Raw genomic sequence first — 242695 nt, 5'->3', positions numbered from 1 at the left:
CGACGATCAATGACCTGTTCAGTTGATGAGACATGCATTTTCCATTAACGTGTCCATCTTTTCTTACCTTCACATACCTCTATCAATACACCAAGGTGTGTATTTGAAGTTCAATCTTCTTTGTCAGTGTGAAGGAATTATGCCACATGCTTATCTTAATACGAAGGTTGGAAGGGTAATTAATGTAAACCCCACTTTTACTAAAATCTTGCTGTTTTTATAGATTTTGCTGCTGCTTTAAGCGATTCGAATAGATATTGAGCTGTTCCCCCCAAAATTCAGTCTTTAAAGCTTTTACTTGCTTTTTATCAATTCTAATAGTTTTTTAGTATTTGAAGTATTTGAAGCTTCTGATAGGTTTTAAATAGATTCTAGATAGAATTTCGAATCAATATTCAATAAGAAATTAGTGATTTTGAATAAATCGTAGATAAAACGTGACTTTTACAATACTTCCACCACCTGGAGTTCACCATATAAATTTTCAACCAGCGACGTGATTCTATTGGTCCAAGGGCCAAAAGTGGGGACACATTTAGGTGCATTTTACATTACTTACCCATCCAACCTCCGTAAGCTGAATCTTGGGTCTGGGCGGGTACCTGTGTCATTCATATGAGTGATTCCACGAATTGGGGTAGACATACCCCCAGGACCAGGAATAGAAAGTGCAAGGACCTCATGCACGGCAGCTCCGACAATGTTATACAAGTATGTACCCAGTACATCGCCTTATCGGCACACTCTTCGTATTTCACGATGAGGCGGAATTCTGATTTTGGCTGGCAACTTGGAGAAAACCTGAACACCTATACACTTGCAAAGGCTATTGGGACACTAAATTTGAATCAGATTTTCGAGAGGTGTTGTCAAGCTTCGTTTCTCAAAAGTTTGTTGATTTTTTCAATTTAAATTGGAATGCCAAAAGCTTTCAGATATCAAGAATGGGAGTTCGGTTTTATCTCCCGGCTTGGATGACCCACCAGCTCCTTCAGCGTTCAATATATTCCGACAAGGGTAAAGATCAGCTGTATACTCGGTTGTGACGGACAAAAGAGCCATTTTGTCATGTTACATTTGAGCACATAGCCCTGCCAGAATCTTGGTGTTCTACAGCTGCATTAGTAGTCATCTCGACATTTTCTTCCAACACCGTCCGGAAAATGTTCTTAGTTATAACACCTCCACCGCAGCTAAAACGAGATCTTAGTACAGGAGAAGAAACGTCGATACCGCTACGAAAGCGAAGAGGATTGCCGAAAGTTCACTCGGGTTGTACAACATGCAAGTCTGCCTCCCTGACTAGCCTAATTATTTTGTCCCTATGGCTAACAAGCACCAGAACTCGACGGATTAAATGCGATGAAGGAAAGCCAGAGTGTAGTCGCTGTAAAATATTTTATAAAGGCACTTCTCAAGAGTGTGGCTATTTAACACGTGAAATTCCAAAATCTAGAGTCGCAACCAGGAGAACAATCCTACCGAAGGAGGTCGCGAATAATATTGGGCAATCACTCTTCAGTCATGGTCCAATAAAGAGCATTTCCGATATCAAATTCGAAAGTCCAAGACACTTCCAATATTTTCGGTTCTTCTGTAGCGATGTTACGATCCAAGTCTTTGGCGGATTTTATTCTGAACTATGGAGCAGTGTTATCCTTCAAGCATGTCATCAGGAACCATGTATTCTCCAGGCTGTTTGTGCAATTGGGGCTCTCAGTAGGGTCATGAAAGCACGCAAGCAGGGTCAGCTTATGGCGATGAATGATGATTATAGATTTGCCATACAGGAATATGGCAAAGCTCTTGGTGGAATCAAAAAGCTCAAACCTATCCGAATGACTTTACTTGCCACATTACTTATATTCTCCTTTGAGAACTTTCACGGAAATCGAATGGCGGCGATAACTCAGATTCAAAGCGCTGCAAGTTTACTTCAAGCATGGATGAAAGACCGCGAAAAGCGACAGGTAGCGGATCCAACATTATCACCAGCCCCAAATATCATTGAAGACGTCATTTTTGCCACGTTTCATAGCACGCATATTGGATTGGTTTCCGCCATCGATCCCACGATAGCACAAGCACAAGATATCATACATGGAACTCAAATGTATATTCCCAGCCTGATTCCAACGCGGTTTACAAGCATCGATGATGCGGGTGCAAATTTCACGTCAATTTGCAGGCAGGTCATCAGCTTTCTCATGAGCACAGTAACACTTATTCGAGGAGGAGAAGAGCCCACGGAAGAAGAAATATCAGATTCGGCGATATGGAATCATCGAATGCTCGATTGGTCTCCAGCAGCGGTTGAATTCAAGGAGATCTTAGACAAACTCGATCAATGGCAGATTGCTTTTGAGCCATTGGCCATGCGTGCCAGAGAAGAAGATGCCGACATTATGAGTATTCGTATGTTACGAGCGCACTGGTTAACAACACGTAATAGCTTTCATTCGGCTTTCTTTCCACAAACCCCAGCTCATTTCTATCAGTCCAGCTTTGAAGAGGTCGTGGAAATTTGCAAAATAGTCGCTGCCCACCCAAGTTTTGAAAAGGGATTTGTATTTCATGCTGGGATTATACCATCGCTTATGGCAGCGGCGATGTTCGGGGTTATTTCTACCCGGAAAAAGGCCATAAAAGTGCTTCTAGATATTGTACCTAGGAGAGAAGGTAATTGGGATGCTGCAATTTGTGCCAGAAATGCTATTGCTGCTCTGAGGATGGAATTTGAGAAATCGAAGCAGACCACTCAGGAAACGAATAAAGTCTTTGAAGATGTGTAGAATACAATGTCAGGATACCTATGCTAAGACATTAAAATTATTGGGTCCATCCTATCGTATCATACCCCAAAAGAGGATACATCCGGCATCAAGATGATAGGTATGTTGGCAGAATTGATAAGACCGAGGATCCCTCTTCCAGGGGAAGATCGGAAGACATCCCGTTTCTTTGGTTTTTGCACACCTTTGGATCAGCAGCACGTTGGGCCATTTGAAGCCGAGGGAATTTGGGTTTATGCACACATTATCTGCTCGCGCAACGGAAAGGGGCTTTTAGAGACTAATGTCGTGGATTCATTATTGCAGGCAATATGCAGCGAGTGTTTGTTGTTTTTCAAGCAGCGAGTTCGAAGTACATCCACTGAATACTGCTTCAGCATTTTACTTGCAAACAACTGGACACTAGTCATTGTTCAATTGGATCAGCTTGCGAATATTAATTTGTTATTCTTCTTCTTCCTTTTTAATTCTTGAAATTGTTCTATCTATTTCCAATCTTTTCTCGCCATTTTCCCAATTCTGTTATGGTTATTTGAAGTGTAGTAGATATCTAATAGTATTCAAAATGATGTATCAGATCACCTTGGAATATTGAGATCTTTTTCTGGATCATTGATTTAGAATCTTTCCAATATATTACCATAATTGCCTGATAGCTGAATCTATTTCTTTTGTTTGTTTTTTGAAATACAAATGATTAGGCAGGAGACTCCTCATGTACCTAATCAAAAACGAAAAAAAAAGTGTCAAGTCGCACAAGATGATGCTGGTATCCGATAGCAACCAACAAAAAAAGCAAAACCAATATACACCAAGTTTCATGGACAAGTTCTCGCAGGCAGCATACCCACATACCCACATGTCTACATCAAGAATCTATCGGGTTTCAGTCCGTGCGAGTACCCCGCTATTGTTGCGGGAGAAACGTTCAATTGTGAATATCTTGAGAAGAAAATCTGGAGAATTCAATGTATTTGAAGTATCTTTGGGATAGGGAAGAATAGAGAACAATTACAACCATTATCTTCGATTAGTCGAACTGGTTCAGAAATGAAGGGTCTGCTGTATAGAATAGATTGGAACTTGGCTCAATCAAAAATATTTATTCCTCACTGTGTTATGACCGGTATAAGATAAGGGCTTGACATTGAATTAATCGAATCTATTCAGACTTTGAACAATAGACAACATCAGGCTTGCAGGATTTCTAGATTACTGAAACCTGATTTCCCTATTGGCGCTCTTTCCTCCCGCTTCTTTTGGCTGCTCAGAATTCACTTATTTAAAGTCCCAAATCTCGACCCATTTTCGCACATCTTTCTTCTCCCCCACAACCTCAACAACCTTTTACAACCTCCATTAACTTCAACAATACTTTGATCAATCATCTATTTTCATCTATCGCATAGCATTCTTGACTACTGTGAGTACTTTTCCTATTCCCATTATCACTTTCTTGAATAGAAATGATCCTGGTCTATGAGTTATTGATACTGATTTGGATTTCTAGATCGTCGTCGTCGATATCGCACAAGGCGCACTCTACATAGCAACCACACATAACAACAAAACACCCAACCAAGTATGTTATTATTCTCTTCCTACAATAACTTTTTATACTCGACCATTCCCATCCATCAATACTCTGTTCTTGTCAATCTTGACGAATACATTTTCCTTACAATTGTCGCCAAGTGCGCTGTTTGAGTCTCTCGATCTTGTTCACCTTTACTTGAGCATAATGAGAATTCACTGTTGATCACGCACTATCGATAATTCTTATCGTCGTTGCCTTTTCTCTCTCATCTCCTCTCCCACTTCCTCTTTCTTTTCCAATCATACTTTTCCACCTCCTACTCTTGTACCTTGTACGTGCTTTTGTTACCGTGACTTACCAGTCTATTCGACTATTCAAACTCAAATAACCATACTGATACATTTATCTGCAGACCTTCCAATACCGCAATCATGCCAAATTGGAAAAGCTATGAAGCAACCGGTTTGTCCAAACGATCACCTTTCTTACATCTATACTCACACGATGTTAGTTCGCCTCCTCAGCGCCATTGTGGCTGCACACCCAACTCTCAAACTCGATTACGCTGGTTAGTAAACAATTTCATTAAGAATTCTCCCTCTTCAGTTTTGGCCTTCACAAGTTCAATAATTCTCCATCTTCTTTCTTTTGTCTTTGATCCCTGATTTTACCAGCAATATCCAAATACTACGGAGATGAGTCAAATTATCATCAGATTTGGCGTGGTATGAATGGCATAAAGCGTAATGCCGAGAGCCTCCGAAAAGCAGTCGATGCAGGTCTCAATGCCTCTACCGTCAATCTCGAGAACGATTTTAGCGTTAAGAAAGGTATCATTCATCATGGAGCATAAGTTATTGTTCATCACTCTTTTCTTCATGCACAATGAAAATTTTCACGGATAATTCTGCTCGTTCGTGTATTGATTTTCATACAGCAATCAGCATTCGCTTTGGTGGAGATTGCACTGCCTCTGCACTTGACAACAGATTTAGGCGTTTGAAGTCTGATGCTAAACTGATCAACGCTGCCGTTGCCAGAGGAGAAGATCCTATCCTCATGAATGTTGGCGATACAAATGGAGAGGTTGCCTGCAAGGGAAAGGGTGGGAATGAGTTGATGTTTTTTTCGTCTTTCAAGTTCCATATCACAAGAGCACAGATTTGTCCCTTTTTGCCTACACTAATGCTGTATTAGCGATTTCCGTGCTTATGGGATCAGCAACTCCAGCTAGTCACATCCAATCGCAGCTTCGAGAAACCATCAAACCTCTTGGTGAACGCTTGATTGCCATGCGTGATGTCGGCGAGGACTGCAAAGATGTCGATTTGACAGACTTGGGTACTCGCCGATATAAGGCTGGTCAGGAAGTTCTGTCTATGTTTTCGAGACTGCTCTCACATCTTCACACAGCACCCATCACCTTTCCTTGCTTTTGAAATCCACTGATATCCCTTAGAGATTGCTGCAAAGATGGGATCAGATGTTACTCCTATTAGTGTTAAAGCACAGTTCAGTCGAAGCTTCAGAGTTTTGGGTGCTCGTCAAAATGCTTTATTTGCTGTTGGCAAAGACCCCAAGGATGCCAGTTTGGACAAATTGGGTAGTCAACAGAAGTCTGGTGATATTTTCATTCTTAGGAAAAGCTCTGTTCATATTTTGTGGAACATTACCGTATCTTCTCAACACACCAATCACACTTTCTTTATGTTTGCACAGAAGTGATTTTAAGTCCAGAGGTTGCCAAGTACATGGGCTCGGATGTCACTCCCATAGCTATCAAGATCAAGTTTAATGCAACCATCAGAGCTCTTTCCCGTCGTCAAATAGCTTTGTTTGATGCCGGTAAAGATCCTTTGGATGTCTCGTTGAGCAACCCGAAAGGTGGTCAGAAGTTCTGTCAACAATTTGCTCCTGGCTTTTGTGATCATGTTTCGCTGCATTGACTTTTTGATTTTCGTTCTGTTTGAGCACCACTGATATCACGTCATTAGAGACTGCTAGGATTATGGGATCAGACACTACTCCTTCATCTCTCCAGAATCACTTTCGTCGGACTGTCAAAGTTCTTTGCAAACGTCAGATGTCGATGCTAGCAGCAGGTCAAGATTCTATGGAAGTCAGCCTTGATGGTCTAGGAGGTGGTCAGAAACTCTGTGATCTATTCTACAGTTTTTATGAACAATTTTATCACAGCACAGCACAACACAACACATACATCCTTTCAATCGCATTTGGCCAGCACTGATACCTTGAATATTAGAGATCGTTGCAATTATGGGATCAGATGTTACCGTTGATGCTATTAAGCAACAGATTGGCAAGCGTATCAAGGTTCTTGGCAGTCGCCAAACCAAGATGCGAGCAGCTGGTCAAGATCCCAAGAGGGTTGATCTGGAAGGTTTAATGCCTGCCAAGAAGGAACAAGGTGGTCAGGAATTCTGTCTATCTTGATTCTTCGTGTTTTTTCTTCTATTATTATCAAACATCACCTAGCTCTATGCAATAACTATTACATGATGCCCATGGCTGATCAATTGCAGAAATGGACAAATTCATGGGAGATTCCACTATGAACGGTCTTCGATTTCAATTCGATACTCGTTACAAGGTCATCGCCAAACGTCAGAAAGCCATGTTTGCTGCAGGCGAAAATCCTTCAACGGTTGATATTGTCACTGGCGGCAAGACTGGTTAGAAGTTCTACCATGTTTAATTGACAGTTTTCGATCTATTTCATCTTACACCTTTACACACATATTTATTTCAAGCACATATTAACTTTCTCCCAGAAGTTCAAAAGTGTTTTGGTTCAGATGCTACTGCTGGTGGAATCAAATTCCAATTTGCAACCACCATCAAGAAGCATGTCGACCAGATTCGCAGTGCGAGAGCTGCTGGCAAAGACTGCAAAGATATCACATTCAATTCCAATGGTCTCTTGATTTACACATTTCATTGCGGGCATTAAATACATGCACATTTCCCTAGCACTCCACACCCGTTTTGTTCTCAATATTAATGTTGGTTAACAGAAATGGCGAAGCACTTCGGTTCGGACACAGACGTCAGCTCAATTAAATGGCAATTTCGCGGCATCAGAGCTGGTGCTAAGATCCAAAAAGATGCAGTGCTCAACGGAAAAGATCCCAAGGACTTTGACGTAGCTCTGAATCCTGATCCTAGAAAACGCGGCAATAAGGGCGAGTGTTCTTTGAAAGCGATATTGTTTCGTTAATATTTCCTTTAATTTATGTTCCGTTACACAACAACATGAAGAACACATCATTAATCTCTCCAACCATCTAGAAATTAGCAATATGTTCGGCAAGGACTCCACCAAAGGCGGAATTGAATTTCAATTTCGAGCTTTAAAAGCCAATGCACATCGCCAGCGCGAAGCTTTCAAGGCTGGAATTGATCCACAAACCCTCAATATTGGTGCTAACAAATGCGAGAATTTCCCCGTTACCTCATCCTCAATTTCATTTCGTCACTAGCACATACCTTTCTTTAGTTTTGAGAAACTCAGATCAGATATTAATGTACATCATAGCAATGGCAAAGTGGTTGGATGATGGCACCACCGTATCTTCTCTGGAGCATCGATTTCGACCCATCAAAGCTGCTGCTAAGAATGGTTCTTGCTATTCCTAACTCCCTCCATCCTCGTGTTGATTTTACACACCCACGCCTTCATATTTCATTTTGTCATCGACTGTTCATCACTACCACTCATCTATTGGAGGAATATCTCACTAACATCTTTCAGCCACCGCCGAGAAATTTGGTGATGGTGTTACAGGTAAGGCTATATCCACTCGCTTCGAAAGGTATGTATCCGCTCTGTTCCCTTCATTCAAAAATAGAAGAACTAACATAAACAACAGAATGCGCAAAGAACCCGCTTGGGATCTCAACTCTCCACTCGGTACTAATGATTCCCTAGGTACGACCCCCAAGAAGGCTCGTGCTCCTCGCTCAGCCAAGAAATCCACCAAGAAAGCCGCTGCATCCAGCAACGAGGAGGGCGATGATGATAGTGACATGGAGATTGCTACGCCATCCAAGAAGGGCTCTCCAGTCAAGAAGGAAACAATCAACAAAGTCAAGGGCGGCCGCGTCGAAAAGAAGCCGGCAACACCCAGCCGAGCTGCAAAGACTAACATCAAGAGCTATGTTGATTCCGATGACGAGGGCGACGACGATCTGATCATCAAGGATGAGGATATTGGTGCTTATGATTTTGGTCGCGCTGCGGATGGTGATGAGGATATGCTTGGTGGTGGTGGATTTGGGGGTGGAAACGGTCATAGTTATGGTCACGGTCACGGTCTCGATCTTCGTCTTGCTCATGGAAACGGAGGTGATGAAGTTGAGGAGGATGAAGATGTTTTCTACGACGATGAGTCTTAGATTTTCGCAATTGGGGAGCGACCTTCTGCGTGGGATGGAGTATCTAATGCCGCGATGACGACACAGCGATCACAGAGTCAAACTACGATATTCGGGATCCTGGATACTCTACTTTCGTTGCTAAGATATCCACAACAACCCTCTTCATCGTCTCAACTCTACGCCCATTTTCGACATTTTCGTTTCCTCGCTTTTTTTTCACGCAAATACTTTACGATTACATTTCGGAGGACCTCATCTAATTATGCTTTCGACTTGCGACTTTCGACTTTCGATTTACAATTTTTTCTTCCACAGTTCACTTCATGAACTCGATTCCTTCCTCGCCTCCTTCGCTATTCAATCAATTCGCATCGCAGAAATTTCCCTCCTCTTTTTCACCAAGATATCGAAATTTTGCTCTAGTCATCTCATCTCATCCAACTCATCCAATTCATCATCCTCTCCTTCTCCGACACCCACAACAAACAACAAGTCGATGAGCTCTCTCTCAAAAGAGAAAAATCAAATGTTGTTATGATAGCATGCTTGCCAACACTCCCGCAATCCAGCATTCTCAGACTCGGTTTTGATTTCTCGCGTGGGGGGTGTGATATATTGCGATACATTGCGATGGTTACGATAGGATGGGATAGGATGGACACAACTGGTTGCGAGTTCTCTATCTATTTCGATTCGATTCGATCCGATCCGATTCAATTCGATTTTCATTTCATTTCATTTCATTTCCTTGGTTCGCTTCAGATGGTTCATATTTCTTCCTTGCTTCATTCATTCATTCATTCAGTCCGGTCTGGATAGTCGGTTAGTCAGTTATTCAGTTAGTCGTTTCACCAATCATTCGATCACTCATTCATTTACTTCAGAATGATGATGATAATGATAATGATGATAATGATGATGATTATGGTGGTGGTTTATTTCAAATTTCAAATTTCAAATTTTCCAATTTTTCAAGGAAGGATATCATGGTTTCATTCACTTCATTCCATTTATTCATTCCCAATTCTCACAATCTCAGATTCTCAGGAAAGATGATTTTGAGCGGTAGATGGATAATAGCTAGCCAAACACTTGACGGACGAATCATTTCATTTCTTCCGAATCGGGAATTACGAATATTAATTATGGTTACCTAATGACAGTCAGTAATTACAGAATGAATAAAAAGTTTTGCGAGTTTTTGTTACTTTCGAGTTTTAGATCTCGGGGTTTTGGGTGTGAGGTGTGTGTTGAATCGTATATAAATGTGATAAATGTGATTGTGTGACATGAGTGAGAATTCTCTCTTAAAAATATTCGAAAAAATAGAAGAAAATAGTTTTCCAATAAACTCCAAGTCAATAATAATGAAGCAAGAAAAAGACAATTAGAAGTTCTGAGAAAAACCAATAAACTTTCAAATCTTCTAAATTCACATAATCAAGAAATCCAATTAGAGTCAATCAATCCTATAATTCTCCTATACGCCCAACACCTATAACTAATCCCTCCCACCAATCATGCAGCCGACGATTTCATTCAAAACCTCAAGATGCATCCAAATACAAAGCAGCCATCGCATTCAATATCCATCCTGATCCGATTTCCCATCTCAAGCCACCATCCCTTCTAATTCAAAAGGACATCCCACAATCCCTCTCCCTCCACATAAGCATGATGAATAACATTAACCAACCAAACATCCTCCTTGATTCCATCAATAATCTTCCTCGTTTGACTATCCTTCCCATAAACTCTTGCCCACTCTCCCCAAATGCCAAACGCTTCTTCCGCCCATGCCCTAAAACTAACCTCCTCAATAATCGTTGGTGTAATGATTTCTTTGCCAGGGAATGCACCCCATGTTACTGCATTTGTGCTTCCGACTGCTTCATCACTGGATATGAAATCTCCTTTGGCATTTGAGGCGTAGAAAGAGACTGTGTCCCGCAGTTCAGGGGATGTGAGTTTAGCATGTAGGGTTTTCCAATCAGCTGTTGGAAGGAAGAGTTCTACGAATGCCTTTTGGAATACGAATCCATTCTTAGGTCCCCATCCAAAAATTGAGTCTGAGGATTTGAGTCCGTTGACTGCAGGTTGGGAGGCTACCGTCCACCAACCCTTCTTATTGAGACTGAGGAGCTGCTTTTTGATAGAGTTGGTTTCTTCATTGAGACCTTCCTCACTCCAAGGAATGGCGGTGAGTTGACCTTCTAGATGACGAATGAAGATGTCCGTGATATCAGCTCTGGAACTTGGATGGCCCCAAAGTTTGATAGCTTGGTTAATGGACATGTGAAGTGAAACACCGTATCCATCAATCTCTCCATAAGCAGGAGAACGAGCATCACCCCAACGACCGTTAGGAAAGTCATCCCATGTGGCCTCTCGACCAAGACTACCTTCTCCTTCACTAATTGCAAGAGTATTGGCTCGCGAGTTGACAGCTTCAGCTGGAATACCAGCTTCTTGTGCTGTGGCTTCAAAGCTAGGATTGGAGGTTTGAGGTGCAGTAATTATAATGCGATTGTAAGGATCAGATCCAACAGATGATCGACGTCTGGAGCTACGTTTGTGAGAACCACTATGGATAGACATTAAATCTGCAATGTCTGGAATGGTAGGAACAAATTCTGGTTCCAAAGCGGCGACGGTTTCAGCGTCTGGAATAAGTTCTGTTCGTTCCAGAATAAAAGATACCGCCTTCTCCAAATTGAGGGTGTAGAAATGGAAACCTCTGGGACCCGAGTACTGAGATTTTGTGCCCTTCAAATGTTCGACCATTTCGCTCAAAATATCCACTCCGACCTTTTTAACCATCTCATCATCCCCGCGAACCGCATCCAATCTTGTTATAATAGTTGAGGGTAGTTTCGCGTGGCTAAGTTTCGTAGTTCGCTTGATCATTTGATAACTTTGAATTGGCATCATGCCAGGTATAATAGGAATATCCTTAAATGCGCCACTTGGATGATCTCGTAGCTTTTGTTCAAATCCGTCGTATGCGTCGACATCGAAAAATAATTGTGTCATGATAAAATCCGCGCCCGCTTGAACCTTCTCCACCAGGTATGGCAGATCATGTTCAAGGCTTTGACCCTCTGGATGTCCTTCATCCGCATGTCCTTCTGGGTATGCCGCCACTCCAACACAAAAGTAGTCGCCGTATTGTTTTCTAATATATCGTACCAAATCGATTGCCCACTCAAACTCCCAATCCATAGCAGGCGTATCACCATTCTTCTCGTCAATGGCACGGTATTCCTCACTCCTTGGGGGATCGCCCCTCAAAGCCAATATGTTTCTAATTCCCAATGCCTTTGCATCTTCCAATGCTTGATCCACCAATGCTCGGCTCATGTTTGTGCAAGTCAAATGTAGACACGTTGTGAGGCCCAAATCCCTTTGACATAACTCTGCGAGTTCTAAAGACTTGGTCGCCGTAGATCCGCCAGCACCCCATGTAACGGTGACAAACAAAGGCCTCAATGCTCGAGACATTCTGTCAAGACGAGCACGTAGATTCGAAGAACCCATTGAGGTCTTTGGTGGAAAGAATTCGAGGGAGAAGTAATTGGTGTCTGGGGGCAAAGCCGCGATCTTTTCTGTGATTTTCTCCATTTTGTTGTGATTCCTATTACGCAGATGCTCTATCAAATGCGATTATTCGAATTTGTCGTTGAATTGATGAGGTTATCTCTTGTTGTATTGTATATTTGAAATTGTTCGTTGGTTTTATATCAATGTAGGTACGGTAAGGCTGGCTGATTTGATGAATGGCGGGGCTACTATTTTTTCTTTCGGTGGGATGTGATGAGGGCGATCAAATGACACGAAATACGGCACTAAAACCTGATACAATTGGTGATTTCGATGCACTGCAAGCCAACGAATAAGAGTGAACTTAAAACATTCTTGCAGAATTACTTTGAAATATATCTTCATTCTAGATTTAATACCAAATAATCTTCCATGTCAGGTCACAGAAAACGTCATTTGTTTATACAATTGCTTCAATATGTTGTGCCGTCGTAAATATGTACTCTGCAAGACATGCAGCTTACAGGTTACAGATAAGCCGTGATTGTAGTTGATCAAAGGATTCGTCAAAGAATTCTTCAAGGTCACGCTAAGATGGCGGTACCTTTCCTTGTATAATAATATTGAGCGTTGATCGATGTTTTGTTGTCGAGGATTCGATGAATTGTTATAACAGGAAGTGTCGCAAACATTCTGTCAGGCTAGCCAGTATTTAATATTATATAATTTCATACTGCATCAAAGTGCTAGCAACTTGTAACAGCAGACTTGTGGAATTATTCTATCTATCTATAAAAGTCAGACGTATTGTACAATTGTAACCCGGGTACTACCATACTTTACAGCCTTTTGCAGATGGACCTACATCCAGATCCTAACTCTACCCAAGTCCCTTAACAAATCTTATTCTCTTAATCCATTGACACCCAAAGAGATGCCTTTGTGAATCCATTCCCGAATCCTCTTGCCAAGTACTCCTCTTAACCCATATCTTCCTATTACCTACGAGCAGCAACTTGCAAGTCCCCCAAAACTCTCTCTACAATATCCCTCTTCGGAAAATAATCCATGTTGAAATAATCCATCCAAACTTTGCGGCAAGACCATGTTTGGAAAAATGAATTTGTTACCCAAGTTGGATATATAATAGATGGCAGTGGTGGCGGGCGGTTAGGATCAGGAGGTATAATCGCAGTCGAAGTATAACCCCAGTATTCATAAGTGGTATACCTAGTCTTGCGTGGATTGCGGCTGACGGTTTTGATCTTCCCCGACAAGGTGAAATCATCTGGTGGAGGAACGCACTCGGGTCGTGGAACGGTGATGTACGGATCTTCTTTTCTCTTGGCGAGCCAACGACCAGCTGGTAGGTCTTCAGGCTCTGGAAGCTGTTTGGTTGGTGCGTGGATAACTTCGTTTTCGATTGGAGATTTTGGAGATAAATCTTCTAAATTCGAAGCACGCGTAATAGTCATAAGAGTTGTCGATTTTATGACGCTTCCAATTTGTGGTGTAATCTGCGCCTGGAGATGGTCGCTAGTTTGTGATGCAGTCTCAGTCGGTTTTTGGAGACCACTACCACTCTCTTCTGCAGTCGGCTGTCCGAAAATATCGCGAATGGGCGATGCAGTAACTGCGCCTTTTAGAATTGTTGCTGCGGAGGTAGGAGTCGCAAGTGCCAATGGACCTTTTGGACACGAATCTTTGATACATCGGTAGGTACCTTCGCGGGTTGTAGATGCATTCTTAAGGACATGGATTGACACAACAAATTCATGGCCTTCGTCATTGAAGGTGGCCATCAATCGACGAATAGCAACTTCTTCATTGGTGCAGCGTTGCATAAGAGCCCAATCTTCTCCAGTGTTCATAGTATTGACACTTCCACACTGCAAAACGATCTCTTGTTCATTGATTCTTACCCAATCAGCCTCATCATATTCCTCGAGATCATGTACTGGTACGAGTTTGAGGTCCTTAGGGTCGATATAATGTGGCTCTTGTCTACCAAGTTGAAAATTTATTGTGGCGTCATCGTTGATGCCGATTCTTCCATGAAGATTGCTCAAAAGGTGAGTTATGGTTTGATAATGAACAAAAAGCATTTGATTCTCTTCAGAAAATTCGATTGAAGCTTGATTGGAAGGAAATGCATCATGGGAAGCAACTGCATGACTTGGGCCCACGAGGACTGCAAGGCCAGTCGCACAGATGAGGGTTGATAACAACATCTCGGAGTTTGACTGTCTGGTGTGTGCGCGTAAGAGTTTGTGTATGAAAAGAAAGAAGAGTTGAGCATGTACGTAGACAAGACTTTATATATGTATATTTTGCTTTGGGGGGGGGGGGGGGGGGGGGGAAGGATCAAACACTTGTCATAACGTCACCGTCCTTAAATTTTAGCCATACTTCCAGTGAACTATCTACTATTGAAAACTAAGATGGATGTAGCTTCATAATTAGAAGAGTGGTCACGAGATCAATTCTGTTATTCTCCTATCAAAACTCTTATAGTAGGATACTAGCATGGGACGATCTTGCTTAAAATATCGATATCTATCAAACTATGAAGTGAATAACTCTTAAAAGTCTTTGGAAAGCTAAAGAATAGTGAAAAGGGAAAGAAATAGAGAAGTGATGGCCAACTAAGACTTTAGCTCAACGTTTGACGTGACTCCAGAGCTCTCTAGCTCTCTCCTAGCAAATTCTCGGCGCAAAATAGGTAAATTGATCATCACTTGATGATTCTGGTATGTGTTCATTAATGAAACAGCTAAAGGATCTAGAATGTCAGAATAGCAAAGAGATAGGACAGAATCAGAGTATTTTTAGTTTTGGATAATGCTCAATATCGTTTGTACTCATGCAAATGATGAAGATGAAAATACATGAATCAATGAAATCGTAGGTATGTCTAGCTATCTACCTAGTCTCTGAAAGGATTAGCGAAAGCTGTCATATCTGCGATGACTAATACAAATTCCTTATCTTTCTTTATCAGTGAGTAACACACCGAGAGACCTCTCTAATCGTCGGCGCGTAGATATTACCCCTCCATACAAAGAATGATTGCATAAAGTATAACTTCGTTAACATGAGGCAGCTGAGTTAAGTTTTTTCTATAAGTTTGGTAGGATATTGAAAGATTTTTTTGGTTCCTCTTGTCATTCTTTCCATCGTCGCATCTCTGTCACTTATCTTCGTCTTGACATCTCCACATTCACTCTACTGGGAAGTCAGTTGATAGGCAATATCAAGAGGAGGCTTACCATTTCTACATACACAAGTTTGATATCAATGGCAGCAGGAAACACAGATATGACAGAGCCAACCCTCCCCGAAACTTACAATGCATTCTTCTACGGCACTCTCGTGAGTCTCTCCTCTTTCTCTCTCTCTGATTCTTACACTCGCTATTTGGTCTCCGCCTTCAACTCTTCCTCTACCTTTTCCACCCTCTGTTCTTCTACTATCACTAACTCTTTATCTCAATTAGATGGCCCCCGAAGTTCTCTACCGCGTGATCTACGGTGCCTCCAATCATCCTTCTACTTCTCTAACCATCACTCCCGCCCTTCTCCATGACTACTGTCGACACCGTGTTAGATTCGCTGACTATCCGGCCATAATCTCCGAACCAGGTCATACTGTCCGTGGTACCTATGTAACCGGTCTTACGCCCTCCAACATGCGCAATCTGGATTACTTTGAAGGATCTCAATATGAGCGAAAAGTAGTCACTGTAAAGATCCTGACTCCAAAGGATAAAGAACATGTACACGGTGTCAATGCAATCATGGCCGAAGCTGTTGAAACAGGAGAAGAGAAAGAAGCCCAAACATATGTCTTTACAGATTTGGATGCATTGGAGAAAGGAGAATGGGATTTCGAATTCTTCAGGAGAGAGAAATTGAGAAATTGGGCGGATGAAAGTGAGGAGTATGCCGGTTTGTGAACACGCTCTCTTTGTCATGAAGGGGAAGATCTCACTAAATTCAGGAATCTAGAAGTTGATGCGAAGGCTGCGAAAAGTAACGAGAGCGAAATTGGGATTCATGATTTCCTTGATCAACCAGATCCTACTGGCGGGCGGGGCATCAAAACGGATATGGGAAAGGAGTTAAAGGAGTTGGCGGATAAAAAGAGAGAGGAAGAATGGATTTTGGAGGAAAAGAAGAGAATTGCAAGAGAGAGGTCGAAGTGCCAATGTACTATCGGATAAATGAGCATTCTTGGTTGGTTTGGGATTTGGGAAAATGCACAAAATTGAATGTTGGTGCATTGGGTGTCTAGCATTTCGTTGTTGGTAGAAGAATTGTGGTTGTGCATAGAAGGTAGCTGGTCACCTTCCCTTTTTTTCAGCACTGAAAATGGAGCACAGGAAGGATAGATTTAGAATTTGCAGGCAAATGATACACATTCATTGCATAATCAAGCACTGGAAAATACCAATTTCTTAGTTATATCCTCCCTATAAAGTTCTTCACTTGTCAACTTTTCATCGCACCTCAATGTCAATAGGCGTATCTTATGTTTTGACAAGTGTCATAAATTTCTTGAAATAGAAGGCTAATTTACTACATCCAGTAACTCCACCTTATTACATGCACCTTCATCTATAAATGCGCCATCGCAATGCCCGAATAAAATAGAAAAGAAATCTATCCCCCGCTACCTTCCCTAATTTCCAAACTCCCCACCCATGTAAACATCACATCATATCAGTTCAAGCAGCCCACTGTCTCATCCACAGCTCCATCCAGCTTCCATTAACCGGCTCCAATTGTCTCAAAGTCTCACTCTTGGCAACTGTCTTCTCCGTCTCTAAATTCGCAAGCGGAGCTCCCTTGCCCAACCCCTCGTAAAATTCCAAGAGTTTGATACCCCGATTCTGAGCGATTTCTCCGCGCTCGGCGGATTTGCGGAGGAGGGCGACCCATTCTTCCCAAGAGACGATCTTGCAGTCTGCGCCGATTTGGGAGGCGAGAATGGGGGAGATGGTGGACCAGGTTATGGAAGTGGGGTTTACGAGGTGGTAGAAGGCGGTTTGGGTGGAAGGGGAAGAGGAAGAGGGTTTGGAGAGATCGGCTAGGTCGAGGATTATGTTAGAGAGGATGTCAACGGGGACCCAGTCGATACGGTTCATGGCTGCGATGGTTGTGGGAACGGCTTTCATGTATTGGGATGTTGAGACGATCTAGGATGTTTTGTTAGGATTCTGCTTCTTTGTCTCTTCAAAGGGGAGATGAAAACTTACAGTAGGGAACCATTCCTGGATATTCCATCTTCCCTTCTCTTTCCTCACAGGTCCAGAGACCTGTCCAACACGAAGTACTTGCGTGCGTACACCACCAACTTTATTAGCTTCCGCCAAAAGCACCTCAGAGATAAGTTTCGAAGAACCATATCCCATAGCCGCTGCATTCCAATCATCGATGATAAGTTCTGGAACAGGCTTTTCCCAATTCTTTCCTTGTGTAACACCGATCGATGAGATGAAGGATAGAATAGCGTTGTTCTTGCTTTGGGCCGCGAAATCAATCAAGTTTCGTACACCTCGGATGTGAGGTTCGAAAGATGCAAGACTTAAGTTAAAGTCTACTTGCCATTGGTTGTGAATGATATGAGTGGTATTGTTCAACAACTCATCATATGATTCCTGGTCGAGTCCGAAACGTGGTTTCGACATGTCTGTCTTGAAGAATGTAACTTTGCTGAAATCAGTGTTGAGACCATGGCTTGAGCTGGCTCCTCTTTGTCTCTCCTCGCCATTGACGGCTCGGTTAAGTGCATAGACTCTGGAGATGTGAGGTAGGGCGACTAAATCGTCGAGCATGTAACTACCCATAGATCCGGTACTTCCTGTCAAGATGACGGAAATCTTAGCATTTGAATCTTGAGCAGCGGTACCAGAAGTCTTGGTTGGCAAGTCTTTGGCGTATTTCTCAAACATTGCTTGTCTCTCATCGAAGTCGGTTTTGGAAGAATCTTCTTGGTTTTCCAATGGATGAGCGAGTTTGAAGACAACTGATGCGAGAGATTTGACGGTTGGGTTTTTGTAGATGGTGCTAGCTTGCAACTTCTCGGTTTCAACGTTATCCTTCTTTAAAGCTGATCGCAATTGTCTCAAAAGAGTGAAAACGAGTAAAGAATCGAATGATCCGCTTGCAAAGACGTCCTCATCGACACTAAGCTCATTAACGCTAGCTATCTTGGCAACCAAATCCTTCAATGTAGAAGTCAATGATTCTAAAGAACTAGTATCGAGACCGCTATCATCACCACCTTCTGTGTTGGCGAAGAGCTCTTCAATTTCCGGTTCGTAAAGTTTGATAGTTGCTGCACGTTGAACAGTACCCTTTCCAGCGCGCAAGAATGGCTTTTCGGGTTTAGCAAACATCACAAAGCCATCTTTGATTTGACCGTGGCTTGGTGAGCCTTTGTTTGCAGCGTCGATGAAAGGTTGAATACGAGAGATCAAGTCCTTTTCATTGTCTTCGGTTACTTCTACCGGGTTGATCAACTCGATAATGACAGCAGGTTGGAAGCGAGCTTGACCAACAACGATTGCTGAGCGGACTAATTCGTGTTCGTTGATGGTTTGTTCCATTGTGACAGGATTCAGCTTCTCGCCGTTTGAGAAGACAATGATATCATCTGCTCTGCCACGATAGAGCCACATGTCCGGCTTTGTGGGGTGTTTCGAATATAAATCATTTGTAGAAATTTCATTGAGTTCGGGGAAAGTATGAAACATTCCTTGTAACTTTTCCAACTTTGGATCTCGGACAACAAGCATTTCATAGAGACCGTCACCTCTCTCTACAAATTTGAGACCATTATTGGCGTGAAATTTGAAATATCTCCAATCCTCTCTTCCTGGCCAAATGAGTGCGAAAAGGCTAGCTTCTGTGCTTCCAATCAGATTGTGAAGAATTGTGATTTTTGTGAGGATGTCTCCAGCTTTTTGTCCAACTGGTCCACCGCCAAAGCAAATGTACTTGATGTTCTTCTTTTGAATCAACTCTAGACTCGAGGAAGAGAATGCCAATTCTTCGACTGTTGATGGAGCAAGCATCAGAGCATCAACGCCAGCATGCTCAACCATGTCGTCCACCAAACTGGGGGTTACTGGAGCTAATGGTGATGCCGACACAATGTGAATGTCGAGGAACAACGCGCTGAAAAGATTTATATAAACACCAGCAGCATGGAAAGCTGGGAAACTTGAAAAGGCCTTAGATCCTCTCCACCAATCCGATTGAAGGGCTTCTCCATTTTCGCATTTCACCAAGCTTTGGGCGTCAAGAACCGCACCTAAAGCGTGTCGAACAACAATAGGCTTAGGAAGACCTGTTGATCCAGATGTGTGCAAGACAAGAGTAGGCTCCTGAGATGCCTCTGCCCATGTTTTGTTGTAGGCATAATGTGGAACTGGTGTTTCGTCGAGGAAGAAGTCGAGTTCTGGACAGTCGAGAACAGTCATAGGATGGACCTTAAGGACTTCACGGATATTACCAGTGCTGTGGCTAGGTAGTAACCAAATGTTACACTCGGCTTGTTTTATGACATTGAGATGTCCTTCGATACTGTTTCTTGGGGAATTGAGGAGGATCTTGTAGCCAGCCTTGACGAGTGCTATGGCAAGGATTTGATATCTCAGATCCCCTTCGAAATAGTTAGCACATAACCTTGAGGTGATCGGATATATATTCTAGATTTACCTGGACCAACATATCCTACGGATGGGAAGTTCTTGCCCTTTCCAAGTAACTTCTCAATCCACCAAGCAGCTCTGTTCACCGCGTTGGCGAGGCGCTTTTGTGATACTTCGACGAAACCATCTACTGCTTTGGTGGTTTTCGCATAAGAATATATAATACGATTAGGATCGCTTCCAGCCTTTTCGTCAACCAAGGTTGGTAGTAAGCGCTGTCCGTAAGCTGGAGTTTCTCTTTGAACAGAGCCCATGTTTATGTGATAATGTATAATAAGTCAAGTAGTAAATAGGAAGATTTGTTTGGTTTATTATTATTGGAAGCAAGAATTTCAAGTTTATTGTAAAAGCTGTAAGAAGATGATAATAAAATGATAATGATGATGGAGTAAAAGGAAGATTTTGATGCTCAGGATTGAGATGATACTTATATCTCCAAAGCCCCCTATAAATTGGAGACTTTTCACCTATCTCATGAATGAACGACGACATATCTCACACCTCCATTGACACCCACCCACACATGCTCAAAATCGGAGTGTATTCGATAGTTAATTGTGTTCCGATCCGCCTGGCGGGTATGTCGGAACTTACGATATGATCCATACAAAAGTCAACAAAAGCCCTCACTGATGACGGCTGTGGCGTCCATCAAGCTTTTCCTAAGAACCGCGGGAGAAAAGTGCCGCCCATGAAGATGGTTAATTAGCTCATCGTTACGATTGAAGCCAGCATCAGCCTTGAAGTGATGATGCAAAAGATCAGATGTGGAGTTTGTGAATGGAAATTTGCCGATCTACCCTCTCCCAATCCACACAAGCTTCTCGAAGCCTTTACAGACAAGGTCGCCTTGATAATCATGCAAACAGTGCGGAGTGCTCTTGGGTACTAACGCCGGCAATCAGAAAAGGAAATCGGCGTTGTCACACAAAATGGTGGGTCAACCATCGAAGAAAATACCAGAATCCAGATCAAACTGGATCAAGAGTTCGTTACCAAAAAAAGGATTGGTAGGCTTTCACGTGATATTGCCGAAAGAATCCCGTTGATATATTGGAGAGACTGAGAGTAAAACATTTACTAGATATGATGGACTGAACTACCAGACGTAACCCACCTGCCTGCATAAATGCTTGAAATTCTGCTCAGTGCTTCGTTTACCTCGGACGATATGTAATTAACTGACGAATCGTCCTGTCGTTACATCTTGCGCACTGAGTACGAAGCATCGTTTCCTCCATCTATGATCATAAATAAATGCTTATCCACTCACAAAGCATCGTAAGGTAATTTAGTCAACGTCATTCGTATACGAGGTTGGTTCGTCTTAAATGCAATGTGGATGACCCCATATTTGCACTCGAATCTTTTCTGCATCGAAAAGGCAAAACAACGAATAATCAATGTGAGCGGAAGAAGTAATTGACTTTCGGATCCAGAGCGGAAATATCGGCAATATGCATCATCAATACACATCGGATTGCAGTGGTTGCAAAAGAAACTTTGATATTGATTCAAATGTAACCCCTGAAACATGCGCTATATCGATGTAATATGATCATCAAAGCGTAAGACGGATACACGGGAGTAACCCTTAAAGCCGTTGACAATCTGCGTTTAGTTAGTCTAAACACTTTTGACGTTTCCAGTGGCATTTTGAACGAATGATATTTGATTTTACAAACATGATCTTGTGCCAGCATAACGCTTTCCCATATCAATCCCCTCGAATGTTAACAGAACATCGCATTATTTCTATCGTCTGCCGTCACAGCCGAAGTCTTCATTTAAACCAGGGAAGGCTTCTTCTTGATCCCCAATGCAGCAGCATGATCTTTTTTCTTTTTTACAACTCGTTTGAAGCTGGGAGGTGGCATTGCTAATGCCTCTTCTTTAGTAATCTTTGGTGCTGGTCCTGCACCGACATCATCAGCATCATCCTCCATAATCTCTTCCATAGCCTCCTGTCTCCTCATGAACGCCCTTCGAGCAACCTCTTCGTCTTCTCTTTCCTGTCTTTCTCGTTCCGAGTCAACATTTTCTCGCGTTACAGTGACCTCAGTTCCATCCTTTCCGACCCGTTCATTCCTTGCATTTCTTGTGCGGATTTCATCCAATGCATCGGCAACAGCCATTTCTGTTTTTGCTTCTGCTGTTTTATCCTCCAATTCTTGCATGGCATCTCGCTCTTGTTCTTCTCTTTCCAGACGATCCAGTCTCTCCTCATCACTTTCTTGAAGGCCACCTCCATTCACTCGCCACGGTTCGGTGTTTCTTTTCGCACCACGCTCGCACTGATAATCCATGTTTTTGGGATCCGTCTTGAAAGTAATTTCGCCGGAGCATCTTGTACATTTGATGTAAAACCTGTAAATTGAGATAGCCAAGTATTTCTCCTCCGTAGTTTCTTTGCGCGCGTTGAACTTCCGCCCTTTGTAGATATATTCTCCACAAGCCGTACATTTCATGGGAAATGGTGCCATCAAACGGACTGTCTGTACTTTCGGGCCAACTTGTTTGGGAGCGCGCGACTTAACAATCTTCGAAGGATCGAAATCGGGTGGGTAGTATTTGGTGAGAACTTTTCGCTCGGACATCTTGAATTAAGCTGCTGTAAATAATCTGATTGTTATCGTAGTAGGGCAAGTTTTTAGGTGTTCAAAGTGGATGAGGGTGGTTTCGATTCCGAGTTGGCGATGCAATGATGGATGATAGGTGAGAGACGAGACAAGGCGACGAAGTTCTGTATCAAATCGATAGCCCAGTCCAATATATTATGTAAGCCTCTATCGCCTGGCCTCGTGAAAATCATTGATAAAGACCTCAGCCTCGCGTCACCCCACGCGACTGCCTCGCTATGAAAACAAACAATAACCTAATTTTGTACCCCTTCGTAATTGATACCCTTTGACATTGATCATAATAATCTTGGAATTTGATTGTATGGGTACAATTTACGATAAGATATGGAGAAATTCTTGAGAGATTGGCGGCAGGATGCTATGAATAAGCACCAATACGACTCGGCAATATTTATTGGAGATAAATTGCTAGCTATAACAAGTACCACCCCTTCGATACTCCTCTGGTAACTTGTGGGTTCTAACCATCTTATAGAAAGTGATAAAGATGCTTTTTGGCTTGCACAAGTGCATTTCTCCACGGGGAACTATACAAGAGCTCAGAGTTTCCTCACCAAACAAGACTTAATAGCTCGAAATCCATCCTGCCGGTACCTTGCAGGCCATTGTCTGATAAAACAATCGAGATTCGAGGAGGCTTTGAGTATACTCGGCGAGAAGAATCCTACACATTTAATATCAACGGCCGGTCACAACAGAAAAAAGTTACAACATACGAGAGGCCATGCACGAAATGGATCAACGACACAGAGCAGTCGGCATAGACAAGATGAGATGGCAAAAGATGAAGCGGCAAATGTCAAATTCGAAGCTGCAATGTGCTTTCTACGAGGACTTTGCTATGCCAAACAAAATGCTTTCGATAGAGCGAAAGAATGTTACAAAGATGCTGTTCGAATAGATGTACAATGCTTCGAAGCATTCGAGCAGCTTATGAAGAACTGTCTTATGTCACCAGAAGAGGAATGGCAATTTCTAGAATCCCTGGATTTCGATACCATATCCGTTACGGACGATACTTCATCCTCTCAAGAAGCTGCCGAATTTACAAAAATGCTTTATACTACTCGACTTTCGAAATACAAGAACCCAGCGGCGTTTACAACAGCAACAGAAACTCTCTCAACACATTACAACCTTGCTACAAATCCAGATCTTTTATTATCTAAAGCGGACCTGTTTTTTACACAATGCAGGTTTAAGGATGCTCTAGCTATTACAAATTCTATCCTCGAGGAAGACAAATACAATTTTAGTATATACCCTTTGCATTTAGCATGTCTGTACGAATTACAACTGAAGAATGCTCTGTTTCTGGTAAGTCCATGGTCTTCCTTTTTTTAAGAGCATAATTAGATTTCTCGACTTCTTATTCATAACTCCCAATGACGCATCTTTTGGGGATGGACCTAGGATGGCTCAATCTTTTCCGAGGAATTTCTAAGGAAAAGTTATGACACACCATAAATGCTGACATTTTCACTGACAGGTATCACACGATTTGGCGGATAATCATCCAGAAGAGCCCTGTACTTGGCTTGCCGTAGGCATATATTATTTGGCCATAAACAAAGTCGCTGAAGCTCGACGTTATTTCAGTAAAGCCAGTATGATGGATCCTCATTTTGGACCTGCTTGGATTGGATTCGCCCATACTTTCGCAGCAGAAGGAGAACATGATCAAGCAATCTCAGCGTATTCGACAGCGGCAAGACTTTTTATGGGCACTCACTTGCCCCAACTATTTCTAGGCATGCAAAATCACATGCTAAACAACATGACTCTAGCCGATGAGTTCTTGAAAACTGCATATGAACTCTGTAAAACCGATCCATTACTACTGAACGAGATGGGAGTAGTATTCTATCACCAAGAACGACTCGAAGATGCTGTCTTGATATTAAGGAAAGCGCTCGAAATTGCTGAAGAGATTGACAGTGATCCACAAGCTTGGATATCCACTCGCTCAAATCTGGGTCATGCATATCGACGTCTTCATCAATGGGATGCCGCTCTAGCAGAATTTGATGCGGTACTTCGGCAAGGCGGAAAAGATCCAGCTATTTTTTGTGCAAAGGGTTTGGTATTAATGGAGCAGAGGAAACCTTTTGAAGCTGTTTTGATGTTCCACGAAGCACTTGCTATTTCACCTCAAGATGCTATTGCGACCGAATTACTTAATAAGGCCTTGGAGGAAACGGCTATTCATGGTATAAATGGAAGTAGGATTTTTGATGATGAGGAAGATGAAATTGAGAGGGAATTATCGTTGAGGAAAGATGAGGTTTTGGCAGGTTTGAGACCAAGCAGAACGAAAGGGAAGGGGAAGTCGAGGAGCAAAGTGGTGGTGAATGAAGTCAATTCGATGGAGCTTAGTGATGGTGATTAGTATTCTTTCGGTGGATTGGTTAAGGAGCTGGGGTTCTGGGAAAGGTGGAAACGAGGACCGGAGGTCTGAGATGGGAAATTCTCGCTTCTTTACACTGGTTGGAGTTTTGTTTCTCATTTAGGGGCGTATGTTGGTGGGACGGAAGGCAATTGGGACAATAACAGAATAAATGGGTAAAGAGGGGGTAAAAATGCATTCTAAATGGCGTATAGCATTTGAAACTTGATCACCTGTTCGCTGATGAGGGATGGTTGTTGATCAATTTATATATACACTCACATGGGGTATCAGTCAATTCAAGGGTTGTAGTAATATACACGAACCTACAGATAAAAAAGAGTGGGTGATATCCAATTACTTCTCCGCCGAACTCCTAAACCCACGTGCCATGCAACCTGAAGCCCGAATCGCAAATTATAAGTTCGTACTCTCAGTCCTCTGATTTCTTTCATCTTCATCCCATTTTCCCCCCTTGACTCCATATCTCCAACCTAAATACCCCAGGACCCCTATTGCGCTTCCTGCGCTGATACTCCCAACTCTCACCCTCCAATCTACCAGAGACCCAGATTTGAACTTCCAAAGAGCACCAACTATCATACCACCATACATCCAATCGTCAGATTCCATCTGTCCTTTGTTTTCTAAGAGCCGCCAACTGCGATCTTGATATTCAATATCTGTGCGCCCGTACATAAGGACAATTGTTGCGAGGGTGACGAGAGAAGTGACGCCGAGAGTGTTAGTGCCCATGGAGCGGAGATTGAGGAGCTGGGAGGGAAAGGGAGACGGTTGGGAGCGGGGAAGTAGGGAGGCGGGTAAGGGGAGTTTGCGGTAGATAAGAGTGCTGGCGGATATGAAGGGAGTGAGAAAAGCGGCGGTAGGGGGAGCGCGAGTGAGGATGTGGGTCCACAGGATAAGTCCGGAGTGAGGTTGGTCCTCGGCGTAGGGGGGGTGGGGCCAGTAGCGGGACATTTTGAGAGGGGGTTGTGGGGAAACTTGTTGGCGAGAGTGCTGTTTGATAGTAGCTTTTCTCGATGCTTGGGGTCGGAAATCAGAGCTTGGTGAGGTGGTGTTGTATTTGTATTGATTGATTGGTGGGGCGGACTTCAATAACCCTTGCAGTCTTACTTTGTCAGATAGTGGAATTTCGCTAAATGATATGGGAAACGGAGATTTAGAGGAAGGATATCGTCCGGCATGGAGTTTCTTCGGTGCCGATGCTACTTCTGTTATTATTCGCAGAGGTAAATGGAGATTGGAGAGTTGAAGAAATGCGGGTTGGAGATAGTAGATGCGATGAGTTTGTTTTTCCTGGATAGCGAGTATTGTGAATATTGTATACCAAGTATCAAGTAATACCTCTCCTGTTGAATAATGAGGGGTACAGATAAACTTGGTTATACCGGACTAAAATTTTCGATCAATCAAATCCGGTATATCCATGATTCCGGTATAAAAAATGGTGGTTCAAGCTTTCTAACCAAAATTTATATTCGATTTCAACTCCAAACTCTAATATTTTCAAAAAAAATCATGTGATAATAGCCAATAAAGCTTACTCATCCAAAATTTTAGTTTATTCAGTCAAATCTACTACCAAAACTTATACTGGAATTTACTCAATTTAGTTCGGTATATCGGTTTTTATCGAAATTCCGGTATTCCTATATAAATTTAGAAAGAAATGGAAAAAAAGTCCGGTATATCCAAGTTTCCGGTATATCCCAGTCCGGTATAGCCAAGTTTTTCTGTAGATAGTCTGATATCAGCCACGTTATCTTGGTGGTGTGACTTTTTCTTTGTTAGTACCTCTCGGATCTTAGCGACAAGCTTATATAGAAGTCGCTGTGGAAACATATCAGCAGCTTTGAAAGGAACATCTTTATCGTCATGATACAGTAAATCCACTTAAATGACACTTCGTATCTTACTCCAGCCTCATAGAATGAGATCACCCCCTACTCGCTATTCTCGAGTTAATAGATTCATTAAGTGGTAGGTATGAGTTTGATGACGCTATGTTTAGTAGTGAAAATCGAATGTTTATTGCTGGAGCTCTGAGAATCAAACGATGATACGAAAGCGAAATATTTCGTTGGCATATTGTCTGATCTGGGAATGTTGTTGCATATGAGTATAGGTATTAGTGGAGGTAGAGGTAAGATGACAAAAAGAGCCGTGGCTTTGAGAATGTCTCTCCGACCATCCAGCCATCGCTAAATTTTGGATGCGGGAGTAAATCAACCGTCTCGGATTTCAGACTACCGTTGTTAGTTCCAATCCACCGCGTCCATCTTCCCTATACATTGGATGCCATTATGTCAAGAAGAATATGATATATATGTTAAAATTAGAAAGTGTTAGCATCAATCGTCCAGCGGATTGATGCCGCGGTAAATTAACCTTACCCCCGCATCCCGCAATTCGGCACCATCTGGGGAAGATCTTCTCCACATAGATACTTAGTTCCGCGGCTATTAATAGCTAGACAGCAAAGCCTACCTAGCTTTTGAAGACCTCCTCCTTCCTTATCATATCAATTTGCTTCGACATCTAATTGTTCATTTTATCGTTTCGTCAGAGTTTCAGGAGATTGTATACAGACATGAGTACCTTGAGTCTACCCAGAAAGCTCTGGGAGCATCCCAGTCCCAAAAGCACAGCTATGTATAAACTGATGCAGGAAATCAATCAAAAACACAATCTTCAGATCGATGTAATTTAAGCTGCCGGTACCTTTTCCCCGTCTATAACATACTAATTGACAACTCCAGAACTTCTGGGATCTCTGGCGATATTCCACTACCTCCCGAGCTCAGTTCTGGGATCAAGCTTTCCAATACCTCAATCTAATCTATAGCGGCTCTTACACGACCGTTGTTGATGAGAATGCCCCTATAGATTCTATACCGCGTTGGTTCTCGGGTGTATATATGAATTTTGCTGAAAATATCTTGTATTCGCGAGTACCAGGTCATGCATCATCTCAGAGAGGTACAATTGGGAAAGAAGATGATAAGATTGCTCTAACTGAGATTCGAGAGGGAGGAACAGAAATACGTGATATTAGTTGGGGGGAGTTAAGGAAAGGAGTAGCGGAGTTAGCTAGTGCTATGAAGGAGCATGGCGTTGGGATGGGTGATAGAGTGGTAGTGGTGGCTAGCAATTCTTTTGATACCCTGGAGGTTTTTCTGGCTGTAGCATCGCTTGGGGGGTTGTTCAGTAGCAGTTCGACGGATATGGGTGTTCAAGGTGTTTTGCAACGAACTTTACAGGTTGAACCAAAGGTATGTCTGGCATTTTTAACTATAACATGTGACGTGTAAAAAATTAACATTCGTGCAATAGTTTATTTTCATGGATGATTGGGCCGTCTACAATGGCAAGACAGTTGATCTTCGCGAAAAGATGGTCGCAATCGTGCATGGGATGAAAGATGTTAAAGGGTTCAAAGGAATGGTTTCTATGCCTAGATTTCAAACACCCTCGGATATCACCAACATTCCTCGCACCCAAAGTCTATCTACTTACCTCTCGAAATCTACCTCTCACACTCTTACTTTCGCAAAAACAGCTTTCCACGATCCTTTCTTCATTGCGTATTCATCCGGTACCACTGGGACACCAAAATGTATCGTCCATTCCATTGGTGGTGCAGTTCTCAGCGCAGCCAAAGAAGGAATCCTTCATCTAGAAACCGGTCCCCATTGTACCGTCCTTCAATACACAACAACTGGGTGGATCATGTATTTTAGTTCCATCTCCAATCTACTCACCGGATGTCGCCTAGTTCTCTATGATGGAAGTCCCTTTCAACCCGATCTCACTACCTTTGTAAAACTCCTTGGCAAGTTGAAAGTTACGCACTTTGGGACATCTCCCAGGTGGATGGCAGAAATGCAGAAAAATGGGATTGTGCCAAAAGATGTGACGGATCTTTCGAGTTTGCACACGGTGACGAGCACGGGTATGGTGTTGTCGGATCAAATTTTTGAATGGTTCTATGATGTGGGATTTCCAAAAACGGTGCATTTGGCTAATATCTCTGGAGGAACGGATATTGTGAGTTGTCCCGTATTCTTGGTATGTTTATTATGAGTTCGCTGATGATTCAAAAGGCAGGATGTTTTGGTCAAGGGAATCCCCTCACTCCAGTTTATGTTGGAGGCACCCAAGGTCCTAGCTTAGGCACACCCATTGCGGTTTACGATGCTCTCATCGAAAGCGGCCAAGGCGTTCCAGTTGAGCACGGCACGCCCGGTGAACTAGTAGCTCCCCATGCTTTCCCTAACATCCCCGCCTTCTTTTTCCGCGATCCTAGTGGTTCCTTGTACCATTCCTCCTACTTTTCAAAATATACCCACGTCTGGACTCACGGTGATTTCGTGTCTATTCACCCCGTAACTCATAACTTACATTTTCACGGTCGAGCGGATGGTGTCTTGAATCCTAGTGGTGTTCGTTTTGGCAGCGCGGAGATCTATAGTATCATTGAGAAATATTTTGGAAAGGAAGTTCAAGAGAGTTTATGCGTGGGACAGAAAAGAGAAGGGGATGAAGACGAGAGGGTGATGTTATTTTTAGTGATGAGAGAGGGTGAGAAATTTAGCGACAGGTTGAAAGAAAAGGTAAAAGAGGTAATCGGAAGAGAGTTAAGTAAACGACATGTTCCCAAGTGGATTTTCGAAGCCCCAGATATTCCTGTGAGTTCATCTTCTCAAGCCTGGAAAAGATCTCGTACCCTATCTCGTATACTTGAACTAATCTCCGGCTCACCTATCTAGACAACTGTAAATCTGAAGAAAGTCGAACTTCCCGTTAAGCAAATCGTTTCGGGGAAGATCATTAAACCTAGCGGTACGTTGCTGAATCCGGAGAGTTTGAAATTCTTCTATCGGTTTGCGAAGGTGGAAGAGCTTGTTAGAGGAGAGGGAGAGGGGAATAAAGGGGGCGAGGCAAAGAGAGAGAGTAAATTATAGAGAGATAGATTGGAAATTAGAAAGAATGAAGAAAGGACATAGGAGTATAGATTGGAAGATTAGGCAGTTCAAGTAAATTTGATTTCATCCTTTAAGTATTACTTTAACATTTTTACCTTGCGAGTAGTACTTTTAAAGAAGATCGAGCAGTATCTCTTTCAATTGATGGAGGGAAGGCGAGAAACAAAAGTGGATGTGATGTGTTGATGGCTACAAAAAGACATTTTTGTCAGAACAAAACATCAAACTCCCAAACCTTACAGCCCAAGCATCAAAACATAACCCCACGAAAAGAGATACTATTGGATTTAGAACATGGTATTTTCGTACTTAACACCTCTTCTGACCAAATCTACTCATAGGAGTCAAACCCCGGTGGACGTTTATTTCTTTATTAATTTTTTGGAAAGATGAAGAAAACAGGTATTGCCATCTCACCCGCACGCACATCGTCTGAACCTCGAAACCACATCCATGCCCTAAACACACCTACATTTCACGCTGTTACACCATTTTAAAACCCCAACAATTCAAAAAACAAACAAACACACTTTCTACCCCGACCCTGACATCCGGTACCGTCAAAAGTAGAATCAAATAACATTACAACCTCACCCCTGCCCGTCCCGACTATTCCCGCTCCGTAATGGCGCAGAAAATAACATTCGATGATATCAAGCGAGCTCCGAGGTATATCATCAAACTAAGCGATCATTGAGTTCTAGGCGTAGTATCCACGACAATAGTCAGCTCATCCTCCAACTCTTGCGGTTGAGAAGCTTGTTTCTCATCTTGCTGAGCCGGCTTCAGCCGTTTTCTTTCACTCTCACTCGGATTTTCAATATCATGGACTCTTTTAGTCGATGTGACCAATAGCTGATTCAGAAATAAATGCTCAAAGCCCCCCTGAACGTCTTTCAATGGGATACCTTTTCCCCTATTGCAAAACGGTTGGATTTGGGCATACATTTTTAGCAATCCTTCGTAATGTTCTAGATCAAATCCTACGAATTCGAGTACCGTCCAGCTCGTTCGAATAACACCCTTTTTGAATGCTGTGACTATTTTACTCAGTCCAATACTCGTGGTGGCCGCATCAGCACCAGTCTCTTTCTGAAACCATTCTATAAATCTATGTTCGTTAGATTCATCTTTGGACAAGTATTCTCTGAATTCAAGTCCGAAAAGATTTTCGGAACAATGATTCACATGTTGTTTGGTCACCGTGTAGTTTCCAACATACATCGCATGGCCTTGAACCGTATTAAGAAATGTCGGGTATCCCTCTGTTGGTATAGACTCAATACCAAAAGAATTATCGTCGAGACCGTGAATGAGTAAAAGAGCACCATGTTGCCCCATGATTGGACGTTGCCCGAAATACACCCCAGGTTGTGAATCACTGTGTATTTTGAGAATCCGATTTCGATACATGTCGTGTGGTGGCCCAATATCCATTGCGAGTTCCATGTTATTCCAAAAATCGGCACCACCGCCATAGACTTGCTTAAGAAATGTATGATTAAATAAGGACAATTTGGAAGGGAGAATCTTGCAACCGAGAGATTGAGGTAATAGCGCTATCTCGTATTCCACGTTGAAAGACTTGACGACTTTGGGAGCGAGAGTTGCTTGAACAGGAGGATGTTTGGGTCGATCAGGTGCTTTGATCCCAAGCTCTGTAGGCTTTGCTACAATTCTCTCGTGCAACTTCTGTTCTTTATCTTTACTTTGCAAGCTTGGTAACTCCTGCCCAACAATTGCAGTAGCACTCAAGACCTGCGACGTTCCCTTGTTTACCTGAGTGCTCTGGCCATCTTTTAGTCCTCGATTGTACTCAATTTCACGGACTAATAGAATGTGTTGAAGGTGGGCTTGCTTGATACCCGTAAACACATCTGGTTGACTGAATTCGTTGTCCTGGAGAGCCACTTTTTGATAGACAAGTTCTCCTGATGTTTGGGCATTCATCGTTCCGAGTTCTTTCCCCGCGCATAATTGTGAAACATCCTCCTTAAACTCTTTTTTCTCATATTCAAGCTCAAGTCGCTGTGCGGTAATGTCCTTAAGCATTGTGTTCAATATGCCTAAGTTCCAAACCATGGCTTCATGCTTAGCGTCGCATTTCTCTTTCCATCTTTTTGCATTGGCCTCCGCTTCATATTTTTCTTTGGTCGTATTTTCAATGCGCTGACACAAGTCCTGGTTAGCCAAGAACAAATCCCTTTGACTTGAATTGCATTCGTCAAGCTCCCTGCGTAACACTTCTACCCTTGCTTGAAGAGCCGAATGTGCCGTCGCAACTTTTTCTTTCTCATCATTGGCTGTACGAAAGATGGTCCAATTATTTGCGAGTTCATCAGAGACTTTCGACATTTCTAAGTTTAGCGCAGTAATTTGGACAGTATGTTGCTCCTCAAGGAACTTTTTCGTCTCCAATATACGTCGACTGAGTAGTTCTTCATACAATTTTTTGGAAACATCGACAAGTTTCTTGCCAATACCTTGGGTGGTCTGGCTTTCTATTGGCATGGTATTCTCTATTGCGAGTGTTTTCTTGGAGACAGACAAATCCTGACTTGTCCTGCTTATTCCGATATTGTTGTTACCTATCTCGAAATCTATCCTCAGGTTAAAAAAGTCTCTATTCATCCAAAAATTTAAAAATTTCATACCTCTGCAAGTACTATCAATTGGCTCCAATTTCAGCATCCCTTTCTCTATTAAGTTGTCGCATTCGAGCAATCTTTTTTTTGACCAGAATTTTGATCCGATACTTCTGTCCACATCTTGTAAAGCCTTGACAAGGTTCGGGGTGAAAAGACAGCTTTCAAATGCCCATCTCCATCCAGAAAGCTTAGGCCCTCGCAAGAAGAGTTCCTTTACATCATTTATCGATAAGCGCTTTCTGGTGTTCAAATCTTCGTATAGTTAGCAGCAGCAGGATATAGAGGACAATCTATTCGGATATACCTGTCGTGCATGAGAGCTTAGAGAATATGGAACTTCGCAAGCATCGAAGCACCCACTCAGGATCGGGTAACAACTCGACACGCAGTTTGACACCATCCAATGCCATATGGCACTCAGAAATCTCTGAAGGAGTCCATTCCTCGATATTGGAATTCGGAAACTGGTAACAAGAAAACTTCCATTCGAGAAAAGAAGGTGGGTTCCGGGGATCAAACTGGTCCGTTGATCGCAGTAGACGCTTACCACAAGCTCTCTCTATGTAATCGCAATTAGTGACTTTTTAGAAATAGAAAAGAAACAGTATCAACTGAGATAATATATAGTACGATTCTGGGGATAGCAGGCAAGCGTCTTACATAAGGTGTGTAACAATCGATCGTGTATACCACGAAAGTTGTAATCAAATCGAGGGCCACAAAAACCAAAGCCGTTTTCGTAGTCCTGGTATTGAAGAGAATTAAGGCATTTCACTCTGACCGTTCTAGTGTTCTTCAGCCAACTCAAATTAAAATTCTCGTACTTCAACTTCTTTTCTAATCTTTCTAATGCGCTCGTTGGCCATCCATTCAGAGGCGGTAATACCAATGAGTGGTTGATTGGAATCCAGACCAACTCCCTCCCTGGATCAGCTGGATCTGAAAGTTCCCACAAACACCCACTCATATCCTCGCCATATTCATCATAGAATTCCTTGATGGCTTTCACTAAGAGTGTAATCTTTTAGATTGGAGAGTCAACAAAGAGAGGGGTATGATAAACACTTACTTTTTAAAGTATGTAATTGCTCATGAACTTTGATTACCAATCTCCCGATTTGGAGACTCTTCATCTCCTCTTCTGACTGAACGTTTGGATGTAGCTGGGACATCGTGATCGCATCGAATAATGACGATGGTTGGAATAATCATCGCCTTTTGAGCATAATAGACACGTCTAACCACAAGAAAGATTGCAAATCTGGCACAAACGACAGCGTGAGGATGGACTTTTAGGTCACTGTATACACCCTAATGCTGCTTCCCGTGAAACCCTTGGCGAGATACCTGAATGGTTATATCAGATTTTCTTTTTCGACACTCGGTGAGAGTTTGGAAACCACCTCGTAAGCTCCAATGGGCTTTTCAGAGGTAAAGACATTTGATTTGTCACTGAAGATATTCAACAAACAATGCCTCAATCCGCTGAATCAATTTCCTCGGCGACTCCAACAGGTATCTGTGGCAGAAGACTGCGCCTCCCATACCGACAGTAGGTAACCTTGGAAAGCAAACACTCTGTCTTTCAAATTAGGCAAACGAGATTAAATTGCTGTGGCTACCCGAACGAATTGGAAGGAGTCCATGAAAATTTTCAAGAAATTGCAGCAGAATCATATTGGTATTGATTCCAGAACTCGGAAGTCATGATCTGGATTTCACTGGATAGCAATGGCAACTTGCATTATGCATTTTGTGCTGATGCCATATATGCATGATAAATGCATCGTATCAAGAGCCAGGCTTGTGATGAATGCAATTCAATCATCAGATGAAGAAACAACCAACAAACAGATGTGGTTCCCGCTGTGTAAAGCAGCAGTAAGAAATATCACGTGAAAGACTAGTAAGGATAAACGCGGGGGATTTGCCAAGGGCTGACAGTTCGGGGTTCGGCAGAAATCATACCGGATTTCAAGAGTAGATATATCATGAGTGGGAGGCGTGAGAATTGTCAAGTCCAGAGAGTTCAAACCCAATTGACTTCAATACAATCGAGACAAAAATGCCGCAAGAAATCTACAATGTTTCCTCGAGCGATGTTCGAAAGGCCATCGACTCCTTGATTTTTCAAATGGTTCATATCAAGGACGAATCTGGGAAATTTCTATTGAAATTGGAAGATGGCAGAGTCATAGATACCAAAGGATGGCAAGGATGGGAGTGGACACATGGTATTGGACTTTATGGTCTTTGGAAAGATCACTGCCTCACCGGTTCTCAAGACTCCTTGGAGATTATCGAAAAGTGGTTTCAAAATCGTTTCGATGAAGGGGGGACTACCAAGAATATCAACACAGTAGCCGCGATGTTGACGCTAGCATACTTGTATGAAGAGAAGAAGGTCAATAAGTTCTTGCCGTGGTTGGAAAACTGGGCAGAATGGGCAATGTATGAGCTTCCACGAACAAAATATGGTGGAATGTCACACATGACATACAACTCGACCAACGCTCAAGAATTGTGGGACGATACCCTAATGATGACGGTTCTTCCATTAGCGAAGATTGGGAAAGTCTTAAATCGACCTCATTATGTGGAGGAAGCGAAGAGACAGTTTCTCCTCCATATCAAATATCTATTTGACACCAAGACTGGGTTATTCTTTCATGGATGGACCTTTGCAGACGGAGGACATAACTTTGCAAAAGCATTATGGGCGAGAGGTAACTCTTGGTTAACAATTGTCATTCCAGAAATGTTGGAATTGCTCGATTTGCCAACCAATGATTCATTCCGTATTCATCTCATCGATACTCTGGAAGCGCAGTGTCAAGCATTGGTTCAATATCAAGAAGACGATGGTTTATGGCGTACCCTTCTGGATCAATCTGCAGATACAGGATCTTATATTGAAAGTTCTGCAACAGCTGGATTTGCATATGGTATATTGAAAGCATTAAGAATGCGATATATAGAAGGGGAGGAATATCAGAATTGTGCGATTAAAGCCATAAAAGCTGTGTTGGGGAAAGTTAATGATCAAGGAGAATTACTTGATGTCAGTTTTGGGACAGCGATGGGTCATACCTTACAGCATTACATTGATATTGATAGGACAAGTATGCCATACGGTCAGGCTATGGCGATAATAGCATTAGGAGAATTTTCGAGGGTTTTTATTTGATTACCATTAATTTATCTCATTCTCATCCATCGGGTATAAATTCTTGTAGAAATGTAGAAAGTCACAGAGAAAATGGAAATGTGATCCGTGTCACCCTCTAGGTATAGTTTAGCGTGTACGCGTATGAAACCTTAGCATGTGCTTACATTTTTATCCATATATCTATCGTCCATGTGATAAATACAACCACCAAGCCGAAAGATTGAACATTGAACATTGAACATTATACTTCCGAGGCAATTCTCATCCATCAACAGGGAGAGTCTAGCACATAGCAATCTTTGCTTTTACACATGCCTCTTAATGCATGACTGACATCCATCGGCTTCAGTACGCCCTGCAGAAAGCCTTGCAAAGGTTCCATTTGTCGAAAAGGAATACCTAGGTACGACCTTCTTCTGGAGCAATTCTGATTTGATCATGTGTCTTTATCAGATAGACTTGCTCGTCCGTCGTGGCGCGATTCGAGCTTGCGCGTAAGACGGTATCATTGATTCAGAAAAGCTAATATTTTCTGAAACATGCAACGCTGGCTTTTGGCTAAGCTTTTCCGGCAGGTGTCATTGAGACAGATCGAAATTCGGAATTATTAGCCGTGGCATGAAGGAGCAGGAACAGAATGTGCGGTTTGAAAAGGCCCGAGATTTTCAACAAGGCTCTTTTACCCCCCTTTTACCCCGCAAATGAGAATCGTTATTTGAATGTTTCTTGGGTCGGAAAAACTATCATCCCATTTTATCCCATCTCGCCTCATCTTATAATATCCACAATGCAGGTCCCAACATGCCCCCTAAACAAGTATGCCACCTCATATCCGAATAGAGTAGGTCTCTACGATAGGAGTTGTATGGAGGCCTTCTTGATCCAATCATCTTGTTCGATCATGAGCTGACAGGCCTGGGATGGTACATACCTTGTACTACTATCACCAGATGGCGAATGTAACCTTCGAATTTGAGGTCGAGTGCCGTGTTCAGGAAGACCTCAAGATTAGAGTCAGATTGTTATTCCCCGATAGAATCCTTTTCCTGAATTTAACTGCTTGTTCACTGTCGATCTGTTCCTTTCATCTCCTCTGCAAGGCAGGCATCAAACTATCAATGAGTTTTGAAGACAAAAAAGAAATGAATTTTCCAAATAATGAGACTTCACGGACAGAAGTGTTATTTCATGAAGGCATGTGCCTTCTTTCTTCCTCGGTTTCTTCCATCAATCTCTTCTTTAACCCCACGATCTTCCCCACACTCATCTCCGGTATTAGCTGATTTTCCCTTGTCACTATGCTCAGGAGATCGAAAAATCATGTTTGCTACCGCTACATGTGCCATGTATTGAATGGACCTTGTGCTGGTTGTTGCAGCCCTCGAAGTAAATATCCAGGGGCGAACCGAGTATTTTGGCATCAATTTTTGTTCTATGCTTCCAGGCCATCAATCCGATGATGAAACCTACCTGAGTGCTCATAGTACCAATTTTCTCCTATATAAAAGCTTCATTTGCTACTTTGCTACATTCCATTCTTTTGTACAACCAACCATCACTCCTTTTGTATATACCATCTTTTAAATATGATTTCCTTCCCTTCATTTTGGATCATCTTTGGTCTCATTTCTTCATGTCTCGGTCAAGCCTATTGGTATGAGACAATTGCCCATCAGGGAGTCGCTCCTTATAATCCCCAAGGGACTGCATATCAAGTGTTCAGAAATGTGAAGGAATTTGGAGCCACAGGTATATACTCGTAGCATCTTTAGATGTCAAATTACTAACCAATCACCAAGGCAACGGTGTAACCGATGATACAGCTGCGATTAATGCAGCAATTGCGTATGGATCTCGCTGTGTCGAAGGAGTTCCAGGAGTTGGATGTGCATCTGCCACTAACTCCCCAGCCGTGGTGTACTTTCCTGCTGGAACTTACTTGATTTCATCTCCCATTCTTCCCTACTATATGACTCAATTGATTGGAAATCCAAATGCCTTACCAACAATCAAAGCCACTGCTGGTTTTGTAGGTCTAGCACTTATTGATGCCGACCCTTATGGATCATCTGTACCAGATTATGGAACTACGAATGTATTTTATCGTCAAGTACGAAATTTTATTATTGACACTACAAATATGCCCGCTACTTCGTTGGCACGAGGTATTCACTGGCCAACATCTCAAGCTACTAGTCTCCAAAATATGGTTTTTAATCTCAATAAAGCGAGTGGTACTTTGCATCAAGGAGTTTTCATAGAAAATGGCAGGTGCCTATTTTCGTTTCCAAGATACATATCACTAACAGAATACTATAGGTTCTGGTGGTTATTTGGATGATCTCATCTTCAATGGTGGTCAATATGGCATGAGTGTTGGATCGCAGCAATTTACCTCGCGAAATTTAACATTCAATAAGTAAGAATCTCGCTTCCCGAGGTACTACCAAACTAACTACCATAGTTGCGGGACCGCTATATATCAACTTTGGGGTAATTTCCCTTTCATCTTACTCTAATTATAATACTGACAATTTTAGATTGGGGATGGACATATATGGGATTATCAATCAACAACTGTGGTGTAGGTCTCGATATGTCTGATGGAGGCTCTACAGCACAACAAGTTGGATCAGTAACTGTCATCGACAGTACTTTCTCTAATACTCCTATTGGTATCCTTACTGCTCGAAGCAGTACATCACTTCCTCTTACCGCTGGAAGTCTAGCCATCGAAAATGTGGTTTTCACCAATGTTCCAACCGCTGTACAAGGTGCAAATGGTGTATCTTTAGCAGGAAGCACCGGTTCCATGACAGTCGCTGCTTGGGTGCAAGGTAATACCTATAGCCCTACAGGTCCCACTTCAACTCAAGGTGCAACATCTGCTTTCCCTCGTCCAGCATCATTGCTCAGTGGTACAAGATATTATACTCGATCTAAACCTCAATACAACACTCTTGCAGTCACTCAATTTGCTAGTGTTCGTACAGCCGGAGCTAAAGGCGATGGGATAACGGATGATTCAGCTGCTATCCAAGCAATCATCACTTCTGCAACTGCCGCTGGTAAAGTGGTATACTTCGACTCTGGTATTTATAAAGTAACCACCACAATTTCTATTCCAGCAGGTGCTCGAATGGTCGGAGAGACTTATCCCGTAATAATGGGATCTGGATCCTTCTTCGCCAATATGGCTGCTCCTCAACCAGTTATACGAATCGGATCCACAAGTGGCGAAACCGGTATTGTAGAATGGTCAGATATGATTGTATCAACGCAAGGCGCCACAGCAGGAGCAACACTCATCCAATGGAATCTCGCATCTCCATCTACCACACCTTCTGGAATATGGGATGTGCATACCCGAATTGGTGGGTTTGATGGTAGTAATTTACAGGTTGCTCAATGTCCTACGACAGGTACCCAACCGAATACTAATTGCATCGCTGCATTTATGAGTATGCAAATCACTAGTATCGCAAGTGGATTGTATATGGAAAATGTATGGTTGTGGACTGCAGATCATGATATTGATGATGTGATTGATACTCAAATCTCTGTCTATAGTGGCAGAGGATTATCGGTCGAGAGTACTACTGGAAATTTTTGGTTGTATGTATTTCCCCCCTTGTCTTTATTGCAGAATCACTAAGAATCATCTAGGATTGGAACAGCTGTGGAACATCACGCGCTTTATCAATACCAATTCGCCAACACTCAAAATGTATTTATGGGATATATCCAGACGGAAACCCCGTAAGTGTCCTCTCCAATTCCAAGCCATCTTTCAATACCCTTTCCACTTTCCCATTATTCGCCCCTTTTCACTCCTTCTAATCCTCTAATACCCCTTCCCTTTCTACCAACCTCTACTTCACAACCACCCTAACAACCAAAAGTTACTACCAACCCGTCCCCCAAGCAACCTCGCCCTTCCCCCCAGTCACCACCCTCAACGACCCCGATTTCAGCACCTTCTGCGCCGGTAAATCTGCTACATGTTATGACGCATGGGGATTACGCATTTTAGATTCCCAGAAAATTCTCGTCTACGGCGCTGGTTTTTACAGTTTCTTCAACAATTATAGTCTTAGTAAATTTTCCCCCCCTCCACCGATTATCTTCCATCCCCGTTCTATCTCTTCTCTCCATCCCTCAAACTAACAATCCCCACAGCATGCTCCAACCACACCAGCACAACATACAACAGTAACTGCCAGACCCAAGTTTTCGGTATCGATGAAGGCGGGTCCGCGACGGAAGCATATGCAGGTTCGACGGTGTATGTATATGGATTGAATACGTTGGGGGTGGAAAGTATGATTGATATGGATGGGAAGAGTGTAGCGAGTTATACTGCGAATGAGAATGTTTATGGGGCGAATGTGGTGAGGTTTGTTAGTTAGTTGGGGGCGGTGTTGGGGAAAGAGGAAGGGAAAGAGGATGAAGGTATATTTTAGGATGAAGAAACGTACTAGAATATTTTGTATATATAATACATTTCCATTCAATCACTAATTAGGTTCCAAAACAAGATATCATCTCGCTTGTACCCGAATCTTCGGAAACATGAATCTAAAATCATCAAATTATCATTCGCAAATAATAATTCACAATCAAATTAACAGCAAGTAATTGTCATTCAATACAATGAACTTCACTCTAATTCATCATCTCCAAAAACTTTTGATGGTATATTGAGAAATTCGAATGTGGTTGATGAACATTGGTGATAGAAATCGATACGGCCGGAGAAATGATACACAGAGCTCGCTACTTGAGCAGAATTAAGGGAGAGGACTGGTAATGATTTATCTCAAGAGTAATAACCAGAAACAGAAAAGTGAATCAAATGAACGAATACAATCGAGAAGAAGAGTTTTCAAACCCCAAAATCAATTACAATAATCATACTAGCAAAGTTCTGTACATACAATAAGAATACCTAACATCATTTCTCAATACCACAATTTTCCAGAACTACCATACAAACCCCCGTGTAACAAGATTTACCCGCCCACGCACCCTTCTACCCTCCCCACAACCCCCTAGAACCTCTCCCTCCTCCTCCTCCTCTCCCACTCCGTATTCACCCTGGTTATCCTCGCCGCCTCCTCCACCGCCTTCTCATCTCCCCCCTTCATCCTCCTCCCCTCAAGCCACTGTATCCACCCCTGAAAAGTACTCCCCCACAACACCGTACACTTCTCCATCATAATTCTCAACCACAGCAACTTCTCCTCCACCACTCGATTTCTCTCTTCCCAATCCTTCTCCATCCACTCATCACTACACACCACCGCCAGAGTCATGCACACAAAGCGACAATAAAACGATATCGATGACGAACCCTGATGATTCATCATCCTATTTGTTGCCAAAGCACGGCATCCATTCAAGTTGGGCTCCAACGCTGCATTGTAGAGATGATACATGAAATCCAATTCTGCCAGTTCTCCTGCAAAGAAATCCTCGGGCCAGAGTTTCAATTCTGCGATTCCCTCGGGCTTAAATTCATGTCCAATTGTCCAAGTTGGTAATGGGGGGAAGATTTTCAACCGCACATCTTCGAGCTGGGCAAGGAACCCGGCGAGTTGTTCAAGAGTTGCGATTAGATTTTCATCTTTATTTGGTGTTTCGTCCACTCCGGTAATTATATCATTGAGCAATCTACGAGTACCGACATTCCAACGAAAAAGTGTGGCGCGGCGATCTCGAAATTTTCCATGCCTAAATGCTTCCGAGTCTTCTAGGAGAGCGAAAGTTTCCTTGTGGGCTACTACTGCTTGCTCGAGCTTTGGGATAAGCAGTAAAGCTATCTCACCACGTTGTCCTGAATCAGCAGCAATCGATGGTTTTCGCAGCTCGATGCAAGCTTCACGTATCGCGGAGAGCTTTTTTTCTTGCTCCTGAGTGAATTCATAGAACTCTTCTTCTTTTGATGCACATGCCATTATATCATCTAAGACTTCGAATGCTGTCTTTCTTGAAGGTGAAAGTTGTTTTAATTGGTACGCCGCGACCGATTTGGCTAATTCTTGTCTCATAGCTTCTTGTCTCCCTTCATGGATCCTAAATCTAGCTATCTTCATCGTCGAACTTTCAGGAACACCGTATTCATCTTGGTTTTCCCATAGCGACATGGTTAGCGATCCCCACCCATGTTTTATTGACCGAGCATGAATTGCGGAGAAGCCAAACTTCAAGTTGTAGAAGTTAGTAAAGTCTTGAATCTATTCGGTGGTAAGATTAGAGGTGGGTAGTAGAACTTACCCGCCGAATAACAGTATTCCAAAAGCTCAGTTTTCTCAGATCCTCTAAAGTTTGAATCGGGATAAAGTAAAGATATGACACATCATTATAGTCCGCAGCCGCATCTCTAACAATGGTTGTCGGGGTTCGCTGGCTTATGTGACACCAAGAGGGATAACTGGAACACATCCTATATGCAAGTGGAGCTGCAGGTGCCTTGAAGACTGGTTCGATGATACCACCAAAAACCTGATATTGATTAGCCAAGTATTTCAATATTTATCCAAGTTCGCATAAATCACGCTATTTTCCATTTCAAACCCCAATTCGGACTGAGGTGAATCCTCGAAATATGGTTCGTACCCATCGCCGCGCATCCTGATATTCGGGTCGTCGAGAAAGTCAAAACCAATCGCATGTGTTAACTCGTGAATCATTACAATTGCTAAGTAATATTGGGCACCAGCTTTCTCTGCAGAGGTCAAATCGTTCCTCAATAGTATATCACAGAGCTTCATGTCCAAGAATATCCAAATGACTGATCTGTCATCACTATCCCAACCTAAGTGAGTCATACCAAGACAATTACTCTTTTGAGGAGCTTCATCCCATGGCATACGGAGACCCGAGGCAAACCCCCACATCAGTCTTTTTTGTAACGCTTTTAAACATTTAGTAAAAGCTTTTTCACATTCTTCAGAATTATTTGCCGTCCTAGTTTCTTGATCTCTGCGCCAGAATGTATAAACTCCCTCCGGAAACCTAGTTGTTGAAGTACGTTGATCTACCGGTATTCGAGGTCCTAAGAGCATTGCATCCAACTAAGAAATAAGTCAATCAAATATCTTCACAAGATCTACCTAATAAAGTCGTGGGAGAGGGGATATACAAATGGTAAAGTATGCATTTCAGCAAGAAATGCACTTGCTAATGTGAGAACTGGCTTCATTTCCTTCAAAATATAAGGGTTATCCATGATGTAATGACCACCTTCCATCTCTTCGGGCGTTTGTAGAATCCATTCCCGTTCTCTCTGCCCAACTTTCTCCCACATGTTTTGTGCGAATATAGGATTAATTGGAATTGAATCAAGATCTGATTCTTCCAGAACTCTACCACTAACTATATCAAAATCGACAAGCTCCCGTATCGTGAATTCGCGGAGTTTCGTTCTTTGGAATTCCTCGATGCGTTTTTCCTCTTCGATCTTTCTTAAATTGCCACTAGGGTGAAGGTAGCCTGTGGGAGACCACCCGCTGGCTGCAGAAGCATAACCATGTGGATGGACATAAACTCGCTTCTCTCCATATTTGGTCCGACTAACATTGAAGATTGTATTTGTCGCTTGTCCAAATTTTATTGTTGGCATTGTCGGCACATTTGAGAATGTTGAAGTTACTAAGGAGGGGTCAAAAATTCTTGTGAATTGATAATTTTGTTTCCTGGATGTACATTATGAAAAGCCTTTGTCAAATATTATGAAAAGTTAACGCAACAACAAAGAGAAGCAATCCACGATAAAGATGTCCTTTGAAGGACTGGCCGTGAAGGAGTCCCAGGTCAATGATACGAGAATGAGAACGTTTCTTTCAGGTATAGAAAGAAACGGAGGACTTTGATGTAGCTTCACTGGAAGTATAGTGTATTTCATCAAGACCGAGTCATTTACACTTCTCTGGTAAGGAATATCTTACTATATCAATAGCATGAAACTTCATTACTTGGTTTCTGCATAGGCAAGATGTTTTTCTCAAAGAAATTGGTCCGAGATACACAAGAGATTTCAAGTATGAAAAGAATGGCATCTTGCAATAAATTTCGAAGAGCCAACTCGATTTTGATGATTTTTTCTAAGTCTTGATATAAAATCTAAGTGCTAGGATTTGGCATGCTGGTAGGCACTGATAACTCTTAACAAAGATACAAAGATACAGAGAAACAAAGATACAATGTTCAGAGCATTTGAGGGTCTCAACAGAGGAGACACTATATTGAAGTAAGTGATAAGACAACAGTAGTTTTGGTTGTTCTTGTGAGAATCATTGACATGAATGTGTGTTTATGATATGTCAAGGTGTGGTAAGATTTACCTGAGTGATATCGTAGAGGGAGAGGGAAGCTTGGACCATCATAATTCATGACAGGGGTCTCATTAGTGCAGTTTAAAGAGCTTTTTATGGCTGGGATATCCTCGGAAAAACTTTGTTTAGGAACAACAATAATCCGAACTACCCCCATCAATACTGCAACAAGATGGGTTCCAAGCCTACTAAAGAGAGCAGTCAGCCTCCAATTACTGCACCTCTTCCACTTCCACCTCCAACCCCACCACCTGCTCATCCTCAATTCAAATTGATCATCACTCCCCCTCCAATCGAAATCTCACCACGAAGATCTTCTGCATTCTCCTTGAACTCTTTTGAACTATTTAAAGAACAGAAGTTCTTCAGACACACAATCGGTCTTGAAAGATTTAATCAACCTTACACTACCAAATTCCCATATCTGAACATTGGAAACCATTCCTACCAAGAAGATCCTCCCCAGAAGTAATCAAGCTTTACCACCGCAACAATGCTCATCAAGTATGTCTTGTCATATCTCTCTCATATCCTCCTCTCGATATCTGCAAAGCTTCCATACTAATAATTCGCAGAGTCCGAACTCTCACTGGCAAGGAAATCGAGCTCGATGTCGAAGCTGACAACAAGGTATGTTTGTCGCAACAGTTCCATATTCTTCCTTTACAACGCCAACTAACATTCCAATCACAGATCGAGAGAGTTAAGGAAAAGGTCGAGGAGAAGGAAGGCATTCCACCCGTTCAACAGCGTTTAATTTATGGCGGCAAGCAAATGTACGTTCAGTGTCATTTCTTCCCCTCTCCTCCCCCCCATCTCCAACCTCCCAACTAACACCTCCCCCCAGGGCCGACGACAAGCTAGTAAAAGACTACGAACTCGAACCTGGAGCGACACTGCATTTAGTTCTCGCACTCCGCGGCGGCATTTAAAATCCTCTCATGTCATTTTCCTCTCAACTTTCGACCGCGTTGCTGCCTACCGAAATACCCCGTACCTCCTTCTTCATGACTTTTACGCATTCGAGCAAGTTTTCATTGGTTACGTCTCTTTTTCCCCCCTTTTCACGACACGATACATTGCGATGCGATGCGATACGATGAGATTACATTGATGGGCAGATGATTGGGCATTTTATTGATGGATGACGCAGAAATTCCGAATATTATACAATGGGCGGTTTTCTGCGTGCGTGCATGAATTCGATTTTGGCTGTCTGATATGGGATTAGATTTTCAATAGACCGCGCATATCTCAATAATAAACTCTTCATAAAAACGCAATTCAGGGTTTACTTGAAGTTCGTTCATTCATGTGACAATACTCATTTGTGACAAAAAGATTTATGTATGGATAATTATCATTTACAACGCTGCTCATATAATAGCTATCAAACAGCTACAGACTTAACTAGATTCTAATAAACTCCATAATCCGGTCCCTAATATCCCGATATTCTAGAAGCCCTTTTGATACCTATATAACAGAATATGTCGTCACCCATGGCCTATGAAATAATATAGCCCTCCAAAACGCCTCGCTGATAAACCCCCCAGATCCCAAAGTACCACTTCCCAACCAAAACCCGATATATGAGATAATAAAATGTACAAAGAATGTTGGCCGTCTATCTTCTAGGTTTCTTAGGTCCACGATTGAAGATATCGACAGGAGCTGGTCGTCTACGAGCAGGCATCATAGCTCCGGGTGTTGCTGGTCGAGATGATGGTGCCGAGCTCGTGCGAGAAGATGGTGCAGATGGTCTTGATGTTGCCTTGTTTGGTGGGGAGGAAGAACGAATGCGAGTTGATGGTGCAACTGGTTTCATGATCTTGCGAGATGGCGCTGGCCGAGTTGTTGCTTTGTGAGTTGGTTCTGTCTCTTCATCCTCATCAAAAAGGTTATCTACACCATCCGAATCATCACCGAACATGTCGTCATCTAGCATGGTCGGGGTTCCGGCTGAAGCTCCACCCATAGGCTCCTTTGAAGAACTGGAAACTGGCTTTCTACCACTCATTGCATCGCGTAATCGCTTTTCACGATCCTCTAGGGAAGGTCCACTAGATGGTGAACTGAGAGCACCGGGACTTCTGGCACCCGATGGCCTATGTCTTGTTAAAATCTTTAATGCAGGTTGGTTGGCAATTTTGTATTCTTGAGACATTCCAGCAGGGGCCCTTTGTACTTGTCCGTGTCTTAATCCGCTGCTCAACGTATTGAGTTTACTTCTTTGACTCATCTCCTTAGCTTCTCGACGAGCTTTCGTCAGCACGCTTGCACCATCCGTAATTTTTGTTCTGCTACCTCCGCCCCAAGTCAAGGAACTAGGTCCAGCATTTTGAAGAGCCCTTCCCTTGGTCAAAGGAACACCTCCATTGTGTGCGCGCATTCCATAATCCCTTGGAATCTTCGGTAAACGTTTGAGATCAACAAATCTGCTAACATGATCTTGTTTATGTTGCTTCAATGCATTCATTGAATTCATCAGAATGGCTTGAGCGCTAGCAACTTCCTCATCATGCTCGGTTTTGTACTTCTTGTACACTTGAGCCCACTTGGTTGGATCTCTTGGCACATAATTCTTTGTTTGCCATTTAGGAATGTCTCGAACGATGAATGCTTTCCAGAGCTCCGCAGTTTCACCCTTTATATGTGGAGATCTTTGCTCGATTTGATGCAGTTGTTCGGGATTGGTAATATTCTTTAGGATAGGGTAGGCTACATGGTATGATGTATATCCAATATCATGCAAGTCTTGAAGATGTTAGCGATGAACGATCAAAGCATAATAAAGTAATATATAAAGCCTACCTTTGATATTTCTTAAACAGGTTGCTTTACAAAGATTGTACAGGGACTTGACACCGGTATGTTCTTCCATAATGTCGTTTCGTGTTAAAGGTAGGGATGAATGATAATTTCAAGGAGTACTCAAGGATCTCTAGATGTACCTGTGTTGGAGAGGCTGACCGTTCGAGAGGTTGACAGATTAAGCGTTTTGTGATATAAAAGAGGATTTACTCTGATTAAATTGAAGTTTTCGTATGGCAGAAATGAAGATAGATTCGTGAAGGCAGATTTCTTTCCTGAAATTAAAATGAATTAAAATTGTTGTAGAAAATTGAGAATTGGTGAATAGCATGCTTTATTATGAACAAAGAAGAAGTTTGGGGGAATTTATAGATTATGAAGCCCGCACTGAGTGAGGTGGGTCACCAGCATCTGGAACCCCGGACTAGAGGTGCACTAGCGGCCGTGGTAAATTCGTAGAACTATTCTTAGCTTTCAAATGTTCCGCATCAATATCACGACCAACAGACAATAATCGATAAATACATACCTTCAAGATGGCTTCCTATCAACTCTTAGATCAAAGAGAGGAGGACGAACTACACAAATCTCGCCTTCTTAATGTCGAAGAAAAACCTTTCAAGCGTATCACTAAACGTTTACTCACTCCTGGATTCGTCACTACACCTAGCAAACTTCCTACACCACCATTAGATTCCAACGAAGAGATTGGGGAAGCTGATCAACAAAAGATTCTCGATGAGCGTCGTCAATTGCGCGAAGATGTACTTCTCGATTTCGCAGCATTTGACAGCAGTCTCGCGCGCATTCAATTTCTTCGCAACAGTAATGAACGCGAACGCGAGAGGTACAAGGCCGACAAGGAACATATTTTGGAAACAGCACAAGCGGTGAGAGATAGTACCGCTCAGTTGAGAATTCAATTGGAAGAGGCGAAGACTACATTGGAACAGAGAAAGAAGTTTGACGAATTGGCCGAGAAGATCACGAATAATATGTTATTGCGACCACGAAAGGATCAAGAAATTAATTTGAGGAAATTGGAAGATGAGTGCAAGGAGTTAGAAAGAGAAAGTAGAACATATGGTGAGACATGGAAAGAGAGGAGAGAACAATTTGGTAGAATTGTTGAGGAGGGAATGCAATTGAGGAGGTTGATTAGAGATGAGAAAGAAGAGGTAGAAAGACGAGAAGGTATGGACGGAGGGGAGGAAGATGGTGAGGTTGGAGATGGTGATGGTGATGGACCGACTCCCCAAAGGCGAAATAGCACAAGTGACGATGCAACACCAAGACAAGGAAGTCCAGAAAGAGATACACTTAAGCCCAAACCTATGCCTTCTGGATCAATATCAAGATCCGGGTCAAGGCCCGGCTCAAGGTCTGGTTCGAGGTCTGGCTCAAGAGGTAGATCAACGAGTCGAATAGCATCTCCAACGCGATCAGAACGGGCTAGAAGTCGTAAACGTAGAGGGGAAGAGGGAGAAGGGGAAGATTTTGCAATGACAGATGCAAGTACTAGACAAGTGGACATGGATCATTCGGCCGACACACCTATGGCGGATGGGATGAATTCAACGCAAGAAGGAACACCAAGAGTCACAATCAATGAACCAGAAGAAGGATCAATAGATGAGGGAGAAGTTGGTGATAAGATGGATACCACATAGGTGTTTTTAATCAATAATACTTTCAACACTATGTACAACATAATGTACCATACCAAATCAGAATGATACCCCCAATGGCTTTGTATTATCTTGCGGTGTAAATTGTGCATTTCATCAAAACCTCCGTCACACATCATTCATAACGCTTCGCAAAATCGGGTATATTCATCGTGAATCATGATTTCGTCATCCAGAATCCTCAGTTTCCAGCAGCAATAGCCTTCTTTGCTTGATCGATAACATCATTTGCCTTTGCCTCTTCTGCCTCATCACCACCTCTTTGAACTAAGTCCTCCAACTTAAGTATAGCATCTGCGAGTCGTTCACGGAGTGGTGGGAAGACTGCTTTGGTTTCTTCGATTGCGGCGCGCTATTCGATTATTAGTTTTTGATACACAGATTGCTATGGTATAAGAGCGCAAGAACATAAAATACTAACCTCCTGCTTCAAAGAATACTCTCTATTCTCATCCTCCTCAGTAGCTTCCTCTAATTTCTTTAATCGTGCCTGTTGAGAAACCAACTCTTTATGATATGAAGCTTCTTCCTTTACAAGACGAGCAACAGATGATGTAGCTATAGCGAGTTGAGATGGAGGCGCCATTTTGAGTGATTTTCTGGAATTTTTGAAAAAAAGAATCGTGTATGTTTGTTAAAGTTACGAGACTTTGAGGGGCTGAATTTTGAGGATAATGATACTGTCCTGGAGGGGTGCTTGACCGCTTTTCTGGCAGAATAACGTCGCGAGATCAGATGATTTTCTTTGAATTCTTCACTCCAAAAGTAACAACTACTTATCCATGGTAGTGCACAGGATGTGTCTAGAACTGTTGTTGGCAACATTGATTTGGTATTTTTTTAATCTCGTGTCGATAGGTAAGATCTCTGTTCCATACAATTGTCGTTATGAAGAAGATTGGATGAAGAAATGGGTGCCTTCAACCGATCATTATTATATATCTGCTTCTCGCCATTTTGTTCTAGAGTCATGAAGCAAGAAACAAACTTTTTCATTCACGGTAGTTAGTTCTAGCCACCAATTTCTAGCCACCAGTTTCTAGCCACCAAATTCTAGCCACTAAGACTACGATAGGTATCGTTAACTTCAAGGAGCCAGTGCTCACAATTGTTGGTCATGAGAGGTGTCAAGATGATAGGAAATCATCAGCCGAGTCTTTCTATCGGACCGATCAGGTGACCTTTGAGAAAGTGCTCTGGCATAGACTGTCTTGATTTCTCTTGTTGTACCTTTATGCTTTTCTACCAGTTCTCGTCATCTAGAACAATTAGAATAGCCTGTTTAGGGTTGCAAGTATGTTGAGCATGAGCCTTTAGTCACGCATATTCCTCAATGTTACATAAAGTGATGGATCGAAGTCAGATCCGTCAAATGTCGTTCTTCCAAAGCTATAATCTTCGTATGACATTACAACTAATTCCCGGTGCACAACATGACACTCTAACGCCGGAATTATAATGTACGTACCACGTAACCTGTTTGTCCGCTGGATATCAAATTTCTCGCATGAAGTACGACATATATGTCTCAATATAGGAAGGCTTTAAGTTGAGTCGGGACGAGGACAATGAATCAGCTACTTTGAAAGCCAATTGTTTGGTAATGACGAATCTGAAATGATTAATTTTGTCAGCTTTCTACAGTGAGAGGAAAAAAATCAATCCTAGATGTCTCAATGATCTCTTGCTCTTGTCTTGTGTCGTGGTTTGCTCCAAGAGAAGGAGATCTAAAGGCCCTACAAACTAGTAACAATTGCTTGAGGTCTTTGCGGGGTGTGAACCCCTGGTGTAACTTCATTCTCCGCAAAGTCTCATACGTTATAAAACATATTGACGTTATTCACTGGTACAATATGTGATCATTCACAATGAGCGCCAATAAATTTTGGTTATACATAGATCAACGAACCCATCTTTCGTAATTTATACAATATAGGCTCATCACCTCGGTGAAATATGACTTTAGCTACAAACATATTTATTCTCATAGTCCCTGGTGTCTTTTGGCTTTTTCCGCATCTGTATTCTATTTCAACATCAAAATGATTCTTCACTCTACTCTTATCAGTGTCTTGGCTGCAATATCATTCTTACCATGGTTATCCTTTTCCGCACCAACAGTAAACCGAGCTACATCTCCTAAATATGTCTTTGCTCATTTTATGGTAAGTTATCCTTGTCGATAGTCTTTTGATACTCATATTAATCAGTTTCTCAACAGGTTGGGATTGTCGAGAATTATAAACTATCGGACTGGAAGATGGATATGGCATATGCACAAGAGATCGGTATTGACGGGTTCGCTTTGAATTGTGCAAGTATTGATAGCTATACTCCAACTCAACTTGCACTTGCATATCAAGCCGCTGAAGAAACTGGATTTCATGTTTTCATATCATTCGACTTTGCATATTGGAATAACGGAAACACCAACAACATCACAGATTACATGAACCAATATGCATCTCATCCTGGCCAAATGCAATATAATGGAGGAGCTGTGGTCAGTACCTTTGTGGGAGATTATTTTGATTGGGCACCTGTCAAAGCTGGAACAAATCACTCAATCTTTGCCATTCCTATGATGCAAGATCCTATCGAAGCAAGTTATCTCTCTACATCATTCGATGGTGCTTTTTCTTGGTTAGCATGGCCTACAGATGGTGGAAACAGTATTATTCCCGGTCCAATGTCAACTTCATGGGATGATAAATTCTTGACAAATCTCAAAGGAAAGCCATATATGGCTCGTAAGTAATCCATGATTTTGGAAGCAGGAATCATTGTTGATTTTCATTTAGCTGTTTCTCCGTGGTTCTCCACACATTTTAACTCTAAGAACTGGGTATTCATAAGCGAAGAACTCATTACCGACCGATGGAATCAAATGTTGGCTATGAAGCCCGCACTTATTGAAATTATATCTTGGAATGGTAAGTATGATGATTCATGAAAGCAAAATTAAGCTCACGGATGTTCTAGATTTCGGTGAATCTCACTATATCTCTCCAGCGGAGCCAAATCATAAAGATGATGGTTCATCACAGTGGGCTGACGGCTTTCCTCACGATGGTTGGCGTATAATTACGAAACCATATATCGCTGCTTATAAAGCTGGAGCAAGTACACCAACCATCACAGAAGATCAACTTGTATATTGGTATCGACCAACACCCAAAGGCATTACTTGCACAAATGATACTCTTGGACCTCCAAATGGACGCGAAATGCTCGCTGATGATATATTTGTCACCACTCTCCTTACAAAACCAGCAACTCTAGTTGTTACCAGTGGAGATAAGACTCCTTTATCAATTGACGTACCTGCTGGTATCGTCACCACCAATTTCACCATGGGTGTAGGGAACCAATATTTCATGGTTACTAGAGAAGGCAGCCCAGTCTTGAATGGATATGGTGGTTTGAAAATAGCCGACAAGTGCGAGAAATACAACTTCAATGCATATGTGGGATCTTTGAATGGTACTAGTAGCGATGGTCCGCCGCCACCGGCTAATACAACTTCAACGAGTACTTTAATAACCACGACTTCTACCTCTACCTCTAAATCGTCAACATCTAGTCCCATCACCACAACGAGTACGACAAGTACTCCCCCAATTTTAACTACATTCTCATCCTCCAGCACTACATCAACAACTAGCATAACCAATTCCAGCACTTCAATTATTTCCTCCACGACCACAACTTCTCCTACTTCCATTATTCCAACCACGACCAAAACTTCTTCCCCTACTTCCAGTTCCTCAACATCCACCTCCCCTTCAACACCTTCTCCCTCTACAGTCTGTACCTCAGGCTGGGGTCCAGGGAATTATATTGGTCTCTGTCAATTTACCTGCAACTTTGGCTATTGTCCCCCTGGTCCTTGTACATGTTTATCGTATGGTGCTCAAATTCCTGAGCCACCAATCACAAATCAAGCAGGTTATCCGTTACCAGGAGAAGATGATAGTTATTTGGGATTGTGTAGTTATAGTTGTAATCATGGATATTGTCCAACTACTGCTTGTCGATTGGGTTAGGCTTGGTGGAGGACGGGAGGATGTGCGAATATATTATGACTTCATTTGAGATGAAGCAGTGGTAAAGAGTTTGCAGTATGGAAGTTCGAATGTTTGATGCTCCTTTCAATGTTCGTTTAGCATAACATTGTTTCGCAGGTCATACAATGATTTATTGGCGTCTGAAATGCGTTGGAATGATAGAGTCAGATAGATAGATATGATGAAGAACTATACATATATCGGATATTCTCATTAAAGAACAAAGAATCTAGATTGTATGAATTTCTCATGAATGAAAGTATAACCAGAGCTATAGGAAGATAATAACTAGACGAAATACGTTCAAAAATTGACCACAGCTCAATTCTCCTTAGAGTTGAGCCTCGTTTTGTCATTGTATCTGAAGAGCCATGTACAGGGTTGAGACTCATCGTGCAACGGACAAGAACTTTTCCAAACATTAAGTTTTCATCTACTACTCCACACTTGAAGTTTAATTGGCACATTTCGTCTGTTTACCTGCAGGATAGGTAGAAGAGAGTCTTTGCAGTCTAGGAATGAGCGCATTGTAATTATGGGATGTTGGCTGGTGGGTAGCAATATACAACAAACAGTTGGTTGGATCAGGGATTTGAGCCAACCATTTCGCCCAAAGAGAAACCCAGCGAGTAAACAGTAGTTTCAATAATTTTAATTTCTCAGAAAAACTAAAGCAGAACTACATGCAAACCGTCTCTTAGTTTGGAATTTTCAAGTCCTCAACCAATAACATATTTTCGGCTCGGCTGTTAGATGGATGTGTTTGTAACCAGCAGGTGAATTGTAGGCTCTTACTTGCAGCCGAAAGACGATCTACCTACGCCTCTTCGTCGCATACTCACAACCTCAAGACATCTTTGGGGGTATTTAACTCTCTACTATTCTCAACATTGGTGATTCAGCCTTTTCGATAATACAAAGCCTTCAAAGACAGATCGATATGTTCGCCGAGATTGTTAGCGGTTTGGCTCTAGGCTATTTGCTATGGAGCATGATTGCCATGGAAATCAATCATCGTCGTGCATCAAAGATGGGAATTCCTCTTATTCGACTCCCCGTGGACCCAATGAATATGATTTGGCTGATTCTGGAGCCATCTCTCTGGAGACTTTTGGATCAATTACCTATAAACTTTGGCAATTTTAGTCATTATTCACGCCGAGACTGGCATTTTCACGACAAAGCAACATCACATTTGAAATATGGTCCAATCTTTGGATTGGTCACTCCCTGTGATGTCTACGTTTATGTTGCAGATCCTAATGCTATTCATGAAATATTTACCCGACGCGGAGATTTTCTTCGCCCATCCAAGATGTACAGTAAGTTATCATCAGGTTTGGTGATCAACAGAAAACTAATTCCTGTTAGCTCTTCTCGAGGTCTACGGTCCATGTATATCCACAGCAAACTGGACTAATTGGCCACGACACAGAAAAGTTTTGGCTACACCCTTCAACGAAAACATCATGAAGTTCGTTTGGCAGGAGTCACTCAAGCAGGCAAAAGAAATGCTGGAGACATGGAATCAGCGTTCCGAATCTCGGGAAATATCCACCGCCAAAGATACGCGCACTCTATCTCTGAATGTTCTCGCTGCAACTGGCTTTCGAAAATCATATCAATTTCGTAGCTCTTCCCAGGCTGGAACAGATGAAGCTGGTAGCTATCGTGACGCGCTGCAAACTGTCCTGGATAATGTAATATTGATCATGTTTATTCCTTTCCGATATTTGTGTCTACCCTTTATGCCGAAATCTTGGAGGCTCGTGGGCAAGGCTGCTACTGATTTCAAAGTATACATGGAAAATATGTTGGATGAAGAGTCTACCTTACTCAAAGAGGGCAAAGTCGGCAGTGGAACTTTAATGACTTCTTTTGTAAGAGCTTTGGGAGTACATCAAAAAGAGGAAATGGTTCCATCCCGACAAACGGCACAATCTCCTTCCAAAGTTCTCACGGTCGAAGAAATCTTTGGCAATATTTTTGTTATCAATTTCGCCGGGCACGATACCACGGCAAATACACTAGCCTTCAGCATGATTCTCCTTGCAGCCTATCCAGAAGTTCAAGATTGGGTTGCGGAGGAATTGCAAGAAGTCATCAAAGATAATGCCGACGAATCTTTGGAATACGAGAAGGTGTTTGAGAAGCTTAATAGATGTAGAGCTGTACTGGTACGTAACTCAGTTCATTCAAAAGTTTCGACTTCTATATTCTCATTTTTTCTAATACATCTAATATAGCTCGAAACTCTTCGACAATTTCCACCCATCATGGCACTGCCCAAGTGGAGCAATGACATTCCACAAACGCTAGATATACAAGGGAAGACTATTATCATTCCACCCCATACAGGAGTAATGCCTAGTATACTCGGAATCCAAATGCATCCAAAGTACTGGGAAGATCCCTCGCTTTGGAATCCTTCTCGCTGGATTGAATCTACGCCCGACCCAACTTCCCAAACTGGCACATTGAACACAGAGAAAGTTATTACTCCTGCTACCAGTACATTTTTCCCTTGGTCTGATGGACCACAGAATTGTCCTGGGCAAAAGTTCTCCCAGGTCGAATTTGTCGCAGTTTTGGCAATCTTGTTACGACATCACCGAGTGAGTGTCGTCCAAAACAATAATGAAACCCCGGAAAAGGCACAAGAGAGAGCTTTGGCTGTCACTCAAGACTGTGACTTGGAATTGCTTTTGAGAATGCGTGATGCTGACCAAGTAAAATTGATTTGGAAGAAGATTTAGGGGGGATGGTTATTCGTGTGGGATAGGCCTGATTTGGGGGTTTTCTTCATGCATTTGTCGAATGACAGGCTCAATGTATCTCGAGATTTTTCATTAGTAGTCAGTTTCAAAGCAAACTTCACTCTCAAAGTAGGTGGTCTTTGTAGTTTATTTGATGGGAGAATATTATTTAAATTCACAATCGGGTTTGCGGAATCTTTCTTGGATCAATTGGGTCAATATTGAGAACTGTAAAAATATACTTACATAGTAAAGCCTTGAGCTGAGTTGCGGTTTCAATACATATTATCACTTATTAGCCTTCAGTACCCCAATTGAGGAGTTTTCAAGGTCACTCATCTAAGCCAATTCGTGATGTTGGAGGGGAAAAACCACGTCAGATATAGGCATTTTGTAATGAGGAGATTGTGGACTTGGGTTTGAAACATACAACTGCTAGCTATCTATGCATTCATTTAACATCCTGCAGATCCACCTGAAGACCAGAATCTACCTTCATCCATCTGTCCATTCAACAACGATTATTGCCATTCTGGCTTCTGTTGGAACAGTGATTCCAGTGAGTTGGGATCTGGAGTCGGGTCTCGAAAACAAAGAAGCCCAGATCTGGGGATCTCACTCTCTGGCATTATTGATAGCCTTCTTGGAAATTTCCATAAGTCTTTTGGAGATTGGTCAGACACGTGTTGTTTGAATTGATCTCTCACTGATATCAAGAAAGGAAAGAAAACGGCACAGATTTCTATAGAGCCACGGGAATAACTCTGAATACCTAGTGCAACGGATATATGAGTAGAAATAAGGGTAACAACATGGTTACCCGAGCAATATGAAATGTGAACTCAGGCAGAAATCAGGCAAAAGTTTGTAGTAGGGCCGCACAATACCTAGTATTTATATATTATTTTCAACTTTGAATAATTCTTTCCTCAACCACCCACATAACAAATTCATCAACCTCAACGATGAACCCAAACTCGAGAGGCAACTACCCACCTGGGTATGGACCTCCAAATCCAAATCCAAATCCGTACGCAAATCCTTACGCATACCAAAACGCACCAGTATATGACTACTCATCCGGTCAATACTATTACCCGCAACCACAACCTTGGCCCACTCCAAATCCTAACGGAGCATGGCAGCCTCAAGGCTATCAACAACCTTATGGCACGCCAAATCCTAACGGATCATGGCAGCCACAAGGTCCCCAACCGCTAAATCGCGACCAGCAAAGAGCCGCAGCACGAAAAGTTGTACTTCAGTGCGGCAATTGCTCTCGCATAGGTCATGAGCTGAAAAGATGTGTTGGTCCAGTTAATGCATTCGGTGTTATCGATGGATGTCCAATGTGCAACACAACGGACCACGTTCTCTTTGAATGTGTCAAAGCCTGGAAATCCGATGGTAATCAACGCCACTTGCTGATGCTCGGTCGAAATCAGAAAGCTATGTTATCATGGCCAACTGAATTGACTGAACATCCAGTTTGGAAAGCCCTATCCGCCGAAACCAGACCAAAAATCTGGACACCATCTTTCGCACTGCAGTACCAATTGGAAAATCCACATTATTGGAGAGACTATATTTACGCAAGGACATGGCAGGAAGATCCACCAATTGCAGAAGACCCAGCCTGGGGAAATCCTTCTCTCGTGATTCATCTCAAAGATAGATCGGAGAGAGGATTGACCCGCAATGCAAGCGGTCTCGGTCGTCGACCACAATCACAACTTCCTCCGCCATCGGCACAATATTTCCCTCCTCCGATGATGCCGCAATTTCTATCATACGCATCATTTCCACCACCACCGCCTCCACCTCCACCGCCGTCGCAGCCGCCAAGATCAGCACCCGCCTCATCACCTGATACAATTACTCTTGCAGGACTTGAGAGCAGCTTGACCAAATTCGCCCAGAACTTGATAAATCTTGCTCCCGCTGGTGGTAATAATGGTCGTGGTCGGAAGAAGCTCGCCATCAAGGGTGCATCCAACGCCAAAGTCAAGGATCGAAGTCAAAGCCCCAAAGGTCAGACTGAGACTGAAACATATCGCGAAAGATCGCCTCTCCGCACATCCGGTGTCAAATTGACAGATCGCATGTCTTATCCTAAACTCAATTCCAGTCGGGTGAAGGCTGATAATGACGGCGATATCTCTGACGATGACGTGGAACCTTTGTCGAAAGTTGAGGATGTACTCTCTAACTTTGACAATGCTCCAGGAGATGCAGCATCGGCAGCAAAAGCAGCCAGGAAAACGATTCTCAATCGTAAGAATCGGGCGAAAGCAAAAGCCAGGCGCGATGCAGCCAAAGCCAAAGATCGGAGTCAAAGCCCTGAAGCTCAGATTAAGACTGAGACTTACCGCGAAAGATCGCCCCTTCGCACACCCTATATAAAGTTGGAAAAGTTGGAAGATCCCATGTCTTATCCTGAACTCAAACCTAGTTGGGCGAAGGCTGATAATGACGTGGAACCTAAAGGCCAATAATGGCTTCCAGTTGCCTCCTCTTACCGGAAAGCCTCGCTGATCTTTTCTCCTTTTCTCTCTCTCTTTTCTCTTCTTTAATTTGTTGCTACGCTCTTAATGTAATTTCTGAACCTTGGTGTTCATACTGGACCTTTGTGTTCATATAACCTTTCGTGGGGTTCATTATGCCTTTTGGGGGGCTCAAAGAGTCTTCTTATTCTCTTCCGCCTTTAGTAAGGCTTGGTATTCCTAGCGGAGCCAATTATATAACATGCATTCTTAGAAAAATGCATCATTTTCCAGCTCAAACTTGTTCCATGCATAAGTGATTCTCTTGGGGGGAGGGGGGAGCATTTGATATCGAATGAACTAACAAACTAACAATTTGATAAATTTCCTGAAGAATACATTGAATGAAATGAACTGACTGGGACAACATTAATTTTTTGGCAGAAAAATCAAGAAGAGACAGAAAGTGGTATGAAGTATAGTTTTTGAAAGTTACTTGACTGGTCTATAGATCTTCGAATCTCTGCTGAAAGTTTCCTCGCCGGTAAAGAAGTAGGAGAAGTAAAAGAAGACAACTATAGGAGTGCAAGATGCTCTCTATACGCCGCGCACTTTTCTGAATAATATCTTAAAATCGGGAAAGACATATTTGTGTTGCTTTATTGGTAGGTTCACTACTGGTGCACGAACTGATAGAACAATACGAGAATGGACTTTGAAGTGTCTCTTGGGAATTGTTACAATGTTTCATTATAGATTAAACAATCAAAAGATAAATTCTGATATCAAACAATTGAAGGATGAATTTGTTGAAAATTTCGAAAGTTGAGAAGTGTCCCGTCAGACCATGCATCCACAGGTGTTTATGCCATTTGTGCTTCCTGGATAAATATTCCTTGAAACTAGCTCTAGATTAACCATATCGATGAACACAACTCAATACACATAATTTGCTGAATATATCGTTTTGTGAGTGATAGATGGTGAAGTTTAATATGTTTGAATGATTGATGATTGAATGAAGTGAAGTTAGAGTTCGGTGAAAAATTTCCGATAAGCGATATGTGCCTGAGGATTTACAGCGCCCGCTAATTTGATCGCTAATGAAATAAGCACTGGATTGCCTGCCGGGGTTGCGAATTGCACCTGTCCTCCTTCTTGTGTAACAAGCAAACTTTGATTTTTGAATTACCTATTTAGATAGGTAATTGAGAAGCATAGTGATTGAAAATGTATCTTGTGAGAATCCTTCTGATTCTCCATTATTGATCGTTGATCTCAGCGTAACCATCGGTCACGCTTGAGTGTTGACCGTCGTGCTCTTTCGAATTAATATCGAGGTCTAATAAGGTGTGGTGTTAGCGATGGGGAATGTTCGACCCTGCTGATGTTGACATGGTGCTAATTATTTCCTAGTCCAGGAGAACGAGGATGTACTACACCCGACATCATATAATAGCTGCATAGCAATTGTCTCCTGTCCCTTGCTACAAGTTCGAATTGGCACGACGCTATTTTTCTTTAAACGTGTTGTCAAGAGTATAAAATTAGCTCTATATCTAGTTCGCCCCAAGCTTCAGGCATAAAAATCAAACACAACCTTGGAATTACATGCCGCGTTTGCTATACTCTTGTGGCGTACAACGGCTACCGGCATTCTGCATCTTGTTGATCAATCATAATTCTTGATTAGGTAGTCGACAGCCAATCACAGCAGATTGCCAAAAACAAGTTCAATATAATCTGTTGGCAGATTCAACCCTCTAGTGTGCATTCTCTGCAGCTAGCCGGGACCTGCAATTAATTTATCTGTCTCAAGGCCGGTAGCTGCGACCGAAATGGGCTCATGGAAATTTCACATCTACCTTCTCAGTCCCAATCAATGTATTCACTCAACGGATACAAGTAACCAGGAAAAGATGCAATGAATCAATCATATCGATCTTGGAAGTCGCATTACATGAATTGGTAATCGGGATTCATTTCATTTCCGATCTTAAAACGTGAGGTCAAATATATGGCACCAAGCTTGACTTTATACTTCGTTGGGATTTAGACTGAAGAGACAACGTATCCGCTCGCCGGATGAATCAACTAATTGTCACAGGAGCTACGCCAGAGCGGCTTGAGCGTGCAAGAGCTCTTCAGCGTAAACTCTTGGGGCTCATCTGTTAGTAAATTCGCTTGCAACGTTCATTTGTCGCGTCCCGTACTAATCCTGGTGTAGTAGCTGCGAGGACAGGCTTATTTGAACTTATTCGAACACCTCGAGAGTCAAGTATTAGTTTTAAGTGGAGGTCTACGAGTCCTGAATATGATGGATTTCCTAGTGAACCGGACGAAGTAAACGAATTCCATCCACTGCCGCAAAAAATGACCATCAAATGGTCGTTGGAAGATATCAATAAGTGTAACAAGGCAATTGATGGAGGCTTCATTAGTATAAAAGCATCATCAAAAGCTCATAGATGGACGAGACTCGATGTCCAAAAGTATACGAGAATTCGATTGCATGATTTCATAGGTGAGCGTACCAGAATCTAATGGAGATCAGCTAGGTGACTGAAGTTTCTAGAGTCTTCACTCGGGCATTCTCTTAATGCTCGACCGCGTTGGATTAGTCCGATCTCAAATGATGAACGGTTCAATTCCTACCGATGGCAGTTCAGCGAGACGTTTTCCGAGTTTAGGCAGAAGCCTTTCTCCCTATGGCTTTCGGCAAATTACTTTGAGCTTAACAATGCTTTAGATACTGGGGCCCTAACAGTTGTTCCAATTCGTGAATATGAAGCTAGCCAGAACAGAATCTCAACGAGAGTTTGCAAGCCAAAAGCGCAGGTATCGATCGGCCAAATGTCACCTTCAGCAGTCATACCCTTCCATGAGAATGGGACACAGATACCAGCAAGCGAAAAGGTTCAATGTAACAAAGCGGCTACAAGCTTCATATCAGGCAGGCTTCATGAGGAACATGGCACCTCGGATCTCATACTTCTATGTAACCAAGCATGGAGCCACTTAGAAAATCAGTATACGACGAATGACTGCAAAAACACCTATGCTAGGGCCACGCTTAACATAGGCTTATCTTTGGCAATCCAACTAGAAGATCAAATTCGACGTGCCAACGCACTTGAGAATGAGAACGATAGATTAAATGTACAAGTTTTGCAGTTAGAACACGATCAAGCAATGCTGCAACAAGAGATCTCAAATATGCGGGAGAAGGATGAGAAGGATGTTTCATCCGCAAGATTAGAGGGTGAGAAAATCGCGGAGGAAAACATATTGAGGCTCTGGAATTCGGCAAAAGAGAGGGGCAGAGTGATTGGGGTTTGTGCCATGGAGAAAATGTTTCAAAGGAAAGATATTCGGTCAGATATTATAAGTGAAGTTCGCAACGACTTATCGACCCCTTCTTTAGTCATACCAAACTCCAGAATTGGGGGAAATCAAGACTCTCCAAATGCTCTACAGAGGGTAAGATTATAGTATTTTACTTTGCTCGCATATACTAATTGAACTTCTTAGATTCCTCCAATCTGCGCGGACGAAAGTCGCGAACATCGATTCAAAGTACGCGCTCTAAATTCACCCCTACCTTCCAACTTGACTGGTCCGGCAGAAAATGCTATGGCTTCTTCCAATAATCTTCTTCCTGCCGTTGCAGCTTTTGAATCCCAGAAATCCCACCATAAAACTGCCATTACCAATGCTTCGGTACAGATCCCGCCTGCTACAAACGCATTCCACGAGTCTTTTCTCAATAGAATCCTTGGGCCTATGAATCGCACTCTCAATATAGTTCCGCCATCGCATATTCTAAGCCCCGTTCATTGGACGAGATTTTTCACCATAAATTTGGACACTCAACCATATATCTTCCCTCTATCAACCCCTATTCAAACTTACGGACAGATTGTCCATTTTGTCTCCCAATCCACAGCGGAATCGCCTCGAGCGACGCAAGGAACCGCTTATCCTACTCTTTTGCGACTTTCACAAGACACAGACGAGTATTATTACATCGGTCATTTTGTCGTAAGCAGTGTAGTCACAACAACAAACTTTAATCAAGTCTTAGAAAATTTGCCCGATCTCTCGCCAAATGATAGGCTTACCAAACACAAATTGCTCAAGGAAAGAAATCGGGCTTTGGGCTCAATATCAGGATTGGCAGATGAGTTGCCGGTTGATTTTTATACTTTACAGTATGTCTTCTTTGGCAAAGAACAATACAAGATTCTCGTAGATACAAAGAAGACGTATGATTCTATGAAAGCTGCAGATCATACCATCGATTTATTGATAGAGGCTGATAATCAAACCGATAAATCTTCCACTCCATCTACAACAAGAGATAAAGCCAACCACACAGATTACTTGTCAGAACCGCATAACCAGAATTTTACCCCTCCGGGTCTAAAGTTTCCCATCGCGCCTAAGGCAATGCGGAGTGATCAATCAACTATCGAGGATAAGACTCTCTCGGGGTCAATTCATAGTGATTCTATCCGTTCGTCACTTTCTCGGGTCCATAATATCCCAACGAAGCCAGCAGCAATGAGAGGTGACCATTTGTTCAGCGAGAGTGGGACTTTACTAGAGTCAAGTCTTTATAATTCCATCCGCTCATCTCTTTCTCAAAACGTCAATATTCCCAAGGGACCAGCAACAATGATGAGAGTGTATCCGCCTATTCCTGAAAGTGAAGTTCCATCACAGACAAAGTCAACCCGGTCTAGCACTATTAGCACAAATAATTCTCTAGAAAATGGAACATCTGACGAGCCGGTCGTAGAAGGGAGAAGCTGTACGATTAGTGGTAGGAAATTTCCGAAGAATTCAAATCATCATGACATTGTGAGCACACCGCTCGCTCATCTTAAAGATTCTCATAGAACAACTGCCACATTGAAATTGAAGGGAACGCCCACGTCTGGAAATCAATCTGAAAGCTTCGAAAACTCAAATCGTCACCACGCTACAGACTCACCATTCCCTTCCCCGAGAAAGAATCACGAAAAACTCCTACAGCGGAAAAGAAAACACACTTCAGATGATGAGAACCGAAGTCTGAAGGAACACTCAAGGGGCTTTGGCAAAACTGTTGGCCCTGATATTTGGCACAGTAAGAGGCCCAGAAACTTGTGATTGGATCGTCGTGTTTGCATTCATGAGTTACAATAATTAGTTGAAAAGGGCAGTATCTATAATTCGCTGGTGAATTCTGGGTTTATTTACAACATACCAAAGTCTGTTTTTGAATCAACTTCCTACTTGAATACAGAAGTTTTTGACATTTCAATGTCCAATAAGAACTCGATATCTCAGACAATCAGGTTGTCCCGAACGAGTTGAATATGCCAAAGTGTTTGAATGCACTGAATATAGTTGTGAAATAAGCGCCAGATATTGCTTCATCATATTGGGTATGAGATCGAACGAGACTGGCTATCTGTAGATAGATTATTTTCTAGGCTATGGATGGATTTGGGATCTCGTTTGGTGAATAGAGAGGACTAGATACTCTGGAGCTTATGAAAATACAGCAATTGGAAATATTGCTTTCCTCTCCATATTCCAGTAGTGTGTTGTGCATCTGTCTTGAAGATGAATCTCGTTGCTACTCGCGAATTTTGCTCTCGTTGTTCATTCAAGCAAACTTCTCAGGCTTAAGGATACTAATCATTTTCTAGTCAAAAGCTATCCGTTTCCTAGAATCAAGCCTAAGCCCATTACGTATACTGTGACAAAACCAGTCGCACGTACAGTGACAGGCAGGATCTCTGAATCCACCGGTGGCGATAAAGCATCGAAAGCTGCATCTGCTGCCAAAGGAAGACGCCTGAATAACACGACCAAGACTGATCCTAGACTTGCAAGCAGAAGTAATACCTCCACCGCTGGCCAATCTTCTGCGCAAGAAAGGGTGAATACGCCTCAGGCACAATCGCATGCTATCCCACCGCCTCCAAAAATCATGGGAAATAGGGAGGACGTCGAATCACTGTAGTCAAGAAGCAGTAAATTTTTCAACAAGACCGTCAGCACCAGCGGATGTACATCTTACTTCGGGAAAGATCCCTTGTCCTGACGCTACCGCTCATAGTCCTTCAATCGAATCATCCGCAGGTAAGCGAAAGAGAACAATTTCCGATCTTGACGCATTACCACAAAGCGAGAGGGCGATAACAGAGCAGAAAAAACGTCTCAAGTCTGAACAGTCTCCACAATTTGACACGATGAAGCAGCTCTGGGACCGCCCTCGCTATGCCATATCCGTCCTGGAAATCCCCACAGTTGCCGAAATGTTGATGTCACGTAAGGCGGCAATAAGCACTTTGGAGTTCGATTTGAATACGGTCTCCATAAGGAAGAGCTTATACTCTACTGCGAACCTGTTGACATTGGAAGAATGACTTACGACGATGCTGTTGAGCTCTGTGAGCCTGCTTTCAAGTTTCTTAATGATTTCTTGAGCAACTCGTTCGGACAATCGGGGTGCATTGAGGACTATCTCAAGTCAAGTAACTAGGTCACCAAAGAGAAGTAAGAAAGAGGAAACCGGCAATCTATTGCTGATACTCATCTTTAGGATAGAAGTGATCGGAATAAACAAGCCAACTGCTCATTGTTTTGATCCTCACCCGTCTCTCCCCCCTCAAAATCATCACTCAAGATCGTCCATTTTTCCTTTTCTTTTCCTTGCTTTTTTTTGAATGTTTTCATTGGCGCCCAATGGACCTCTATGTCCTTTAAACCTTTCTGGGGTCTCAAAGGATCTACTTATTTCCTTCATATGGATTTTTTGGGTCCATTAAACCTCTTTAGGGGTACAAGGCTTAGTAGCCCTTTATTATTTGTTTTCCTTTTAATTTGTAGTAACTTGTAGCTTGGAATGAATATAAATCATACTCTGCCACTCTTAAAGTTCAGAAAATCACTACAAGTTAGTATGATGAGAATGCAATTTGATTCATGTGACATGTTATCCAGAGCTGAGAATAGTTTTATTGCATGGTATCAAAGTGGTAGCAGACTGTGCCGACTTAAGAGTCAAGAGAAAATGCAAATTCTGTACCTGTATCCTGGACTCCATAAAAGAACCAGAAATGAGATCCCCCTCCACGAATTCTTCCACGATATACGGTGCAAGAGCAATTTTTCCAACGCCCAATGGCCGTGGAACTGGAATCTTGGTATGCTTACAGAGTTATTGGAGTGCAACAGCCTCGTTTTCCACCTTCTAGGCGCGATAGAGCGATCGACCTAATACAGCGAAACGAACAATGGCTTGAAGCCATCATTATACGTGACGTGATAAGTCAGATTGTATCCTCCAGTCTTCCATCGAACGGCAGTGAGTCCACTACCAGGCTAATGCTTCTCCGCGAGTTGGCAGGTAATTTGTTCTGGCTCAGATTGTAAAGTCTTTGGAGCCATACCATACCGTTTCTCTTTTATTCCTTCTGAGCTACGGAATTGAAATGCATGACTCTCTCGAGCTATTGTTACCCGATGCGGTTATCAAGTCGGGCGTTGGGAGCGTGACAAGCTGAAACGGACAGCAATGTTGAAAGGAACGAGTCGTGAAATTGATGGCGAGCCGAGTGCGGTCCTCATGAAACTAGGAGCGGCCGCACAGAGGAACAATGTCACGTGACACTCAGCAAACGCTTTCCAACCCCTTCTACTTTCTCTTTTTGACAATTAACGAATCTGTCGTCTCATTTTGGGCCTTTTCCGATCTTGGGAAGCATGGAATGATGATGGAGATACATCTATGTTTTCACTCTTTCAAGCGTCGCAGAAACGATTCTGGGCAGCGTTATTTATAAGACATCCCCTCTAAAGTTATCGAGTGGACGTGAAGTGAAGTGAACGGCGAGGAGAGATTGGTAGTTCCACGATATTTACCATCGAACACCAAACTCACACAATTGGTCAATGGTAAACAATTTTACTCTTCCATATCTCATCAAGATACCTACAGTCACAATATTGATATCACTTCTCATCCCTGCCCTTGAACAAGGGTTGCAGCGCGTCTGTGCAAATCACAACCTCGTAATCATCAAACTCGTGCTCCAGATGAGGAAGGTCGCGCGTCGCACCAGCATCGCGGGTTTCACTTGATCGGATGGTGAAATGTTTTATTCACCTCAAATCTATTGACTTTCTGTCCTTCCATCTAATTTTCTAGAATTATTTGTGTGTTTATGAGACGAAGAGATTCAACCTTAATAGCCCATCTAGCCGTCGTTTTTGCATTGGATTGGACAATTTGATACCGGATATTTTCGGAACCTCGGTATCACGTTCATTTACGGACAGTGTGATTGTTTGGCAAAAAGTATCTCCAGCAACTAAATTTGAGATGGCAACATCTCCAACATCCTCTAATTCAATCCCCCCATCAGGACAAACTGCTTCAAGTGGCAGTGCTGGTCAATTTGATATTGACAATACACTATTTGTTAGCAAAGATGTCTCTTTGTCCTTGAGTCCTGAGTCGTTGGTTATCAAAGGTATGTAGGTCTATTTCGTGTAGTATCTTCAATATACTCAAGAGTACACAGGCGCCGAGACAGCAAAAAAGCCAGAGAAAGGAGCAAAATCAGCCGGTGCCCGTCGTTCCGTAACACTGGATGCATCTGCCTACTCAGAGCCTGTTGGGGCATCAACTTTGAGGGCAATACCTTTACGTCAGATCCTTTGGGCTGAAATAACTGAGACTGAACTCATCATAAATTACGCAAAGGAGATTTCAAAAACTGTTCTTCAACCAGCGGTACTGAAGTATGTTATTGAAGAAGAGCGAGATCGAGTGGAAGCATGGGTTTCTAGGCTCAAAGATCGCGCATATGGCAAATCCCAGCAACAGAAACGAGTTAAAGTGATAATTAACCCAAAGAGTGGAAAGGGACAATCCGAAAAAATCTATGCAAAAGACGTTGCGCCTATCTTTGATGCTGCTCATCTATCTATCGATGTGACGGTAACTAAAGCCTCAAGGGAGGCCACTGATATTGTGGAAAAACTCGATATAGAAGCTTTTGATGTGATAATCTGTTGTTCTGGAGATGGTCTTCCATTCGAGGTTTTCAATGGTCTTGGCAAACGTAAAGATGCGAAGAGAGCTCTCTCGAAAATGGCTATCGCGCACATACCTTGTGGATCTGGAAATGGATTACATTGTAGTCTTCATGGTAATATAAGATCTACCAGTATCGCAGCTCTTTCAATAGTTAAAGGTATTCGTACTCCTTTAGACCTAATTTCGGTCACACAGGGCGAAGAGAGACATCTATCCTTTCTCTCGCAAGCACTCGGTATCGTGGCTGAGTTTGACCTGGGAACAGAGCATTTGCGGTGGATGGGAGGAACACGTTTTGTCTATGGTTTTGTCATGAAGTCACTCCAAAAGAAAATCTTCCCGTGTGACATCGCAGTTAAGGTGGTTGCGGACGATAAAGAGGATATCAAGCGACGTTATCGTGAGACTATGGAAATTGGGAGTACTTCTGAAGAATTGTTACGAGAGAATGGTTCGTTGGAAGGTGGTTTACCCAAGCTGAAATATGGAAATTCTAGCGACCCATTACCTCAAGGGTGGGAAGTAGAGCAGCATGACAACTTGGGAAGTTTCTACTGTGGCAATGTGAGTATTTTCCGTGATAAAAGTACCGTGACTATGGAATCGAGCTAATTAATACTTTTTAGATGTCTTGGATGGGAGCAGATGTAGATTACTTTCCAGCTGCACTTCCAAATGATGGTTGTATGGATATGGTAACCATTGATTATTCAAATCTTAGTCGACTCCAAGCACTTCAACTTATGCCGGCTGTCGAGAGTGGGAAATTCTTCGGCTTACCATATGTCAATTACCGCAAAGTTGAAGCATACCGCATCACTCCAAAGAACCAGTCAGATGGTTACATATCAATAGATGGAGAGCGAGTACCATTTGGACCATTTCAAGCCGAAGTACATCGAGGATTAGGAACGGTCCTTTCAGTATCAGGATATAGATATGAAACTCCTGGACCTAAATAATGAAGTGAAATACTTGGGGATATTTGAAGGAGGAAGTTGTAATATGACGCTTGGATACTATCTCAACACTATCGCTAGTCCATGCTTTTGGCATGTGCGTTTTGTTTACTCTATTTATGGAAGAAGATTGAAGTCTAATAGGTATAAAGTAGTGGATCTTGGCCTTTCGATGTTTTCTTTTGGGTGGATCAAACAGTTAGATCATGATTAGAAAACATATAGTTGCGTAGTTTTGCATAAAATTATACCAATCATACCCCGCTAGTTCCCCACAAACCCTAATTTTCCACCACTGTTGAATCTTCATCCAAGGTAACACGAGGAAGATCAGCCGGCGCTACCCCACATTGATTAGCTGCCGAACTTCCTCTATTATGGTCTCCCCGAATCCCCCGAGGTAAAGATTCGTTTGCAATGTTGCATCAGATCCTTTGTATCTACTTTAAACTGCATGCATACATTACCAATTCATGACGTCGATCTGTATATGGACCTGACTGAGTGTATTGATCTTGTGATGAGCATAATTTTGACATGGGCCGAAGGGGACCGACAGGTATACTTTGGACTTTTTGACCATGTGGAGTCGAATGAAGTAAAGCATGCGCTCCAATCATTGTAGGTCAGCAGCAAAACTAAGATGTAACCTTTATGGCTCGTTATACGGGAAGTCCTGTTCTTGGAAAGAGAAGATAAACTTGTTTACATATATGGCTCAATTCATACGGACTCCACCCAGCTGCATTCGTAGTACTTGAGCCAGAATCTCTATAACATGATGTCCTGCCCCGACAAGATGAGGGATTTTCTATGCAGTCACAGAGTACGACTCTTCTCTTCTGCCCATCATGTACTTCTCAAAAATCCTCCTTTTGATTTCCCCTCTTCTTTTATCCATTACCGCATCTCCAATCGAAGAACGAGCCTCCTGGCCTTACGCCCCCTTTACCACATCAGGTCGATGGATTCTTGATTCAGCCGGCCATAATGTGTCTTATGCTGGTGCCAATTGGCCTGGTGCTGCAGACACCATGATACCTGAAGGTCTTCAATATCAATCGATTGCCAGTATCGTGACGAAGATTAAAAGTCTAGGCATGAATGTCATTCGTCTCACATATGCCATCGAGATGATTGATGATTTTTATGCCAATGGTCAAGTGGATACATCGATTTTGACAAGTTTCACAAAGGCATTGGGAACAACTAATGGCACAGCTGTTTTCAATCAGGTTATCAAGAATAATCCTACATTCACAAGTAAGACAACTAGGATGCAGGTAGGAATGTTCCAATCACTGTGACTTTGAAGATGTTGCTGACCTGGTTAATGATTAAAGGTCTTTGATGCTATTGCTGCGGAGTGCTTCAAGCAGCAGATTTATGTGCATCTTGATAATCATGTCTCGAAGGCTATTTGGTGCTGCTCCAATACTGATGGAAACTCTTGGTTTGGAGATACTTACTTCAATGTTGCAAATTGGCAACGAGGTATTGCATACATGGCTACTCGGGTAAGTCATTTCTCTCCCAAGTCACTTCTGCCCGATCACATGATTCTATCCCAATCTTTCAATCCTCTCCATTTTTGAGGATATTCTCAAAGTCATCCCCCTTTCTCCATCCATTACAAGATCTGACATAAACCAGGGTGCATCCTGGGGTAACTTAATGTCCATGGCACTTCGCAACGAACTCAGAGAACCAACTTCCAACGCTTCTCTCGATTCATCCTCATACAACTGGGCAAATTGGTACACCAACGTTGTAGCCGGCATGAACAGTATCCATACCGCTAATCCCAACGTCTTGATCTTCATTTCTGGTCTCAATTTCGATACCGATTTATCAACCATCCCAAACGCCGCTCTTCTCACACCTTCCACCACGCAAAAGTTCCTTAAATCATCTTTCTCATATGCTAACAAGTTGGTTTTGGAACTTCACAATTACGCAAGAAGTACTAGCAGCTGCTCGAGTTTGCAAAGTAGTCTAAGGTCTCAAGGATACAATGCTCTGAATGCTGGAGTCACGAATCAAATGCCAGTGGTGATGACGGAGTGGGGTCATGCACAGACAGCGGCGGATTATGCAACGGTCTATTCGACTTGTTTGAAGACCTATCTAACTTCCATCAAGGGTGGCTGGATGGTTTGGGTCTTGAGTGGAAGCTATTATATCAGGTCTGGAAGTCAAGATTTCGAAGAGACATGGGGTAAGTTTTTCTGAGTTTTTTGTGATTTCACAATCTATGGACATGAAGAGGAAGACGAGCATTCTGAATCCTGAGACTAACGAATTTTGTATAGGCCTACTTACCCATGACTGGTCAGCATGGAGAGATCCAACAGATGTGGCGAATGTGATTGTGCCGATGGTCAGTGGAACGAAGATTTATTCGCCGTAGAACAGCTACCATAGGTGGTCCACTATATTAGATATAGCGAAATGAATTTTACCTCACTTTACTTCCTTTCACTTTGCCTCACGTCAACAATGTTTACTTGAATGATTGGTAAAAACCTAACAAGGTTTAGCGCGTTCGCCCACAACAAACGAGACTTTTACAAAATCAAAATATTGATCGATCTTACCTTTCAAAAATTACACCACATAACCCAAAATGGCGCTGTATGAAAAATACGAAACCACATGGCCCGCCATGTGGGAAATCATGAAAGCCGATGACTTCCAAATAACATTGACTACCATCGAAATAAGTAGGGCTAAATGGACTGCCACCGTCAAGCACAAAGCCATTTATGCCGACTACCACTTGCAAGTCAAATTGTACTATGTGGAAAAATTGATGTGGCGCGAGCTCTGTAAGTTATTCATTTTGAATGAGATATTGGATGAGGATACTGATAACTCTAGTCAAAAGCCATCCTTTCCCTGGAGTCAAGCCCAAGCCAGTTACAGGTGCACAACCAGCAACAGGCGAGAGCTCGAAGTCCAATGACAAAGGGAAAGACACGAAGAACGCCAACGCCCCTCCTAATCTTACCAAAGAACAGGAGAATTCCGCCAAAGCTAAAGCGATTGCTGATGCTGCTGCCGCCAAGAGAACTGCTGAAGCTGAAGCCTCCAAAGCCAAAGCAAACGCCGATGCCGCCGCCAAGAAAGCTGTCGAGAAAGCCAAAGCAACTGCCAACGCTGCCGCCGCCAAGAAAGCCGCCGCCAAGAAAGCTGCCGACAAAGCAACTGCTGAAGCTGAAGCTTCCAAAGCCAAAGCAATTGCTGATGCCGCCGCCAAGAAAGCTGCTGACAAAGCCAAAGAGACTGCTGATGCTGCTGCCGCCAAGAAAGCTGCCGACAACGCCAAAGCAACCGCCGATGCTGAAGCCGCTAAAGCGAAAGCAAAAGCTGCTGCGGCTTCCTCAGCCAAACCCACTCCACCTTCCGCTCCCTCCAGATTACCAAGACCGCCAATGCTCACCAAACAAGACAACAGCAGTATACCTCTATACGCAGTTGGTCCTGTTCATCCCCATTCAGCCAAATCATGGCTTATTGGTGCTCGAGGTAGATCTGTGATGGCGGTGGAAAAGAAGTTTCCCAATGTCCGGATTCAATGTGGAACATTTAACCTCCATTTAATGTTCTACGCCGAACCATGGACATTGAAACTCAAAGACGACCAGAAGGTTCGTGACGCGTGTGCGGAGTGTCAAAAATTTCTGGGAGCGTACTCCCGGGAGGCCGCTAAGGTACAGCCAAGATCCAAGCCACTGTTTGCCGACGGGTATTTTCCTACTTGGGCAGCTACAGTTGGCTATTCACCTGCTGCAGCCCCCGCTACAAATGCTCCACTTCGTCCAAATGCTACTTCAGGTACGACTTCATCTACTCCTCCAGCTCCACAGGATCTCAAAAAAATCGACGATGCTCTAGAGAGTGACCATATTGGTTCTTGGTCAGAGGAAGTCGAAGCCGAAGAGCTTGACGATGAAGTTAAAGATGATAAAGTAGAAGAAGAATGGGTGATTGATGTACGCATTGCTAGGCAGAAGAAGTTGATCGCTCATCATAAATCAAAGCCAAGATTTCATGGTAAGAGTGATGAAGACATCTGGGAAATCTTGCAGGAAGATTATGCGTGGGATGAAGAATTCCAAGACTTCGCCGGGTTCTCGGGGGTTGATGGCGGAGATGAAGGCAGAGGTTCGTGGGATTGATTCAATCCCTTGTACGACCTTCCCTCCGTCTTCCTCTTCCTCTTCTTCTCCTTCTTCTGCTGCTTCTTCTTCTTTCTCTTCTCTCTTCTCTTTTATATGTTTCGTTCAATTTTGTATCCCAGGCCTCTGTGCTTGTATCCCAGGTCTCCGTGCTTGTAAACGCCATCTTCGGGGCTTCAAACCTTTTTCGGGGTTCAGAGTCTCGTCGGCTCTCAAAATGTCTTCATGTAACTAGTTTTCTTTCCACTGGGGAGAATGTATATGATATGATATATATCCCATACATATCCCATTTGATACTTGTGAAATATTCTGACTACTTGCTGCATCTACCTCCCGATCCTCTCCTACAGATGAGCGCGTAACTCATCTCGTTGCCCCCCCCCCTCTCTTCTATGCTTTCCTTGTGCGTGCTGCGTGATTCTTTTCCCTCCTCGTTCTCGTTCCACCTTCAATTTGCAGTATTTCATTATCAAAATATTACTCATCATGCTCCCATCCCATCCCAACTCCTTCTATTTTCTACTTTGTCTTCACACTTCCCTCCCCTTTCTACCCTTTCTACCCTTTCCACCCTCTCCCCCCCTCACAACCACAATACCATCACAAACATAAGAACCACAAACCTCCATCCCCCAACTTATCAATCTCACAAAACAACTTCCAGCCCTTGCAGCCCCCCAATCCAACTACTTTAGACCATGCTTATCAACCACCTAATCAACCACCTAATCAACCACCTAATCAACCACCTAATCAACCACCTAATCAACCACCTAATCAACCACCTAATCAACCACCTAATCAACCACCAACACCACCAGCTATGATATTCTTCTAATACCTATCTATAAATTTGTAAAAGAGTCGTCGGGGAGGGGCCAGAGGTGTAAGTTGCGAAAAGTGATGGTTGAAAAGGCCTCAGAGGAGAGGAGGGCCGGGTATCCTTTTAAGTGAGGGACTGGAAAATGAGGCGATGATTCGCTTGTGGTGATTGTGTGAGGTGATTGTGATTATGAAAGGGTAGAGGTAGAGGAGGGGGGTAAGATGGATATCATCTCAAAACCTAGGTCAATCAATTAGCTTCGCATCTTAATCTAGTATACTATACTCACTGTGAACTCATACTCTCCTCCCCTTCCCATAATACCAACCGCCCCACCCATTCTCCACGGCGGCGATGAATACAACCACTAAACTTTTGACTCCAGGTATCATGAGTATTTCAGGATATCAGATTCACAGCCCTAATCATAAACTTCAACAATAAAGCAATGTGAACCGTCGAATAAATTAATTCATGTGCCATTTCATTTCATTCATTGCATGCGTAGTCTAAATACATTTCCCCTGTCGCCGATTTTAGGCATGAACCACCAATGCGCTATCTTTCCCATCAATAAAAAATATATCCAATTTATGCTTGGTAAGTAGAAGCGGAAACGTTTCCTCCACGTCCAGTCCAGTTGACGTGAATATCCTTTCCGACTGGGTATTTCTCAGAGGCGTGCTCTGGCTTGATCTTGAAGGTGTGGGCACCAAAGTAATCTCTTTGAGCTTGGAGAAGGTTGGCTGGGAGATCCTTGGTACGGTAACCATCGAACCAAGACAAAGCAGTGGAGAAAGCTGGGGTTGGAATACCCATAAGGGCAGACTTGGAAACAACATCTCTCCATCCTGGTTGAGCCTTGTGGATAGCCTTGTTGAAGAAATCACTGAACAACAAGTTCTCCAAGTTATCATCAGCACGGTAGGCAGCTGTGATATCCTTAAGGAAAACGGATCTGATAATGCATCCACCTCTCCACATCAAAGCAATGGATGGCTTGTTAAGCTTCCATTTGAATTCCTTGGCAGCCTGAAACATTATTAGTATCAAAATATTGTTAAAAATTGGGATCTGATCATACCTCTTGCATAAGCATGAAACCTTGAGCGTATGAAATAATCTTTGAAGCATACAAAGCTTGCTCCAAATCCTCGAGGAATTGCTTCTTGTCACCCTCGAATTTGTTTGATCGTCCAACGTAAGAAAGGACCTTGGAGGCACGAGTACGCTCCTCCTTGAGGGATGAGAGACAACGGGAAAGGACGGATTCGGCAATCAAGGTAACTGGCATTCCGAGGTCAAGAGCGTTAATGGCAGTCCACTTTCCGGTACCCTTTTGTCCAGCGGAATCCATAATCTTCTCGAGAAGTGGGGTTCCATCATCATCGTTGAAGTACATAATATCACGGGTAATTTCGATCAAGAATGAATCGAGGACACCCTTGTTCCATTCGGCGAAAACATCACCAATTTCCTTGTCTTGCATACCGAGACCACGCTTCATGATATCATAAGCCTATAAAAGTTAGTTGAGAACTTTGGGGATGATGACTAGAGATTTACTTACTTCGCAAATGAGTTGCATGTCACCATACTCAATACCGTTGTGAACCATCTTGACGTAGTGACCAGCACCCTCATCACCAACCCATTCACAGCATGCCTCACCGTCAGATTTGGCAGCGATGCTTTGGAAAACATCCTTGATGTATGGCCAAGCCTCCTCGTTTCCACCAGGCATCAAAGATGGACCATATCTGGCACCCTCTTCACCACCAGAAACACCGCTACCAACGAAACGGATACCCTTTTGAGCCAAGTATTTTGTTCTGCGGTTGGTATCGGGGAAATGTGAGTTACCACCATCAATGATGATATCACCTTCCTCAATGTGTGGGAGGATGGTCTCGATGAAGTCGTCAACTGGCTTACCAGCCATGACCAAGAGCATAATACGACGGGGCTTCTTCAACTTGGCGCAGAACTCTTCAATTGAGTGTGCACCCTCGATGGATTTGCCTATCAGGATTCACCAGGGTTAGATTTTTGATTCTCGTCATCTGCCAAGAGAGGACTAGGAAAATTATCATACCCTTAGCCTCATTCTCGAGGAAACGATCAACCTTTGATGTGGTACGGTTGAAAGCAATAACGTTGAAACCATGGTCAGCAGCGTTAAGGATAATGTTTTGACCCATAACAGCCAAGCCGATGAGGCCGAAATCTCCGCTGCATCATTGTCAGTCAGTGTATTGAAAGGTGATATTTGTTGGTGTATTTGAGTTGAGAAGAAAGATGTTTGATGGCGGGGTATTATTTTTTGCAACGGCAACATGGAGGGGAACATGTCTTTTGTTGAATGTGTGTAAAGAGTGTAAAGAGTGTGTAAACGAATACTTACGTTGCTTCTGGTGCAGACATCTTGAGATGGTTTTGTAGATGAATTAAACGTTGATTGAATTTATCCTGATGATAGTTCAATGATTGTTGTTGACAAAAGAGTTGAGAATTAATTTGTTGTTCGGAAGAAATGGGGGGGAAGAATGAAGAGGGAGGGAGACTAAGATATAAGAGGTAGGAAAGAGATGGATGGGATGGGAGGGGAGGATGGTTAAGTAATGAAAGATGGTTGGGCCTTCTTCCAAACCACCATTTTTAAAAGGAGGGGCAAAGCAAAGCAAAGCAACGCAACGCAACGCAACGCTCTCTTATTATTCGATTAGTTTAACTTACTTCAGAAGCACCGGCACCGCTATTACTATTTCGTGGGTTTCCTGGTCTCATGTTCCTGTTCCTGTTCATACTCCGTACTCGACCCTCTCGTTCCCAAGATCGATGCTAGGTAGCTCGATGGATGACCTTGGATGACCTTGGATGACCTTGGATGGCCTTGGATGACCTTGACCTCTCTCTCTTCCTTACCTTGCTTGGATGAGATATTCTCCCAAAGTGTCCCAAGAATATAAACGCCGACGAGCTGTTTTCGGAAGAACTTTTTGGAGATTATACGACGGAGAGGAATATTATGATGTAGGACGGAAAATGATTGGATTAATTCTATATAAGATTCTTTCATGATTTAACTCTTTTGGTCAATTAATTTGATTCGACGACGGTGATTGGTTGAATGAATTACCCCTCCTTACTAACTCGTCCCTCGTTGATATCTTCGGTGAAGCTGTATCGAGAAGAGAAAAGATGCGTCCGGGGATCCAAACTAATATGGCTTTGTTGAATATGGCTTATGCTTATGCTTGTGAGACATTTGTTTGCTCGGTGACGCCTCATGATTATTCATCCAATTTGATATTGATACCTAGGTACCTACCTGCCCTGCTTGAGAGATTGATAGTAATCACTCGTGGTATATGTCGACTCGTATAGCTACTCTACTATGGGAAACCAAAGTATTCTCATTCTCATATCATACTTGCGATGTGCCTAACAAGTAGCTCCAGCTTTTCTTCATACCATACATCCCATACATCCCATAAGATTTTCCGTTGAATTGGAACCACCAGTGACCATTCCGGCTCCTCTGTGTCAGGTTGTTGGTCTTGTAACTTGCAAGTGTAAGTTGTCAATCCCCTCCACCCCACTTTTATCTACAGATTTTCTTCTGTTCTTGTCATTTCTCCGGCTGCGAGCTTTGTAAATTGTACCACACTCAAGGCACACTCATCTCCAAAGTACAATGTCCATCCTCGTCAACCAACTCTTCCAACTCAGGTCCTCGTTTATGGAAATTCTGGAAATCTAGACTTCTACATGTTTCCCTTCTCTTCTCACCACCAACAGTGATGACGAGCCAAGCGGTTGTTGATTTTTCTTACTAGGTATGTCGTAGTTCACCCCACCAAGCTAAAACAACCGGGAAATTCAACTTTCCGATCGGCCCGAAACATCACTTTGGAGCCTATATTTTAAGGCATGACTACTCGTACTGAGTCAGCTAATGCTCAATCTGAGCTGACTAACCATCTATCACGTGTCGTAAAATAATTCTGGATTCATGCATTCTCGGCGCCTCATCGTAGACAACAACGTCGGTCGCATTGCCAGATCATAAATTACCTATCATAACCGTATCAATCAAATACGCGCACATTTCAACGCCACTTAATAACAAATCATAAGATATCCACATCAGACAAGTTCGCAACAATCACGATAGAGTTCCGCAAGAACTATTCAGTTTCTGTTTAGGATTTTGGGGATAACCAGTGCGTTTTGAAAGCGCAAAGGTACGTCTAAACACTCATCAAGAGATATATACGTACAGCAATTCATCATGTCCTATCCTCCTCCACCAGGTATTAAATCTACTCCTTCGCCACATCCCTCCTTGCCCGCCCGACCACCTCCATCCACAAATCCACAAGCCGGGTTTAAACCTGCCTTTAGCAATAACAATAATGGCCCATCGAGACCTCCTGCATCGGGAGGATATGGCGGCTTTAATGGTTTTGCTCCCAGATCAGTAGCTGCTCCGGTACAACCAAGTTATCAAGGCTTTCAACAACCTCCCACTGCTTATCAACAACCCCAACCATACAATCCATATTCTGCCGCACCGCAACAAGAAGCTGCATATGGAGCGGCACCACAAATTCGAAATCCCTTTGCGCCACCGACAGCATCTGCAGCACGTGGTATGGGTGGATTTGATGAAGATCCAGAGATGGCAGCACAGATAGCACAATGGCAAAGCGCATACGCCGGAAAGGATGCAAATGCTACTTCTGCCTCTAATAATGGTTATACTGGAGCTGTTCGAAAGTATCCCACAACTGGAGAAGTATCAACATCAGCATCGAATGCGAATGCGACACCATTAGGTAGAACCGAGACTGGACCTAGTATGACTTCACAAGCAATCACGAACGCGGCGCATAATGATACAGGTGTCGCAGCAATTGTGTCGGATTCTAAGACCAATCAAAAGACAGTTGTACGAACAGGTGGTGGTTCACAATGGACAGATTCTTCCCTTCTTGAATGGGATCCTTCTCATTTTCGCCTTTTCGTTGGTAATCTTGCGGGTGAAGTTACTGATGAATCTTTACACAAGGCATTTTCTCGTTGGACATCATTACAAAAAGCACGAGTTATTCGGGATAAACGTACTACGAAAAGTAAAGGATATGGATTTGTTAGTTTTAGTGATGGAGATGATTTCTTTCAAGCTGCTAGGGATATGCAAGGAAAATATATCGGTAGTCATCCTGTTCTTTTAAGAAGAAGTACTACTGAGATCAAGGCTGTTACACCCAAGGACACCAAACATGGAAAGAATAACAAGAACAAGGGTAAAGGTGGTAATAGGAATGATGGAGGACAAGGTAATAAAGATAGGACTGGAGCTGGCATTCAAAAGGCAGGAAGCAAAACCAAGGGTGGCTTGAAGGTTTTAGGATAATTATCAAAGTAAGAGTGGACATCAAGTCAGTGGGTATCAAGCCAGTCGAAGTATATGGGAGAGGAAGAGAGGGCGAGAGAGAGAAGTAATGATCGTCGGCGCATGTCAAAAGGACACATACCGAGGTATGGCTTTGGATTTGTTAATGGCAAACTTTCGATCGAGCTGATCCTTGAGATACAACGCCACGATAATTTGTATGGTCGAAATTACCCAGAGCAGAATTATTTACTTAATAGAGAAGCATAACAATTGTTTGCATTTATAATTCAGACTATATCTACATACAAATCATACCTAGTCTTTGGTGAAATGATAGGTAGGTGTCGCCCTGATTATCGGTTCGTGAATAAGGGGGATAATAGCAAGAAAATGCTCCCAGTCAGGTTAGTCAGCTAATTCTGTACAAAGCATACCCCGCCTCGAGCCCGCGTGCCTGCCAAAGAAAGAAGACTTCCCCATACTATCCTACCCCGCCACATATTATCAGGATTTATTAATTCAGCCTTGATGATACCTAAGGTTGATTGCAAAACCTTTTACTGGCTCGCAAGAAAATTTCAGAAACACACCCCTTGTTCCATCGCATCGTGTTTCAGGCAAAAACCAAACAGTTTTGGTGTTGTCAAAGCTGTAAACATGTCAAATGGCATGTGAAACCGAGATGAAAGATGAACTTGATCGTACTTGATTGATGGATTGCCAGGGTTGTCTTCTTTCGTTGTTGAAACGTCCATCGGATTGCCTGGTAGATTGTTTCCAAAGTGTTGATAGTACGGTTTTGTATGGTTTGGCGATTCGAGGGTGTGGGATAAGATATATATATATATATGTGTGTGACCCCCTTCTTTCTATTGTTGTGAATTACTTGCATTTATATTTTGCATCACATTTATACATATTTGATCAAGAGAAATTGAAAAGATGGGGAAAACAGAATGGTTGGCCTGTTCAGCTCTTGCTGCAACCTTGGTTTATATATTTCCACAACACTTCATTGTCGACCGGATTTCGAGATCAGCGATTCGTTTTCTTTTAGTTGATGTTTCATTATTTTCATTTTGGCGCATGTTCATATATCCTTTCTTCTTTAGTCCGCTTCGTCATCTACCTGGTCCAGTGGTGAGTTTTTTCGACTCTTCAGGATTTCCTTCAATCATTAATATTTATATCTAGTCCCATAACTATCTCTGGGGTAATGGCACAGCACAATTTACCAAACCACCTGGACATGAAATCAAAGAGTTCGTTAAAAATGTACCGAATGATGGTTTAATCCGCATTCGATCCTTTGGCAACATCGAAAGACTTATTCCCACATCTCCTCAAGTATTGAAAAGTATTCTAGCGGATAATTCATACGATTATGAAAAACCACATGGAGTTCGGAAATTCCTTTCCCTGATCTTGGGCGAGGGGCCTATCATGTCAGAAGGTTCTCTTCATAAATTTCAACGCAAACATCTACTTCCCGCTTTTCAAGTCAAACATATCAGAGGATTATACCCAGTATTCTGGTCCAAAGCTCTTGGTCTTGTCGAAGGTATCTCTCAAGAAATAAGCGAAACGAGCACATTGGAAAAAAGAAATGAATCTCATATCGAATTCAATGAATGGGCTACTCGCGTTACATTAGATATTATTGGTGTAGCCGGTGTGGGTAGAGATTTCGGTGCTCTTCGAAATCCAGATGATCCTCTCGTACGAGATTACAACGAACTTCTCGAACCTACCTTTAGTAAAGGTCTTTACTTCGCAGCCAATATCTTCGGTCCTCAAGATCTCATTCAGAAACTACCTTTCAAACATAGCAAAGTAATCGCCGAAACAACCGGTAATCTCCGAACCTTTTGTCGCGAAGTCATCGACAAAAAACGTCAAGCAGTAAGCGAAGGTAAAACAGTCGACGGAATGGATATCCTCAGTATCCTCGTCCGATCCAACGACTTCAGTAACGAGGATCTCGAAGACCAACTCCTTACTTTCCTAGCCGCCGGTCACGAAACTACATCCTCAGCACTCACATGGGCCATTTATCTCCTCGCCATCCATCCCGAATGGCAAACCAAACTCCGTCAAGAAATCCACGCAGCAATTCCTTCTCCCAGCGATCCCAACTCCCCACAACCTGATCACACAATCATCGATTCTCTCCCCATCCTCAACGCCATGATTCAAGAAACGCTCCGTCTCTACCCCACCGTTCCTCTCTCCGTGCGCAAGACCACCCGCGCTACCAGCATCTCACTCCCCAACTCCGCACCCATCTCCCTTCCCCTCGGAACACGCGTGCTTATTTCCCCGCTCGCCATCAACCGATCGCCGCTTCTCTGGGGTGCCAAAGCAGACGAATGGTCTCCGGAGCGTTGGCTCCAAGATGGATGTGCGAATACTGGTGGTGCGGAGAGCAATTTTGCGAACATGACGTTTTTTCATGGGGAGAGGAGTTGTATTGGGAGAGGGTTTGCGATTAGTGAGTTTAAGTGTTTGTTGGCGGGGACGGTGGGGGGTTTGGAGTGGGAAATGTGGGATAAGGAGGAGGAGGTGAAGGTTGGTGGGGTGGTGACGACGAAACCGGTGGGAGGGATGAATGTGAGGATGAAGGTTGTGGGGTGGTAGGGCTGTTGGGTTTTTTGGGGTTATTGAGTTTTTCAGGGGGGGGGGCTCTTGGGCGGATGTTCTTGGGAGTTTTATGAACTTAAGGGTATGAACTTGATGTTTCCACGGTATATTAGGCGTTCGGTGCAAACCATTAATAGTTAAGATAATGAATACCATACAACCTTGAATTCTCAAGCAAAAGTGACCAAAAGCAAGTAAGAGAAACCATGATCTCATCACAAATCCGAAACCACCCAAAAACCATAACCCGAGAAGTCCTCAACCCCCAGAATCTCTATATATCATCAACCTATCTAGAATCTTGAATTTCAAAGTATTAGGATTTCAGAAGAATGAATAATTCCTGTTACCTAACAAACGTAACGCAGTATTTAGACGATGATGTGATTTTGAAACACCCCGAGAAGATGATTTGTGATTTCGTATCATCAATCTAAGTTCTACATAACCTCCTTTCACGAAATAGGAGATCCGTGGGTAGATATACTTCTTCAGCTTGAGAGGATGTTAAGGTATACGTTCCTTTCCTGTTGCGATGGCGTGTGAATGAGTAAGACAGATGACTGAGAGCAGGTGGAGATGCTAACCAGGATCAGATGAGAACGGTGATCTGGGGTTCACGACAATGCTGAGGAAGAGTAGGTAACATGCTGATCTGGAGTCGATGATAGCTATGAAACTTTCATTGACTGCTACGCAACACATAATGTAGTGCAAAAGTTGTGTGTCTATAATCCATAATCCAGAGCCAGTTTTTGTGAATTGTGCCAGGAATTACTCTTCCAAATTTCCCCTATCCTATATTCCGAAGCGAAGCTTTAGCTCTGTTGATAGCGATATCCCATAACCACTAATTAACAACACCTCGAACTCATGAACCAGCTTCAGAACAGTCACATTCATTATAAATCTCTCCAAACTTCACTTTCACTTTCTTATCGTCGGCCTCATCACAATCAATCATTTTCGCGTATCCAAATTCACTATAAAATACCAAAAGTCAACTTTGAATGTAAGCGAATGAAATTTTGATACGGTCAGTAAGGTACTTTAGAAATACCTTGTGGTCCTCCCCAAGCCTCTTCTTATGTGCCGTAGCTTTGACTGAAAATACTTTATCTTCTTTTTTTCCTTGAAAGTAAATCTGATTCTAGAAAAAAACTTACAACCATTACGACCTGCATTACCACCACCATATCGACAATTACAACTAACAACCACGATCGATAAACACAATTGACTAACTATACACAACAACGTATTAACAATTCATAAATACCTTTACAATCACAATGCTTTTTCCTCAATTCAACCCAATTGCTCCTGCAACTTCCAACAAGATGCACGAAAAGATTGTTCATAAAACTCTTAAAGGTAGAGTGACGAAGAACATAAAAAAGACGGTGACGTCTCCTAAAAAGCAGGTATCTAGCCCAGATGAGATGATGTCTAACTCAAAGCCAACTTCTGCGACCTCTCCCAATCGTCCTATCCGACTCATTCCTTACCCCTTGAGCAAACAGCAAGCAACTTTGCTTCGAGGAATAAAGACTTCCTTGAAAAAGTCTAGCAATCCCGTTGAACGCGTTGAACCCAAGCAAGATCAAATGGATCTTGATGGAAAGATCGAATATACTATCGAGACGAAGACGTCTGGCAGAATTCAAACGAAAAAGTCGGGAAAGTCCGAAAAACCAGTATTCAAGTCAAAATTCGCCAAAGAAACTACCTTTAGCGGAGTTGTCAAGAACAAGAAAGAGGCAAAGCCGGTGCTCCTCCCCAATTTTCCAAAATGTCCAAAGTCTCCTCTAGCTATCTCGGAAAGTCGAGTCTTGCAACGTCCAAATGGCAAGGGGCTTGTTGCCTTGGGTCGAGAGGTAGTGAGATTCGGGGTTGCGAATGTGTTGAGATCTCTTGAAAGCGATGCAATGGATACTGTCAGTATATACTCTTGCGTACCCTATAAGCTCCTCGTTGTATCTCTCGTCTATGTAATTGACTTGCCGTCATTCCTCTTTTGAATTCGCTCAATCTATCTAGATACAATAAACTAACGATCCAATCAGAGCGAAGATTATGACTGGAACTACGACGGATTCAATGGATATCTTTTGGAAGAGCACAGGGCTAAATGTGTACAATTCCCGGAGATGGATTTGGAACCCGAGACCTTGATCCTTTATTACAAAGGAGAGGTCAATGAATATGGTATTGCTTGAGGTATCATAGCCCGAGATTTTGGCACAAAATTGGAATTTTCGAAGGACTCATTGTTTGTTGTCCCCATTTGGATTGGATTGGATTTCCTGAGCGAATGCCGCAACTAACTTTCTCTTAAGAATATGGTACTGATAGCTACTCATACCTTTGGCCGAACCAAGAATCCTGAGAAAATGGTGTTCCCATCTGCGAATTTCCTATAAATTTCTTACGCGTTGTTGTCTTACGATTTACAGGTCTCCTTCTTGGGATGGAGGTAAGTGTCACGTGCTAGATCAGAACTAGTGCCTTTTCAACTTCCATCACCAAATTCGCGTCTGTTAACATTCGCGACAGATTGATTGTGAACTTCACCTGTCGATTATCAATCTCTCTACTGGTCAAATTTCTTTGAACTTACGACAATTACAAGCTTTTCTTTTTGCGATTTCAATCATTACCTTCACGATGCAGGTAATGCAAGACCCCTCTCAAGGGATTCATCGCGACTTGGTATGTTTACAACTTATTCCAGCTTCAATTGTCAATAATCATCTAATTCATTGCGCAGTTACATCACGTTCATCTTCTCTCTACATATCGATTTCCAATTACACCTACACAATTACATCCCGAAAGAGTCGCAGAATGGCTTATGAATGGACCTAAAATTACTCGCGATCAAGCTCCTGTTTATTGGACTTACCTGGACCGACCGGTTGATGGCACAGTCTTATTATCATGGCAAACACCTTCATTGGGTCAGGAATTTCCAAGTGATGGCTACGTCTGGGCTCCTGGAGAGACAGCTTTCTCTCTCGAAGTTATGGGCTGCGTGAGTTTATATGAATGTGATTTGGGCAGAATTTAACTGACCTCGTTTGCTTTCGCAGACTCTAGAAATTTACCATTGCAAAATCGGCTATGGTACTGGAGAACCTATCGCATCTCATACTCGTCGCCGATATCGACTTTTACCACCACGAATTCCAAACCAGAATCCTTCACCTGATCCAAATCTATGGATTATACATTATACTCAAGCTCCTCCCGAGGATCGTCTCCCACCACATATGATCCCAATCAATCAACAAATTCAAACCATTATGAGTACCCGACAATACTTACATCAACAAGGTCAACTTATTCACAAGGAGTTCTTACTTCATGATAGAGCAAATTGGGCAAAGATCGATTTTCCTCGTGGTCATCCAAGAGGTGCTCCAATGTATGCAGCAAGCATTCCACCAAGAGTTCCTCAATCAATGGCATATCCTACTCACCCTCAACCTGGTCCGCCATCAAAACGCGCTCGTACGGCCAATGTTGCTCAAGCCGCAGTCGCAAATAATGCTGCAGCAGTTGTCGAAGAAGACGAAGAAGAAAATTCTCGAGGAGATTGGTTCGATCTTACAACACCTAGAGAAATCAGTTATAGCAGATTCCTTGCAAATTATGAGTGGATGGAGGAAGTACTCTCTTCACCCTACGCCATCAATCAAATTGTTCCCACAGACCTTGGACTTGGTCTTCGTGGTGAACTAAGCAGTCTCACTGAAGGCATATTTAATGCTCCTCTCAAAGAGACAGAAGAACCAACTCTTAATTATGTTGGTCGTCTTGATCCTGGAAAGGCAGATGAGTTCCGTAAAAGAGCTCATGATACTATTGCACAAACCAACAAGGATATTGAAAAAATGAAAGCTAAGCATGCAAAACGTGTTGCAAAATTTCAAAGAGGTTCTCTTATTTCTCAAGCTGAGAAAGAATTGCGTACCGCTGTCGATAACCCTTCAGATATTGGTCCCGAATATTGGAGACTTGAAGGTAAAATCGATGAAGAAGAAAATGAAGAATCTGAAACTCCAATCAAGATTCCTTCCAAGGTTGATGATGTCCTTGCAAAGGTTGAAGCTTCTCTTGGTCGCCATGCAGTTGCGATTAGTGAACTCCGTCGTATTCAAGATGGTGGATATGAAGAAGTTACTGCACGAGCAAGTCCTCCACCTTCTCAACCTTCTCGAAACAATTCTCAACAAAGTGGTGTTCTTATGAATGATACTGATGTTGGTGATGTCGGTGATGTTGATATGACCAATTCTACTGCTGGTTTACTGGATCAATTCCACAATAGTAATCCATCTTCATCACACGCCACACCAGTAAGTGCCAGTTATCCAACTCCTGGTCACTTACAACATCCTTCTGCAGCAACTACACCAGCTGGAGCTTTACATATGGCATCTCCACATCTCTCTCAAACTATGGGAACACCACAAATTACACAACAGAGTCAATCTCCTCCACAACAAGAACAGAATGATGTCCATATGCAAGATTCATCTTCAACAGCGGAAACTCAACAACCGGTGACTACAACAGCGCCACCTACAACAGGTGCTGATACATCAGATTGGGTTGTTGTACCACCAGGAGGTGTCTCACCTACAGCAGACCCTTCTAACAACAATACAAACAACGATACACCAAATCCTCAAACTCAAAATCAAAATCAACAATCAACATTATCTGATTTTTCCAAGCCATCTTCCGATAACAATACATTAGAACAACCAACAACTTCTACCTCCTTACCCGAACCACAACAAGAACACCAAGAACACCAAGAACACCAAGAACACCAAGGGGGGCAGGAAGAACAAGAGCATCATACCGAACTCAATGAAAATGATTTCGATCTTGAAGATTTAGATACAGCTGGTGATGCTTTAGCTTCATATGATGCCGGTGATGCCATGGGTGATGATGGACATGGTTTGGGTGATCTCGTCGACGATAGTGCATTTGGCGATGCTTTTCACGGCGTCGATCATCACAATGATAATGTGGATGAAGACCATCACGGCATGTAAGATAAGCAAGGTTTATGGATGGTTTTGGCATCGATACCGACTTGACGGATGATACGAAGAATCTCTATGGAATTATTTACGATGAGGAGATTCGCCGCAACATAACTAAACGACTAACTTTGGGTTTTCGAACTTCACATTTCTATAATTGAAAACACTCCTACTTTGTGAGTGAGGAACTTCCTCTTTGGACTTATACCTTGGGGCATGAAAGAACCTTGATGTTAATAGAATTTGTGGTTTGGATACTGAGATGGAATATTGGTTTTTGAGTTGGTGATCTGGGTATTTCTTATGGGTTGGGTTGGATCGGACTGAACTGAACTGGAGTGGTCTTATACTAATGAATGGGTATGATTAGAGAGGAGATGAAAGGAGAGTGGCTCTAAAAATCATCATGCGCATTGGTGGATATGGTATTGATTGAATTGTGGTGGAACTTTGCTGATGGATGAAGATTGGTGGATGGATGAATTCTCTATTGAGAAAAGGATTTAAGCGTTGATTTTCAAATTTGTTTGCTTATTAGTTTCTTATTCTGCTTGTATGATAATACTATGAGTTGTATGAATAGAGATTCTTTGTTTTATCTTACCTAACTTGATTGAATCCCACATTTTGTGTGCCAATATGATCTGTGAGATTGGTGCTAACATCCAATGAACTACTAATAAATAAGTATTATCAACATTGTCAGGAATCTTTAGCCACAAGATCTTCAGTAGCAGAACAATTGAAAATGGTAATGTCTCCAGTGTAGAACTCAAAACCCAAAATCCAAAACGTCAAGGAACAATTTCAATCACATGTCATGCCCCTCCAAAACGCGGGGCACATTTTCCAGCGATACAACATCCAAGTCCTCAAAAAAGTTGGCAGCGCGTACCACAATGCCACTTTCAATGTCATTTTCTAAATGACTTTTGTTTAAACCACAAAGACATTCTTTTAAAAGTTTTCATACATCTTCAATAATCTCTGATTTCAAGATGGGAGACAATACCAATGCCTCAGTGGTAGATCCATCCGTCATAACCATTGATAACATTTCTACCAGAATGCCCCCTCATGATATCAATGGCGTCGAGAAATCCACAGATCATTTATATGCTTTAGTTGATATGGGAAGGTATATTTTCACTTCTTACAAAGCTATTCCCTCTCACTTCCCGCAAAGAAAAGAAAGAAAGAAAGAAAGAAAGAATCCCCTACTAAACAAAGCCTAGCAATGGAATCCGCTTCTCCATCTCCGATCTCTCACCTCCTACATCCCGTCTCCTTCCCTGCATCTATCGCGATCGGGCTGCGATATCTCTTTACGACGCGCTCCATTCTTCGCTTCCCGGATCTCGAGAATTCTACTTCGACGTCGAGACGATTTCGCGCGTGGCGGGGTGTCTCGCGGGATTCAAAAAGATATGCGATTCGTATGGTGTTTTGCGGGAGAATATTGGGGTGTTTGCCACGGAGGCGATGCGCACGGCGGAGAATCGGGAGGAGATGACGAGGGCGATTGGTAGGGAGAGTGGATTGGAAGTGGATATGTTGAGTCCGCAGGTGGAGAGTTTGCTGGGGGCGTTGGGGGCGCGGAGTGGGTTTGGGGGTGTGGAGGGCGTGATGATGGATTTGGGGGGTGGGAGTGTGCAGATGACGTTTATGGATAGTGGGGGTGCTGTGAGGGGGATGGGAGAGGTTGCGGAGATTAGTGTGGAGGAAGAGGGAGAGGGAGAAAGATATTGGTCGAAAAGTGCGGCGTGTGCGAAAAGTATGCCTTTTGGAGCAGCGAAGATGACGGCGAAGATGAAGGGAGGTGATATTCATGATATTCGCACTGATATGCGTTCTCGATTTCAAGAGACCTTTCGGGGATTATGTCACAGGTTTCCCAAACTTCAAAAGCATGTGAAGGATGAAGGTGTGACGATATATTTCTGCGGTGGAGGATTCAGAGGTTACGGAAGTATGTTGATGCATACTGATCCCATCAATCCATATCCCATCCCCTCTATCGCCGGCTACACAGTATCTGGGAAACGCTTCAAACAAACGAAAGAAATGCTTAGAGTCAATGCTGAGGAAAAAGAAAAGATCCACGGCATGAGTAAAAGACGTCGGGAACAATTTCCCGCCATAGTCGAGGTGGTGGAGGGAATCATAGCAACCGTTCCCAATATCAAAGAAGTGATATTCTGCGGCGGAGGAAATCGCGAAGGGGTTCTCTATCTCAAACTTCCACCTCAAATACAAGAAACCCATCCTCTTCTTCTTTTCCCCTCTCAATTATCCAGCGCCCCTATCCAATCCGCCGCGCTTGCAAAAATTCTCTCTTCCGCTCTCCCGGTTGCTCAACCGGGCACGGAAATCTTCACCCCTGAAATTTTGGAATATGTAGGAAAACACATGGGTGACGATATGGCGGATATATCGAATCTCAACGCGGCGCGCGCATTGCATGCGCCTATTTCCGGGGCGATTGCAGGAATGCCTGGGTTGACGCATGGGGTGATTGCAGTGTTGGCACTGACGATGTGTGCGCGGTGGGAGAATGATGTGGGGAAGGTAGATCGAGGGGTTTTGGAGGGGTTGAGAAAGGTGTTGGGGGAGGAAAAGGCGTGGTGGTGTGAGTATATGGGGGCGGTGGCGAGGGTGGTTTGTGGGGTTGTGACGGTTCCTGGGATGAGTGGAGGAGGGGCGCGAGGGCTGAGGTTTGAGGGAACGTGGGAGGAGGGGTTGGGGAAGAAGGGGAAGAAGGAGGGGGTTTGTTTGAGGGTTTTTTGGGAGGGGGAGAGAGATGTAGATTTGGAGAAGGTGGTGGGGAAGGTGGGGAAGGGGTTGGGAATGAAGAGGAGAGTGGAGATTTCTTGGGGTGAGGACATCATGGGTTGAGTATGGCTTTATTGTTGTAGCTCTAGAGGTGAGACAGGGAGGGTGGAGAGGAGGGAAAAGGGGAGACGTTGAAGGTATAGAAGAGAAGACCAGAGATTCATGTGATATGATTGATAATGATAATGATACCCCAACTCTATACTTACATACACGGTCATACATATATACATATATACATAGTCACAGTCAAAGTTAAAGTTAAAGTTAAATGATATCCGATCAAGCATTTCTACAATCTCTATCCAAGAAACCAAATATCTTCATACGCATGCTATGCTTTGCTTTGCTTTGCTATGCTTTGCTTTGCTTTGCTTTGCTATGCTATGCTACTAACCCACCCTCCACTCCACCCTCCAACCAACCCACCATTCATCCCTCCAACCAACCATCCACATATTACCACCCAAACCCATCCGAAAATAACCATCTAAGACAAAGTACCAAGTACCTAAAATGCATACAAAAAAAACGCCGGGTATCCCCATCCAATTTCATGCTATCACCTACTTTCGTTGCATACCCACACCACAGTATGGGAGTTCATATTTATATAAATATATACCTCATCCCCTCCCCTCTCCTCTTCTCTCGCCGTCTCACCGTCTCGCTCCTTTGGATATGAAAATAAATATCTATATTGAAAATGCAATTCGAGCCCAACTCAATCCAAATCAATGCACCCATCACTCTTCCCATGAATCCAACCAATCAATCAATCAACAAAAAATCAATCACTCAAATCCTTTTTCGAACTGCCGCCCACCAACGGCGCATGTTCAGCTCTTGAGCTTTCCCCCTTCTTAACCTGGAATCTATCTGGATTGGGTAGCACATCACCATCACTGGTAACGTAACTACCTTCCTGACCATCCCAATCACTTTCCCCATCTTCTCCATCCGCGTCACTCCCACTTTCTCTTGCTCTCTCCGTCGCTTCATGAATTCTATGTGCTTCATTTTGAGCATCTTCTCTCATTTTACGAATTTTGATCCAATTATATGCTGCGATTGCACCTATTGTAACGAAAAGGCCTGAAATATTGATCGGGGTGAGAGGGTCATGGAAAACCAATCCTGCGGCTGAAATTGTTACTACTTCTTTGAAGATACCTGCGATAGATAGAGTAACCACAGATGTACGCTGCAGCAGAGCGAATTCAGAAGCCGTCATGCAAAATGCTATACAACCAGGGAATAGAAGAAGTAAAGGACCAAAAACCGGACCTTTTACTTCTACTAGAGCTTTAAGACCCTCCCAAAGGGCGGGAAATCCTTCTACGGGGGTAGCGATGACGAGAAGCGAGACGAACATGATTGGAGCTAGGTAGAAAATCGAGGAGAAAGGATTTGAAGTTGCTGGATTGCGAAGAAGGAGGATTTGTGTTAAACCCCAACGAAAACCGGAGAAAAATGCGGCAAATATAACAAGGACGAAGCCTTTTGTTGAGAAATCCACTTCGCCAAATACCATCATTACTACACCAATTGTCATAGTGAATATGATACCGACTAAACGCCATGAAGGGATTTCGAGACGAAAAACGAATGCGAAAAGAAGTACAAATGCTAGAGATGAGGATTTGCACATTGCTTTTATATATGTTAGCATGGAAGTATTTGGAAATCGAAAGGGAATACAAACTATAAAATGTAAGGGTGATGAATTTCAAAGACATATTTCCAAGACCAATATCCAACCCTGTTGCCATTCCACATGGTCCTATGCGCGTAAAGTAAAACATTCTCGTCATTAACGGTTTCTTCGAATCCACCTCATGTTGAGCCATGTCTGAATCCGATACATGTGTATTATGAGGGTTGGAGATGGAATCGTATCGAGGACGGAATTGAGGAAGAAAGTAAAGGACGAGACTCGCGAGAGAGAACTGCACTAGCATATGCATACATGTTGTAAATAAAGGGAAATGGAAGTTGAGATGTTTTGGGTCAAACATCCATTTGTTATACTATTTGAAAGTTAGGAAAATCTACGAGATGGGAGATGGGAGATGATGAACTTACTATAGATATTGATAGAGAAAATGTATACCAAAGTCCTATTAAAACTCCATTCATTAAACTCTTTCTTATGACATTCCAATCCGCTTCTTTCTTTTCTTCTTTCGTTACTTTGACATCTCCCGCAATTCTATGATCCATTGATTGATGCCGTATCTTCTTCTTCTTTCGTTTGGCTTTGGATTTAGCAGTCAGCCCCGTTTCTTCATCGTCTTGTAAATCACCCTCTTCTGAGAAATGGTTTAATTCCATGTCATCACTAGTTGATCTCGAATCGTCGTCTGACACTCTATCTCCGGATTTCAAATCCACTCCAATTGTCGATGTTCTGGGTGATCGCTTTGCTCTTGGAGCTCGTAAACTTCCATCTAAATTATTCATCATGCTACTCCTCCTCCGCCGATGACCTGAAGGTTGTGAATCCATATTTGTATCTGTGGGATGTAAATCTGCGAGAGCTGTAGCAGCATCTGGCTCTAACAACTCTTCTTCCGACCGCGCCGATGCTTCAGATATTGAGGTTCTTGATAAAGTTTGTATGGGAAAATGGGATTGTGAGGGTTGATTTGACCGTGATTGTGATTGAGATTGTAATTGTAATTGCGAAGAGTCGAGTGAAGTGTTCGTAGTGGAGATTTGATCGGATCTGAGTAGGGTATTTGAAAACTCCTCCTCTTCTGCTGCCACTTCTTCTTCTGTGTCGAATTGTGAATGATGTTGTGCAGGATTCTCGAATCTCGTCTCTTCTTCTAAGGCCATGGTAATTACTGAATCAGGGTTGATTTGCTAATGTACTTTCAATATTTTTGGGCCTGTAACCTTTCGAATGGTGTAGTAGTGTGGAGATCAGACCCTCACTATACCGTGATGAGTTGCGATTTGATTGCGATTTATCTCCGATTATGGATAAGTTTTGGATCTTTTGGTAATCTTGGCAAGCATCAAGGGGGTTCGGAAAGAGGGTCAGAGAATAGTACAGCAGTGTACTTTGTACAGTCCTGGAGTGTCCAATGTCCCAGGTCCAATGTATCGTACAGTGCAGGAGTATGAGTTGTGTTACTACGTGATGGTGAGGTGTGATACAAATGCGTGTGAGGTTTGTAGGTGTATGGTATGAGGTACACGCGACTGGCTACTTACTTGACTTGGCGATTGATTTGAGTACGAATGAGACCTCGATGTTGTGAATGTGAAACGAAATTAAAGGATTTCATTGTGAGCGGTTAAATATATGAAGGTTTATGTGTTTTTTGGTTGGTTTTCTGATGTTTAGGATTATATATATATATATATATATACACCTACTTGTTTATCTATTTACTCATTCATTTGTTGATTGCGAGGTACATTTCATAGGAGTTGTTATTTTATACTACACAGTAACTACATGATTGAAGACTCGATAAAGAGGCATATCACGTACATTATGGTACATATCTTGATGGACTTGAACTGATATATTGGGCAACAAAGATATTACCACCCTTGGATACAATAGTAACGGGAAGGTAATCCTACCTACCTATCTACCTATCCATCTACAGCTAGGAGATTGCTTTGACCTCAATTGTCCATTCGAGTCTCGACTTCTGAACATTGTGATATCAGGTTTTGGAGGTTTTATATTAGGTATGGATCATCGTCTTGAGTTATGTACGAGTGCCGGTAGCCATCCATCTACATCTATCAAATGGGATTCTCGGGATGTAATCATGATCAATTAGATGCCTCAGTCGAGATGATCAAAGTATTCCTGCCTACTCGAGTATATATATATATATATATATATATATATATCATCTCTTACCCTCTCTCTCTCTCTCTCTCTCTCTCTCTCTCTCTCTCTCTCTCTCTCTCTCTCTCTCTCTCTCTCTCTCTCCCTCCCTCTTATTGGCCATAAACACACAAATAAACCCTTGACCGGACAATGCGGACATCCGTGATGACCTTTCTGCAAAGTATCCTCACTCCACTGCAGTTCCCACCGTGCAACTAATTACCTAGTACTTCCGCCCCGTTCCGACAGCTATCATCTGAGTTACATCCTAGTCTACTCGTAAGTCTACCTAAGTATGTATGATCTGTCGTTCTAGAAGTGAAAAAGTTCCTGAACATCTTGGACATCTTGACTCTTGAGCATCCTTCATGATTCTTCCCACAGATCGTCCATAGGTGCGTTTTAGGTGAAAACGCACAAATCACAATCATCATCAGCCTTAAGAGCCAAAGTATAATCGACTGACGTCCTATGAAGTCAACAAATAGAATGTTAACAAATGTTCAAATCCGATCATCCCAGAAAGTCTCTGATCTCGAATGTTGACAGGATTTCTGCATTGTCGGGTTCGTTTCACTCCCACTTCCACTTCCACGCCAACTCCCACTCCCACTCCTACTCTCAACTGTTGTTAATGACTTCAGCTGTCCTTCTTGACCGCTTATGTTGTGTCAGACGATGAAGCCATAAAGTCATCTTCTCATAGCTACTTGTTTCACTCAATTAGGCGGACACAACATATCTTCTTACACTTACTTCATGTTGTCCCTCTGACCCATTTGAGGTTCTTGGTCGAACAAAGATAATTCTGGGAATTGCATGGAACTTTGGGTAACGGGACATCCCTCTCTCCCTCGTACCTACTCGAGTAGCGTCAATTGATATGATCAAAAAGTCAACCATCACATGTCGTCGTGTGGTCGTGTTGTTGCTAAAAGAGAAAGGGACCTGGTGGACCTGAGTTGGGTTTAGTTCTAATCAACGGAACGTCGGAAATGTCAAGCTTTCCCCTCACATCCCGTCCGTAAGTAACGCAGCGAGCGCAGGTAGGTATGACGAAAAGATCGATCGCGTTTTCTCCTCAAGCTTCTCTCGTGGCTATCCGAGATTCAACTCCGATATGCAAACTTCTCTTCAAATCAAACATCAATTGAGCCAGTCCTCATTTTAATATCAAAGGTATTAATTTCCTGTTTTCAAACCTACCTGCAGCAAATATAAAGCCATCAATCATTCTTATGGCTACACAAATAATCTTATATCTTGTGTACACTCATTGACGTATCACAATTCACCAACTCGTAAGATTGACTTGATTGCAATAACATCTCCTTTTCCTGCAATATTTCGTTACACTGTTCTGATTGCTTTGTTCCTTTTTCTTTTTGGAACCGTTGACTATTTTCTCGTCATCTCTCATCACAAGGCAACTTGCATCAATCATTTCAACAAACGCGTACCTGGATCTATCAACAATGTCCGTCCCCGGTATTGCGCAGACGTCTCGTCGCCATGATACAGGATATTTGCCAATTGAAAATTATGGTCTCATTGGGAACATGCGAACTTGTGCGTTGGTAGGTATTGATGGAAGTATTGATTTCATGTGCTGGTAAGCTATGTTTGCAATCGATGGAGTATCTCCACCCTCTTCAGAATACTTATAATTTACAAATTCAGGCCAGACTTCGATTCTCCTTCAATATTTGGTAGACTTCTGGACAAAAACAAAGGTTGGTTGGGAGCTTCGTTTGTAATGCCGTCTCAAAATCCTGGGAATATTAAGCTACCCCTCGTTTTTCTATCCCGCAATGAGCTTCATCAGTTACCCCGGATTTTATCTCACCCCCAGTATCATATTTACCAATGCTAACTCTGCGAATACCTCAGGTGGTCATTTTTCCATCTCACCTGCGAATGGAGTTACTTTCAACACAAAGCAACAATATCTCCCGTCCTCCAACATCCTACAAACTCGATATATCCATGAAGAAGGAGTTGTTGATTTGATTGACTTCTTTCCACGTCCAAATCATAGTCATGTCGCAAAGAAAAGTTCCATGCCTTTCCGGGAGACTGCAAAAGTTCAGGGCGAATTAAAGAAATGGCTGGTACGACGAGTCGAATGTATTCGAGGCAGCGTCGATTTAGGTGAGAAAGATCCAGAACACGGCGGTAGTCGTCATATCTCACAACTTTGTCTAGATGTGGAGATATTCCCAGCCTTCAATTATGCCCGCGATGAACATGATTTGGAAATCCTCATGCCGGAACATCCTCCAGGAGCGCTTGAGAGTAAAACGGTCACCTTCTCCAGTAAAGATTTGAAGCTTCAACTCGATGTGACTATTGATCATGGTGAGGAGAATATAGATTCATGCCCTTCCCTAATATTCCGCCGAGTAAGACAGAAGGAAGGTAAAGGTGACGGTGTTGTTGCAAACATACGATTACAAGAAGGTCAAGCTATTTCATTCGTCTTGCGTGATGATATTCCGGATCATATCACCAGGGACGTCACTACCGAAGTATTAGATACACAACAACACGACACCCAAAGATATTGGTCAAGTTGGATTGGTCAAAGTAAATATACAGGTCGTTGGAGAGAGGTTGTGGCCAGAAGTTTAATGATTTTGAAATTATTGACTTATGAGCCTACTGGTGCGATCATTGCAGCACCCACATTCTCTATTCCTGAAGACATTGGAGGAGTTCGGTAAATATAATGAGATCTTCTATGGGCATCTCGCTAACTTTTGAAGCAATTGGGATTATCGCTACTCCTGGGTACGAGATTCTAGTTTCACCATTTACATTCTACTCAGGATGGGATTTGTCGATGAGGCAGATGCATACATGAATTTTATCAGTGATCGATTCAGATTGTCAAGGGGCCCAGATGGTGCTTTGCCAATCATGTTCACAATCAGGGGCGAGACTGATATCCCGGAACTTGAGCTTAGGTGAGACTTTGAGATATCTTTTTCTTTCCTTCCATAAGACTAATCATGCATAGCCATCTCTCTGGTTATAGAGATAGTGGACCTGTTCGTATCGGCAATGGTGCAGCTTTCCATCAACAGTTTGATATCTATGGTGAGCTTATGGACGCTATATATCTTTGGAACAAGTATGGAAAGCCTGTCACATGGGATCAATGGGTAGCAGTTCGAGAGATTTTAGGTATTTTATTTCATGCCACTCTTTCACTATTACATCATACTAAGAACTTTCAGATTATGTTTTGAAAATTTGGCAAGATACCGATATGTCAATTTGGGAAGTTCGAAGCAAGAAACAAAACTATACATATTCCAAAGTCATGCTTTGGGTAGCATTTGACCGTGGAGTACGTCTTGCAGAGAAACGTTGTTTGCCATGTCCGAATAAAACAGAATGGTTGAGGGTTCGTGATGCTATCTACGAGGAAATTATGCAGAAAGGTAATTTACATTCATATGGTATAGATTAATACAACTTGGGCCAACTGACAAATATATAGGTTACAATACCGAAAAGCAAATGTTCGTTCAAAGTTATGAATCACGCACTATGCTCGATGCTTCTATTCTCATCGCACCACTCGTCTTCTTCATCTCTCCCAATGATCCTCGATTCCTGAACACAATCGATAAAATCCTTCTTTCTCCCGAAAAAGGAGGACTCACAGAAACTGGTCTCGTCTTCCGTTACAATACCTCTACATCTGAAGATGGTGTAGGTGGTCGTGAAGGTGCATTTTCTATGTGTACCTTCTGGTTGGTTGAAGCACTTACCAGAGCGGGTGTTTATGATAGAAAGTATCTGGTAAAGGCAGTTAACATATTCGAAAATATGTTAAGTTTTGGTAATCATTTGAGTATGTTTAGTGAGGAGATTGCGAGGAGTGGTGAGCAACTGGGGAATACGCCACAGGCATTTAGTCATTTGGCTTTGATTAGTGCAGCATTCAATTTAGATCGGGCGACGAAAGGCAAGAATTAGGAAGATGTTGGAATGGCAAATGGTGGAAGGGAGATGGTATTTAGATTGATTCTGGGGAATAACAACTAGACTGTTACGACTTTTACGATAGGGGTGAGAATGGAAAATCCGGGATGGAAAACTAAGACAGGAACTTTACAGTATGGCATTCAGGTTGGTACAAAATTCGAGCTTCTACATCATTTATCTACAAAATACACAATTGCTTCCAATTTATCCAATAGGTAGAACCTATCTAGCTTTTCACAGATGTTGAACCTCTACAAGGCCGTGAATGATAGTCCCACACGCATTTATCGTTACACCTTTCAATTTCTATACAAGTAATCAAGTGGAAGACATATTTTATGTGTAGCATTACATAAAACAGTTCTGGGTATACAAAAGGCATGAATATTCCATTTAATAATTGTCTTTGATTCCGGCATTGAAGTCTTGATTGATGTTATGTATGTCTACATTTCTGCATCAATTGTTCCTTCCCCTTCCGTTCTAAGAAAGGAAGGACCCTTAAGGCAGCAAGTTCATTCTCAATCATTCACTTTTACTTGCACAAATAAAATCATTTCCCAAATCTTATCTTCTTCATCTCCATAGGTATTCGTCTTCAATTCAATCAAATCACTCAAACCATAAACTGCCATTTGTTATTCGAGCCATCTCGAATATTTGGTAACCTTGGCATTGGTGGAGTACAGTCGTGTCACGACAGATACCATCTCAACTTCTCAACACAAGAATTGATTTGATATTCATGAGTGGCCAGTGAAAAATCAGGGTAAAGGAAATAAAAGGTATAATCAAATCCGCTTTCTGTGCATTCTCTCAACTGAGCTGATTTTTGATGTAGTTCTCAAAGGTCGTCAACAGTCAAAAGCGACATCATCAACATCATCGTCGTTTTCGCCGTCATCACCATGCCAAGACTTCCAACCAAAAATGATCAGATCAATCTGCTTCGCATGCAACTTGAAGCAGAGCAAAGATCATGTGCTAGTCTCCGTCACACCATCAAGGCTAAGCAAGCTACCATTGAAAATACTCTTGCGCAGTTAAAGGATGCGAAAGAAAGTCTGATCCAAGCTAAATCTACTTCACCTTTCATGAGAAAACTTCCCATCGAACTTCGTCTCAAGATCTATAAACTGCTCTTGGTCAATCCTAAGTTGAGTGAAACTGAATCTATTGGCAAGGCTGTCGAATATGGAAAATCTGTCAAGTTCGAACTTACCCCAGCAATCTTAAGTACATGTAAAGCAATTCACAGTGAAGCGGAACCAATTCTCTACGGCTCAAACACTTTCATCATCGAATGCATTGGTGGTTATGGTCCAGTTGGCTCCCTTCATGTCCCACAATCACCACTCACCAGATTTACGGATCCTAGCTTCGATGATTTTGATGATAGTGATGCAGAGGATGATTTGGAGCGCAACATGATGGGATACTCTGGAACAGAGACCCCTTTTGATTTCTCCGCATTCAGCGCCTTGAAGAAGGTTAAGCGCTGGAGAATACTCACTGGGGCATACAGACCGACTCCAACAAATCCAGTACCAGCAAAGTCTTTCGTTCACTTTTGTCAAGCGTTATGTCAAGAAGCTCCAACGCAACCTCAAAGATCTCTCGAAATTGTCCTTGCACTTGCGAGAGTCAATACCGGTATTGCTACGATTAGGACTGAGGACACACAATACAAATTTTCACAAGATCAACTGAAATATTTGCTTCAACCGCTGAGGCTCTTGAGAGACATCAAATTGGAGTTGAACATTGCACAATTCAAAACAGACTTACCACAATCTACCCATTTGTGTGGAGCTGGTCCTGAGTATTACTTTCCTTACAGCGAAGCCCAGACAGTCGAGGTCAATCTCGAGAGATCTATGAATTTGGCATTGCCTATCGTTCAAAAATACCAAGCTATTGCGGAGGATCTTTCACCCGTTGAAAAGGTATTTATGATGTATGAGCGATTAGAGCGATATGTAGTTTCATTCGAAAGATCTGGAAAATTCACAATGGACTTGATCACTTTGCAAAGAGGTCATGAAGGTAGCAGGAGAGAAACTCGTCATTTTGGTTGGCAACTTCCTGGTGCTTCTCTTGGGAACCCTTTCAAATCTCGCTCTCCTTTATCGTATCATCCAGTGGAGCTCGCCTTTTCTAGTAAGTCAATCCTTATTCTTGAAGCATGAACTTACTTCAATGCCCGAACGATATCTGAAGCAACATTTATCTGAAAATCGCTGACACCTGGAACAGAAGCCATCATAGCCAAAGATAAGGAGGATGTTACAGAGTTCAAAGCTGCTAGAGCTTCTGTTTTGAAAGAACTTGATCCTCAATACAGAAGAATGGTCGATGCATCTAAGAAGTTGACAGCTTTCGTCGAAAAGGAGAGACTTTCAGGAGTATTTCATGAGTGTACTGGTTGTGGTGTATTTCATCAATACGAAGAGGATCCATACGAGAGTACTCTTGGAGAGGATCTGGATCGCTACATCTACGAACTCGATAAGATCGCGAGTTTATTGAATCGAACTATGCCTGATCATATTCAGATTCAAGTACAGAAAGGAACCACAATGTATGAGGCAGCATACTTTCATTTGGAGAGAGAAAGACTTTTCAGAAAGTTACGCTGGATGCAAAAGCAAGACATCGTCGTAAAGAGCCCTTTACAAATTGCTAAATGGACAAAGAGACTTATTGAAGATATGTGGGAGCAATGTCAACGTATTAGCTGGCACAGAGAGTGTCTTTTTAAGAATGATATTACAGATATTGGTTGCAAAATCAATAAAAAATTGGGACAAGGATTGATGGAACAAGAATTGGAGTGGCTCGAAGGATTTGAAAGTGATGACGAGGAATTTCATGAATTGCATTATGGAGATTAATTATTTGCTGAGAAGTCAGAGACTGAATTTTTGAAATGGACAAGGAGTGTTTATAGATGGAGAGAGATACTAAGTATTAGCTGTTGCAAAATTTGCTGATGGGAAAATGGAATGGGATACATAGCGATGGTGTATGTTCTAATGGCTTAGCTGAGCGTGGCATGTTATGATGATATGGAAATATGAAAGTATGGGAACCTGGCTGACTGGCTGACTGGCTCTTCTGGCTCTTAATAATAATTTATTGTAATTTCTACTATTATGCTAAATGTATGTATTGTGCTCGTATGATTTATTATCGTCTCCTTTCATTTCTTTCCTTCTCTTCCGTCTCTTTCCCTTTCTTTTGTCTTCTTTCTTTGCCTTCTCTTTCGTCGCTTCTCCCTTCATCTTATTTCGGACACTAGGCATTTAAAACTTGTGTGATTAGTATACTCGAGTAGTACTGTAGTGGAGTATCACTAGGAGATCTCGGGTAGAATTCTATGTTTTGGTCGAGTGTGGAGAATGGAATGGGAAGGGATGGGATGGGATGACAAAGAAAGAAGTACGGGGCGGGAGAGGGGAGGGGGAGAGGAAACAGAATAGTTTTCAGAGCGAGATAATCTTTGTTATGTTGGGAGGGATAGATGGAAATGGAGATTCAATAGGGGTGGGTATATTATATTGAGTAGTAGTAGGGTAGGGGGATAGTGAGGAGGAGGAGGAGGAGAGTGCGATGGGATGGGATGGGATGGTATGTATAGGAAGGGTGGGAGGGGATGGTATGGTATGGGATGGGATGGGATGGAATTGTAGAAATTTTCCGCATTAAGAATGAGAATATAGGGAGAGCAAAACGAGGTCTAAATTCAAAGCTTGGTCACTCTATCAAAGCTTGTAATTGTTGCGATGTTCCTCAGGATTTTCACAATCGCATGGGCTCGCCAGGTTACCAAATGCATTGGAGTACTACTTATCTTTTGGCAGGAGACTGTGGAGATTCCAAGAACCGTGGACTTTTGGTGCGATGACGGAACTCCATTCCTCGAATGACAATTTGTCGAAGAGAATGTCCTTTGGACACAGGTTAGTATTAAAGGAGCAGATTTCTGGGCATTTTTACCTTGATGAAAACAGCTGTTTGAATACAAGCTTTGATAGACGACATTGTTTTCTCGAGCTTCGACAATGTCGATTCGAAGGATGCTTTCAGACTTATATCACATTCTGGGTTACAATATGAGCGCGCTGAACCATGAGAGTTTGGACAAACGTCGATGGTTGTTTGCCCGGTAAACGGAATACAAACTCTCTGATTGTAAAGCTATCGTGCACGAGGCCTCAGCGGCTTCAGCTTCAAGTTTCTACACACCATTTCCGATTTCTTGAACAAGTTAAGTTCGTGCGCATGATCGCTACCTTCGAGACACATACGATTTCTCCGTCACGGTAATATATAGTTCCTCGATAATTTCTGTCCAGTGACCGATCGACCACCTTCATACGTGCATAAAATAAATTCGGACCATGGAGAGAGTTTCTTGGTCCATCGCTCAACCGACGGAGAGAAAATGAAATCTCTGTCCCGGGAGAATCTATCTACTTGAATGACAAGTGGTTTTTGAAACTATACATCACGAATCTCAAAGCTCGAAATATTGGGATGGGAGCATCTTTTCAAATTTCTTTCAAAGCTTCTATAGACATAATAATCACTCCGACACCTGGGTAAATAATTCCATTGAGCTATAAACAATTATAATTAATGATATCCACAAGCAAAACTAATAGGCTCACTCACCACATGCTCTTTGATCCAAGGTATCTCAGTCGACTTGATGATACAATGCCCCTAGCATCAAGAGAGTTCCAATCTGTAGATCGCTCCTAGGAGATCATTTCGAGACTAACCACAAAACCTATATCCGAAATCCTGAAGTGTATTTAGCCAATCGGTATTTAAGATTATATCCTCGAAAGGGTATTTGGGCAGATCAATTAGAAGGATACCTCGGACCTTCCTTCATCTTCCGAGAGGAGAGCCTCGCTTAATGTTGAGAAATCTACACGATGTCCCGACAAAGTAGCGTACCGACGGTAGTCAAAAATGTTCACGGGTCTCGCATGGAGAACTGGATTGCTGAATGTAATTAGATTAGATGTACTATTGTCTTGATGATGAGCTTTAGGAATACTTTTAAGATAGATAACAGAGTGAATACTACAGCCCCTTCTAGCGTGGGTTTTAGCTTTCTAGCACCTTAAATAGCTTCAACCTTTCAATAGGAATATAATGAAGCTTTTCATTCTCTTCAAAACGTATTTAGCCTCTTTTCTAAGATATGTAGAGGATAAAGGAAATATATTATATTAGACTTTTATTTTAAAGATTTAGATATTGAGAATATAATACTAATAAATAATATTACTATTCGAATATCGAATTGAATAATATATTTAATTCGATTGATAACTGATGACTGATGATCTTTAAGAGAAAAAACAAGCGAAATATGATTACTTAAATTTCTAATACATTTTGTAAATAAATTAAATCAAAAATCAAAAATCAATTATAAATAATTTATATAAAACTCAATAGAACTCGAAGAAATACCAACTCCTCATTACTCAAATGATATCTAATCCTTTGATTTTATATCTATATAAACGAATATAGGTTAATGACTTTAACTCATAATAACTACTATATCACCTAAGCGAATATAAAAGAGACTAGCTCTTTCAATAGCCCTTATTTAAAGATCTACTATTTCTATATATAGTCAGCTCTTGAGATAAAATACAATATTGATATCTAGAATCCATCATCGTAGGTACTATATCATTGAAATTCTTCTCAAACCAATAATATGAATTTCAGATAAGATAATTGAGTTATAGAGATATCTTAGACTGTTTTTTCTCCTACGAATAGTTAGCCATATCCAAAAGAGGAAGTATTCCTGCTTTCTATTTTCCTCTTGATTGAATACTATAATTATCAAAATAACTATCTCGATTTCGTATCTCCTGACATGATAGCGCTAGTTGATAACAATAGAGAGATAGACAATATTCTTGCTCATTAAAGATCTCGAAAACATAAAAGAGTATAATATATTAAGAATTTTGAGAATGATTAGTTTTGATAATCAAAAACGTTCGAAATAAAGGAATAGCGGGAAACCGGGGTACGGGACTAAAACTTATAATAACATATATTCAGATATAATATTTAAATATTGTTATCAAATCATTGTAATAACCTTTCGTTCTCTCCTTAGCAACCAAAAGGACTCGCGATCGATTTCAAACATGCCAATTCGCTTATACAAATCTTCGGTCGTAGTCAATTCCTCACCTTTCAGCTGTATTAAAGCCAGCCCGCATACGCATGCCCTGGCCCCACTGATAGCTCGGCCCGCACCGAGTTGTAGAAGCCGTACTTGTATCTTCGGGAGGCAGAAAGGATCGTAATCGAAACACACCATTCCACACTCCACACTATGATCTGGAGACAGATGGTACCCCTTTGGGCCTTCCCCTATAATTGGGTCGCCGGGTACAAATTCTGATTCACTCAAAGTAACGACAATCGACCAACCTGATACAGTGATCTTGCCTTGACTCACGTGTCCAAAAGGATTCCGCCCAACTGTCGTTGTGGTTGCACTATTGAGATGTGGAGCGGAAGAAATAATCGAAGCGTTTAGCTTTGTCTGAAAAGTATTCGGTTTGTAATCGTAATCATAAAATGCCCCGGAGAGCCATGTTTCCCCAATTTGAGCCACACCGCCGTCAAACGCCGCCCAGGACCAGGATGGTATGCCTCTAAAAGGGGTCGACGGTGGCCAAATTGCATCAGATTCGGGCAGGCGGCGCCTGAAATCGTCCTTCCCGAAGCCAGGGAACCACGCAAGTCCCCTAAAAATGTCACTTTTCCACAAACCAGCCAAGTATTCGTCATTTGGCTTAATTCGCTTCCACTCTGCTGCAAAGCCAGCGAATGCTGGTAGCTTGTCCTCAAGGTGTGACAGACGGCAGTGCGAATATTGTTGTACAGCGCCATACCAATGGCTTCGAAGTTCCTTGAATTTGTAATCGGGTCCCCACATTCGACTCTCCTCAGAAGGCCCGAGTTTCGATCTTCCTCCATCCAAGAATCGCAGAGGGGAGGCTTCCTCGTCGTCAAACCTATTAACATCGGTTTTGAGACGCATCATCTTTTGATTTTCCGATGCTGTAGCAGTTCTGCACTCCCACGTCAAACATTTCTTCGTGTAACAAATGATACGCGGAGACAGGTGTTGTTCTTGGAGCACCCAGCCACGGCTTTGCAAACGCCCCATCCAAGCTCTTTCAAACGAAGGTTGGATTGTTACTGTTAACTTTGGTTCGACGCCGTCGCTCTCGTAAGTCAGTCGAACTGGTTTCATCGTCCGCGATTGGAAAAGCCCATCTCTGGAATCTCTGGCATCAGATGCAGCGATTGTGCATAGAGCGTTGGTATATATAGTGTTCATTCGAGCGCACTCTACTTCAAAATCGTTTCGATCGTCCTGCACAATACACAATGAATCAATCCAGAGGTATCGAAGACCAAGTTCCCTAGTTGTGCGCACAGCATCGTAGAAGGTCTGAGGAAGTCGATTTTCAGGAAACCCTTGTAGCTGACTTTGCAAATTGTTCTTAGTTGTCTTTGGAGGGTGATTGGAACCCCAACAGTGAGTAAGTGCTGCGTAGTCCGCTCCTTCGGCGGGCAAGTCAGATGTGAAGCAAAGGCGAACTATGCCTGGTTTTGAGGGCACCGCAACATCCAGCAGCCGTGTAGGCAGTTCGAATTCTAGTAATTCTCTACAGTCTTCATGTTCCATGCGGCACTCAGCCAGCCAGGAGCGAGCGAGAGCAAAATTAGCAGGAGAATCCGACTCAGTTTCGGTTAGATATGCTTGAGAATCAATAGACCTAGTTGTAGCCTCATCCTCATGGATAATCAGCCGGTCATCAAGCCACGTTTCGCAATGAGAGCCAAAAGTGATCTGCAAAGTGGTCTCCTGTTCTTGCCTTCTTTGGAGCCAAATTCCCCTATCGCAGTATTCTGGGAATCTTCGTAGATGCTCGTCGGGTTTATATTGAGAACATTCGAGAGCATCCTGGAACAATTTGCAGAGACTACAGCCGTTGGCTGCAGATAGTCTTAGTTCTTTTAATGCGTTGCGACCTTGAAAGAGCTGATACGATTTTGTCGGCCCATATTTCAACTCCCATCCTCGTGTTCGTTCCCTATTACTGAAGAATGTTACTGCTGGAATGTTGTTGCACCTATCACAAAGTTCCTTTTTCTCATCTTCTGAACAGTTTTCTTCATTTTTCATATTGAGAATAAAGTGTGAATGCAAGTAGAATATAATCTAAAAAGAGTGACAATTATAAACAAACAAACGTTTCTTGGAGAAGTAGATGTAGAATGTAAACATCCACTGGCATCAAAACTTATTTTTCCAGATATCAGGTTAAGGTTAATGAGAGTCCTGAATTTACCCAGGTGGGCAGGTGATTCGATTCAACGCCTTAAGGCCATTATGCAGGCTTATGCAAGGCTTTATTTGATTTAATTGAAAAAGAATCATGGGTTGATCAATTGTTTCGAAAAGCATTCTGAGATGCTATCGAGTGAGTGTTACGACCGAACATCGAAGGAAGTTCGTCCAACATAGAAGGAAGTTCGTCCGAGCACGTGCGAGCCTGCACGTGTCTTGATTACATGTATATATGGATAGTCTAGTACACAAAGCCCTCCGGACTACGAACTCCTTCGTTCGATAGTGGTAGATTCTAAGAGCACTTTGAACCCTACTTTATTGTTCATTCGACCTATCGGTATCTCTTACGGGTAGAGTGTTATACCAGGTAGATAGATGTCAAATAAACTATCTATCTACCTAGTATCCCCTGCCCTCCCTCCCCTCTCAAAAATCAAACCACAAATTACAAACCTACCTACCTACATATTCACCTCCCCTCCATCATTCCATCATCCCTCCCTCCTCCTCCTCCTCCTCCCCCTCCATTCCCTCCATTCCCTCCTTTCCACCCCTCCCCTGTCAAACTCGGGTCCTATTCCGATCAATCTACTCTCTACTCTCTACTTCCCTCTCCCCTACTCCCTACTCCCTAGAGTACCGGAGCGGTCCCCCCTATAGCTATCTATATAAAACATAGACATAAAACATATAATATTCCCTTCTATTCCCATTTCAATTTCACATCCCCATTCAAACAGAAAATATATAAACAAAAGATATATAAACAGCAGACTATATATTGATGCATCCATTCACCCATCCATCCATTCACCCATCCATCCATTCACCCATCCATTCATTCACATCTCATTCATTTCACATATCTTTTCTCTCTCTTTCTTCCCATTCTCATTTCTTCCTCCCATTCTCATTTTCTATTCTCATTCTCATTCCCACTCTCATCGAATCACCTCTATTCAAAATAATCTGGTGATATCTAACCTACGATATCTCAAGCGGTGAATTTCTGCCCCATCCAATCACGCGCGCGACTCTAGTGAAAATTCCAAGCTACCCCTCATCATAGATTCATACCTGCATATCCATCCATACATATACATATTGCCAGCGACCTACGTTCACCACCTCCTCCTTTCACAGCGTGAAACCATACACTATCATCGATCGTATCATATCAAGATCCTCATGTTTTGACTTTTAAATTTCTTTCTTTCATTATGTGCTATGCTATGGGTACAAAACCATGCCGGACATTACAGTACCGGCGAGGACATTACGTTCCTCTTCAAATTTCAGCCAGTCAGGTTGCCATTCAAGGGCACCGAGTAGCAAGTGGTATCATTCATCCCATAATTCCTCAAAACATGCTATGCAAAACACCTGTTATGCTGCTATTATTTATTCCACCCCGACGCCATGCTAAGTGTGAAATATTACCCAGATTAATAAATACCTCCTCCTACTGAAATCGAAGTCGTCGACGACTTGAAATCCATCCCTATCATCGAAAGCTCCCACTCATCATCATCACCATTCGCAGCACTGGCGTATTCTTCATATTCGAACCTCGGTAGGACGAAATGATCTTGTATCAAAGATTGTTGTAGACTGTAAGCCACGGCGGAAATATTATCAACCTCGACAGTATTCTTGAGAGTCGAGTTTGGAAGTTTGGCGACAATGCGCATGTTCGATTTCCCCGTCGTATAATCGGTTACCTCTTCATATGAACTATTCACTGCGATGTATTGTTCAACTTCATCGTTGAAGCGAACACATTTTCTCGAAGAGGTCGATGTAGGAGATGATCTGCCAGAAGAGAGGGAAGGCAGGGAAGATTCCATCGATTCCAATCCAGCCGACGATGAACGTTTCAATAATACATCGCATATGCCTCGTTGTTTAAGGATCGGCTTTACATTGACGTCTGCGTATGATAACGATCTCGTCAATTTTGGTCGACAATCCATATCCATTGGAGAAGAAAATAGAGAGTGCGAGGATTCTGGCTTGTGAAGTGGTCCATATAGCCATGTTGTATCATGGTCCTTTTCCCTACTGTTGTGTTAGCATTGCGCTGACAAGAAACCCCGAAATAAAGGTGCATACCAGCCAAATGTTGATGGGTCGATGGTTTTCAGATTGGATCGTTTCTTCGCCCAACCTCTCCAAGACGCATTCTCTAATCTTTTGCTATTTTCATATGCGGTACGATGTGATTGAATGAATTTCCAGGACGCCCATAAATCCTCCTCTGGCCAATCGTGTGCGAGATAATCTACATGGCGTGATGGTTTCACTCGGACACCCAAGTCATCCACAGTTTCGGTGATATCGCAAGGTTCAGTGGGTTCCGGCAGCTCCGAAAGTTCGGATGCTGGTGATTGATCTGAAGGAGAGAGGGTTGTTGGAGTACTGCACAATGATATATCATCTTCGAGGTATGTCGGTTGTAGCGAGGGAGATTGAAGGTAATAGTCGACTTGAGCGTCATATTCCTCCTTGGGAACCTGATCCTCGTTGTTGTTATTCCATTGTATATCGTCATATCGTGGAAATTCGAATTCATCATCGTCGGCATCGTCCATACAAATAACTTTCAAGGCTGAGATTTCGGGTTGACGAATGATTCGCGGCGCAACATCGACCAAATCGGTTCGATCCACCCACTCGAAATATTCATCTTCTCTCGAGAGATCCATATTTCTTTTGTTGATTGTTATTGAATTGATAAGGAGAGTGCAAGTTCGGTTTGAACATTAAGAGATAAGTTGATTTAAAAATTGTGGCCGAGTGCAGGAAATATAAGTAAAATTTCCTTTTGTGAAATTTGATTGACTGAGAGTGAGTGTTGGTATTGATTGGTATGATACCTGGGTACTAACACGCACACTAACAAAATCCGTTGGGGTAGCTTAACGGGTTTTCGAGCTATTTGATACAATCCCAACGTCAAAATTTCAAAGACGAAAATCAAATTCGCATCGCAAAGATTATATGATATGTGGATGGAAGTAGTATGAAAGAATTCGCAAAATGTTTTGATGAGTATAAAAGTTATTTGGAATCTGTTTTATAACTTTGTACGATCAGCATAAACTAAAATGGATAGTGAAATTGAAGTGTGAAGAAATTGTTGAGATTCTGGGGTAAAGTCATGCAAGGAAGTGGATGAGGGTGGATGAGGGTGGATGACGGAGAGCGGATGATGATGATGATGGACAATGAATAATGGATAATGGATGATGGGTGGATTTGTCGGGATCATGCTGTGATTATGATAGATATATGAATAAAAGGAGGACGGCTTACTTGTGTGTTATTGTGGTTTTATTGTGGTATGTGTGTGTGGCATGTAGATATGAATATGGATATGAATATGAATATGAATATGGATCATGGATGGAAGTACGAGCTCTCTCTCCAGCGGACAACGGATGGTGGACACACTTTATGGATACTAAGCCCAAGCCCCCGCCCAAGCCATCATCGGTCGTAAGAAGAGTTATGGATTATAGATTAAAGATTATGGCTTATATGGAGACGAACTCCGATCTTATATATACCGCGCGAGAGGGAGAGAGCGAGCACCGCGAATACACATGAAATAAAATACATAAAATACCGAGCGGGTGATGAAATAAGAAGAATAAAGGTAATTTCGATATTATGTTATTACCTAGTTCTTACTTACTTCATTCCGTCATAGTCATCTATACCAGATTACCAGATTATCATCAATCAATCAATCAATCAATCATACTACAGAGTACTACGAAGTATGTACTAGGTAGGTATGTGCAAGCATTCTGATCTTCGGTACCTACCCTACCTTGAACCATCAACCCTTCCAAAAACATTCTAGCCGAACCACCGAGCCTTATGCTAGTGAGAATGAGAAATTATGTATCGTGTGGACTAAGACTAATGAGGAAGAATAAGGAAGAATAAGAGTAAGAGTAGGTATAGTGTGATACAATCAATATCACATTTGTGGAATTGGACTTTTTGTTAGTCTGTTCTGAGGGTATGTTGTGTTGTATGTGTGTGTATATGTATATGTGTATGTATATATGTATGTATCTGATATAGTGTGGTGTATACTGAGATCTAGTTCGTTTGATCTAGATGAGTAATGTGATATTATGTTATGTTATATTATGTTATATTATATTACTAAAGAAAGAGAGAAAAAGGAAAAAAGAAATAAGAATAGAAAAGATAATTTATTGATTTAATTAATTTTATTAATGCTTGAGCTAAACGAATAGATATTCCTTAATGAATTTATTTATCTATCTATAATATATCTGATGAGATGAGATGAGATTGAAATTATGAGAAAAGATATATCTATTTATATTTGAGGTTATAGGTGATAATGACTAAATGATAGATACTATATAGTTAAGTCTTATTCTATTCTCTTTCTTAGTAAGGGAGATAGAGAGTTGTATAAGTAGTAGGTTTTAAGTAGTTATTTACTAGTATATATTTATTTATATATATATTCTCAGATTAGATTCTTATATACATATATATATATATTCAGATATATAGATATCCTCAGATACTTATATATATATATACTTATATTTCCTTAGATATTTATATACATATATATACATATACATATACTTATATTTCCTTAGATATTTATATACATATATATACATATATATACATATATACATACTTATATATTCTTAGATATTTATATATATACATATACATATAAATACATACATCCCAAACATCCTAAACATCTCAAACAAAATCCAAAAGACAAAACAAAATATAATAAACCAACTCAACCTCCACTCACCTCCCTCCTACTTACCGCCCTACCACTCCCGGGGATCGCGAATGTTTCCTTCCTATCCCTCATTATCTAGGTAGTGATCATCACTGCGCTGTCAAAGCACACATAGGGAAATGATATTTATCTAAATTAAGTTGTGAAGATCTTTTTTGGGGTGGGTTTGTGATTTAGTTTTTGTACTATGTACTAGGTAACCTTAGGTTGGTATCTCACGGACTTTTTGGGTTGGGTTGGGTTTATTGGTGCTTGGTGTTTTTTTTGTATTGTATTATATTATATTATATATACCTAGATATCATTGGATTGGGAGTTTTGAGGTAATGGAATGGTGATGGAATGGAAATGGAAATGGAAATGGAATGGAATGTTGATTACCTACCTATCTATTCAGTATCTAGTATTTAGTATATACATACTCTTTCTTGAACAGAGAGTCAGTACCTGCGCAATACATATCTAGATCAATACTTTCAGAATCGAGAGAATCCAAACGGTATGATGATATGATACACGTATCAAACATACTCAAGTGAGTAGCAACAAGTACAAACAAGTACAAGACCCTTTTTCTATTTCTCTTCTTGATTCATCACACTCACTCACTCACTCACCCAGCTAACGTGCGCAAAAGAAGGCTTGAATCCGAGGTATGTCTCGAGATTTTTGTTCTAGAATTTCTCGTATGTGGCTTCGATTATCTGAGCCATGCATTGCTGGGTAGGTACTAGGTAGGTATCTGGTATTCAATTCAATTCGATCCAATTCGATTCGATTTCAATATGGTTAATCTCCTTTCACTGGCCTACTCTGCATGAAGCTAAACGTTTGAAAGTGTATCTTGGATATCGTATCATATCATATCATATCGTCTCTCGTATCCCATCCTTATTCTCCCACGTGATCGGAACTCGGATACCGGACATCCCATTCCAAACACAAATTCTGTATTACAAGTTTACAAGCTTACAAGTTTACAAGTTTACAACCCCCTTTATTACTAATAGAACATGCTTAACATGCTTAACATGCGTAAACTGACGAGATTAGATACGTAGTAGTATGTAACGTTAAATAACTAAAGTCATAGTGTGTGAATATACTTTGCAGATGACATGAGAGAGCCATGCGTAGAGCATCTCTTCACGGGAAGCATTGGTCGATCGATCAATCGAGACGTTCTGGAGATGGAGATGGAGATGGAGATTGTGGTGCTAGAAATGAAATATAAGGTTGGTGCACCTTTGATATTGTGCTTGTGGGATTTAAAACTGTATGTATCATGTATGGTACATTTACGGTTTACGGGATTTATTTATTACGGAATTGGGTAAATGGTCGATTTGCATATTGGGAGATTATCAACTTATTACTCTGTACTTACTTGGGTGCTCACCTAGGTGCTTACTTTATCGGGGACCGCACTTCCCCATACATGCATATCGGACCCCCGCTTTTCGGTGTTGGGAACATGGAATGCTGGGGTTGTGGAAGAGTGGCTTGGTGATGGAATGAATGGAATGGAATGAATGGAATGAGTGGAATCAATAGACATGACATGGATAGATAGGGATGATGTGAAGCCGCCCCACGTTACACGTTACATACGAGCATGGAGATGGGAGGCTCGCGAGCATATCATGAGGTAGATGGATAGATGGGGATAGACAAGCTAGACAACAACATCACTAGATAGATAGACAACATACATACCAATACAGACAACTCGACAACTAAATAGATCACCTCCACAGACACCTCCACACCTCCACAACAAGCCAAGCATCCCAAACTCAACAAATACACCTCTGAGATCATCTTTGCAAAACTCATCAATTGAGAAACACACACACACGCACACAACAACACAACAACACAAAAACTACAATCGATGTACCGAGCATACTATGTGTCATTGCGATAGGTAGTGTACGACTGTAGTATACATGGAAGGATCCTTAGCATGGAAGAAAGTCTTAGGTAAATTTCAGCTGGGGATTAGCGTTGATGAGATGGGTACGGTACGTGATACCGAGTAAAGTAGATCGATCGCAAGACTTGAGTTTTTTTTCGGTTTTGCTTTTGGGTTTTTCTTTTGTTTTTCGCGTGCTGCTGGGTCTGTTAGTTGCATGAGTAGCTGGGTGGATGGATGGCGTAGATTGTATGGTATGGTATGGTTTGGTATGGTTTGGTTAAGCATGATGTGATGTGATATGATATGATATACTAGTATGAAGTATAGAACATGGAGCAGTCTGGAGTCTGGAGTAAGAAAACCCAGAGACACATGGATCCATATCTAAGATACATCGAGAAATTGCTACATGAAGTAAAAGTAAACACTAAATAAATAAATAACTATGTATCTACCTAGGCATGCAAATCAGGAAAGAGACATACACAACAAGGATACAAACCAACCCAAGTGTCAGTCAAAGCACAAGTTGACACCGGGAGAAACAAAAACGCAAAGGACGAAACAAAGTTTCAATTAACGGGGGCTGTTGTGGTATCAGGTGTCAGTCAGGTGTGAGAGATCTGAGGTCTTCGGTATGGAAATGGAAATGGAAACACACGCACGGCATCCGAGGAATGGATCGCGCTCACACTCACACTCGCACTCGCACTCGCACTCTCGGGCCTGGTTTGCGGAACGTCCGCTGACGGGCGGGATTGCATGCGGAGTGGGACGTTCATGGCTGTGAAAGTTTCGAGCGAGGGACTGTGCTGGGTTTGGTATTTCGCTGCGTTCTATTTTCATCTCGGGAGTTGGGGGTGGTGTATCGTACATATTTGGGTTGGATTGTGCAGTATGGATGTATGTATGTGTAGCCTTGGCTCTTGGTAATCATGGGAGGATTTTAGATAGGTACATAGTTATGTGTGTGCCGTCGGTAGGTAGGTATGTATAACTTATATGCAAGGGGTAAATATAGGGTAACTTCTTCCTTTAATTCGTAAATCGTATCGATTCTTTAATTCTACATTATATCTCTTGCATATTCTCAAAATTGTACCATATGAATCATCAATATTATTATTCCTACTAATAATCCTCTTCTTCCTCATAATATCGAAAACTCTAAAGAGAAATAAATTCCTTTCCTGTTTCGATACTCATAAACATACGATTAAAGATCTGGTACCTACCTAGGTAGGTATAGGATAGAATCCTAGCGATCGACGGTATGTGACAAGTCCACGGGTTGCTAAGTCAGTAGCGAGGATAGCTCCGAGCATTAGTCCCAGAATCCGATATACTTTCTCACTTGCGCCAACGATCGATCTTCACGAAAATTTTAAAATGTCGTCGCTCTGGGTCTCTGCTGTATGTAAATGGATGGGATGGGATGGGTGCACCATGATCTGCGACTATGACAGCGACTAGGTGTGCTCTCCTCGAATGATCGAGATGCGTTCTATTCATTCATTTCATTCATTTCAATAGCGATGGAACGTTGGGTTACGTTTACGTGAAATGCATGGTCTGGTCTGGTCTGGCGTTGTCTTGTTTGGCAGGAAAGAGTCTGGTGAGATAGATAGATAGATAGCTATTCTCTCCCGCCCGAGTCATATGAATTTTGACAAGTTCGTACGCGAAGTCTAGACGACGAGACAAGACTTGTAGCTTTTGGAACACGCTCTCTCTCTCACTCTCCCAGGTAAGATTTCAAACTTATCTGCCAATTCAAAGCTTAAGTTTGGGGGGGGGACAACCTCCAAGTTTGCGAATGGTGCTAGGAAGAATTGGGATATCGTGGGGACGGGATACATCTAATTATCCTTTTTCCATGAGAGAAAGATCTTAAATCTGGGATTGGAGGTTCCACTATTCATTCATACTATTGATGCTTATTTGAGACGAAATAAGAATAAATGGCTTCTCTTTTAGCTTTTTTTGGTTTTTAGAAAATGATGGTTTTATTTTATTTTATTTTATTTTGGAGGATTGATTGGATGTTGTTAATGATGTAAATGTTGATGTAGGTAGGCAGGTAGGTAGAGATAGGTGCCGCTTGCTAATTGTTAATCTCTGGCGATGTGATTGTACCTATGAGCCTATGAACGAATTATTTTCTGTTACCTACTTATTGCTATGATTACCTACCTTGCTGTTATCTTACCACCTTCCTTCCTTCCTTTCTTTCTTTCTCCCTCTCAAAATCCAATAATTCCCCATCCCCATTGCAATTGAATCCCGTCAAGCACACAATCCCACTTCACCTTATCTACTCAGTACATAACACCACCCCCAACACCAAAACCTCACCAAAAGATAATCATCAGACCCCTCGGACCGAAGAAAATCCAATCCCTCGCTTAATATCCAATTAGTTCATTCAAATCTCTCTGCACATTTAACCTCCTCCCAACGGGATAAGAATTCGTATCGAACATCCAATCAGATCCCTCACCTTCCCAGTCCCCTATCTTCCCCTCTCGTTCTTTCATCATCACCTCCATACCTAGCTTTTACACATTCAGCTATCGCACCATAGCTCGCTCCTAAGTGCGAGTATTGGTTGTCCCCTTATCTGCATCGTTGCATGTGTCGTCATCTCAAGGTTTGTACGAAGGATGTGGTGGTGCGGGGTCTTTCGATACCTAGGTAGGTAGGTAGGTAGGTAGGTGGGTAGTCACCTGTAATTTGTTTGGATGCTTGAGGATAGTTGCTCTGGGGAGTAGATAAACTTCGGGGTGTTGAATGGATCGTAGGGGATGATGGTCATCTGATTGATGATGAATAATGATGAGATAACTTTCGAGGCTGATTTGGTTATACAGTATGTCTGTGTGTATATCTGTATCCGAGAATATTTATGCAAGATATTATCTGCTACCCAGCGATTTCCCAGACATTTTGAGAGAAAGAGATAGTGAGTGAGATATCTATCCCATCACCCTCCATGACCGGACTCAAACAATATCAAAAATTATTTTGTAATTTCTCAGGATGAGATCGTAGAGAGGGGAAACAGCACGTTCGATTGCATAGTTCATTCGGGTATTGAAGAGTGCATAGAAATAAGTATTCATACCATCATACCGAGTTTCACAAATGGGAATCGTGAATTCATCACTCCGTGCTTTCTCATTTCTTATCATTTTGCACAATATCAAAAAGCCCTTCCTTTCATAAATCCTCCCAAGAGAATAATCTCACAGCTTGGAAGGAGAATGTGCTTGATATTCCTGGCTGTGGCGATCCTCAAGCAATATATCTACGAATGGGTTTCAACCATTTCTATTCCTTGTCTTTCGTACGTACGAGCCGGGGAAATTATGCAACCTCTTTAGATAAGAGAACACAAGTTTTGGGTCTCTAAATAATGGGTATGGGAATGGTCAGATTCGTGAGTATTTTAATCGATTGGTCGTTTGAAAAGTACAGTACAGTGCTACTCTTCGTATCGCGTCGAAGAATTGTTCTTACCAGGTAGGATCAATTCAACATTGTAGACTGCACGGTATTGATTGATCTTTCTCGATATCCCAAACAAAATCAAATCAATCACGAAGAGGGGAAGTTGAGCTCCCTTTCCAACAATTCCCACCATGAATGCATGAGATTGTTGTTTTCCATTAGGCTAGATATCCCGATGTTTTCCAAAACCCGCCAAATGTTGTCATCACACCTTGAACATCATCGACAATCAATCGCGTGAGATACATCATTAGGTTCGACATCCCAACATCATGCTACCCATGGGCATTATATCCTAAGTACCTGGGTCCCTAAGATACAAGTTTCACATGATATGTTCCCCTTGTTTTCCCTACATCTTAAAAGTCTTCCCGAACCTCATCGTCGAGACAACTCATCTAATTTCTCTTTCAACTCTCCAACTTCAGGACTAACACTCTCACTACTCTTCAATGTCATCACCGCTCCCTTCTGTGCAATCTCAATCAATCCATCTCCCAATTCACACCCTCTCGCCAACCCCGATATCAAGACACCCATAAATGTATCACCAACCCCATTAACACTAACCACATCACCCTCTTCAACCTTCTCTGCCGCTGGGAATAACCTCATGTATACACCACCCACTTCTTCATTTCCATTAGTACAACGCGATAGGATATATGGAGCATGATCCGGATCTCGAAGTCGTGGATCAGTAGGCGATAATATAGAAGTTAGTAAAACTCCTTGAGACCCAAGTTTAGTAAGAAGAGTTGGAATATAAGGAAGTAGTTGAACAGCTTTGACAGGAATTCCTTGGTCAGTGAGATCCTTGGATGTCATCTGTACGAAACGATCTCGAGCACCGGTGCTAGGAATACCAAGAGCATCGATTGTTTGCCACCATTCGTCAGTCTCGAATTTACCGTGGGTAGTGGCGGAATCGTGCATAGAAGTAAGTTCATGCTCATTAGGAGTTGCGAGATCCACAATATTGTTTGGGAAGACGGGAAGTTTATTGGCCCTGAGAGATGAGCTGATAGGGCGTTCAAAAAGACGTGCGGATTTGATGGTTGAGACGGGTTCATATGCAATCTTGATGGAAGATGAAGATGATTTCGTGGCGCTCAAGAACTCTTGAATGACTTCTGATTGCCAATTTGCGTCTATGATGACCCATTTTGTGGAAGATATAAGAGACTTTAGTTTGCTGTGAATGGTTCGAATGGATGAGTCATTGGATGGCCTAGCAAATATATCCATATCGGCCATGGCTATGACGAGATCTTTCTTTCCATCGTTAATGGCGACATACTGAGCTGTGCGGTAGTCAGTGCCTTTTGAACATATTGTGATATCATCGGTATTGATTCCATTGCTTTGTAGGCTTTGAAGTATCGATTTTCCAGCCCTAGAATTATCAGAATCGGTTGATGACACGCTTGTGGGTAACTCACTGGTCATCAGAAATAAAGGTATATAGACTGACTGGCTCCTTGCTACTAAGTTGAGCTGCACGTAAGACGTTATAACCAACACCACCTATCGATGAATGGATTTTCGCGATATTCGATGTATGCATCTGAGGAGAAGAAGCCCCTGTCGATTGCGTGGTACGAGGAGTATAGTCACAAGCGAGATCTATAGCTATTGAGCCTACAACGACTATGCTGGGCTACAGGCAATAAAGAATTAGAAAGCAGTAATATTCTAAAAAGTGGGTTCCTCAAAAAAACATTGTGGAAGGCAAGGAGGATTATTGCAAACCTTTGAAGTAGAGACACTGGAAGAGGACAGTTCTAAGCTAGGGTGATTGGGGTCTATCTTGTTTATATTCGCTGTAGAGGAAGGCCGTGTGAGGACTTTACTAGTGTTTTCCCTATGAATATCTATTGAGCCAATATCAAATGTTTGATCCCAGGCATCACTAACCCGCGTGTTCTTAACCTAGAAAGCTCAACTGCTACTTTTGTCGCTATTTTGACATTGGATTCTATCAATGCCCGATTTGCTGCAGTGCTATTACCCTTTGTAAGTTCTTTGATCCTTGCCAAAATGAAGGGAGTATTTGAGTGGCCATGGAAGCCCTGTTCGGCGGCTTCTTGGACTGCTTGATCGATTGCCTTGTCAATTTCAGATTTGGGAAGAGAGAATTCTTCAGGAATTGGATTTGCAAAATGAAAACCGCTAGCAGGTCTGAAAAAGTCCTGGGCATCTACTATTGTTAATCATCGCTTACTAAATGGAAATTGACGAGGAATAGAGTCAAAACTTACAGATAATGGCAGCAGCTTCTTCAGCATTTTGAACAACCATAGGACTTTTAACACCACTATCACGAGTGAAAAATGCCGGATAGTCGATCGGTCCAGTACGTCCATCTGCAAATGTGAAGACGCCGGCTCCTTGAGTCTCTAGATACTCCAATGTCCGAGGAATATCCAGAAAGCTTTTACAACCACTGCTGATCACGGCAACTGGGGTACGTCCAAGTTCAGTGAGGTCGGCAGAAATATCCATACTGTCCTGACCTCCACGATGAACGCCACCTAGACCGCCAGTTCCGAAGACACTAATTCCAGCTTTACGTGCTAGAATCATGGTACCAGCAATTGTAGTACCACCAGTAATCTTGCGTCCGGTGACCCCCTGATTACCGTTAGTTTATTGTCATTTTTACCCAGAAGAATATAGTATGTTAAAATGCACAGATCAGCACAGAAACTAACACTTACCAATCCCAAAATATAAGGTAAATCTCTACGAGAAACCTTCATAGTCTCCGGTTTACCAGCGGCAGATGCAATAGCAATCAATTCCTCCTTGTTTAATCCCACACGTGCAACACCGTCCAAAATTCCAATTGTTGCTGGAATTCCTCCATTAAGACGAACAACATCCTCTAAATCGAGGGCCAACTTGACATTATCAGGATATGAATATCCGTGAGTATAAATGGTGGTTTCCAAAGCTACAACTGGTTTCTCATACATCGTAGCCTCTCTCACTTCCTCAGATACCTTAAAGAGTCTACTCTCAGCACGTCCAAAGCCAGGCCTTTGAGATCTCTTTTGATAACTGCCACGCCCTTGATTAGAGGGGTTGCTGAAATGGCATTTGGATAATAAGGTGCTGGTTGACACCGAAGAGATTCGGATCCCACGTGTGGGCCGGAGTATGGAATTCATAATGTGAAGCACTTCAACATGTAACCGTGATGTAAGATGAGGAATTCAATGATGTACCAGTAAATGAGTCAATCATGAGAAGATTATATCTTCACGGCCGGCCATTTGTTGGACTTATAACATCCGAGTGTATTTACCAATGAGGTGTGGACAAGACAGTGAGTGGGGTGTGAATAGAAGCCTGTTAAGTTTATTGATAACCTTATTTTCACGTGATATATCTGTGACACATTGGAAGGTTCAGAAGGATTTTTGACAGATGAAGCGCCATCGAGTAGTAAACTCAAGCAATGCAATATATTTGATACAAGCCGAGTCTCAATCAAAATTTGATTGGACTTCTTCTTCGATATTTCGGAATCAGTTGACCGAACCAATCAATTTGTTGATTTGAACACTGTTATGCATAATTTATATTAATTCGTAAGGAATATTTAATTCAAGAGATTGGAACGGAAATTTGTCCCCTGGTCGTTATTTCGTATATTGTCATGCTGATATTACATGTAAAACCAACTGCCCATTCTTCCTTTGACATGATGTATCCATTGCTTCTTTGATTTTCTGTACATTGTATTGCTGAGTATCTTTTCGCCATGGCGGCATTACATTCCATCCTTCTTTTCATTTGTCTCTGCGTTCAAGGTATTTCCTCTCAAGAAATTGTCAATGGACAAATTTATACTCCCGGTATCGCGATAGTCGATGCGCCGCAACCAAATACACCACTTGGAGGGGGTAAGTTCTCATAAACACCTAACTTTGGATGTTGGATGTTTTCTAATCGTTTAGATTTCCTACAAGTTGCGCTAGATGTCTCCTCAGATGGACAGCTTCAACTTCCACCCTATCCGAAGAACGCTGTCTCGGAGATCTATAACATCACCATGTTTCTCTCCAGTTATACTACAGGCAAAAACTTCACAATCTCAAATGGAACCGCGACGGCAGGAAATGCGAGCTTAGGCGAAATCATGGCTCAAGAGTCAAGTAGCACAGTCAAACATGTAAACTGGGTTTGGCCTGACTGTCTTGTTGGTGATGGCACATCGGATAAAAACACTGCAAGAGGGGCATATAACGTGCGTCCTTGATATCCATCCTATGCTCGTGAGCCAACTCTAACAATCTTGTAGATTTCCATCCGTCAAAACTTCCGATTGAATGGAACTGATCAGTACACAATTTTCGACCTGCCAATTCAAGTCACCAACTCTATACCTGAGCAAAGTGATAGACCTTCTTGTGATTCTATCAATAATGATTTGATTCCTTGGGCAACATTAAACGCGTCGGCAAATAGTTTTACTCGTATTGCAGGAACGGCCATACAAACTACTGCCTCTTCACAGGATGGAATTGGTGCCGGAAGCTCCATCGATTGGAGAACTGGTGTACATTATATATGGATAGGAAGTCTGGTTATGATGTTTGCGCTATAATTTCTAGAACATCGAGTCAAGGGTTAAGGGGGGTAGATTCTGTACTAATTTCCAATCTAATTTAAGTTTCATAATCCACCGACGCATCCTTAGAGTCCCGTTTCCGTTGCATTAGTTAGTTTGAGAGCTAGCAAGTCCGTGGAAAGCTAGCAACCAGTTAGCCCGCAGCTTCAAGTGTCCTTCGGTTATATTCTCCCATAGTAAAGGTCACTTGGTCTCCCACAAAGTGCTATGTCTAGACAGTTTTATTTTCTCTATGTTGCTAGGTAGGACTTCGGGGCATTCGATTGGAGTCGAAAGAAAAACCGAAGAATTTGCCGATAGTGAAATCCAGGATTAAAGCAAAGAACGAGAAGCTTGCGAAGTGTTATCACATAGGCCCATAATACCTACACATCTCATGGGGAAACCTACGCGCTAGACCCCGCTCCCCGCAATTCAAGACTCAAATCCTTTCCTCGGTTGGCAAACTTTCCCTATTCTGATTGGCCAACATGTGCTTCGATAAATGCTAAGCCGGATATCTGGAATATCATAGTCAAGTCAAAGGTAGTAGCATTCCTGTCAAGATATTCTCTTTTCTCCCCTTTCATCCCATTGAAACTTCATTATCAATTCGTCTCATCGACAAATCCTCATAACTCTCAATAATATTACACAACAGACGGGAAATATGCCAATGCATAACGGATGGCTTCCACGCGAAGGTATAAGCTTAAACTCCCTGTACTCGTAGCACCAAAGCTCACACAACATATAGGTTTCCGAAGCGATTCCCTTGGTAGCCTCATCAAGAAAACGGCATTAAATCCCGCTTTTACATTGGTCTTCCTCATTCTAGCTCGTTACACTAAACGGGGAAATGATCTTTCGATTCTTCATGAAACGGCCTTTTCTCGAATTCGAAAACTCTTCTATTTTGGGATTGTCAGATTAGTGTCGAATTATTTGGAAAGAGGCGTGCAGAATAATTGGGTAGATGATGTATATGATTGGAAGAAAGAAATTGTGTTGATCACCGGTGGTGCGGGAGGGATCGGTGGTCAAGTAGTAAAGCTTTTAGCAGAGAAGGACATCACAGTTGTGGTATTAGATGTGATCCCTATGACTTTCGAGACGAGTATGTCACCCTACCTATATATTGCGGAACCTTCAATTGGGTAATACTAACACCTCTCCAAGCACCAAATGTGCATTACTACAAATGCGATATCACCTCCCCATCCACCATCGCCACAACCGCATCTCGCATCCGCTCCGAAGTCGGTAATCCGACCATCCTCATCAACAACGCGGGCGTCGCGCGCGGAAAAAGCATCCTCGACTCCACCGAGAAAGATATCCGGTTTACCTTCGACGTCAACACGCTCTCGCACTATTTCACTACCAAGGAATTTCTCCCCTCCATGATCGACAAAAATCACGGCATGGTCGTCACAATCGCCAGTCTCGCCGCCTATCTCCCCGTCCCAAACATGACCGACTATGCCTCATCCAAAGCCGCCGCGCTATCTTTCCACGAAGGACTAACCGCTGAACTCCTCACCAAATACAACGCGCCGAAAGTAAGAACGATAGTGATTAACCAGGGGTATACGAAAACGGCACTGTTTCAAGGATATAAAAATGATGCGACGTTTTTGCTTCCGACGCTGGAGGTGGACACGGTGGCGGAGGAAATTGTCAAGAAGATTTTGAAGGGGAAGAGTGGGCAGGGGATTTATCCTGGGTTTGGGGTTAGTCTCACGTGGTTGAGAGCGATGCCGGGGTGGTATCAGAATAGAGTGAGGACAAAGGGACAGGACATTATGACGAATTGGAATGGGAGACAGGTGGTGGATGTGGATGAGTTTTATGAGGAGAAGGAAAAGGATGGGAAGGGGAAGGAGAAGGAGAAGGGAAAGCGGCTTGAGGAGGAAAGCGGGTAGGTTTTCCTTCCTTCATTTGTCCCCCGGGTGGAATTGATGGGCTAATTGATTTAGATCGACGGTGTTGGTTAATCCTTGAGTTTTGACGAATGAGAATTTGGCTTGTGGTGTTGTTGATATATCAATGCTATTGAGTCGGATTTATGTTTAAAGTCGTGGAATTTGAATCAGGTTTTTGAGTACACTTCTAATGGAGCGATGGAAGTATCACTCTAGCTATTGACGATCAGCATTATGAATCGCAGAGCAAATATTTAGGCCGTTCAAGTCTATCTAGGCATACAGAATAACATTTTTCAATACTCTCCTCGACATCACAATCCCCTTAACTCTTAATCATGAACACTTCTTAAATATGAACGAGTAAGGCAGCATTGTATATTTGGTCAACAGGACAAAAGATTGATATTACAAATAGCTTTACTAAACATTTTTTGAAAGAAAAAAGCAAAGAATACCACTCAAAGACGCAATCACAAGAATATCGTTAAACACAGAACAGGTAATCATGAACATTGTAAATTTTAATTTATACGTTTGAACCCTACTCAATCACTCATCATAACAACTCTCAAGTTGCACGCCCATATGGTACCCAAACAAATCCCAATCATCAATCAGACTGGGCCTTGAAGCTTTCGTATAACGCCCAGGATATCAACTCTCAAACGCCGGATTCATAAACTAAGAGTTGTGCCTACGACAAAGATAACCTTGACGCCAATCGCTGGACCAGCGTTTCCTTTTTCCTTAAATGCAATAATGTACTCATACAACAACATATTTTCTTTCTTAGGCAGAAACAGAGACCATTCTGGATGCTTCCAACAAAGGTGCAGTAGCTGAGGGACCGGGGGCATTCTCCTCAGCAATTTCACCACCAGCTTCTCTTTCAGCCCAAGCACCCCAAAGACCTCGTTTGCCTCTAACACGGATTGGCCCCCCTAGAGAGTTTTCTGGTTGCTCAACCTTAACGGCATCCTTGGTTGCGAGTACCAAAACTTCAAAGAACATCTTGGTAGCATCGGCTTTGCTTGTTGTACCTTCTGGTAATAAGTCCTGGAAAAGTACGCTGGCCTTCTTGCGCTTGTCTGGGCTGTTGGCTGCCTCATCGCCAAATCGTTCACGGAGAAGATGAACAGCGTGAGTGGTACCGAGCGATACGGGGCCGCTATCCGCAGGGTGTACAAGAGGTGCGGTTGTCTCGTCGAATTGGTTGCCTGGACTTACGCTGCGAGCGTCTCTTAAGCCGGCAGTAGCGTTGTGTTCGTCATCGTCAATGTTGATATTGAATTCATCATCACCCCCCATTTCAATGATTGTACCATCAGCAGCAATCATCGTGTCGTCCCGACCTAAACCAGCATCACCAGCAAGATTGGCACCAAGATCCTCTTCCTCTCCAAGATCCAAACGTGGTGATTTGTTGGCACCTGGTTCTTGCTCACCATCCACATCAGCAACACCACCATCACGCTTACGCTTCAAGTCTCCTGTCCTACGAACAGCATCGAGTGAAAGCATCCCACGAAGCTCTGGTGCCCAACCCATACTTCTTCCTTCACCCATAATATTAGAAACAAATCCACCATTCTTTTGCATTTCCATTAATGCCAAAAGTTGAGGATCACGGGGAAGGAATGACTGAGGACGTAAAATAGCCTCGTGATTCTTCTGCAATTCTTGAATAGCATGCTTAGAAATGGTAGTATCATCATCAGGCATCAAAGGTTTGAATTTTCTAGCACGTTGAGCCGGTTGGCGGAAGATTGATTGTTCTGTCTCATCTTCTGGTGCGAATAATCCAGATCCTTCTCTTTGTTGCTGATTTGCTTCGACTTCGGCAACAATAGTTTCGTCGATATCGGAAAGTGGCGATTCGGAAATGCGAAGACGCTCAAGTTCTGGAGCACGTGGAAGAGCAGAGATATCTGGTTCTCCACCAATGTTAAGCATGTCGATGTCCCCATCATCATCACCGATGTGGAATCCAACATCATCATTACCAAATCCGAGGTTGATTGAATTTTCACGATCTCCATCATCAAAGACATCCTTTGCTCGTGGTTGGATATCCAATTCGCTGAGTAAGTCATCTTCAACAGCTCTTGCTGCTGGTGCATCTCGTCCGAATTCGAGACTGATATCAGCTCCAGATCTATCAGCTCCAGTCGCCTTAGGGTTTATATCGTCGAGTCCAAAATCAAGACCCAAATCAAGATCATCGTCTAATGGTTCTAAAGCAAGCTCATCCTCATCTGCGTTGTTATCTTCGACACTATTTTGTAAGAATTGACTATTGTTGAACTCGTCCTGCAAGTTTATATCACGGCTAGCACCTCTTCGTTTGCGACCCAATGTCGATTCTTCGTCCAATTGGGAAAAAAGGAATGATGCATCAGGCATCGGTGGCATTTCGAGGTTATCCCCTTCAGTAAGCATATCGGGAAGCATGAGAGCATCTCGAGAAGGCATATGTAGTCCGGCGGGAATATCATTGTTACCGGAGAGACGGAAGGCCTAGGTTGGAATGGTTAGTATTTACATTGAAGCTATTGGAATATTAAAACGTACCATTTTAATTTTTATGAGAGCTTCATTACAATCATCCAGTAAATAACGCGCTTTTCGACTATAAATTCTGACTACTCCTAGCAAAAGTTGACCACTTAGACGTAAAGCCATTGGTGCTTGATTAGGTGTGACGATAGCTTCAACACTATCCTTGACGCTGGCTTGTAGAATATGATTTTTTGACAACTTGCGCTCTAAATTTGCCGAAAGCCAGACACGAGCCAAAGGCCCTGTCTTGCTCAACAAAGTCTCTGAATAAAACATGGTGATAGCAAGAAATGTATAGCGCCCTCGCGCGAGGAAGTGTAAGTTTTGTTATGTGGATTCAATAATGAAAACGCGTGTATATTGCCTATTGTTGGCCGTCGACTCTTTCGTTCGTTTGATGGCGCGTCGAGGATATTGATTTTGACAGCTCTCGATGAATATGTGATGTGAATTAAGCGCGTCGCGGCATTAAATTGTAGCAAGAAGCCACAGGTATCGAAAGAACAATATAGCAATCGTAGCAAAGAATTGATTGTAGTGCTTTAATGCGATGCGACGACGACGACCAGGTGATAAAGCTTAAGAAAGGATGGGGGAACAGGTGGGTGGGGAGGTTAATGTTTGCGCAATGAAGATTGAAGAAGAATCAAGAGGCTGGGATACATTTTGGATTTTTAACGCTAAGCTATTAATGGCTAAAAGCTTCGTCAACAAGTGGGTCTAGAGCCTAAAACCGTAATCTACACGTGACATTTCTAACTTTCTATATTTACCTACCTAGGTATTTATCTATTCAATACCATATGCAGTTCGAGCAAGAGAGAAGGACAAAGAGGGAAAACTTCAACCAACTGATATGTGAACCGGGTGTGAAGTCTGATAAATAAAACAGTACGGTAGCAATATCTATCTAAGCGAGCTGGGCAATACTGACCTGACCTACTGGGTATGAAGTATGGCAATTTGATGTAAGATAAAGTCTCGACCGGGTGCATATTTATTTTATAACAATTCACTGGTGGTTTCTCTTACGGAGCAACGGTCTTCTTGGTTCTACATCTTTTTCCCCTACAGAGTATATATCTCTAGGTACTAGTAGGTAGTGCTTATTCAAACTTTAAACCCCCTTCCCAGGACTTCTAGATTCCAATTCCAGGCCCAGAAACCCCCTTGGAGAAAGTCCCGCCCAGGCATGCGACCTCACTACAGGGGAGGATATACCAAAAACCCTAGACCGTGCTCAGCTCACTGCAGATGCTGATTGCCTACTGGGTATAATACCTGATACTGGATACTCTTCTACTTTTTGAAACTGGTAGGAAAAGTTATTACGGGGAGACGACACGTAATTCGATAATTACTATGGATCAAAATCTAAAAGACTATCAACCAATTCTTTGAGAAATACAATTACACTACTTTCAGAGATCAATTTCTTGCATGTTGGAGTTGGGAGGAGCTCTCTTGTTTTGTTTAATGGGTGGCCTTTACTCAAATTCTTAACTTACCACATTTCCTCTTTCGTTTCGGCCAAACTCGCATGCCTCAGTGATAGGCATTAAGCATAACGACAGCATATACTGCTGCTCGTTACTTTCGCAGACGTTAAAAGGGCTTTCTGAATAGTTGGAATTGAAGCTATGTCGTGGCCGCGCCCTGCAAGATCTGGCAGTCCTTCGGGATCTTTATTGCCCATGGTCAACCTTCCATCCGCGAATGGTAGAGAGCCAATTTCAGAGCCATCTTCGAGACCAAGGTCAAGGGATAGAGCCAATTCAAAGAGCAGACATACTCGATCGTCCTCAGCGATGGCCAAAGTTAGTGAACGCCCAATTTCAGCTGAACCAGAAAGGATCCCGACTAATACGACTAATGCGCAACAGTCAATAGCAGATGAATTTTCCGGTCTCACACCCGCAGAAACCGCAGAACGATTACAGACCTCACTCACGTCAGGTTTGACACCCGCAGAAGCTCTTGCTAGATTACACGATCAAGGACCGAATGAACTTCCCCACGAACCTCCCGAACCATTATGGCTTCGATTTGTGAAGCAATTCAAGGAAACGTTGATTCTGTTGTTATTGGGTTCAGCTGTTATGTCAGTAATAGCTGGAAACAAAGATGATGCGATCAGTATTGCCGTTGCAGTTACAATTGTGGTCACAGTAGGATTCGTACAAGAGTATCGTTCTGAAAAATCGATTGAGGCATTAAACCACCTGGTCCCCAATCATGCGCACATAATACGAGGAGAAATGAGAACTACAACCCCTAGAACACCTGCATGGCCCCCTAGCGCCCGAGATGTCCCAGAGACAGAAGCATTGATGGCAGACTCTGGATCTGACGCGGATTCTAGTATGGCAGAATCTGTATCACAAAAAATGATGGCATCGAAATTGGTTCCTGGAGATCTCGTTTTATTTACTACTGGAGATCGTATACCTGCCGATATCCGTGTCACAAAAGCTTCAGATTTGACAATTGATGAATCCAATTTAACTGGAGAAAATGAGCCTGTCCGAATCACTGCGGAAGCTAGACATATCGATTTTAGACCCGGATCTAGCTCACTAGAACCACCCACATCCTCCGATTATGCCTCTCCTGCCAGTGGAGCTGTAGGTGCAGATATCAGATTAAACAGCACGACTAATATTGCTTTCATGGGAACACTTGTAAGATCTGGACATGGACAAGGAATTGTCTATGCAACAGGTGGAAGCACTCATTTTGGAACAATTGCTGCAAGTGTATCGGAAACGGAGAGTCCCAGAACTCCCCTACAGCTTTCAATGGACGATTTAGGAAACCACTTAAGTCAAGCTTCTTTCGTCATTATTGCGGTAATCTCTTTAGTTGGATGGTTACAAGGAAAAGCATGGTTGGATATATTCACAATTTCGATATCCTTAGCTGTTGCAGCTATCCCTGAAGGTTTACCAATTATTGTTACAGTCACCCTGGCTCTTGGCGTACATCGAATGGCACGACACAATGCTATAGTGCGAAGAATGCCAAGTGTGGAAACTCTAGGATCGGTCAATGTTGTGTGCAGTGATAAAACAGGTATGCTTAATAAATCATATATCTTGTTCGGAATACTGATTATTCTCCAGGTACTCTTACCATGAATCATATGACTACTGTTAAAATGTGGTATTCTGATGCCGAAGCTCCATTGGATGTTGATTCGGATGATGAGACAGTAGAGTCTAAAGCTGATACTGTGGCTCTTCGTATTCTTCGCATCGGAAATATAGCTAATAACGCACGTCTTACTCATCTTCATGCTCCATCAGCATCGTCAGTCGCTATTTTATCCTCTACTCAGGGTCGTGCTTCAGGTCAAGTCTTGAAAAGCAGATGGGTCGGTCAACCGACTGATGTTGCGATGCTTGATATGCTCGATCGATTCAGAGAGCACGACGTCCGTGAAGGCTTAGGTCATCGTATTGGGGAAACCCCATTCAGTTCTGAAAGAAAATGGATGGGTGTTACCATTGGAGATCTGGGCCCGGAAGGTACATCGAGTCCAAAAGAACATGCTTATATTAAAGGAGCTATCGAGCGAGTTTTGGAAAGGTGTGATACATACCTTACAAAAGACGGTCGTGAAGTTCAGTTGGATGCTGCAAAGAGACAACAAGCTTTACAAGCTGCCGAAAAGCTTGCTTCTGAAGGACTTAGAGTTCTTGGTTTTGCTAGTGGCCCAGTTGCCAGGCAAGCCAAATCATTGGCTCCAACTAGCCGAAGTGTAACACCAGTCTCGAAATTAGACCACCATGTGTCTCACAGCGAAGACGTCTACAATGGTCTCACATTTGCTGGATTAGTTGGCATGAGTGATCCTCCACGAACAGGTGTTTCGAAATCGATTCGGCGACTCATGCGGGGCGGTGTTAAAGTGATCATGATCACTGGAGATGCTGAAACAACTGCCCTCGCTATTGCAAAGAAGCTCGGTATGCCTATTGCAGCACCACGTGCGCATTCAGTAAACTCTGTAGAAGTTAGACCAGTCTTACGAGGTGATGAGATAGATGAGATGACCGATGAAGAGTTACAAGCCGCCATAGCCAATACTTCCGTTTTCGCCAGAACCAGTCCAGATCATAAGATGAAAATTATCAGAGCACTACAAGCTCGTGGTGATATTGTCGCAATGACGGGTGATGGTGTCAATGATGCACCTGCCCTCAAGAAGGCTGACATTGGCATATCTATGGGTTTGCAAGGAACAGATGTTGCCAAAGAAGCTGCAGATATGATCTTGACTGATGACGATTTTTCAACCATTCTCAAAGCAATTGAAGAGGGCAAAGGGATTTTCAGTAATATCCAAAATTTCCTTACATTTCAACTTAGCACAAGTGCTGCGGCACTCAGCTTGGTTCTAGTCTGCACGTGTTTGGGATTCAAGAATCCCTTAAATGCGATGCAGATCCTTTGGATTAGTAAGTTAATTTTGGGTTGTATCACATATTTGTACTAACAGTTCTCTAGATATTATCATGGATGGACCCCCAGCTCAATCATTAGGCGTGGAGCCAGTGGATCCAGATGTTATGAATCGACCACCCCGGAAGAGAAATGCTCCTGTACTTACAAGAGCATTGATCACTCGAGTCCTTACGTCCGCTACCATTATCATGTTAGGTACCATGGCAGTTTATACTCACGAAATGCTTTCAGATGGCAAAGTCAGTAAGAGAGATACAACCATGACATTTACCTGCTTCGTTCTTTTCGATATGTTTAATGCGTTGAACTGTCGTTCAGAATCAAAGTCTGTCCTCAGAGGTGAGGTCGGGTTATTTTCAAACAAGCTTTTCAATTGGGCAGTATCGTTGAGTCTTGGTGGACAAATACTAGTCATATACTTCCCCTGGCTTCAGGAAGTATTTCAAACAGAAGCTCTGGCACTTACAGATTTGGTTGGCTTGGTTATCCTAACAAGTTCTGTATTCTGGGCGGATGAAGCAAGAAAATGGTGGAAATCAAGGAGTAGGAGAAGGCTTGGTAGTGGGTATAGTCAAGTCGTATAAATGAAATATGGCTTTTAATGCCTATTGTATACATAGATTTAGTATTGCATAGATTCCCAAGCGTATACATTGTAGTAAATAAAAGTAAGGAGAATTCACAATGATTTCATCAATCACACATAAGAATTAACTTTGGAAACGATTAAAGTGAGGGGACAAATTATTGATCAAATCGTCAATATAAATTCTCGCTTACCCCACACCCATAAAGATGACACCTAAAGATGCACCCGACCTCAACCCAGCTTCCCCAAAGAAGAGCTACCCATGCCTCAACCCACCCAATGCCTCCACCCGGCCTCCCAAATGGCAGTCTCACACCTCTACCCACAACACCGTCTCCAGAATCAGCTCAATCATCCATTCGCAATGCCTCCTCCCTAGCCTCTATCCAAAACATCCTCTCAAACCTCCATACCCGCGATGCAGCGATCACTACTAGTCTCCAATCCCTCATCTCTTCTCAAGCCTCCCTCTCCCGCGATCTCGGCCGACTCGATCTCTTACGCGCGCATCTTGGCACAAATGTTATAAATACCAGGGCGATTTCAAATGGAATGCTAGATAATGCCGCCGGCACGGCCGAGAAATTGAGCTCGAAGGTAAAGGAATTGGATTTGGAGAAGAAACGAGTAGAGGAAACATTGGCCGTTGTAGAACAAGTCGCGGAATTGAAAGCATGTGTAAATGGTGTGGTGGGTAGTATGGGGGCCCCGCAAGATTGGGAAGCTGCAGCGGGATACATTGCGAGAGCATCAAAGATCCCGGCACATATTGTTGAGGGCAATTTTGCGGCAAGGACGGTTCCAAGTGTTGAAGTACCGGATGCGCCAGGTGTGACGATTGAGGAAGCAAAGAAAAGCTTGTGCGGATTGTTTTTGAGAGAGTTTGAGAAGGCGGCTGAGGAAGGAGATGGAGTGAGAGTTACGAGGTTCTTTAAATTGTTCCCATTGATTGGGAGGGAGGAGGTTGGGCTGGATGTTTATGGAAGATATGTCTGTCAAGGAGTAGCAGGAACGGCGAGAAAGAATTTAAAGGAGGGGACGAAAGGGGAGAGAGGTAAAGAGGGATTCTTCTACGCGCAGGCGTTGACGAGGTTGTTTGAACACATTGCGCAGATCGTGGAGGGACATGGAGGGTTGGTGGAAAGACACTATGGGGCCGGGAAGATGGTTAGAGTGATAGAGAGATTACAGGCTGAGGCAGACGTGCAAGGCGGGATTGTTTTGGACACATGGGGAGACGAGAAAAATGTCGATAGGAGATTGACAGATGTGAGAAGTTATCCGTTTTCTTTCTTGGTGCAAAGCTTTCTACCGAATCAAAGACCAACTGGAATTTCGAGGACGGGCTCACCTGCAGTTGGAGCGGCTGCTAATGGGAGAGCAAGTGAAGATGAGGGTGTGGATATGAAAGAAGTAGATGGTCTTTTGAATGAGATGGCTGTGATGTTAGGTCGTTGGTCATTATATACTCGATTCTTGAGCGGCAAGTGCAGGGTAAGTCCAACATCAATACCAGCCCTTCTGCAAGCCATTTCTAATACATCACAGGATCCAGAAGCTAGCTCAGATGATCCTCTAGTCATGCCAGAGTTAATAGACAAATCAGCTCTTAGTCGAAAAATTTCAAATCGTCTGAAGGATCCATTCAATGTTATGACTACATTTTTCTTTCGACGATCTGTTGAGAAAGCATTTCAATTGGATGAATCTCCTACAGGATTATCTCTCAATCTATCAAATTCTATAGATGGAACTGCTCCATACATAATCTCTGCTGTTGATGATGTTATGTATATCGTCAATGCAGTACTTAAACGATCCATTTCAACATCACAACGTGGTGTAATCGAATCCGTTATTCCAGCAATAAGCAGAGTTTTGGGAACCGATTTTGTAGGAATGGTTCAACGCAAAATGCGAGACGAATCTTACCCAAAACCACTCGTCCAAGGCGGATTTCCACCGGAAGATAGAATTATCGCCTTTATCGTCCTGATCAACAGTCTTGTTGTATCAAATGACTATATTTCCAGAATTGTGTCGAGTCATCTCCAATCTTCCGAAACAAACAGCGCATCTCAAGCTAAAGGTGCACCACCTGCTCCAGCTTTAAAAGACACGTTCCCCTATGGTCATGATGCCACTTTCGTTTCCAATTCTCTTACAAGTCTTAATGCGACATTTTCTTCAAAGACAAATGAGTTGGTCAGCGAAGGTCTTCAAGTAATGTTCAATAATGTCATTAAACCACGGCTTCGTCCTGTTTTAAGCGAAACTTTCCGCGACGTAGATTATTCCCTTACATCAGAAGATCTCGCTGAAATAGCCCGCCAAAACGATACTGATGATGATCCTCAAGAAATACTACAGGACATGGTATCTCGTCGTTTCGAACATCACTGGGATGCTCTCATGAAACCTATTCAGAGAATCATGTCCACGACACCATTCAATACCCTCCTAGAGCAAACCGCTCAATATCTAGCAAGAGTTCTAGAAAGAAGAGTTTGGAATTATAGCGGGAAAATGAATGCATTGGGAGCAACTAGGATGGAAAGAGATTATGGGGGGATTGTGGGAGTAATTGCGAGAGGAGGAAAGTATGGCTTGAGAGATGTTTTTGCAAGGGTACTGCAGGTTGCTATGGTTGTCAATATGGATGAGGAAGAATGGGAGGCGGTTAATGTTGAAGGTGATGGTTTGGGTGAAGAGGAAGTAGAGATGGTTTGGGTTTTGACGGTGGATGAGAGGACAAGGGCTAGGGGTATGGTTAGGGAGTGATATGATAAGGAGATGCCCTGTGATTGTGTCGAAAAGGATACATAATTGCCCTCGCATATGAGGAGTTTAGGCGTTGGAAACTCCGTGCATCATGAAAAAATATCGAGAGGAAGGGGAATTTTGGACGTCCCGATGGAAGCGAGATATTTGCTGGGAGTGAGTGGTATGGGATAAAAAAAATTAAATATAACATTGATACCAAATAAATAGCGATTCGTATTCTTGGCCTATTTTCAAATGCAAATGTGATATATCATCATACATTTTTGAATACATACAATAAACAGGAGATAAACAAGCTAGTCCATTCTACCACAAAAAACCAACTGCTATCCAACCTAACCCCCAATCCCCAAACCCCATAAAGTCAAATCCGTCACTTCGCCCCCGCTGCTTTCGCCGCAGCTGCCAATTTTGCCTTCTTCGCTTCTCTCTCCGCCTTCTTCGCATCCTCAGCCCTCTTCTTTCTCTTCATCCCCTCCTTCCACCTCGTATCATAATCCTGCCACATTTGCGTCGCCCCCGCCTTTTCCATTTCCACACGTCTCTTCGCCGCCAATGCCTTCCACTCATCGGTGCCCTCCTCCGGCTCAGGCGTCTTGTCCACTTCATCCGCCCAGCCCAATCTCTCAAGCACCTCGACTAATTCGCGTCGGTTCAACTTGAGTCCGAACGGCATTTGGATTTCTTCGAGAAAATCAATACTGATGCGTCCGCGATTTCCTTCGTAGTCGCGCACGAGACAAACGGTCTCGTCGCCGGTGAAGTGACCGTAGACGAGCACGATTTCGCCCGTGTCGAAAGGAGGTTGTTTTAAGGGAGTTTGGGGTGTCGATTTTACTGGTTCCTGGGGTTCGAGAACGCGAAAGAGAGGGAGTTGGACGGAATCGAGACGCAGCTGCGCTTCGCGTTGATAGAAGTCAGGGGCTTGGATTCCTTTTTTTAATTCGAGACGGTTGATTCGTTGAATTATTTCGGAGCGTTTTCCTTTGGTGGGAAGACCGCGTCGTCGGGCTTCCCATTGGAGATCTAGACGACTCATTCCTCTTGGATTGAATGGTAAGCGATGATTATCCCGAAATTGTTCATTGGCCCATATTTGAACGGGCAGCGAGCCATCGATTCCCCAGGGAAAGGGTAATTGTTGTAGATTTCTATATTTGACACGTCCTTGATCGAGTCCGAATCCTTCGAGTCGTGTTACTAAGGGTTGATGATTTTGAATATCATAAACCGGTTCGCCTAGATCGAGAAGAAATTCTCCCCAATGAGGAGCGAAATCTCCGACCCAGACTTTATCGGCAGCGAGTCCTCGAGCTTGACCATTTATTGTTATTTCTGGGTAGGGAAGTCCACGTTTATCGGTTGGGGGAACGAAGCGGTAGACGCAGAAGTCGAGGTTGCGCCATGGTCGCTCAAGATATTGTCGAGCTGCGGCTCGTTCGGCCCTTTCTTCGCTAGTCAAAATGCCGGCCATGGCTGCTAGAGGATCGAAGTATGTAAGTATATACTGGCTTTGAATATGGATATGGTTAGAGTTTCATGAGATCAGAATGAGAATCTCTGTGAAGTTTTCTGGATGTCAAGGTTCCAACAGGAAAAAATTAGAGATGGGAACTCGAGATGGGTTTTGGAGCTTGCTGTACAATGGATTAAAATATTTCGGCGTTCAAAGGGGATAAAGGACAGCTGTGGGTGAACAAGCGACAAGAACTTTCTCCTTTCATGTTATGGTTAACATGATTCTGAATGACGGATCCGGAAAGCGAACAAAGACTTCTTCGAATAGTGCTAAATTGAAGCGAACTTATCGTGTTGTTATTCAGGAGAGCTTGATTTTTTTGTCATTTGAATATCGCAAGGCTTGTGCTAGTATTGAAAAAACTAGGTGGGAGAATGTTTAAAGATGAAGATGAATCAATCACGAGGAAATTTGGAAATTGCTAAAGTAGCTCTTTTCATATTCTTAAATAGGTCATCCAATCGATCAAATAATAGAAGTTCGTTTAGAAAAAGACCACTGGATCAAGCCTGAAAACCACTTACATGGCTAGCTTTCCTTTCAGACCAAAGATAGCTTCTGAAATTGGCTACAGAAGCTCGTCACGATATTAGATAATGCGCACTTCTTCCAGGATTGAAGAGCTCTCTATCTTATAGTCTGCCCTTGCAAAGGGGTTACGCTCCAGTACCGCATTGTTTTCAAGCCCAACTTACTTCCATAGATTCTATTACGCCATCCTAGACTAATCTTCTCATCTGTATTTCCATTATCATCTAGTATGCCCTCATGGGACTGAAATTAGAACAGGTGATCGTCCCTGGTTGACGTCGAGCAGAAATACCACTATATTTCCGTTCTCACATTCGCCATCTCTGTGTTCATTGATGTCTTATGAAAATATGTATAATCCTGCAAAAACTACCAACGATACAGACGCTCGCCATGTCTCGTGTGGTGCTCATGGTGATAGATTAAATACTATTGTATTGTTACAAATACAGAAGAGAATAAAACAAATATCGAGCAAGAAGGCTTAAATAGGGGATGCAGATTTGTAGGAAATGGAGCATGACATCTACAAAGTGCGAATATAGCGGATGGTTCATATACATAACTGGTGAAAAATAGAACCAATGTTCTCTCAAACAACTGATCGTCGAAAAGCTCCAAGGGGTTTTTACGACATTTCAGTTGAAAATCTTGATTGTTCGATTTGATATCAATATTGAAAAGAGCATGTATTTCAAGTGGTGTATTGTACCTAGTAGTTATTCATATGGAGAGTATAAAATGTTCGCTTTTCTTACCAAAAACACACCTTGTACGCAACGTGTGACCGACCGCGCGTTCTTAAATGCACACCCAATAAAATACTAGAAGCAGTCACGTTTCCCATACTGTTTTTGATCCCTGTACAATATCCCTGCAAATTTATTCTCTATCAGACAGAAAAAAGTTGATGAGAAAACGGAATATACTTGAATAAACTATACAATCACCCACAATGCCTCCCTTACGATCAAAAAAGTCTGCCAATGGTAGCGCAAAACCAAAAAAAGATGCGCGAACAATTCTTCAAGAAAATGAGGAGAGTGCCAGTGACAATGAGAGTGTTGACATGATGGATAAGGATTCCGATGAAGAAGAGTTAGACAGACTTGTTTTGGGAGATGGTGCAGGATTCACGGCTCAATTGGGTCAAGATATGGATTTCGAATCGGCAGATGAAGAAGAAGAAAAAGATCAAGAAGAAGAACAAGAGGATATTGGAATTGAGGGAGTTGACGATGCAGATGTATAACTCCGCCGCTTAAATATAGATAATCATCACTAACTTTTTTATAGCTATTTTTTCTAGACTCCGGACCATCCACAGTGCCTCAAGATGCATTAATACCACGTCCACAACCTGAAGACGAAGAAGGAGGAGATGCGCTAGCTTGGGAAGATAGCGACGATGATCGATTGAATGTATCTCTGGCTGGAAATTCTCGATTACGAAAACTTAGAGTCAATGAAGGAGAAGATGTAGTTAGTGGAAGAGAGTACACACGGCGACTACGAATGCAATTTGAGCGTCTCAATCCTGTTCCAGAGTGGGCGCAATCTTCTAGGCCGACAAAACGACGTCGCAGGTCATCTGCAGCCTCCGACTCTTCATTGTCTTCGAATGATATGGACGTTGATGATTCCGACCTTTCTACATTACCTCTCGCAAGACTTCTTCAAGATGCCGGAGCTCTCACAAAAGAAGCACCCGCAACCTCAAAAAGATCGAAACTCAGACCAGAAGTTCTCGATATTCAAAGAACGAGGGATATACCCAAAACTCAACCATCAGCCGTCACTTCTCTTTCCTTCCATCCAGAATACCCAGTCATACTTTCTTCAGGTCCAGCATCAACTCTATATCTACACCAATATGCGCCTACAGCTCATCCACATCCACATCCACAACTGACTAGCGTTCACGTTAGGAAGACACCTATTGCTACATCCGCATTCCTTCACCCTTCCGGAGATAAAATCATTTTCGCTGGTCGACGCCGTTTTTTCCACATCTGGGATCTTCCTTCTGGAGAGATCAACAAGGTTACGCGAATTTATGGTCATAAGGATGATCAAAAGACTATGGAAAGATTCAAGCTCAGTCCTTGTGGCCGATATATGGGACTGATTGGTTCATCGAAGAAGGGAGGTGGTCTCATAAATATTCTTGATGCAAATACAACACAATGGATAGCATCAGCAAGAATTGAAGGCAAAAATGGAGTTGCTGATTTCGCCTGGTGGAAAACTGGAGAAGGATTGACTGTTGTAGGAAAGGGTGGAGAAGTAGGAGAATGGAGTATGGAAACTGGATCTTTTGTCGCTCGTTGGAATGATGATGGTTCCATTGGTGCTACTGTCCTCACACTCGGTGGACCAAATGGACCCAAACAACTTGGTGGAGATCGTTGGGTAGTGATTGGATCTCAAAGTGGTGTGGTAAATATTTACGATCGCAAGAATTTCATCTCAGGAAACGATATAAACATACCCGAGAGACCTGAGCCAAATAGACGACTTTTGCAATTAACTACACCTACAAGTCATTTGCAAATTAGTCCTGATGGACAATTGTTGGTTTTTAGTAGTAGGTGGAAGAAAGATGCTTTGAGATTGGTACATCTACCTAGTTGTACAGTATATAAGAACTGGCCAACATCGAATACACCATTAGGAAGAATTTCGTCCGTGGCATTTGGTAGTGGAAGTGATGTTTTGGCGGTTGGTAATGAAGCTGGAAAGATCAGGTTGTGGGAAATTAGAAGTTAGTGGTATAGATGTAATGAATGATTATAGTGTCGGATTTGACATATTAAAAAACCCCCCGTTGTCTTTGGTTGAGAGTGAAGAATTCGCAAAACTATGTAAGTCGAGCTTGATCCAGTTTTTTCCAACGTTGAGGTCAGTCATTATCCTACCTTTTCAAGATCTGGAATTTACAAAAGTAAGTTCTTCGAACATCCACAAATCTTTCAATTGCCCTCTGTTATCCATTTCATGCAATTTGTCCCTACTCTTCCCAACAATTTCTCCTCTCCTCTCATCTTCATCCCATACCTCCATCCCCCCTCTATCCCCTCTTAAAAAGCAATCCCCTAACCGGCCCCCCTTTCTTCGCCTCACTCAATGGATAAAACTTATGTTTCTTGATCGTATACGCAAGAAGCTCATCCCTAGTTGAGAAAAGGCGCACGGGAACACCAGTCTGAAAGGATTCCAACAGTTGACAGATATTGACGTGGACTTTGGAGAGCGCCTAGAAGGGATAGATATGTGTATTAGTAACGGGAAATGCGAGAGGCAAGATAGATGACGAGGATGCGTGGATGAAAAATGAAGAAGTAAGATATATAGTAGATAATAATCATCATAAAAGAACCACGAGTCTCCAATCTCCAGTCTCCAGACCACAAATTCCCAATCCCAACCCATCTCTCCTCTTCCCAAACCACGAGATCAACACTCCTCAGACCCACCTTTCTACAAGCATTAATACTCCCCAAATTCCACGCTTGAGGAATTCTCACATCCGCGCACAATTGCTGCCAATTTCGTAGATCGCTCACGTTTCCGAAATATCTATCAAAGTCGCCGGCGATATTGGGGCGACAGGGTGGCATTTTGGGGTTTCCGGGGAGGTTCGGGGGGGGGGGGGAGCTGGTATGATGCGAGCACACGCGGTGGGTAGGGGAGAGAGGTTGTTTTGGTGTGGGGAGGGATGAGGATTGATGAGTTAAAGTGGATGTTGATTGTTGGATATTTATGTTAGGGTGGTGAGAAATTCAAAGCATAGAATGTGGGATGAATAGGATGGTTGGGAATTTTTGGTTGTATCTTTGTGCATGATTGTATCTTTGATAGGAGTGCAAACGATCGCCGGGAGTTAGAGTATGTAATGATGCAGCAATGCAGAATGAGAAAAGAGTGGAAGGGTGCAGGTAGAAAGTTTTACGAAGAGAAGGAAATGATAGAGAGCATTCAGAACAAGGGAGAAAGAGAAAAAGAAAAGAGATGTCAAAGTAGAAAAGGTAAAAACAAACGAGAACATCAGAAGAATGTGCAAAAATGCTTGTATATGCGTTGTATATGCAGCTATCCACACTCCAGGCTATTACTGTCCCGTGCAAAGGCAATCTGATGAACGCGATACAAATCCCTTGCCAATACGCTATAATCATCCTGACCATCCATACTATCCCAAATCCTGATATCCCAACCATAAAGTCAAATTCCCAAATATGTCATCCGTTTGCTCATAAAATCATCCTTGCGTAACATGTCAGAAAATGACGCCTCGAGAACCTCATTAAATCTGTTCCTAGCGTCCGAAAATGTGCGCCAATAGAACTCTAGCGGGACCGCCTTCCTTAGCTTTGCTCTTTGGGTAAATTTTGCCAGTGTTCAGTGTATATGTAGCAAGTTTACGTTCGCTCGGGTATCTCTTAACTGGTTTACCTTCAGCTTTGGCGTCGAGGAAATCGAAGATGTTAACCCAGACTTTTCCTAGAGCCTATAGAAATATAGATATTAGCATCATAACGAGACCATGGGGGAATGTGTATTATTTACCTTGCGACACTTAGTAATACTTGTAGGTATCTCTTCCAAGCCAACATCGACACAAAGTCTTTGCCAATTTGCAAGCTCTGTTTCATTTCCAAAGTAATCTTCCCACAAGCCGACTACAGTCTTCTTCTTGGTCTTTGCAATCTTTGCCTTGACAGAAGCATCCTTGATTACTTCTTTCTTTGGTGGCTCTGGTTCGGCATGTTCCTCGGAACCTTGATCCTCTTTGAGTCTCTTGATCAACTCACTTGCCGCAGCATAATCGTCAAGATCACCCCATTCAAATCCATGACCTATCATGAAATCTTTCATGTCTTTCCATCCCGCGTCTTTGAACCATTTGTAGTTGGATATTTCACCCCGGGTTTGCTCTTCCTCCTCAGCTAGTCGAGCCTTGCGTCTCTTCTTCCTCTCCTTCTCCCTTCTGTTCTTTGCAGCTTTCAGGTTGATCTTCTCTGACTCCAAATTGTTTAGATCTTTGTCGGAAACTTCAAGGTTCTGGAGGGAATCGGTGACATTGCTGACCACGATATCTGCGGAAACCGATTTCTTGCTTGAAGAACGGTTTCGACTTCTACCCTGCTTCTTTTTATGCGTAGAGATATCCTTGTCTACCTCTTGCTCCAGCTGATCAGCTTTATCTTGCGCAAGATTGACATTTTGAAGTCCTATAATTACATCGTGGAGATGGTTTGGGTCCGGAAGATGAGCTGAGGTCGATAGACTATCATTAGACTCAGTTTCGGGTGGTGTGTAAACGGGAGCTCCATCGTCGTTGCTGGAGTCGTCAGAAATACTTCGAGGTGGGTTCGGAATGGAGTTCTTCGATTTTTTGGCCATTGTGACAGATTCTTAGCAAGATTTGGACGAATGTAAAGGTTGTAATCACGAATGATGTATAGTGGGTGATAGCACTGTGGTGGGGTGGGAGGGGTGCAGGTAAGCAAGTTAATATAAGTATCTGGTAGTGCACCGTAGCAATGTTGAATATCGAAACCTTGATATACTCATTCACATATCATACTTGGATAGCACAATTGATGATGATTTATATATGGTGAATGATGCACCATATGAATGAAGTGAAGTGGCTTTGCAGTGAACAATCAATCAATCAATCAATTGGAGGCTATGGTGTGGTTGGTTTGATACACAGGGTTTATGGGAGAGGGGAGTGGGTATTGGTATGGGATATGGGCTCGATGGGGTCACTTTCGGGGTCCGCTGAAATGGTACTAGTCCCCACGTATGACTCAGCCTTGCGCTACTGCAACACTGCGATACTCAATGCGTTCAACTTCTGGAATTTCTTCAGTTCCTTCAATCAATACCTTCACCAGCTTCTCTTCTGACCCCGGTGCGACCATAGGCAGATTTTTGTAACTTTTCGTCTTCACCAGTCGTTCTTCTGCTCTTGCCACATGATGAGGTAGCCTTCCAGGTGAACATGGTGCACACAAGGCTTTCGATGTTGGATACAATGGACCCTCGTACCATCAAGAGGGCTTCTCGATGACCATATCAGCCTATCTGAAATATATGCGTGTTCCTGAGATACTGGACTATACAACGTGCCTCCGATAGCATCGAGAAAGGGTTTCAGTGTTGGATACAGTGAACTCGGTTTCGCCAAGAAAGGCTTCTCGACAACCTTATTAACAGTGAAGCCCGCTTGAAATATATCTGCTCCAACCCTCTTGTTCAAATATGTTGAAATCCTGCCTGCTGCAAGGTTTCAGTGGCAAGGACAGCATGATTTCGATATTGTTTTGCTGTTGGCTGGCAATGTAACCTGCAAGGTTCCGAGTTGCTTAGCTAGAGATAGCAATGCTTCTTGCAAAGCATCGCTCTCTTGATTCTATCTTCGCATTGATCTGTTGGACTATTGCGAGTGGGACAGTGAATCAAATCGTCTTTGTGAGAGTACCGTGATATTATATTTCAAATCAAAATAATTCGTCGGATCCGGCTTATATTCATTAATTTATCATACAATGATTACAGTAGGTTACTGGCAGCTGAGAAACGTAAGCCATAATTTTCTGTCCGGGTATATTCGGATCCGAAGGTTGGACAATGATGTCAAGGACAACATATGTTTGAGATGTTGTGTAAATAGCTGCCCGATGAGATTTTCATTGACTTTTTTTGCATGTCCAGTAATTTGCAACGGTTTTCAGATAATTTCTTTCTCGTCGGATTCTTGATTTGCTCCCAAATACATTCATTCTACTTCGAGACTCACTTTCTTTTTATCATTCATTTCATTCCAGCGACACCAAGAGTAGAGCAGAATGCATCGAAACAGAGTTTTGATAAAATACTGAAAGTAAGAAGGACATTTGCGCGAATCGCTCCTACCTATTATTCCCACCACCAAACCCCATCATCTTCAGGCATTCTTTTAAGTTTATCAAAGATATTGCGGCCGACTGAGCACACCATTATTTCGATTGTAGATACATAGAAAGTCTCGTTCAATCGATACAGATGTTGGAAGCTCAAGAGCGAGGACACACGCGAGTGGCTGGATCCGAGGAAACACTATATGGTTCAAATACATCACATACGTACTCTGTAGAAAGAGTTCCTACTGGAAGCACTCATAAGAGTCATGTTAGCAGCCACAAGTTTGAAGATCCATCAAATCTCTCAGACATAGCTCTTGTTAATTATCCAAAAGCATGTATTCTGACTCCTGGTTTGCTCCAAGACTAACTGGATATAGACGGATGTTAAATTAAACGATGTTCCCGCACAAACTAAACCCAGTGATGCACTGGCACCAGAAACCGATTTATATGCAGGCATTGTTGGTTGGGATGGCCAGGACGACCCAAATAACCCTCAAAACTTTCCTCCAAGCCGAAAATGGCTTCTTCTCGGACTAATATCAAGCATCACTGTTGTCAGTCCTCTAGCATCTTCTATGGTCGCTCCTGGTGTGCCTTACATCGAAGAGACATTCAACAATCATAATGAAACACTAAGCACATTTACTGTTACGGTCTTTCTTTTAGGCATTGTCTTCGGACCTCTTTTCTTATCACCATTATCAGAGATTTATGGAAGACGACCTGTACTATGTGCATCCAATATCGTCTTTTGTCTGTTTCAAATTGGCTGCGCTCTTGCTCCTAACCTCACCGCACTCATAATATTTCGTTTCTTTGCGGGTATTGGTGGTTCCGGTTGTTTGGCGCTCGGTGGTGGTGTGATAGCTGACCTTTTTCGACGCGAGCAACGTGGAGCGGCTTCAGCAGCGTACACCATTGGTCCTTTGTTTGGACCAGTAGTAGGACCCATCTGCGGTGGCTTCATAGCAGAAAGAGTTGGCTGGCATTGGATTTTCTGGGCTATATTCTGTGCTGGCACAGTAACAACAATTGGCATTGAAATATTCAATCGCGAAACTTATCCTCCTGTTTTAATCCGAAGAAAAACACAAAAGCTTCGGCTAGAGCTTAATCGTCCAGATTTATTGTCTTGCTATGATTTAGGAGGCGATCCTAGTACCAGAACAGTTCTTCTCAACGGCCTTCTTCGACCACTCAAGATGTTATTCATGTCACCAATCGTTTTCATACTTTCGATATACATCTGTTTTGCATACAGCTTACTGTACCTACTGTTCACTACAATCACACCAGTATTCCAAGAGCAATATGGATGGAGTGTAGGACTCTGTGGTCTTGCTTATATTGGTATCGGCATTGGATTCTTCTCGGGTCTAGCTCTCGTGACGAAAATCTCCGACAAGACAGTGATACGTATGACCGCGGCAAATAACGGTATTTTCGAGCCGGAAATGCGTTTACCGGCCTGTCTCTTCTTTTCATTATTCATTCCCATCACATTTTTCTGGTATGGATGGTCGGCCGAAAAACACGCCCATTGGATCATACCAGTTATCGGATTGATTCCCTTCGGATTCGGCATGATGGGGGTTTTCATTCCTATCCAGACATATATTATTGATAGCTTCCCTCTTTTTGCAGCTAGTGCGACAGCAGCTATGACGGCTAGTAGGAGTCTTTTCGGCGCTCTATTGCCGTTAGCTGCGCCAAGCATTTATGCAAAATTGGGACTGGGATGGGGAAACACCATGTTGGGGTTCATAGCTGTAGCGATGATTCCCGCAACAGGTTTGATCTATAAGTATGGAGGACAGATTAGAAAGAGATATCCACTTGATCTATGAGGAATGGGAGTTTCTAGTTCGGTTATGGCATTAGAGGATATCGTTGAAAAGATAGATTAAGGAGTTGGGAGTCGGGCAGGGATGGCATTTGTACTTTTGTGTGTATCAATTATGATTTTGATAACGAACAGATAGATGATATTCAATGAGCTATTCTTTTCACTTTGACATCCCGTGGGTGATATTTTTGAATTCTTTACTGTGCAGTGTGTTCAAGGCGTGTATTATTTTGCTACAGATTCTCCGAGCGGAGAATATCACCTGTGGGACTTGGTATGATCTCATTAAAGGTCAAAAAGGAGCAGTTCATAGATCACGATATACAGGATGATGTCATCTCATGTTGAGAAGAAGTTCTTCATAGCAAGAAATGCTGAATTCCATTTCAATGAATAATGTTACGCTTTAAACGAACATGAGTCCCCCACTACCACGGCACCCTCAAAATTCAATCAGGGCAAGTGTTCCAGAACCTAGACTTGGTATTTGTCTGTGTCTGTGTTCTCCGAAACCATTCCATATTCCTCCTTCGCATCCAAATATCTCAACCTCGGCGTCCAACCCATCAATCCGTAGCTGCGCTCATATCTCCAAACTAAATCTCCCACGCACCCGTGCCCAGAAGGAGATTCAGCAGAACAGGAAAAGTCGTAGCACAACCTGAGAGAATATTCCTATTTTTTCTCTGCATCCGTGTTCCCGTTGCCGTTCTTGATGCTACCCATCGGTGGCGAAGAATTGTAAGAACCAGAGCTTGCGCAATGTTTTCTCTGACAATCCACATACTTGCTGAAGGTTTCGATTTGGACAGCTCCATCAAATCGCTTGATGACCTTTTTAGCTGTGGTCCTCTCACACCTGTGTGTATTTTAGCGTGGTGAGACTTGATCTTTAACAAGTGGTACTTACATGATGATGGTTTGTTTTCTTGATTTGATTTGATGAGAAGGGCGAGTTGTTGAGTAATGATGTTGTGGATACTTGGGTGGTATATGTGATGTGAATTTTACGGATGCTGTTGATGAGGAATTAGAATTGATGAGGACAGGTCTGTATAGTTGCTTCTTGTATACTAAAGCTTCTCTTTGAACTTAACAATCGTGGTTTCATGAAGCCGTAAGCGAAGTAAAATACTTACAGCGTGCATACGCCTCCAAAATCTTTGAAGTTATTGATTTCCTCATTTATTGGTTAGATTTCAGAGCTCTCATGGTGGATAGAAGACTACTCCCAATAAGTGAGAACTTCTGCCCAATCTGTATCCTTTCCTTTCCCCATCCCAACAGATAAATCCCTGTTGATTTCAACCACTCCACCAAATAATCTGAAACATCAAATTGATGGTTGTATGCCTCTTCTCTTTGTCTAAATCTAAGACACAGCTCTGAGGCGCAAAGAATAAGGCAGCCATGCTCAAACACCGTCTTATCCCTTTGTGCACAGACGAACATGTACACAATTCTAAGACCTCAACAACATTTTTTCCATCCTCTCAAGCTGAGGGAGTAATTTTTCTAGCTCACGATTCTCTTAATGTTGCATTTATATCATCCCATTTTATTTGCGGAGCAATATCAACTTCACGCGAAATGTATTGCTCCTGTAACGTAAAAGCGCAAGCTATCAATTCTTCCTCAAAGACTTCTGACTTTGGTTCCTCAAATATAGTTCATGTTGAGTGTGACGCGGAAACAGACCAGAATTTCACGCACTCCAGGCTAAAGAATTAGCGCGCGGAACTTAAAGAAGGCTCGGGATAGAAATGTTGGCATTTGTAGATATGAACATGACTGTTGTCTCAATACTGATGGAATTAAAAGATTATGATGAAGTAATCTCAGAACTCTGGACCCATTCAACATTAGAATATGGTCTGCATGGGGAATGAGAGTATATGACCTACCAGATCCGAATGCAGAATTTGGGAAGATATCAGCTCACATTGGCCCAGCTTTAGTTGCGTGGTCAGGTAGATTTTACTTTTACTCTTTTTCGTTAATATCTTCAGCGAGGTACAATACTATCAGAACTATATCATTGATGTGTTAGTCCTATATTCGTTGAGTTCGATCATCTGAAGCGGAATGGGCGAATCAAGCAACACTGCTCCTCCTACATCACACCAAGATTTTAGATCAGAACTTCCAATATTATCAGTGTAGGCAATAGTATTTCCCGTAATCCGTATACAGGCTAGATAATAGTACATATCGATTTTTCTTCGAAATATATACATACATAATATGGAATTCGATACCACTAAAGATATTCAATATTATTCTAATATTGAATACCACTAATAAAATACAGGAATACAGGAATAAGGATATCTAATTGGTATAGAATAAACCGAAATATATGAATTTGAGGTTATCCCTAGATTTTAATAATATTCAAATCATATATTTAATTGAATTATTATTAATTGATTGATAATAAATTATTAATATTAAATATTTTGATCTTTTTGAATATAAATATTAACAAATTCGATTATTTTGAGAAATCTAGAGATAATTGAGTAATATTTTTTTATTATCTAGGCTTTATTAGGATTAGTTTTTATTTTTAGGTTTTTATATTTCAGTTTTCCTGTATGTCTTTGTAGATATCAGTTTTGAGTGATATTTACAGCAGTGAGTTTTCAACTATCTAATACACACTAACTACCGTATTAAAAGCTTTATACGCGCCACCGTTTTACTATAGTATACTATTGCCTACACTGAATATTATATCATATATCCAAAGCGAATAAACTTATATGAACTCGTCGACAGTAAATTTGTCGCTATATAACGTCTAGTTCTGACGGCATGGATTCGGTTTGTGCTCTAGGGAGCCTCTCGGTGGAGCCCTTAAATAAGCCTCAGCAAAAGTTTGCAAGGCGAGAAACTAAACAGGCAAGGAAGGAGTAAGTGAATGAGTGACTGATGATCTTGAATCAATAAATCACGTTAATACCTCTTCCGGATCTCACATTCACTACTAGATTCTCCGGATTTGATTTCATCCTGTAAGTCCACTTTGCTTTTTTGTTTTCAAGTTGTATAAACAATCCTCTCTTCCTAGTCTGTCACAACTTAACCAGATTACAAAGTCCCAAAGCCTAAGATCAATGGCTCATTGTAGGAAAGCTATCATGATTATTATAATTAGCCCAGAATAGTGTAGTGCTAGAGACGGAAATACTTCCTGACATTTCGACTCTTGAGTTGTTGGCGGAGCGGGAGCTCGTTTGAAAGTTCGGAGATAATAATACAAAGTCGAATGACAACAACAATTACTAGCTGTTATTATCTCAGAAAACCCATCTTCCCAACCTTCGGAAACGACAAAAATAATAAGTCTCTACCAGTATAGTTACTAATTTATCTATCCATTGTTCTACAAATACAAAATACCTAACCTAATGCAACTCATATCGAGAATCTATCAACAAAGTCAAAGATCCCGCCTTGCCCATTGTAACAGTATTCTTCGGAAATCTTGGCTCTATGAAATCTTGTTCGAGCAAGCGTTTATATAACCATTGAACGGAGCTTGTAATTACATGATAACATCATGCGTACACTGGAGACGGAAGCAGTTGAGGGAATGTAATTAGTGAGTGAATAAATCATCTACTTGGAAACCTTTTCTGCTATATAAAGACTATCCACCCACTACCTGCGAATAAGATAATCAGCACAGCTACCGGAACACACAAGTACAAAGTAACTGATAAAATTATTCTTTGTAGCAGAGGCAAAAGGCTGGATGCTGCATATTAAGTGAAGTGTGAGCTACAATCTCACCCAAAAATACTTCAAGCGGTATGAATACAAGCGATTCTATGGATTAAACAACAACAGCATAAGCAGCTTGATACAAACAGACAGCCTCCTCTTCTCTTTTCCCCCCTTGACCCTCACTCCTAAGAATGCCGGAATCGATTTCTCACACTATCAACATCACATTACTACGTCTCGAGTCTAGTTTGTGTTCAAAACATACTCGTTTCAAGTATTACATCTCCTGGTACTCGAAGATATGAGCATTAACTGCATGCAAACCCATAACATGACACATGCAACTTTCCTAACCTGGAATATTTATATCAAAATCTAAAAGAAACGGGGTTTTGAATTTTGGGCTTCAACTTTTCTGCCTCAAGTTTGGTATAATAATCACAAAAATTAACCGTCTCGTTAAAGACATTGAAGATGATGATGGTATTTACTGGGTGCAAGAAGTGAGAGAGAAGAAAATAAGGCATCTTATAAAGCAGAAAAACGAGGAGAATACTGGCAAAGAAGAGTGACGAGTGAATAAATACGCAGACTTTGACTTTTCATAGCATGATTCCCATACCACCTGAATCTCGCCCCCACCCCAGACTCCCCTCCACTCCCCTCTTTCTATTTCCCGACTTCGAGATGTGTGATTATCTCATCTAGTAGTATATATACACTAGACCTGCCACAATTAAGCAGTAAAGAAATGCAACCCGTGAAGAGGTATGCGAGCTGAGGAGACTTCGAGCATACATCAAAACCCAAATCATAGATGGTGCGACTTTTACAATCAAGAACTCTCGCAATTATATACTACAAGTAGAGTAATCCAGATGCAACAACTTCAGTAAGTTACAATATAGAATGGGAGTAAATAAAATCAACGACAATTTTGAATATTGGAGTAGTGACAGTAAATACTCAGGTACCGTCAACTTCTCTCTCTCTCTCTTTTTACTTCGCATCCCCTTCCACAATCTTGGCTTCTTGATTCTTCAACTAGAAAACAATCGATGCTAGCTATAAGAGATATAGCATATGCATCTGCTGTTGCAGTCGGCCTATAATACCTTTCGATATTTTTATTAATGTGTTGTATATTCCAAAGACGTGAAGAGATACATGTTTATATATCCCTCCTCCCCTCATAAACTCTGCTCCGGTCTCAAAAGTAGAGGTTACACCAGAGATCGATGAAGAGGGAATCATGAACTTGTATGAGATACACCAACTCCTAATCAAGAGTCAAGACACCTCAAAAACGAAAAAGTGAATCATCACCATACTTTCTTACTTTCATCCTCCAGTAATTCCTCCAAACTTGACTTCCGATTCGGATATAAAAGCCTCCCTCCAATCTCTCAAAGGGGTTCGACAGATCTACGCTAGAATATGACAAGGGTGGAAAGGTTTCTGACCACGTCGCCATATTAAGAGAGTGAAGATATGGTTATCTCATTGGCATTCGATTGATAACAATCTTCAGATATCAAGACCAAAGTCTCGAGGCAAGACTAAATAAACGTGGCGGGAAAGATTGGAAGTGACGATTGATCGACGCCAGCAAAATTCGAAATATCAAATCACCAACCAAAAGGAATGAAGAAAAAGGAATGAAGAAACAACAATAATAAAATCCAAACGACAAATACGCGCGACGCACTCCCGCCACGCTGCAGAATATATCCAACGAATGAAAACCCAACACAACTCAAATTGAAAATTTCTCAAAGACAGAGGTCTTACAGGACCCATCTCTGACCAAACTTTGGGGCATTGTACCGCATCAACATCAAAAACTCGGTAGCTTTTATACCCACCATGAGATAAAAATAAAACATACACTCTCATCAAATCTACGAGTACGATGAAAGGAGGGGATGGCCCAACGACACAAGTGAATACACCTAGATACCTACACATAGGAAGATAGACACTAGGAATCGAAAATGAAGGACCAGACGTAGGTAGATGAATTTATCTCTGTGAGTGAGTAAATATATATATACATAGATATATATAAGTATACACAAGAAAGAAAGAAAGATGAATGATCAAGGACACCTAAGTAAAAGCAAAGATATTACCTATTTAGCGTACCGTACCTACCGTCAATGAATACCAAAGACAAGTGATCCAAATACAAATATCTAGCCACTGAATGGCATCAACCTTTTATATATCATAAGCACTCAATCAAAAACCCCATGATATAAATTTTTAACTTGTTTTTTTTTCATTTCACATCTTAAGTATCATCTCTCAACACGGTTTCTTTTTTCAAGAATACTCGTGAGGTATAAGTAAAGCAGTAAGTAAGTAGAAAGTAGCAGTCTCATCAGCGTGTGACAAAACTCTACACCCATTTAGGGTTGCAAATACGGCTCTCCACCTCGTTTTCCTTCTCCCTATTCCTAGTACTCCAAACACTCATACAGTTAAACAAATAAAGGTAAGTCTCTTTCACCCCAACAAAAGTAGCAGAAAGCCCAGCTACTACATCATCTTCCAACCCATCAACTGTATTACGAGAAAAAGGTATCAGTTTTTTTCATCCCCTGATCATCCATTTTTTTCACACCCTATATTCTGACAGCCCCTAACGTCAATCATTATCTCTTAACAATCCATCTGTATTTCTTTTTAAAAGCAACGAGAAAAAGCAAACAAGCTTAACTTTGCGGATGCACATGTAACTGTCAAACGTATCATTAAAAAGGAGTAAAGCTCAAGATCCAGACGCAAACGATTTGTTGATTGATGGGAAATATTAAAGGAGTTTTAGTGAATATCGGTCTATGGTGAAAATAGTCGAAGGAATTGAAAGCAAATCGAATGTTTCGAATCCATAGAAGTGAGGTGCATGTGCATGTGTGTGTTGTATGTACGATTTGGAAAAAATTCCAGAGTTAGAAAACTTTGAGTTGATGTAGAGAGTATTGAAACATTCTTTAGTCGATGGCAAGACTAGAAGTTTGCTTCTTTGCAAAAAAGAAATTTGATAACGTCATCGTGTTTCGGCCATTTATGGGCCGTTCTCATGGTGATAAAAAAAAAGGGTCGTGAAAAGAATGTTGTGGTCCGGGATTCCTGATCCAAGAAAGGTTTGTTTTTCGCTGAATCGACTCGATGATCGATATTAAAAAAGGACTCGCTGATAACTCAAAAAGTATGTCGAATGCATCGTTTAGGGTAGAACCTAGACAATGAGAGGGTGTGTGTGACAAGCAAGACACAGGAACTCTTTAGATGCACGCCAATACGCCAGAGCAAATTTGTTTGATATAGAAAAACTTTCCGTAAAACCTTTCGAAGATGAAAAACGGACGACTGAAGGAAGACTCAACCGAGAAATTAGAAAATCGGTGAGTAATTGTAGAAAAAGAAAACAGGTCAGGGTATCTAGACGACCTGTTGTAATGAGTGTCGGATTCTGTTCCGAACTTGTAAATACCAAAAAAACTCCGAGTGAAAGAATGCAATGCCATGCTAAACGCCAAATCAGATGCAAAGGTATTATTTAGTATGAGACTTGTCTTCGTGGGGTACCTCGGTCGTAAAATATAGGAGAGCTCATCATAGGGGAACTCGTCATTTCTGTCGTTAACACACTGCCACTCGATTTTGATCGACTGGGTGCAGTAGGGCTATCATCAATTTGTCCGTGTTGGCCAATGGCATAAGTGTGTGCTCTGCTGAGCTTGGTTCTATTTTGTCGAAGTCTTCCCATTTCCCGCTCACATGTGTAAGCATGTTCCTTAGCATCCATTTCAACGTAATTCTGGGGAAAGCAACGGCCTTGATGTTCTGTAAAGAAAGCACTGTAACCACCATCCAGGATATACACTTCAGGGTAAGAAAGCTTTGGGTATTGTTCGACGTTAGTAGTACGATCTTGTTGTCGTACGTGACGAGCCATTATGGGTGCTCGATGTGCGGAGTATTCGCAATGAAAGATTAGGAGGGTTTTGCCAGGGATATTTTCTTCAAACAATTGACTGGTCAATAATTCTTTGTCATTATAGTTGACAGCACCATCGATATGTCCACCTTCGTATTCATATTCGAATCTGCAGTCAACAATCATTCGTTGGTCATATTCATCATCGTATTTTCCATCAAGAATTTCCAATAAAGTCTCCTTGGCAATTCTGGGAATGCTATCAGGTTGACCTTCTTGGAAAAAGTGTGGTAAGATTGGTTGGTGTATTTCATCAACATCCATGACGGTCTCCAAGTTGCTCGACGCATTTCCCTTTTCTTTGACAATATCTTGTGGACTTTCAAACATGCTGAGGGATCGTCGAAATTGTTTCCTAGGCCGAACCAACGGATTGGAAGTTCTGCGGGAGTGGCTACCAATTGGTGATCCATTGACGACTCTGCTTGACACACTTGAGAATGGTCTGCTCAATCGAGGTGGTGGTGCCATGATTCCAGCCGAAGGACGTTCAGGACGTTCTCGTGGTGGTGATTCCATGAAACATTCGCCCAGAGACATTGATGTAGAGGTAGACAACTTGCTGCTTCCAGCACCGAAGCGGAAGGGAGGCAATTGACTTTCGGCGTTTTGTCGAGGAAGGGAATTCGTCGAGAAACCCTTGGAACGTGAGAGGGATGGTCGTAATAATCCATTTTTGCGTCTCCTGTAGCTTGCATTAGTACGATAATCTTTGGAATGTGTAATTTGCACTTACTCAGCACCAAAAGGTTTTGGGGCGTCCAATTGACTAGAACGAATTGGAGATGACCCCATAGCTGTATCTTCCACTGGTGTACCTGCTGGTGTAGGTGAAGCCATCTCAATTTGCGCAGAGAAATATGGTTGCTTATGTGGAAGAGGGGAAATATCCATTCTTTCGTTCAATGGACCTGGTGAGGAGGAAGGTAAAGGAGGAGTAGTAGCACAATCTATATCTTGTTAACATCTCCAGTCATATCTTCCTGCAGATCAACTCTTACCCCTACCATCCAATGTCCCAAAAAGATTCGATGTGAAGAGAGATCGACGAGGAGTTGGTAATTGGGGACTGTAAATGATTGATGTTAGTAAAGCATACACGCGATGAAGATGGTTTGAATTTAATGTACCTCATATCAATGTGAAAATTTTGAGATAGATCTGCCGCCAAGCTTGCTGTAGGTGAAGAACCACGAACAGGTTTGACCAAGAAGTAATCCGCTTTGGCAGAATGCTTCATGCTCAAATCCCGAAAGTCGAAAGCACCTGGACCGAAAGAATTTGCAGTGACGTTTGACATATGTGCGTGTGGGTGAGAGGCATACATGTCATTTCTAGCCCAAGCTGGCATAAATGAAGAAGGCTGCATTGCAGCTATGGGTGAAGACTCCATAGTGAACGGGATGTGAGCTCAAGAGGTGAATTGGCTACTCTAAATTATACCTATAATTTAGAGTATCAATTGAATTGATTCAACTGAAGTCCACTGCAGGGAAGATCCGCTGACGCGATTATAAATTGTAGTATAGATGTAAAGTGTTCCGAGATCAGATTGACGGCAAACAATCAAATGGGGAAGATATTCCCAAATGTCGTTGCTATACAAACTGCGAACAATGGTAGAATGCTGCTGGTTCACGAGGAGCTGTAGAGATTGAAAGGTTGTCCGATGGGAATTACTGGAATGCTTGGTGCATCGAAACCTATCGGGTTGATTGTATTGCCTTTTGGTATGTACTTTTCGGTCGATGATTGAATTTGGTGGCTTAAACCGGATTATTACTCGAGGATCGGGTCGTGATTCAGGTCGAGAGATCAATTCGTCGGAAGAAAAGGTCGAATGGTAGGTTCGAAGGATGGTCGGCCCTGGTCGATGATATATCTCACATATAAAAGAAAGGCTGGTGTGGGGGAAGTTGACCTTTTCTAATTTTCTTGCTCCCTTGGTATGTTTAATACCACGACGGAATTATCGCAAGGGATCTTTGGTTTGGTGGCGTCCAGTTGAAGAAGACGAACCCAAGGGGAGCAAAGGGAAGGGAAGGGAAGGGAAGGGTCGACGGTCGAAAGTTAAAAGGGTTAGTAGTCGTGATAGTAAGAGAAAAAGAGGAATTGAGAAGTGCGAATTGGTTGAAGATAAATAAATTCGAATTAACTAAGGGTTTATCCAAGCAAACAAGAAAAATCGGGATTTAGTGGTATCAATTGGTGTCGCCAGTGGAGTTCATTTTCTCATTACAATTATATTCCTTGGATGGTCCTGTCGCTCTGGTGTTGTCAGGGAGATTAAAAAAAAATGAATGAATATATTTCGTTTCCGAGGTAGCTGCTAGGTAGCTAGTTAGACGAGACGAGGTGAGGGGATACCAAGAAAGGTACGTACAATGTCTAAATGCCTGGGTCTGTTTGATACTTTGCTGTCTCTCATCCCCTCTCACTATATTTTCTTCTCTTATTATAGATTATAGACAAACTATAACCACAATCATACTAGACCTGCTACTTTTTACCCTCTCTTGATTGGCTTCTCTTCTCTTCTCTTCATTACCGATACGTGCTATACGTGCTCTGCCTGCGATGCTGGCCCTGCTAACTTTACTATCCTAATCCTAACCTTAACCCTCTAATTATTTCCCATATCGTGATCCTCACATGAAGCGTGGGTGGTAGTGAAGTGCTAGGGAAGTGGGTAAAAAGGTTCAAGGTAGAGTACCTAGTAGGAGCTTTGGTGGGTTCAAGAGTATCCAGGTCAAACCGCTCTCTAACGAATCGCACGATAGAATGGACCTCTTTCCTGCTATGGACATGCCCCACGGAAGCCAAAAATCTACAGGATTACGAATCTGGTTAATGCCAACCTGGATGTAGCTTTGTCTCCTGGCTGCGGGGATCTGCTCGTGAACTGGGCAGTAAAGGGTTGGAACTCGTACGAAGTACATGATGGAAGGGAAGCGGAATATTTAATTGTTACTTCTTAGAGCTAGGCCAGCCATCAACCACAGCAACCAACTAAAACATCCATGGCTACTCACCTAGTCAGCTTCTAGCCTTGCTGATGGGTCTACGCCAACTTACTTGGTACCTTGCTTTTGATGGGGATCCATGAATCCATCGGTTCTACGAATCCTTACCTAGTTCGCAGAAAGAAACAAAGCGAACAGCACCAGAGGACAATGAGTTAGGACTCCAGAGGTGGATGGCTCGATGGGTGGGCTGTTGTCGTGCGGCGAAGGAGCGGAGAGTATCAAACATGATGGATTGGCTCATCAAATACACTCCGTCCGTACGGTTGCTGAGTGAGAAATAGACATCAACATGGTGCATGGGTTGGTTATGCTCTGCAGGTGACCTTGAGTGATATGCAGCTGGGTATTTCATATGGATCAAGTGTACAAAGAAGGTTATGAATCAGATATGTAACATTTAGATTGATGATGTCGTTAGAAGTGCATCGAGATGGTTTTGATAGAAGTATAATTGATGAGATGATATAGATCATATTCAACACCGGTAAGTATATTGGCTTCGGAAAGCAATCAAGGGATTACCATGGTGGATGTGAGATGAAGAAGCAAAAATGATGGTATATGAAAAGATGTATCATATCTGCAAGTGTTATAAGTCACAGATGCTGGGTTCTGATGCCAATTCTCGTTCTTATCGCTGGTTGATATCACTGATTCTGCCCATTCGTTATCCTGAATTATGAACATGACATTCTGATATTGATGGGGAAGAGGATACTATCTCGATAGACACAGGTTTTGTTATCCCATCGACCTAGGTATATCCATTGACCTAGGTATATCCATTGATCTAGGTATATTCATTGAGACACTTCCATCAATATCGATATCAAGATTCAAAATCAGATCAAAGGCATTCATTCATTCATTCATTCATTCATTCACTCATTCATATCTTGAATATCATCTGAACAATGAATTGATCAGTCAAATATGCAAGCAAAACAACTATTGCCCGATCAAGTAAATTCTAGATGCAAACCTTGGAAACCTTAGTGTAGCAAAATGCACAGGGCATGCACAAGGTTTATGAAATTTAAGCTTTTGCGTCTTAAGTTTCATGCATTGATTCCCTAGTACCGACCTAGCAGGTGTATCTCGTAGCTTTCCATTGCATCACGTTATCTATCCTAGCTGCTTTCTATCTTTGGTATCCATTGGTCAACCTGAATATCTTCCCGCTTTGGTGTTTATACATCGTGCTCAGATTCTCGCTTTACACAATTTCATTCGTTCAATCATTCTTTTGTTCTTTCGTACATATCCAGAGTGACTTTATACATCACAATAGTGGGCGCGAAAACAAAGCGTGAAAGTAAATATTTACCAAAACGCGTCTCCCCTCAATTACAAACAACTCTCAAATCATTTAGCCTTATCATCAGAGGGTCACCTGCATGTGGTCTTTGGTTCCCGATATCTCGAAAGAGCCAGTTGTCTCTATGTCTACTAGGTGATATCTACACAAAGCCAAAAACTACTCGATACAATCAATGGGGTGAAAATAGCTTCCATGTTCAAGACTCCGTAGAGCAAGCACGATACTGATCGGTACCCCTGACGAAAGCGAGAAACCCAGATGCCTGGTATCCCGAGCGCCTACACTTTTGGTATCATAGGCAGAATTTGTGCGACATTATTGTCTATCTGAAATTGTGTCAAGGTTTTATGGATAGCAATTAATTACATATGTCTCCATTATCCAGCAATATAAGCATAAGGTTATACATCCCATTCGACCATCAAGCGCGGACATAATCCTTCAAATTGAAGTCTCACCAGAGGCCGACCTATTAGAGTTGACAACGCATAAAATCATCCACAATTTTGTTCCATCGTCATTATTTGTTTCTGCTCTCGGACTCTACAAGGCAGAATCATAAAATTATGTTCTCCATGTGGCCTCTAATGTAGCCGCCCGGAGTAGTTAGCCAAGTGTCAATTGTATTTTTATCATCAATCGTCGTCGTCGCTGGAAGATCAGCTATGACTTTCCGTATGATGATATATTGACTTCTCAACCGAAGGATTCTCATTTAGGAACATGAGGGGACGAGTTGAGCAGCGGTGTGGGTGTCCAGGTCAACCATGATGAAGATGGACGAGGGGACTGATTGGAGAAATCATTCTTATCGGATATGCCGTACTAACAAGTTACAGATACAAATTTCATTACGATTATTAACCCAATGGCTCGTATCACCATGTTCATAGCCTTGCCAATCCAGCCTATTTCCCCCGAGGATATCTAGGGGAGGCTTGGCTGATTATCATCTCACGAGATTGGTAGCCTGGCCGACCGACGCCGAAATTCGCTCCCGCGGACAAACTAAAAGTCTCAGGAGACGAATTTCAGCTCAGCCTGGCAATTTGGGTGATTATCAACGGGTAAGAAAATGTCGTAAGTCGACGAATAAACTAATGATCCCTTCTAGTCTCCTCCATGGTGAGGAGTACTGACATTGCTGACTCCACCGCGGGTTAAGTTCATCGAGATCCTTTTGCTTCAGACTTGTCTCCTTTTCTTGAAGAAAAGAGGATCTCAACTTTTCAGAAGAAGGTCATAGAGCGACCGGGCTACATCGTTGATTAATATCAACGGAGGAACCAAGGATAATTCAACTTGGAACTCAATAAGGCTACTCGGTCAACTACTTTCAGGGCTAAGAAGGAAAATCATATACATCTATAAGGTATATATGTGTGTATATATCCACCATTCACAGCAATTGACTCGTCAATGTCACGAGAATGAATTCCTCATTCGAAACAAAGTCTGGATCTGGCCAGTTCAACGTTTTGATAGCCTTGTCAAGTTTGCTCGTTTTGTTTGTATGCTCCACATTGAACTCTCGAGCCTTGCTACATACCAATTGAATATTGCCCTCCCCCTCCCCCCTTGTCTATTCTGTACACTGTATCGTACCGTATGCTTTTTAGAAACGGAACAAGAACCTTGAAAGCAGGCCAGATTTTCAAGGAATCAAGATTTTGTTCTAAACGCTCCGAGAGTAGGAACCTTGTATCAAATTATCTCCATCTTTAATATTTTACTTCTTCGATTCTCACTCCAGAATTCGATTCCCGGGCAAGCAATTGATGTCATTGGCAAATTTTCGTAAAGTATCCGTCTCAATTTTCTGGAAGCGACGGTTATGTTTTGTCCAAACATTGAATTTCTGTGAGGGGATTCCTAAACAAAAGGAGATGAGAACTTTGACAACACAGAGCTTATATATTTTTTGCTCTATCTCTGATGCCACATGTGGTCTCATATCTGATATGAGCAATCATCATCGATCAGTTATCAAAAATAAACAGGGCAAGGATGTCAACGCGAGCTGAGAGACACTCTTCCTCATCTGCCAATCACAGTCCTCAACCTGATGCGATATGTCAGCCGGGGTTTGGACTCGCGGCGGCTACACGATAGAAGGCCGGCCATAGATTAGATCTTTCCTTCCTGTGTCGGATACGGCAAGGGAACGGGATGGTACGTGAGGAGTACAATGAATGAATGAATGAATGAATGATATGGCAGCTATGCAAGTTGCCGCCTTCTTTACACGAGTCCATTTTATTCTCTCATTCTTTTATTCATGAATAATTGTGGATTTCGTTCTTTTGCATCTTTTCGTGCTTTTGCATCTTTTCGTGCGTGCGTGTGTAGGTAGGTAATATGTAATATGTACTATGTAATCTTACTATAATACTCGTACATACCCAAGCCAAATGCACGAAAGAAAAATTTCCCCCGGAAGACGTGTCAGTGAACCAGGAAAATAAAGAAAACGGGAATCCACTTCTCGCCAAATTGAAACGACGTCACGAGCTTTGCGATGTGCGCAGAGATTGCAGATCTTCGGAGATGTGTATTGAATTATCGTACCTCCCTAGTAATAATAAAGCTTGGGTCTTTTTTGTCTTCATTTGGGAATCCCTATCTATCGTATCGTATGGATGTCTACGATACCCCGCATCGTATTCTTTCCTCATGATGGGAATTGGAAATTGGAATGCTGGAATAGAATAGAATACCGTATGGTAGGTATTACGAGGAGAAGATTGGAATCTCGTGGGAGGGATTGGAAGATCTTTTGTTTGGGAGTGTTTTTTGACCCCTCTAGGTATCTATCTACCTAGCAACTCGTATGTCTTTTGACGTATCTACGATATCTCTCTTATCAATAAACAAACTCTGGTTGCTATGTGCTTGCTCTGTTGTAACTGGTGATTCTTCGCGTTCTCTCTTATGCAATGCAGCGAATGCAGCGCAGCCAAGTGGATATACAGAGTAAGATATAGTAGATAGATACCTTTCACGCCCGTGGTTTCGGAGGCTTGCATGTATGTATGATATATCCCGAGTTTTATGGTGTGCTTGGGATGGGAGGATGATGAATGTGTGGGAGCTGAGTGATGAATGATGTGATGAGTGATGGATTGATATGTTTAAACCCAAGAGAGCATAATTCTCTTATTCTTTTATTCATTTATTCATTCAATTATTCAATCATTCGATCATTCTTTTAGAAGTTTTTCTCTTCCTTCTACTCGTACGATACATACCTAGGTATGAATCTCCCACTCTAACCCCGCAACTTCAATGCGACCGGGGATTTATATTTAAATCCTCAATCGATATGGGAATGAATATATATGTACTAGGTAATCATCCTGCTTCCAGAGAGATCCCGCAAATGGGGAAAAAGAAGATGGCTGGGAATGGTGGGCTGTGTGTTTCTCAGCTGGGAAGGTGGGTGAGATGATGAGATGATGAGATGAGATGGGGGATGGAGGGGAATTGAATTTTTGCTCGGTAGATGGGTAGGTAGATAGGTGGTAGGGTTTGCTAGAGCTTTCTTATTTATCTATCTTCTGATAGAGTATTAAGGAAGTATCTATCTATCTATAGAACTCGAGAGTTATTGTCGTTTGTAGTGTATACAGACAGATATAGATGAATACTCGTAGATCGATATCGTAGAGATAATTTAGATAATCTGGTATGATATGAATCACATGATACTATGTACCTAGTAGGTATGACATGCTTTACTCCGTACATTTTTGCGAGAGAGCAACGCACAGACTGGTCGGACGGTTTCATACCTACCAGGTCTTTCACAAGCACTTCTTTTTCCTCGTTGAGCGGAATAAATGGGGCGTCTGGTTTGTTTTTTCGCAATCGTAATGGAATGGAATGGGATGGGATGGGATGCTAGGTCGGTACCATTTTTAGAAACTTAGATGGGAGAGAGTTTACTTGGGATTTTGTTCGATGCGGATTCGGATGTATCAGATGATACGGTAGAAGGAAGGGAATACGTCTGGGTTTGGGTTTGGGTTTGATCTTCCCTGGGTGATGTTTGGATGGGTGGATGGAGGAGGGATGGAGGGATAATTAGATGGGTATTGAGTGTCAGATAGATAGATACGGTAAATACATAGAGAGATGGATGATTACTTGTGAGATGGGATAGTAGGGAGAAATGAAACCTAGAGGAGAGTTATCGATAGTATTGAATTTATGATTATGATTTTTTGATTTTTTGATTTTTTGATTTTTTGATTTTCCGTGCTTGTTTTTGAGATGGATGTCGCGAGATATATCTTGGTACCTAGGTATTAATATGTTAAGCATAAGCTTCTTTTGAGAGAGGAACGAGTAGAAGGTAGATAGGATGGGAGTCAAATGGTTTCTTCGTTTATGATTAGACAGAATTTCAATTCGTATCGAGGTGACGGATATCTCGAAAGAGAATTAAATAATAATAAAGATGTTTATAATATGAGTTTGAAAGAAAGAGAATTGTAATATATGTATGTATATAGTTTTTATATAACTATATTAATCTAATTAATCTATAAATCATTAGTAGGTCTTACGGGATACTTAAGAGGAAAAGCATAATTTCATATCAAAAAGAACTATCTTAATAATTTAAATAAAATGAAAATTTTCAATAAATTCCTTTGAAAACTAAATATATAAATAAGAAGTATAAATATTTTAAATATTTTTAAAATTTTATTAAAGAAATCAATATTAATAGTTTTATAAAAGAATATATAATCCCCTATTAAAAAAGTTGATAAAAAAAATATACTATTTATTTTTTAAATATAAATCTTATTTTCTATAAATAACTTTCGAATCAATTACTTTTTAATAATTAAAGAATTATACATCTCAATTTTAAAAAAAACTTAGTGTTCTCTTAAATTTTAATTCAATTAACAAAATTACTTTTTTTAATATAAAATTATAAGATTACTTTCCTATTATATTATCCCGTGAGTCTATATACCTACTAGTAAATCTACCTAACAAAGAATCTTTCCCCATCCGCTCAAAAATCTAACTTGTCATCCGCTTGAGAATTTAAAAAATACTAGATAGATATCTACATATCAATACCTATTCACACCGGAAGATTTCACAATACCTAATACCTATCTACCTATTATCTAAAGTCGAAAGAACAATCGGAAATAGAAACAGAAACAGGGGATAGAAATTCAAAATCATCCCGACGACCCGTTCGGTATTTATTAGGTATATATTCTCTTTTTTCTGATAAGATTACTTTTCTGATACTATATCCGTGTTTTCGTTCTTTATATATGCAGGGCAGGTCTTGGAGGTATATAGGTATGTTCGGTTCGCTTCTGCAGGTATGTATTACTTACATGGACGTACGAAGGGATGGAGGGATGGAGGGAGGTTGGTATCTAGATCTGGGTATTTGGGGTTGATTTTTTTAATTACTTGCTTGCTTGCTTGCTTTGTAGTGGCATGTATGTATTTAAATGTGTGTATGTATTTTCTAGATACTTGAGTAAATCAGGTCAAAATGTACGTTTTGGTGTTAGCATCTAGTATGCATTTATGTGTATGCATATAGATAGATACCTAGATATCGAAGCTTCGAGGAAACAGAATCCTTCCTCGCATCTACGTGATGCATTTTGTGTATCGTGTAGAATCTAGATGTATCGTGCACAGCCGCAAGATGTGGAAAACAAAGCACAGCACGGCACAGCCAATGAGCCCATCAGCCAGCCGGCCCGCATCTACACTATAATTGCAATTCGCTCGTCAGAGCCTCAGGAGTCAGAGGAAAGAGGAGAGGAGAATATGGAAAAAGCCCGCGGCGAAGTAAAGCTTGGGAGATATCCGTTCCACCCGAGCTAGTTGGCTAGCTAGCTACAGCATACCCACCATCTTTTAGTACGCCGTATTTCCCCTCCTCGCCTGAGTCTTGCTAGTGCGGATTATTCTTCTATTTATTGGGGGTTTGTGAAGTGCTGAAGTTGGAGATGGATGGGGAGGAGTGTGATGTGTATTGTGATATGTATCATGTATACGTGTATGTAAATGTAAATGTATATGTCTTGGTCCCTTTATGCTTCTGCATGCATCCATCTCGAATCTGGAATCTACAATCTGCACACTTCCGGCCCGGTATTTCGATCTCTGCGCGGCATCTACGCAGACGTAAGCTAAGCTAAATCATAGCTATAGCTAGCTATAGCTTCAAGCTTGTGTCAAGAAAAATTTAGTATGACTGTATGAATGAGCCATGCCCCGCTCCGCCGGCTCCAAAAAAGAGAGAGACTAGAGATATAGATACCTAGGTAGGTAAGAAAGCTCAGATCATTAATTAATGCAAATGGTTCTAGAAAAACCCAGAGGAAAAGGAAGAAAAAGGTGGAGTTCCACTCTTTTTAATTATTACTATCATTATTTCTTCTAGTGAATTTTGTTTTTCATCGTGTTTCTCGGTATGTACTACGGGTGTTTCGGTTGCTGGATTGTGGGGGGGTTCGGGTAGAATGGACATTCTAAAATAAATTGGGGATTTGGTTTTGGATGGGGACCCTGATTTCTTATGCTTTTACTACTCTAAGTTGGTGCTGCTGAAGTGAAGCGGATAGATGGAGATGGGTGGATGGGTGGATGGTTGGATGGATATCAATATCCACAGTACGCATTCCTCCTCCGGCGAACGATGGATGGATAGGACAGGATAGGATAGCAAGCTCTTGCTCCGCTCGGTGCAAGTGGAGTTTGTTTTAACTTTCTAAACCGTTGCTGTGGTAGAGAAAGATTTTTCTTTCTCGGGCTTCTTTTTTTCCTATTCTTGCCGAGTGATGTGCAATGGTCAGATCCATCAGAGTCTGGGGTTTGGAACTTGAAGAAGATCTTTTACGAATTACTACGTAGATTTACTATCTCGAGTGGATATATGGCCGAAGTGGTGACAAATGGCTCATGATGGTTCGTGATGGTTTTTTCCTAGGCGTATGATGTTAATATATACTTGCGTGGAAAATTTTGTTAGTTTGCTGAGGGATGGACATCGCTATGGAGTATGTTACATATATATATACATAATCTGTCATGGCGGCTTGCATTTTTTTTATGACAATTCATATCAATCTACGATATTCGGAAAATACTTATGATGAAACTTGTACAACTTTCTTCTTGTGTACAAGCACAATCACGAAGGAGTCGGTACCTTGAAGTTATCCATCCTCATCGGAAATGAAGATTCTTTCTGGACACATTGACGAAACTTGGATCGACACTCTGGGTCTGGTCGTCGGTGATGGAATACCGGTTGGACATCTAGTATGATAGCATAGGACAGGATTAGGATAGGATACAAGACAATAGGGTTAGAAAGGCATATGCCAATGCCCAAAGCTTTCAATAAGCCCAAGAACTATGGAACTATGGCATAACTGTACTCACCAGACCTGACAGACTTGACTTACTTTACTTGCGACTTACTTACTTAGCACACTGAACACACCGACCGACCACCAACGACACGAACGAACGAACCCATTTTCAATATATTGGAAATTTGACTTTCCACATTCATGTCCCCCCTTAACCCAGTCTCTGGGGAAACCGGCGATTATATACATACCTAGTATCAATCAACTTCTGAAGTGTGTCTGTCTTCTGTGTATCTGTTTCATTTCGCCTAGGTCTAGAGTGTGTTTTAAACAATACATGAAAGGACCCTTTGTTTTACAAGCAGTCTCTAGACTCTATAGACTCTTCTTTTTTTTTCTTTGGCAAGTTGACTCGACTTGAACATTTTCCAAAATCTTCTTTTTTGGTTTGATACTCATGAGATAAGTTGAGCTCGAGAGCCTCGTCGCCCAACCTTGAAACAAGCTCTCCCGTTTTTTCTTCTTTTCCCTGGTATTCTCGTGTCTCCTGTCTTGTCTTTCTTTGTCTGAGTCGGACCAGTGGAATCGGAACTCACAATCTGACCGGCCGTTTCGTTCGTCGCTGCGGAAACCTGAGGGGGGTAGGTGTAGTGGAGTGGAGATGGGATGGGATTAATTTTGCGTTGGGGGAACAACGATGATCTGATCGGACCCTGGATTCATATATTTGATTTCTTCCAACGGGAAAATATAAAGTGACAAATGAATTAATTCGTGATTGATTGAACTGACTGCGAGCTTGAATGGAATTGGAAATACCTACCTAGTACCTAGTAAGTAAAGGAAGAAATGGAAGGGGCAAGTAAGGACTCGGAATATCAATCTGTGACTTTTGATGATCATCGTGTGTATCAAATTCAGAGGATGATCCTATTATCATGGATAAGTAAGTATTTACGTGAAGATAGTATACTGTCATCTTGACTCGAGAGAGTGATATTTTGAGTTATTTTTCTTTCCTTCTTTCTTTCTGAAAGCTAGGTAGCAAGATGTTCCGTAAATCCCGTACGTTACATCCAAATGATTTTCATCGGATCTGTCGTGGACGAATGATTTTTTTATCCGTTCATGATCTTTGATAAGAAGAAAGTGCAAGTGCCACGATGGATATCATGATATGTATAGGGATGTATATGTATGATATGTATCCAGGTATATATGCATTATGGATGGTGCATCTGCATTGCATTGCATATTTTGAGAGGAGAACAATTAGTGACGCACGCGGCACGCGTGCATGGGGGGATTATCGGTCGGCTAGGGAGGCATGAATCGTAAGTGTAGGGTGGTGAAGAAATGTATATAAAGTGGATGGAAGATCAAATGGTTGGAGAGTTGGATGGATGGATTGCATTTGCAGCTGCTTTTCAATAGAATCATGTATGTATGATGTATCATGCAAAGAGATGGATGGATTAGGGGTGGAGGTGTTGTGAGATGGCAAGTGTCATGTCATGTCATGCCATGCAATGCAAAAGTACCCCGCATTGCTGCGTCGGTATGTGTTGATGAGAAAGAACGTGATGGCGAGAAATTTTTGAAGGGTTGGAGATTGTGGATTGCTGGTGGGTAAGAGAATGAAGGATAGAGTTTGTGGATGTTGGTGGGTGGAGGATGAAGAATGGAGGATACGAATGGAGATGGGGAGATCGACCGGATGATCGTGGTGGAGGACATGGACATGAACTTGAGGGGTGGCAATGTTGTGTTGTCATTTTGATGATGGGGATGAGATGTTATCATGACGATAGCTAATTGCTGTATGATAGGCGGTAGATGAGCTCATCTATGAAAATCATTTTGCCTCCAGAGATCTCTCTCCAGCCTATATTTCACATTACATCATTTCCAACCCGTTTGCCATGCGTTCGATCTTCCATCGTGGATATTCACCGCCAGTTATAGTGACAGCATCATGAGTTTTATGAATGTAATGTTCATGAGGGGAAGGGTTTATTCATTGTTTGTTCAAGTGGCCTGATTCTCTCTCTCGAATCTCCACGTTGTCGAATACAAGAGGACGTATCTTTCTCCTCACTTGATAACCAATTATTGAAGAAAATATGCGAGAAATTCTGCAAAGTGGTGGATATGCTACTAAAATCAACATATGCAATGCATCAGATACCGGTGCAACATCGGGCGTCCAGTATCGTCAGTGCTGACGGGGGGGGTAAAATTGATTGCTAAAACTATTGTTGTTATTCTGACTGATAGTGGTATAATTTTGTTATTATGGTTTAATTCATCAGTTAATGTGCTTTATGGCTATTTCGGGCTTGTTGACTCCTGTTGCTACTGTTGTTATTGGCTCTCTCTCTCTCTTTTGCAGTTTTTTTCTTTTGGAGAGCTTAGAACTTCTGCCAAATGTCATGGGCTGTGGTAATGAAAGGTGGGGTTAGGAATGAGGGGTTAAAAACGATTTATGAATGAAAATGAGAAGTTCTGATTTAAGCTCTTGGGGGTTAAGATGGGCATGTTCCTTTGTATCCGCGTGCGAAGTCTGGAAGTTTGTTCGTAGGTTATCCGGAGAAGTAGAGGGAGTTTTTATAATAAATGGTTGCGAGAAGCTGCTGGGTGGCTGGAGGTGAGGGGAGACAGTGAGGGAAAAGGAGGAGCGAGAGGATGGTGAGGAAGATTGTTTTGCGAGGGAAAGAGAGCGAGAGTTAAAGGGCAAGGGGGGGCTCGATTAACTTGTATGCCCAATGCTCATGATTTCCCCTTCTACTTCTCTTCCATTCGGTGTATATAAGATAACCTCTTGATTGATCATTCCCAGTGCGAACTGAATCAATGTCAGGGAAATCTCAAGAACACGATACTGAATTAATTAGATACAGGGCGTGTGAAAAACTGGTGCGAATCTTCGGTGGCTTTGATTTTATCATGCTCTATTCCTTGCCTATCTTTTGTGGTATTTTCCTCGTCTTGTCTTGAATTTTCGCTGCGAAGCAATTGTCAGTTGTCAAGTGCTGTAAATTTGTCAAAATCATCGGTATCATTATTGTTGTCATTTTTAGTCTCGTTTTCAATGTCATCGTGTAATCTATCTGAGATTTTCGACGAAAAATAGATAGATGAGATGTGGCACGCAGTATCAAGGTGGTCTGCAATTAGTTGAAAAGGCAAAGGATATTAATGGGATTGAAAGATGAGCTACACTCCTCAATGTCCAGTATCCAATTGCTGGCGTCATAATGAAGAGAAAGATTTAAAGAGGAGAGGCATTTATATAATGATGGAGAGCGGAAGAGGGGATCAGGCAGGGACTCTACGCGATGAGTGAGTGAATAAGTATGGATAATGGGCACACAGGTAGTTGAGTGGTTGTCAGATACTTCTGAGCTGAATGAGAAGACTATTCATTGGGAGTACTGAAGTATTGGTGATGGGTACTTACTTGTATTGGTGATTGAGAAACCTCGTGATTTATGATGAGCAGATGGAGACTTGGAAAACTTGGCAGATTAGCGAAGGAGCTTTATGGGGGGTGAAATCTTCTGACAAAGGGGGTAGTCGGAGTGTAAAGATTGTAGTGAATCTAAAAGTCGAATCGGAAGCGGAAGAGAATAGGGAAGAAGGGAACATATAAAGAGCCTCCTTCTCATGAAAGTGGCAGTTTGTACAGAACTATTAGAGAACTCTTTTCAACGACATGGGTAAGATCATCGTTAATCTCGAACGTACAGATAGTTCAAGTCAGGAAATAATAAGAAGCTGCTTCTGTTGCGTGAACGAAAAAGGAAGAAATTCGTGATGGACATTGTTGATTTTGAGTATCATTGTCATCCATTCCACACTTGTCGTCAATTTTACACTCTGGCGTGTTATTATCAAGTGATTTAGACATCGAGACTTGGAGGCTGAGGGGATAGAACACGTTCAAGGCTTTGATATGCAAACGAGATATTGTTCACGTGGATGAATGCCACATGTATCTCACTCCCTGTATGGTGATTTCGTGTCTCGTTATCGTATAGATGGAAATGGTTAAGACTAGGAGATGATGTGCTATTAATAAGGAAAGACGACCAAAGGAGAGCAAAGCAATGTTAGTGAGGAGAAGTGAGATCTAGTGAATAGCAAAAGTTAGAAAAACCCCATGCGCTAGTAGACTCATAACTTCATCCTCCTGACTTCCCACTCTAGAGATTGGGGTTCTGTTATAAAAGTCGTCGCTCAGGGCTTTTATAATCTATCCAAACAGTACGTGCGCCGAGGAGACGAAACGTATGTCCTGCTCTTTTGATAGATGAAACCTTCACGAGTAATATGCCTCTGTCCATACTCCTTGCTCTCTCAGACTTCGAGAGAAGATTCAGGTTTATTTCTTGTCATCTTCGAAGCTCTTCGCTGTCATTTTTAGCTTTTCACTTCTTTCTGTTGATTCTTTACCTCTTTCATTGCGTGCTTTTCAGTTCAATACTGTGCCAAGTGGAGATCAAGATATAGTACCTTATTCACGTCCAGCTTCGCCCGCGTTAATGATGTATCATGTAGGAATGCTGGTTCAGTATGCTATCCTCATCTCGCGTTCCATTGGGTACTCCTCAATCAGCTGCAGAGAGAGGAGAGGGAACAGAAAGCCAATTTATAAGAGAGTTTGTTAGCATTGAGAAAGAAATAAAAAAAGGGAAAATGTGGGGGAAGATGGTGAATGCGTTGAACGACAGAAATCTGTATACAGTTGAGAAATAGTTGGTGAATCAATGACTCTATCTGAGTATCAATTCATAACTCCTGCGTTCGTCCTATTACTCGGCAAACAAATTCCGCCCTGTGACATTTAAAGGCGCGGCATCTTCGACGTGATACCTCAGTAGACTTGAATAGCCAAAAAAGACAACACCGGAAGAACGTGCAAGAAGTTCTAGCTTCGTTACCGTGCCCAAAAGACTCTATGTCCACTACGATTTGGGGTGTAAAGTAAGGTCGAAACAATCATGAAGGATGAGAGAGACGAACAGAAGTGTACTTTTGTTGAAAATCTTACCAACAATTATAATTTTTGTCATCATCACTTTTATCGTCATATCTTCAACGTCGAGTCTGGTCAAAAAACTCGGAGGATACATGGTAAATACAGTTGTAGCTTGTTAAAGATTTCACAATGCCTCATTATAATCTAGTCTCCGAATTGAGAAAACAATTATTGTCCGCAAATCATTACACATACAGCATTTGGAGTTGTTTCAAAAAAATTGGTCCAATAAATTCACTCTCGTTTGATGGAAATCTCTCCAAAACTACGGGATACACTTCCAAACTTTCTATTAATTGTTATATAAATGTTCCTACTCCTTGTATTTCAAACAGCAAACTGCACAATGATTGGGGAGAAATTATGAGGTCTGCAACTAATAGTTGTTGGCAAGGTTGCTTGTAGTTCTGAGCCAGTTGCGGGGTGTTTGGCTGTTCGTGAAGGAGGAATAAACACGAGCTGGACGGGATTTAGGACCCAATATAATGCTATCATTTCTCTACGCTTGTATAATAGTTACTTTTGTTGTCATGTATTTGTGACCAAGCTATCATTCTACTTCTATCTCATGTTCACTATAGTCTTTAGGCTACAATTTAAATTCCCCATCCCATTCTTGCAATTCTCTTGAGAATGGAGTAATGGCAAATAGTTTGTCTCAAACTTACAAGTCATGCCTTATAGTTTTCTGGCTTTGCTCTTTATGTTCGGTTTAATGAGCTAAAATGGTTGGAAGATCTGCTTATATATCGCGTGAAAGGGAATTTGGATTTGTGTTGGGCTGGTGGACGAGGGTATGAGATGAGGGGTGGGGTTTGTGTTTCGCTGAAGATGATGCTTGTTTGCTGAAGATTGATGGTGAATCATGTAGGTATTGGAGGGGGAGGGGTGCGCTGGGAAGAAGGCGGCAGAGGGTGAATGCACACACATTCAATGTACCGTCAGCCCTTTCTCCATATGCACCCATGGCCTGCACCCGCTTTCTATAAAAGTTGTTCATCCTGCCAGCCTGTTCTAAAGCATCAAGGGCTTTTACGTCCATCACAACAGAAACTTACGAAGTTGGGCAGATGGTTACCATGTAGTGATATCGGATTAATTTAGGTGAATTCAAGGATTTAAGCCTCGAGATTTAGATTTCGTCGTGTGAAATTCGAGGAAATGATTTATTCCGTTGTCCAATATAACTTTTCACTGTCATTTCAGTTCTATATCCTTAATATCTCTAGTACCAACTCATAAAGTGGTGACAGTAAGATCGTAGACTCCCCTTCTGACGGATTGTAGCCTCATAAGTCAAATTGAGATATCGGCGCAGGCTGTTCTTCTCGCCAGTTTTGGCAGCTTTCGGAGATCGAATGCCTATCTAGGTACAGAAATAGAAATTAGGAAGAGTGAAACCTTATATATTGAGATCGTAGAAAAGGGAGGAGAGAGACGCAGTCATACAGGGGACTAATAGACAAGTGAATAGAGTTCTGTAAGATCGACAATGCGAATTGAAGGCAAGTAAATGACTTCATGATTCACTAGTGCCACCTGAGCATTATTTCCATACTCCAGAAGTCGGTAAAGGAAATCGTTGCGAAGGTATATAAAGGACTTCCATTTTTACTAGGCTGCAATAAACAGGAATCCCCAAGGAACAATTCGAAGAATATGACGTGAGTCGGAATTTCACCAGAGGGCGGGTTATCTCTCTTTGCTCCGTAATCAGACAGGTCCAGGATATCTGAGTAGAACAAAACTAGAGATTTAAATTTTTATTGTCAATTCTTACAACATATTGTTGTCGTTTTCATTCCAGTGCGTCTTCTTTTTCCCACCCGGATATCGGTCAAATACCACGACCTCATTTCCCGTGTTCAATCATAAGCTTGTAAGACCAAAGAAGCAGAGGCTCCCTCCTTCTCATGTTGTTGACTCGATTGGCCATCTTTTCCGTTATTTCAATAATTTCAGGAAAGGAGAGTGCTTTTATATGGTGAGAGTCATGTAAAATCGTGCCATTGGAAAGTGTGATGTTGGATAAAAATGGGGCAAGTGATTGGGCGAACTCTATTTTGTTGAATTCAGTTTCGTGCGATATTTCCGCATATTATGTGTATAAATTAAAACAAAATAAAGAAATGCCCTCAGATTGATCAATGCTATTCCATGAACTTTTCCCCAGATTTATCCTTCCTCAGTAGCAGTACCACCCCACCCCAACCACCAGACTCAAAACTACCTCCTCGAACCCCACAAAACCTTCCTATCATAAAACGGAAGCGCCTCAAACTCGCAATTCAACACCATCCTACAAATCACCACCACCTCCTTCTTCGCATACTCCTCTCCCCTCCGTACCTCCCCCTCATTTTGATCCCACGTAATAGACACAATCTCCGCATCATCCTCAACACTCGCTTTCACAGCAAGTATAAAATGATCTTCTTCAGTCCAGCTGCGACTAATATGGACATACATGATTCCATTTTCATCAGCATCTTTAGGAGTAATTTCCCATCTATGATCCATATCTGGTGCCTCGAAACCGGCTTTGAGTTTGCTGAGGTCGGAGGAACTGATGTGGATGTTCCATGGTGATGTTGCGGGGTCTTTCATAATTTATGTGATTTGCTTAGCTTGTTATTAAATGTATATATTTAAATCCGAATCGTGTTTTAGAGGTTGGTAAATTGAAAAGCTTGGTTTTTACGGTGTAAAACGGTTTCTGTAATTCCCTATTTCGCTGATGGGATTAATGATTGTATGAAAAAAAAAAATGATGGCGCTCCCCTGTATTATATATATTAATGCGCTTGTAATTAGCGCTTACTTTTATTTTCAAGATTTATTCATGATTAATCAGCTTTCTCGGCTCTTTCTTGCTGAAAAATGGGCTCGCTTACACGTAGCGCGATATGATCATTTAAATCTCTACTGAAATCTTCAAAATTAATTAAATCAAAGATCAACTACAAATTATTGATATAAATTCAATAAAATCGTGAGAGAAATTGATTTCTTGTTGTTCAAATAATATTTAAAGGTTTTTTTCACATAGTATTAAGAGGAATTATTAAATTATAAAGATACTATAGAAATCCATGGATGATAAAATTCCGTCTGTTTTTTCTTTTACGAATAGCTCGCTAAAGCTACGCCCCTTAAGTCCTCCGCTTATATTCGTATCGTAATACTTACTTCCTCCTAACTCCTCATGACCCCGCATTTTCTCATAGACAATTCGCGTACTCTGTCGTCCTTTACTATGAGTATCACTACTGACTCTGTTACATGAATCATTTTGCATTGATTGAAATGGAAAGATTTAGCATGGTAAAAGCATTGATTGATCCAAAACTATGGAGTTCATGTAAAGGACTAGTTGAGCTCCATACAAAATAGATTTCCTCGCCCAAATAGTCGCTAATTGTTTCCAACTGCGTGATTTCCTACCCCGCAAGTATTTCTACCAACCCCGAATTATATACTAGCCCACCAATATCCCAATAAAGCAACGAAAAAGAACAACGTGAAAAAAGACTTCCGGTTCAAAGAAAATAACCCCCTTTACACCCCCCCCCAAACCGACTCCCATTCCTAGGAAAAATTATTTATAAGAAAAGAAAACCCGCAATCCCCCCCAAAAAACACACGAAAGAACCAATGACACCCATATATCCCAAAACCTAGACTTTTCCTTGAACCTCTTTATCTATCCAAAACAAAAACACCCAAGTCTCGCTTCCAACCTAGTAATTGTGCATTGTCAATTCCTTCCGAGGCGCTTTTTGTTCTCGGGGCTATCGTATTCAAAAGGATCTCGAAAGGACACGGTAGAGGAATGACTACGGCTAGAGTCACTAGAGCCACGTTGGGAGGCGCTTGCCGTGTCATTTGGGGGAGCGCCGCCAGAGGAAGCTCTAGAATGAGCCGAGGGAGGTCTGGATGAATTGTGTTGGGTGGAGATAGTATGATCCTGGCTTCTGGGCCTACCAGTATCGCTAGATTGCCTGGCCATGGAGGCACTCATGCCCGGCTGCTGGGAACGTGCTGATCGAGAAGGAGCCTGGTTTGATCGAAGAGGACTGCTCGGGACTGACCTGGAAGGGTTTTGAGGTGCCAAATTAGGATGATCATGAATGGTAGAGGGACCGGGTGTTGATGATTGACCTCTATCATTGTGAGGGGTGCCAGGAATACCAGGGGGCTGTGGCGAAGGATGGTTGTCATTTCGTATATAGCTACTATCTCCACCATCTCCAATCAATGTCGTTGAAGCTTTAACAGCCTTAGGCTTAGATATACCGTGCGCTTTGACGGTCTGGCGAGCTTTTTTGCGTTGCTTTTCAGTTAGTTCTGACATGATAAACAACCCAGTGATTTAGATTGCTAGAAAGAAGAGATGTTTTTCGAGATTTTAATGATGCCAACGAGGGAGATATGATGAGTTCAAGAATATATATGTATAGAAATGTCTTTTTTGCTTATACTTTACATCTTACATTCGAGGGGATCTCGAAGCTTAAGTAGACAAATTTCGAGCCTCACAAGGTGTATTCAAGAAGCCTGGTTGTATGAATAATCGAATAAATAGAACAAAATATACTATTAATAAATATAAACACAGTCATGGGGTGTCAATGAGTCCCAGCGATGAGTACTAATATTCTGACTCCAAGCAATATATTACTCACTATTACTTCAAATTCACTGCAACGTAAACGTTCGATTCTTCATTCCACTAAATGTCACATCGTTGATATCCCACTCTGGGTTGAATGAAAAGTAACGCACCGTTCCAATCCAATTTGTATAATGCATCGATATGATCGAAATCACAAACAAACCATCAACCATTCCAGCTCACCTTTGCCAATAGGTCCACATATTGTTCGAGGTCCAACTAAACGACAAACAAGATGAAGAGCCGGCGATAGCGTATTCAGCCCTATCGATGATAGAACGTCTGTATAGAGTTCATTATTTGCCCACGATTCGCCAAGACTTTGAGCGGTAATTCCAACAATAAAGTTGTATCCATGATGAGACTTCATCTTTGATTGGGACTATACCACGACTAGCCCTGGGAAGCAACGAGGAAAGGATAACCATATATCTTGAAGATTATTGAGAGGGTAAATGATAATGGAAATGCTAGACATGATTTCCCATGCGGTCTGGAGGCGGTTACTTCAAACCCACATCTAACCCTAACGCGGGGTTACTACCCCACCTCCAACATGACCACAAATTATTTCCAGAGATAAGCTAGGAACCTACTTATATTTTGCACAGGACCATGATGTTTCGAGGCTTTGAAGCTGTCAATCGGCCGCCTCCATTGGAATACTTCAAGTCACCATTCAACGGTTGAATGGAGATTTAGAAGCAACGACCCAGCGAAAACTCCCTGGTCAAGATCAAGCAGAGAAGTCTGTCGCATGAAGAGAAGCGTGTACCAACATGGCCTATCCTACAGACTATAATGGCAATTGGGTTTCATGAAAAGGGGAAATCTGTCGGCAACTGTCTGCCAATCAAATGTATGTAAGTTGAATCACTCGAATGCAGAAGTTGATGTGATAGAAACGCAATCGTTGCAAAAACCCACCATTACTTGTGCGAGAATCCAACAAAATCGATCTAGTCATTTACAGCATTCGATAATAAAGCATGGAATAATATTTGCGACGAGAAAATGCTTGGAGGTTCACCGAAACATTCATCAAGTGGAAAGTGCGATGGCAGAAATGAACTTCATTATCATCTTTTGCTTATTGTGGTGGAAACCTTTTTTTTGTGGTTGCAGAAAATTATTAGCCTGATATTGGGACAGTTGCGGTACTATATAAATTTAAATGTAACAAATTACTTCGCCTTCGGGCATTGTAAGTATTTACCGATTCTTCCGCAATCAACATCTAAACTAACAATTTCAATAGTGGTCAATTTGAAACGATACAGAGAAGATTAGCATGGCCCCTGCACTAAGGATGACACGCTCAATCAAAGAGAAGCTACCAATTTTTTTGCATTTTTTCGACTGGATTTTGTATCGCAAAGGGAGGAAAGATATATTCATCTTTTTTGGCCATTTCATTTTCTTGAGGGTCTCGAGATCTTTCTGGGTCTGATTAGGTAAGCGAATGAATTATGGATTTCTGAGCTCCGCAATTTTTGGAGTCAAAGCCTGGACCTTTTTGTCTATAATGTCTCGAGGATGTGTTTATCAAATCCATAATTGTTATAAATATTCAGATTCATTTCCAATCTTGCTCCTTCTATGTTACACCTTGAATGACTTGATGGCAAAATATAATACTCATACTACCTAGTATATAACCAAGTTAATGAATCGAACATTGAACCTTGATATTCATCAACAGAAGTGATATAAGATCCGTCGCCTTAGAGACCCATAATATCAAACGCGTTTAAACGCGCCGACCCCGCGACTTGGCGCTTGATATTAATATCAAATATTCTACAATCCATGAATAGTTCACAATTATTATATACAAATACAAGAAGTCCCCCTTTTATTCCCCAATTTCATCTCTTCTGCAATAATGGATATCGATGAATTTCTCAACGATCCTTTCGAGGACGCATTGCGACCCAGAAATGCAAATACACCCGAGGCAGACTTACAAGCTTTAACAAGAGCTTGGATTAATGAGCGTGGAGCTCCAGAGATTCTACCGTTGGTTCTAACCCATTTTTCACCACATGCGACGACCTCGAGCGTCCTACGATATCCTTATTACAATCGGGACTGACATCTGCTGAGATAATAGATGGCCTCCCAACAATCTTGTCGAACGAGTTACAGAACGAATCAAGAAGCAAATCGAGAAGGTGGAGGAATTAACTGGAGATATGGATCCGAAGACCAATTTTGGTCTTATTTGTTTGCAAACTGAGTTGGAGAGGTGGAAGTATCTAATCAGAGGATTGGTCAGAGCCAGAATCGCAAAGGTATGCCCCAAAACATGCACAATTGGATGCGCATTTGCTTACTTGTATATTGTAGATTGATGCGCATACTTTACACTATCTGAGCAACGAAGACCTTCGATCACGATTATCGGAAACCGAAATTGCGTATGCCACGAGACATCAACAATTACTACATAACCATTACCTGTCGAGTTTTCTGGGAAGTTTTCCGAGCACACTACAGAATTTGAATGATCAAGCTGGAGGTATTTCTATGATCAGTGGACCGGATGAAGATACAGCGGTATTTGCCAGAGGTACGGGAAGTTATGAAGAATTTACTGGTGATGGTGGTAGCATATCTGTTTTGGGAAGAGGGAGAGACGGTGATGATGTCAAAGATGTTGGGAGAGGAGAAGTTGTGATTGCAAGATGGTCGGATATCAAAGAGCATGTTGAGAGGGGAGAAATGGAATTGGTCTGAATAAAAGGTGCACTAATGAGAAACGCCGTGTACTTCGGTCCTCGCCACCATTTATAACGATGAACGACAATGCCGCCAATAATGACGCTTCTGATTCGACCCACCTATTCGGAACCTCTCTTGCTTGGCGACTCATATACCTTTTTGTGTCACCGAGAGGCGGTTTCTACCAAGCAATACCATGGCTGGGGCTATCGTAGGAATTTAGTCCTGCCGCGAATTTCCACACCCTATGAAAAGGCAATAGGGTATTACCTGGGTATTCGTCATTTTTTACCAGTAAGGACAAAAGAATATCAGAAAGATTCGAGGAAGAAAGGCATTTAGCACCTTTCCTAAAATCACCTCACTCGGCAAATTTGCTGTTCCATCTCGAGGGGTATTTAGAGGACCTACTCGACCTAGAGCGAGGGTTTCTGAATTCGTTCCTTTCTACGATATGAGGTAGGCATATAAAAGCGGATTTTTGGGTATAGAGACTTCAATAAAAATTAGAAGTACTCGATAATGAGAGTTCTGGTTCACATACTTTGCCAGCGTTCAATCCGTGGGTGTTTGCACGTGAAAAGCAGTTTATTTTCCTCAATTATCCACATGTCGTAAATTGTTTTGATGTGTTGATTCAAGCACAAAGTGTATATATGCATTCAAGCTTTATGATCCAGGTCCAGAAGAAAAAGAAAAGAAAAGAAAAACACATGAAGCTTTTCTTGTCTAGATTATCTACGAATGTCTTTGACATTCAATACGTACCTCATGTCATACAATTGGGTATCAAAAGGTGATTTTTAGAAGAAAATCAAAATTTCCAATACGGAATACGGGAATGTTGGAGTCTCTCTTGAATAAAAAGCCTTCTCAATTTTCACATCCCGAATATGTATCTGCAGAAGGCGAAAAATCTACACATCAGTTCTCGAAGATAGTAACGATTTTAGAAGGACTTCTCAGCTCAGGCTTCTTCTACTTCGGGTTTACTAACCCAGGTCCTTGATCGCTCTAGTCAGAAGACCAGCACTTCAACAGAACCAATTCAATGAAACCAAAGGCGATGGTTGCGTTGAGAGTTCTCTTTCCGGCAGCAATATTGCCTTGGATACTTAGTTCCGTCTACCTTGACTTTATTTATGCACAACGAGGGTCTGTCCCGTTGTTTGTCTTTGCATGATCGCTCGGTAAAAATGGGGAGGCGAGGGAGAATGAAGTTGGGACTTTATGGTAGTATGGCTAAGGGACGGGCCGATTCGCCGTGAATAGTTAAATGGAAAGGAGATTCGCCGAGACAGTTATTTGCCTGGAGAGGCAGGGGAGCGAGGTCTTGAAGACTGTGAGTGTGTATCTATTTCAGCAAGACGGGGAAGATGTCATTTTTTGAAGACCTGCACTTCGTTAAATAGATCAATATCAAACTAAATTAATTATTTAATTGATTTCCTACCATAACTTCCACCATCGACATACCCAGGTTCTTTTCTCGACTCTCCAGAGCTCATGTATCCTAGAAGCCAAGTTGATGACTTCATAAACTCACATTGACACAATGAGGCTTCCCATTGTTCTGGGCTCTTTGAGGTGTAGGGCTCAGAGATAATTCATACCATAGAGACTTTCCATGGATGCTTCAATGTTAATCAAGCAATTGGTTAGAATTTGTGGAAACCATCGCCCTTGTTACTATTTGGTCGACGAAAGCCAGAAACAGGTCACATGATTCTGCACAATTTCCAGTAAAACATAATGTGTTACTGGCGTGATATCTGCATGCTTCATTCAGAAGATGAAGCTTCAGAGACATTGAACATGTCGTCAATCAATGCACAAATGGAAAGTGGGTGAAGGGATCTCCGTATTAAATGAATTGGCTATCACAATACCGTCGTGACCGTCTGGTTTCGAACCCATGACTCGACGTTACATCGAATAGTTGCGAGTTTTCTATGCTCCAATCCGTGGACATATCGAGGTTATCATCTATTCATATTCAATGAAAATGGAAAGACTCTTGATATCTCGGAGATCCTCCAAATGAATTGAGAGAGTAGCTCAATCGGCAACAACTACTCAACCTTATTAGTGATTCTGGCCAATGATCCAACACAATCATGACTTCGCCAAGCATTTCATCAATCGGTCGATGCTACCAACACGCGATGGCCCATAGCGTTTTGATACGCTCATACGATAGTAAAGATCCATAAATTGAGGGAATTATTATAGCTCTCTACATGAGCTTGAACCTTAAAAAGCCAATGGAATACGCGTTTCAATTGCCCAATCATGCCATGGAATCATCTCAGATTGTGGTATGATTGGGTGGGTCTGTCATCGTCATATTCTCAAGTCGGTGGTAACTGTCAATTGATCTTCATTTTTGGCTGCTTTGAGGTATGAATGGAGTAAAGATTCTCGATCTTTGTTAATGCTTAAATGCTTAATGACATATCATCAAAGGTTCGGAATGCTTGGAATGGTCGCGTGTGACATGTAGCTAGAGAAAAAGAAAAGGAGGGGCAGAGAGAAGGAGAAGGAGACAGGGGTAAATTCCCCGCATTGTCCGATCCAGAGACTAATCCATAAAAGGAAAAGTAGATTGTCCTCCTCATAGCTACCCCGCATTTCGATCCAACACGTGAGGAATATGGTGATCTTTTGCTTGCTCGTACGACCTGACCTTGTTTTCAATACTTTATAACCTCTTCTTCCCCCTCATCATCCATTCAATCTGAATATCAATCTTTCATCAAGTCAATCATCTTCTTCAACTTTTCATCAACCACTTCAACCACTTGAACAATTCAACATCATAACGTTTTGATATACCTCTTCAGTCGCAATCATGTCAACACCAGAAATTCCTATCATCAAAGTGTTATTCACACTTCATGCTGGCATGGATGCTTTGGATTTCATCGGTCCCCTTGAAGTCCTTAGCCGTGCTCAGCATGATGTTAATGATCCAAGTGAGTTTGATTCATTTACTCTTATGATTGAATATACTTGAGGTCGAGTGAACTACTCTTTGTTTGTTGTTCATGTTTTACTTTTGACCATCACCGCTTGTTCAATTGCTAACCTTCAACTCTTTCGTTACAGAATCCAAGGCATTCGATTGCAAGTTCGTTGCTGCCGAGGAATTTACCATCTCCAATCAAGGAGCTGCATTCCGTGCTCACTTCAATTACAAAGACGCTTATGCCACTCTTTCACAATACGACATCCTCATCGTTCCAGGTGGTGGATCTGATCAAGTCCTCAAGAACAAAGCTGAACCTCTTGGTCTCATCAGAGCTTTCTCTGATTTGCAGAAGAAACATCCTGAGAAGGAACGCACACTTCTATCCATCTGCACTGGTTCTCTCTTCCTTGCTCAACAAGGTATTCTTCACGGTCTTTCAGCTACCACTCACCCTGACTACTTCGCCAAATTCGAAAACATCAACAGTGAGGCGGCACAAAGAGACTTGGCAGAACGTTGTGATGTTGTTGAGGAGAGATATGTGGTGAATAACCTTCGATTTGATATTGATTCTCCAGAGGAGAGTCAATATGTTCGTCGCAAGTCTGATGCTAGACGTCCATCAAATGCTCGTAAGGGCTCCAATGCTTGGAAGGAATCAAACAATCGTCGTGAAAGTAATGCTCGTAGAGCTGCTTTACGTCTTGGTGGTCTTCGAGTCATCACCACTGGAGCCATTACATGTGGACTTGATGCTAGTTTGTATCTTGTCAGCGTTATGGTCAATGAAGAGACTGCTAGTGAGATTGCTAAGTTTATGGAGTATGAATGGAAGAAGGGTATTGTTGTTGATGGAATTGACATCTAAGGCGTTTGGAGTTGGAATGAAAGAATGTGTTCTGCAATAAAGCATAGAATACAATGGCTAGATAAATAGCTTCGGACGGTAATTGGGAACGGAATGGATGGACGGACGGATATGGGTTATGACGATATGATATTTCAATGGATATATAGCTTAGCTATACTTACAATCTCAACTTTTTTTGCTCTATATATTATGGTCCCAAGATGAAATCAGCGTAGTCAGCGTTTCTTTAAAGATGTGATCCACTCAATCATAAAACCTTACTTTATACCACCTATAATCCCACTCCTCAAATGTTGATGGCCAAGTCAGACTTCAACATCACCAGGCATTCACTCACATTGTATCATTTACATCTTCCATGATTGTGGGATCAATGAAACGACCTCCATAATTTCACTTCACCATATTAAATCCTTAACTCATATATACCTACCTAGCCGTCTCAACTTCATACATAAATCCTAATATTCGCTCCTTACTTCTCTTTTCCTTCTTATCTGAGATCTTGACCCACTCACTCATTCCAACCTTAGTATCCGAAAGTACCATTCTATAAGGGGATGCTAGAATACGAGTTGAATCGTATGTATATTGATGTTTATTGTGAACGGTTTGGAGAGTATTCCTTCCTCACTCTTGATAAATACTTAGCCTGTACTAAGTAAAAATTTACCTACCTGTGAGATCCATACGTCAAGTATATTCATCTTGGTAAGGTTATGCGGAATGGAAATTCTTCAGTTCGTTGTTTGTTCTTTACATTTTCACTTTTATACTCACTCGAGTAGAGTTACTTTGATAGGGGTTATATTGTGGTTAGAATTTTTTTTTTCTTTGGTGGTAATATTTTAATCTTTTTTTGATCTTTTGCTGATCTTTTATATGTACCTAAGATGACTTTTTTTATCTTTTGGATTGTCTAATTATTATATTGTGTTCATCCAGAACGCATAATAAGAGATTCCCTTGGGTATATATCGATGATACTCATGACTCCAAATGTCCCGAAACTCTCATGACTCTCATATCTCCCATGAGTTTCATGATTCCTAAAACTCCCATAATTTCCATAACTCCTTTAATTTTTCATGCCTTGCATAATTCCCGTAAATCCCATGACTTCCATAGCTCTCGTAAATTCTATAATTTTCCATAGTGCCCGTAAATCCCATAATTCCCCAGACCACTCATAACCCTCATAACCCTCATAACCCTCATAACCCTCATAACCCTCATAACCCTCATAACCCTCATAACCCTCATAACCCTCATAACCCTCATAACCCTCATAACCCTCATAACCCTCATAACCCTCATAACCCTCATAACCCTCATAACCCTCATAACCCTCATAACCCTCAACTCCCATGACTCCCATGACTCCCATAAACCCCCAGACTCCACAAACTTCCAGAACGCTTTCTAATATCGAAGCTCAGTCCACTCCTCGTCTAAAATATCGCCTTTCTCCTCAACCTCAGCTCCGTCCTCGAGTTCATGCGTGATATCTTCCATGACTCCATCTGTCCCTTGCTCGACATCTTTCATTTCCGCATCTCTTTCTTGATCGAGGGAGGAATGCATAGCATGTTCCATAGCCTTGTGAGAAGGATATTTTTTCTCTTGAATCGGCGTCTCACTTTCGACCAGTGGATCTGCTTCTTGCTTCTTTTCGCCATCCAGATTTTCTACCATCTTTTGCTTGACTCTGGTCTCTACAGCCTCGGCGTCTGCGTGCGAGGAGCGCTCTATATTTGAGACTTCCGCCTCCATCTTATCTTGAGCTTCATGGTATGCTATCAATTGTTCCTCGGTAACCCCTCCTGGACCCCATCTCTTTTCCCACAACTCATCAATCTCCTTTATCTCCTGTTCTCTTCTCAAATCATTTTTGATTTCAGTTTTAATCTCCCCTCTGAGATCCCACTCTCTACTTTGTCTATTATCATCTATCCTCTGCAACTCCTCCATCCAATGTTTCTCAACGGCCTCCACTTCTGCCCTAAGCTCCTCGAAATTATCTTTTGCGGTTTCCTGAATTTTACGGACTTCCTTTCTCAAATGACGATACACTCCATTGATCTCTTTATCAACACGATCGAATCTCTTGAGCTCCCCCTTGGTCTTTGCTCCTTCGCTATTGAATTTCTCAACCCACTCTCCGATTGCCTCATGACTCTTATCATTCTCATCCAACCTCTCTAAAACTTCCTCAATTTTTGCCTCTAGCGTCATCATTCCCGTTTCCAAAAGATCAGCTCGTCCCTCGCGATCCTCCTCCATCGCCTCTACCATTTTGCGTTCATTCTTAGCTTCTGCATCTTTAACTGTCAATCTGGCTTGCAAGACACCAACTTGTGCCTGAAGCGACTCCATCACTTGTTCGATGCGGTTTACTCGTTCTTGCTCCTTCTCTAATGCGATTTTGGTATTGACAAGTTCCACACGTATTTTCACAAGCTCGTCATAATTGGAGGGTTTGTCTGTCTCTTTCACTTCCTCAGAGGATTGTTGGATTTTTGAGGATCTCGCTTCTTTGATTCTATTCTTTTCGCTTTCCATTTTGGTCGTCTTTGGTTCCTCTTCTGTCTTATCTTTTGTCTTCGCCTCCAATGCGTCTTCGTGTTCGCTTCGGTCGCCTTTCTCACCCCTGATTCTCAATACACGTGGTATGACACTCATACTGAATATGAATGTAAAGAAGAAAGACAAGATAGCACAAAATTGATGACCTTGGTACCAACATAATTCCCCGTCAGTGAGAAGAATCGATAGAGATTTATGCAAAAGATTTGGAGGACTGAAATATATGAAGAGAGTAAAGCTAGTTGCCTGTCCAACGGCGCTGGCTAGTCCAACTGCGATGCTTGTTGATATGGCCATGGTGATGGTCTTGTGTGTTGTAGCTGTTGAAGATGAGAATAAGATGATGTGGATGGACTGTTGATGTAGAATCTGAATTCTCGAAGTTGATAATGGTATGAGGCAGGAAAACCAATATGCAATAATGAAATTGTTTTCCTGAGTTGAGTGATGATTGTTAGGAAAAAATAGAGAGAGAATCTTTTCAGATTGAGGGAATTTTCAACTATATATACGTGTCATTTCCCATAGAACTTAGTGTTGAAACCGTTGACACTTGATTAGACATTTTGACAGCTTTAGCTTCAACGTAAACTCGATTGAGGAGAGATCACCCCTTCAGTAATACTAAGATGGAATCTAACAGTTGATCAGTGAGAGAAATCTTCATCTAGTGGTATACCAAACGATGAAACATTGGAAGATAGTTGCACTATAAACTAGTCAATGCTCTGAATAGGTATAGTTTATGAAAAAGGTCGACGAACGTTAAGGCGTGCTGTCATATGTACGACTTTCAACGGTTTGGCGGGGTCGATTATGCTTTATTTGGTTAGTCGGTACTGATAGATGACAAGTCTCAATAACTTCCAAGGTCAAATATCACGCCATAGAAATCGAAACGTCATTTTGACGGACTTGAGGATGGCGCCGTTATCATTATAGTATGAAGTGAAAGCATACAGACCTCACCAAAGTCGGACCTACTAAATGGATCTCCATCATCAACCGCGCAAAGATGTATACATTTTGACACCATCGAATCATTTGAATTGTCCTCATATGTCTGGAGATCTTCTATTGAGTAGTGTCTTATTTGTGAACAACGTGAATGTAGAAATGGAAAATTCCTTTAATGACGCATCTCAACAACTAGACAAATCTAGAGAACAAGCTAAGATGAAACACAATTTAGCTGACTATACATACCAGACAAACATGCTACGAGAAGAAGAGGATAAGGATTTTCCTCACACGTCGCTTCCTTTTAGATTCATCGCCGAACATGCAGAATATTGCGCAGTACTGCAATCGACGCTCGAAGTATGAAAAGCTCCCGTACTGCAGATAAATAGTATGCAAATCTTCGCTGCCAGTAGTCCTTCGTGATTCTATGCATGGATATTGCGGTTATTCAAGAAATTTGAAAGCGCCAGAAATGACCATATATGTAAGTATACGACAATCGTTGATGCTAATGCGCAATATTACATAGGTGTCCATTTCACGTTATCTAGATACCTATATAAGTAAATGGCCGCTCGTGAAGAAGGAATGAAGCATGGGAACTGGATTGGGCTGACAGAAAATTCAAGATGACATAGGAAGGAACCGGATGACAAGGCTGAAATGAACAAACCATCTACCTAGTAGGTATGAGTTTGATTTCCAATCGAATACTTTCGACATACCTAACTTCTAAGAGTTCAATTAGATCGTCGTCTTTAAGAGAACGTTGAATTTTATCGGAGAAATGATAGCCTCTACTTTTGACTCTCATACAAGTCGGAAGTTAGTTATATACCTTCTGCCTCGAGGACTCACCATCAAGGAAAACACGTGGCTACTGTGGAAGTATGTTCCTTTCCGCGGGTCAAGAATAGGAAGATAACACACAGCCATCCACAAAACCAATACATACATTTATTTAGAAGGAGGAGGATAATACCGAGCCGATCAACGATAGAGAGGTTGTTTTTGTTGAGTTTTATAGAAACTATTCTACATATAACAAGGATTAGAAGAGTCCTTGTTTCAAATCCCCTATATCATATAGTCTGAGTAATTGGGTCGACTTACTTGAAATTCCTCCTTTTCACCCTTCATGAAACAATCGTCGGTGAACGAAGGTGTGTGCCCCAATTGATACCAGAGGAAAAGCTTTGAGAAAGAGAATAAGTACGAAAGTAATACTGTTGTGTTACCACAGATGTGTAGAGAACAATTGTAGTCTTCAACTCGTTGAGACCCCCTCCTTAGGTGTTCCGGTTTCAGAGCCGCGTGCCACCAGTACGTGAGCTACACGTCTATTCCATCCAAGATATCCGTAATTGAATGTTAGAAAACATTTTAAATAAATCATTTCATTCATTAATATCTCATTAAAGAGCCCAAACCAATCCATCCGGCTGACTCCGTATCCCCAAATCGCCATCTCCCAATTCCTTTCCAGCTATTTTTCACCCAACACCATCTAATCTAATGACCTCCTGTAGTAGGTAAGCCCAATGCTACCTTGAAACTATCATAAATCAACCATTGGAATGCTGTTAATGTTCCAATCATTACAATTCTAACAGGTAAGCCATTCCAAAGACCTCCAAATCCAATGTTTCCATAAATCCTCGTCATAGCCTTTCCAGCTCCTTCTCCGGCTTTTCTATCACTGTTAAGTTTCGAGACCATAACATCTGCTGGATGAGAGATAACAGCGCAACCAATACCAGCAATATAACCACCGAGGAAAGAAACTCCAGTTTGTTGGAGACCGGAATAAGAGGATTTAGGTTTCCCCAAATAAGCGTAGATTTTGTTGACGGTGGTTTCGAAGGTTGCAAATTTCACCATTGTGTAAGGGATTTGTCGACCCCAGAGAGGATAGAGTCCTTTGTAGAGTCTATTTTAGGCAATTAGCATACGTTTCCAAATCCCAAGAGATCTCTTGGAAGGAGAGAGCCAACTTACCCTCCGTATCCCTCCTCTTTAATAACCTTTGACATTCCCTCTCTCAAACTGTTTGCAAAAGGCGGCAAAGTAGTTTGCATCCTGACCTTGATAGCTTCAAATGGACAAAGTGCCATGTCTGCCAAAAACTCCGCACTAGCACTAGCACCCAAGAAGATTGCTGTTTGATTTGCGTGAGGGAACAATTTCTCGCCATATAGATATTTGAATACTTCATAGAAACCGTATTTTCCACCACCCTGGAAACAGTATCCCACGAATGTAGGAGACCATCCGAAGAAGACTCCGCGAAGACCTTCGGCACGGTAGATTTTGGACCAGGCGTTAAGGTTGGAGGTATAAAGTTTGGAGTCGACTTGACGACGACATTTTACAAGATCGAGCGGGGTGACGGCAGTATGAGTTGGGCCACAGGCTGAGAGGAAGAGATTGTTAGTTGCGGAAGATCCGGAAGAGGAATTGAGGATGAGAGATGGTTCATGGAGGGGTAGATAAGAGGGGTCATACCAATTATACCACCAAGTCCACAAGCTGCGAAGTATTTTCCACTGTATAGCTCAATCTTAGGTTGCGGGAGAGCTTTTTCGAGAGAAGGCATTTTGAGAGAGATCAATTGGTTGGTTTGGGGAGAATTGGTTGTGTCTTGGTGATGTTTTGTGTAGGGTTTGGGTGGAATTCCTTATCGCAGCTGCTCTTTCACTCGTAAATTGACAATAGCCTCACAATCGCAAGAAGTCTGTGTATTGATGAAGTATAGAAGACTGGATGAGAGCAAGAGCAAGAGCAAGAGCAAGAGCAAGAGCAAAGTATTAAACACAAATTCTTGTGAACAGAAACTTGGAAAAGGAACAATAAATGAGTGGTCCTTGAAAGTTATTTTGGTAGTAGAGACGTCAAGTCAAATGGTGGTGCCGATGTTCCTTGATAAGCTTTCGTCCCTGTTACCCTGTGTTGGTTTTGGTCGCTCCCGAGAAATTCTAGCCCAATGCACAGGGGTAGCTATCAATGAAATGATATCCATGTTACGTCATTTCAGGATAGAGCGGATGTCGGAGTTAATTCGCCTTTTGCATGGGATTCTTGTGCATATACGAGTAGGGAAGAGAAGATCGGGACCTTGGGACGGTAAGATGATGAATTGTATTAGATGTAGGAAACTTCACATTATATACATCAATTGTGTCGAAGAATTGAGGTTTCGACCTACTACTATTGATGATCAGAAATCGTAGTAATGTAATGGAAGATGGCGGGGAGATGATCTACGGTCACGTGAACGCCGCTTCCGGCTTGGCCGGTCCAAGCTTGCACTTTATTTTGGGAGGGTCTCTCGAGGGTCTCCAAGCTTCACTTCACTTCACTTCACTTGATGTCAATTCGTATCTCAGATATATGCTGGAACCAACGTTGCGAAAACATAAACTGTCAAACAGAAGCTGTCAAAGCAATGAATGTATATCAACGAAAGTCTCAAAAGAGGGATCAATCTTTCTTATTATTGATTATCTAGTATTTAGCTGTCGATCGTCGAGCTGTTAATCTGTCTTTGCTCCACGACTTGGAGACTACAAGAAGGCCCACTCCCAGCGTATTTGCTATCTACTACCCGAGATATGTGTTCTTAATCATTGCTCACTAACCTTGCTCCGTTTGCTTGTTTGCTCTTCTGTAGAGCTGAGAACAAGGCTGGTCCTCTCCATGTTCATGAACCCGGCATCCTGGTTTCAAAAACTGCTCTTTCAAAGTTGTTTGCTCACGTTTGGTCCTCATCATCTTGAAAACCGCATGTCTCAAGTCGTCGTGGCATGTGAGAAACGAGTCAATCTCCTCTGTTGGCCACTTCTTCAGATAATGTGCCTTGTACGTTTCTAATAGTAGAAAGCACATCAGAGAGACAAGGAGTCGAAACATCCCACAATTCTCGCGAGGACAGCATTTGTAGAGACTCTCAACGCTGAGTGGAATGTCCATAATAATAACCGGCAACCAATTATCCCTCTCCATGTTGAATGTAAACTCGTCTAATATTCGGTCCATCAAGTCAGGAAGACAGAGCTTGTCTGCTAACAAATATAGTTTTCCAACGCACCATTTCTCTTGATTCTCTCTTAGTCCCACCGGGAACACTTGGTCTGAGTAAATCCACTATATTGAACAAGCCATCAGTACGCAACACAGGAATGATAATACAAACAACGTGATATCTCTGCTTATTGTAATAGCACTTTGATTCATGGCAGAACTATGATCATCTGCAAGTAGTTCTCTCTTTTGCAGAAGGTAGAGGGGAGTAGGTGTGGTTAAATCACAGTTCAGGAAAGAGTACTTACGGAAACAAGTATGTTGAAAGCTTTGGGATCATCCTCGGGTAGAGTTGCGGAGTTAGTTGTGCCCTCTTCAAAATTTCCATTGAACATCTTTTCGAAGTAGGGAACTTTTTCACAGAGAATCGATTTGTGGAGCTGGAAGTGACCCGAACCCTCATCCTTTCCAACGTGGATATCAACCATTTCCGAATCTATAAACCTCAAAAATAGTCAGCCTTTGCCGATAGTTAGGTCTGGGGACATTTTTTTTTAACTCAGTGTTGACCCTCGGTAGATCTTTCAGATAATACCTTGGCATAGTATGCACACATCTCGGCGTGATCTACCTCTCTGATCCCTCCGATAGTACTCTGATCTTCCTTCTCTGATGTTTTCTGCTTGCACAAGGAGAGAATGTTCAACGCAGCAGCAGCTATCATGTTGGTCCCGATTGTCAATATTTTATTCAGTCTAAAGATCTAGCTATGAACAGGAAGAAGCAATCCTTATATATTGATACTACCCCTCTAGCGAAGAATACTACGGTAGGTAGGCTAACGACCTTACGGCCATTCAACTGCTTGGGGCAATGTACGGGCTAATTTGAATCACACGTGGCTGCCGTGTATAATCAATAGCGAAACTTATAAATAGCCTCTTCAAATCTTTCCTGAATTCAAATCTCAAGATGAACCAATTTTTACTGTGACAAGTCTTATCACCACACCAAACACAACTATTTGAGTTGTTTATTAATTGTTCTGCGAGTAATCAATACTCAATTCAGATCTGGAATTTGTCATTACGACCCAACTGTCTTTCCACCGTTGACATAACGAAACTCTTTAACTACGACTAGGCTTGAAGGAAAAACGAACCGATATGTCGGTTATTTTCACATCTCCGATCGAGGTAGATCAGCAAAGCACATGCTCACATTCGTCTTCATCTTCAGAAAAAAACGATGATGTAAAAAGTTCTCCCTCAACTATAAAGAGTGGGATTGCCCTCGCCAAAGCTAAAACAGACCGAGATGTGGCAGAGCAGAAGAGAACAGAAGCTATATCCTTGAGGAAATCTCGAGGTGATCTTCCTGAATTTCTTGAGTAAGTTAATATTTATTCTGTCACTTGAATCATGGCTTGCTAACTGTGCGTTAGGATTATGGGATCAGAAATAGTTGATATTCACGTGGGACCACAGAAGAAGCTCTTCCGAGTCCATCGAGGTATACTTTGTGATAAAGTGCCATATTTCCGAAAAATGTTTTCAAGTGGTTTCGTCGAGGGATTGGAGGGTAAAGCATTCTTTCCAGAAGATGATCCAAAATGTTTTGATTTTTTCATGGGTTGGATATATTTTGGTACTTTGCGAGTCCTGAATGCTTCTACCTCATTAGAAAAGATTGAGCATGACCTGAACCTACTATCGCTGTATAGTTTCGCGGATAAGCTATGCTTGCCTGAGCTCATGGATCTTGTTCTCGACACATACAAAAATACATATGAGAAGTCTAACAGATTCCCCAGGGTAAGTTTGGTCAGCGATGTATACCAAATGACACCAAAAGACTCTCCTCTTCGAAAGCTTATGTGTCACTGCATGTATTATATTTTCGTTGAATACAACTCTGAAGATATTCGAAATTTTTGGACAACTGAGGATATGGCAACAGCCATGAGCCTCCACCAGGATTTAACTATCGACTTTCTCAATCTGATGAGATCAGATGCTCCAGGTTTTGCTCCTCAAGATCCAAGAGCGTTCCCAAATTGCGATTTTCACTGCCATGGAGAGGACGAGCCTTGCTCTCAAAGATCAAACTGAAAGCTTTAAGATAACGAGAGTTTTGTGGGATTAAGTATGCGATTCACTACCGATGAGTATTTGTGACTCTACGCGGACAGCTCAAGTACTACAAAGCTAGTTGAGGATGCAATTCAGATAGGTATCTGTTGAAGAGAGAACCACTTGCTTTCATGATCAATTCAGTCTTTCATTTTAATCTGGAATCATGGCATTCTACTGTCCAACAATTCAAATCCTTAGGATATTTCACGGGGCCAGTGGATGCAACTCTGTACCAGAATACATCAACAAGTATCGAATCTATGCTAGTCGCGTACATAGAAGCTATATACACAACAGGTATTTGGCATATTGAGAAGACTACGAGTGGCGATTAATAACTAAAACTTAGTCGGCATGGGCCTACCTTTTACCGGAGATAATATACATATATGATTTTCTCTTACATATCACTTTACCAATGACGATTATTTACGTCGCAACTGCTCTGAATAACCAATCCCTTCTCTAGGGTTGAAAGAGCTCATGTTTATGAAAACCGTCACCTGTATTTCTTTCATTCTATACGTCGTATCCGAATGAATGATTGGCTTCAATAAGTGAGGAAGAGAGCCAAGCATTTAGCGAGGATTGAAATTTAGGGGAGTGAATAAGTGGGGCACCAAAACATTCACAACTGTAGCACAATCATCACCTAGGAAATTTAAACATCTGTCTGAAAACATCAACACTGAATGATATGTACCAGAAGTCGGATTCGCATGATCGACCTGTCTTCTATAAAGATAAGTATCTACCAACAGCCATTCCAATAAAATCAAACACAAACTCATCACCACTCTCTACCCCAACCCCCAAACCTCCAAAGTAAAAAGAAAAACACATGTCTACAGAATCTCCACCCCCCGAATTCCTCTACGGATTCAAACTCTGTCCCCACAAAGTAGCCCACGGTAACAGCTGTGGAGTCTACCACTCGGGACTCGGCTCCGGCAATCGAAGCACATGCGCGTGTCCACCGGGTCTCGTAAAACTCAATCGAGAAGTGAGAGATTTGTTTCCGAAACATCTCTGTCCGGCTTGTGAAAAGGAGTATTTTCGACTGCATCCGGGGATCGCTGCACGCTTGACGCCGAGGTGGATTTTGGAGAGGAAGAGTAAGGGGAAGGGGAAGGGGAAAGCGATAGGGAGTGGAGGGGCCTATGAGCGGCTTTGAGCATGCGGGGTTTGATGGGAGGAGGTTGGTTGTGGAGCTGGGAATTGTGGTGTGGGATGAGAGGGTTGGGAGAGTGTAGATTATAGTGCTGAGGTATCCATAAGAGAAGAAAGCTATGCTTTTTATACTTGCTGCTTGCTTGAGTTGTGGAATTCAGTGCAGGTCAGTTTTTGAATAATTTTTGATTCATGTCGATTCTTACTCCAGTAATAAAATGTGCGTTCTCAAATCTATCAATAGATTCTTCTCGCGAGTGAATAACCACCCCTCCCCCCAAAGACCCACAAAATCACTCCAACTGCTCACCTCCAACCACCAACCTCCTTCTAAAAAACTCAACATCATCTCCAAATCTTCAAAATAAATGCCCAGAAAATGATAGAAACATAATCTGACTGACTTTATGGAAGAATAAATTACCACTGCCCGATGAAAGGACAAACCCAAGGGTGTATGGAGAACTTGGAATGCAGAATGCAGAATGCGCAATGGAAAGAGGCCAACACGGCAGAGAGCTCCAGATTTGTTTTGTGCGAGAGAGGGTGGGGTTTGCGTATTTATTTATTGGGGTTTGTGGGGTTGAGTTTGGATAGGATGGGGGAGGGGGGGTGGTAGTAAGATATCTAGTGAGTGAATTTCTGATTGGGAGTTTGTTTTTTGTGGATGGCTAGGAAATGGTATTGGTGGGCATATCGGGGCTTTTGTTTCCTTGTATTTGGAACAAGCCCGTCACCAATATAACAGGATGCGAAATACAAAACTGAGAGGCACGTGCAATAGTGGTATACTCTTGTTTATTCGGCAGCAGTTGAATACGAATCATGGTCAGCTCAATCACTGGAAAGCTCACGTCACTGTGCAAATCACCACGTCAAAAGCAGAACCAATTTTATGGGAAGTTCGAAATGATCCTGCCTGCTTCATATGGCTATGCGAATGCAAGAAGATATAGCGGTTGAAATGATGTTTCATTTGGTGATCTCGAAGACCTGACAATGGGGATCAATGTGTGTTCGTGAGATGCACAGAGCAAGGGAAGTTTATCCGTGGATTTTTTGATGAGGGTAATAAGGATACATATGGGCTTTTGGGGTATTTATATGAAAAGGAAAGAAAAAGGTAAGAGTGGCGCAAAAGAGGGGAAATCACCTGGTATCAATTAAACCTAGTCACTTCGAGATAGATGATGATTAATCCAGTCAAAAGACTCATGCATAGATCCGCCAAATGTGAATAATGCGAAAATTGGTATTATGATCGAGTCATCTCGTAGAGGCGACAAGAAGCTCTCGTTTACTTAAGTTACGATTCCTCCCAGTCCGTATCTATCTGTTTCCACTTTTCCAAAGAATACCACAACTCAACAACTCCCCGTCTCAACAAGAACACAGAACATCAACCATCACCCAAAACAATGTGTATTCGATACGGTTTCAAATGCAATAATTGCGGAAAAACAAGACTTGCCGATGCAAAAGAAATCAAACCTTGCGCAAAAGCCACTGGTCATCGAATTACACCTCTCCTTGTCAAGAAGGATTGTACGAACAAAATCCCCACAGAAGCAACCGATGTTGTGACGGAGCCTAATAATGGCTGGTGTACGAAATGCTTTGAGAGTATCAAAAAAGCGAGCAAGAATGAGAAGGTTAATAAATACTCTCCTGCTTTGTGGGGATAGACTTGAGATCTGGGAGTGAAGGTGCGGAAAGAGTCTGAATGATCAAGGTATGCAATTTATGATTTCATCTATTATGGTTATTGAGTTCAATTTTGATTAGTATCGGAGGCAGATTTACGAGCTCAAATGACACTATTTCGCAAACCTCAACTCTGCAAAGATCTTGCTGAATACTCTTAATCCTATTCTGTTTCGTTCATCTACGTCCAATGACCAACTTCTGAATATCGTTCGTTATCTCAATATTCGGATTTCAACACCGTCAAACCTTCCAGGGCATGTGCTACAGTTTTCGTTTATCAATTTCTCTTTTCTTTCTGTATTTCATTTTGGTAATGGATGTTCATATCTCAGCCGGACTGAGAGTTGATATGTTGGGGGAGGGGATGCACATATCTTCTGTCAAATACACAATCCCTTCTTAGCCGGACTGAGATAAAGAATGGTGTTCGAGCCTTGAGGGCCAGAAGGCAAGGTTCAGTGGAGTCGTTTCTTTCCTTTCGTTACTGTCGAAATTTTCTGTGTCATCAATGGCAGGCTATTACTAGAATACATCTGTCAGATCTAAACTACATAATGAGTAGATAGTAAAATACGAGATTTCTAACAGTTACTCATACAACTATGCAAACTTGTGGATGTTTGTTTGAATATGCTGTCCTATGAACATGAAACCAATGAATATGACTGTAACTTTACAGTAATAAATAAAATGTTCCATGTCGCCGAGTTATGACTAGCTAATTAACACATATGATTCTGAGGAATGATTGAATCATAGGTCGGCAATGCATTAGAAGAATCATTTACTATATTCTTCCCATTTGTGACAAGACACACTGCAATGCTACCCTCCAAAAAACATGAACAACCCACAAACGTTCAATATCATCAATCCCAATCGTGGTTCACGCCAAATTTATTATGAAAGAGTAGACTCGTGTTCAATTTGGCGAAGCTGTCTACAATATCGTCCCCGTGTCAAGGATTTGAAAGTCTTGAATCCTTTTCGTAATAAAATACGTCAGATGCCACATTTTCTACGAAAGCTGCGCTGTCGTAGCTCTGGTGCTGTTCGTAACAAACATGCATCATTATTCAGGTATGTGAAGATCAAATCAAAACGTTCTCAAATCTACGCGATATGATATTGACGAGGACAAGAACCAAACTGACATTTCCCGCTAGTGACACCAGGAAGAGTTCTAAAGGTCCTTCTATATCCATTAAGGCCGCGCGGACATCAGGCGCCGAAGACCAACCTCTAGCACAGAATCCACTCCTACCTGTACAGCTCACTCCTGAGATTCTCGATCCAGCTCCACAAAGGGTATCTGTCAAGACTTCAAAACGTCAGACAATAGTAGGCGAGCCTGCAATAGGAAGAGTCCCGTCTCCGGTATATAATGCGAACTATGGTCCATATCAACCACATATACCATCAACCTCTAACCACGATATTGGTATGGCTTTAACCACATCACAAACAATATTGAATTATTCAAGCCCCAAACAACATACTCAAATCGGCAACGCCCAACAGAGAAGCGACGGAGAAAACCGTGGTAGTGTAGGATCCAATGGCGCGTCTTCTTGGGGGGTTTTGCAGATTGGCGAAGAAGCAAAGAGCACCGAACTTGTAGACATATCTACGTTGGTACCAGCATATCTTCAGCCGAAAAGGAAACTTATTGCCCATAAGATTCCAGTAGATGAAGTTGAACATCATCCTTTACCACATTCAGTTTCGACAAAGAACTTGGTTCAATTATTGGAGGTTGAGGCTTCTCGACAGGAGCAGGAGAAGGACGAAATGGAAAAGATAACATGTCACAAGGAAAACTTACGAGAACCTAGAACACCGAGGGATTCTAGAAGATGTGGACAAGTTTGGAATAGCGAGGAAACGAGGAAGAGTTTTCTTGCGATAGAAGCACTTGATGCACTCGCTCTAGAATTGAGACTCACTTGAGTTATTTCTTATTGTATAAGTAAAGGATTTGCATATTGAGTTGAAAGAAAACATGAAGATTGCCTCGAAACTTCATTCTTCTTGTGCTGATAATTGAAATTGTTGCTTCATTATATGTATTTCTATAGATGCCCGGGCGTGTTCGATCTCGTGATTGATTAAGTTGAAATCCAACAATGTAACAAGGCCATGACTAGACATGTTGTATTGATTGCCTAATAAATCGTATGTGTTTTACTTCGTGATATTCGAGAATTATCAATATGGCGACGACGTTACATAGATGGCGACGGAGTAGTGAAACATAAAATCAAATCTGTCCTCAGCCACTTTTATAAGGGTCTAGACTTTGTTAGGCAAGCTTCGGGCACAGTACAGCTTAGGGCCGCCGCTTCTAATCGCGACGATTGTCTTCTTTCCACTCTTTCAAATTTATTTCTTGGGATCTGTCAATTTCTTTAAAGAGTACAACATAAAGTCTAGGAAGAGACCAACAACTCTTGTCTCTTTATTGATATCTCTTTCAAGTATCATTTGGTCGTATTCAATTACGATCTCCTTATCAATCCCATCATTTCATACCGGTTCTATTTCTAAATAAGACAAAATGGCTATCAGTCCTCAAGTGTATGAACAACTTTCCCGAAACTCCGTCTTGTTGTTTCTCTTGAGATTGTTACTGATGATTTGACTAGAACCAACTTGATCATCATCCTTGGGATGATGCAAGTCTCTAAACGTGTTCCTCTTGAGGATCCCAACGTTTTGAACATTGTCCGCGGGATTTACATTCTATCCAACATCATCATCGCGGGCGTCTACGCTTATACTCAATTTTTGATCAACAAGAAGAAGGGTATGTAGCCTAACTCGTTGCGCATAGCTACTATAGATACTAATAGACTAATTTTATAGACATGACTACTCTCAAATACGTTGAACAACCCCAAATGGGTTCCGCCGAAGAACCTAAACTCGTTACCACTACCGTCCACAAATATGATAGCGATCAAATGAAGGCTCTCTACAAGGCACAATTGATGGGTGTTGGAATGATGGCTGTTATGCACTTGTATTTCAAATACACCAACCCTCTCATGATTCAATCTATTATCCCACTCAAGGGCGCATTCGAGGGTAACATGGTTAAGATTCATCTTTTCGGACAGCCAGCCACTGGGGACATGAAGAGACCATTCAAGGCACCAGCTGGTTTGATGAGCAGTCTTCAAGGAGGAGCTGCCGCAACACAAGATAAGAAGTCTATTGAGGCTGCTGAGAAGGCAGGCCGTGGAGGTGTCAAGGACGAATAGATGTTCAAACATCAGACATACACGATGTAATGTTTTCAAAGACTGGGGGATCGGGAAACTGGGGATTGGACTTCAAGTCCAGGGGCATGGAGCGGTAAAACTGGGGGATGGACGGGCAAGAGATTTTTATCTCGTTTGTATCATAGAGACAAGTAGATGGAAACTACCCTTCAATGCCATCAATACTTTCTACGTTATACTCTATTCGTCCATTATCCATTATTGTTCATAGAGTTCCCAAAGCTTTTTTTGTGGTTCAATACATTCACCTTGTGGTCTGAAAGTATTAATGACGAATTTAGCTTTAGCGCAGCCCAAGAACACCGAGGCTGAACATTTTAAACTTCTCGCCACTTCCAGAGTTCAGCCTTGTTACAAATTTACTTTATTAGATACATGGAAGTTCAGGAATTTGATTATTGCCATTTTTTACACAATTTGACATTATGGAAAGATCAAATACTCCCCCGCCTGCAAGAAGAACTAGATCTCAAGTTACGTCACCGCCAACACCCGACGTTAAAAGAAGAATAGTCAGTACAAGGCAACCATTCAAACAATTTGGCCTCTCATTTACTAAGTTATTTCATTAGGAAGAGAACAGACTCAAGGCTAAAGCACTCCGCGAACAATCTATAGCTCGTGAGAAAGCGTCCTCCGTAAATGATACCAATCGTACACCCTCGGGTTTTATTGCTACTCCCGATATAACTCTGGCGGGTCAAAAACGCACTCACTCTTCTATTTCAACCTCATCAATTCCCGCCACTTCTCGCGATGCGCGACAAGCTGCCAAAGAGGCGCGAGCCGATGATTCCTCACTGCAAGCTGCGCGGAAGTTTCGGAAATATGTTGATCATGATTTTAGCAAGATGACGGATACGAAAGGTGGATTCTTAGCTGAAGAAGATGATCCATGGAATAAGGCATTACATGCATCGAAAGATGGAGAGAAACCTGCGCATATGACACTGAAGGAATGGGAAAGACATCAGCTATTGAAAGGGTTGCGAAATAGGAAAGAGGGACCCTTTGAACCCGGGTTGAGTGTACTTGGAGGGGATAATAAGAAGTGCCGGGAGTGCAAAAGTTTAGAGATCGATTTTGTGTGGGATGAGGTTTTCAAGTGTAGGGTTTGTAATGGGTGTAAGGAGAAGTTTCCAGAGAAATATAGTTTGTTAACTAAAACGGAGGCAAAGGAGGATTATCTCATTACAGATCGTAAGTTTCATAGCTTCTGCATGATAATGGGCTTGTACTAATGTTCTTTGTAGCGGAATTAAAAGATGGAGAGCTCTTACCACATCTCAATAAGCCCAATCCGCATAAATCACATTGGCATGATATGATGTTGTTCCTACGATATCAAGTGGAGGAATATGCATTTAAGACGAAGTGGGGAAGTGCAGAAGCACTAGATGCGGAATTTGAAAAAAGAGAAGCAGAGAAGAAGAAGAGGAAAGAAGAAAAGTTCAAGAGTAAACTGAAAGAATTAAAGAAAAAGACGAGAACCGAAGCATATAGGAGGGGCTTAGCGGGTGATGGAAAAGGTGGAAAGTTTGGAGATGTGATTAGTAATGGGAAACATGAACATGAATGGGGTCAAACGGTGGAGAACGAGGATGGAATGAGCGTAAAGAGTTGTATAGAGTGCGGGATGGAAGTTGAGGAATTGGAATTTTGAGGAAGGAAATTGTATGGGTATGGGTATGTGTATGAGTACGGGTATGGGCATCGATACATTGGGTTGTATCTTCAATAGTCTTGAGAGCGATATGGAAGGGATTTGGAGTTTGCACGTCATATCTATGATCGTCATGATCAAGGCTGGAAAGGCTGGACTTTGTTAATCTTCGAGGTATGCATATGTGAATGTACACGAAGGATATCTAGGAAGCCTTCAGCGATAACCATACTCAAACACTTGCTTTTTATATGACAGGGATGTACATACACATTCCTTTTTTCCTCTCATGCAAGCCTCCAATCCCCCCCAGCTCGCTGCATTTGTGTGAGAACACCGATATCAAAGTTATCCTTATGAAACGCGTTAGATGAGCTTGTGCATTGTCTGATATCAATATGGTCATTAGGGCTGATACAACACCAATAGCGGGTATCAGAATGTTTTGTCTTGTTGCTACAAATTGAAGTATCATATTGTACTGGTTTTGCGAATGGTGACTCGATACATCTCTAAGTGTGAGCAATAAGAAACAGAGAAACTTATCTATAAGTCTTCTATAGACGTTCATCAACAGATCAACACGAAGGCAAAAATAACATCCATTTTAACCTTAAGGTTCGAGGGGTCTCTTTTAGATTGTATCTATCCGCAGACCCCAAAAACTCAAATACCACAGGAGCTATGACCACTTTACGTTAAAGGCGGCGTCACCTACACCTCCAAGACAACAATACCCCAGGCGAAGCATTTATAATGGCCTTAAAAGCGGCCTGACACATGGATATCGGTTTAGAATTGGATAGTTGGCTTGGTTGGCTCGTTGGTAGCTCACGATCTCTATTTGGAAAGAAACGCCCTCCTTCAGACTTCCTTCTTATGATTTTGAATGTCATACGTTTCACTTACGCGACAAACTTGTACAGACGCATCATAAAAGATTTACAGATTCACAAATCTCAGTCTATTGACCTCTATTGTACTTTGGTTATCTTGAACAGTTCTGTGCGCAAAGATGTTCAATTGAGCATTGGTAGTTTACTGGAGAAAAATTAAGGCCTCGTTGTCTTTGGCGACCACTCAACATATCTTGCGCCAACCAAGATTAACAAATGCTCATCGTGCCCTCGAATTTGGATGCGAAATTAGCGCACAAGGCGGATTCTAGGTTATAAAAGAGGGACTGGCCTGGGCCTGGGGAACGAGATGGCCTGGCAGTCTCTATCTGGTATGGGGGGTAGTGGAGGTCAAAATAATGGGGGTGGTAATGTAGGTGATGGAGGGAACCAAGCAAATCAACCTCAAGGGACAGAATATACACTACAAGGTATGCGCTTAGTCGTTTTGTTCTTGTGGTTAAACTAATTCGCAGTTAGGTGTTATGCGATTCTTACAAACTGAGTGGCATCGACATGAGAGGGAACGCAATGCTTGGGAGATCGAGAGACAAGAAATGAAAAGTAGGATAGCCAAATTAGAGGGCAATACTAGAAAACTTGAAGGGTCAAATGAGAGTTTGAAGAAATTCCTCACAATGTTGGAGAGAGTGGCCAAGGATCGAGAGGCACAATTGAAAGCGATCAAATCTGGTGGTACAGCGCCGGTGCCAGCAAATAAAGAGACCAAGGATAAAGATTCGCGTCGTAAGTCAATTGAAAATCTTGTGCTTATTGAAGACTAATAGATGTAGCAACTAAAAGAGAGGCACATAACTCATTCCTCGTGGTTGACGGGGAACCCGATGCGAAAAAGGCGGTTCAAGCGGAGAAAGGTAACATGAAAGATTTTATGGACAAATCTCAAGGAGAGCTCACTTATCTCTTGATCGCACCACCAAACCCTATGCCACCACGAGAAGCCCCACAACCACCGGAGGAGATTCTACCTTTCGGAGTTAGCCAAGCTCAGCAGCAAAATATCGAAGAAATGCAACAGCGATACTCCGGATCAAAAGTCATGAGAGTACCAGAATTATCAAGAGCTCCTCCTGCGCCTTCTCCGACACCTAACCATAATCCACCACCAGTCCCAAGTCCTAATAAACATTCTGTACCAAATCCCGATAATTCAGCGCCAAGGTTTTTAGCAGACCAACTACCTTTACCACAACCTTCTCAACAAGAATGGTCTTCTACATTTAGATCTCCAGAGAAAGCCCAACCGGCGGAAGAGCCCATAACAAAAGTTAATCATTCTTATGACTCCTATGGACGACCTATTGAAAATGAAGAAGCAATAGAGAAGTCAGGTTCTTCTGACACCGATGGATGGGATTTCAATGAGCCAGCTCAAACTATCGAACAAGAAAATAAGATTGCGACTCAGAGGCCCGATACAGATGTATTTCCATCAGCTCAAGATATACCAAAATCGCCTATTCGTGGTCCAGGCTCACATAGGAGAAAAACCTCTATATCAAGAAGGAAAAGTGGCGAACATGAACTCTCATTAAATCCAACACAAAGGCCGGATAGTGGTAGTTTCAAAGTTCGATTCGGACTCAGAGGTCACCTAGATGCAGTTCGTTCGGTAATATTTACTGGAGGCGGAAGTCCCGGAGAACCAGAATTATGCACAGCAGGCGACGACGGTACAATTAAAAGATGGATCATTCCCGCCCGTTATGAAGATCAAGGCACATTCCATGTCAGCGCCAATGATTTGGATATCCAAAGTTATTTTACTCACCGTGGTCATGCTGGAGCTGTCATGTGCTTGACTGCTTGGTCTCCATCACAAAACTTTGCCAGTGGTGGACGTGCACAAGGTGACGGATGGATATTCTCTGGTGGCCAAGACGCTACCGTTAGAGTATGGGAGCGAGGGCGAGTTGATCCTAAGGCGACTCTCGATGGTCATACAGATGCAGTATGGGCAGTCTGCGTACTTCCTGGTACAACTGGATCGATTTTTGGTCAAAGTAATGCTTTTGGTGGACCAGATCGTATTATTTTAGCAAGTGGTGCTGCAGATGGCACTGTCAAAGTGTGGTCTGTAAGCGCACCTCCACAGCTTGTATCACCTTCTGGCGGAGGTAACCGAAGAGGTGGCAGAGTTCGAGGTAACTCAATGTCATCTGGCTCAGCATTCCCATCATCCCCTCAACCAAGCGTTGCCTCGACTTCGCCTTTCCATTACACATTAATACATTCTATAACCAGACCTAATAGCACCGCATCCCCTACTTGTATAACACCTTTAGCCACTTCAGGCGAATCATTTGCCGTGTCTTATTCTGACGCAGCTGTTCTGGTATATGATACAAGAACTGGTGAAGAAGTTGCCTCTATGGCAAGTCTGGAAACATCTAATGGCACCCAATCAACAGGAGTCAATGCAATTGTTGCAACTACTACCGGTCTTGATAGTTCCTTGAGTTCCGATTCTAATCGAGGAATGTCTGAAGATGAGAATGTTGTTAGTGGAGCAACAGGTAGAAGTGGTGGTGTTGAAGGCATTATCATCAGTGGACACGAGGATCGCTTCATTAGATTTTATGATGCTAATAGCGGTAAGTTACCCCCTTAACCTCACCGACAATTCATGACTAATTAATTTAGGTCAATGCACATACAACATGCTTGCTCATCCAGCAGCTATTTCTGCTCTATCACTATCTCCTGATGGACGTGAGCTTGTCTCTGCAGGTCATGATGCTAGTCTACGATTCTGGTCTTTAGAGACACGTAGCTGCACTCAAGAGATGACAAGTCATAGACTTATGCGTGGGGAAGGTGTATGCTCAGTCGTATGGAGTCAAGATGGAAGATGGATCGTTAGTGGTGGAGGTGATGGCGTCGTAAAAGTTTTTGCGCGCTAATTTGTGATAATACCCCATATTCAATATTTTTCCTCTAATTTTTCCATTTGAGATGAAACGCATATACGTCTTCTACATGGATATATGGAATCAATGAACGGATAGTCGAAAGGAGTGATGAGGTTGAATGTTATATGCATTACATCTCACATATGAATGTTCTCTGATTTGTCTGGCATTCTCTTTGCATTTTCACCAATCAACATGTCTTCTCACACAGTTGGGGGTTGTTTTCGTGTGGCAGAGGGCATACTTCAGCCGAATTGTACTTTCATGATCTAGGAAGAGAAAGTAGGGATCGATAAATTTGGAGAAAATATTCCAATCCTAGGTGGAAAACGGCATGTGTTAAGATGAGATGAAAGATGAGATAATGTTTTTGTAGTTTAGATGATACTTTTATTTTTCTTGATTTGGCAGAAGTGAGTCTGCTGATAACCTTTTGATTGGCCTTTTAGCATTACTGGTGGGAGATGATTTGATGATGGAAGGGAGGAAAATGGATGGTGGATGTGTAGTTTTGATGGGTGGGTGCCTGGGTGAGTGTGAGCTGATTAGATGATTTGCTCAACTCGTTTACGGAAGTGGAAGGCATAGGGGTAATATGGGTTATGTGATGGGAAAGTATAGAGCGGAGGCCAATCTTGTACAAACAACGGAATGAAGATACCTATTTTCTTGGAATCACATAAGAGTTTTCATCGTGTCATGTATGAGTAGCCCCTGTAATAAGATTGAGGTAGTGATAGAGGGTGGATGTTCTGGTCCAGTAATTGAGATCGGACTTGCGCATGGCATCTTGCAAAATTGTGTTCATTAGATGTCATTACACTTAAGCACTAAAGATACAACAGATATGGGTATAGATTGCTTTCGGCGGCCGTTTTTCTTTTTAAGCTCAATAATAATCATCATCATCGACCATCTCAAGATCTTCCCTCCCATCTCCATATAAAATTTCACACACACCACCCAATGGTACATCCATTACAGCATCTGTACCTCGACTCCAAACTTTCTTCCATGCCCTCACATCCGCCTCTTTCCCTCCCCCAGTATAGCCCGTACCCCTTTCCTTCTCCTTACCTCTCCTCCTATCTTTCTCCCTAGCATTCTCCTCTTGACTGGCATGACTCGCTCCCGCCATTCCTCTCCCATCAACTAAACACACATTCGCAGCCCCATCTATAATCGTCTCCACATTACTCATACCTAGAGTAAGATATCCGGTATTATAACTCGCGAGCGCAACATAGATATATACGAGGAGCATAACGATCCAACTCGGTAACGCGAGAGACCACCAGCGATTGGGGTAGTAGTAGATTCCTAGAGCGTGTAGGAAGGGAGATGGGAGGTAGGACCAGAGGAGGTAGAGCAGGAAGGTTAGAGAGGAGAAAAGGTAGAGTACGAAACCGTAGTATTCGTAGGTTGGAACTTTGGGGGACGCCCGCGGGACGGGAGGCTCGAGTTCATCGGCCGAGGAATCGGGGGTGGTGGGGCGAGAGGGTCGGAGGAGACTGGTTAGTGAGGGGGAGGGGGGGAGAGGTGTAGGAGGTCGGTTGTAGAAGGGGGGCGCGAAGAAATTGTGTTGGAGAGGGGGCGGTGAGGGGGATTCGGAGGACGAGGACGAGCTGGGTCGAGAATGTGGTCGGGGTGTTAGGGGATGAGAGGGATTGAGATGCGTAGGATTTGGTTGGTAGTGTGATTGAAATAGGTAGTCGTCAGGGTCGGGTGGTGGAGGTGAGGAGGATGTTGATGAGGATGTCATTTTGCTCTACGATTTAAAATGAGATTCTTTCGGTCAGCCTCAACGATCGTGGGCTTAGAGGTATGTAAGTTTGGAAGTAAATTTGTCGTTATTTTATTTGATTGTCGGATGAAACCAGGTGGGTTTGTTTATGAGCTCGTGATTATTGGCTCACAGTATGGGATTCGTGATGGTCATCGAAAATCATGCAGTATCACGTTTAACGTGCAGTCAAAAGATCCCATGCGTATTATTGAAGGTTGTTGCTGGATATGTTGTGTACATATTTTGATGATCGCAATCTATCATGCAAGTCGATGATATTGTATCTACAGCCTTGTAAAGTTAACTTTGACAAGGCTGACATCTCCTTTTTTTCGTTTGTTACGTAGGACCTAGTAATTCTAATTCGTTCTAGACCAATCGAAACGTAGCCCCTTGCATCCGCAATATTAGGTAAGCGGAATTGGTTTGAATTTCAGTCAGTTCGCTCAAGAAAATAACTCATCATGACATCCAAAAGCCATTCTAACATTCACACAATCACCTCACGCGACTTATATTGCCAGTTCTAAGTGCACTTGGCAATATGTCCAGCTTGCGGAATAGATGAGCAACAGTTCTCCAGATTTTAGAGTTTGATTCTCGTATCGTGCACACCATAAGATCTGAGACAGAGTGTCATCCATGATATGATGGGTCCACTGATTCCACTGATTTTACTGAAAGCCGTTTGCTAAATGGTAATCGGCAGTTGAATCTCCTCGAAGATAATCTATATGAAACTGAAACGAGATTCTACCAGTCTTCTACAATTTCCATGGCAATATGGAAATTAGAAGAATTCGTACTGCTCTGCGAGTATGTACCGTACTTCTTGAAATTACAGATTAGACAATTACATGGTAATACGATGGTTGGGAAAGGTGTCTTGTCTTATATAACTTAAGCTCAGCCAAGTTGCTTTGAAGTCTATCATTCATCTGACGAGTTTTCAAGCTATATTCACTCGTTCTGCTCTTTAATTCTCTCAAAAGCAAGTTGCTTCAAATATTTACTTGTTTTATCTGTCTTCGTTCTTGAAACTATCATTACCATCTATCAACATGAAGTACTCAATTGCCGTCGCAGCTCTCCTTGTAAGCTCGGCTGTTGCAGCACCAACAACGAAGCTCAACGCCAAGCAAAGACTTGCTCAGCGAAACAAGAACGCTGCTCGTTCTGAATACTATAATGAGAGCTGGTCCGGTGCCGTTCTTACTGGTGCTGTTTATACTGGTGTTTCTGCTTCTTTTTCGATACCCAAGCCACAGATTGGTACTACAGGAGAGACCTCAGCATCAGATTTCACGGCTTCTACCTGGGTTGGTATTGATGGATACAATTGTAACAACCTCTGGCAAGCGGGAGTTGATGCCACAATTGAGAAATCGACGGGTGAAGTTTCATACTATGCTTGGTATGAATGGTACCCCGCCGCAACTCAAGTCATTGATTTAGGTACTCTCACAGCTGAAGATGTAAGTTTCCTAGTCTTATTGCCGTAATGCAGGAACCAAACTAACAACTCCAGGTTATCTCCGTAAATATCACCACTAGTGGCCTCAATCAAGGAACCGTTGTTATGAAAAATAAATCCACAGGAAAATCATACACCAAGACCGTTTCCTCGGCGAATACTTTGTGTGGTGTTAGTGCTGAATGGATCATGGAGGATTTGAGCGTTGATTCTAGCACTATCGGTCTCGCAAACTATGGAAGCGTTGTTTTCTCCGACGCAGTCGCTACTACTGCTTCCAAAACGGTCACACCATCTGGCGCGGTAATTTTGGATATTGAGACTAGCTCGAATACTGTCCTAACGAAGTCTAGTGTTACTGATAAGTCGGTAACCATTGCTTATGTTTAGACTAGAGGGGCAAGGGTGTAGTTTTGTACATAATTGGCAGGGGCAGCGTGATTGAGACGCTTAGAATCATTGTGTATATAGCTTTGAATATGATTCAGTACCTACATAGGAAGAACCACCTAGCGTCCTATTTTGCTGAAGCTTTGTTGTCGGACCCCTATAATTTTTGATGGATTCGATTTTCATTTGATGCTGTCTGCTCAGTTGACATCCGTGTGAAGGAAGTCAATAAACGCATCAGCCACAATTGTGCTTGGCTGTGGCTTCCACTTTGCGACATCTTCCCCAAACAGAGACACTATTTTAAATAGTAACAGCACACTATTAATAAGTTATTCAATATACGTTGGAATTCTTGACTATAATAGTTACACAACAAATTCCCCTACAACTGCACACGACTTTCCCATCCATCCACCGGTCTATCAATTGACGGTGGTCGCAATGAAGCTCCAGCGGGATCCCAATCTATCGATAGCGGCTCATGACTTCTGTTATATTTCATCCCCTTGAACCATAGTTCAAACCTTAAATCTGCTGGTGCAACTATTACTCGCACGGTAAACGTGGCGAGATAGTATTTCTTCCGTTGCCAGAGCTTTCGATTTTTCGGCTCAAATTCTTCCTCGTCGACTTCCTTCAAATCCGAGTGCACTGTGCACAGTTTTGAGACATTGGCTGCAGCTATTCGTTAATTTTCTATATTTATGCTGGTGCGATTGGAACTCACAGTGTCTGAAACTCGTGGGTAGATTGTTACGATCTTCGTGGGAAATTACAATTGTTGTATCCCAAGTTCGATTATTGTCTCCCGGAATAATCTTCCTCGTGAACAGTCGGTCTCGAGCAGAATCAGTCTCGATAGTGTCATCCTTGATAATTGTAAGAATTGGGAGTCGGTTTCTGGAGAACTGCATTCAATATACCTTTTTTATGATCCAGTCAATTTGCATCGTGGCCCATTTTTGTTTCTTGTTGTAAGGATCAGTTATGATGGTTTCTCCTACATGAATCGCGGGGTTGTATTCCTGACGACATAAGACACCGTAACTCGCTCTTGCTCTGTGTTTCTCATTGTGTTAGTATTGCCGTCATACGAAAAGCGAAATGTTTGAGATACGAACACTCTAGTTTTCAGAGTCGCCGATCCAACTTTTATTCTTTGCCTTCTATCTATCACCAATCCCTTTACCACTGAAAGCCGTGGCTCTTGAGATTTCAAAATTCTTATACGATGTGCTATTTGACGAGGATTTCGATAAAAGTATTCTTCAATCTTGGTCTTTACATATTGTGAGCCTCCAAGACCGCCACTCAAGACAAGAAATTTCTTTAAATTTTAGTCAAGATCTCGTTTTTCATTTTGGAAGGACTTACCACATCATCATGGCTTCTGTGCGTTTGCATCCAATCCAGCTGTTTGTCAATTTTACGTATTATACCAGATATTTGCACGTCAAACAGGGATTGTATTTCGAATCTTTGTTTTATTAGCATTGATCGCTTTATATACTCATTCACTCACCTTGAAAATTGCATTCTACCTTTTTCAATCCGAAGTCCCGGGTGAGTTAGATCTTTGTCAATCCCAATTCCCAATTTATCGAGTCGTAGTATATATACAGCATGATTGCCTGAAGTCGTACCGAAGTTATGTTTAATAGACTGAAAGGACGAACCTCTAGCTAGTTTATGTGCTAGGTTATCTGGAAGTTCGATGTCGGGATACGCATCCAATCGATTCTGTACGAGACGTTCGAATGCTCGATCAATCATTGTCGATCCGATACCAACACCCTTAACTTCTGCTACCTGCTTCAATGCTGGTCTTTGAGGGTTTGGATCCGCTACTTCGACAAGACCAAGGCTGAGAGAGGCAATTAGCGACTATGACTTAACACACTTACAGTGCATCAACATCTAAACTTAAGTTAGGACTTACTCGGTTGTTCCTCCACCTGCATCACAAATGAGAATGATATCTCCTTTCTCAAGTTCAATTTCGGAATTTGTCACAAAATAAACAGCTGCAGCTTCAGCTTCTGTCAATTCTAATTTCGCCGAATGCTTATCCGGATTTTGAGATGTGAAGCCAGCTGCACTAATCGCTTCGTTGAATCTATTAACGGTGTCCAAAGCATCCCAGGTGGTGGGAAGACTAAAGACAAATTCGATCCTCTTCTCTTTCCAACTCCCAGTAATAGCTTCGATACATAGTTTGACGTGCTTGTAAATCTGGTGTAAATAATCCGTCACGAGATATTTTGCTTCGTCAACAGTTTCAGGCATATCTCTTACACCCCCCTTCCGAGCTAAATCCAAACTATGTTGATCTAAGTAGATCTTAAAATGCTCATGTACTTTTGCAAATTCATGATATTCATCATCGGGATCACATGAGAATCCCCAAACGGTTTCGTGTCTACCATTTGAATTGCGTGAATATGCAATCGTCGTTGGAACTTTTGTTTCCACTGAATCCGGAGGTAATCCGGGCCATTCTTGAATGCTTTTGGTGGGATTGGAATTGCTCAAGTTTGACCATACAACTCCTAGAAGTGGTGTTTAGTATTTCGTGTATACTCAGTGTGTTGCTAGACTTACCAGTGTATGTCTGCCCAAAATCAATCCCCACTATGATATCCGGAGCGTTATCATCGAAGGGAGCCATCGTGACTGAAGTGGTCTTTTTTACTTGCGCGTGCAAATTTACCCGGGAGGAATCGAAAAGGATCGAAAATAGGAAACTTTTGATCGAGAAGAAATTGATTGATTATGAGCAAGGTGTACCTGCCTCTAAGAGTTTCATTGATTTCACAGCATAATCATCTTGGATAATTTGACTTTTGCGATGCTACTTGACCAAAAAAGTAATCATCAACCAGGTAATGGTAATTTGTAATCTATCTGACAATGTCGCTATAAGTCCAGCCCCCAGATTTACATTCTTATTTGGGTGATTAGCCAATAACTGATCTATCGACCGCAATCTTATCAGCCTATTAACTTCCTTGTTTCTATCCCTGCTTGATTCTATTATTCCAGACTGTCATACTCATGTATGTTCATGTCACCACAAAGTAAGTAAATGTGGAGGCTAAAGACCAGGCTCCGCACGGAGAAAATAAATACTAAATCACACCAAAATGGATTTTCAAATATATATTCGAGCATGTAGACTGATTTAGAGTAGGGTATGTATATGAACATCTAATCTGTTCTGGAATTTCAAAATGATTTGATCTGTAAATTCAAATTGGAGCGTTGACAGCATTTGATTGTATAATTTATTAGAATATTGACCCAATGGTTTCCTTGCTGTGGAACTTATTTTGTCCGTACCAGGGCAAGACTTTTGCAAGACACCTGTCAGATTGATCTTATTTATTCGTATGCTTCTTAGCGATTCAAATATCAGTTAGTATTCCAAGATAAAACTGCAAAAATGGCAACATTGTGACCGGATGAAGGGAAAAGTTCTAGGAATGACAAGGATCATGCACTAGCTTTGGACCCCAAAATAATTAAGCCAATGCTTATTGAAGAAATATCCGTGAATGGAGAAGGATTGCGGCACAGATTAATTCAATGTCTATGCAATGCAACACAAATTAGATTGCTTACATGAACTTTGTGGAGTCTCCTCTCTAGATAGGAAACTCACCGATTAATCTTGGTACTTAATCCATCCCATGTCCAAACCGATTAATGAGGCGGCGCTGCGCTCTAAGGCCGAGAGCAATCCCACGCGATGCCGTTCCCCCAGAGCTTGTTCTTTGTTTTCTTGTTGATCTGGAAATGAAGATTGGCATTTGCATTTGATTTTGTTGAGTATCTTCAAAAGTTCATGCAATTCAATCATGTCAAGTTCGAATGCATCTTCCAATCCTTCTGGTGCTAGTCTTGCATCGGGAGCCCCTAACACAGCAAGCCCTACTACGGAATCCATTCCTTTAGCAACCTCTTCATCGCCAACCTCTAACACAGCAAGCCCTACTACGGAATCCACTACTTTAGCAATCTCTTCATCGCCAACCTCTAACACAGCAAGCCCTACTACGGAATCCACTACTTTAGCAACCTCTTCATCGCCAACCTCGACAGGCTTTCCGACCTACACTAGTCCCGCAAATTCAACCGCGACTGGTCACCATGGCTCTTCAGTATCTGGAGGAGCCATTGCTGGTATCGCAATAGCTACTTTCATTGTCGGTGCACTTCTCGGTTCGATTGGCCTTTGGTTTTACTTTAGGAGAAAACGAGCATCGAAAACACCCTGGAGCTCTGAAAATGGATACAGCAAAAGAAATGCTACTACAGATCATGGTGTTGCAATATCCAAACATCCCGAGACACAGATGCAAAGCTATATCATTGCTGAACGAGCAGATGATAGTCAATTGCGGCACCAAATGCAAAATCTTGGAGAATTGATCTACCAACATGTCGAAAATCACTATACTACAGGACCACATACTGGAACCTCTCAGGATTTCGCGGCGACGTTGAGGAAATGTGGATATTCGGAACGAACTGAGCCTACGATCTCTACGCTTGGATCACTACTTGGCAATTCTAGTGAGCGACAGATAGCAATCAAAAGTCTTATCGCATGGGTCATCTTGAGAGGGGTAGAGCTAAATAGTGGTTCTGAGTATTCATTGTTGCCCGATGAGATCACAAGCTTTTATCGTTCAGCTTTGAAGGACAATAAGCAATTGAACAAACAGGATGGTATGTATTATCCATTTTTCAGCACCTTTTTTCATAGAACTTCTTGTCTTTCCTATAGAGTGATTTCTAAACTTTTCTCAGCAGCACACGGAAACGTACTATCCCGAGTGCGAGAAATATCCACACGTCATATATCTTCATCAAAATCTCCAGAAGACGCTTCGAAAGATCCATCAATAGCAAGAATTATCAATCTTCTCAACTCCATACTCCAGCCTTTCATAAAACCCAGTAGCAAAAGCTCACAATTCGAGAATCTCGCCTCAATCATCTATCAAGGGAGGGAGTTCGGATTGCTGCTGTTAGCACAACCAGGAAATTGGCTGTTCGGTTGGCAAACAATTGCAGGATTGGAATCGGACAACAGGGGCCAAATTGTTGTATTCCCTAGTTTAGAGGAGGTAATTAATAAAGACGGAAAAGAACGCCGGAGGGTTGTTTGTGAGCAGGAGAGGGAAACGATTTAAGGGGATAGGTATTAGAGGTACTTCTAAAAGGAGTATGTAGCATTAATATTAATCAATAAACAAAATCCATAAGTGCTCCATTATATGGAAGATTAGATGCTAGTCATAGATTGAGAAGATGAGGCTCCAGAAAGATGTTGGGTTGTTCTAGACAAACTGCTCAAATTCTTAGTCAGAGTACTCAGTACTGCAGAGTTCCAAGTCCCACAAAAGTAATGCATTTTCAGGAATAAGACTAGCTACTTAGCCGCGGAGCTGCAGAAGGCTTTTGGGGCTGAGTAATATTCAGTGTGGCAGAGGCTGATAAGCTACCTAGATCACGCACATGCATGTTATCACTTCTCCTCATTTTCCCCATTTTCTCCATTGGATATCATCGCTGTAGACTATCTTAAACTCAAGAAGCTGTCGACAGCTGTTTTCCACCCTTAAGATTTATTCAATCTTTCTCCAGTTGACTGATCATGCCGGACCCTATTACTGTTAGCACTATAGCTAGTGTAGCCGGAGTAAGCATGTCTTTCTTGGGATTCCCAATGCACACACAATGATGCGTCCCTCTTCTATCACATATTTCTCGAATTTCACCTAGAAATACTAATTCACCCATTTAAGGCTCTATCTCATTCAATCGCCATCGCTGCATTCGTTAAAGATATCAAAAATACTCCAGCAGACGTAAAGACCTGTTTCTCCCTCACCGAACGGGTTTCTACTGACCTAGACCATCTTATTCTTCTCCGTTCCCAACATTCTAAATATCTTTCTCGAAGCCCATTTGCCTCCAAAAGATTAGATGGCATCATCAATGATGTAAGAGAAAGTATCTTGGACATATGCAGATTATTGGAAGGGTGTAGAAAAGAGGTTTATGAAGGTGAACATATCCCGGTCAAGAAGAGGTTGCAATGGGTACTAGGGGATGGATCAGCATTTGAGAGGAGAAGAGGGAATTTGCAACAACAGCATATTGCACTTCTGGCGGAAATTGGATGGTTAAGGGGACTTGAAGTGGGGAAGGGAACAGAGAATTTGGAGTTTGAAAATGTTGAATTGTTGAGCGCAGGAAGAAGGGAGAGGAAGAGCAGTTCAGTTTCTCAGACTGGAAATCGATACGAGGGTATTAACTTGAAACAGCCAAGTAAAAGTGTGGAAGTGGAAGTTGAGGAACTAGATTTTGGTGGGGATATAGAGCCAGACTCTCCCGTGGCAAAGGAAAATATAGCTAGGAAACCTGTGGCTATTTCTAGCGAAAGTCGTCAAGAGGTCAGCAAATATGAGGAGTCGGATGATGAGGATCCAGAATTGGCTTTTTACAGAGATTTGAGAAGACAAGAAGAAGAAAGACGTAAGAGAATGGCAGGGAGGAAGAAGTTGAGAAATCCATGATAGCAAAGTATGCATTTTATTGATTTACAAGGAAATCACTCTTACAAAAAGTTCATTTGAGATCTTTGGGAATGTTGTATGAATGGAGAAGGTAGTATTTGATACAGAGTGATTGATCGGTTGTCTAACTCTCTAAGAAAAGAAAGCATGAAAAAAAGACAAACTTTCCATAATTTCACCCAAATTTCAAAAACTCAAACAAACTGATTCAAGCTGAACATGACTGCCAATGCTCATGCATAACCACAGTTTTTGTCTGCTTCCTTGATGTCCTCGTTATTTCAATGACCATTTACACCCTGCTGAATGTCCCAATTCAGAACCAAATAGTTGGTTATCAGACTGCCAAGTCGATAATACCATCCAAACTACCGCTATAGCTATCATACTCTGTACGACGCATCGTATTTCCATGTGTGTCGCTTTTGAATAAATCTCTCCAGCTCTGCTTGATTTCCGAGAACTGAGCCTGTAGATCACGCAACAAATCTTTGAACGCGTCTATAAACAAGTCATCTCTTCCGTGCTCAAAGGCTCTTCCTAGTCTTCAAAGCATTATTTCTCTTGGGTGATCCAAGCGAAAACTCTTTATTTCTTTTCTTTCAACTCGAAATGCAATTTCAGTCCTCTCATCCTGATCACGTTCGAAGGCTGCAGCATACTTCTCGATTAAAATCACCAGTCTAGCAGCCTCACATTTGTGATCGTATCCTCCTGTTGACTGTAGATTAAGAGCCCGGTACATTTTACTTTTGTCCTCTTCAATGGCAGCTACCAAGACACGAGAAGCATTAACAATGCGATTGTACTGTGGCTGAAGATGCTTAACGATGTCCGCTCTGACGGATTTGAATCCCATACTATCAAAACTCAGCGAGGCTTTCGCTGCTTTTCTAAACGCCTCCTCAAGAAAGTTTCTTGGATCAGTCATATAGGGGTTCAAGTCAAAGCACTTTTCTCGCCCGCGAAATGGCGCATTTCCACTATGAGCTACTGCTATTACATCTTCACCCATATTTCTCAGGTCTAGCTTCCATGGAGCAAAATTCTCGAAAGACAGTACAAAATTGATGAGGTGTCTGTTCATTTCAGAAAGCCTGTTTGTGTTAGTTGTTGTCGCTGTAAAGTTACTTTTCAAATGTCACAACTTACCTCTCGACCGGTCTATTACCCTCGACTAAGCGCTTCAACTTTTTGTATGACTTCTTGTCTAAGAGGTTCGACTCGTCGGGATAAGCGAGCAACAATTTGCTGTTGCTTTGCGAAAAGCGACTATTCTTTCGTGGTGCAGGTGGTGGGAATTCATCCAGTGCCGCCTCCCTGATAGTTAAGTTTCCTACGTTTCGAAGGATTGTCAAAGGCAGGAAAGTTTGTCGTGGCTCCATAAGTTTCCCGCCATATTCGGGTACGGCTAGGTCCCATAGTATGACCTCAAGCTCTCTGATAGAAACACCGAACACAAGGTCGCAGAAGTGTTGAAACAGATTGTGCTCCCACTCCGGTCTTATTTCCTTGCTAACCGTGTACGAGCTAATAATTATTCTCCATTGTCGAACCTTTTTAAATGCCGGTTGTGTTATTGCTTTGATTTCTTTGCAATCCAGGCCTTCTTGGCGGTATGAATTACCATACCTCAACAGAGGAGTAAATATGTTTTTATCCCCTTGCGGATGGCCCATAGTTAACAGTTTTCTGTTATAACATAGTAAAAATGGCTGAGAGTACAAGATCTCGCATCCTTCCTCGTAGTTTTGTCGACAGACTCTGAGAATCGAAGGATGCAGATGATATTTGATAGGGTCATATGGAGCCTGGACTTGGTAGTTTCCCAGAATAGATTCCAATTCTCCTAGAACAGGATTAATGAGTAGCTCTTTGAAGATCTTGAATCGAACCTCCAGCGGCAGTGTATTGAGTGATGGGGGCGGATCGGCTTGATCAAGAACGGCTTCGATTTCCATTGTGGTAGATGTTCAAAAATTGGATCGCTCAGAGGCAGTCAGATGATATTCTAGGAGTCTTTCGTGACTGTTCATTGAAGTGTTAGAAAAGCGGATGAATAAAGCTAGCACACCATACTTCTCTGTTGCTATTGTCCTCAGTCCCTGCTATCTCACTGTCGTGACTTGTATCAAGTTGGACCACAGAATTGTATCCTTAAAAAAATCGCGTGCCTTCCGCAAGATTGTTGTGTTGCTTATTATTGCTGATAGTCAACTTGGTTGATAAGTGTAAAGTGTTTTAGTCTATTATGATTGTAATCGTTCTTGATCATTACTAATCATGGGAAGCTAGTATTTATATATGGAAGCGCTAGCGCCTCGCTAGCTAATACAGTACCCTCTCATCATCCCGACAATCATTCAACACAGTCTTATGTTATCTTGCGGAAACCACCTAGGGAAATGTTAAGAGACTGTAAAACATGTAGGAAGAAGAGGGGTACAAGGGCCCCTTGCAAAAATCATTAAGCAAGATAACTTTTCTCTCTGATCACAGATCTAACGACTGATAAATTTTCTTGCTCAAGTCCGATCAAAAGACCCAATTAATCTATCACCAGGCTAACAGGAAAGTAAGGAACTAATATATCAAGAATTCAATCCCCCATGAAACATTTTCTTTCGGCACTTCTTCACTAATTTGAACGATTAGTCACAATTTTTGAGTTCGCAATACACTTTATTCTTCAACCGCGACATTTGGAGCATCTCTACAACCTGGAACCAGTGGAAGCAGTTCTTCAAGCTCAATATAGCGTGGCTAAAAGAGATTTATACCGAAGCAATGAATCCTGCCAGAATTCAGACATCAAAGGCGTCTGACTATTGAATTAGTAGTGATACTCGAGTTTCCACCTTTCTAATACCATCTCTTGTGATTGGCTCATTGTGAAATCTAATGCAAGCTTTCATACTTGCTTTAAAATAACATTGGATGATATTGATCAGATTCTCCAGATTTTCGGATTAACAACTCCATCTAGTGAATATGTAGTTTCCATTCAACACTTATTAGACATGCACGTTTGTGGATACTTTTTTAACTTGAGTGCTTGTTTCCACATGAACATGACTGATTGAGCGTCTGAGAATATGAGCATTTGAGCGATTGAATAATTGAGTGATTGAGTGATAGACTAGATCTTTACCGAGAGTCCATCTCTATTAGATGATTGTACGTATCATGATGGGTATAAACCATCTTCCAATCCATCTCGTTCGCCTAGATATTAGACGATAGGACATCATCTGCATTTAAACGACAAGATAGTGCATCACGTGATGCTTCTACACCATTTAAAAACACCATGATGTAGGTAGGTAGAATTAATTCACCGTCATCTATCAATCATTATACATGTCTCATTACGGCCCATGCGCCGTTTCTAATGGCGTTGATATGGTATTACGGTCCGTATAACTTGTCTTTATCCATATCCAAGTATGGTTCTTGACAGAGAACTAGGTACGGTTAAGATCATCTCTTTTGAAAATTATGAGGACCGTACTGCATTCACTTTGATTTAGTTGATGCAACCAAATCATTGTGCCGGACTTTACCACCATGATTTTATCTACGGTCATTACCTGGTGATAAGTCATGAGCAACTTCGGTAGTGGCTACATGGAATAGTAAACTGAATTGCTAGTCCTCTGAGTTTACTACGGTCACTGCTACTGTCGTACTAAAGACTTGGGATGTGACCATACGATTTGGCACGGTTTGAGGAAACATTTGGATTCGTTACGGTTCTGATGAGGATTACCAACTCAGTACAGTGTACGGCAACTTTTGCGAACATGGCATCCAATACAATTAATATATAAACCTCTCAATCCACTGAGCTCTCCCTCCCATTCTCATTCGCAGGAAAAACATCCAAATCAACTTCTTCTCATTCTCAATCAGAGAATAAACATCCAAACCAACTTCAAAGATACTCATACAGAGAAAAATACACTTTCTATTCAAATATTTCGTGACTTCTGACCAGTCAAAATGTTCTCTTCAGACGACTCAGATATTGAGATGACGGACATAAATGGTAAGATATCAAATTTTTCTCGGTAGCTCCTATGGTTTACAACATGCTAACTGTAATTAGATAACCAAACACAATCTCGACAGGGCTCACGCTGGATTTCCCGAAGAAAGCCAAACATCATGACCAAATCCAAAAAATCTGCACTCGACAAGCTCCCACTCGAGGTTAGACGAATGATCTACAAGGAGCTCTTAGTAAATCCAGTTCTAGGAACCATGAAGGCCATTGAAGCAGACACCGAGTTTGGAGTCGAAGCCACCTATGGACTCACACCGGCCATATTACGCACATGTCGCAGCGTCTACGCAGAAGCTTCGGAGGTCTTGTACGACCAAACCTTCATTATCAAGTGCGATTACAGCTATCGCGGTGGACGCTTGGGGCAAAGACCTGTTATGTCATGCCCTTGTCCTATATTGAGATACAGATACAAGCTTACCTCTCCACTCACTCGACTTGAGATTCCTGTCAAGTCTTCGGCAATGACACAAGCCCGTTCCTTGAAAGTTCTCGTCGATTCATCTGTCGATAAAATCGATTCACACCAACAGTTCTACGAATTCTGTAGAGCAGTCTGCGACGCTCGTCCAAAGAAGATCGAGATTGTAATGTTGAAGACAGGAACCGGTCCACCTAATCCAGCTCAAGTTGGGCGGTTGGGAATATGCCGTACGTGGAAGCCATGGGAAACACTAGCACCACTTACCATGTTACGCAATGTCGGAAAATTAACCATCAGAAATGAGTACCCACCCTTCCTCCATGAAATTGACGGCTTCAATCCAGACGAAGTTGTCTGGAATTCCCACGAGCCTGGGAAAGTATTGACTCGCATGCTACAAAATCTAGTACAAAGCAATAGACCAGTTGAGAGGTAAGAATCTTCCATCCCTTTGATACGAAAATTATATGCTAACCAAGTAAACAGAATATTCACGATGCGAGAAAAGCTTGTCATTCTCGCGGAGAGCTTCGAGCGATATCTTCCCTTCAAGATGGACATGAATTTCCGCGCTCCCTTAACTATGCACGACAATATTCGTTCTCATCCGGAGGACATACATGAACTTATCGAGTTCGGTTACAAGAGATACACTGAGTATCATGTTCCAAACCCAAACCGCAACAAAGACGGCAACAACGACCTGGAAGAGTCTCTGTTCCAAGCCAGAAATGCCGATTTGACTATGCAAAATTCTAGTTTCAAGCAGTATAGGGAAGAAGTGGTCAAGCAATTGCGACTCCAGTATAAGAGATTGCTAGATGCTTCTAACAAGCTAAAGTCTTTCAAATCTGAACGAGACCAATTTTGGGAGAGAAAAGATGCTGGATTTGCTCACTGGCTACTATTAATCGAAAAATATGCCGCAGAGTTTGAGCGCAAGAAGAACCCTGATACAGCTGCAGAGTTCCGCAGACAGAAGCGTAGATTCGATAACCTCCGTGCAACATGGCCAAGAGAAACCATGCTCGGTAAGCTGGATCGAATGATGGAGGATCGGGAGTTCGATGAATTCGAGACGGTTGCCCTGAAAGTTGAGGAGGACATGGACAAGCAAGTCGCAGGAATGACAGCTGCATGGAGAGATCTTTTCAAGGCAGATGTGTACAAGGAGAGATTCTGTCAATACAAATTTGATCTTGCAGCCTTGCGAAGAAAGAGAGTTGTTCGAGATAGGGATGAGGAATAGAGAGTGGCTGCGGGGGAAGGGAATGACTCTAGATTACTTCAATTCTCTTAATCCTTTGTTCATAGGGAGAGACGAAGTCAATGTGGGCAATTGATCAAGGCAACATCAAAATCATAGTTTATTGACATAAAGTGTCTATCATAGTTAGATCCTAGCAATTATGATGCTATCGAATGAGATTTTCACTGAGTAAATAAATCTAAATACCAAGTGACTTTTGCAATGTGATTCCCAACTATTTGAATTATTTGGAAATACTCCTATATATATACATGTGAGCTTAACATTTGCCCTTAGCAACCAATAAGTGTTGAGACTTTAATTTCCTATGGATATCTCTCTAAAGTAGGGATAGGAGCTATGGAAGATATGTTAATCATAGCGCTCTCTGTGTATCTTGAGATACTTGTGGCTCACTAAGAGCAATGTGACGAGCGGATTCATCAGCCTTCCTGACAGCAGCCCGATTTTCCGAGGGATTTGGTGACTCCGAATCACGAGGGAAGAATCGATTGCGGTGTCTCTCTAATCTCTGCCCGGTGCCGGCGGGTAGACTGGTCGCTGTGGGTTCCGTCACTCGAGTGTGACTTCTCTTTGAAACTTGAAGGGAGACAGGAATGGCCTGATTGAAGTCCAAACGCCTGCGAGGATTTTGAGGCGCGATGTCAGTATGATGATCTTCTTCATCAGATGAGCTTGGATCGGATGATTGGGGTTCATCGGAGCTGATCGCAATGATCTCCTTGTCTGTATCGACAGCAGGAGCTTGATCGCTTTCAGGCTCATCGATAAATTTGAAAGGCCTGGAATCCGGTTGTTTATCAAGAAGTCTTAGACCCACGTTGTCAACAGGGTAACCTTCAGACGGATAATTTTGATGGACACCCCAAGGGAGAAATTTTGCACCAGAGATGAGTTCCAAAACTTGTGGGGGAAGCTTTTTGGTGGTGATGATCTTGGTATGAGCATCCATCAGCAACTTGTACCTCGCACTGGCTTTCTCTTTCAACTCAGTCTGTTTCAGAGTCTTGCTCATGAGGGCCTTGACCCAATCAGCTTGACTCTTCAAAGACCAAGGGGCCGAGTTGATTGCCTCGCGGGCGAAATCAGCCATATTGCACAAAGAGTGATAATATGCATGGTACGATCTAACGTGATTTTCCGTAGACTGTGCCTTTTCTTTGTATCGGCGCTCCAGGTCAGTGTGCTCTCCTCGCAGCTTATCCAGATCAGCTTGCAGCTGGTCATTCTCCTGTCTGAGGCGATCAGTCTGCTTCACGAGCACGACATTTTTGTCCTTCAGAGTCTGGATCTCAGAACAACGGGTGAGATCTACATTTTTCTGACCTTGAACTTCGTTTTGTAGCTTGGGGACAGTTGTTCTCGAACATCAATCTCCCCGATCGCTGTAATTTCTTCTTGAAGGTTGGCCTTCAGAATTTTCGTGTTAGCCTTCCCGAATCCAACAACTGAGTTTGCGAAGACGTCATCAGAATTTTTATTGTTCTGAGATGTCAGCGGTGCCATAATTGGCGGCCCACTCAGCGGTTAAGGTTGGCTGGCCTTCCGGCTATGACCTGGTCTGGAAGGGTTTGGACCAGTTCTCGCAATTGCTTTGGTTGAAGTCTGAACGTTGGCTTCGTCAGATGCTGGCTCGTCATCGTGGTCAGGCACTCCAGATAGTGCTTTCAATCCAGATTCTTTATACCTCTGTTGATTTCTCCGAAAAACCGCCTCGTTTGTCAGCTTCTCTCTTGTTTCCGGGACTGGTCTGACTTCGAGATCGCCGAACTTTTGTGCTGGCCAGTCAGGTTTGTTTGTCTTGTCGAAATCGACGTAGTCGGGTAGGTGGTGATCAGGAAGTACCAAAGGTACACTCCCACGGAGAGGCTTCTTGTCGTATCTGACAATCTGACGATTATCAGAAACCGCTGGCAAACCAACGGACACTCTCTTGCTTAGAATCTCACCATGTGAGTTGAAATCAGCAGGTGCATACTTCCACCTCTCACTGGGACCGACAACTCTCATGGGAGCGTAAACTGCCGCATCAAAATAGTACCTGAATCGGGGAAACGACGAAGCATCGTCTGGTTCGGATTTGGGATTGAAGATGATATGATCTTGAGCCCATTTTGACTCGACTCCATCTCCATCAGCGGGAATCCAATCTCTAGCTTCATCAAGACATGATGACTGGATGTGGCGCGCGATGAGTGTGATGTTTGGGGGTGTGTAGGGTCCCTTTGGATCAGATGGAGGTGGATTGGATGAGAGGTGAAGACAAGAGAGACTGAATCTTCGACGGAGTCGCTGCTGATGAAGATTCACCTTCAGGGTTGGTCTCCACTGGTGCAGACGCTGGGTTTGGTGCCTTGGCTGATGCATCAGCAGACCTCAGACGTTTGTTTGAAGATTCTCCTTCAGGTGAATGAATGCGCTTTCCAGCCGCTGGTGTGACAGGACCGCTGTCAGACATGGCGCCTAAGAATCCAATATGAACGTCAGTAATTATTCACCAAAAGTGAGTGACAGGAACACTTACCGCTTGTCCAACAGCAACCAGAGTTGGTGGGTGGGCGAATCAGAAGAACTTTTCTCTGTGACACGATAAAAAGTCAGCAATAGATCGAAAGCAAGTATTCTGAGTAGGGAAAACAAAAGACTTACGTTCTGAATAGCACGTAATCAGGATCGAATTCGATCTTGATCAGAACCTTCGGCTTCGGTCTGGTAAGAAAAAAAGTCAGCGATAGATCGAAGGTAATTATTCTTCATGGAGAGAACCAAAGTCTTACTTACTCAGAGTAAGATGAGATCGAACAATCCACGTAAGTGGAAGAGCAATCAGCTCCTTGTACCTCACTGCGAGGGTTTGAATTGGCATTTATGATCTTCGGAGATCTGAAGCTTTGATCGAGAGTCAGCTCTTTTCCATCAACTTGATCATCCGTCAAAAAGTTGATCGGATTTTGGTTTGCTTTCTTTGTCTTCTCGGGATGCTTACGAATTTGTGGTTCCACCGTTATATATAATAGCGCATAGAATGAATTGAGATCTGCCATTTTTAATGATTGATGGTTTAAAATTTGAAGTTGATAATTTTTTGTTGTGGTTGTGTGTGGAAAAAATTCTCCTGGCAATGGCTGAGATAATGAGATTGGAAGAAATTAGTGTGGAATTAAGCGATTTTCAATTGTTTTTAATAATTAGAGCTTTATTATTGATATCTTATTATTAAGAAAAAAATTATAGTCTCATTTCTGAATCAATTTAATTTACAAATTGAAGACTATGTCTAATCAATCTATTAGGCAGAGATGTAGATAACATTTGCTTGATCAAACAAGTCAACTAGAGTACCAGACACGATACACTGCTACAATTCGGGAAACTCGCGGACAAGATAGACTACAGCAGATATTGGTTGAATCATATAAGTCTATGTCTGAAGCTGTAGATGTATGCAAAAGAATCTCCAGATTCGTTCGTTTTGACGGGAAATAATAGGGAAGCTACGAGGGACTCAAGTGATTCAATGTCAAGAATTGGCAGGAGCCTATCAAATCATACAGTCTTTCCTATTTCGATCATTGAATGAATTGATTCTATTCACTTAGTAGCTAGCTAATCCACTACAAAAACTAAACCCCCATGTGATCGAAATCAACCTCTGACTTGGTTCTTCATAGAAGCTTTCAGCATCCATGGTTCCCAGCGGAGTATTCCTAATCAATCCGTCGAAGTCAAAGCAAGTGCAGAATACTACTGTCTAGTCTTTTACCATCCATAGAAACCATGATCCAAAGATCTAGCAACATCTCTTTTAGGTCTGAATCTTTCAGATATTTACCGCACTTCATTATTTCCTATCAGATAATCTCTTCCAGGGCACTATCTCCTTCTCCTCCGAGATACTCAGAGCCCGCATACCATTATCAGATTGTATATTAGCCTCTTGTAGCAGAACTTTGTCGAATGCCTTGACTTCTGGCCCAAGAGCTCCATGAATACGTTCTCCTTCAACTAGCATGTGCGGAGTATGTTTGTGCCAGCTTGTTCTTACATCTTCTTCGGATCTGTGAATTTTGTTCTCGTTAAGGCTCTCAGAAGTATTTCTGGTGATTGTCGATTCAAGTTGTTCACGTCTTCGTCTGCGGACCTGATAAATATTAGTATCTGTTGAATAGCATCTGCGTGGCGGGTATATGCGTAAGCACTCACCTCATCGTTTCCTCCCACAAGTGCAGGATCTTTGAAGCCGAAACTGTGAACACGAAATTTCTCTTCAGGGATATATCTTTCAGATTCTTCATCGTCTCCAAGATCTTCGTCATACAAACTACTCCAGTCATTTAGCTCAGGATAGCTCTCTTCTCGGCGATTGTTCGAATGATTTTGTGATTTTGTGCGAGGAGTAAGTCCCAGTTGATCATCAGCACTTCTATCTCTTCTTTGGTATTGTGCCGAAGAGGGTAGAGACTGGATGTGAGATTCAGCACTTCCTTTTTGTCTGCAGTCAGACAAGGAATTCGGGGGCTGTATTGATAATCAGAGTTTCCGCCCCGATTGGGAAAGAGCTCGGAGGCTCTAATTAATATTCGGAATTTATCTGTCCTCTGGTTTGTGATAGAGAACTCAGAGCCTCATGTCGATATTTCGAATTTCCTTTTCTTCTGCTTTGTGCTGAATCTTTCATCATGACCTCAGGCTGATTGTCCTCGTCTTCTATATCAGAATCCTCCCATCCTGTTCGACGCTGCATAGAATGTGAAGGTAGCTTGGTTCGATGTGAAGGTCCTCCCTGGTATTGGATGGGTGAATCAGACAATCGTGTACGAGTCATAGGATCGGTCGCAACTGCCTCTCCTTCGAGTCCGGAATCTTCTGCTCCTCTTCTACTTCTTGCGTAAAGCCCAATCCCATTATCAATTATCGGCTCGGCTTTGGATTCTTTCTTTGGTCTTACTTGTGCCAAGTGTTCAGATGATCGTGTTCTCGTTGTCTCAGGGAGGGGTTTCCCTCTTCTCGGTCCTGCTCTATGGCTTCTTTTTTGTATTGGATATTCATCGTCAGAGGAAATGACAATCACTTCAGCCAAGACGGGAGGATTCTGTTTGGATAATGGACGACCGCTAGAAGGACCTCCTTGGGGGGAAGGAGGCTTCATCATCCTGTTCCGAGCTCCGGCCTTACGCCGACCTCTTCCCTGGCGTACTGATAAGTTATCAGAAGCCTTGTTCAGGGTTGCGGGGCTGAGCTGGTGATCAGAACCTTCACTCTCGCTTTGGTGTTGTGCCGAATATTCTGATGACTGATACTGAGCTACAGAGTCCGGCCGGTGTTCAGAATTTTCTTCGTCTCTATTTGATTGGTGCTTTCTTGAACGATTGTATGGTCCATTCGGAGCTTTGGATCTGGGTTGATACTCAGAATCTTCGCTGTCACTTTGGTAATGATTCTGAGCTACAGGCTCACGCCGTCCATCTCGTCTATGTTGTGCTGGCTGCCCAGGTGGTGGATTTTCAGCCATAGGCTCAGATTGACGCTCGAGATTTTCAAAATCCTCTTGACCTTGGATGGGGGATTCGTCGTCAGAAGTCATATCAGGAGATTCGAGATCATTTGGCTCTTCGGGCATTTGTGCATCATCAGCAATCCTGTCTGCAGGTCGACGAAATGCATTCACCAATGCTCTCTTTTTCATTTGTAAAATTGCCCCATTCTCGGATGCCGGTATACGTTCGGTCCTCCGAGCTGAATATTCAGCAACGGTTTTCAATCCATGTTCAGGGTTCTCCCTAACATATACATCCCATGAGTTTATGATGATATCTAAATCCAAAGAAGAAATTCCTAAAGCTACGGACGATTCCCTGGGATTCTGTTCAGCGCATCTCTTGATGTTTTTAGTGAAGTCGGAGTGTAATGGCAGACTCCTTGGAGGTTCGGGTAATGGAGGCATATGATTTTCCAGATATTGTCGTACTCGTGTATTGTTCGGAGTCATACTCGAATGAGGCAGGCGATGAAATCTGGCTCATAACATTGAGTAATGTAATAAGTTCAATCTAGGATGACCACCAAAAATTGGACATTTCAGTAGCTTTGTCAATCTCCGAGCAGGAAGTATGGCCCAAACAGGGACGTTGTTGGTTCCACGATCGGATAGAAAAGATGCTGTTGTGTTTGGAGGGATAATGTCTGTGGCGTCAATTCCATATAACTCCTTTACTTTCCTCCAGATTCGGATTTCCCATGATGATGTTTCAGCAAGAGCTTTATCATCCTCATCAGACCAAATTATCGGCACTCGTTTTGGAACAGGTAATCGAATTTCTTCATCTTCAGAATAATCTCTATGGTGTCTCAGATTTGACATCCTGGTTGAGATATGTGCAGTTCTGAAGTAAAAGTTGCAAAGTTTTGTGCTTTGATGTTTGTGTTCTGCTCAGAATTTGTGGTTATCTCGAAGTCTCGCATGGTCTCCGCGCAACGAATCATGGTCACATGATGGCTACACTAGCTCAAATATCATCTCACTTTCATATTGCCTAACAGTTCTCTGCTGTGACCATTGCCATACGTGATTAGAATACACGGATGTGTAGTTTACGATTTGGCACTTGTATACCGATTGGGGATTGGGTGTATTAGAGTGGAGTCCCCGAATCTCAGGAGATGAAGGGCTTATACCCACCATAAAAGTATGGTCTGATGCATTATGTGCCATTTTCTATGAGTCTTCATGAACATGTGTACTCTTAGGTGTTCATGGAGTGATATTCTCGTATTATTCTGCTTGTTAAGTTGTGCAGCTACGGCGCAAATGTCAAGTCAGATCTCATACCAGAATTGCCAGATTAACTTTTTCGTCTCTTTCTTCCCCAAAGCCTGGATTTTGGTTCGGACTGAAGACATATCGAAGAAATTTTTACCTTGTAGTTTTGTAAATTGACAGTTCTGCTTCAACATCACATAATTGTAGTCCTCAAACTTCTCTGTCAATCTGCGAGTATAATAATTAAGGGCACTAGGATCATACTACTCATTTATTTCATTGGGTTTCTTAGGACTCCTACACATTGAGGTTTGAGGATCATTCCAATGACAGCCTGTCAAATCCAGAGCAACGTAACATTTTAAAGCATTCTAGAGAAGGAATCACAATGAAACTAATATACGTTTGAAGAAGGTAGTATTGTGGTGCTATTTCTTTTACTTCATACCCACAGCAATGTTGATATGCCACTGAAATTCAGAGTATGAATCAGAAATGATTCATCCCTCGCAACACGATTCGGAGATCAGACTTTGGTACGGATACCAAAATCTCTTCTCAACACCATTAAGAGTTCATCTCCCGATAATTCTTCAGAGTAATTTGAAATCATCCACTATATAAAATGGTTAGTGTCATGTTTGAGTGAAGGGATCCAACAATGAAACTTACACCTAAAGTCTTCTGGTGAAACCAATCAGGTTTTTGGAGAGGATTCTTGATCAGAGGGTGTTCCTATGAGTTGTCAGTATGATTTGAAAAGATTGAAAAAACAACTACAAAATAAGAACATACCCATGTCTTCTCTTCAGCCGGCTTCTCCTCCTCGACCCGCTTTCTCTTCTTAGTTTCTTCAACTGCCTTCTCTGCCTCAGCAGCCTTCTCTGCCTCAGCTGCCTTCTTTGCTTCGGCTGCCTTCTCCTCCTCGGCCCGCTTTCTCTCCTCAGCTTCTTCAGCTGCCTTGTTTGCTTTGGTTGCCTATAAGATGTCAGTATAAATCGAAAAGAATAAAAAAACAAGTACAAGATGATAACGTACCAATTGCTCGGCCTTTGCCTTCTCCTCAGCCTCTTTGATCTTTCGATCTTCTTCCTCAGCCATGCGGTCGTATTCAGCGTCATCATCTTCTTGTTCAGATGGGGCCACGATGGGAGGGGGCAACTTAAACGCCACAGAATGTGGGTAATCAGAAGTCACGAAAGAGTCCCACATCTGGACAATGTCAGGACATTCAACTTGACCAGAGTTGTATTGACCGACGGTGGTCTTGTACATGCTCAGGAAGGTCAAAATGTACGCGACATCCATCAGAATATTATCTTTGCGATAATCAGAAGAGTTTTTGATGTTCAGATAAATGCAGACCATGGATGCATTTTCTCCGTCTCTTCGATCAGGTCTTTCAACGGTGACGTTGATTCGAGACCCGACCTTCCTCTGGAAACTGGTCATTGTCCGGAAGTTGATGCCGGTGGTCAGGAGGAATGCTCGGCGGTGGTGGATCAGACGCCCAAAGAATGGGATGGGGATTCCATCCTCCATCTTCCAACCATGAAGGCTGGTCTTCAGAAGTCTCGACCACGGCAAATCTAGAGTTTCCTTCCCTTGAAACATAGCACGGTTGCCCATGCTCTTCCAAACAGCAACATCTTCTACAGAAACAGACTTCCACTTGGACTTTTGTTCAGGGGTTTGTATGGCGGTTGGAGTGATCAGATACGGATAAACGCCAGGGAAATCAGCTCTCAGATTGAAAATCATGTCTGTAATCCATTGTTAATAAGATATTTTCCTCATCTCAGAATCTCACTTACTGATGGTTACCCAAGCATGGCGCTCAGTTTGGTACTTCACGATCTCGGGATCAGAATCTGGCGTTGCCGTATTGTTGATGTATAAAACCACCACATCATTGATAGCTTTCAGACTTTGATCCAGAGATAATGGAGATTTATCAGTGGCGTCGTGTGTCAGCCAGTTGGAGACATTCTTATTTTTTGCTCTTGTATCTTGAAGATACTGTCTGATTCTTGGCGCAACTGATACATAGGGGAGTGCATAAGCACGTTTGAGATCTGCCATGTTGTTGATTCGGATCGTTGATTTTTTGTGGTTGTATGTGGGTAAAAGTCAAGTAGCAACCGTTGAAGAATTAATAAGATCAAAATGGTTTAGTGCGAAATTAAGCGATTGCCAAAATAACACTAACAAGCCCAAGTCTTTCAGCTTCAGCCGATAGTTCTATTATCAGCGCCTCAGTTGTGAAATAAACCTCGAACCTTTACTTTGAAAAATTCAAACAACGGAAAAGATGGCAAATCGAGTCAACAACATGAGAAGAAGAATGGAATTGCTTGAAGAAGCAGGCAATCAACAATCAACCAGTGAGTAATTGTTCATCCTTAACCTTGACTGTGGTTGGCATTTTTTAACCATAAATTCAGAAAAATCGACAATGGCGATCGATAAGAACGCCTGGTTCTCTGGAACAGAGGGTGAAAACCGGCCCAAGGTCAAGACTTTGAGGCATTTTATTGAGGAAACTGCAAGCAGACAAAGAGGTAAATTCACTCTGAAAATTCGAATTCATACCATTGGTATCCATACTAACTCTGCGTTCCAGCTGCCACAGAGGAGAATAGGAAGAAAGCTGAAGCTGCTGAGAGCCAGGCCAAGACACAAACCTTCGAAGAGTTTCTTGCAGGTTTTACAGCCAAACAAAGAGGTAAATCCACTCTGAAAATTCGAATTCACACCATTGGTATCCATACTGACTCTGCGTTCCAGCTGCCGGAGACAATCTGAAGAATGTCACTGCCCCAGCCGAAGTCCCCACACCATCTGGTCAACAAAACACACGCCGTGGTCCAGCTCCCGCGCTGCCCCAAAAGACTATGGGTGCTGATTTGATTCAGAGCGCCGCAAACTCATCTGGCTATTCGTTTTTCAATGCCAACAAAACTCCGGTAAAGGCTGATCAGCTTCCATCTTTTCCGTTTCATGATTCTCCACCTTTTGGAGCTTCGCAATCAGACCAGCGCAGTGAATCTGCTATCCCTCAAGCTGAATGCGAAGCTGAATTCAATACACAAGTCGGAATTGACGGGCAAGTTCGTCATCACTTGACTGAATTTGATGACACCTTACAACAAGATTCTACATTTATGTGGATTCCTGAAGAGCAAAGCCAGAAAACTATAGTTGATTCCAAACTTGGGTTTGCACCCCAAATTTACGGGTTCTTGATATCTTCCGATGTTCATCAATACCAACTGGAACTCCAGATGTGGACTACTTACGGTAAGTCTATTTCTATTCATTCATGTTCTTGATGCTAATAAATTTTTGATTTATAGTAAATCCAGATCCGGAATCTTTCAGAGGTATCAATCCGAAAGGAAAGTCTGACTTGTGTCATAACTGTTCTGAAGCTGGTCACGCTTGGAACTTTTGCACTCAAACTTGTCGATGGTGTCATTGGTGCTCTGATTTTCATTGATTTGAAAAGGTCGCTCTAAAGGGCTCATGTATGTTAGATTTAAATCTTAATCCATACATCCCAAGCAAATTTGATATTACTCACTCCAAATTTGGTCGGGTATCCAACAAGAGTGAAGTGAAGTCTGAAATTAGTGAATGTTGAGATGTCGTCAAGATTAGCTTAGTAATCCATGCATTTACACTAGAGTGTGGATCCATTCATAATCGCACACCTCACATGCCAAAATTGTTCCGGGGTAAAGCTAATTAATGCACACCCAGCAGAAATAATTACACACCATTGAATATTCCCATCACCTTTTATTTGCATTTCTTCTTCCATGAGCCATCAGACGCAATAGAAACTAATCGCCACGTCGCTTCAACCTTTCAAAGGACAATTACAAACGAGGGCCAACAAGCATTAACCTTAATATCTGAAATGTGAGAATTGAAGTGATCCGACACAATCACCTGCTTTTTGCACTAACAGTCGGTCCAGTTGCCCTAGAGTCGAGCATATCATGTTTATCGACCGAAAGTATTGCTGATTGCATCTGTCAGATTAAGAAGCTGTGGGACGTTGCAACACAATATCTTTCTGTGCTAGCAATGTAACTATCCAGTGCTGGCAGTTCCAAATATTGTGAAAACCCAACGGCTGGTTCCCCAAAAAGAAATGGGACCGATGTACTCTGTAACCCAGTGGCTACCAATACCCCAACTCTTGAAATTCGAGAATTTGAGAGACACCATTATGCAGACATGCAAGAGTCTTACGACCGATGTCTTTTGTGTGTGTACATTGTGTGATAAGTCATTGGTCGGCAGCAAGATACCAACAAAAATTCCGTCTTTTCCGATACGAGATAATCGATATAGTAATGACGGATCCCGCTCTACCAAAATCGAGACGGGTTATTGGGAATATCTTCTCGATCATCGCAATCATGACGTCTATTTTTAGCAGTATGCTAGCTTTGTTACCTTCAATGGTACCCTTTGCATCATACGAAGCAATGTCAACACCAATAATTCCCTCTACATGCCGCTGCTTTCCGGGAGATAAATGCTATCCCAGTATCAGCGATTGGGACAGTTTCAATCAAACAATAGGCGGAAAGCTAATTGCTACCGTCCCCATCGCGGCCGTCTGTCACAACGATCAGTTTGCAACCTATAATGCAATAGCATGTGCTATGTTGAAAGAAAACTAGTTTCTGCCAGAAACCCACCTTTCTTCCTCTTCCTGTTCCTCTGCTATGGCTTGGATGTTCGCAGATAACGCGTGCAATCCCTTTCTTTCGGATACTACATTATGTGCTTTGGATAACTATATTAACTATACAGTCAATACAACTACCACGGACGATGTTAAAGAAGCAGTCACATTTGCCAATCTTTTGAATATTCGTCTGATGATTCGCACCACCGGCCATGACTATAATAATAAATCAACACGTACTAATGCTCTTGCCGTTTGGAAACATCATTCAACATCGATCTCTCTTATCGAAACGTATAATTCTTTAGTATATACAAAAAAACAGCAGTAATTGGATCAGGAGTCGTATCTAAACAAACCTATGAATTTGCCGATACAAACAACGGCATCATTGTTGCTAGGAATTGTCCTACTATCGCACTAGCTAGCAGCTGTAAGTAAAGGGATGAACACAGACCGCTTACTACAAAATTCGGATTGACAGTTAACCAGGTCTTGGAATAACAAGTCGTGACTAGGTAGGAACACTCGTTACAGTTACCCCTACTCAAAATCCAGATCTCTTCTGGGCCCTATCTGAAGGTGGTAAAGGAATATACAATATTGTTCTATATCCGCAACTGTCGCATTCCATCCCATAGTCACTTCAATATCCTCCGCGACTTTGCAATTTACGCCCCCAGTCATAACAGAAGGTGTTACCGCATATTAACAGACTATCGAAATATTCCTACAATCATTGCCACGGATGGTCAACAGCGGCTTACAAATCGTCTGGATCATCGGCCCCGGTTTTTTCCTCATCTCTCCAGTCACAGGTGTTGACGTCGCGCAAGATACAATCGATGGCCTATTTTTGCCCGTCCTTTCCTAATAGCCGGCGTAACCCTCGAAGTAAACAAAACCGTCGTTCCCAACGCTCCCGAAATATCCTTCAACACCCACTGGAGAAAAGGCTCATAAATGCGGTCTTTGGCACCTACCTCAGGTACTCCGATTTCTCAGCCAATTTTCAGAGTCAGAATTTCTTGACTAATACGATTGGTCCTACACTTACGGCGTTGACTCCAGATGGAGCAGCGTATCTCAACGAGGCGGATTTTCAACAACCGGATTGGAAGAGGGTGTTCTATGGTGCGAACTATGATCGTTTGGATGCGGTGAAGGCGAAGTATGATCCGTTGTATACGTTTTATGCTCTGCGGGCTGTGGGGAGTGATCTTTGGGTTGAAAGGAAGGATGGCCATCTTTGCGAGGCTTAAAATTGTACTGCTGTGTACCTGATGGGTTTGGGTATATTATTATTGTAGATCTAGCGAATTAGGCGTAGACCAGAGCGTGCACAAAGGTAGCCGGGAGCTTGAGGTAGATTCGCATAAGTATGCATGGGGTTTATGCATGGGGTTTTATATGCTACTTAGCATTAATCTTCGGAAAACTGTCCAAGTTTGATGAGACGTGATCAAGCACGACCCCTGTGGAAAGCACCATCGATTATTTTTGGCGGGGTATATCACCCCCACCAATCTCATTTTCATTCTTGAAACCCACGGGATATACGAGTATTGTAGATACTTCAAATCAGGTATGTACCATTAATCTAATTAAGAATATACAAAAAATTGCAACAGCAATATCAACGAAAAGAAAAGAAAGCCTAAGCCATCTGGAGGCATGCCCCCTTCTAATAAACAACAAACCAACCTAAATAATTACATATTAACCATCCACACCCTAAGTACTAATGACCCTTAGCTTGCGGAGCCTCCATTTTCTTTCCCGTCGTCTTCGTATTATCACTCTTCGAATCCTTCTTGAACAGTGCTCCCAAAGCCCCCAGCTTTTCCTTGAAGCTCTTCCCGCTACTCTTTCTAACTCTAATCAAATAGTATAACAAAACCGCCATGAAAATATTAAAAACAATATATGCGAAAACAATACCATAGTCTCTCCATCGAGTACTATAGCTAATCGCTACCGACGAGAGAAATTGATCCGCATTGGATGAGGAACAATATTGACAATCTGCTGTAGCTTCGGGGTTATAGATAGAACCTCCAGCTGCGGTGGCATATGACTGGAGGTAGCTACCACAAGTATCGCCAGCGGGTGGTTGCATGACTGCAAGTTCATTGTCGGAACAGGTTACTTGACGGCCGGAGAGACCAGTAGATGCGATAGCTGAAACGAGATCTGAAAAGACGTTAGAATTGATGATTACTAGCAGCGGAAAGAAGAACTTACAAGTCAAAGGCGAAACACGGTACATAAAGATCCAAAATCCAGGAAGAGCTTGTGGGGGTTGAAAGACTCCATTAAAGGTAAGGGTAAGTGAGAACATCAATGTTGCGATATTACCAGCAGTTTCAGCATCCAGAAGAGCGGAAATAAGCATGTGTGCGAATGTGCTAGCGAAGACGAAAAATTGAATGAGAAGGAGGAGAATAAGACCTTGTCGACCTGATGGTGGAATACCATTGTTGGTATAAATTGGATAAAAGTAGGACGCAAATACCATGATACCAAGGAGAATTTGATATGGAATTTCGACGGCGATATTAGCGATGATGAAAGCTTTCCAGCTATATGCTTTTGATGGTCTTTCCCGGACTTCATAAAGATCTCTTTGTAGAATGAATCTAGGCATGATCTGTTGTACAAGAGTGGTGAAGATAGTTGTTATCATGAAGATGGAAAAGATAACATCTTGAAGACCTTGTTGAGATGCATCGGCGTGGAAGAATGAAAATCCAATGAAGAGAGCAGATGCCACACCAAGAACAAGTTTGGAATATACATAACCCGGTGTACGCCAGTATTGTTGAAATACACGCTTCATGACCTCAAGAAGTTGGACAGTAAACGGCATGGCAAATTCGCCATGGGAATTACTATCATCTTGAGATGATTGATGGCCCATTTCTTGTTGAATGCGGGAGATTTCTCTTTGGATATCTTTGGCTTCATCACTTTCCTTCCATACTTGATGCCTATATTAAATTAGTCTCTGTGATATCAGGGAACGAGGATTAATCTTACCAATCTTGAGTAGATTTTCCTTGTGCACCAGCACCAACCATTGTCAGCATATATTCTGCTGGATTCTCATCCTCTCCACATTTTGCCGCACCATGAGATTCAAAATATTTGAGTAGAGTCTCCGAATTATGACCAATATCTCCAAAATAGACAGTTCTTCCACCTTTTGCTAAAAATAGCAATCGGTCGAATTCTTGGAACAGGATAGCACTAGGTTGATGTATTGTAGCCAAGACTGCCTGGCCATTATCGGCCAACTTTCTCAAAAACGAAACAATTGCCCATGAAGATTGTGAATCCAAACCGGAAGTAGGTTCATCCAAGAAGAGTAAGAGTGCAGGTTTAGCAGCCAATTCGACACCAATGGTCAATAACTTTCGTTGCTCCACATTCAATCCCTCACCTGGAACACCAACCACTGCTTCCGAGAACTCTTCCATGTTCAACATCTTGATAACATCTTCCACGAAATCATACTTTTCTTTTTGAGAAACAGATTTTGGTTGACGTAGCATAGCAGAAAATCGAAGAGCTTCTCTAACAGTTGTGGTTTCAAGATGTAAATCTTGTTGTTGAACGTATCCGGTCTTTCGTTGAAAGGATGCGTCGAGGGGTTTGCCGCTAACCAACATATCACCTGTGATTACACCCATAGAGACTCTTTGGGCAAGAACATCAAGTAAAGTTGTTTTTCCTGCACCAGAAACACCCATCAAGGCAGTTAGGGTACCAGGCTTGACCCATCCGGATACATTATCAAGAAGTCTGCGAGGTTCATTCTTGATCTTAATATCATAACAAACATCTTTCCATGTAAATACGTCCGTTTGAGGGGGCAATGCTTGAACTTCTTCTCCTTGTTTGTCCAAATCACCTTCCTTGACAGCAGAACCATTCCCGACATGTGCTTCTTCGTCGTTCTTTGCAGCTTTCTCGGCGGCCAACAAGTTCGTTGGTACATGTCCACGACGAAAGACTAAGACTTCGGCTTTACTGTCTGTGGATGCATTGAACTCTGTTGCAAGGAGGTAGAAAGCCAAAAAGAAGATCATGAACGCAAATAAGAATCCTAAATTACGCCAGATGTGAGAGTAGGAGTATTGAAATTGTGCTTGCAAGTAATCATCACCACTGACAGTGGTCGAGCCAACAACAGAGCCTGCAACAGCGCAAACAAAGTTGGTACCAGTTTGAACATAGCCAGGACCTGTTGGTACTAAAGTCGAACAAACAAACTCTTTGCCGTGTAGTTCATTGACGAATAAAGCTTCAAATGCATATGCAACTGGATTGATCCATGAAATCCATTTGAACCAGGGATGCATTAGTGGTCTAGGGATAACGAAACCGGTATAAATGACAATCGCAAGTGTGGCCACACCAGCTATGGCTAATGCTTGGGATATAGTTTTCGTTGCTGCTGCAATACTACGATATATTTGACTCATCTAAAGTGTTATTAGTATTGTGAAATGATTATCGCTTTAGAGGAATGCTTACCGTCAGAATCGCGACAAAGTTGAAGAGAAAGAAGACAAAGAATGCACCTGCTTCCCTTTTCAGACCAGAGAGAAAATATAGAATGATGTTAAAACACGTAGCGATGGCGAACTTTACCGGTATGTCAACGACAACACCAGCCAAAGCTTCAGTGAAAGGGTGATAAAATGCGTAAGATGCTTGCTTCTCTACGATCGGCCGTTGAGAGTATAGAGTATTAATTTCCGAAATGGCGATGAGGGCATTAAGCAATACCGCGAAGAAAAGTACACCTCCTTTTTGAAAGAAACTTGCTGTATTATCCGGGGTATTGTAAAATATAGATCCAATGATCAAAGCCATAGCAATCTGTCCTATTATTGTAGTAATGGTGGATGTTTTGTCGTTCCATAAACGTTGAACTGCTCGCTTTGCACAAAGTTTTGTCTGCATGACAACGCTGACTGTATATGGTGACTCTGGCCGTAAATGGTCTGCTTGCATACCCTTTCGACTTGCTTTGAATTGTTCCAATGTTTTGCCGCCCATTGGGAATTCCTCTTCGTGTGATTTCATCTCACTCATCATTCTCTGAAAGATCTTTGAATCTTTGAAGTATTTCTCAAATTCTTCAGGAGTTCTAGGAACTTTCTTCTCATAGCCGGGTCTCACTTTTCGTTCTGAGGGATTGGTGATCGAAGTCAAAAAGTCACCTGTGGTTTGACGGCTACATTCAGTCAGCATTGTCCAAATAATTGCATGCAATCATGGCATTTTGTTGTTTGCACTTACCTTGGGCACTCCCAGCCCATATCCACGAAATACTGCTTCGCTTGGTCACAAGGACCATAATAGATCTGGCGGCCTTCATAAAGCACAATAGCTTTATCAAACTGATCATAAATCTGTTGACTAGCTTGATAAATGGCAACTAAATGACATGAACCACACAGATTGGCAGTCATTCGCAAGGATTTTGTAAACTATTTCTTGAATCAGTGATGTGCTAGTGATTGCTATGGTGAATGTTTACTTACCTCCAGAGCAGTTGCAGCATCTAAACCACGTGTAGCATTATCCCATGAAGCAATTGGTGAACCAGCCAATGCCATCTCAGCAATACTAACACGTTTCCTCTCACCTCCAGATACACCTCGTACAAAATCATTACCGACTTTGGTGTTGTACGTGTGAGATAATCCATAAATAGCCATGACGACCTTAGTCATATGCTTTGCCCAGGCTGAACGAGTTGTTCCCTCAACAAGTCTTTGTTGAGGCGTTCGAACACTCGCAGCGAATTCCAAAGTCTCTCCAACAGTCAAATGAGGGAAATGCTTATCAACTTCTTGGTTGTATACAATTTCACCTCGAAATTGTTTGAGCATTTGCTTTTGTGTAATACCTATAATCATTAGCATCATCACTAGTCAATGGGTGTATTAATATCACAAACCATTATAATGAATTTCCGATTGTGACTTCATGTCCAATCCGTAAAGTTCCCCCATTAAAGATTTAAGAAACGTTGAGCAACCGGACCCAGGTCTTCCGAGAACAATCAACATCTCTCCTGATTTCAAAACGCCATTAAAATCATTGAGGATGGTCTTCTCCGGACCTTTCCCGACAAATTCTCTGAATCGTAGAGGCGCCATTAACAGAGAGCCGACATTCTTTTGTATGTTTATTGCTGATCCGGAACCACACACTTTTAGATTCTTGAATACAATTCCAGCACGTCTTTGTATGACTTCATTCTCATCAACCAGCCTCATCATCCTGGATAGTACACAATTAGTCCGTGTCCAAAAAATTGATTGATCATGCCAAAACTTACATTTTAGCCCATTTATATACGTCAAAATCTGGGGAGTTGGGGTCCAACGTGGAATCTCCCAACTTGACCCCATACAGGGTATCTTTTTTCTCCAATTCATGTGTTCCATTTGTAGCATTAGTCAAAGTTCTTCCAAGCTGAGACCCCCCGAAACCTGAAGCTATTCTCTGTAATTGTTCTCGGTCTCCTGCCCTTATTGATTCGAATTGTCTTTCTCGAGCAGTTTCGTTGGTTTCAACGGGCTCCAATGTGGTATCTGGATCGAGAGAGTCATCGCTGCTTGATGATATCGTTCCTTCAACATCGTTCTCGTAATTTGATATGTGTTCCGACTGAGGATTCAGAATATTGTCTGATCGTTCGGGGAAATAATCATGACGCTCATGATCCGAAGCGGAAGCCATAATTAATTGGCACACTCGTCCTGTGGTTCAAGCTCAATTGTCGAATGTGGATGTGGGGTATAGCTAATGTCGTCACTGATAATTATTACTGATAAGGATAGAATTGTAGGATATTAATAAAAGTATCGACGGTGGGCATAAAAGTTAAGACAAAGAGAAATCGTGAGCTGAATGTTCCTTTGGTCTTCCAAAATTTCGATGAAGAGATGGGAACAAGAATGCAGTCGAAATTAAGTCAGATCAAACGCTTTTTTCAATGTGTATGGAGTGGGTGGGAGCTATATCTCTTGTATAAATAAATAAAATCCAGCCAACTCCAAAGCTGGCCATTCAACTACCGTCAAATGGGTAAGTGGCTTACTCAATTGACAAAGGGGCTCACAGATTAGGTGATACCGGATCATAATTGAGGTCCAATATCCGCTCACTAATGAAAGTTTTATACATTCTCGACATTATATCATACCGAATGTCGACCCGAGCGAGATACGAGATACGAGATACCGGTACTTAGGTACCCAGATATTAGTACGGATACTCTAAAGCAGTGGGGGGTGCTTCGCCCAATTAATGGACATTCGAATGATGAAGAGCAAGTGTTGTCGATCCTTCTGGGTAATTCCTGTCAGAAATTCTTGACAGGAGATCGGAAAGACATATGAATATGCGAATTAGTGTGTGTGATGATAGGTAGAAGATGCGAAATCCAGGAATCTTGCAAGCTTGACGACTGTATAGAAACTTTGGAAGATAAAAAGGTATCTAGGGAGGTAGCTTCTTCACCCCTAATGCATTCGATTCTTGACAAGTGTTACATGGGTAGCATCTTCTCCCCAAAAGTATAAGTTAAATAACTACCAGTATTTACTTTTAATTATGGAGAATGATTTCGTGATTCCCAGTTTGTTCAGCTCACCGTGCCGGATAATAATATTTGACAACACTTGACGGAACCATAGTCAGTGATCTAACTCTATATTAGATGAATTCGTACCGTGCGTATAAAAGCTAAAGAAAAAGGAGTCAACTTTTGAACATAACTCCGCCGTTCTGGCGGGTTAACGAAGAGATGACGAAGATACTCGTACATCTATCAACTAGATACATATATCTACTAGGTATCTACTAGATAAATATATCTACATAATTATTGATAATGAAGTTGATGTATTTATGGTTACTAGTCATTCAAGTGTGAAATAATAGAAAAGAAGGAAGAAAGCAAAAGTTGTGAAATGTCAATAAACAGCCCTGCCCCGTCGACCTACCCCTTCATGGAATCTCGTTTGTTTCCGCGCCTCAATTGATCTACACATGGGTTACTAATGAAGTACCGGCAGTCAACACGATTGGACGACTGGCTACTAACCATTGTAAATATAGTACGTACACATATACCTAGTCAGCATTATGACGAAAAGTCCAAACTCTATCTCCATAATAATCCTTTTCATAAAATCATTTCTTTCCTCCGGGTTAATGTCCGATCCTCCGTCTTCTATATCTTACCTCCGTTCTGATATCGGATGTGAATGCATCTTATCTATCCGGACCACTCTATTTGAAAATCATTGATTCGGAACCAAAGAAGCCTTTGAATTCTTTGCAATTTATGCATCCATCATAACACTTATGCATGAGCATGACGTTGCCGGTACACGGATGATGCCCAGGTATGGAAGCTCGAGGGAAGCAATCCAATAGGGCTGACAACATGCAAGTTACATAGTTGCGCCTGGATGAAGCAGCCAAGGATGATTAATCGCCCATTAGCCAATATAGAAGAAGATTCCATTCGTTCGTGTCGGAAGGAATCTATCCCTCCGCGCCGAGCCTTCAGCCAGGTCGAGATTATTTTTCTATTTAACAATGATCAGCCACTTACATCCGCCTAGACGCTATCGGTATATACTGACTACTTCGTTCGATCAATTCGCATTCTAAAAGTTCCTTCTATGTACTCTCTCCTCTTCTTCATGCTTTGTAACAGCGATTGATCAATTGAGATTGGAGGCGTTTGTTACCGATCCGAGTTCATTCATCGAGGCTCTAAACCAAATCAGTTGAGTCCGATAAGCTACACATGATATTGACATACTTGAGAAGATTTCTCTCATGATATGGCGCGATCATATCTCTACTCATATCTCAATGATCATTCTTTGCTTCGTTTTCTCATCGTTAGTTGCGACAAGAAACATCATTATCACGTGATCATGTCATCATCTGACTCGTGCACCTTCCCGTCACTTGACTTTAACACCTGAGAGCACTTTGGTAAGATGACTATTCCCGTCTACAACACAGTGGAGTATGAGGGAGATGAGGATCAAAACAAAAAGCAAACAAACGGGTCAACACATTCGCAATTTCAATGCTACAATTGCTTTTGAAATGAGAATTTCTTTGCATTGTGTTTCGAAGCAAGGATTCCCCTTTCAAACATGAGCGCCGTGTTCACTATGCATCATGTGCTTGTACAACAGCATGAAACTGCATTTTATCAATTCTGTATCAAAATCAAACATATTCAAAGCGAATTGTTACATTCTTTCTTTCTCGAACGTTTTTGCTTCTTTTCCATATTTCCATCTCTGTCGAGTGAACTGAGATTCAAAAGATGGCCAACCACATATATTATGAACTCCCAGCGGATCCTATAGAAACTACTCCTAGGCCTCTTACTTCATCACAACCACCTTCATTGCCTCCCCGAAGTTCTTCGGCTTCATCACCTGACGATAATGCGACGATTCGAGGTGTTCCTGGAGATGACCCATCTGCTATACCTCTACCACTCTTTACACGTCGATCAAATTCGAATCTCTTGAATCAAACTTCAGCAAACTCTACCCACAATACCACATCAACACCTTCTCCGAATAGACCTCCTATACCCACTGTTGAATCATACGAAACCAGCTCTTCCGAGAACCCATCACCTCTCCCGCGTGACAGATCAGATTCCAGTATCCATACCGGTCCAGCTCTTCCACCCCGAAGAATCTCTCAACACAACCCAAATGAAGTTTACTATACCCGAGAATCTCATAGAGTGGTCGCATATCTTATACCTCTCCCTAAACCAATCGATGTTTCTGATGCAGAATTTCCTCAGGTTCAACCTTCCTACCATTTTATATTGGGATTTCACTAATAGTCAATTAGCGCTACCTAGTATATACACCACCAGCTGCTCATCTTCTTAAACCAGCTGAAGGCATTAAAGAAGGTAAACGACATAAGGGAAAACGAGTCTGGCAGCGTGAGGTGTGTTTTCTTTTTTTGCGAAATGTGGAATCCAATCACATGATTCACAGCTGACCATCCTTTCACCATAGGTCAAGAAAGCCAAGACTTATGATGGTAAAACTATGAGTCTCAAAGGACTTCATAGCAAAACCACCAGAGGAGTAGTCTGGGGAATCAATTCCATCAAAAATACAGACATTACGTTTCTCAACCGAGTGCCAAGAAAAGGTATTTCTTCCCCTCATCCATTTCTCGCCAAAATCAAACTAATTCCCGACCCTTTCATTAGAAATCGAAGAACTCCATCTGATATACCCACCCACCATACCTTATTCACCTATCGACCTCCGTAACCAATTCCTTTCCCAACTAACCCGCACTAAAGCCCGTGCTAAAAAACATGCTGCGATCTCTACTCTTCTCCTCCTCCCCACCCTTTTAATCGATACATTCGCCGCCGTCATCTGGCCTTTCGGTGGTCTTTTCGAAGTAGACGCCGTATGGACTTTCACCTCCGTTCGCGGCTATCTCGTCTCTCGCTCCGTAACCAAAAGATTATCCTCCCAGGACACAATTCATGATCACGAACAAATGCGCATCCAAGATCGAGAATTGTACCTCCGCTTTCATAAATCTGAACAATTAAGAATCTTAGAGAGATATGTCAAAGAATTATGTCATAAGCAGAATCCGAAGAAATTTGCAAGTGCGGGGGTGCCACCGACAGAAACGGAGGTTTTGAAAGCGATGGGATGGGAACCGGATATGAGAGGGAGGGTTAAGAGTGGAGAGAGAGGAGGGATGCCAGAGGGCGGGATGAGGGACTGGGATGATGAGAGGTGGCAGGAACGAGAAGCGAAGGATGATTTACTTGGGGTTCTGGGGAAGGGCGCAAAGAGTTGGGATAAATGGTGTAAGAAGTGGGAGAAAAATCCAAAGAAGGCGGAGAAGAAGTGAAGGAATGGGAGTTGTGAAGCGTAATTGAATGTATGATTTAGCGTAATGTAATATATGAATTTATGTAATTTGACGATTTATATGAAGGACGTTGTTGAATCTCATCATAATCGCTACAAAAGTAAACCCCTTCTCAGGTCATTATAAAGTAATCTGAAAGTCGCGTATCGCAGGCGAGAGAGGAGTAAGTAGATGAGATGCATCTTTAGGACCTGAGTTAGAATCCACTTTGTAGATTTTCGAAAATTAAATGGCTGCTTGGACGCACCATTCTTTACTACACACAGTGGGCACTACTACCCAGAAAATATCAGCTTTGTGATTCTTCATTTGTCCTTTCTCGTCATCAACATTGAGTTTGAAACTTAAATCAGGATCGGGTTTGACATGTCGGAGCTCAGGATTTTAGATGATTTGATTTGAATCAAGCGTGTTTGAGTTTGAGTAGTAGTGGTGGTAAAAAAAAATGTTGCTCGAAATTCTCTGACATTGTCGATGAAATAATGCGACTTCATCAACACCCTCTAGAGATTCACATAATTATTATACTTCCATTGGTAAAACTGGGATATCTTGTCCTGCGTGTCGTCTCCTAATATGCCGCTTAATGTTGTCTGCTCGACCTGAGCCTTTGTAGCCACTGCTTTGGGCCATTTCACAACTTTCCGACAATCAAAATTAAAGTAGAGGACCAATAATGCCATGAGATGCGCGATCTCGTTCGAGATCTCTGTTCTCTGCGAATGGCTTTTGTGAGCAGCCGGGGAAATCGCACTTGAGATTCGGATCGTGGATCTTGAGATGTCGTCTTGTATTATTAGTTAGTATCAAGGCTTGAAAGGGGTGTATGTTGCCTCGGATTATTTCCCCAATACTCTGGAGAGAAAAAAACGCGACGTGGGGGAAGCTTATATATCGATATGTCTAAAGTTGGTCTCAAACTCTCGAGAAAATGTAAAGCCACGAGAATTTCGAATGTGAATCTTGTTACGCCTCTTTTGTGAAAAGGGGAAGGGGGGTCTTTTGTGCAGTGTGGAATTTAACCAAATAATGAGAAAACGGTCATCGGAGCTTACCTGAGAATAGCTTTTGTATTGCAACCTTTCTGACAAATAGTGGAAAATTGCTTTGCATCTTTGATACTCTTCTTTCCTGGACTCTCTTGTGGAGAGCTCCTGGAGGAAACATTTGCCGAAAGAGAAGGATAGCTATTCGAGGTGACATCGGTTTGGTTGTAGGCACTATTGTACAAGGCAGGAGTTCTAGCATGTGATTGCGCGTAACAAGGCTCATCATTTGGGCGACTAAAACCAGAGCCCATTTCTTGATCATCGACGGGTACATTTGGAAGTGATTCGAAAGGGAACACAAACGGTGAGGCATCGGTAATCACGGGTGAAATGCTGTAAGCATCTTGATGTGATTCTGAGCTCGGCTCATCGTTGAAGAAATTGAGGAATTCTGAACATGGATCGGTGTCGAATTGTTCAAAATCATCCCAATTGAAGTTTGTGAAGTCTAGAGGGATGTCGTAGAAGTCGTCGTTTCTACCTATAATTGAATGAGCAAAAGGGTTCCATCATTCGCACCAGCTTACATACCTAATTGCCAATCATCATAACTCGAGATAGGTTGCTGTGCGGAGATCTACGTCTCCGCTCGTCAAAATTAGATCTGAGATCTTACAGCAAAATGCTGTCAGATCTCAGTTTAGAGGACTCGATGTCCCTTATTCAGTCAGTGAATATAAGTACAAATGAATTGTGTTGTGATGAAGTGTTGATGAATAAAATGAAACGGGGCAATCGCGAATTTCAATCTGAATCAAACGGAGGCCCTGCGATGAACAAGTGCGGCACAATTTGGGAGGTGGCTGGGCACATTGATCCAGACGACCTCGGGACCACCTGCAATGATAGCTCTGGAAATTTTGCTACCCAGTATGACCTGGCTGCTTCCTCAGCCAATGAAAGTGTTGAAATCATCGCGAGGCCTCCGGGCGAGGAGAAAATGAGGCTGTAGATGACAAGAGATCTCTCTCTGAGTGGTGAGTAAGGAAGCGCGAGGCCTCCATTAGAGGAGAATTATTGAGGTACCTACAGTTCGTAGTTTCAGTAGAATTTAAGAATGCTAGATATCGTGAATAATAAAAGTCATTTTAAGATGTACCTTCAACGGCGCGCGGGGTTATCACATGACCGTGCTAGCCACTCCACTTCAGCATCAAATTTGTTAAACACACACCAGCATTTAATAATACCACAGCACGAACAGGAAGGTAACACGAAGATCTAGAACACAATCAAACACCAGCTAATAACTGTATAGACCCTAGGTAACTATTTAATACTCAATCGAGGGCGGCTAAATGTTATTTAAAGTACAATAGACGCATCTCAAACCACCACAAAGTCCAAGTGCGATCCAACAGTACGTACGTTTGACGTCGTGCGAATCCTCCACTTTGGTACCACCAACCACAAATCTGACCTCGCTTCGAAAGCCCGGGGTCTTCGGTCATATCCCATTCCAACATTATTTCCCCGCACTCTAAAGCCATGTGTTTCTAAATGTGAACCCAACGTCCCTTGTTTTCAATTTTCTTTTCGACTCGTGACGCCGGAGTTTATGTAAAGTGAAGGGCCTCTGTCAAAGTCTGGCCAAGGATCGTTTGCTACTGCCGCGTTCAAGGCCATGTTCGCTCGTGTTACACTATTCGGTTGCTCGCTTGGTCCCCCAAGTGGCCCCTCTATTTCTTTTCCACAATGTTGGTACCAAAATATGTTTCTACATTCTCCACTTGCATGGGAATAGCCCAGATCATATCCTGAGCATTGAGCTTCTTCACGCAAAAGAATATCCCCAGTAAATAGATCTAGTGCAAATCCTAAGATTCCAAGTGCAAGTAGATTTATCTACTGTAGCTCTGTATGTGGCAACTCATCCGAGTGTGATTCATGGGAACCAGAAACAGGATAGCTGACGGTATGAGAAAGTGGTATTGGCACTGCGGTTGTGGGTGCTGAAAGGACAAAGAGAGCAATAGCAAAGATAACTCTGAGGGAGCTTGTAGTAATGTTTAGGAATTGCATTTTGAATAACCTGATTGTGGGTATATTCTAGTTCTCGATTAGCTGTGAGAATTGTGAAAGAGAAATGAGCGTACGCTTTGATATTAGAAACGAATAGTAGGACTATGTCTTTTCTTTGCGGATAACTGTCTTATTTTCTGAATGGCCACGAGAAGTCGAGATGATGGTTTTTATTTTCTCTTCTTATTATTGGAAATGTGCGAGTATTTATGTCCTAAATTCTAGGACCTCTGACCTCTTCGGCGTAGATTTGTTGTTGGGGTTCGGCGGTTATGAGCAATATCAATCTTGACATAAGATACCCACTTGAAGATATCTGGCCTCTAGGAACTGTTCTTTTATTAGATAACAGTGGTTATGAATAGGGCGATATGATGCGCTGCGAAAGGTATCAATTAACAATCTTATTGAAAGTCGAAGTGAAGAACCAAGGATGCCTTCGGAAATCTGGAGCGAGAAAAATTGAGCAATCTCTGCTCCTTTTGTGAGGCCCGGCGCATATTGACACGTTCTTCCCTACATTCCAAAGATCTCTGTTGTGAATTATTTCACGCGTTTTGATGGTGGGCGTTTTTGAGGAATGTAATACTTTGGATATTGCTTGGCATGTACCATGGAAAATATGTTCTGCCTCAGAGTCACTTAACCCTCCGAAATGGTACAGTGAAAGGTATAACGAATTTATTCTAGACTCCACTCCCACTTCGTCAGTTCAGGGAGATATGATTGATAATCGACAAAACTACCCAGCCAAGAATCAATAACTATTCGATCCAAAGGAGACATTCTATCTCCTCTCAT

The 242695-nt window shown here is 42.2% G+C and overlaps 82 protein-coding genes across 82 annotated transcripts; 47 read left to right on the top strand and 35 right to left on the bottom strand.

The window, feature by feature from the left end:
• Positions 1-1163: 1163 nt before the first annotated feature.
• EAE98_004416 (uncharacterized protein) lies at positions 1164-2792 on the top strand (the record flags this gene model as incomplete). The annotated part of the gene is made up of 2 exons (XM_038952036.1): positions 1164-1288; positions 1343-2792. The coding sequence occupies 2 exons, from the start codon at positions 1164-1166 to the stop codon at positions 2790-2792; spliced, it is 1575 nt and encodes a 524-aa protein (XP_038811572.1).
• A 2041-nt stretch (positions 2793-4833) lies between these two features.
• EAE98_004415 (uncharacterized protein) lies at positions 4834-7300 on the top strand (the record flags this gene model as incomplete). The annotated part of the gene is made up of 10 exons (XM_038952035.1): positions 4834-4897; positions 5004-5159; positions 5267-5434; positions 5527-5691; positions 5789-5950; positions 6049-6216; positions 6324-6473; positions 6593-6760; positions 6873-7022; positions 7122-7300. 10 exons carry the CDS (start codon positions 4834-4836, stop codon positions 7298-7300), a joined length of 1530 nt encoding a protein of 509 aa, XP_038811571.1.
• A 66-nt stretch (positions 7301-7366) lies between these two features.
• On the top strand, positions 7367-7567 carry EAE98_004414 (uncharacterized protein; the record flags this gene model as incomplete). The annotated part of the gene is made up of 1 exon (XM_038952034.1): positions 7367-7567. The coding sequence occupies one exon, from the start codon at positions 7367-7369 to the stop codon at positions 7565-7567; it is 201 nt and encodes a 66-aa protein (XP_038811570.1).
• A 320-nt stretch (positions 7568-7887) lies between these two features.
• On the top strand, positions 7888-8745 carry EAE98_004413 (uncharacterized protein; the record flags this gene model as incomplete). The annotated part of the gene is made up of 3 exons (XM_038952033.1): positions 7888-7969; positions 8102-8162; positions 8220-8745. The coding sequence occupies 3 exons, from the start codon at positions 7888-7890 to the stop codon at positions 8743-8745; spliced, it is 669 nt and encodes a 222-aa protein (XP_038811569.1).
• Positions 8746-10356: 1611 nt separating this feature from the next.
• Positions 10357-12348, bottom strand: EAE98_004412 (uncharacterized protein; the record flags this gene model as incomplete). The annotated part of the gene is made up of 1 exon (XM_038952032.1): positions 10357-12348. One exon carries the CDS (start codon positions 12346-12348, stop codon positions 10357-10359), a length of 1992 nt encoding a protein of 663 aa, XP_038811568.1.
• A 917-nt stretch (positions 12349-13265) lies between these two features.
• Positions 13266-14498, bottom strand: EAE98_004411 (uncharacterized protein; the record flags this gene model as incomplete). The annotated part of the gene is made up of 1 exon (XM_038952031.1): positions 13266-14498. The coding sequence occupies one exon, from the start codon at positions 14496-14498 to the stop codon at positions 13266-13268; it is 1233 nt and encodes a 410-aa protein (XP_038811567.1).
• An 813-nt stretch (positions 14499-15311) lies between these two features.
• EAE98_004410 (uncharacterized protein) lies at positions 15312-16739 on the top strand. Its single transcript, XM_038952030.1, has 3 exons — positions 15312-15639; positions 15764-16214; positions 16275-16739. The coding sequence occupies exons 1-3, from the start codon at positions 15565-15567 to the stop codon at positions 16487-16489; spliced, it is 741 nt and encodes a 246-aa protein (XP_038811566.1). The 5' UTR covers positions 15312-15564; the 3' UTR covers positions 16490-16739.
• A 254-nt stretch (positions 16740-16993) lies between these two features.
• Positions 16994-20238, bottom strand: EAE98_004409 (uncharacterized protein; the record flags this gene model as incomplete). Its single annotated transcript, XM_038952029.1, has 3 exons — positions 16994-17464; positions 17525-19935; positions 19992-20238. 3 exons carry the CDS (start codon positions 20236-20238, stop codon positions 16994-16996), a joined length of 3129 nt encoding a protein of 1042 aa, XP_038811565.1.
• Positions 20239-21771: 1533 nt separating this feature from the next.
• Positions 21772-22581, bottom strand: EAE98_004408 (uncharacterized protein; the record flags this gene model as incomplete). Its single annotated transcript, XM_038952028.1, has 1 exon — positions 21772-22581. The coding sequence occupies one exon, from the start codon at positions 22579-22581 to the stop codon at positions 21772-21774; it is 810 nt and encodes a 269-aa protein (XP_038811564.1).
• Positions 22582-22950: 369 nt separating this feature from the next.
• EAE98_004407 (uncharacterized protein) lies at positions 22951-25015 on the top strand (the record flags this gene model as incomplete). Its single annotated transcript, XM_038952027.1, has 3 exons — positions 22951-23047; positions 23102-23943; positions 24116-25015. The coding sequence occupies 3 exons, from the start codon at positions 22951-22953 to the stop codon at positions 25013-25015; spliced, it is 1839 nt and encodes a 612-aa protein (XP_038811563.1).
• Positions 25016-25429: 414 nt separating this feature from the next.
• On the bottom strand, positions 25430-25990 carry EAE98_004406 (uncharacterized protein; the record flags this gene model as incomplete). Its single annotated transcript, XM_038952026.1, has 1 exon — positions 25430-25990. One exon carries the CDS (start codon positions 25988-25990, stop codon positions 25430-25432), a length of 561 nt encoding a protein of 186 aa, XP_038811562.1.
• Positions 25991-27485: 1495 nt separating this feature from the next.
• Positions 27486-30089, top strand: EAE98_004405 (uncharacterized protein). The gene is made up of 5 exons (XM_038952025.1): positions 27486-27734; positions 27793-28305; positions 28367-29080; positions 29137-29721; positions 29803-30089. Exons 1-5 carry the CDS (start codon positions 27624-27626, stop codon positions 29995-29997), a joined length of 2118 nt encoding a protein of 705 aa, XP_038811561.1. The 5' UTR covers positions 27486-27623; the 3' UTR covers positions 29998-30089.
• Positions 30090-30263: 174 nt separating this feature from the next.
• EAE98_004404 (uncharacterized protein) lies at positions 30264-34184 on the bottom strand. The gene is made up of 5 exons (XM_038952024.1): positions 33736-34184; positions 33357-33674; positions 32971-33225; positions 32673-32918; positions 30264-32618 (listed from the first exon to the last, which is right to left on the bottom strand). The coding sequence occupies exons 1-5, from the start codon at positions 33836-33838 to the stop codon at positions 30709-30711; spliced, it is 2832 nt and encodes a 943-aa protein (XP_038811560.1). The 5' UTR covers positions 33839-34184; the 3' UTR covers positions 30264-30708.
• A 547-nt stretch (positions 34185-34731) lies between these two features.
• EAE98_004403 (uncharacterized protein) lies at positions 34732-35853 on the top strand (the record flags this gene model as incomplete). Its single annotated transcript, XM_038952023.1, has 1 exon — positions 34732-35853. The coding sequence occupies one exon, from the start codon at positions 34732-34734 to the stop codon at positions 35851-35853; it is 1122 nt and encodes a 373-aa protein (XP_038811559.1).
• A 1568-nt stretch (positions 35854-37421) lies between these two features.
• Positions 37422-40244, top strand: EAE98_004402 (uncharacterized protein; the record flags this gene model as incomplete). The annotated part of the gene is made up of 8 exons (XM_038952022.1): positions 37422-37584; positions 37635-38102; positions 38155-38254; positions 38300-38328; positions 38376-39450; positions 39502-39594; positions 39738-39931; positions 40015-40244. 8 exons carry the CDS (start codon positions 37422-37424, stop codon positions 40242-40244), a joined length of 2352 nt encoding a protein of 783 aa, XP_038811558.1.
• Positions 40245-40886: 642 nt separating this feature from the next.
• Positions 40887-43459, bottom strand: EAE98_004401 (uncharacterized protein; the record flags this gene model as incomplete). The annotated part of the gene is made up of 4 exons (XM_038952021.1): positions 40887-42038; positions 42112-42339; positions 42393-42911; positions 42980-43459. The coding sequence occupies 4 exons, from the start codon at positions 43457-43459 to the stop codon at positions 40887-40889; spliced, it is 2379 nt and encodes a 792-aa protein (XP_038811557.1).
• Positions 43460-44343: 884 nt separating this feature from the next.
• Positions 44344-45454, top strand: EAE98_004400 (uncharacterized protein; the record flags this gene model as incomplete). The annotated part of the gene is made up of 4 exons (XM_038952020.1): positions 44344-44639; positions 44747-44801; positions 44865-44947; positions 45019-45454. 4 exons carry the CDS (start codon positions 44344-44346, stop codon positions 45101-45103), a joined length of 519 nt encoding a protein of 172 aa, XP_038811556.1. The 3' UTR covers positions 45104-45454.
• Positions 45455-45798: 344 nt separating this feature from the next.
• On the bottom strand, positions 45799-47055 carry EAE98_004399 (uncharacterized protein; the record flags this gene model as incomplete). The annotated part of the gene is made up of 2 exons (XM_038952019.1): positions 45799-46928; positions 46986-47055. The coding sequence occupies 2 exons, from the start codon at positions 47053-47055 to the stop codon at positions 45799-45801; spliced, it is 1200 nt and encodes a 399-aa protein (XP_038811555.1).
• Positions 47056-47521: 466 nt separating this feature from the next.
• Positions 47522-48655, top strand: EAE98_004398 (uncharacterized protein; the record flags this gene model as incomplete). Its single annotated transcript, XM_038952018.1, has 1 exon — positions 47522-48655. The coding sequence occupies one exon, from the start codon at positions 47522-47524 to the stop codon at positions 48653-48655; it is 1134 nt and encodes a 377-aa protein (XP_038811554.1).
• Positions 48656-48854: 199 nt separating this feature from the next.
• On the bottom strand, positions 48855-49259 carry EAE98_004397 (uncharacterized protein; the record flags this gene model as incomplete). Its single annotated transcript, XM_038952017.1, has 2 exons — positions 48855-49025; positions 49095-49259. The coding sequence occupies 2 exons, from the start codon at positions 49257-49259 to the stop codon at positions 48855-48857; spliced, it is 336 nt and encodes a 111-aa protein (XP_038811553.1).
• Positions 49260-50715: 1456 nt separating this feature from the next.
• Positions 50716-52719, top strand: EAE98_004396 (uncharacterized protein; the record flags this gene model as incomplete). Its single annotated transcript, XM_038952016.1, has 4 exons — positions 50716-50838; positions 50895-51423; positions 51475-51606; positions 51656-52719. 4 exons carry the CDS (start codon positions 50716-50718, stop codon positions 52717-52719), a joined length of 1848 nt encoding a protein of 615 aa, XP_038811552.1.
• A 961-nt stretch (positions 52720-53680) lies between these two features.
• Positions 53681-55496, top strand: EAE98_004395 (uncharacterized protein; the record flags this gene model as incomplete). The annotated part of the gene is made up of 3 exons (XM_038952015.1): positions 53681-54062; positions 54112-54917; positions 54987-55496. The coding sequence occupies 3 exons, from the start codon at positions 53681-53683 to the stop codon at positions 55494-55496; spliced, it is 1698 nt and encodes a 565-aa protein (XP_038811551.1).
• Positions 55497-56461: 965 nt separating this feature from the next.
• On the top strand, positions 56462-57991 carry EAE98_004394 (uncharacterized protein; the record flags this gene model as incomplete). The annotated part of the gene is made up of 1 exon (XM_038952014.1): positions 56462-57991. One exon carries the CDS (start codon positions 56462-56464, stop codon positions 57989-57991), a length of 1530 nt encoding a protein of 509 aa, XP_038811550.1.
• A 2073-nt stretch (positions 57992-60064) lies between these two features.
• On the top strand, positions 60065-64401 carry EAE98_004393 (uncharacterized protein; the record flags this gene model as incomplete). Its single annotated transcript, XM_038952013.1, has 6 exons — positions 60065-60149; positions 60210-60503; positions 60555-61459; positions 61511-63110; positions 63679-63991; positions 64092-64401. The coding sequence occupies 6 exons, from the start codon at positions 60065-60067 to the stop codon at positions 64399-64401; spliced, it is 3507 nt and encodes a 1168-aa protein (XP_038811549.1).
• A 1608-nt stretch (positions 64402-66009) lies between these two features.
• On the top strand, positions 66010-68303 carry EAE98_004392 (uncharacterized protein). Its single transcript, XM_038952012.1, has 3 exons — positions 66010-66510; positions 66562-67643; positions 67706-68303. The coding sequence occupies exons 1-3, from the start codon at positions 66360-66362 to the stop codon at positions 68039-68041; spliced, it is 1569 nt and encodes a 522-aa protein (XP_038811548.1). The 5' UTR covers positions 66010-66359; the 3' UTR covers positions 68042-68303.
• Positions 68304-68721: 418 nt separating this feature from the next.
• Positions 68722-70539, top strand: EAE98_004391 (uncharacterized protein). Its single transcript, XM_038952011.1, has 4 exons — positions 68722-69321; positions 69382-69555; positions 69692-70256; positions 70351-70539. Exons 1-4 carry the CDS (start codon positions 68890-68892, stop codon positions 70446-70448), a joined length of 1269 nt encoding a protein of 422 aa, XP_038811547.1. The 5' UTR covers positions 68722-68889; the 3' UTR covers positions 70449-70539.
• Positions 70540-70664: 125 nt separating this feature from the next.
• EAE98_004390 (uncharacterized protein) lies at positions 70665-72219 on the top strand (the record flags this gene model as incomplete). The annotated part of the gene is made up of 2 exons (XM_038952010.1): positions 70665-70866; positions 70919-72219. 2 exons carry the CDS (start codon positions 70665-70667, stop codon positions 72217-72219), a joined length of 1503 nt encoding a protein of 500 aa, XP_038811546.1.
• A 1417-nt stretch (positions 72220-73636) lies between these two features.
• On the bottom strand, positions 73637-75832 carry EAE98_004389 (uncharacterized protein; the record flags this gene model as incomplete). Its single annotated transcript, XM_038952009.1, has 6 exons — positions 73637-74077; positions 74130-74564; positions 74616-75067; positions 75141-75277; positions 75450-75514; positions 75782-75832. 6 exons carry the CDS (start codon positions 75830-75832, stop codon positions 73637-73639), a joined length of 1581 nt encoding a protein of 526 aa, XP_038811545.1.
• A 1507-nt stretch (positions 75833-77339) lies between these two features.
• Positions 77340-78467, top strand: EAE98_004388 (uncharacterized protein; the record flags this gene model as incomplete). The annotated part of the gene is made up of 1 exon (XM_038952008.1): positions 77340-78467. The coding sequence occupies one exon, from the start codon at positions 77340-77342 to the stop codon at positions 78465-78467; it is 1128 nt and encodes a 375-aa protein (XP_038811544.1).
• An 860-nt stretch (positions 78468-79327) lies between these two features.
• On the top strand, positions 79328-81086 carry EAE98_004387 (uncharacterized protein; the record flags this gene model as incomplete). The annotated part of the gene is made up of 2 exons (XM_038952007.1): positions 79328-79589; positions 79644-81086. The coding sequence occupies exons 1-2, from the start codon at positions 79392-79394 to the stop codon at positions 81084-81086; spliced, it is 1641 nt and encodes a 546-aa protein (XP_038811543.1). The 5' UTR covers positions 79328-79391.
• A 1295-nt stretch (positions 81087-82381) lies between these two features.
• On the top strand, positions 82382-83308 carry EAE98_004386 (uncharacterized protein; the record flags this gene model as incomplete). The annotated part of the gene is made up of 2 exons (XM_038952006.1): positions 82382-83026; positions 83156-83308. The coding sequence occupies 2 exons, from the start codon at positions 82382-82384 to the stop codon at positions 83306-83308; spliced, it is 798 nt and encodes a 265-aa protein (XP_038811542.1).
• A 448-nt stretch (positions 83309-83756) lies between these two features.
• Positions 83757-86161, top strand: EAE98_004385 (uncharacterized protein; the record flags this gene model as incomplete). Its single annotated transcript, XM_038952005.1, has 3 exons — positions 83757-83801; positions 83860-84123; positions 84182-86161. 3 exons carry the CDS (start codon positions 83757-83759, stop codon positions 86159-86161), a joined length of 2289 nt encoding a protein of 762 aa, XP_038811541.1.
• Positions 86162-87150: 989 nt separating this feature from the next.
• EAE98_004384 (uncharacterized protein) lies at positions 87151-89047 on the top strand (the record flags this gene model as incomplete). The annotated part of the gene is made up of 2 exons (XM_038952004.1): positions 87151-87290; positions 87388-89047. The coding sequence occupies 2 exons, from the start codon at positions 87151-87153 to the stop codon at positions 89045-89047; spliced, it is 1800 nt and encodes a 599-aa protein (XP_038811540.1).
• Positions 89048-89774: 727 nt separating this feature from the next.
• EAE98_004383 (uncharacterized protein) lies at positions 89775-91825 on the bottom strand (the record flags this gene model as incomplete). The annotated part of the gene is made up of 3 exons (XM_038952003.1): positions 89775-90637; positions 90690-91014; positions 91070-91825. 3 exons carry the CDS (start codon positions 91823-91825, stop codon positions 89775-89777), a joined length of 1944 nt encoding a protein of 647 aa, XP_038811539.1.
• Positions 91826-92898: 1073 nt separating this feature from the next.
• On the top strand, positions 92899-97079 carry EAE98_004382 (uncharacterized protein). Its single transcript, XM_038952002.1, has 7 exons — positions 92899-94455; positions 94524-94576; positions 94734-95562; positions 95609-95809; positions 95863-96029; positions 96083-96289; positions 96349-97079. Exons 1-7 carry the CDS (start codon positions 94319-94321, stop codon positions 96828-96830), a joined length of 2076 nt encoding a protein of 691 aa, XP_038811538.1. The 5' UTR covers positions 92899-94318; the 3' UTR covers positions 96831-97079.
• A 668-nt stretch (positions 97080-97747) lies between these two features.
• EAE98_004381 (uncharacterized protein) lies at positions 97748-99733 on the top strand (the record flags this gene model as incomplete). The annotated part of the gene is made up of 2 exons (XM_038952001.1): positions 97748-98999; positions 99096-99733. The coding sequence occupies 2 exons, from the start codon at positions 97748-97750 to the stop codon at positions 99731-99733; spliced, it is 1890 nt and encodes a 629-aa protein (XP_038811537.1).
• A 3233-nt stretch (positions 99734-102966) lies between these two features.
• Positions 102967-105093, bottom strand: EAE98_004380 (uncharacterized protein; the record flags this gene model as incomplete). The annotated part of the gene is made up of 1 exon (XM_038952000.1): positions 102967-105093. One exon carries the CDS (start codon positions 105091-105093, stop codon positions 102967-102969), a length of 2127 nt encoding a protein of 708 aa, XP_038811536.1.
• Positions 105094-106346: 1253 nt separating this feature from the next.
• Positions 106347-108885, bottom strand: EAE98_004379 (uncharacterized protein). The gene is made up of 3 exons (XM_038951999.1): positions 108577-108885; positions 107374-108343; positions 106347-107319 (listed from the first exon to the last, which is right to left on the bottom strand). Exons 2-3 carry the CDS (start codon positions 107964-107966, stop codon positions 106707-106709), a joined length of 1206 nt encoding a protein of 401 aa, XP_038811535.1. The 5' UTR covers positions 107967-108343; positions 108577-108885; the 3' UTR covers positions 106347-106706.
• A 7001-nt stretch (positions 108886-115886) lies between these two features.
• Positions 115887-118681, bottom strand: EAE98_004378 (uncharacterized protein; the record flags this gene model as incomplete). The annotated part of the gene is made up of 6 exons (XM_038951998.1): positions 115887-116904; positions 116951-117168; positions 117261-117372; positions 117426-117708; positions 117770-118142; positions 118229-118681. 6 exons carry the CDS (start codon positions 118679-118681, stop codon positions 115887-115889), a joined length of 2457 nt encoding a protein of 818 aa, XP_038811534.1.
• A 596-nt stretch (positions 118682-119277) lies between these two features.
• On the top strand, positions 119278-120123 carry EAE98_004377 (uncharacterized protein; the record flags this gene model as incomplete). The annotated part of the gene is made up of 3 exons (XM_038951997.1): positions 119278-119419; positions 119474-119763; positions 119818-120123. 3 exons carry the CDS (start codon positions 119278-119280, stop codon positions 120121-120123), a joined length of 738 nt encoding a protein of 245 aa, XP_038811533.1.
• Positions 120124-120796: 673 nt separating this feature from the next.
• On the top strand, positions 120797-122130 carry EAE98_004376 (uncharacterized protein; the record flags this gene model as incomplete). Its single annotated transcript, XM_038951996.1, has 4 exons — positions 120797-120830; positions 120884-121243; positions 121306-122047; positions 122106-122130. The coding sequence occupies 4 exons, from the start codon at positions 120797-120799 to the stop codon at positions 122128-122130; spliced, it is 1161 nt and encodes a 386-aa protein (XP_038811532.1).
• A 318-nt stretch (positions 122131-122448) lies between these two features.
• Positions 122449-125224, bottom strand: EAE98_004375 (uncharacterized protein). Its single transcript, XM_038951995.1, has 2 exons — positions 124626-125224; positions 122449-124571 (listed from the first exon to the last, which is right to left on the bottom strand). The coding sequence occupies exons 1-2, from the start codon at positions 124887-124889 to the stop codon at positions 122844-122846; spliced, it is 1992 nt and encodes a 663-aa protein (XP_038811531.1). The 5' UTR covers positions 124890-125224; the 3' UTR covers positions 122449-122843.
• Positions 125225-126253: 1029 nt separating this feature from the next.
• Positions 126254-129664, top strand: EAE98_004374 (uncharacterized protein; the record flags this gene model as incomplete). The annotated part of the gene is made up of 4 exons (XM_038951994.1): positions 126254-126430; positions 126497-127685; positions 127736-129073; positions 129123-129664. The coding sequence occupies 4 exons, from the start codon at positions 126254-126256 to the stop codon at positions 129662-129664; spliced, it is 3246 nt and encodes a 1081-aa protein (XP_038811530.1).
• A 224-nt stretch (positions 129665-129888) lies between these two features.
• On the top strand, positions 129889-132450 carry EAE98_004373 (uncharacterized protein; the record flags this gene model as incomplete). Its single annotated transcript, XM_038951993.1, has 2 exons — positions 129889-131163; positions 131218-132450. 2 exons carry the CDS (start codon positions 129889-129891, stop codon positions 132448-132450), a joined length of 2508 nt encoding a protein of 835 aa, XP_038811529.1.
• Positions 132451-132826: 376 nt separating this feature from the next.
• On the bottom strand, positions 132827-133927 carry EAE98_004372 (uncharacterized protein; the record flags this gene model as incomplete). Its single annotated transcript, XM_038951992.1, has 1 exon — positions 132827-133927. One exon carries the CDS (start codon positions 133925-133927, stop codon positions 132827-132829), a length of 1101 nt encoding a protein of 366 aa, XP_038811528.1.
• A 1531-nt stretch (positions 133928-135458) lies between these two features.
• On the top strand, positions 135459-137272 carry EAE98_004371 (uncharacterized protein; the record flags this gene model as incomplete). Its single annotated transcript, XM_038951991.1, has 2 exons — positions 135459-135749; positions 135800-137272. The coding sequence occupies 2 exons, from the start codon at positions 135459-135461 to the stop codon at positions 137270-137272; spliced, it is 1764 nt and encodes a 587-aa protein (XP_038811527.1).
• Positions 137273-137573: 301 nt separating this feature from the next.
• EAE98_004370 (uncharacterized protein) lies at positions 137574-138123 on the bottom strand (the record flags this gene model as incomplete). The annotated part of the gene is made up of 2 exons (XM_038951990.1): positions 137574-137759; positions 137980-138123. The coding sequence occupies 2 exons, from the start codon at positions 138121-138123 to the stop codon at positions 137574-137576; spliced, it is 330 nt and encodes a 109-aa protein (XP_038811526.1).
• A 698-nt stretch (positions 138124-138821) lies between these two features.
• EAE98_004369 (uncharacterized protein) lies at positions 138822-139909 on the bottom strand (the record flags this gene model as incomplete). The annotated part of the gene is made up of 2 exons (XM_038951989.1): positions 138822-139013; positions 139073-139909. 2 exons carry the CDS (start codon positions 139907-139909, stop codon positions 138822-138824), a joined length of 1029 nt encoding a protein of 342 aa, XP_038811525.1.
• A 1650-nt stretch (positions 139910-141559) lies between these two features.
• Positions 141560-143270, top strand: EAE98_004368 (uncharacterized protein; the record flags this gene model as incomplete). Its single annotated transcript, XM_038951988.1, has 2 exons — positions 141560-141751; positions 141798-143270. The coding sequence occupies 2 exons, from the start codon at positions 141560-141562 to the stop codon at positions 143268-143270; spliced, it is 1665 nt and encodes a 554-aa protein (XP_038811524.1).
• A 674-nt stretch (positions 143271-143944) lies between these two features.
• Positions 143945-144454, bottom strand: EAE98_004367 (uncharacterized protein; the record flags this gene model as incomplete). The annotated part of the gene is made up of 3 exons (XM_038951987.1): positions 143945-144128; positions 144180-144285; positions 144409-144454. The coding sequence occupies 3 exons, from the start codon at positions 144452-144454 to the stop codon at positions 143945-143947; spliced, it is 336 nt and encodes a 111-aa protein (XP_038811523.1).
• Positions 144455-149261: 4807 nt separating this feature from the next.
• Positions 149262-153304, bottom strand: EAE98_004366 (uncharacterized protein). The gene is made up of 4 exons (XM_038951986.1): positions 152138-153304; positions 152009-152076; positions 151744-151957; positions 149262-151692 (listed from the first exon to the last, which is right to left on the bottom strand). The coding sequence occupies exons 1-4, from the start codon at positions 152398-152400 to the stop codon at positions 150567-150569; spliced, it is 1671 nt and encodes a 556-aa protein (XP_038811522.1). The 5' UTR covers positions 152401-153304; the 3' UTR covers positions 149262-150566.
• Positions 153305-169994: 16690 nt separating this feature from the next.
• On the bottom strand, positions 169995-170375 carry EAE98_004365 (uncharacterized protein; the record flags this gene model as incomplete). The annotated part of the gene is made up of 1 exon (XM_038951985.1): positions 169995-170375. One exon carries the CDS (start codon positions 170373-170375, stop codon positions 169995-169997), a length of 381 nt encoding a protein of 126 aa, XP_038811521.1.
• Positions 170376-171525: 1150 nt separating this feature from the next.
• On the bottom strand, positions 171526-172122 carry EAE98_004364 (uncharacterized protein; the record flags this gene model as incomplete). Its single annotated transcript, XM_038951984.1, has 1 exon — positions 171526-172122. One exon carries the CDS (start codon positions 172120-172122, stop codon positions 171526-171528), a length of 597 nt encoding a protein of 198 aa, XP_038811520.1.
• A 1335-nt stretch (positions 172123-173457) lies between these two features.
• Positions 173458-173733, top strand: EAE98_004363 (uncharacterized protein; the record flags this gene model as incomplete). The annotated part of the gene is made up of 2 exons (XM_038951983.1): positions 173458-173647; positions 173702-173733. The coding sequence occupies 2 exons, from the start codon at positions 173458-173460 to the stop codon at positions 173731-173733; spliced, it is 222 nt and encodes a 73-aa protein (XP_038811519.1).
• A 595-nt stretch (positions 173734-174328) lies between these two features.
• Positions 174329-175709, top strand: EAE98_004362 (uncharacterized protein; the record flags this gene model as incomplete). The annotated part of the gene is made up of 3 exons (XM_038951982.1): positions 174329-174462; positions 174557-174737; positions 174793-175709. 3 exons carry the CDS (start codon positions 174329-174331, stop codon positions 175180-175182), a joined length of 705 nt encoding a protein of 234 aa, XP_038811518.1. The 3' UTR covers positions 175183-175709.
• A 2309-nt stretch (positions 175710-178018) lies between these two features.
• On the top strand, positions 178019-179006 carry EAE98_004361 (uncharacterized protein; the record flags this gene model as incomplete). Its single annotated transcript, XM_038951981.1, has 2 exons — positions 178019-178142; positions 178276-179006. 2 exons carry the CDS (start codon positions 178019-178021, stop codon positions 179004-179006), a joined length of 855 nt encoding a protein of 284 aa, XP_038811517.1.
• A 1425-nt stretch (positions 179007-180431) lies between these two features.
• EAE98_004360 (uncharacterized protein) lies at positions 180432-181892 on the bottom strand (the record flags this gene model as incomplete). Its single annotated transcript, XM_038951980.1, has 1 exon — positions 180432-181892. The coding sequence occupies one exon, from the start codon at positions 181890-181892 to the stop codon at positions 180432-180434; it is 1461 nt and encodes a 486-aa protein (XP_038811516.1).
• Positions 181893-184070: 2178 nt separating this feature from the next.
• On the bottom strand, positions 184071-185154 carry EAE98_004359 (uncharacterized protein; the record flags this gene model as incomplete). Its single annotated transcript, XM_038951979.1, has 3 exons — positions 184071-184488; positions 184557-184971; positions 185064-185154. The coding sequence occupies 3 exons, from the start codon at positions 185152-185154 to the stop codon at positions 184071-184073; spliced, it is 924 nt and encodes a 307-aa protein (XP_038811515.1).
• A 1037-nt stretch (positions 185155-186191) lies between these two features.
• Positions 186192-187194, bottom strand: EAE98_004358 (uncharacterized protein; the record flags this gene model as incomplete). The annotated part of the gene is made up of 3 exons (XM_038951978.1): positions 186192-186701; positions 186887-187074; positions 187149-187194. The coding sequence occupies 3 exons, from the start codon at positions 187192-187194 to the stop codon at positions 186192-186194; spliced, it is 744 nt and encodes a 247-aa protein (XP_038811514.1).
• Positions 187195-187744: 550 nt separating this feature from the next.
• EAE98_004357 (uncharacterized protein) lies at positions 187745-188689 on the top strand (the record flags this gene model as incomplete). The annotated part of the gene is made up of 2 exons (XM_038951977.1): positions 187745-187968; positions 188023-188689. The coding sequence occupies 2 exons, from the start codon at positions 187745-187747 to the stop codon at positions 188687-188689; spliced, it is 891 nt and encodes a 296-aa protein (XP_038811513.1).
• An 865-nt stretch (positions 188690-189554) lies between these two features.
• Positions 189555-189887, top strand: EAE98_004356 (uncharacterized protein; the record flags this gene model as incomplete). The annotated part of the gene is made up of 1 exon (XM_038951976.1): positions 189555-189887. The coding sequence occupies one exon, from the start codon at positions 189555-189557 to the stop codon at positions 189885-189887; it is 333 nt and encodes a 110-aa protein (XP_038811512.1).
• A 2709-nt stretch (positions 189888-192596) lies between these two features.
• Positions 192597-193540, top strand: EAE98_004355 (uncharacterized protein; the record flags this gene model as incomplete). Its single annotated transcript, XM_038951975.1, has 2 exons — positions 192597-192670; positions 192757-193540. The coding sequence occupies 2 exons, from the start codon at positions 192597-192599 to the stop codon at positions 193538-193540; spliced, it is 858 nt and encodes a 285-aa protein (XP_038811511.1).
• Positions 193541-193987: 447 nt separating this feature from the next.
• EAE98_004354 (uncharacterized protein) lies at positions 193988-194853 on the top strand (the record flags this gene model as incomplete). The annotated part of the gene is made up of 3 exons (XM_038951974.1): positions 193988-194167; positions 194236-194396; positions 194456-194853. Exons 1-3 carry the CDS (start codon positions 194148-194150, stop codon positions 194851-194853), a joined length of 579 nt encoding a protein of 192 aa, XP_038811510.1. The 5' UTR covers positions 193988-194147.
• A 446-nt stretch (positions 194854-195299) lies between these two features.
• EAE98_004353 (uncharacterized protein) lies at positions 195300-196885 on the top strand (the record flags this gene model as incomplete). The annotated part of the gene is made up of 3 exons (XM_038951973.1): positions 195300-195386; positions 195447-196074; positions 196128-196885. The coding sequence occupies 3 exons, from the start codon at positions 195300-195302 to the stop codon at positions 196535-196537; spliced, it is 1125 nt and encodes a 374-aa protein (XP_038811509.1). The 3' UTR covers positions 196538-196885.
• An 858-nt stretch (positions 196886-197743) lies between these two features.
• On the top strand, positions 197744-200357 carry EAE98_004352 (uncharacterized protein; the record flags this gene model as incomplete). Its single annotated transcript, XM_038951972.1, has 4 exons — positions 197744-197864; positions 197914-198180; positions 198228-200048; positions 200098-200357. The coding sequence occupies 4 exons, from the start codon at positions 197744-197746 to the stop codon at positions 200355-200357; spliced, it is 2469 nt and encodes an 822-aa protein (XP_038811508.1).
• Positions 200358-201255: 898 nt separating this feature from the next.
• EAE98_004351 (uncharacterized protein) lies at positions 201256-202128 on the bottom strand (the record flags this gene model as incomplete). The annotated part of the gene is made up of 1 exon (XM_038951971.1): positions 201256-202128. The coding sequence occupies one exon, from the start codon at positions 202126-202128 to the stop codon at positions 201256-201258; it is 873 nt and encodes a 290-aa protein (XP_038811507.1).
• Positions 202129-203213: 1085 nt separating this feature from the next.
• EAE98_004350 (uncharacterized protein) lies at positions 203214-204016 on the top strand (the record flags this gene model as incomplete). Its single annotated transcript, XM_038951970.1, has 2 exons — positions 203214-203627; positions 203681-204016. 2 exons carry the CDS (start codon positions 203214-203216, stop codon positions 204014-204016), a joined length of 750 nt encoding a protein of 249 aa, XP_038811506.1.
• A 385-nt stretch (positions 204017-204401) lies between these two features.
• EAE98_004349 (uncharacterized protein) lies at positions 204402-206687 on the bottom strand (the record flags this gene model as incomplete). The annotated part of the gene is made up of 8 exons (XM_038951969.1): positions 204402-204694; positions 204747-204888; positions 204943-205078; positions 205141-205346; positions 205394-205496; positions 205542-205883; positions 205959-206568; positions 206621-206687. The coding sequence occupies 8 exons, from the start codon at positions 206685-206687 to the stop codon at positions 204402-204404; spliced, it is 1899 nt and encodes a 632-aa protein (XP_038811505.1).
• A 1189-nt stretch (positions 206688-207876) lies between these two features.
• On the top strand, positions 207877-209217 carry EAE98_004348 (uncharacterized protein; the record flags this gene model as incomplete). Its single annotated transcript, XM_038951968.1, has 2 exons — positions 207877-208750; positions 208832-209217. The coding sequence occupies 2 exons, from the start codon at positions 207877-207879 to the stop codon at positions 209215-209217; spliced, it is 1260 nt and encodes a 419-aa protein (XP_038811504.1).
• Positions 209218-209681: 464 nt separating this feature from the next.
• EAE98_004347 (uncharacterized protein) lies at positions 209682-210606 on the top strand (the record flags this gene model as incomplete). The annotated part of the gene is made up of 2 exons (XM_038951967.1): positions 209682-209726; positions 209833-210606. The coding sequence occupies 2 exons, from the start codon at positions 209682-209684 to the stop codon at positions 210604-210606; spliced, it is 819 nt and encodes a 272-aa protein (XP_038811503.1).
• A 547-nt stretch (positions 210607-211153) lies between these two features.
• On the bottom strand, positions 211154-212567 carry EAE98_004346 (uncharacterized protein; the record flags this gene model as incomplete). The annotated part of the gene is made up of 2 exons (XM_038951966.1): positions 211154-211703; positions 211759-212567. The coding sequence occupies 2 exons, from the start codon at positions 212565-212567 to the stop codon at positions 211154-211156; spliced, it is 1359 nt and encodes a 452-aa protein (XP_038811502.1).
• A 2041-nt stretch (positions 212568-214608) lies between these two features.
• On the top strand, positions 214609-216345 carry EAE98_004345 (uncharacterized protein; the record flags this gene model as incomplete). The annotated part of the gene is made up of 3 exons (XM_038951965.1): positions 214609-214654; positions 214715-215528; positions 215583-216345. 3 exons carry the CDS (start codon positions 214609-214611, stop codon positions 216343-216345), a joined length of 1623 nt encoding a protein of 540 aa, XP_038811501.1.
• Positions 216346-216721: 376 nt separating this feature from the next.
• On the bottom strand, positions 216722-217872 carry EAE98_004344 (uncharacterized protein; the record flags this gene model as incomplete). The annotated part of the gene is made up of 2 exons (XM_038951964.1): positions 216722-217615; positions 217693-217872. The coding sequence occupies 2 exons, from the start codon at positions 217870-217872 to the stop codon at positions 216722-216724; spliced, it is 1074 nt and encodes a 357-aa protein (XP_038811500.1).
• Positions 217873-217893: 21 nt separating this feature from the next.
• On the bottom strand, positions 217894-219410 carry EAE98_004343 (uncharacterized protein; the record flags this gene model as incomplete). Its single annotated transcript, XM_038951963.1, has 5 exons — positions 217894-218522; positions 218677-218829; positions 218891-218943; positions 219016-219075; positions 219148-219410. 5 exons carry the CDS (start codon positions 219408-219410, stop codon positions 217894-217896), a joined length of 1158 nt encoding a protein of 385 aa, XP_038811499.1.
• Positions 219411-220207: 797 nt separating this feature from the next.
• EAE98_004342 (uncharacterized protein) lies at positions 220208-222355 on the bottom strand (the record flags this gene model as incomplete). Its single annotated transcript, XM_038951962.1, has 4 exons — positions 220208-220507; positions 220570-220827; positions 220871-220935; positions 220984-222355. The coding sequence occupies 4 exons, from the start codon at positions 222353-222355 to the stop codon at positions 220208-220210; spliced, it is 1995 nt and encodes a 664-aa protein (XP_038811498.1).
• A 1174-nt stretch (positions 222356-223529) lies between these two features.
• EAE98_004341 (uncharacterized protein) lies at positions 223530-225208 on the bottom strand (the record flags this gene model as incomplete). Its single annotated transcript, XM_038951961.1, has 5 exons — positions 223530-223742; positions 223799-223861; positions 223922-224104; positions 224165-224889; positions 224941-225208. The coding sequence occupies 5 exons, from the start codon at positions 225206-225208 to the stop codon at positions 223653-223655; spliced, it is 1329 nt and encodes a 442-aa protein (XP_038811497.1). The 3' UTR covers positions 223530-223652.
• A 229-nt stretch (positions 225209-225437) lies between these two features.
• Positions 225438-226625, top strand: EAE98_004340 (uncharacterized protein; the record flags this gene model as incomplete). Its single annotated transcript, XM_038951960.1, has 5 exons — positions 225438-225510; positions 225571-225687; positions 225750-225851; positions 225914-226426; positions 226483-226625. 5 exons carry the CDS (start codon positions 225438-225440, stop codon positions 226623-226625), a joined length of 948 nt encoding a protein of 315 aa, XP_038811496.1.
• Positions 226626-227556: 931 nt separating this feature from the next.
• Positions 227557-229093, top strand: EAE98_004339 (uncharacterized protein; the record flags this gene model as incomplete). The annotated part of the gene is made up of 4 exons (XM_038951959.1): positions 227557-227800; positions 227957-228067; positions 228157-228264; positions 228837-229093. 4 exons carry the CDS (start codon positions 227557-227559, stop codon positions 229091-229093), a joined length of 720 nt encoding a protein of 239 aa, XP_038811495.1.
• A 479-nt stretch (positions 229094-229572) lies between these two features.
• On the bottom strand, positions 229573-234593 carry EAE98_004338 (uncharacterized protein; the record flags this gene model as incomplete). The annotated part of the gene is made up of 8 exons (XM_038951958.1): positions 229573-230024; positions 230076-230821; positions 230871-232318; positions 232371-233076; positions 233142-233332; positions 233387-233754; positions 233806-234131; positions 234190-234593. The coding sequence occupies 8 exons, from the start codon at positions 234591-234593 to the stop codon at positions 229573-229575; spliced, it is 4641 nt and encodes a 1546-aa protein (XP_038811494.1).
• A 2620-nt stretch (positions 234594-237213) lies between these two features.
• EAE98_004337 (uncharacterized protein) lies at positions 237214-238802 on the top strand (the record flags this gene model as incomplete). The annotated part of the gene is made up of 4 exons (XM_038951957.1): positions 237214-237711; positions 237762-237863; positions 237935-238073; positions 238135-238802. 4 exons carry the CDS (start codon positions 237214-237216, stop codon positions 238800-238802), a joined length of 1407 nt encoding a protein of 468 aa, XP_038811493.1.
• A 678-nt stretch (positions 238803-239480) lies between these two features.
• EAE98_004336 (uncharacterized protein) lies at positions 239481-241362 on the bottom strand (the record flags this gene model as incomplete). Its single annotated transcript, XM_038951956.1, has 5 exons — positions 239481-239610; positions 239879-240353; positions 240404-240449; positions 240633-240753; positions 241241-241362. The coding sequence occupies 5 exons, from the start codon at positions 241360-241362 to the stop codon at positions 239481-239483; spliced, it is 894 nt and encodes a 297-aa protein (XP_038811492.1).
• Positions 241363-241396: 34 nt separating this feature from the next.
• Positions 241397-241894, bottom strand: EAE98_004335 (uncharacterized protein; the record flags this gene model as incomplete). Its single annotated transcript, XM_038951955.1, has 2 exons — positions 241397-241717; positions 241787-241894. The coding sequence occupies 2 exons, from the start codon at positions 241892-241894 to the stop codon at positions 241397-241399; spliced, it is 429 nt and encodes a 142-aa protein (XP_038811491.1).
• Between the last annotated feature and the right edge of the window lie 801 nt (positions 241895-242695).

The sequence above is a fragment of the Botrytis deweyae genome (assembly GCF_014898535.1).
Source record: "Botrytis deweyae strain B1 chromosome Unknown BDEW_008, whole genome shotgun sequence".
NCBI classification, from domain to species: Eukaryota; Fungi; Ascomycota; class Leotiomycetes; order Helotiales; family Sclerotiniaceae; genus Botrytis; species Botrytis deweyae.
The sequence above is the reverse complement of the archived record's forward strand: the minus strand, read 5'-3'. Positions and strand labels throughout refer to the sequence as shown.

Excerpts from the sequence above, each read along its gene's own strand:
- EAE98_004410 (XM_038952030.1), top strand. The coding sequence starts at position 15,565 with ATGGCAGCAGGAAACACAGATATGACAGAGCCAACCCTCCCCGAAACT. Across the intron at positions 15,640-15,763 it reads CATTCTTCTACGGCACTCTC|ATGGCCCCCGAAGTTCTCTA; the intron begins GTGAGTCTCTCC and ends TATCTCAATTAG. Across the intron at positions 16,215-16,274 it reads TGAAAGTGAGGAGTATGCCG|AAGTTGATGCGAAGGCTGCG; the intron begins GTTTGTGAACAC and ends TCAGGAATCTAG.
- EAE98_004405 (XM_038952025.1), top strand. The coding sequence starts at position 27,624 with ATGAGTACCTTGAGTCTACCCAGAAAGCTCTGGGAGCATCCCAGTCCC. Across the intron at positions 28,306-28,366 it reads CTTTACAGGTTGAACCAAAG|TTTATTTTCATGGATGATTG; the intron begins GTATGTCTGGCA and ends TTCGTGCAATAG. Across the intron at positions 29,722-29,802 it reads TCGAAGCCCCAGATATTCCT|ACAACTGTAAATCTGAAGAA; the intron begins GTGAGTTCATCT and ends TCACCTATCTAG.
- EAE98_004404 (XM_038952024.1), bottom strand. The coding sequence starts at position 33,838 with ATGTCCCAGCTACATCCAAACGTTCAGTCAGAAGAGGAGATGAAGAGT. Across the intron at positions 33,226-33,356 it reads ATTTGATTACAACTTTCGTG|AGAGAGCTTGTGGTAAGCGT; the intron begins GTATACACGATC and ends GCGATTACATAG. Across the intron at positions 32,619-32,672 it reads AATTGATAGTACTTGCAGAG|ATTTCGAGATAGGTAACAAC; the intron begins GTATGAAATTTT and ends ACCTGAGGATAG.
- EAE98_004392 (XM_038952012.1), top strand. The coding sequence starts at position 66,360 with ATGGCAACATCTCCAACATCCTCTAATTCAATCCCCCCATCAGGACAA. Across the intron at positions 66,511-66,561 it reads TGAGTCGTTGGTTATCAAAG|GCGCCGAGACAGCAAAAAAG; the intron begins GTATGTAGGTCT and ends AAGAGTACACAG. Across the intron at positions 67,644-67,705 it reads GAAGTTTCTACTGTGGCAAT|ATGTCTTGGATGGGAGCAGA; the intron begins GTGAGTATTTTC and ends AATACTTTTTAG.
- EAE98_004391 (XM_038952011.1), top strand. The coding sequence starts at position 68,890 with ATGTACTTCTCAAAAATCCTCCTTTTGATTTCCCCTCTTCTTTTATCC. Across the intron at positions 69,322-69,381 it reads GTAAGACAACTAGGATGCAG|GTCTTTGATGCTATTGCTGC; the intron begins GTAGGAATGTTC and ends TAATGATTAAAG. Across the intron at positions 69,556-69,691 it reads TTGCATACATGGCTACTCGG|GGTGCATCCTGGGGTAACTT; the intron begins GTAAGTCATTTC and ends GACATAAACCAG.
- EAE98_004382 (XM_038952002.1), top strand. The coding sequence starts at position 94,319 with ATGTCCGTCCCCGGTATTGCGCAGACGTCTCGTCGCCATGATACAGGA. Across the intron at positions 94,577-94,733 it reads ACTTCTGGACAAAAACAAAG|GTGGTCATTTTTCCATCTCA; the intron begins GTTGGTTGGGAG and ends CGAATACCTCAG. Across the intron at positions 96,290-96,348 it reads CGAGGAAATTATGCAGAAAG|GTTACAATACCGAAAAGCAA; the intron begins GTAATTTACATT and ends ACAAATATATAG.
- EAE98_004379 (XM_038951999.1), bottom strand. The coding sequence starts at position 107,966 with ATGGATCTCTCGAGAGAAGATGAATATTTCGAGTGGGTGGATCGAACC. Across the intron at positions 107,320-107,373 it reads GACCCATCAACATTTGGCTG|GGAAAAGGACCATGATACAA; the intron begins GTATGCACCTTT and ends ACACAACAGTAG.
- EAE98_004375 (XM_038951995.1), bottom strand. The coding sequence starts at position 124,889 with ATGTTTTATTCAGAGACTTTGTTGAGCAAGACAGGGCCTTTGGCTCGT. Across the intron at positions 124,572-124,625 it reads CTCTCATAAAAATTAAAATG|GCCTTCCGTCTCTCCGGTAA; the intron begins GTACGTTTTAAT and ends ATTCCAACCTAG.
- EAE98_004366 (XM_038951986.1), bottom strand. The coding sequence starts at position 152,400 with ATGGAGTCTTCACCCATAGCTGCAATGCAGCCTTCTTCATTTATGCCA. Across the intron at positions 152,077-152,137 it reads AATTTTCACATTGATATGAG|TCCCCAATTACCAACTCCTC; the intron begins GTACATTAAATT and ends AATCATTTACAG. Across the intron at positions 151,958-152,008 it reads TGGGACATTGGATGGTAGGG|ATTGTGCTACTACTCCTCCT; the intron begins GTAAGAGTTGAT and ends AACAAGATATAG.